We start from the raw sequence: 288,358 nt of genomic DNA, 5'->3' as shown, positions 1-288,358 counted from the left end.
TCCTGACAATTCCTCAATAAAAATCCTACTTTTTATCCTCTTTTTAGATGATGCAATTGTAGTCTCCCAGTTCCTGATCCCTTTGACATTGTTTCTCACTGCAGATATTCCCTGAAACTCTTCCTTTGCCATTTCATGGCTGAAGTAGGTGTTAATACCACTGAACTCAGCAGACCCAGTTCACTTTATCTACTTGTGCTTCTGGCTTCAAAATATCACAGAGCTGCATATATAAGAAAATTGTTACATGGCTATAAGTTGAACCCCTCAACTCCTTGTCTAACCAATATTCTTTTCCTAAGATGTAAGAAATCTTTGCTGAGCCTAAATATTTTTTTCCAAGCCTTATAATTTAAAGTGGCAATGAAAGCCAAATTTCAGTTTTCATCCCACATTGTTATCCCTAGCTGCCAAATATCAGTCTGCAGCTTTAAATTATATTAACTATTTAAATAACTTATTTCCTTATCATCTTCCACCCTCTCGCCTCTTTGATTTTCTATCATGAGTGAAACAACATATCTTTTGCCTCATTCTCAGAAATGACTGGGTTGTTTTGGCAAAAAAGGCATTCTAACACATATTTTAACAACCTCAGAGCAGACACTAAGGAGCATTTAAGCCCAAATGTCTATCAGTTGGCAAATTGAAAAGTACTAAAGTCAGCATTTTATAATGAAAATTGTCATAGCTACCAGCCTGTTTTTGGCCTTCACTGGTTTCTTCAACAACAGCTAAAAAGAATAAAGATCCTGGTAGAAGCTACCAGCTCAGAGGTTTAAACTCTCACAGGTGACATGCTGCTGGCTCAGCTGTGTTTTTTCCTGTGTTTTGTGACCTTATATGTGGGAATCCGGCAGAGGTTCATGCAGAATATTATCACTTCAAGCTGTTCTACCCTGGAGTAGCATCAAACCATGCTCAGCCAACAGGTCTACAACCAGAATCTTTCAAAAAGTGTTTGCTTACACCTTTTTTATTAGCCCTTTTATTTGGCCATAAAAAAGCAATTTTTTCTTAACTTAGGTGTGTACATAATATGACTCAGCAATTTATCCAGAGGTCCTCTTTGCACTTCAGTCTGTCTCTGCACAAAATTAACTTTGAAAGATGGGGAAAGGATTGGTTTGTCCTTAAGAAAATTTAATATATTACCACATTGGCACTAATTAATGAATTATGTGAAAACAATTTCATACCAGTTTTCTATGTTTAATAAAAAAAAGAAATAATCTTCTGAAAAATGTTTGGTAGATAACTTAGCAAGTTGGCTCCAACCCTAAGTGGTAGATATTTTCAACTGGACTGATCAAATAGGTGAACTGTGTGAAAAATTGCTGATAAGACTAGGACAACTGGAGTTGTAAAGCTAGGGAATCATACCACAAGAATAATTTAACAGCAGACTCATAAGCATAAGCATTTGCATCAGTAAGGGAATAGAAAAAAATGAACTAATCACAAATACATAGATACATTTATCCTCCCATCAGTAATGTAGAGTTTAAAATTTAATGTATAAAATTTTTTTGCCAAAGGGTTTAAAACTATGATTAGGGAGTACAAAGGAATTATTGTCCCTATAGTCTGTGGTTCCTAGAATACTTCTTATTGCAAATGGCACAGTATGAATACAGAAACCAGAGGAATTCTCCTATCTGGAAAAAAAACTAATTTCATGTAGTAAGCAATTAAATATCACATACTATACATAGACACATATATTATTTGCATTTTATCTGTTTGGAACATCTTCAATTTGATTTTTGGAGGATTACAACAAAAATAACAGCCCTCAAATACCTTTGAGGTGAGAATCTAGATGGAAAAAAGTATGAATACTTTATCCCACTATGTGACGTTTTATTTCACCCAAGTTATTACAGCCGAAAGAAGCAATGATAATGCGTTTTATACCTGGTTTTAGAACTGATATAATACATGCAGCTAAAACTTTACTAACCCCACATTTTATAAAAGTGATTAAGGGTTGATTAAAGCTGCATATTAGAGACTATAACTTTAAATTTGTATTCACATTGTGTAAAAAATGTATAATAAAAGGACTCATAAGAAATTATATTACCCACTGAATATTGCACTCATTTCACCTCACATTACAAAGTAATTGGAAGAGATATAGATGTGGTGTCCTTCCTTGCTGGGATGAATTGATGGTGGTCTGAGACGGGAAATGCAACTATGTCCAAACACTTCTTTCAGAGCCAGTGGATTCTTAACAATAGGGAGGAGGCTCAGAGTAAATATGGGAACTGTGACTCACTGACTGCTTTGCCTTGCAAGGAGCAACAAAAGCTTTCCCACACTCTTGTGTTTGCCCTAAGCAAGTAAATTCATGTCTTGACTTGCATCACTTGCTCGTGTGAAATTCCTATCAAAGTCAGTGGGAATTTTGAACATGCAGGGAATAGCTTACATCTTTAACTACATCAAGTTTTCTGATTAAATGTTTCAAATCTCCTCCCTTCCCGCTATTCCCAGATATGAACAACAAAATTTCTTTAGTTTTATTAACTTCCTTGTGATGAGGAATTTCTACCCTTTATATCTATCGCCCACACAGTCTGTGTTCCTTTTCCCTGATCCCATCTACCAGCAGTATGTTTAAACTAATGCAGAACAGACAGCATAGTTCAGGGCTGTCAGTTGTCAGGCTTTTCCTGTTGCAGTATGCCACTTTTACCATTTTATTTGGTTAACATAATGAACTTTTCATCTCTTCTCCCTTAAATGTCAAATATGTTCAAACAGACAGCATTTTCTTCCCTTCCTCACTTCAGCAGAAAAATAAAATTTCGTAAACGAACTATCCCTTCCTCATTTCCTGAAATAAATTACTGTTACTAGAAAGTGTTTCATGTTATCTTTTATCAGACCAGACTAGCATGAAAACACATTGTCTTTTCTTTCTTTAGGCAGTGAGCTTTCCAGAAAACTTTCAAAGAGCTTTCCAGAAAGTAGCAGTGGTGACAGTGGCGATAGCAACTGTGCTTAGCAGCAGCTCACAGGGAACCCTAGCTAATTTCTGAAAGAAAATTCTGAACTAAAATTTGGTCCCTTTGATTAAAAACAAGCACTAAGAAGTAAAACAACTGCTACATTATCCACATCTCTTTTGGCAATGGCAGTCATGGGACTCAGTACCCCTAAGGAAATACTTGGTCTGAAGGCTGAAGATGACTACTCTTTGTAGATTTTAAACATAGCTGGTTAAAATAATACATAAATAATTTTGGTGGACTGGAATTTAAAGGTATTCTGCTTACTATTTTATGGATTAACAATGAATCTGAACAAGTGGCAGACTAAAGCAGGTAGGCTAAATTTTCAGAAGCACTTCCTCTACCTACACTACATCCCTTCATGCCTTTGAATGCCTCTTGCAACACTGCATCCCTCCTATCTCCACTTAGAAAAAAGTCTTTCTGCATAAAGGATCCTTGTTCCCTAGCAGAAGAGCCTCTGTTACCCTTGCTGTGTAGCAGCAAGGGGCAGGGTACTTCTGCCAGATGTTATCTCAAATACCTACCTTGCTGTGTGGCAATTGTTCTGTTCACCCTTGGCAAAACTTTCCTCCCAGTGGGTGGAAGGACAAGATTTTGTAAAGGGAAGTAAAGAGAGTAAAGAGGGAGCTTCTTCTTGGCTGACCAAGATGTGCATTCTATTACAAATAAATGGAATCATTTTATGTGTAGTGGGGTTGCGCGATTTTGGATGGATAGTTCACAGATCCTTTAGCTATTCTTGCAAATCTGTGAATTTATGGTTCAGAAGAGTTGAAAATGAAATGAACTGCTAGTTTTGGCACAATGGTAGAATATATGTATAAGCAGAGCAATCTTATAATCAACTCCTTAAAAATAACTTTCTATTATGATATTGAAGAACCTTATACAGCCTTTTTCATGTGTTTTTAAACTGGGATGTAAAACAAAGATATCATACTTTCTTTTTCATTCAAGACACATTTTGTATTTGACCCATTCTAAAAAAATGTGATAAGTGGGACATTAATGGCAAGTAGCCCATGAAGACCAGTTTTACAGCCTGGGGAACTTTACCCTGAGTGTACATAGGACAAACAAAAAAATTACATGGAAACAGTTTAAAGATGTTTTACACTGAGAAGATTTGCTTATATCTTTCACTCTCTTATATTGGTTGTACTGCAAATGTATATGCAAGATTGAACTCAAACATTATGCAGCCTTAGCTGTTATTTCAATATTTTGAGTGAATTCTGCTGGTAGACTGTTCAGGCTCATCTGCATTACATCTATTTGATTTGTTCTACATACCAGCATGTTTTGAACTAGTTTATAAATGTTTCTAACTAAGTATTTGTAGTTATAAATCCATGGTAAGTGGATCTTCCTTCCCTTAGTACATCCTTGTTTTTTTCTGCTCTCTGAGAAGATGGTTGATTAGATCCCATGGGTAAATGCTTTTGGAGACTGGTTAGTTGCAAATCCATTTGGTTTCAGATACTGAAAATAATTGGAAGCTTTACTTATTAATAGTGTACTTATTAAAAAAAAAACAAACAACAACAACAAAAAAAAACAAAACTCAAAGAGTTTCAGAAGGCTGAACATGAATCTCCTATCTATGTGTTCCATTCCACTTTTTTCCAGTCTCTTTATAAGTATGTCCAACATTACCTATTGGTCTGTTGAAGTGGATAGTCTTAATTTCCAGATTAGCCAGTCTCAGTGTTTTACTGTCTCTGGCATTGCATTGTAGAAGGCTGAAGCGTGAAAGATCTTTTAACCTTATCAAACCATCTGCAGGTGTGCAGGAAAAAAATATTCTTCCTGGAGTTCTACTCTATGGCTGGAGATGCACTGCCATGATAAGAGCTGAGTGTGGGTAAGGAGGACCCTTGCTGCTGTATAACAGAGATAGAAATGCTCCACACAAGACAAAAATCAGGCAGGAGCTCATGTGAAAAAAAGATCCAAAGTTAAGACCCAAAACACTCACATTAGTTCTCAACCAGAGTCAGTCAAAATTATTACTTGTTTCCTTTTTAATAGTTTGTTTCAACTATAAGTCAGTGTTTGCATTTTGAATAGATAGTTTTGGTGACTGTACAACCAGATACAAGAAACAAAACAAAATCTAGATGCGTAAATCTCTAAGCACATCACAAAGCTTGAAGTCATGCAGAATACCATGAGAATAACTGGTAATATTTCAATTTTTAGTTTGTCAGCTTGTTTTAGGCTAGGAGAAGGTGGATTGTATTAAAAGACCAACAATTACTTAAAATCTGGAGGCAAGAATAAATGTCATTTAGAACATTAATAAAGTTTAGGGGGAATGTGACAAAAAAGGATTTAAAAAGTCATGTTTAATTAATTGTTCATTTGTTATGCATGAAGTGTACTCAGTGACTAATGAAATTTTTACTATCTCAGATGGACAGCACTAGCAGAAGAATTAATGAAATTACACACAGCTTTCGCAAAGTGCTAATAGTTATAGCTTGAAATTTACTTGTCCAGAGACCTAAATGATTTTAAAAATAAGAAATAGGAAAACGAGCCCTGTATTACATGTTATGCTCTAGTGAAATGTGTACATAAAGTATTACCTTAGCTGCCTGGTATGTGCAGTTCAGCCAAATTCTTCATTAATTACCCTTGTAGTGAACAGGAAACCAACATCATTATTGTAACAACAAGAGAGATTGTAGGATTTTTTCCACTAGCTCTTACGGCAATGAATACTGTCTGCAGTGTCAGACTAACTTCATGATTCCAATGCAAGAATAGTACACTAAACAGTTAAAAATGCAATAATTTCAAAAGTATATTGCCAAATTGTCATGTATGTGTGTTAAAGACTATATATAAGCACTTTTATAATCACTATCACAATATTTTTAAATTTTGGCATAATGCTGAATGAGGTTTAAGAGAACTTCTTAGAAGCTTCTCTTAGATATACATATATTGAAGGAAAAGGTCAGTTTACTAGAGTAAATGAATTAGCATTCTGAAATAAAGATCCATAAAGTGAGTTTACCACAGAGACTGTAATAATCTCTCTTATCAAGGTTGTGCAAAACTTAATAATGAAATCAAAATCCGATTATGTTTGCTGGGGCTTGTGATCCTTTAGACTTTGCCAGCCTTTCCTTCAGCATGACCAAGGATAAAAATTATATGAGCCTTTTAACATTACTCCTTCTTTTTGCTTTCCTCCAAAGCCCTTTCTCTGTCACCCAACCCCTTTATCACAAAAAGAAGGAAAAAGTTTGCAGATCAGTCCAATGTTTTTAGCTGTTTTCGCATGGGAGGTTTGAAGAGGCCTTTAAGACCATTCCAATGGGCACTTTTTAGCTCTCATTAAGAACATTCCTTCCATGCCCTGCAGGGCTCAAGCTGTGCTTAGGATGAAACAAGTCTCAGCCTTGCCCTCAGCATTTGAGTAGCAGTCCAATCCAGCTCACAGATATCTACATTCTGCCCTCAGATTCCATCATTTCGATTGTTGGGCAGGTTTTAATCTGAACTATTCACTCACTATTCACAAAATAAGCATCTATTAGGTGAATTCAAGCCCAGGAAAGATAGACACGCGAGCCAGAAAAAGCCCAGTTGTTTTACTGTAAGTTGTGTTTGGCCACAGTAATTATGTGACCATAACTTAACCTTCTAATTTATTTTTTTATACTTCTGAATTCAGAAAAGTGAATTATTTTTAAAGTTCTCCTTCAGTGCAATGCATAACACTGTAACAACTTGTAGAAACAGTTAAATCCATATTTAAGTGATTTATTGGCTTTAAAAATGGATGACAGATGTGGAAATGAGTGGTATGTTTATCATGATGAATTCCTGTGTTGGAACCAAGTTAGCTTTCATCAGCTACTTTATACCATTTTATTACACCATTGATCTGAAATCTGATTTTTGTACCTTGACATAAAATGAGGTACAAAATATGTTTTCAATATTACCTATCTATAAATTCCAATCACATTGGCTTTATTTTGGTTGTGGTAAGACTATCTTGGAGTTGCAATTAAATAAAATCATGCTGTTCTCTCATTTTATTTCTATTTCCTCTAGCAATCTAGAGCAATGATAGATGGTCACTTCAGGATGTTTAGTGTTCTATACTGTAAGCAATGTTTTCCAATGACTGAGACTGAAGTTTGCTTACAGTATTTCATTTGAAGCACTATATTCTCTTTTTACTACTTCTTTTTTTTTTCTCTGAAAATAGCTAAACCAACAAAGAGTTTGGCCTGTTCCATGTTCTTATTGAATAGGCTAAATCATCCATTAAGTTCAAGACCATGTACCTTATTTTTATGGTGATATAAGACAAAAGAGAGATTAGTTTCCATAACGCATAACATTTGTATTCAGAATATTTGAAAAAACATATTAGGCAAATGAGGAAATCCATGAGAGTTTACCTAAAGAATTTCAGAGAAACTTAGCTGAATAAGGCTGACACTAGCTGGCTTTCAGACTGTCAGCTCCTATTCACTCTGTCTTGGCTCAGCTACTTGAACACAATTGTGTGCAGACATCTTGCTTGCCAACTAGTCCAGTGTTTTGAATTTACAACTCTGAACTTGATAGAACATTTCATGTAGACAAATTGATAGACATGAATCCTCTGGCTGTGATTCAGGTTTTGTGTCTCAGTTACCTCTGACATAATATGGGGATGATGTCTGTTTATAAAGCCTAGGTAGGTGTATTAAGAAGAGGTTGTATATTCACTACCCTTAGTGGTATCAGAGCAATGAACAATAGAAACAATAATAGAATACTAGGATCTCATTGCACTCAGCATTCCTTTGGTTTATTTTATTGAGGTGCAAATAGTCTTTTATTCAGAAGCAGCTGACACATTTAAAATAAAGATTTATGGTCTGATCCACTACCAGTAAGGTCTAATACCACTGGATACAAAATCAGCTTTGCTGGGCAGAGATATGACATCTCACATCCTTACAGCTCACTTTCACAAACACCACCTTGGTAAGCTCAACTTCTCTGATATTACCAAAGAAAAGGGCCCATCTTTCCTGTCTACTGAATTCCAGTTTCACTCATGGGACACCCCTACTCATGTTGAGCTAACAGTGACCATTTTGCTGCCAAATGCAGTGTGTCATTTGGTACTTTCTAACTACAGTGGGCCCCAAGCTTGTCCCCAGTAACCAAATTTGAATTCCATTATCTCCAAAGTCGAGAAAAAAATATGTGTCCATGGATTTTCAAGAATTAATTTTATAAAAGTAAGTGATCTGATGGAGATGGAGAATTGAGCTAAAATGGAAGAGTGCCTCTAGGTGGACTCAGAAAAGTCGGATAGTTTGGACATTGGGAAAACTCAGTGAGACCTTGAAGCTTGATGAAGGGGAAGAGAAATACCAGGGTTTGAAAACTGAGAGAGAGACAGTGGGAGACCTGTATTTGGAGGGAATGAGCACCTTACATCCCCACTGCTAAACTGGTCAGATCTCCAGGTACAGGCTCCCTTTCATGAAGGCCTCCCTAGCACTGTGCAGCTGGATATCATGTGGGGAATCAGACTCTTGGGAAGGATGAGAGGAATAGCAGTAATTTCTACTGAAATAAAAAAAAAAAAAACAAAACCAAAAAAAAAAAACAAAACAAAAAACAAGGACCTAAAGAAACCTTTAGGCCACACATCCTTTCTACCTCCTCACTACCTACCCATTGCACTCCCTGCTATATGTTTTCAAATTATCTAGTCCATAAATCTTCTTGCATCAAAAAAATGAGGGAGTGAGAGTACAGGACAGCTCCCCCACGGGATGTTGTTCTAAGTAAACACCTGTTTTTGCTAAGTCTAAGGGCAGCACCACTGCCAGGTGCTGAAGCTGCAGCCCTGTTCATGGCTATTTAGAACCACTAAAAAGCTTGCACAAGAAATTACAAATCCAGTCAAGGGCTCAAGCAATTACACTCTTCAAAGTGTTTCTCCTAGCTCAGTGAACAAGCTGAGGTTTTTAAAGGAAAGGTCAGTCTGGTGGCTCCCTGCTTTCATAATTTAAATCAGTTGGTTTTCTCTGAGTGATTCAAAACAAAGTCTAAGGACTGCAGGAAATAAATCTTAGGAGAAACAGAAAAAATCATAGAAAGCTTTTTTTTTTTTTTAAATATCGTTTAAATGGACCCTAATTCCTTCTAATGGTACAAAAATGTAGATAAAAATAGTTCTTTTAAAATTGTAATGCTGCACAAATACCCTTATCTTCAATTTTGACCTTTCACACCTCAGGTGTGCCCTACTTTCAATAATTCAAAACTGGTTCCAGGAAAATTAAAATTAGAGAAATAACTTTGGATCAGTCTCATTTCCTAGAATTTGATTAAAGTCACAGAAGGACTTGCAAATCATGTTTGATTCATGTCAGTAATTTCCACCAGGCTTAGTTCCTCTGTTGTTGGTGTTTGGTTTCTTAGTTGTCACTCTTAAATTGACAACTAATTTTTTTTTTTTCTTTTGTGACTTATGTGCTCAAGTGAGTTTTTTCTCAGTAACAGAGCAGGTAAATATTCTCCGGACCAGTATGATGCTCCCTTGCTCTTTGGGATTCTACTTTTAGTTTGCATAGGAAACCATGTTTGAGTGGAACTGTTGCCCCACTGTATGTAGTTGGTAAGAGGAAATCACAGTAAAAAACTTCTGGGTAAAACCAGGAATTTCCCCCCCCGCCTTATTGTAGAAAGATAATATTCCATCTTACACAAACATTGTAATACCCAGAAAATAGTTGTGGGTTTTTTTTTTTTTTTTTCCTTTAATGAGCAGGTAGGTCTGTCTCACCACTGGAAATACTGTAGTACATTTTCCCCCAGAACTTTATTCCTACGAGTGGATAATTAATTTCCCTGACGGTTTAATAGCTAGTTCATCTTTAAAGTAAATAGTGAATAGCTGGGGATTTTTGTGTTTCTGGAAAGAACAACAACAGCATACAAATTTTTTTCCTTGCTATTCTTCATTGTTTTCATAGCAGGTACTTCCCCAGGTGGACAACCATGTTTTGTAATTCAAGGTCTCCAGAAAGCAACAAGGGAATTATTCATGGAGGAAAGGCTTCACTGAATTTGAACACATCTTATGAGTTCATAAAAGATGTCCTAAAATCTGTGACATTTGGAAAACAGTGAACATTAAAGAGCTTTGGTTTCCAGAACTTTTTGAAACTTTTATGCTTAGCTGACATCCTCCTTCTGCAACTGTTAAAAAGAAGACCTGAATTTTAATTATTTAAACCAAGTAGACTATGAAAATAACAATGCCTGGCATAAAAATCCCCATGTGAATATCTGTTGATACAGTCTCAAGAATTCCAGTCTATGATTTTCCTTAAGGTTAGCTGTTGATTTGTAATTCAAATTCTTAAAATGTATACACCTGTAACTAAAATACAAATCTACTCCATACTCTACTTCACTAAGCATTTTTTATTTTGAGGAGGCTTGGGTTTTACTTTTAGCCTTGGGATGGTTTAAGCTGCTCTCAATCCCACACAGTGCTATCTTATTTTAACAGCAGCCTTATGAAATGTATGATTGATTTGCAAATGTAGGCTAAAGGTGTATATATAGGACTGTAAATCTCTCTTTTTCTTCCTTCCTTTCAGAACTGTAGAATCAGATGGTTAGTAGCATCAATCCTGTATTGACAGCTGGAAGAAAAAGTCAGGCTGATACAAATTTCTGAATCTGTCTTGTCATTTATGATGGCTGATGAGCCATAGCTGCTACCCATTGCCCTCAGATGATATTTTCTGATTATTTTCCTCATTCAAAGAGGCTTGCACACTATTTTCTCATCGAGAACAAGATGTGGGCAAATCCACAGGAGATTTCCATTATATGCATGCCAGTTTCTTAATGAAAGGGAACAAGTTGCTCTGTCCCTTAAGTATTCATATTTTCTCTTCTTTATCAAAGTTGTTTTGTGCCTTAGGGTAAAAGTCACAGCTTCTGTAGCATAAAATCAAACTGTGTTCTTTAGAGAGAGAACATGTTGGAGAGAAGTTGAGTTTTGCCCTGAAACAATTTTCTTGTGATAGGGAAACAAAAGTTTTGAAGCAAAAGTTGTGTTCTCATGGTTCTCTCTGCTGGCTGCTTGTGTAGTTAATCTGGGTGTTTTCCTGACAATATTTACTATGAAAAAATATATGTTCCAGGTAACATACCTACACTCATGCTTTCTTTAGATTTCTCAGAGCACTCATTGAAGGCCATAAATCTGTTTTCTGTAGAAAAACAATCTAGTCAGTAAAATTCCTTCTTCTTGCTTAGGGACAGTAGAGATTGACAGAAGGTTAGTGATTTTATAACAGTGTATAAGGAGCATAATATTCTAACTCAGCTTTGAAACACTAATACATTTTAGCTTATTTTATAAGGACATTTTTAGACATGAGAGTAGTAAGTGTGGAAAGAATGTGATGGAAGTGAGAAAAATGAGACTGTTTTTTTTTTTACCTATAAACTCTTCTGGGTTTTACTCTGCTGTTTATGTCAAAAGATACTGATCAGTCTTTACACATCTCAAAATCTAGTCTGAAATCACCTGATTTTAGTAAAAAAAATTTCAAAGAACTAATTTAATTAAACTTAATTATTTTTCCTCAAATAAATTATTTAAATCTAGAAAAAAAAATATTTAAAATGCCACTAGTCCCTGTCCTTACCTATCTGTATAAAGCTCTTTGGTAAAAATATAGGTACTTTTTACAATTTTACTGGTATTAAGATGAGCAGAGTTCTCATATCTACTAAATCTATGTGTAGTGAATATGTTTTATGGAGAAAGTATTTGCAGAGAAAAATATGTTTCCTTATAAGATTGTAAAAGATTATTAGAAATTGTGTAAAAACTATTTCACAGCTATAAAAATCAAACTGACAGTGCCTTTAATAGTGACTAGCCATTTTAAAAGAGTATTTTCAAGTGCAATGGTGATAGATGTTTTGTAAGTGCTAATGGTGGCAAAAAGATAAATAAATTCCTTGCTACATACATGTACACTCAGTGTAAGTCAGACTCTGATTCCTTGATTTAATTGCACAAAGTGTTGTTTTGGATAAGGGGGAAAATGATGCCATTGTGTTAAAAAAACAGTTTTAAAATCTGAATGAAAATAAAGCTTTAATAGCTGCAGCTGCTGATCCATGGCTGAAATAGCATACAACCTGCATGTGGGAAAAATTCAGATACATGAAATATTAATAATGATTCTAAGATGACTGTACCTTTTCAAACAATGCCTAATTTGTGGTTGCACTGTCAAAACCTTTCTATTTCCCACATAATTGTCTGCTTCTGAATTAAAATAAATATGCTCTATTTAAAATGCATGAAACCTGAGGATAATGGTCTACAAATTTACTCCAGATGCATACTAACTGCTAGAATAAACATTTCAGAATATGGTTTTACATAATACTCTTATCTGTTTCATTTGGCTGTCCTCATAAACTCTCTGCTCTCCAAGCACAAACAGGTTGTTAAGTACATTTAAGGATTTTAGAATGAACACCAGAGCTGTCGTTATCATTAAAATGAAGTGCTGATATTGGAGTCAGGCCACACGGAAGTGTTTACCCAGCACTAAACAAGAATTTCAATTTTTTCCTTCTCTTAGATGTTGTAGCATGTATGGTTCTGATGCATCAGCTTGAAACTCACAATTTGAAGATTGACTACCAGATGCATACAAAGCAACCTAAACTTGCAGCAATCCATTTCTATATAACAAGGCATTGCAAAGTTGAACTGGTTAGTATGAAATCTCTGGGTCCAGGGTTTATTTTGCTTCTAGCAGGAAGCTGAATGCTAGCTCTAGTGCAGGGTAACATGGATACAATACTTACTGTCTTGTCAATAATATTCTGTTTACTGCATGCAAAAACACTGCATGCATTTTCTTTGAATGTATCAGATCACAAGACTGAGATAACCTCTGAACCTTTTGATGGCACAAAGGAGTGATGAAGCAGTGCAGAGAACAAGGAATAGGAAATAGTGAGTTGATTGGTAGTGTTGATCATATTTTTCTTTCAAATAGGAAGCTTCTGCTTCATTTCACAAGTAGTATCCAAAGCTGTCATGTCAGCTCTTGAATATTCTACCTAATGAAGCTTAGTCAAATATTTCCTACAAATGATAAGTTTGAGTGAAGAAACACAGAAAAGCATGACATAATGTATGGTTTAAAGATCATTTACTTGTCTGAAAATATCACACATTTACACATATATATCTGGATCTATAATTGATGGTACCTCATCCCTTCTATTCCACTTTCTAAAAAGTTCTTTGTAAACCAGATATTTTTCAGGTCAGATGATTAATATTTTTAAGGACCCTATTAGTGTAAATACTATATAATTATACATATAACATAATAGCAAATAAAATACGATATGCAAAAAATAAAAAACTGCTGATCATCAAGAAAGTAAAAAACACATCAGTAACACCAACTGTGTAGTGAGTTGTGTTTGTTGTCTTGAGGGTCAGAACTCACTTACATAATATTCTTCAGGGTAAGAAATCTGCCCTGGCTGTTTTTCAGTATTTCATCATTATATCTTTTATTTCTTACTGCTACTGGGCTAGGTCCTCTAGAGTTATTCTTTGATGGATGTTTTCCATTTTTCTACTTCTTCAAGGGTCAAATTCCTTTTTTTTTAACAAGAGACCATAACATGATGAACATGGCAGTAGTGCAGATATGAAACTGCAGCTTTTCTAAAGGAAAAAAAAAAAGGAGGAAAAAAATGAGAGGAAAAAAAAGAAGGAAAGAAAAGCAAACAAATCTAAACAAAGAAATCCCACAAAGAATTAATGTAACTCAAAGATTCAGCAGAAGTTGGCAAGGGTGATAATCTTAGGAGAGAGTTTCAGGGTAGAGGGAGATGTTCTCCAATGCCAATTTATGGTGTAATGTGGAGCTGAATGTGTCAACAGTAGGGAAGAAGAAGGGAAAATGGAAAGCCAGAATGGAAGAGAGAAGGAAGGATGGAAAATCCCAAAATGGGTCACAAATTGGAAGGGATCACTGGAGGCCATCTAGTTCCACCTCACTGCTCAAGAAGACTCCCCTCAGTACGTTACTCAAGATTGTGTCCTGGCAGCTTTTGAATATCTCTGGAGAAGGAGACTCCACAACCTCTCCAGGCAATCTGTTTCCATGCTCAATCATCCTCTCAGTAAAGAGGTCCTCCCTCATGTTCAGGTGATCCAGTTTATGTCTTTTGCCTCTTATCCTATTGTTTGTTACCACCACAAACAATTCTGTCTCCATCCTCTTGGCAACCTTCATTTAAATACTTAGAGGAATTGATAAGATCCTCCACAACATTCTCGAGGCTAAACAAACCTAGCTCCCTGACACTTTCCTCATAAGAGAGATGTCCCAGCTCCTTAATCATCTTCATAGTTCTCCTCTAGACCCTTTCCTCGTCTGTCTTGTCCTGAGGAGCTCAGAACTGGACACAGCACTCCTGGTGTGCCCCACCAGGGCTGAGCAGAGGGGCAGGATCACCTCCCTCAGCCTGCTGGCAATTCTTTTCCTTAATACACCCCAGGATCCCGTTGGTGTTCTTGGCCACCAGGACACACTTCTGGCTCATGGACAGTTTGTTGTCCACCAGGACCTCGAGGTCCTTCTCTGAAGAGCTGCCTTCCAGCAGGTCAGTCCCCAGCCTGTGCTGGTGCAGGGGGTTACTCCTCCCCAGGTGCAGGACCCTGCACGTGCCTTCACTGAATTTCAGATTTCTCTTCTCTGCCCATGTCTCCAGCTTTTGAAGGGCTGCACAGCACTCTGGGGCATCAGCCACTCCTCACTGCTTTGTGGCATCAGTGAGTGTGCTGAGGGGGCATCTGCCCCTTTAGACAAGCCATTGGTGAGTAAGAGAAACAGTGCTGCACCCAGTATCAACCAAAAAAGTGGAAAAAGGAAAAATAAAATGGAAAAAGGAGAAAAAGGGGGGGTTGTAGATTAAAAACAAGACTTTATTTTTGATTCTGGAGTGACATGTAACCTGCACTAGCTACCCACCTGTATCACTTTAATAGACCTCAGGATTATGTATGATTCAAATATCAGTGTTGTTTTAGCAAACTGTGAAAGCTATACAACATAAGATATACAAGCTATCTTATGTTATAGAAATGTGATATATTTTATCAGTGTCTGTGAATCTGTTAGATTTGGGACATGATATTTTTATAAAAAGTATTGTCTTTATAGGTATAATTGATAGTTTATGTTTGTGATGGTGTTTTCCCCAGGAAAAATTTTTTTATATAAAATCCTTCCCTCTGGAGACAAATTAGGCATATTTCATATAGCATAGTTCAAGGCTTGGTATTTTTTGCTGACATTATGAACTTTTGCATTGCAACACGTCCTAATAAAATGTATACAAATATAAATGTTAAAATAAGAAATTTGATTTAATTTAATTTAATCAATTTATTAATTTTTTTTGTAGCTGCTAGTACTAGTTTTGGCTTCCTGACCTTCAAGCATTTTTCATCTACTATGAACTACATCTCTCACAGAGAATCTAAACAAATATGTAACAGACAACACATAAGAAAATTGCATTTATTTTCCTGCTTTCTTTGACACACCAGATGTGACAGCAAAGCATGATAGAACTGCAATTTAAAGGTTAATTTCATTAAGAGGGCCTCCGTACATCCAGATATCTATTTCAATTACTGAAAAAAATAGTCTTTACAATGGATGAATGCACACAGTATATTTTTGTTAAAATATGAGTGAAAAAATTCTTTCTATTATCCTTTTAATGAAAGTACTCTCTTTACTGGCTGACTAAATGATTCCTGTTTGTATGCTACAGACTTGTTACACACAAAAAAGTTCTGAGTAAATAAAGAAACTTGCCTGGGTCTATGGCAGAGAATTAGAATAACTTCCTTGAAAATCTTAACTGAGCTATAAATCTTACAATGTGATTAGTTTTGACATTTTAAGAGAGCAACCAACAAAGGAAAGAGAGCACTAGGAAGGGGAGAAGAGGCAGAAGTACTGGCACTAATATAGAAAAAGCTATGCAATATTTGCACATCTTGCATATTTGGAAAGTTTCTGAAAATAATTTTTAAAATGTTATGATTGTATTGGTCATCCTTAATCTAATCAAATGAAGGTCAGATTTCTGTAGAATCAAGGGATAGTTCTACTGCTTCTTGGTAAAAGTTAGTATGAAAATACTTCCCTTTTTATTGAAATCCATTGAAAAGCTAGAGTCAGGGAACTTTTCAGAATGTTGCATCCTTATTTGAAGTAAATGGTGTAAATAATTTTAATGGCTGGTAAACTGTAAATGATGGAAAATATTTTCACTACCATGGTGTAAATCTTTTTACACGAATTGAACTTTAGATTGTAGAAATTCTGGATAATGGCCACCTGTATCTTTGTGTCTTGTTTGAGACTACAAAGAAAATCAGAGAGAAAAAGACATAGTTTCACAGTCTTCTATAATTCTTGCATCCTTATTAAATACAAGATGGTTACTGGCTCTTTTTAAGATAATTTGCTAAGAGCAGAAAAGGATGTCTAAGTAATATCAATAATGTTCAGAAATTGCTAATAACATCCTAGTGAAATGGATGTACAAATTCCTTTTGGACAAATATACAACATTCTGTGACCTTTTTGTTGTTTAGTAATAGCACCAGTGACAATGTAAAGTTCTCTCAATATCAGATGCTATATTTTTTTCTGGGATGTGGACAGCAGTCACAAGGAGCTCAGCCGAGACTAAGAACTTCTTTAGCATAGGTCACTGAACAATTGTGAAATACTCCAAAGTTCCAGTAACTATTGACAGTAGAAAATTCAGAGCAGTGAGTTAGAGGTGAGAGACTTCATAAACCATTTCCGTTCTACTAAGCTATCCAGTCTCATCCTCTGCTCTTTTTCATTATATTTGACATTTTTTAGATTTGATCTTGGTTCCAGACTAGTAGCTTGTAGCTGTGGGTTGAGCAGATGAGACTTTTCTCAGCTGCAGAACATATTGAAAGGGGAAAATATGAAAGGTATGTGGAAAATGCAGGCCATGCAGAGTTTAATAGAGTTAGTTGCTAAGCACAGGCATTTTCAGGAAAGAGTTCAGTTTCTAATGTTACTCCCAATAGCCAAACCAGTTTAGTGACAGGGAACTGCTGCTTCAGTAACTGTGATTCCTCTGTGGAAAAGTGTATGACCTTGGCGCCACGAATTGTCACTGAGTTGTAGTCAAAATCTCTGAATTTGCTCCTGTGTGGGGAAGGAGTGATTGTAGTTCACATTACATCCAGAATGAGCCTTATTTCTTCAGGTGAACTCGTTCTCCTGGGAGTTCTTAAAGTTTGGAAATTTTCAACTCTAAACTCAAGTGGAAGGATAGAAAGGTAAGTATAAACAAATGCCAGGATATGTCTTCAAGACGCATAATATTAGTAAACAAAGAAAAACATGCAACTTTTCTTTTTATTTCATATTTTAAAACAATATGTATGCACTTGTATATATAGTTTTTTAGATGTGAGCCTTGCCTACAGAAAAAATTGACATTTAAGACATTCAGAATGATCTAAGTGATAAGCTAAGACTATATTTATTTACACTTAAATGTAAAGCCTAGATGGTAATCCCAGCTTGTCAGTTCTAGAGAAATGCAAATGAGGCAGTCTAAATTGCTTAGGAAATTCCATTAGACACTTTTCTTACAATTACAAAAATCTTCTTACTGTTAGACAATATTTATGTGCATGTGATTTTACAGACTGATAACATCTTTCTGAATGTGTATATATGCTCATTAATATATATATATATATACACAAAATAAAAATATGGATTAGATAAATATATATATAGGTAGGTAATATTTTGTTTTTGTGTGTGTATTTATTGCCAGTGTACCTGTAATTAGATGTAATTCACACTCTAAAGCTGTGCATTTATATACTTTTTACAGGAAAGCATCAGCAAATAAAGGAGTCATAGGTATGTGTGTGCGTATTTAACTTTTAGAAAGACTTCAAGAACACAAATATTGCAATATGATTTTACACTACTTGAGTTTTCTTGAATAATTAAAATTAGCCCATAATGCAAAACAGGCTTTAAAATACAACTATTCAAGTATTGTTATTTAGATACTGAATATTAGGTAACTGCATTGAATTCATCTGGGTTAAATGAAAAACACATTTGATCTATTATAGTGTTCCTGTAATGGAAACAGAATGGATTTGAAATGCACATACTGTATTGCAATATGAACTTTCTTTCTGTCTTAAGAAATAAGAACCTAGCAAAAAACAACAGTTAATATTGCACTCAGCCTTGTCTGATGTCTACATAATGGTTAAAGGTGTTACGCAGACAAAAAATTTCTACATTTGTACAGAGGCTGATAGATGTTTGAACGTTTATAGTTTTCTGCAGTGCTGAATCTTGCAGGTCTTATGTAGAGAGGAGAACAAAATTTTAAAAACCTTTCTTCATTGAAGTTTTTACTTAGTGACATCAGTATTGTATTTCTATGTCATAGGATAGGAATACAGCCATATAGGCAAGGGCAGTCCATAACATAAGCTCTGCTTTATTTATTTATTTATTTATTTTCACAGAGACATCCTTAACCAAAAGCACAATACTTTTCTCTCTTTGATCTGCCTTGCTACAGGCCCAATGTCTCATGATTGTAAGTGGCAAGATATCCCAATCTTTTGCTCTCTTTTGGGAGTGGGACAAAGGGTCAAAAAGCACCTGACGTGGGCCTGGAGTCTCTGTGCTCATGCCCTTGAACTGGCAGAGGGGAGTACAGGCAATGGAGCTGCCACTGCTTGGTACCAATTTAGACCTAGCCCTTTAGTGGCAAATGGCTCACTTAAATCTCTACTTTGGAGAAAATGCTGGAAGCAATAAAAATTGAAGTGTCTGGTATTTGTTTTTAAGATGTGGTATTATTGCAAAGTTTTCTCCAGCTGACATTTCACTGCAGCTCTGATGGAGAATGTGAATGTTAAACTATGTATATTTTCCATGGATCACCAGGCTGATTCAAAAAACAAAGTCAATAAACTTGCCTGCAACAGAACTATTTCTTGGTTGTTGTTTTTTTTTTGTATTTTTTTTTGGTTTTTTTTTCTTTTATTACTCTTGCACTGCTTTGAAAGGCAGAATATGCATCCAGTATTGTGACCTAGCACACAACCAATGCAATCTCAGGTTTCCTCTAGGACAAAATCTATCAAAATGTGACTTTATATTTAAAGACCGTTTCCTCAGCATGAGCATGATATTATAGAAGAAAATATTTTAAATTTATTTCTAATCTGCAACTGAAATGTCTGTGGATTATATTTCTAAACGCTTCCAAGGTTCACTTCTCCTACTTGTTTCACCTAAATTTTATTTTTGGACCCAGAAGGAAAATATCACAGCAGAAAAAATAGAAATTAATGCTATCCAAAGGAAGAAAAATTTTCACTTGGAAAGAAAGAGTTAGAATGTCCCAATAATTCATCAAATAGCCCCTGCCTAAGTTGCATAATAAATTATCTGCCACACCAGTTTATAAACTGAGAAAGTTGCTGAACTATTCCAGCATTTGCAGCTCATGTTTTCTATTTCAAATCAATCCAAAATTAATTGACATCTAATGTATTCCAGGATGATCAAAATAACACTGTGAGAAATTCACAGTATTTTTTTTACTTAGATTATAAAATTCCATTTGAGATCCATCTAATCTCTAACCTTTGAACTTGACTGGTTATTTTTCAGTCATGTGTATGTGAAGACAAACCAAGAGAATGATTTATCAGCTATGGTTAATAATATAATAACAATATAATATTTTATGATAGTGTTTGAACAGGTTATCTGTCATGTAACGCTTTTCTCACAGAAATCTAAAGTTCAATGGGTTGTCAGGTGTACCTCCCATATTGATGGATGAACAAGCCTTGTCTTTTGACAAGGAGAAAAGGCAATAAAACACTTTAGTGTTTAAACTGATAATACATGCATTTTAAAATGTATCTCATATGACAATCATCTTCATTTCACAAATGAATACATTTTTCCTCCAAAATGTGCCTTCTTCTGAGGTTTGGAGTGATTTAGGTTGACTTCAAAATTATTTAAGAATAAATCTTTTTTTTCTTCTCTGCTTGCACCACGCTGTGGACTCACTGCCCCTTCTGACAGTACGATGCACATGTCCATGCTGAACCTTTTCTTGCCAAAGAATCAAAGCTGAGTTTGCCTCCATAGAGCTGGGCTAGCTCATGATCCACTTGGTCCAAAAGTCCACAGGTTCGGTTTGTTCCTTTCTGAGCGACTAAACAGCTCACCAGTAACAGAGCAAATGTTTCTATAAAGGTAATTGATATGACAAGAAAAATTCATCCCCTTTGACACCACTCCCACTGACATCAACATAGCAAAAGTTCAGCAAATTTTACTGAATTAGGGTACAGCAGTAGGAAGTAGAAGTGTTTTATGCTTTCCTCTGGATATTTAATGGGTTGTAAACTTTACTAGTTGTACAATTCCCATTAGTGTCAATAAGAGAAATGTAGCTAAAATTGAGTCAGTTCTTTCCGAGAATGTTAAGTGACAGTGGACTTAAATTTATATGCAGCAAAAAAAGTTTTATTTCAATGAAAAGCATGCCTGTACTACTTTGTTCCCCCAAGGCCTAACCTAAAATTTAGATGAAAGTTTACTGGTTACCTTGGGAAAATGTATTTTGTGAAAATGGATTTTGTCACACGAGGGCCAATTTTACTAGAAAGCAGCACTTAGCATCACTGGTCATAAATAACTCAAAGTCTAATTGTGCAAAAAATCAGACAAAAAATATTTAATACTAGAGCTTTCTGAAAGGAATTATAAATGCATAGTCTTTGTGGACAGAAGTGTATAAACTGAGTGAAAAATTAGAATATTAGAAAGAATACTTCAGAAATGAAATGTCTGAAGTAAAATTCATCTTTAGCAGAAGCTAGAAATTGAGAGTAGAAAACCAGCTGTCTTCTAAGCAACATCATAAAGTGTTCTCATAGCAAGACAAATAAATTATTTACTTGAAAATTTTAGTCCAAAATTGATTTCTGGATAAAAACCATGAAAAATAAGGGCATTAAAGGGAATAAAATATATGTGTACTAGTTTGTCAGTTTGTAATAGTTGATGGCTGCCACAATGTTGCTGAGAAAGGATCAGTTATTCACTGTGAATTTTGTTTTTCTACAGGTGTTTTTTAATTTATAATTGTGTGAGCCATCAGATGAATGAATTCATCAGATGAATCCTGAGGCAAGTGACAAAAATATAATCCATATACATATAGTTATACTGACCACAGAATCTGTTCAGTTTTCTATGAATATCTTACTTTTTAACAGCCTTATTCATGGGAACCTATACAAATAGTTTATAACTGGCAGTCTTAACCAAAGGCTCACCTTTAACCCATTAATCTCAGTGGTATCTCAGCTTAACATCCCAAAGAAAAAATTTCAGTATCGAAACTGATTATTAAAATTCAGAGTATTTTAACAGGTAGCATGAGGGGGAGTACAAAAAGAGAGACAAGCTGGAAGTGAAAGTAGCAGCAGTAGAATCATGCAGATTGCAGACTATATAAATAATTGTGAGAGGAAAAATAATTGCAATAAGCCTATTCTGGTTTGGCAGAGGCATGTAGATTTAAGAATAAGAAAACAGTGATTTTAATTTACCATAAGATCAATAAATTATTCCCCTTAAAAAAAAAAGTTTAATTTTGTAAGCATGCTTATGATGTAAACTTTAGAAGCCTGGGAAATGTCCATTATACATTCACTTTTCATTCAAAGATCAGCAGAAGCTCCATTGTTAGATGTCACTGGCACAATGAAATATCCTGCCTGGAGTTAAGTAGGTGCAACGTGTTAGTTTGAAAGGAAAGAATGGTGTACTTATGTGAAAATGCAGGAAGCTTCAGAGTAGCAAGAGTTTCTGGTTTTTTGTTTTTGTTGGGGTTTTTTTGTTTGTTTGTTTTTGTTTTGTTTTGTTTTTTTTTTTGTTTCAGGGGTTTTTTTTCCATTGCCACCAACTGGCTGCATACACATTTTAAAGAAGTCATTGAGATTAATTAAATTCAATGTACAATTATAAACTCCACATATTCATTTAGGGCTCAAAGGAAAGAGAATCTGACAATGGCAAGCACATGTACCATGTTGGTTCCTGCAGGTATGTTTTTCTATTTGAGCTCCATTTGTTCCTTCTTTTATGTTTTAAATAAAACTCCACCTTGGAATTGAAGCATAATGTCCAACTGAAATAGTAACATTAAATAACAGTGGAGGAGAAATAATTTTGGAGAAGCTGAAAGAAGAGGTTTCGGGGTGGAGGAGCAGTCAGGGAGCTGTAGACTGGTTTGCATTTAGACTTTTTCTTGCAGTGACATCACTGCCATGAATTATTGAAGTCCTGACTGATAAGCACTTGTGTAGGCACATAAGTTCTTGTGTGCTTTCTGTCAGTTTTTCTTGTTTGGTTGATTTTTGTCTTCAGGAGCTCTAGTCAGTCTGAGTAATCATGGGTTGAAGCTCTTACGGTGAATCTTTGAGGCTCCTAAATACATTACCTGTGAAACTTCACAGGAAGGTTTCCTATTCATACGTGTGCCATATCCAAAAATGGGTGACCTTCATGCATATTGCAACCTCCTGTTCCAAGGGAGGGGCAAAAATCTTCACAGGCAGAACTGATCCTCGTGAATTTGCAAAAGCCAAGCTGCTGCCTAGTAAGTCCCTTAAGCTACAGAAGGCTTGGGGAAAGGGTTTTTCTTCACTCCAGAGTCATGCTCTAGTCTCTCTGACTATTCTCAGTCATTTATTTTTAAAAAGGTCTTTCAACAGCCCTAAAGCACCTGTGGACAGTAACCAGGGACAGGCAGAACCTGTAGGCACTATTCTTCATAAAGTTTAAAGAACAGGCCTAGGACAGTTTAAAGACCCCTCTCTTCTACTCTCAGTTTTTTGAAGTGAACACTAAGCAGATACTCAGAGAATAAGCTCATGTCTTCTACCAAGTCATATCCTTCAGATAGTGTCCAATGCTGACTTCAAAACCAGTCAAAGTGTAGGTGGGTAGCTGCAGTGACTGCAAATTACCACTGAAGCAATACTGCAAAGAAAATTTTATACAAATCTAACTCCTCTTCTATATATACATCAATTTACTCGTCAAATAACCATATCACTTTCTCATTATGACACACTTGGAATTTGAATTATAACTTGCAGTTTCAAGACCTAATTCACAGGGTTTTTTTCTTTTGTTCAACATATTGCACAGAGTAATAAAAAATTATCATTATTTATTAATGGATCACACCACCATTTCATATCCACTATATAAGTTTTTTATGTTATGTGGCCAATTCACTAGTTTTTCCATCTCCTGGAAGGTAACAGTGACATCCCTAGTATATGTCAGGCTATTTTCTATCTAAAGACACATGGTAAACGACAAGAAATTTTTAAGATGGCTTTCCAAAAGGAGTCAAAATTACTCTAGGAACTCTCTAGACTTTTTGTCAAAACTGTACAAAGGAGATATGTAGGTAATTATATAAAGTTACAAGACCTTGGAAAGCAGGATAGATTTCATTATTCCATTAGATTTATACAAAATATGTATGACAAAAGCAAAATTCAGCCTCATTTACACATTTAACCTAGTTGCTTAGAACTGTAAATTTAGAGGAACTTTCTTCTTCAGTTTTACTTAACAACAGGAGATTCTGTCTTCCCTTGAATTGCAGGAGCAGTTAATTGCTTGTATCTTCTCTCTTGCCTCAAGGCAGCTAAAGTGATTTTGCAGCAGGACTTGAGTGGTAAGACAGACAAATTACATTTGTTCCGATTTCTTATTTCCACTTTGATAATTCAATCCATTTCCTACTCAAGGCCAGAATGGTGAAAAAAAAATAATTCTTCTTTTTTCTTATTTAAGAATATTCTTTAACCCTCTGATTAACAGTTTGAAAGAAACCTGGACACTCAATATTTATTTTGATCCTTTCCTCAATATGTACAGTCAGGTGACAGATAACACTGAGAAATATTTTTTTCCTGCAGAAGCTAGATAAAATCTTGCTGGCTTGTATTGCATTACAAAATAATTAAATAATAAATGCATTAACCAAAAGCTATTTAAAGGAAAATTATTATAGAATTATTTGCATAACCCTTTAATATCTTAATCAGAAAAAATCATATATATCCTATATAATTATATTTTTTTTAATTGAAATGAGTAATTTCAAAGTTGCCACAGTCTGATTTGTTAAGATGTAAACATGCAAATCAAAATATTTTTTTCTGGCACTTCAGTTTTAAAAATCTTCATAATTTTAAAATTGATACAGAGCAGCTATAACCTATCAGTCTTAGTGATAGATGGAAAGTTAATTTTAAATAACTTCCTTGATGTGTATGAAGACTATTTTTACAGTTATTTCTACTGTGGGTTCTGTTTTGAAGATAGAACTGGAACATATTAATGTATAAGAGTGTTCTTGGACTGCATGAACTGGATTATTTTTTTTTATTAGTGTAGTCTAGAACATGTGTTTGTATTGTCAAACTGATGCACTGTACTTGAAAATGGAGTTCATGGATCTCAGCTAGGTTTCATCTACAGTGGAGGGTGAAAAAAAGAAGGATGATATGATGAAATGGGTACTCCGAGTCTTTGAGTCAGAACCTCACCATGAACTGAACAGTTCACTAAAGCAGATGTAGACAAATATCCCAGAAACACAGGCTTTTTTGGTTTTTTTTTTCCTTTTTTGTTATGGTCAAGTAGCAGCTAAATTATTCCTACTGTCAGTCACTTCATGTGAGAGTCTGAGACCCTACTGTTAAAGTGGCATAATGACATTCATAAGTCACAAGCTAAATTGAATATTCAGCCTTGAACAGAGTATCTCTATTTCTCCATTGGGAGTAGAGCGTCATAAGAAGTTACCATGGAACTATTTGATGAAGTTTTTTAATGGATGAAACAAACTAGTGACTAAGTTTTTCATATGCACTGTGGTTTTCCACTGAATTAAGGCACAGGAAAAGTGCTACATTTTACAGAAATTTCAGTTCAATTAATGAGTTGGACAAGATTCAACCTACTTCTATTACTGTTATTATTTTCCAGTTTTAGACTTAGCTACTTTGGAAATAAGTCTAAAGAAAAATATAATGAGATAGTTAAGTTTTGGTATTCATCCTTGAGGTCAGAGAAGACACTATTTTAAGAAGGGTCTGCTACTAAATACTTTGACAAGGCACAAAATTTCCTTTTGAAGCAATTCTAACATTCTGCTCATTACATAAATAATCAGATTTTTTACAATTTTTAATATGTATGTTTCAGAACACCATCTACATATACTCAAATATTGAAACAGTAACAGAAAATGCTATTAATTCTGTTTTTCTGCTTGAAAATGATATCTGGTACTTCATACATAGATACAGAGATTTTGTTATGATTAGCTATAAAAAAGGTACCTAAAAGACAAGGTTCTTTAAAGTCACAGATTACCCCCATAGGCTAAGCTCTTAGAATGTTTCAAAACTTATAATGAACATATATTAAAGCACTGAATTTTTCCTTTGTTTTGGTTTCTCTTACATCTGCTTTTCATTTGGTGATGTCCATCGACTACTTTTTCACAATTCAAGTTCTGGATTACAATTTCAACTGTACCCTTCAAAAGCATTTTCTTTTCAGTAACACTTTCTGTTCTTGTTACAAACATTATCATGAGGACTAAATAATTTTCTGTAATTCTCTGTCCTTATTACTAATTCTTGAACTGTGAATAAGACTAAACTTTTCATGTACAATATATTATTCACTTGATGTACTGTGTCAACCTTTCAGATCTTCTGTATTTTAGTAGGCTGGGAATTTTACCTCTTTTAAAATTTTATCAGGGTGGTGGAAGCAAAAGGTTGCAGAGAAAAGCAGTCAAAATTTCAGAAAACTGACAAGGTCAAAACTCTTCTACACTGTACAATGTAGGAAAATGTAAGCCTAAACTTCAATAAAAACATTGTCAGGAGGACAGAAATATTGTGATGTTAGAGTAAAATAGATTGAAACAAATTTTTTTTCCATTCCTGCTTAGAAGGATAATTTAGCATCATGGTGGTGGTTTCCTAGACTTAACTGCTTTCTTCAGTTTGTATTAGTGGCAAAAAAAAATCTTTCTTTTTATCATTTTATGTTTTGTATAAGCCCTTTACTTAGTGCTATTATTTGTGAAAAATATTTGGCAAAAGTAGTGAAATGAATGTTTTTATATTGCCCTTCTAAGTGGCATGAAATTAATTGTGATCACTTGTGGGACTTTGAATGACAAGTTTAACTTGCTCTTGATCCGCAAAAAAATCATAAAAATAGTTAACTTTGTGCCCAAAGGAATGTAGCTAATTTAAAACTATAGTCCAGTTAAGCTCTCATTTCCAGGAGCACAACTCTCAGTGATGCCAGGAAAGGCTGACCTGGAACAGAGATCAGACAGAGCTGAAGAAATAAAATAGGTGTTTATTAAAAGGGCACACCTTGGGCAGTGCAAGAGCCTGGCCAGGGCTACACCCAAACCAAACCCAAGATGGATCCTGGTCACGAATCTTTACACTTTTACAAGTTCTGGTTCATCTACATATTAGGGTCAGTTGTCCAACCACAGCCCCAGGTTATGAAGTCTCACTCGCCTGGCTTGCCCCCTTTCCCTCACTGTATTTTTGCTTTTTGGGTACCAGGTGTTCTTGATTCTCTAGCTGGGAAGGGATTGTTTTGTCTAACCACCCTGTGGAGAGAACTTACTAACACCTAATATGACATTTCAGAGCTACACACCAAGCAGCAGAAAATCTGAAAAACATAAAAGCTAAAACCCAAGGCACCATCAAGAAAACTTTGTTGAAACTCCACAAAATAGCATGAACCTGAAAAAAATGTTGAATACAAGGCCTTATGTGCCTTGACCATCACTTAAATATGTAAAAGGGTGTTTTTGTAGTTCTATCTCCCACTAAAAATTTGTAAATAGTATTAATTTTGTTCCTTCCTTGCATCCTGACATCAGGCTTGAATAGGAGATAAACACTTTGCAGGAACATTTGCAAGGACTTATAACATATGATTTAAAAATATTTCAGTCTCTTATTGGCCCTAGATATGTTAGTTCAGAGTATATCAGAGTATATTTTATTGCTGGAAAATATAATACTAGCTAATCCTTTGAATGTAAACAAGTCTGGAAAAAAAACCCATGATAAAGCAAGTTCACTAGAAATCAAACTTACTTTTAATATATTATATAAGAGAGAACAAAAGAACAAAATATTTAAAAGAGCTCCCATGCTCTGTTATTTGAATATTTTCCATTTTTAAAACTAAGGTCATAATATAAACCAGGAAAAGTAGCTATTATATTGTAATAGATTGTCTTAAATTATATTAATATTTTAATTTAGGAAAATTAATTATTAATTTTAATTGTTAATAAAATTATGTTTCAAAAACATAACAACATTATTCTAATATTTCCCTCATATTTACTCAAATTAATTAAATCCATATACCAGATTCAGTTACAAAGTCACTAGAAATATTTGTTTATTTTTCCAAGATAGACTCATAACTTGATTAATGATAAGGGAAAGCAGAATGGATGAACTAACTGCCAAATATGGCTGTCATGGCTTCCAAACTATGTTGTCTAGGTGAGATATTTATATTTTTGTAATATCATTGAGATCATGCAGTCTGGTTGCTGCTTAAAAGAAAAGTTGCTTTACAAATGTCTTCTTGAACTATGTGTGCATCTATAATGCATTAATATTCTGTCCATTTTCAGTCACTTCAGATCTTTTAGTATCACATTTTAATTATTCTATACATCAGTGCCTTTCATAAGATGTTTGATGAAGGGTGAAAGTATCCTGGAGCAAGGGAACAAATTACATTAAAAACAAGCAAAAAAAATAAAACAGGCTTTATTTTTATAGTGTACCTAATCAGAAAGTATGCAGTTGTGGGGGGGTTTTATTAATGTTTAGGAATCCCAATATATAATGGTAATGTAATATCCAACACCATTCTTAAAAGTCTTTCAAGAAAACCCTATCCATTTCACTCTAAGGGGTTTGGGGTTTTATAAAGGATATCATAAATCACCAGACTATCTATTGAAACTCCCTGTCTTATGGACTATAAGGAAAAACACAAGAAACTGTACAAACTATACTGTGAACTGGAGAAAGCTACAGAAGGCTATTTAACAACAACAGAATGAGCCCTCTGCTCAAAGAGAACACAACAATTCTAGTTTTCTATGGGTAGTGTATCTAAGGCAAGTCACCTGGTGTCCCTCCTGTGCAGCTTTATTGCAGAATTTGACATGTTATCAAGATGTTCATCCTAGCATAATACATTTTAAAAAACCCTATTCCTTGAGATCACTGAATAATGGTACTATTTTAGTTAAGTTTCTAGCTATAAAAATTAGGTTGGGGAAAAATCCTGTTGCCTCCATGTCTGACTGATCCTGGCAATGTGATTTCCTATATTTCTTTCTGTTAGTGGGAACTGTGTCACTTATTTTACATTTTTGGCTTTCACAATTATAGTCCAATTTTACAAGGGAAAATTAGCTTCCCTAAGGTATGTATTCTCCTGTTACACAAGAGGTGAGATCCAGACACTGTGAATTCCTGGCAGAGTCCTGTACTTTCCTGTGTTTTCTTAATTTGGTGAAAGCTGATTGAATACTATTTTATACTTTGGACCAGATATTACATAAAATGTTTTAGAAGAGGAAATGTATTTCCTTCCAATCAGAACTGTATTGTTCCATTAAACCTAAGATCCAGCCACATAGTTATACTCACCCAGAGTTTTATAATACAGTTTATAAATGTTTCAAGGGTAATTTGAAACTAACTATAATTTTGAAAGAATCTTGTGTCTTAAAATGAATAAAGTTAGCGTAATTTCTCTTTTCTCTAGACTTAAACGTTGATTAACAACTCCAGCCTTTAACTTTTCTGTAAATTACTCAAGAATACTGTATTTACTTTCTGTTTATTAAGCATGTAAAGAGTGTATATTCATTTTGAAACAATTCTGCCAATTCAGATTTAAAAGTTATTTCAATGCACAGTCTTTCTTATACATATAAAGACAGAAGTAGTATTCTATATAGAGAGTGTGATTTTATCTTGAATTACTTAAGTGATGCACATCTGAATTCTGTATTGGTTTAAAATGGGATTATATGGATTAAGTTTAGCAAAATCACAGATACAATGCATATGCACATAACTAATGGATACACTTCAGTCTCAAAGGATCTCTGTTAGGCAATAACAGTTGATTTCGTCATCCTTTTTTTACCTTTATATAAAGCTAAAAGTCCTATTCTCATTTTTCCATATCCTTATTCTACCTTTTTTCTTTAATTCTTTTTTTCTGTATTTATTTATTTTTTGCTATATTTTCTCACTTCCTGTGTCTTTCTTTTCTACTTAAAATATTTTGTACCTTGTCTCTTTCCAAGCTTTGCTCATACTTATTCACCCATATCTACTCTAGTGTAACCTTTTCCTTTCTGTTTTTCATTTACTTCTATCTATATTTCTGCCTTCAGCGCCTTGATTCCTTCACCTCTACTCCCTAGTTTTTTTTGAGCTAGCTGGCCATCATTCAAACTTCATGGAACACCTGTTCAGATGGTACATGGGGCAGAAAGAGCACTCTTTGAAAAGCGACCTGGCCCAAAACACCGCAGGGTAGAGTCTATAGGTCAATCAGTTCTCTTTGGATATCATCTCAGGTTTGGAAAATGCCAGCTTGGATTCTAAATGATAGTGAGGATCAGTAAAAGCAGACCATAAACCTTCTATCATCCCCATTGTATTGCTTTAGATTTTTATCAATCAGCTGTATATGCTACCTGTAGGTTATAAAGCAATGCTGCTTTAAATCCAGAAGTGGAAATACAAGGGCTTTAATGGAGAGCAAGACTTTTGAAGCTAGAAATCTTTAGAGTAAGTATCATACTAAGTCAAAGGGAGTTCATTCTGCCATGCTAATGTAACTTAACAAAGCATCCTAAAGCTTAATAAAAATAAGCATGTGAAGCTATTTTTAAAATTCCAGAATCTCTTGTTTTCAATGTGAGTGAGGATTTGCGTAAGAAAAATTATGGTTTTGCACATAGACAAAATATCCTTGAATAATTTGAATAAGACTAAGGATCCGAAGAATGAAGCTTAGAAAAACATATTTGGATTAATATTGTTAGTTATCTATAGATCTGTTTAGACTTTTCTGGAGCATGAACATAGAAAAAGCTAGACTTAGGTCTGGAATTTTGGGCAGTAAACAGCGTCTCTGATACTACCTGTTGCTTAAAGTTTTCTAACATATTTTCTTAATTCTCACATACATCTAGGACAAAAAGGAAAACGTCAGTGGCAAGCCTAATTAAAGACAAATTTTAAAAAAGCAATTTAATCTTTTAAACTGTATTTTCTGCTTTGCTAATGAAATATAACATATGTGAACTTTTACATTAATTGAACTGTTAATGCAACAATTTGTCTTCCTTTACAAGACTTTTCATTAAGCCTCAGTTCCCTTTCTTGTGTCTTTTGTCTTCACAGCAGATTGTAGTTTTCTTTCTCCCACCAGCTGTACTAATGAAGAAAGTCCAATTACCAAATCAGAACAACTATGTGCTTACTTTGATATGACAATGGAAGAAGCACTAACAAAAAGGACAACCTTATGTTAATATCAGAATATATATTTGTTAACATTTGTGACCTTATATTTGCTTTTCTTTTTGTGCTTATTTTATCTTTATTCCTACAGCCATCTGTGGTCTTTACATAGAATATATACCATATAGAGTGTTTGTGCAGTAAAGAACACAATAAGGACACTAAAAATACATCAGCCATTAGACACTACTTCAGTTCAAACAATAGCAATATGAGTAAATTATGTTTATATGGGACTTTGGATGCTTTACAGTTTTTACTGCAAAGTAGACTTTACTGTGTTACCCCAATCTGTGTTGAACCCAGCAGCCAAAAAGACATAAGAGAAAATAAAATAACAAAATTATTCATTACTTCACGTTAAGATCCACTAATTCTATCAAATTGCTCTATTCTGGTAAAGCTAAAGAAGTTTCTCTATTTCAGAAAGTCTTTGGCAAATAAAAGTTGCATAACTGCAACGAGTATTTGAAACAAATGAACTCAGCCATTGTCCAAATCCTTCACTTCGCTCCTATTTCATCTTTCCCTTCTCCCTTCCATCTTCCCTTCTCATTTGATGTATTTTCACACAATTGTCGTAAGAAAAGATGAAGCAGTATAGATCATATATTTACATCTTAAAGGAGGCAGGAGCTTCTGTAATCATGGCAAGATAAATATACCTAATTCAGTCTGTATCCTAAAAGCAAATGCTGCATCTCCTCTTTGAACTGCTTCCCCTTCAACACCTGTAGTGTACAAAAGAAAGACTATTATTAGCAGAAAGGGGAATTCTTACTCCAGAAGCAAAAGTAATCAGCATTTAAGAGTTGTGAAGGCTCACTGAAGAAACATTTCTTTCTTCTCCAGGATTGGGAAAGCTGCCCAATATAACGAGCATTTATATTGCCTGGAAATTACATTAGAACATTTGGGAGAAGTTTCCTTGAAATATGGATAGTTTCAGGGCCAGATATTTGGAACTACATATGCATGGTATATTTGAATATTGTGCAAATATTTACCCATGAGTAATATATCAGCAATTTTTGTCAGTTATGCTGAAGTGTTTGCTGTATAGACATTTTGTTGCTCCAGAAATCTGGCACTCAAGCAGGGATAAACTAGTTTTGCAAACCAGAATAGAGCACTTTGACTCAACTTTCAGTTCCAGAGAGAGCAATATTCAAAGTAAAGGCCATGTGATGCAGATGGACAAATTTATCTCCATGATACTTTGCCTTTTCAAGAATGAGAACATAGGGATGTGCGCTGGTGCAAAGGGGTTCTTTTGAGGCCTTTGGCTGAAGCACCACACTCACTTTTTCCTAGACATCTGAAGGAAGATTAAAGTGGGGTCACGATTACATTGCTTTGCTTGGACATAAGTCCAGCATTGTGGATGGGCAGGCTGAGCTCCTCTTCATGCTCCTTGCCAAGACAGCCAAGGTACCACAGCAATTTTAAGAAAAGCAATATGAAATTATCAATTTGTAGTCCTCAGAGATTAAACATTTTCAAGTGTTCAAAATGTCAAAATTTTCTGTTATAATAATAATAATAAAATTTATTATGCTATGAAATGGTGTGTCTGTTTTTCCTAGAGCATAGAGTGCTCCTTTTCCGAAAGGCAGATGAGCCATCAGATGCAGTGATTCAAAAAGGTTGCAAAATGTTTCCTGATTCAGTGCAGAAAATACTCTCTTTAGCAATAATTTCACCTTTTGTGTCTAAATTTGTTCATTATTTATTCCTGGCTTCGTATTTTCAAAAATTGCATCTTAATTTCAGCACTTTGACCAGTAGCAAACTGCTTCTATGGGCCTTGGATAGAGATGTTGCATTATAAAGCAGACTGATATAAAGGTCTGGGAAAAGGGAAATCAAAAAAGATGTGATGGGAATGTACACAGTTTGCTTTGTGACTGCTGCTTTATTTCCCTGTAGATTATTTTTTACATTGACCAGATAGAAACCTGGACAATTTCACTTCTGCATTAATTCAATGGCAAAGGAGATCTCATCCTCTGTTTCACAAAGGTTTATTTATTTTTACCACCATTTTTATGCTGACACTAGCATGTGCACAGCTGTGTCAGGAATTGTGACTTTAGCAGCCCTTGCCAAAAGAAATATGCAGTTCATGGGTTTGTGTGAATCACAAGAATCCATGTAAATAAGAAGTCTTCCAAATCTACTCTAATTGTCCTTCATATACTACATGAAGTTCAGCAATTTGTCACCAGCAAACATAGTTTAACAGAGACCAGATTCTCTAAGAGTTAGTGCCACTTTACGCAGTTAAAAATGAGGTTTCCAATAATGTTTGATTTTCCCTAAATATATTAGAGAGAGAGAGAGGAGTTTATTTTCAAAATGCTTCTTCCTATATCATGAGTCAAAAGCATTGACAGTGCCAAATCATGTCATTTCAGTGAAATATACTGCTAAAAGGAACAATCTAATGTCAAAAGCAGCCTTTGTTTTCAGGGAAAAAAATTCCCTTTGGCTATATTTATAGAATCAACATGGTAACTATAGAACTCAAGTTTTACCTACTTGAAACAAAAACTATATCTTATAATGTGAATGGCAAATGGTTTAGAGTGAACGAATGAACTTACTCAGCCATAACTTCATAAACACCATGATTTGATGAAAAAGTAGTAGCTAATTTCAAATTTCCACACAATTTTCAGTCTATTTTAAAAGTGATTTTTTTTTTTAATAAGTGAAGGTTTTTGTCCTCAAAAATTGTTACTCAAAGAATGAAAGCCTAACTGCCATGTAGAATGCCCCCTATATGTGCAATAAAATAAATGTCTTTTTCTGAGACATCTTCCCCAGCTTTATGCTCTTCAACCTGATGTGGAAGAGAGAAAATGCTTTACAGGCAGGGCAAGCTCCCACTTCTTTCAGGGCGCACTTTACTGCGCATTGATGGCATCAAATAATGAGACTCTCTATGAATTAGGAAGAGAGCTTAATGTTACCTAGAAACCATTCATTAAAATAAAAATATAGCCAGATGATTTGCTATTATTTTGTGCTACCAGTTTTAAAGAGAGACATCCCAGCTGGTCAGTACCTGATGCAGGGCAGCTTTTGCAGTGATGAGCTTTCCTGATTATGTTTTTTTGCCTGCCACCAGCGCTGTAAGGGCACAAGTCACTGGCATACGTTCTAGCATGACTGAATCCTCTGATCATCCAAGATATCTTCTTGTAAAATAATACTCAAGTAACCGAGTGAAATAGACCTCCTCATTATCCCAAGAGGGTCTGAAAACACTGTGCTAAGTGAGGTGCAGAGTACTGGGGAACTCTGGCACTGGGGTCAACACCCCCCGTGTGCTGGCTGTGAAGTGTTAAACATCTGCCTGACATTTTGGTAAGGAGGCTCTTGTGGTTGAGATTTGGTGATGTTTACTGTTCAAATAAAATAAATGTGCCAGTAGAAAACTGAAGGAATCCTGACATCTGAGCAATTGAATAATGCTATGCAAGAGAGGTGCAGCAGGAAAACAATCATCAAGTACTAGCCTTTTTGAAGACTACAATGAATTTTTACATGCTGTCTAACACCTATGAAGTATTACAGATACACAATATAGAATATTTTATGTATTTAAATCCAGAAAAAAACAGAGAGATCTGAAATTATATAAAATATTTCAAAAGTGGAACTATGTACTTTATTCATATGGAATGACATTATCTTAGCAGATTAGGTACAATTCTTGCTAAAAATGGGATATATTTAAATATTTATATAACCCATTAATCAGAGAGGAAAAGGACTTCTCCCCTAGCAATGAAGATTGGTGAATGGCTAATTACCAGAACACATTAACTTTTAACAGATTAGTTTTTTACTATACATATCTGATATTTGGCATTCATCCTTGCATCCATGGAAATATCTGGGTGCCCACAATATTTAGAAAGGGCATTAATCACAGCAGTTGTTCATTTTCAAAATAGCAATTTACAGGAAAGATTTATATCCACCTTGCAGTTCTGACAAAGAATGTAAGCACAAAGACTTCTGATTTTTCCCTGTTTACTGAACAACTTTGAATTCATCATATCCATAGTCCATGAAAAGAACTTTGCCTTGCAAACTACTTGATTTTGAAAGATGGGTTATCTATTATTGCTTTTCTTGGAAAAGGGTTTAAGCTTGATCTCAGCACAGATTTTTGAGGTGTGAAAGAGTTTTCTGTTGCAAATGTTTCAGAAATTAAGTCTTGACTTTTCTAGGATACATTTCTTACATAAATACAAATACATTTAAAAGTAATTTTTGCATAGCTTTATACAACAGATTCATTCAGTGAGCACGGTGGTATTTTCTGATTCTGCAACCTATTAACCGAAACTGTTGAAAAGTTACTTCTCTCAAATTTAATTTTTGCTTCCTAGGAGACCCTATTCAGAATGTCTGCATTTTACAGCCAAACTGACATTATGGAAAGGATTTAAGTAGCTTTCGGTGGCCTTGCCTGTAACACTGGTGATGTCTGTTTTTCTGACCTTTGTTCTAAGCAATTGCAATATGGCTCTTTGCAATTCCATGCTTCCAGCCTTCTGGACCTCTCCACTTCATGGAAATCCTCACAGAGGGACATGTAAGGGCGGGGAGGGATGCTAAATGGGAAAGAGGCATACTTTACTGTTCTCAAGCAAACCATGATAATTCAAGTGGACATGATACAGTATTAAATCCAGAAGCTCATTTTTTTTAAAGTCTGTTCCCTTCAGTGCCTAATGTGTCTCCACACAGTTTGCACACACACAAAGAGTGTTGGATGAGAGGATCCAAGGAGTCTTTCAGCTCTGCTGGAGAGGTTATTGACTACCTGCTTTAGATGTTTTAAAAGGAAAATATTTTTAAATACTTGAACTTATGTATCCTCATCCTGCTGCTAAACTACCTCATACAGTCTTATGTCTTTATTCCCAATGCAAGAACTCAGTTTTATTTAAAGGTAGTCCTGTCTGCCTATGCTTTGATACCAAGATCAGATGGCAGAAGTTATGAGAGAGAGGTGGAAAATGGCTCTTTGAAGGAGTTATTTCAATCACTTCTTTAAGATACTCTGATTCGGAGATCACTAGGAGGCAGGGGACAGACCAAGACATACTCAACATTCATTGTGAACTGTTAAGACTCATAAAGCCACTGGAATTCACATCCTGCATGTGGTGATTTGGTCCATTATAAGACTTCATTGGTTTTGTGTTCTAATATTCTGTTACAAAGTTGGTTTAGTTTTTGGGGTTTTTTTTAAATTTTAAGAACTAGGTAGTGCTTGTCATAATGGATGTTATGCTATTGCATGAACATATTTTTCATATAAATCAAATACATTTACCTGGGTACTCAAATTATGTTACTTGCGTAAGTCTAGATTATTCCTGCAGAAAAATATTTTTGTATCCTGCAAAAGGCCCAGTTAGCTGTAAGGTGCCTCTCAGAATTTCAAATACTGGAAGTTAGAAGGAATATAGTATGCTTGTAAGTATTACTAAACAGCAAAATTTTGTGAGATATGGGGTGGTTAAAAATTCAGTTTTAGGAAGAAAATTGGAGAACCGGTGCCTTAATAATTCTTAAAAATAAATTTCACACGTTCACAAATATGTGCGATTTAGACAATAGAGAAGTGAGTGAACATAGAAAAAAGGTAAAATAAATTCACTATCAATATAATTTTTAAAAGGAAGCACTCTGTTTTTCACTGTACAAGCTGTAAAGATCAGAAAGAAGCAAGCACCATGTAAAATAAAGATTTATTTCTGCCTTAGTAGTAAAATTTAATAAGAAAGGTACTGATAACAAATCCACACGTATTTTATGCATATAAATGTGATTATGAAAAAAAAAACAACCCAAAAGCAACTAACCTACCCTATTTTTTAAGTTGCTGTTTAGCAGATGAATTTACCAACAAAGTACCACAAGATGGGAAAATCTGTGTCTTGTGGTTATTTTTGTATGTAAAGGAATCGCTAAACTGTTCAAAGCTCTTTTGATTGCACTCTTACTATTAATTCTCAAAAGTCTTCTTGGGACATTTTTGAGTTTTATACCAATTAAAGCACATTACTGAGGGGAAAATACTGCAAAATTGCAAGACTTGAAATGAGTTTTTGTAATTGAATGTATTTTTTCCAAGTTCAGTCCTAAGGGATATTTTAAGTTATTTTCCCACTTTACAGCAAGCCTCCAACGGTTTGGGCTTTACTAGAAACTGTAAATAATCACACAGATGTGCTTAAGTATAGCCACATCAAAACTAAATAAGGGTGGAAGCCCCAGCTTAACTGTCGAAAATACAGTGGTCTAAACAAACAAACAAAAAACCCCAAACCAATGAACCAACCAAAAATTCAAAACCAGCAGCCTCCAATCCCTCCCCACCCCCCCAGTTAAAATTAATTCTACTTAAAGAAAATGAAAAAAGTCTGCCATAATCAAAAGCACTTTTATGACATAATATATGTCTTTGCTTAAATATTCTGAAATCTCAGCCACTTTCTTAGGTAGAATTTGTCTTTAACTTCTGTACTGGTGTGGGCCAGAGTTGGTCTGGGCCATTGCATTAAAACCATTGTTTGAAAGACTTCAAGGAAGTCTTGAGGAAAAGTGCAAAGCAGGTTCACCTGCAGATGAAACTGCAAGTAACACAGACTTTATTGAAAACTTCTTAGAGTGGAAAAAAGAATAAAGAGATACTTCCCCAGATTCAGAGATATTACAGATTTGGAGGTAACCACTACTTAGGTGGCCTTGCAATGCCTATGCTTATTGTTTTATCCATATTTTCATTTCCCCACTCCAGATGGCTGCAATCTCTCATGTCACCCATCAAACTACCTTTGTTTCTCAGTTCCACAAAATTCTCATCTACTCAAAGTACTTTATTCTGAAAAATTCTGAATAATTTCAGCTTTGCTGTGTAAAATACTCCTACTATCACAATGGAATCCACCTTTTTCTGATGCCATATTAATAAGGTGGCAAGCACTTCAGAAGTTTTTCCACACAATATAAGGCTGGCATTATTCAACCAGTGCTTTGTAGAGCATGGGGGGTTTTTTTACATGCCATGGCCCTTTTGCATTCAGACTCCATGTTAATTTTTTTACTAATTCATTCCAGCCCATCTGGAGGAACCCCTGTCCATCTCTCACATTTTTTCCAGAACTGGAGGCCTCGGAGTTGATACAACACTGCTTCACATAGTCTGCATTCCTTTCCCAAAATAATAATCTTTTCAATAGCTTGAAAACTTGCACCCTTGTCACCCAACAGTGACAGGCTCCCTCAGCCTTCACACTGTCTGCTCTGCTACATTACAAATAAGGTCATTGTTAGTGTAAATTTAGCAGTTATTTGGCACTGATCTGCAGATTAATGGAATTCATACAAAAATAGGAAAGCATGCAAACTTTCTAGCCAGATATGTGACACTGTTGGACCAGACTTGTACCATTTTTCTTTTTCCACAAAAATTAAGGGAAAACACTGTGACTGTTGAATGTCATAAGACGTGAACAGTACACATACACATACATATGAAAGACCAGCTTTGCCTTGCAAAGTGATCAGTCTCTTGCAGGATAAAGCTTGCTTTCAAAATTCCAGCCAGGGAGTTAAGGAAACTCGGTGTAAATGTAAAACCCTACCAGCTATTTTTGGATATATACACATAGCACATTTATATCTGCTAGTTTGAATTATGGTAAGCAATGGGCCAAAGGTTTTTGGGTTTTTGTTTATTTTTTTTTTTTAATTCAAGACACTGGTCAGGGAAAGAAAATTGGTTACAGATGCCAAGAGCAAAGTTATAAGCATCTGGGCATTTATGCTGAATTTACCTGTAAATGCAACAGGACTAGGGAAACTCATAGGAGTGAGCATACTTCCATTCTTGCTTACCGAGCTCCAGCTCCAAACAGCACATTACCCTTACCTACTGTAGGAGTAGTCAAAACACTTGTTTGTGGCATGAGCATAACATTTGTGACTTGCTGCAGACAGCTATTTAGGGGCATGGTTAATATGCTGACTGCTGTTCAGTAGCTTTCAACTTGCAAACTCATGGTGAGTTTTGTGTGCTTCATGAATGAAAAGGCAAAGTGATTTTCTGATCATTCCCAGTTAAAGCATTAGAATTTGTCTTCTAACAACACAGCATTTTCCCCTCATGCTTCAGTGTAGTCCTCAATCTAAACATTAGAAGATAGCTAGTAACCATGCTGCTAGCAGTCTGCTATGTACATATTAGATTCTTTTATTCTCCGTATTAAAACTGATATTGGCATGGGAAAATAGCTAAATCTAAACAAAACATGTCTTTACTTGAAAATTACCACTATGAATATTTGTAAACAATCCAGTTTTTAACAGTAAAAGTTCTCTAACACATAGGTGTAGAACTGTACTCAGTGAAAGTATCTAAAAGTTTGATTTATCCTTATTGTTATCTATACTTAACATTTTCTCACCATCGAAATGGAAAAATATATTAAGGTGTCAAGTTTATCTGACTGAGCATCATAGCTAACATCCATAACACCCTCCTCTAAATATCCGCTTAGTTTGTCCCACTGATAAAGGCTAATCTTTCTCCAGCATGATATTAATTGCTTTATTTACCTGATGTCTTTAATCCCTCTGCTGTCTTAGCACCAAAATTAAAAAAGGAAGGCAGATCATACTTGACATAATAGAAAACTACTCCAGTTTCTGTAGGATCACTTTGTGATGACCAAGTTCTTGATTCTGATCTCATCATTATTATCAATAGTTTGTCTTTGCTATCTTGTTTTGACCTGTGAGTAAAAAATTTTTCATTAATATCTAATACAAACCTACTCTCTTTCAGTCTGAAGGCATTCCCCTTTGTCCTGTCACTACATGCTTTTGTAAACAGTCTCTCTCCACAGTTGATTGTGAACCAATTCAATATAGCAATGTATTTCCTACTCAGTAACTGTCTTGAGCAGAAATTTTTCCTCATTCACCTTTGCACCTGTATATGTTATGCAGCATTTTACAGTTAATGGCACAACAATTAAAATAATGGTGGTGCAGATGTACTACTTTAATTGCATCTTACCTTGCTGTTACTGCACAATTTAAAATAATGCTTCCCAAATCTGGCAGTGGCAGGATTATAAGTGATGTAACAGGTCTAAGCAAGTCATCTGCTTTGTTTTATCCAACCATTTTTTGGCTCAGATTTATGTAATGTGTCAACTAATGTACACCACATCCATGCTATGGCTTAGTTTACCAGACCACAGAGGTATGAGGGATCCACTGTTTTCTGCACGGTACCTGTGGCTTACAAAATACAGCAAGGCACTCTTAAAGCTGAGGCTTTATGCAGAATTAAAGATGGGATAAGGAACTGGAGGGTAGAAGACCTAGATTTGAGGGAAATGTAATAGCTTCAAACTTAGCGAATTCACATTTAAAATAGCTGAATAAATACAGAATTATTTAATTAAATCATAAAAAAACCAAACCAAAGCAAACCAAACAAAAAAAAAAAAGAATGCAACCAAACAACCCTCCCCCAAAAAAAGCTAAGAAAAAACCTACAAAAAATCCCCCCAAAAACTTACAAAAAACCCAAAAACAAATAAACAAACAAATAACCTCCCCCCCACCAAAAAAAAACCCCAAAAAACCCAAAAAGAAACAAAAAACCACCAACCAAACAAAAAAAACACATTGAATTTTAACCTCAACAACTGAGGTGAAATCATCCTAGGAGCTCATCACTCAACTTGTAGAGCAGTTTCAGGATTGGCTAGCTTAACATCAAAGGAATAATTCTGATTTTCCAACACATCATGCTTCCTACCTCTTACATCCTTATCCTGACACTAAATGGCCTTGCCCCACAGCTCCAAAGCTGCACAGCAGCAACACTTAGTCAATATATTGAAAATGGATCTGCAATCCTTTCAGAGCAACGCCAAACCTTTTTTGGCCTTTATATATATATATATATATATATATATATATATATATATATATATATACACACATATGTATATATATGAATATATGTATATGTATATGTATATGTATATGTATATGTATATGTATATGTATATATATGTATATCTGTATATATGTATATATGTCTATATGTACATATGTGTATATATATATGTATATATGTATATATGTATATATGTATATATGTATATACATATGTATTTCAATCTCTCTCTCATGTGTCATCCTAAGAAACAACCTGCAACTTTATTGGACATTATTGATAGTTTTATTACTGTGCTTATTCTCTTATTTTCTCAAAATGTCTTTTGTCATCTTAGAAATATGATAGTGTGTTTTGGTGGGTAGAGGAGGACTAGTATTTTTAACTGTTACATGTACTGCTTTGAGACCAAGAGAATCACAGAAAGTTTAGCAATTTAAACTGGATTATTCATTTAAACTGGAAAAGAAAAATTGCAAATAGATGGTATACTACAGTATTAGTGGACACTTGATGGGATGGTAGAAAAGGTACACTGTTTGGAGAGATTATTCTGACCTGTCTAGTATATAGATATTTTGAAAATCGTTAGTTATTAGCAAATTATTCCTGTTTAAAAAAAAATTAAATGTTCAATTGTTAAAGCTGATTGTTTTTTTTTACTGCTAGCCTTTAAAGGAAAGTAACTTCTGGAGATTACTGTTAGACAGGACACCCTTTAATTTATACTTGCTATTCCTTAAAATTATATTAATTTGTAAAGGTGATAAGAAAACTTGAAATATATCTTAAAAATAACCTAATTGTAAATGTGAGCGTCTATATTGAAGACCAGATTTATGGTAATGTTTTGCAGGTTTCTATTTTTTTCTCCATTTTGAACCATATTTTCAAAAGAGCCATTCTTTTCTTATTCATAATTTGTATAAGAAAAACCATCTTTTTATTATAATGAGCATTAAAGAAAATTAACACCTACAGTTGAACTGCACAGAAAAATCACAATAAACAATGAGGTTAAGACAGCAATCAGGAAATTAGAAAGAAAAGGAATATTATTTGAGTCCCTGGAAATGTTTTGTAACCTGAAAATGGGAATATAAATTTCTCAACAAATTATTGTTGCTATTTTCTTGATGACATCTAAAAATGGCAGCAAGCCATCACCACTATTTAAATTAGTCTTTAAACAGTAATAATGGGACACAGGCTACCTACTGGTCTTTAAAGACTGCTTATTGGATTAAGAGAGATTCTGATCCAGTTAACAAATTATAGAGTTCTGCAGCTCTTAAATATAAAATATCTACTGTTTGATTTAGAATCAGGGTACTTTCTGTAGAAGCTGGTCTGTGTAGAAAACAAATTCAAGTAGAAGTTTGGGAGAAGCTGAAATGAAATGCAAGCCTTTAAAGAGAGTTTGGGGAAGATTTACGAGTGCTGCACTTAAACTGAGCAGCACGGCCCTTGATAAGCTATTCTTTGTGACTTTAATTTTATGCTTTAATGAACATATAAAGTAATAACTTTTTAAAAGCTGTCTATGGTCTACTATTGCCTATTTCCCATGGATCAAAATTAAACTCTATTTTACAGGAGATAAATAAATAAATAAATAAATAAATGTATAGCGGATATTTATTCCTTTGGGTAAAAAAAAAGTAAAGCTCAAACTTCTCTCAACCCCTACATCTAAACATTCACATTGTGTTTTCCACAGGTTTTGGATACATAATTAGGGTAAATTTTACTCCATAGCATAATTCATACTAAAACTTTCATCAGGACTGCTACATATTGCAGTGTACTATTTAACTGCCAAATCTTCATCCTGCATATTAAACTGCATCTTGAGAAAAGAGCCATTTAACTGTCATTAAAAATATAATACATTGGAATAAGCAGCCAAAGTTGAGCAGATAAAACTGAAATTAGCTGAAATATGCTGTCAGACGAGCAATAGATGGAGGAATTACAGGCAGACAAGTAAGCAAATCACTGGCTTCAACTGCAGAAGTAGCAAATGCTAATTACACCAACCTCATACTTTTTCTAGATGTGGAATTACACATATATATGTACATATACAGTCAAACATCAATGTTTCATTAATAATGATATGCATTTTCATAAATTATATACTACTATAAAGTAAAAATAGTGTGGTTAGATTACATTTTAAATAACAATATATTTCCAGTATTTAGTTTATTAAACTGCGCACAGGTCTTAGAGCAAATTCTTGTACCCTAGCATATCATACTTTGTCTTTAATTTCTGGATGATGAAGCTGTCATTTTAAGTTTTATAATGTCATCAGTGGGACCTCACACTAATAGACCACAAACAAGAAGCTGATATTAATCTGGATGAAGAATATGTGGTTGGTTCTGATTTTCAACATCAAGGTTTGTAGACTTTGTGTAGAAGTAACTCCACAAATATTCCTGGGAAATATGCTTTCACAAAAGCCTTAAAATATCTTATCGCCCTTTTTCCCTCTTGAGGCACAGAGATTCATACATCACATACTTTATGTTTCTTGATGAAATTATTTGAGGATATAGATGGATAGCCTTCTGGAGCTAACATTTTGACTGAATATTTCACAAGTGACTCTTATATGCATTGAGTATCACCATAGTAATCAGGAAACACTTCATGCATCTAAACTTGTCTTCTTTTATAGAGATGCAGTATACTAAGGGTCCAATTACTCTATGATAACAAAAAACATTAAGGTGGGTTGAAAATCATTGTGAATGAGAATAAGTAAGAAAAGAGTTCTCTTCCAGATTTATGCCTTTATTTCATTCTTAGTAGGTAATTTTTAGGATATAAGCGTCAGTTTTGAAAAAAACCCAAAAAAAACAAACAAAAAAAAACCCTCATACTTTTTAAAATAAAAGTCCTAGTAAGTACCCCAAACTACTAATGAGATTGGAAAAAAAAGTAAAAACCCAAACCAACCCAAAAGGCCAACAAAAAGAACCACTGTCACTACCACCAGCAAAAAATCCCAGCAGACTTTGCTACCATTTAGGCTGCTCTTCCATCCTGTGAAGGAAGGCAGCTGTATTTTGTAGCTGCCATTCTCTGTGGGACAATCCCCTTGCAGTGGACAGTCAGTTGTTCCCTCCACAGCAGCACCCAGCACACCCCCTGTGTGTGCTCCATCCAGCCTGGACGTGCTCCCTGGTCCCTGCAGGGCACTGTGCTCTTCTCCCTGCCATGCTGCTGCCCCTCCCTGTTGGCAGCTGACATTGGCACAAACTGCTGTCTCCTCACAGTGGTTCAGCAGGCACCAACGCATCCTCAAGTGCCTTTCATTCACCATCTCAGTAAATTTCAGTAAACGCATCAGAGATGTGTTTGTCCATATGTCCATAGCCCTTGTCCATACTTTTTGTCCATATGTCCATAGTCCTTGAACACTATAGCTTGAGGCCCAAGCAGAGGACTGGTGAGAGACTGAAAGAAAAATGTAATCATTAATTAAAGCAAAGTATTTTCCTACTATGCAGGTAGAAGTAATAGGATTACAAATAATAAACAACTATTAAGACTGATCAGGCTATTGACTGTGAAATTAGGAAGTTGAATACAGTTTTACTGAGGGAATAAACCCAACTTCTTATGGTTTGCCTGTGCTAGTTTCATTTAGAACCCACACTAGCAAATTGAAATATTTTCTCTATAAAATTATTTCCTAACTTTCACATGCAATCTACTTCTTAAAGTATGAAATTTGATTATTTCTGCTTTTTGTTTAGATTTGCATGTGTCTAGATAGCATGACAGAAATAGTCCTTCACAGTATTTAACTCAGCATGTGACCTTCCGAATGAACTGTGCACAGATGTTCTGTCTAATGGGTAGGAGAATCCCATACTTTTGCTTAAAATTTGCTACTTAATTTTAGCATGCTCCTATTTTTATAAGAAAATGTTATGTGGTTATTTGTGGGAACAGCAAAAGAAAAGAAAATAAAAGGCTGATTAATAATCACTAAATATCAACCTAGAAGAAATACTTAATGTTTGAGAAAGAAGTTGTTCAATGAGGTGATTTTGTAGCTGGTTTGTTTGGGTTGTTTTTTTTTTTTCAGATGGTGTGCATTAAAAGAGGCAGTAGGTTCCAGGGAAGCAAAAGAAACAAGATTTACTGCCACTGTGAAACAGATGAGAAAGTATATGTTGGAAACAGGAATGGAACCAAATCTCCAACTCTGGATTGAGATTGAGACACAAATTATCTCATGGTTTGATTTTCAGGGATCCAAAATATAAATTGATGGCTGTGTCTGAAGGTATTTTTATTAATACCTTGCTCAGACTGGGAGATTGCACTCTTTTATTCCTGAGCTAACACTGTTGCATCTGTAGAAAACACAGATTTTCTGAGCAGCTCGGATGGTTTGAAAGCCTGCTTTCTCCAGCAAGTTTTCAAAGAATGCATGAATTCTGTGAATCAAACAAAAAGAGAAAGGATGTTATGATATTAACGTAGAAAAGCAGACAAGCAGACAACAAGGCTGGTTTCCGTAGGGAAATCTGATGCAGATTACTATTATTTGCTGTTTTGACTTTTTTCCAAAGAAATAAGAAAATATATTATTTTTACTGTTTTAAAGGACACTATTTAACATTATATCTTATCCCTAACACACCAAGGAGCACCTTATTTTGTGTGATCCCTGAATTGTCATGAGATACAAGGAAACTAGGAAGTGTGACTTCAGGAATACACCACCATGGACCTCAGTGGGGATGCTGTGAGGTATCTACTCCTCTTCTATACCATTATAGTAAAGCCATAGATTGTGATTTCACTGATACCATCAGGCTCAACCATTTATTTTAGCATTATCCATCCCTTTAATATTTCTATACATATTGACATTCCCTTCCCTGCTCTCTACCAAAAATTTGTGCCTTATGGCAAGTTGTGGGTTTGGGGGTTTTTTTGCCCTGAAAATCTGTGTGCTTTCTCAATCAGTGGTTTCTCTCTCTGGACTTGTAGAGATAATAACTTGTGATTGCAACATGAAGACATCCGCTATGAAAATGCCACTCAGCAAAACTTACAGGTACAAAATGGAATTTAATTAGTCCACATTTTATATACAGATTTTGTTATTCCACAAGCCAAAAGGCATCCGTTATGGACAATTATTTTAATGTAGTAACAAAGGATTCATACAGGGGGTATTGAGGAAACCGTATTGGAGAAATGTCAGATATTATGAAGTGAACAAAAATATTACAGTCACTCTGAGCTGCTGTTCACCAGCTAAAGTTATTATATTTGTCAACATTTATAATGCTACATTAGTGCTACACTAACTCTGTCTTGCCCAGTGGAATGATATCTGTACAGCACATTGAGTTAATCAAGGCAGGCTGCAGCCCTCCTTATTCACAGTATAACTCATTGAAATGAACAGGCATTTTACAGTCAGCTTGAATATGGCAACAAGTTTATGAGATGTCTTTTTCAAGGTCACCCAAGAAATGCATCTTTGTGCTAAAAACAGAATCCAGATGTCTGCTGAATATAATCAGCAGAAATATTTCTGTAGACAATGCTCCTATCAGCATAGCACTAGTAGGGGTTTAGTATCCCTCACTCACGTTTTCAGTCCAATCTTTCCCTTCCCCTCCATGACCCCATGACTTCATTACAGCACCAGCCAAGAGATTTGCACTTCCAAAACCTATCCCTTGCGTGTCATCACATACAGGAGGAACTGAGCAGCACCACGCATGTCTCAACTTGGCCAGCTCTGGGAGCAGGGCTGGCATTCACCACAGAGCTCTCATGAAACAGAGCATGTTCTCTGTTTGCAAAGTGTGTTCACTGTCTCTATATCACTGTCAGACCCCAAACCACACTAATCTGAAAATAAACAGAGTGAATGGATATTAAACATGAGTAGCAGTCATGGGAAATCACTAAAGGGTATTTGTAACAAAATGCAAGGGATTTACCATTCCCATTAGAGTTAATATCAGTTCTGTGGCTAAAAATCCAGGCACTAATGCTCCTAAAAACTAAACTGCTCTCTAATTTTAGTACCATTCTAATAAAATCAAAATGAAGGGATTTAAATGGAAGCCATCCACAGTGTCAGTGACATGCTGCTGTTGGATGTGCAGTATCAATGACTGGGCAGCAGTGCTGAGTGCATGGATAAAATCCAAACCCTTTTTTTTTCAGTGCTTAACCACAGTTGAATTTCAGCCTTCTCCCTTGTACAACACATGGCTGGTTATGTGGAAGTCCTGTGCTACCAGAAGTTAAAAACACTCAACCATTCGTATTAGGTCTTATAGGCCCCAGGGCATTTTATATGCAAATACACTTGGGTTTACATGTGTTTTAAGACAAATCAGTGAATTCATCATCCAGAATGAGCTGGAATGATGGAAAATTCCCTTTATTTTGACAAGGACTTGCAATTTAGCACTTCCTAAGAAAGCTAACTGAAATGCATTTATGCTACTGAAAAGCAGTGATAAATCTATGAAATGTACACAGTTACTTTTAGCTGTCAAAATAATTAAAGTAATAAGCTGTAGATAGATAATCAACCAGCTAGTATGATTGAAGACACATGATTTATTTTAACAGGTGGGTCCAGAGGAATGACTACTTAAAATACAAAAACAGATGAGGCTGCAGAAATAAAGATGTAAGAGTTAAAATTTACCTTTGAGCAAAGTCTGAAAACATATACCTAATTCCAACTATACAACTATCCTTGCAACTTCATCATATTACTAACATAAGCAAAAGTTTTTACCAAGATCTTTAGGAATGTTTACCAAGATTTCACAAGGTGCTGGATAAAACTCACGAATGGTTTAGCAAAGTTTTGGTCAAAGCTTTGTGAATTTGCTATTTTAATGAATATATTGTAATGCAAGTGAGAAGAGAAAAAGAAATGCGGGAGAAGCAAAGAAAAGCTCAATATGCATTGAATTTCCTCCCTGATATAAAATCCATATAAAATCATAGAGGATAGTCCAAAATAGAATAGTCATAACAGAAAGTGCCATTTTTTCTTACAAAATATATTTACTTCTACTTCTGAGATACTTTATAACAGCAAATTGTTATGATCAAAGGAAGTGTACTGAAGTGTGGCAAGTAATTTCAGTTGCCTAGATTAGCAAAAACTCACCAGTGTTATACAATGAAGTCATACCTGTTATATACCTAAGTTGCATAACTGAAAAAAACATAAAAAGGTTTTAATAGTACTTTGGTCATATCTCTGTACAAAGGGAAAGGACAAAGAGGAAAACAGAATTCACTTCATTGTACCACTTGCTGTATTTCTTTACTGTGTGACAACAGAAAACGAAATGGGAAAATAGTATGTTTTAAGGTTTTCCACTGAAATGTCTAATGTGAGAGGAAATATCAAAGAAATATTTGAAGCAGAGAGAAGGAAGGTTTGGGGGAGCTTTGGAAAAGCTTGAAGCAACTATTTGAAAGTGTTTATAAAATCTGGTGGAGACATTACTTCCTCGCTCTAGATATAATTGGCATACAATGTGCACAAATTTACTACAGCCTATGTAAATCAAAGAAAGCAGTGTTGTGAATTCTAATATTTCTGTGTTTCTTTTTCACTCTGTATTATTTGAAATTCATGCCCATATAAAGTGTATTTGGCTGGCTTTTTTACTGAGTGGCATGAAGTCACTTCAGACAACCTTCATGATCAAGACTGTTATATATTCACTCAATGCCAAATACAAAGGTCAGTGTCTGAGAACAGAACCTGATGAGATGGAAGTCAGAGTTTTTTGATTATTTGTTTCACATTTGTTTTGTGGAAGTGTATGAGTCTACTGATCTGAAAAATTCTAAGGACAGGGTTTCAGAAATCTTTTCAGCAGAGATGACTGATTATAAAGAATGTATAAAAAGAGAAAGGAAAAAATATTAGGAGCTGATAAGAGGGGGGGAAATCCACTACTTTTTATTCAGAATTGTTTTCCATACTAACAGCAGCAGTTACTCTCTAAATTTAGAAGACTACTCATTCCCTATTGCCCTTCTTAGTAATTCAGTTTTTGGTGTATTAACATGAGCACTTTTCTACTCTTCAGGGTTAGTACTATTTGCTTCAGATCTTATCATATAGAGAATGTTTTATTTCTGTCTCTTGGTAAGAAAATTTGTCCCAAGCTACAGTGGAGATAGACTGTCATTTAATTTTTCCTGAGTATCATTTGACATGTAAATTTTCAACATATTCAGGAGCATGTTTCTTACTGTTGTATCTTTAATTTCAGAGATATTCACTACTAAGCTTATTATAAACATGGCACTGAAGTCCAGAAGTACCTAGAACATAGCTTAGCACGGCTAAAATTCTTGCAATTCTTAATATTTACTTATTTGTCCATGCATTCAAAATGCCAGAGTCTCCACGTGACTTATTTTGTAATTCAACATGATGAAGTGCATGAGGATAAAGATTACTCAAGGACAGCAGCAGGGACACTGTTACCATTCTTTATTTACACATTTCCTCCAAACAAGTGAAGAGTCAAGAGAAGAAAGATGAAGAGAACATTAACGTCTGCTTTTCCTTCAATTTACTGAAAACAATCAGCATGTTTGAAGTGATGGATATTCCTTTCAAGACCTCCAGGCCTTCTTTGCTGTCCAGTGATTATATGAAAGAAAATGCCTTCCTATATCAAATCCAGCTTCCAATTTCTGTTGATGGACAATTCTAAGTCTTAGGAACATTAAGGGAAACCTGTAAATCCAAGTATTGAAAATACAAGTGAAAGATCATATTCTTTGTGTTTGATTTTGTTTAGTCTATTTAACTGTATTGACATCAATGTAATTATCTCCAAAATTAACAGTAAAATTTCTTAGAAAGCAATGAGTTTATTAATATCACTACACTGACTTGTTGCCATCCAAAAAAAGACTAACTTGCTAAAAAGGGAAGTGTCTAAAATTTTTGAAGTTTAAATGTTTAGCCTATTGGGTACATTTTATTATGCATTGTCCGGTAGAATAATCTGCAGAATACAATCAGTGTTTCTCTTTCAGAATTTAAAAATACTCAAAATATTCAGCAAATCATAATAACTATTAATCAAAAATTACTGAAGTTGTGCACAAGGACATATATCTGGAGCATGTACCAGATGTTGGAGCAGTGATTCAGAAAGAGTTAGGAGGTCATCCCGAACAATGACCTTTGTATGCAGTGTTCCAGTAAAAAGTCCTGCTTGATGAATTTCTTGGCAAAATAAAATGGGGAATGTCCATTTGAAATAGGAAAGGTATCCTGCCTCTACTGGTAGTGTTGTGAGCACGGTTTGCTAAAAAAATACTCCAGGTTTGAAGATTGCATTTCAGAAAAGGTATCTGTACACTGGAAAGACAAAGTAATTAAAGGAAATATGCTGTTTCCCAGATTCATGCAAAAAGATGACCAATATTACTCTTATTACTGAATGGGATAGAATCATATGTTCTGTAAATTCTAGGTCCCATCCACAATTTTATTTTGGATGGACAGGTAAAGGGGAGAATTTCTTACATTGCTCTCAGTATGGAGAACGTACTACCCTGGCTTCTCTTGAATGTAGTGTGTTTGGACAGTATCTTTCTTAAAGTCTTCAAGAATATTTTCTCGTTTTTACCTGTGAAACAAAAGTGGTTGAATCTTTCTTATTTTCTATTCTCCCCCCTTTCATCTTTTTTTTTTCATATAGAAAGGTAATACTGTATTGAGAAGAACAAGTTTTGATAAAAAATATAAAACCACTTAAATCTTTCTTAAAATGCTTTTCTTTTAGCAATATAAACATATTTCATTAAATGTTCAGAAGATATTTTCCTTCCTTCCATATTAAGGAGTCTATGCAATTTTTTTTTTTTTCACTTCGGAGCTTATGATGAGGCTTGACAAAATAAGATCACTTGAGTTGGTTTCAGAAATTAATTTCCTAAGACTCCTACGAGCTACGACTACTGGCAGGAGTTAGATTTTGTTATTTTCCTTCTGTAGCCACGGAGTTTAACATCCTGAAGATTGAGATGGCTTTGTCTTCCTACAGCTTTAAGGAGGACTTAATGCATTCTGATTTCACAGTTAAGAAGACTGGAAAAACTGAACTCCTTTGGCCTTAAATGCTTGAAAATTAATCACAGTTTCTCCTTTATATATGTAAACTTTAATGGGCAAGATTCAAAGGAGCAAAACCATGTCAAGTCCCACCGTGTGCTTCTTAAGAGGTCACTGAATTTCAGACTCTAACCATCAATTTAAATATGCACAGTATTCCCTAGAAGATAGGAATGCAGTGGCCATGTGCTCTTTAACCACATTTCCCCTTTTCCTTTGTTTTTTCTTGATGTGTTGCTATGCCAGGAAAGAGGGGTAGAGGCTCAAGTAAGGTGGCATACTTATTCCTGCAGATTTCTTCTAATTAATTAAATTAACCTTTGGAAATTGAAATTTGCTGAAAGCTTTGCCTTTTGACATCTAAAGAACGCAAGGAAATTCAAAAGTCTAGTTCTCATTGCTCACAAATATACAGTACTCTGATTATTTCTCGTCGTGAAACAACCCGGGTGCTTATGGAAAGACTTGGAATGAATTTTCCATTTTTAAATTTCCAGTTCATTAATTCATTTGAGTTGTACAATACTTAATGCTTATTGTACCAGAAATTACTTAGGCAATTAATCTGTAATTTTATACCACATGTAAATAATCCCAAAGTAGATTTAAAATTTCTGCCTATTTCTGAGTTAAAGAAATTAGATCAGATCTTTTCAGTCAGACACAAGTCTGAACTGTTCGGATCCCACTAATTATCTTACAATTAAGATGAAATTTTAAATTTTCTATCTGGCATTCAGTTGCAAAGATATAAATTATATTTTTAATATGTAAATATAATGACATGTTTGCTTTTTTTTAACATGGCATTTTAGTTAACTTCCTTCTAGTTTCAGCAAACAATAACTTTAGCATTTGCAAAGACAAATTTTAGAGCCTTGCCTGTATCCTTTCTTATACATGTACAAACATATACATCCATATAAATAGGCATAAATATATTTGAACATTAAAGAAATATTTTAAGAACTATATTAATATATTTTTAATAATTTTAGCTAAAAAAAAAAAAAAAACAAATTCCTCTGTCTTCCTGGCAACTCCAAAAAAGGATCTTGAAGTTACCCAAGATGTTTCAGACTTCATTATTAGGAACTCAGTTGTTAGGGATTTTTGAAGATGTTTTTCTTTTTATGGACCATTTTCCATTTAACAATTTATCAGAGATAAATCAGATTTTGGGTTCTATTTTTAAGCTAGTTAATTATTAATATTGACAGAAGGAATATTAACTATTTCTTACAGTCATTTAAGTAGAAATGATTTACAAGTTTAATTCATTTCATCACTTAAAGGTTGAACCTGATAAGCTAAAATACATTTTTTTGCAAGCTGCCATGTCATTATAGGTGGAAAATTGAGACCTTTATTTAACCGCATAATGCATATCTGTCCAATCATTTATTATTGTCTGTTAAGACAACAATGATTGTAGTATCAAGCCTTATAGTTCTTTACTTGAAGCACAATTGCTTTTAGTAAAAAGCATCTGCCCTCTTCCCTGTTGATTCTCTCATACATTCAAAAAAGGCAAGCGCTAAAAGCTGAGAGCCCCTCTACTTCCAGCAGGTGCTGGGGGAGCCATCCTCACCAGCGAAAGAACTCTACCAATGGGACATTTATTTTTGTGTAGGGATGCTCTTCCACTTTGTTCCATTTATCAACACTTCAAAAAATTTCCAGGAATCTGATGTTAACGCTGCTTTGTTTGCATATTAAGTTATCCAAAGATTACTTATCTTTACTGAAAATAGGATTTTAGAGGATGACCATTGCACTGTAGCACAAAGTGAAGTTGAAACTAATCACAAGTCAGAGGCTGGTCACCTGTACATTAGATGACTTATGCTGGTTTGCTAGCACAAACTTGTGCCAAACAGTGCCAACATCATACGTACCTGGGCTAGTGCATATGCTTGGAAAAAAGAGCTTTTGTTCTGAAAGCCATTTTTTGGTTGCCCTACATTCATTTAAGCATTAAAACTCATAATGGATGAAAGGTGCTATTGCTTGGAATAGGATTTTTGCTCACGTTCACAGGAGCAATCACTGGCCATCAGATAAACTACATCAGTAAACTGTTCAGGGGAATCAATAAGATCAACGCAGAGGTGGCAATCAGTTCTGTAGAGCTGAACTCACAAACCAAAGATTCTTTACTGTGGGACAAATCAGCAAATGCCTTGGAGATTAAAATATCCACCCTCAGGGTATAGCCACTAGATTCATCACTATAATGTGAGAGGTATCACCAGGAACAACATGACTCCCTCTCTGCAAGGAATCAATGTCATCGCTGAGGCAGCAATGGCACCAGAACTAAATTTAGAAACTGCATCACTGATAATGAACCTTCAGCGCATATCTCTTGTTTCAAACATCAAGTTCAAGTTTCTCTAAGTATTTGTTAGATAGGAAGAGATTATTACAAGACCCAAAGAAGAGATTTCACAAAACAATATTAAAAGGATCACAGACTTGTGACTTAAGTTGGGTGACACTGATCATTGCGATCACTTGTGTTTTATACTGTGCAAGCAAGTTTTTTCTTAACTTTTTTTGCTTTAGACAGCAAAAGCGTTCAGTCAGTAAATCTGTATGTTACAGGGTTTTCTACATTTTTTTTAATGTAGTGAAATAGGTGAAAATCCAGGGTGTATGTTTTATTTAGGACTAGGTAGATGGCATATTTCATCATCTATGATTGAATAGAATAACACTTCATAAAAGAGAAGGGGTTTTTTTGTAATAATTATTTTCTGTTTCCAGCACTATTTTTCAAGTCTCCAGTAGTGAATAACTAAATAAAAAAACATACTTGTAGTTATTAGGTGATCTACTTTCTTGGTTTTTAATTCTAAAATAAAGCAGAAAAATTAACTTACTTACAGATAAAGAGACTCACAGAATGTACCTGCACTGGGATTTTACTTTTGATAAGGAGTCTGTTTTCTCATTTACCACAAGGTATTTGCCTTGTGGAACTCTCTCATGGCCCAGGTTTCTATCAGTGCAAGAAACAAGAAGGTTTGCTTCATATTTTCTGGTTAATACTCTCCAACTTCCAATAGGTTATTTTTTAATGGGATCAGCTGTTACTGGGACAAGATAAACCCTTCAGAATATCAATTGGCTGGATTTGGGGCACCTGGCACAAGCAGTTCTGCATGGCAGACTTGCTCTTCCTGTGCCTAGGCAGTGGCTATTGAGAGCCAAGGATGAGGCATTAATGAAACTGCATGTGAGAGAACTTAGTGGCTAGATAATGTTTTCAATGACCCAGTAACCTCCTGGCCAGAGCTTGGAAATTAATTTTTGCTTTTTTTTTTAATACAAGATTTTTATTCTTCAGTCCCACTAGGGGTCTGTTCTTGCAAGTCTATCCTCCCATGTATACAGAGATTAATATTATCAGAACTGAGAAATCTCACTTCTCTTATATTATGAAAAACTGTAATAATATCATCTTTTAAAAAGACAAAAAACAAAACTAAACAGGTACGGAACTAAAGGTATTACAATCCCACTGAGGTTTTCTCTAAATTGATGGATCAAATTCTGATATGTTGCTCTTTATGACTGAATTGTTGCCACTTCGGCTGAAACAAAAGATTTCTTAGGGGAGACCTGACATTCAAAAAGAGAAAACCCTGCTGTTTAACAGCCCTAGTCTCTACCCAGAACCACCAGCTTCCCTCTTCTTTTTGTAATGGTCCTCATGGTAAAAGCCCTTATTTCATCCTATTGTCTTTCACGCGCTGAAGTCAGTACAAAGCTTCCTCATTCCATGGGAATCATTGTAATATTTGTTTACAGAAGTGTTTTGGACACTTTTTATTACAGGTGGGTTATATCATGGAAAGAAAGGTTAAGAAAGGAGATTGAATATCATTGGCTGCATTTCCAGAGCATTGAAAGTGGAATAATATTTAAAATTATAATTTAAAATGCATAAAATTGGGTAGAATACTGAAGAAGCAAAAGAATGAATATGGAAGAAAACATTCCCTAAAACAAAATACCAGATACTCTGGAAATAAGAAGCATCCAGTGAACCAATATAAGTATTGTTTACCATTTTCCATGCAAAAAGCAAATACCACTTGAACTGAAAACTTGTGATATGGACATCCACATGCATGACTGTGCTCAAAGCTAACTTTGACAGTAGGAGCATGCATTTCATTCTGAAGGAAACTGCATGCCTTTGAAGATCTGTACAAACTCCGGCCTGTGTAAAGACTGGAACATTGCTTATCCTCTCCAAGGGGGAATTACATAAAATTGAAGTGGTAGCTAGCGGTTCTGAGTACATGCGGAAAAGGATATCTGAAGTCCCTTTTAGAAGTAATATAAAAGTAAATAGAAATCTTTATTTGTGTCCGGAATGATTATCTGATACCTTTAATGAATGTGATGAAGTCCAAGGATGGAAAGTTCAAAATAAAATTTCTCACCTATCCCATTTGAACAGTACTGTACATTATCCAGCATTCCATCTCAGCTCGGGCTCTTTCAGCATTTTGAGCTCAAAAAAATTAGATAACACACCTATTCATTTACTACCTGTTATGAAAGATGTGAAATACAGCTGATTGCATTTCATTTGACCTTTATGCTGAGTCTGAGTATAAAATACTAATGCAATCATAAAGGCACTGCAACTATGGCCATTTGTTGGTTAGTGATATTGGAAGGACAGTAATAGCAGGATTTTCTAAACCCTGTTCATTCCTATTTTTCTCTCACTGTACTTTTGTGCCTAACAATTATAGCTCTGACTTAAAATTTTACTGAATCCAAAAATCATACACTTTCATTTTATATTTCATTGAGCTAAAGTAAAAAAAAAAAATGAGTTGCAATTTAAGTAACAAATTGCCAAAATAATATGCAATTGACATCATCATTTTCATCCTGTGAATAAGATTTCCTAGTCATGCAACTCTCTTTTCTTTTACCCCATAAGGTATAACAAATACATATTTTTGTACCATGTCTTTCCAAAAAAATTGAAAACAATTCTGTCTTCCCAAAAGGCCTACTGAGAATATCTCTGAAAATAACTCCTGTTTTAGTCAAAAGTCAAAATCTTTTTTGGTTTTCCAGTTATGAAAAAAGTGCATGCTAAACACATGTCTAGGATAGCCAGGAAAGGAACAAAAAAATCAGTAATATAAGTAAATCAGTCTTCAGTTTTCTAGTGTCTGCTTAAATAGTCCAGTTTGTAGCTTTGGTAGCTTGGTTTGTAGCTTGGTCTTAAAGACATTTTCCATTGAAAAATTGTAGGCTTTGTTGTATGGTTGTGAGATACATAATCCTAAATTTTAAAATATTTTGTTTATCATTTTTTCACTTTGATAAAAAGAAAGAAAGAGACTACTCATAAGTATAACAAAATTTTAAAAGTCTTAATTCTTTTATAGAGAATAATTTGGACTGCTGTCACAGATGAACTGTTGATGTTGATTACCAGATATTTTATAAATATATTGTAAACTTTAACCAATAGCACGTTTTAAGCCTGGTTCCAGTGAAAAATTGTAAACATATCTTCTGATTCCAACAGGGGAAGAATTCCATTCCAGGAGGTTTCTGAGCAGTTTCAGCCAGGAGAGCCTTTCCTCTTTGTCCCATCAGTGGTGCATCAATGTAAGGCTAGAATGCTCATCAGACCTGAGCAAGGTGAATGAAAGCATACAAGGAGGTGACTGGTATTTTTCTACACTGTTAGACTACCTTTTCCCAATCCTTATATTCAGTAAAGTTTTATATTAAAAAAAATAGTGATAGCATATGTTCAAACAGAATTGGGTTTTTCTGACCTATATGCATGCCTTTCCTAGAATAGGGTTCCTTTATTTCAAATCTGCTTATTGTAGCACTGGTTATAGTCCTGTATCAAAATTTATGAAATAGGTTTATGATCCTCTATAATCCATGTGGTTTGACTTTACATTTTGGGGGAGGAAGCTGAGGAAATCAAAACAAAAGCAATGACCTTTCTGCTTTCCATATTTCAGTATGATGAATATTTTGAAGCATGTCTTATGGAACAGATATAAAAAAGTAGCTTAAATAAATTGTGTTGGCATTGGTGTAGTATAATCATCTGAAACTGTCACATTAATGGTTCCAGCTTATCCTGCAGAAGCAAAATGCGATAAAAATAACCAGCCACAAGCAAATACTTAGTGGAACAGTAATTCAGTGGAATGGATATGATTGTTTGAATACTTCACTTACACAGCATATCAGTCAGTATTGGCACTAAAAAAGATAGTAAAACACTAAAGCTTGACTAAGAGTTTCATAATTCATAATTCCTTCAAAATAATGTCTGTTCCTCAGAGGAGACAATCTTCCCTATAATCAGTACTAGCACAGACTGACTGGTAGAACCAATTAACCACCAAAATCCCCAAACCTCCCCAAGTTTTTATATAAATATGCTTATCACGAAATGCTTATAGAAATGAATACAGTTACAATTTATTGCTGCCAGAGTCTCCTATTTTATTTCTGAAGAATCTTCTTCATCTATGCATTGTTCAACTTGGATTATATTGTGTGAATTAAAGAAAATTCAGCTTTTTTAAAAATAAATTTAATTTTAAGTGGATCAACACTGCAACCAGAAGATATAATGAATTTTTTATCTATATTTCTTCCGTGCCTCAAGAATTATGAATCATGTCTAGATTCTAAATAGATTGCAGAACATTTTAAAGATAATTTACTATTCATCATGACAAGAAATGAAAAGAAAAATTTACTACTCCTTACACAATTTCAATTGTAGAAAATTAAAATGAGGGTGAAAAGATCTTATTGGCTATGTTACCAATTATTTATGTCTCATTAAAAGCTCAACATTTTACTCACTGCAACTATATTATTCACTACCTCTATCTTCAAATACCACCTACTGCTTTGTGTTTCCTTAATTGTAGAGGCTCTAAAAGATGATTTTGAAAAAATATTTGGATGCATACATATTTATATTTCAATTAATTAAAAAATAAATCCATTCATACCTGCAGTGAATATAATTATCATCATAAATCCAGCATATTTCTACTTCTTTTCTTCTTCCTAATTCTACAGAAAATGCATGGGGTAAGGTTCCTCACCCTTTTCTCCACAGCTGGCTAACAGGTGTGAGTTTTCAGAAGGAAAAACAATAACTGAACTCCTCATTTTTATCTTAATTTTGGTATTTTTAATTTATACAGGAAAATATATTCTTATCTATACAAAATGCAGCTAAACTAAAGAAAAATACAAATATTAAGAATGACAGTAGGATGATATGTGTCATGCCATTATCTCGTCTAAAGCTTAAATATACAATGAACGAACAAAAAAAATCAGAAAATTACACCTTTTTTCACAAGGTATGTCATGGAATAGGACTTCATAAATCCACATTCAGCTGATGTGCTATAGCAAATTCAAATACGAATAGTTGCAAATGCTGCATTATCACATTACGCACTTCTACCTGTTTAAACATTTTGAGGTAAAAGTAATACTTGCTACTATTTACAAAGCAGCAAATGAAAGGGCAAAATGTTCCCATTTCTTGTGGAGCTGACTGACCCTTGTTCTCCAAGAGAGCAGTTTGCTGCTAATAGAAAAATAAACAACAGATGGCCTGAAGGGAACTTTTTTTCCTTTTAATGGGTTTTTACTTAAGAGAAATCCGTAGCTTAAACTAGGTCATTGTTGGCTGGGAATAGAGAACTACAATAGGCTTTAGCAACTTAGATTAAGTGGCAAGAAAGGCCACCAATATGCCAGGATTGCTCGTGTATCTGGGGAAAAGTTAATTTTTAAGTAAAATATTAGAATAGAAATTCTTTGTTTTAGGAAAAATTTCACCTCTTCTATTCTGCATATTTTGGTGACTGATAAATAGAACATTGTTTTGTTGTTTTTTTTGTTGAGTTTTTTAGTTTGCGGGGAGGGGTTCTGACCTCTAGGGCAGAAATATAGCAATCATCTAGTACCAAAAGTCAGATAATGAGTGCCACCTACCATCATAAGTTTATCATCCTTTGTCTGGATACCTCAATATGTTGCTTAGGGCTTCTATTCTTCTATTCTTCTAGGGCTTCATCTTAGGGCTTCAATTTTATAAAGATAATGGATTTTTTTTTTTTTGAGGTAAAACCAAGATTTGGGGCAGGCTGGGGGACATGAACAGGGAACTGGAGTGAAATATTGTAAATATAACTTGCATAGCACAGGACCGCATTCAAGATAGCTTCAAATCCTTTTCTCACTGTGGATGGACCAGGAACAAACAAAAACCTTCAAAATATTTTCCAGCACATAATTTCATAATTCAAACTAAATACAGGAGGTTTCTGATGCAGAGAAAATATAGGAAGACTTACATCAAAACTCAGGACACACTGGCAGTAGGTAGAGACTGCTATGAATTGAGGTGGTTTACATTTGATGATAACTACAATTCATCAAAGAAGAGGTAATAGCAACCTTACTTGCTGAAGGAATCTTTTTTCTGTTTCTAGTTTCTCTTATCTCTTCAAAGTTTCATTGGCAGAAAACGATAATAATGTAGTCATTGGGAAAGTAAAGAAAAAGAAAGGTGGAAAAATCAGAACAAGTGAATAAGAACAGATCAAGTAAATTCAAAACATTCATGCATTTTTTAAGCAATAACCTTCTAGGCCAATATGCCCTGGGATTGTTCACACTAATGAAGTACACCTCAGTAGTATTTAACATAATTGTGTACGTACAACAAAGAGAAAATAAAGGGACATTTTTGCTGTATTGATTTTATTGAAGAAGAGATAATTCCATTTAAGAAAATAATAAATAACCACTATAATTTACAGTATTTTCCTAGTTTTAGAAGCAAGCATGAGAAAAGCATAATTTAAAATTTGTGAAGATTTGTTCTCCTACAAAGAGATATAACAAAAATTTATCACTATAATAAATAAAGCTTTTTGACCAATGCCATACAATGAACTTAGCATAAAACTAAGCTGAAACATTCACAGTGAGATAAAAGGAAGAGTTTAGATGAGAAAAGAAATATATGATTCACAGGTTTGTGGGCTCTGCATAAGTCTTAATTATCTATCAATTTATGAAGTCTGTGCCTTGAAAGAATGAAATATTTTTTATTTTATTAACATATAGTGGTTAGAGGGAAGCAAGAACAGATATTATTTTACTTTCCCACCATAATTCAAAACAAGATTAAAAGTTTAAAATTAAGTTCAATGCAAAAAAGAACAGTGACTATACCCATTTAGTACAAACACAAAATTTTCTGCTGCTAATCGATGACATGAAGAAATGCTACGAAGCCATGCAAGCAAACCAAAATGGAATGATACACTCTATTTGGTCATCTATGATCTGAATGATTGGAAACCAAAGACATCTGGAGAGTTCTGCGAATGGAAAGACAGTGATGGTAAAGTCTTTATCAGTTGATTTCATATATCAAAAGCATTTTTGATTACACAATTTGTGGTTGAATTACTTCAAATCCTAATTTCTACTAGAATGTGTTGAGTGACACTCCCGTTAATGTGCTTAAAATAAATTTCAAAGTAAATTTCTCTATCATGTATATATGAATGTATGAACACTTACAGAGGTGAGCTAGGAGTGTTTTCAAAATAACACCCAACAACACCAATTCCATTGAAATGAGAACTTGACATATAATGAGTGATATAGTGCCCTCACAATAGGGCATAAAGTGGGGGAACCAGATAGTAAATATTTAACAGCAATAAAAAAGACATGAAACTTGTATGACAAGAGTTACCTAGTCATTGAGACTTCAGAGCTGTTTAATAAACACAATTTTGGCTCTGGAGAATTTGAGCTAAGTTCCTGCTTAACTTCCTTCGTAGGCCAAAAACATGCTGGGAGAGCTATTTAACTCCATTGAGATCATTAATAGTAACAATTCAGTAGAAGTTTTGAACTTTAAAAAATTGTGGTTTGTTTTTGTTGCCACTTATATAAAAATTTTCCCAAGTCCTGGCCACTGTAAGAAGCACATTGCCCTCAATAAAATTTCCAGTAGGAATATTTTTAATAGGAACCTTTATACAGGCTTCAGCTTAAAACTATTTTAAGAAATTTAATTGCATTCAGTTTTTCTCTAGTAAAATTCAATTAGATTGTTAACATTTATTGCTATTTTCCCCTCTTAATTAAAATGACCTAAAAAAGAACATATAAAACATTATATAGAGACCAGAGGCATTCTAACAAATTATCTTATTACCTGTTGCAATGTATTTCTTGTTAATGGCATGTTCTCTTACTGCCCAAATTAATGGTTTAGTCCAGAATTATACCCTCCCACCCACCTTGTCAATCTATCCTGAACTGCCTGCCAACCCTGCTTTGTGCCAGCTCCCTGCTTGGAATTCCCCTTTGGAAATCCCCTGAAACTCCACATCTCATTAGTCCATGTGACCCAGTTCTCCCCCTACCCTTTACCTCTCCTCAGAATTTCTCCAATTTTCTAATAAGTTCTACCTTCCCCTTAAACCTCCCCCATATTTAATTTGTTGCACCTTTGCAATTTTTTTCTTTTGACCTGCGAATTCTTCAAAGCAATAAATCCTTTTATCTTATGCAAAAGACCTCCCCCTCCTTTTTGCCTCCTTCAAATGCAATCTGTCAGCCAAAAAGGCCATGGAGCCATAGCTCGAGCCACATCTAAGGGCTCCTGTTCCTGGAGTGGAACTCACTCTAGGCACATGGGACCGTAGTGGTAAAGTGAGTGTAGCTCTGGCTGTTGCATCCGTTGGCATCCACCATCAGGCTCCAGTGAGTGGACACCGCAGATGAACTGTGGATTCTAATCCAATGAAAGTTCTGTCCATCAGCTGCCACTAAGTGCAATTGACGGGCTTTGCCCAGCAGCTCGTTCAGGAGAGGAAGTGATAACCTCTAGCACCTGAGGAACACTTCCCTGAAAGATTTTCACTGCAGCCCCTGTCCAGTAGACCAAAAGGAGGATGAGTATCCCCCAAGTTAGGCTGAGGGTGCTCCAGGTAGAGGGAAGGGTGCACTGGCCCCCAGGGGTGGAGAGGGGACCCAGGAACCTACAGGCTACAATAGTTAGCTGCAGAGACAGTTCCCTGTCCCTGAAACTAAAACTGGCCCTGTACTCTTATCCTTAGTTGTTGTTTCTTTTTGCTGCAGCGGAGAGTGGAATTTGTTGTGCCAACACAGCTTAAGATCAGGGAATATGGGCGCGAAACATTCAACACAGCAGAGTGGGATTTATTTCTTAATTGTGGGTATCTTGGAGGGAGGGAAGAGAAAGTTTTCAAAGCGATTGTTAAAGCAGTTTGTTCAATGGCTTTTCCTCTGCTTTCCAAGGGTATCCCCCGAAAAAATACCAACCATTCCTTTTTGGTATACAGTTGGAAGCAAGTTGACAGAATTAATAAATAAAGGGGATGCCTCGATTGCTAAATTCTTACCATTATTTGTGCTAATTTGGTTGATGTTAGTTGAGGAAAGGAGAGGTGGAGGAAAAGCTTGAACTAACCCCCCAGCTCCACTGTCCCCTGATCCAAAACTTTTGTCCCCTGCAACAGAAAGTCTGTGCCAGGCAAACTGCAATGCAGCACAGGAGAGCCACCGACTCCCTGGCCTCCCACAGACTTCTCAGTTACCCTTGCCTGGATAGTAATAACAACACTGTCAAGGACCTTCCCCTAAATCCCTCTTTCCCAGCTGTTAATCCTCCAGTTCAAGTTAAATACTCCCAAAGAAGATTCCCAAGTTTTCCCTAAGTCCTCCCTTGCCATTCAGAATGGTCCCAGAGAAACACAAGATGGTGGAAGCCAAGTGGCTCAGCCCCTCCTTAGTGTTTCTTCTTCCTAAAATCCCTTTCACCCTGTCCCTCTCAGCCTCTTCTTATTCCCTAATCTAACCCCTGCCCACACCCCTCCCCCTCCTCCCCATCCCCAAATTCCAGTCCCCCCTTTCAATTTATTGAAAGGGGGAGGAGAGGAGCTGAGATCTCTTAGGGTCCTAACCCAAGAGGCCAAGCTAGCTCTGGAGAAATCTCAAGAAGTAATGGAAACAAAACAAGTTCATCGCAGCCTGCTAAACTTGTCATTTAAGTTTATTGTTTTGGGAAAACTGCCACACCTCCTTGGCCTGATTTTCCAGTGGAACCAAGGTCAGAATGATCCACTCTTAATTATAGAGGAGGTATTCCTCAGTCACCAGTGGTCCAAAAGTATCACCAGGCCACAAGAGTTGATGGCTCAATTAATCTGGAAGGCCAGGGCAAGAATGCAAGAACTAGCGGAGTGTGACTTTTACATATCCATCTACCACTTACTCTAACTTTAGGTAAGCTAACAAAAGAAGTTTTAGAGCAGTTGCTTCAGGAAAATGAGACACTCCAATTTGCTCTAAATAGTTAGCCAGGACAAATTTCAACTCGTAATCCTGGATATAATTTATTTAATTATAAATCATTATAAATATGAATCATTCCTCAGCCAAGAAAAAGTGTGTGGGTCACCCTAGCCCAGGCCCTAAAGCAAGATCACACGTGCCTGTAAATGACAGCTGCTGACGACTCATTGTCAACCTCTCTGGTAGGAATTCCAGTTAAACCTAATGAATACCCAGAAAGTTTAAAAACCCTATGCACAGAAATCAACTCCCAAAACCCCCACCAAACTCCTGTTGAACTTTCTTGTTCTGATAGTAATATTTACTTCATAAAAATGCCTGTAACAAACCCTCTTATTTGATGGAGAAATTGGATTAAAAATTACCTGTAGCTAAGGAAGAACCCCCAAGAATTTGGAATTTTGGGATCCTCCTTTTCTGTTTATTGTGTTCAATTTGTGTATCAGCCACAACAGAAAAGAGAACAATTTGTTTCCGATATTCAGTATAAAAAAATAAATTGCTTCCAAGTGGTGCTGAGCAATCAACCATATAAAAATGGCTTCCACTGAAAATTACCATCCCCTAAAGCTAGACAAAGGCACCTTCTTAATTTGTGATAATCGGGCATGGGCGGTAATCCCCTCTTGCCTTCTCAGAGGTCCATGTACTTTGGGGCAGCTGTCGCTGTTTTCTTCCAACAAAACCCAAAGTATGAATTGGCAAAATAAAAAAATGTTTTGGTCATCCAAAAGCGAAGCATTAAGTATTTAGATGAAAATTGCAATTCTGAAATTTTTCATTGGTCACACCTCAAAAGATCTGCTGTCTCACTCTTTTTGCCTTGCGTAGCCTTAACAAAAGTTCTGGGTGAATTGAGCCACATAGAATGTTAGGTTGCAAAACAAGCAAATTTAACATCAACTGCCCTCAAGTAAACGACTAGATAACAAGGAAATAACCAGGAAAACAACCTTACAAAATTGTGCTGCCATTGACTTTTTGCTTCTATCACATGGCCATGGTTGTGAAAACTTTAAAGGACTCTTTTGCTTTAACTTAATATCCAAAAGCAAAAGCGTCCACGCTTCCATCAACAAAATGCAAAAACTCATGGGAGACATCAAACAAGAAACTAAAGACTAGCTCAGTTCCATCTTTGAAGGAGGGGGACTAACAGGATGACTAGTTTCTATTGTCAAATCTATTTTGTTAATTTTATTAGATCTATTCCTTATTCTAATTGCCTTTTCTAGTCTAAAAAAATACAATTTTTCCCACCAAAGAAGTCAATCATGTAGCAGTATCCACAAAGCAATCCTTGTAAAAAAACGTGTACCCCCAGTCAAAATCTATTCCTCAACACCACAACTCTCCTCCTTAAACGGAAAATGGGGAGAATTACCTGTAATTTTTTCAAAGTCTCCAAACTTTCTGGGTTAATGAGTTTTCTTTTATGTATTTTTGTGTATTTGTTTAGTCTGTGCATTACAAAACAACGAGATTCAACTTGATACAATCTATATAGGAAAGTCAAAGATCTCCCAGCTCTGTTTTGGCTAGGTGTAAATAAATAACTTTCTAAACTACCTGTGCTAAAGCATTCACAAATTTAGATCTGTGGCCAAAAGAAATCCTCTAGAATACCTGTGTTGCTACAAATTTTAAAGTGCTTAACAATTTCCAGGCATACTGCATATTAGATACCATGCAAATCATTGTGTGCAGCTGAACAAAGAGGGATAAATTCCCCTCTAATTGAAATCTATGGAAGGTTGCAATTAGCTTCACTGAAGCCACTATACCATTCTCAGCCTTGTTTCTTTTTTTTGTTTGTTTTTGTTTTTCTGTTTTGTTTTGTTTTGTTTTGTTCTGTTTTGTTTTGTTTTTACTATGGGGATGTAGGAAAACCTGTAGTATCTTCCATAAGTGTATGAACTTTGTTAATGACAGCCTTTGAAAACAGGCTGCATATTTGTTAGCTTTTGTTTCAGCTCTTAAAGCAAAGAAGGCAATGTAATAGTCACTGTGTGTGAAAAAGGGGATTTCCCAGGAAATAATGTGTAGAAAATAAAGTAAGCAGAAGAAGCAAAATCTGTTTTTAGTTTTGAAAACTAAATCTGCAAAAGCAATGGAGACCATCAGCTGTGAGACTTAAAGTCTTACTACACAGGGCAAAGAGAATGGCATGTCCTTGCTGCTACTTTGATCATCAGTCATCTAAACCCCATAGTTAATAGCAAAGAGAGAGCTGTAGCTTTATACCAAAACTACACAACACCAAATTAGTCAGCTCTGCAGAGATTAATAACACTATGCTCCAGAATGATGGGGCACCAGGATTCCCTTATATGATGAAAAGGTTTGCTATTGGCTTAGTACAATAGCTCTCTGAACAGCCAAGAACTAGAATGTAAGAAATGTGAAGAAAAGAAACTGAACACAAAGCAATATTCTCTGTAAATGGTGGGATTGTTTTTAATAATTCTAAATAAACTACAAACTTTTTGGCACGGGGCATTGTGAAGATGAAAATAGATGTATTTACAGTTAAGAATGAATTAATGGAGAAAAATCTACCCAATGAAATGGCAAATGAATATGATCTTTGCATATTTTCTTCATCTTCTGGTGCTCCATCTCCTCATTGATTGCCTGATGTAGCAGGCAAGGGCTTGATCATTCAAAATATTTCTATCTCTAATCTGTGTATCTCTTACTGAAAATTTTCAGAGAACATTTATTGCAGATGCCCAAAACATAGTTAAGTTTTATAAAAAAAAAAGGGAAAGGGAAAGGGAAAGGGAAAGGGAAAGGGAAAGGGAAAGGGAAAGGGAAAGGGAAAGGGAAGACAACAAAAACACAAAAAGGGGGAAGTACTGAAACATTTTTCAGTTATCTAATCTTTTTCTGTTATGGATGAACTTAAAATTTGCATCTCCCAAAGTTACTGCATGTCTGTATTAACTTTTAATATTTTTCATCCTGGATTTTTTCTTTAGTTTTATAAGTATTATTTACATTAATGTGAAGGATTCTTCCCCAAAGGCTTTCATTTTGAGCACCTTAAGTACTTAACAGAATAGTTTAACAGTTTTGACAAGAAAAGATTTTGTATTTGCAGGGCAGATTGCTTATGGTTTTTTTTTAATAAGAGCTATTCTCTAGAAATTGTTCTAGAAAGGGATCATCATCTACTGTGTCCTTATCAGAGATGATTGAAGTACTTTCAGAAAGCTGCTGTTTCTATCTTCCAGCATTTCTCAACAACTTTACCTAAGGGTAATCCAACATTTCTTTATGCTCTGTAAAGACACCAACAAATCAAGGTGCATTTTTGCTGTTTCTGTACCTCCGTGTCTGACATATCAAGGAACCTTCTGTGTACTCGTGGTGATTATAAACCTCCTCCCCATAAAAACTGATTTCTGTAAGCAATGTTCTTAATATGACAGTACATAAGAAACTTTATGTATTAGTGACTCAAATGAAAACCTTTAATAGAGCTAAAGAAAAAAATTGAAAAAATTAAGAAAAAGAAAAGTGAGAGCTATTTACAAAGTAAAATATACCATATTTATGTTGAGGTGGGCTGCTTGACTATTTAAAAGATCTTTGGATGATTTTTGAGCTGAAAAGCACCACTTTTGAACATGACATATCATAAATTTACACCTTTAATATATTTTGACATCATGTTGAAGGTACATATTCGTCCAGTCTCTCATTATACATATTCATTCTGCAGAAGATAGTTATTTTATGTTCATGATTGACAGTTACTGATCTACAGCTTCCGTATTTGAAAATTTTTCTCTAATCTCCAGCTCATGGCAATTGTCATTTAGCATTGTATTTCAGTTTTCCACATACTCCAGAGTAGGACAGAATTTAAAGTCCTGTGAAATGTGAGCAAAACATTTTCATGAAAGGTGGATTCTTTTTTCTATTTTGTTTTTCCTTTTTATTTTTATTTTTTCTTACTTTTTGGTTTTTTTTTTCCCTCCAGACTAGACTGAAGCAACACTTGACAGTTTAGCTCAAGACACATCCAGCCAAGGCTGATACATGATTCTTGGACTAAAAGTGTTTTCTCTTCAAGGCATTTCTGTTTTGCTGCTACACTGTAGAGAAGAATTGGAACTGTATCTGTTCTTGAATCATGGTTCCTATCTGATGTATTATCTTCTTAGCGGTGCAGTATGGATAATTCAAAATATTTCAGTCTCTTATCTAAGTATCTATTAGATTAGGTACTAATCCCTTCTCACTCTCCCACAGAGATATACAGTCAGCTTCACAGTAATTTAATGGCAAAACCAAACACTACTCTCTTCTTATCAAGTTTAAACAATTGTTTAATGGTTTAATGTTTAGAGGTTTAAGATTCAGTGGGGGAAGCACAGCAGTAAGCTCATGTTGCCAAGCTATTGCTGCTGTTCTATTGTGTGAGGACTGTATGCATCTACTTATTGTCTGGTTCATGCCAGTTCAATTACTGAAAGAAATAAAGTGAAGTTTGCAGTGTCTCTTTCATTCTATAGTCAGAACCCAAACTGTCCCAGGGGAAACTGTGGAAGACATATGCATTTACACCATCTTGTCTACTGCTTCTGGCCTTTGCATGAGCTGTTGGGATCTCAGGAGACAAGGAAATCGGAGAAGCAACACACTGTGAATCACAGCTATCTGAGCTTTACCTTATTATACTGAACTCCATTGCCAACAACATCCACAAAAACATACCTATTGCTCACTTGAGTCTTCAACATCACTGAATATCTGAGAGGAAAGGGGAGGGAGTACTGCCAACAGTAGCAAGCTGAAACAACATTTTTCAGGAAAAAATATGTTGAAAGGATAAGCAGAAACCCAGCCATCCTTACAGAATATGTTGTAAACAAAAAGAAATATTGCACTCCTGTAAAGTAGAAAGCTCTGCAGATTCGTTAGAAGATGTAATCTGACCTCTTCCTTTCTCCTCCTCCAGCCTGCATCTGTTAAGCATTACATTTTACAGACATGGAAAGAGAACCAAGACTTTTAACACTGTTTCCTCATTGAAATTTGTTTTTTTTAGGGAATATTGGAGATTCCCAATATCCTGTCCACTTGGAAGGTTAAAAAATGTGATAGCTGCCTAAAAATTATGCAGCCACTTCTTGACCCAGACTTGTCCCCACTTCCTTTTTGTTTCTTAGAGATTTCTACGGTGTTGCTCACAGACACAGAGCAATGTTGAGAGAGCAACCATCCCCAGGGATGCTGCTGTGCCACTCCTTCTCCACACAGATGACAGGGTACCTCCCCATATTTGCTGCCATATCACCAAAAGCTATCCTGATTAGATTCCAGAATGTTTTGTCTCTGTGCTTAAAAAAAATGGATTTTGTTTTGATCCTAGAAGGACAGCATACTCCTTCACTCAGGTGAATTAGGATTTTTCCTTTATTCCTTAAATCTCTTCCTACAATGAAAAAAATGAATGAGTAACTTCGTCTAAGGAGTACAGCACAGTGAACAGCTTATACATGACCTAATTGGTCCTCACTGTGTGTTAATGAGTTGTTTTTATGCATTGTCTGAAGAGCAATGACAGCAAATAGAATTCATGGAAATAATAATAATAGTTGTTATTATTATTATTATTATTAATAATATCCAATTACTTATGCTTCATATAGCATAGAGATCATTATTTCAGGGAATCATATACTGGATATCTTGCATTCTTTTAAATTCATAACAGAGTTCAGAAATTGGACTTTTCCTTTAAGAAAAAAATGTAAGAGTTATTTTACAATTCAGGAAAGCTATAAGGAAACAAAAACTTTAGGCAAAAAAGTATAACTCAGCAGACAATTTTCACATATTGTTTTTCTGTCTTTTTTTTCTTTATTCTGCAAAGTGTTTATAAATAGATCATAAAATTTTCCTTCAAAATTATATTATTTTCTAAGATATCTTCAAAATGTTTCCAGATATCAGAGTAATTTATAAAGAAGGTAGCGAAAAATGCACGTTTTTTTTTTTTTTTCCATAGGCTATGGAGCCAAACTAGAATAGAACAATCTGCAATATAGCCAATATTTTTTTCTATGTGCAAACTAATAAAAGGAGGTAACTGTAGAACAGTAGTTCATGATCAAGATTTCAAGTTGTAAAATCATTAGAGGTCTGGTACACTTACACTGTGACTCTGAAAAAGGCAAGTTACCTTTAGGTAAGTTTTTAGATGTTCTCAGCACTGGACTTATCTGATCTCTGAAAAGGTAAAAGATTATTAGTACCAGAGAGTCTATAATCTATTTTGAAGTACACATAGAAGAAGTGCTTGGGGTTTTTTCCAGCTAATGTAGCAGTATAAGAAAGGTCTTACTGCTACCTAAAATAAATAGCTCAAAATGAGGGTAATATTTTCACTTGGTAAATCATCTATTTATAACTAAATATATTAACTGATTCACATTTTGCCATATGGCGCTAAAAGCAGCTATAAAAATGTACATTAACAATTATTAATCCATATAAATTATGGATTAAATAATTTAAAGTTAAGTCCATTAACTTCGCTAAAGTTAACGAAAGTATAAGTGTTTATTACCTCAAAAATCCCAACAAAGCAAAAGCATAATGTGTACTGATGATGCCAGAATAACAATTCAGTAAAGTCTGTATCAGAATATTAAATGGAAGTCAGGAGTAAAACTTGACTGTCTTCAGTCCCTTTTTACATCTCCTAAAAGCTGTCCAAAAGCTGAAGTTGGTTTTTTTTTTTTCCTTTTTGCAAACTTTGACCTTTGTACAAAATTGTGTATTTCCTATGCTAAAACACATATCCAGTTTAATATGTATCTAAATAGAATCTAATCTTGTCTTGGGGTGCAAGGAACATAGAAAAAACTGAAAAATAATCAATGGCCAATCAAAAGAAATAAATTTTAAAGTTATTAAATAAGAAAAATGCAGTAAACCTTTTGTGGTAAAGTAGAATTGGATCTAGAATTCTAGAATCACTAGAATTCTGATAATTTAAATTCATGGGATCTGTTTTGTATCTCAGTGTGGGATGTTGAGTAATTCTTATCACTGAACACATCCTTTGATTTGCATTAAACTTTTAAATTATTTTCTTTGTCATGCTAACAAATGACATACAAGTTTTGGATCTAGCATGTTGGTCAGTTAGGTTAATTTTTCAGGACGTATAAACAGTATTCAGGATATGTCACATTACTCAGGAAAGTAATTTAAAATGTTTATGCTACTTTTAATGTATACATATACTGTCCAAAAAGAATGACCAGGAATATTTTGCCAGGTTTATCCAGAAGTAAATACCAGGTACTGAATGATTTTTTTTTTTTTTTTTTTTTTTACTGGGAACATAAGGTGTGCTATCAGTTTTGGTTTTTTTCCCAAAGGTCTAATTAGGATATTGAATCATGGTCTGTGAAGTAATACACAAATTATTGACTGCACCATTTTCCTTGCTTGTTTTGTAAATAAAAATATCTCTAGTGATAATACACAGAGCAAGGAGAAATTCTACTTGTGTCTAATGAGTCTAATTTATACTACATATAAATCTGTAGCATTTTCACTGACCTGCAGAAAACTACCCATAAATAAATATGAGCTACTTCTCTTACAAACATGTGAACAAATAGGCAAAAGACAGATAAATCAAGACAGTGTCAACATGAAAGAAAAAGGCCATACTAGAAGCAGTGACCATAGGTAATTACCTTTTTCCAGTCTTGTTTTTAAATGCTTTCAAAAGGCTTTTAATAAATTTTAAACACATTAATTGAATTATTGAAATACTTTGCTTGAGAGAAGCATTAACCCTACTAATGCAAGGCAAGTTGAAACAGATGATAGGAACATATTTGAATAAGTAAAGAGTTTTAAAAAGCAAAATTATTTTTTTTTATGTAGAGTCTCTTAATATACATAATTTCCTAGGTCTACCTACTGTCAGTTAGGTAATTTGTAAAACTGTATTTTCAGCCTTCAAATCCTTCCTTCATCTCCTTCATATCCCAAACTTTAAGAAACACTGTGACAAACGAAGTTGGTAGGAGAGCGTCAAGGGAATAAATTAATGATGAATAGGTCAATAAATTTTACTATGTATGATGCAAGTCTGGGCTGTCTATGACTTTCAGAATGTATTTGATATTCAATTACTAATTTTAAACACAACAGGCCGGTGTCTGTACATGTATATAAAAACGTACAAACATTGAACCAAACAAACTTTTAATAAGGCTTTAGCTGTGGAGTTCAAGATGTTCTAGTTGTGTGATGTACAGGAATCTGTCTGAGCCAATGACACTTAAAAGGGATTCTCTTTGCTTAGCAGTGTAGATCTAGCCCCTTCTTAATGAAATATATACTCCTTCAGTGTATGTAAATATCCGCTGGAATTTTTGCATTCAAGACATTATGTCATGTTGTGATACTGTTTCCAGATATCAATTTCCTTTTGCCAGATAAAACAAGGAGACTGAACTTCCCCAAAGAAAAAATGCCACCCACTCAATATACTTTTCAGCTCCAGAACTGTTTTTTAGCCAAAACCATTCTTTGTGCTGCAAAAATGGAGCTCTGTGAAGAACTGCATTGTGACCAGAGAGTGAGCTGAAGCATTGCTTGAAGCAAAAACCATGTATTCTTCAGAGTTAACTTCCAAACTCTGTTGTGTAAAAACAAACAAACAAAAAGGGTTTTTTAACTACTAAATTGGATTGGATTATTTTTTGCCTTTCCAGCAATCCCCTGATATGCTCAGGAGATGCTTAATATACTTATTTAGTTTGTGATACCTGGAATAAATACAGCTGCACCATTTTCATAAGTTTTCTGCATCAAATGAAAGCAACGGGATCTGCACAGGGAGTCATTGGTGTGCATCAAGTCAGTCTAAGGAAACTATGGCTCCATATACCTCTCAGCCATTGCTAGTAGTTTCTGCCTAATGTCATAAGTGGAAATGACTGAAAGGTAAAGACTTTTCTGTTACCTTATTCTGTCTTCATGTAATTATTCCTTTTCCTTGTACAAGCTGTAGGAGATTTCATTTGTTCTCACACAGAACAGTTGTACCTGTTTGTTATATAATTCCCCAAATTGCCAGCAATTTAATGTGGTATTTCTATATAGCTTGTTCAGCCCTAAAGTGCATATGTGTAAGATCATTTCCAAGCATATCGTCTTACTGGCTCTCACCTTGGGCTATGGACAGACTCAAAGGGCAGCTTTTAAAACCTGCAGATCCGAAGGCTCCAGGCTTTAGTCTACAAAGATATAGGAAAGTGATGGAGGTTAGATGGATTTTCGTTCTTATCTTGAAAAAAAAAAAAATCTGAACTGCACGGTTGACAGCTTTTGTGCAGTCATAGCAACAAATGGAAGTGTGCAATAGTGATGCCAAAGCAGGGCCTCATTGACCCAGGTTTAGCTCTGAGCAACAGCCCAGACAGAGCAGCAGAAAAATTACTTATCCTGCAAGTTACGTGTATGATTTCAGCACAGATAAATCCTTTCACTAAGCCTACTTTCAAAGCATGGCTTACTAATATCTTTGTTGTTCAGACAAGGATAACCTCAGGAATTTTATAATTCGTCTTAAGAAATGCTAATGACAAAAATAGCAACAGATCGCTCTACCTTTCTGTGAATTTTCTTAGTGCTGGCAATTTCTAGCCCTTTAAGTCTCACTAAGGGTCTCATTTATAGAAGCAAACTGGCAATGTAGAATATTTTAATAGTTTTTTACCTAATCCCTATTGGATCTTTTTCCTCCAATTCTAATTCTGCTAAAGAGTTGGAACTTTCTATTTTCCTTTCCATAATTACTTAGAAAAATATTCTGACAATGTGACTGTTATAGAAGTCTGACTGCAAGCATTGCAGGAGTGGTGAACAGATACTATTTTAGTTAATGCTTATATCTATGGGTCTTGAAGAAATGCACATTTGCAAAAACACATTCTGAAAGACATTTCCACACAGAATTAGCTGGATTACATATGTAAATGAGACGCTATAAATAATCAAACACAGCAAGTCTCTATTCAAAAGTTAGCCCACCAAAATTGTGCTGCATGAAGAAATATGCTTTGGCTTTTTACCAGGTTAATTTAAAATTTCCCTTCAAGACAGTTTGTGGCCAGTGTTAGAATTGTATTTAACATTAATTTTCTCGTTCATTTCTACATGAGACACCACAAGCTCCATGAAACTGCCAAATTTCATTAAGCTCTGGTTATCATCTATAGATTTTCCAAGGTTCACTCTGTACCAGCAATGGGCTGACTGGAAATTCTAATTCATAGGAGGAAGTTAGTTGAGTTATACTTTCTGCCAGTAAAACAGATTGAACAAAACAGTTACTGTGTCTTTGCATCATAATCTTTCAGTTAGGGAAATTTACTCAGAAAAATAATCATACTCTCTGGAATATAAGCAGAGCACTAATACCCTTTGATTCTATAGTCAAAGTACCAAACAAACATAAATTCTGTGTCTGCTTCTTGCCTGCTTAAACTATAATTTTCCTTCAAAGTCAATAATATAATAAAAAAAATATGAGACTGACACCTTCCCAACTTATCTTTAGATATATTCATTTTAATATCATATTTTTCAACTGAGTAACTAACCATCTGTGCATATATATTTCTCAGGAGGAAAGTCAATGACAAGTAAACGCAACCAAACATTCTCAAACTTGTGAGTAGGCACATAGTATTTTGGCTGGCATGTAATTTACTTTTCTGGTTTGAAAATTCTCTTAGTTTCATCTCTATATTCTGTTGTTCAGCACCACATGCTTCTCTTTCTCATTTACTCTTTCATCCATTTTTTAAGTTTAAATCTTGCCACAGATTATTCCAGCCTTATTGCATTGAGACATATTTAATGGGCAGGGCAAGATTTGGCCTATAATGTCAACTGGCATATAAAGCAAACTGGATGTCATTTGTAGGTTCATCTCAAAGATTTGTGGGAACATTTTCAAATTGCTACCGGCAGCAGCACAGCTTTCTTATTTCCCTTCTATTAAAGAACTCTCCTTACTTCTCGCCATTTCTAGAAAAATGGTTAAGACTTCCAGATTATCAAAATATTGGTGAATATAAAGCATTTTCCCTCTAAAATCATTATAATGAAAAGAGCAACAGGGAGTTACGATATGTCCATGTCTAAATAGCCTTAACAAGTTTCTTTTTTTCCACAACATTGCACAATATTTTTAGTATGGGTCTAAGCTTCATATTCCCTTTTAAATCAGTAAAATAAGTAGGAGGTATCTTACTAAATTTCCTTGATAATGTAGCTTTTTCTTCTGATATGTCTAAGTACTAATATTAGCAATATACATTTAACAAAAGACTTTCCAGAAGCCACAGTCACTAGTGAAGACATATACTCATAGGGATTATAAAAACACACATGATGATATGGCTCTCAAATCTTACAACCAGGCAATAAAAATTACAAAACAAAAACAAAACCAAAAAAGTTACAGTCCATTTCATTTTGTGCCACTTACTGCTGTCTGAAAAACCACTAAATCATTTTCATAATTTTCATTAAGTTACAGCTTTTCTAACCATAAAGTTAACAGTGACTGCACACCCTTTTTTTTATTGTAATCAAGATACTGACTTTCCCAGGACAGAATTTAGTTGTTCTGCCTGGTTTGTCCCAGTTTCCCAATAGACCTCTTTGTATGAGGAAGCTATTACTCTTCCTGGTCATTGTAAATGCACAGTATGTAAGAACCAAAAATTCTGAAAAAATTACAAATTCAGTTACACACTGATAATTTTTTTTTAATTGCTAGTGTTGGTATGTCATATGTTAAATGCAGTTTCCATCTTCCTTAAACATTTAATTTGACAAAGAGCCAAACACATATTTTGTTCAGTAAATTATATTTTCATTTCTATACCTTCATTTGTTAAGTAACTGATCTTATTTCACAAAAGCACTTAAAACATGTCCATGGAAATACAGACTTTTCCAGCAAATTCATTCATTCATTTCTTTTGTGTAGGGTTTATTATTTGTATGCAAACATTTGCTACTGGCAAAATCTCACCTAATAAATTCTTGGCTTCTCTGTAATTCTCTCTTTCAACTTTATCATAACAAACACACTTTTTTTGGAAGCTTCACTTTGAGATTTAAAGAAATGCAAGATTTCATTTTATTTTTGTAAATATACTGCTGGATAATTAGAACTATGTATGCATAAAATTACTGACATTTTCATATTCAGCAAAGAGGCCACAGCTTTATCATGAATTCTGGAGTAGGCTGAGATAACTGTTCTCCTCTTGACTTATGATAAAAGTCATAGCTCTGGAGTATTGTAAACATCAGAGTAATCAGTTCAGCTCCTGTGCCCCTGCACAGCAGATTGATGTGGGGTGAGTGGAAACAAAAGTTCTGTAAATTAGCATTGACTAGTGCTAAACCTACCACAATATTAGAGGGCTCTACAAAGAAGGTTTGACACAGAAAATGTGGTGCTTATGCTTTTGAGGAAAGGTTTCCTGCTCTTGCATGTAGAAAGATGTCATCAGTGAGTCCATCCACAAACAGCAGATGGTTTGAAGAGTGAGCAAACATGAAGATACCCCTGAAACTAAGAAGGAAGGTCAAGGACCTGAGTGAAGTAATGCAAAGGCTGATAAAGCTAAAAAAGAGCTAACCATCACTTCAGCTGGTGGAACCATCATTTCCTGATTTACATAATCTGGGGATCACCACCAACTGCTTCTTCCTGAGTGCCATCCTTGTCCATGTCCTTTTTTTTTTTTTTTTTTATTCTAAGTATCAGTTATGTTTTAGTAATTCAACAGCATAAGGTGTAGGTTGTGATCCACAGTGAAATACTCTGTGAAACGGAACTGGGCTGGTTGTGCAAGAGTAAAATGAATGATCTAAGGATGAAGAAAATGTCTGGCTCATAAAGGTCATCAGAAAATGAAAGGGACAGACAGGCCTTACAAGATTTGTTTTCCACTGAGAAAAATGGGGAGGTGAAAAAATCTGATGTGACTTCACAGTAACTTTAAGATACCTAATGCAGCTGTAAATTACTCTCACTTTGTACTGATTACAGTTTAGCCATAAAGTTCACTGCAAGTAAATTTACCTTCCAAAGATTTTCCTGTTGAGTTTCTGATGATTTTTTTGAGAAGTAGTAAGCTTTAAGCAGAAAGGCAGCAAATACATTGCTGACAGTCATTCTATACATGAGGATTATCATGGAGTTTGTTCATGAATTAAAATAAAAGAAAATAACAACAAAACACATGGAGAGCTGAGCAGGGAGCTGGAGTAATAATGAGATGCCACTGTCTGTTTAATCAATTTACATAATTCTTTACCTTCTTTTGTATTGAGCAATAACTTTTCCCTCTCTATTTGATCAACAATACTCATGTCTTTTATGTTAAAATCTTCTGAATAGTCAAATAAAATATTAGCAACTATGTCAAATCATCTCTATAGAACGAAGCAGAAGAAATTGAGAAGAGATTGAGAAAATATGCTTTTGAAGTTATACAGAGCATGAAGTTGTATTAAGCCATAGACAAGTCCCAGGAGCTTTATGGTATTGTGGAAATCTAGAGCCAGCCAGCAAAAATATTTGAACAGGGGGAAAAAGTGGTTAAATGGCAAGGAGAGGAAAACATTCAGGATTCAAGCATTAGATTATAGTAATGAGACCCATGTTTTACTGTAAAATGTGATCTCTACTTCTAATCTTATAACTTTTTACCACAAAAAATAACTTGCTTTGGTGGTGTCCCCGGTTGCCATTTCCTTTTGCTTCTTCCTCCCTATCAGCTTATGCCTCGTGAGCCAATGTCCCTCTCATGCTTTCTGTGGGATAATTTTCTTTGCAAGGTGGAACATGCTCTTCTGCTACTACTGCTCACTATCTAAGTTGAGCATACGATCTGGCAACACCAGTTTATAAAAGGGACAGAACCTGTTAGAGGTTAAAATACAGCCTCATCTCCAGTTTGAGGTTGAACTAAGGTCTTGAGAGTGTTTTGCTTTCATGGCTGGGTGGAATTCTGTTCTGCTGGAGAAAAATACAGCAGCAGTGGTCCAGGAATCTCCTTCCTCAGGACCCTTCTTACAGTTTAGGAATTAAAGAAATGGGACAGTGATGGGACTGTATGAGAGAATGCACCTTCATAGTTTCATAACTCTAAGTGAATACCACAACAGGGTAATCAACACTAAGATATTCTGTAGAAAGAAAAAAGAATGCACTGAAGTGAATTTTCAGTTATTTAGTGCAATTTAGCAAACTGCGGTTCACTAAATCTGGGCAGTGCTGTATCATAGGATGCATACAGAAAGGGTATTTGAAAGGCCAGTCTTCACTCTAGGTTGTGAAAATCAGAGAAAAAACAAAGGGTGCTTGAATTTAGAAGTCTCATTACACATTTGATTTGGCATTTTTAGTGTTTATTAAATGCCACTGGCTGAACTGTAATAAGTGCTGTGGGCTTTTTTTAAATGTCCAAAATTATGTAATGATATAACTTCCAAGAAAGACAATGACAGCTGAAAACAACCACTCTCCAGAAAATCCTGTTGTAAGTGCAGAGTAGGAAAGAAAGGGCATAATTATATTTCTGTGCTGAGATAGTGCATTCCTCTCACACAGAGAAGTACTTCCTCAGTTAATAAGGTATTTCTGTATAAGTACACGTTATTTTACAACATCACAACTGAATCATGTAGCAATATCACCTCTAGGACCTAAAAGCACATATTAGAAGCTTCCCAGTAGTATTTACAATCCCTGAATAGATGAGGACCTTGTGAGTGAAATGACACTTAAAAGGGATATAAAAGGGTTTTTTTCACAAGGACAGAATTGCCATAGGCTTGCTCTGGGTTAAGGACGTATTTAAATGCTAATCTGTATAGTATTGCCTGAATTATTTCTCCCTTTACAGTTATCTCAGTAGAGTTGCTTGATGTAAAGATTTACACATTTAAGAAGAAATAAGAGCTAAGTACCTTTAAGTAAAAGATTGTGAATTTAAATTTCCCTTTCAGTGTGGAGGACACGGCTCGTCTGTCTAAAGTTTTCTATTTATGCAGCTGTGTATTATTTAATTATAGATTTAGTCTTATCCTAAATAACTTGCATGAAAATCGTAACACAGTGATTTTCACACAGATATTCTCCTTATTTCTGTATAATCTTCAATGTATGGGTATTAACACAAACAGATTTTGGGACAGCTTTGCTTTTTTTCTCCTGCAGAGTGTGTGTATTCATGTGCCAAACAGACATGGAGAAGTAAATTCCTGCTGGAATTTCTCAAACACCACCTGGTCCCCTCATAACTCCAGTTCTAAGTAACTACAGTTTGTCAACAGAAATCAGATAAAAGAAAAAGGTAACATTTCAAGCTTGTCAATAAACCCCATTAATAGACCTCAGAATTTATCCCTAAGGCCTAAATGTGCAGACAGCTACATGGTACAGAGGAACTGAAAAGACTTGAAGTGCCCTAAATAAGTATATATTTATCCTCACTCGTGTTGCATAACTCTCTTTTAAGCATTCTACTTTATTCCCTGAAGGATTTAGCAATGTCTTTCCTTCACATGCAAATCCTCTTCATTGTAAAGATATGATGAATTGGTCAGGGAACAGAATGCTGCAAAGAGACAGGCAGCTGCTCATACAGTTTTGACTATGCAGTGGAAGTACACACTGTTAGTAAGCAGGATAAGAAATATGTAGATATTAAATCCTCTCCAGAACCCATTCCCCATATTAATTGGTTTGGCCAGTCCAAAAACTGGATAGAAGATGGCAACTAACAATGATTACTGGTGCTTAAATGCCGACAGAGCCCCACCAACTGCAATACCCAATATTGCAAACCTAACAGCCACTCTACAAGCACTTGCACACCCAGAGATGGCAGTGCTAGATGTAAAAGATATGCTCTTTATGGTCCTCCTACAAGAAAAATAAAAAGAAATGTGCTTTGCCATGTGAAGGTAGACAATATACAATTCCCAGACTCCCACAGGGGTGTAAACCTGTGACTGCTCATGCTGTGCTTGCTGAATTTTTACAGACAGTCTCACTTCTCAAGATGTGACATTTTATCAATATGATAAATATTGATTAATAGGTTAAATAATTCAAGGAAATTCCCCTGAAAAGGTAGGAGGAGCAGTGACAATAGTGTGGCAAGCACCCAGTAAAACAGAAGTTGAAATCCCACCTGAGAAACATCAATGATCAAGAAAAGACATAATTTTTTGGATACTTGGGGTATAGCAGACCATGTGGTGATTCCTCTAGATACCTCAAGAAAAATCAAACAGTTGCAGATGACCACATGCAGGAAAGAATTACAACAGTTAATGTGAACTTTAAGATACTGGAGAAAACTTGTGCCTCGTTATTCTATTATTGCTCACCTGCTGTACTCACTTTTATGAAATGGAAAACCATGGAAATGAAAAATGAAGTGGCAGTAAGAAACCTAACAGAGGAACTAGAAACATATCAGTCTTTGGACCAGTATATGCAATCCTAAACTTTAGCAGTATGGGGTTTTGCTGAAAATGCTACCGTGCTGTTGAACATAAATGCATATCTGGCTCTGATGGACCAAAGACATCTTTATAATTCATCAGAACTGCACTTAAAGAGACAGAACAGAAATATTTTGAGTGGAGAAAGGGACTTGTGTTTTTTGATTCATGCAGTTAAACAAACTGAGCCACTGAAGAGTAACCTGACCAGAAAACTCTGCCGAGACTTGAGCCGTTTTCCGTTTCCAGGAGCAATTCTGATACTGATACCAGCACACCTCCACTGGAGATCTCGTTATTTACTTCATAAGTAAACAAGTAATCAAAATGCCTTTTAAGCTTTTTGGCTCACAGAGATAGGAGGCGGATACTTTTTGAACTCCTGACTCATAAATTCTCTTGTACTACAGTCTTACATACCAAACATAACAAAATTTGTGATGTTAGCTCTACTAATTTACAGTGGTATCACCCCTAATAAAATTGAGAAATTTTCTAAAGCAAGCTTTCAGAAGTACTCAAGAAGTTTTTATCCTGTTACTGGAAACATTAAAAGATACAAAATCCAATAAGTTTGCACAACATTTTGTCTGTTGTGAGCTGGCCACTTCCAGTAATTTACTTCTATTTGCAGGACTTCCAGTAACCTTTCTAATGTGTGGTTAAAGAGGAGGTGGCATCTGCCTTTGCAGGCCTTAATCACAGATCAGAGAAGCCAAAGGTAGTTTGTAGGAACTTTTAAATTTATTAAAAAATTGCAAAAATATTTGAGGAGTTATTTTAATCTCATTATATGCACGGTATTTCACTGGGTATAAGTCACAAAATGCCATGTGTCCATGGGCAACTAGACATCTATTATTCTTCAGTGATTTACCTGCCATGAAAGAGATAAGTTCAGACAGAAAAGGTGAGAAGTAAAAGCTATAAAGTCCAAATGGAAACTTTGTGAGGCATAAAAAAGATCCTTTCTCAATCATTGAGCCTGACTCATGATAGCTGACTTTTATGTGATGGATGAATGTGGATCACTACCCTTTGTTTTAGTATACCCGTGTCAGACTACCTCATACAGAGTAGTTTTCTTGATTAGTCCATCTTACAGAGACAGATGTCTCCCCTTCTGGATCGAAGCCTATATTTTGATGCCAAACTGCAAATTCTAATCCCAGTATCTGAAGTAAGGGGTTGCCTGGTGACTGAAGTGTGAAATGAAGTGCCACAAACATCTAATATTAGTAAATATTTTTATTTTATTGATTTTTTTTATCCACTTGCTTATTTACTGAATTTGGAGTTGGATAAAAAAAATTAAGATCAATCATTTTGAGTACTGAAACTTTTCAGAAAAAAATCAATTAGCTGCAATCCAGTATCTATAAAAGAATATTTTCTGTTTTCATTATAGAAAACTGGAAATTGTGAATTTGGATAAGGATTAGGATCAGAAAAATTGACATGGTCCTGTTAAGCTCAGTGTATTGGGTCTAATCCATTGCCCAGTCTGTCATCATCATGTGGAATGAATGTGCCACATCCTCTTTACAGGGATTTTCCTCTGTGACTCTGAAACATGCTCAGTTTATAAAAATCACTTGGCAATTTTTAGCAGCTAAATTCTGACAAATTATAACAACTGCAAGGGAAAAAAGAGGTTATGAGGACAGAGCCAGATACTTTGCCAGACTCAAAGATGCTGAATATTTTACTGAAATTATTATACTGAATACTTTTCTTTTGTTAACATGTAGGGGCACGCTCCCTCCCAGATAGGTCTAGACTACAGAATCAGCATATGGCCAAAAGAAAGATTACCTTTAAGTCTGCCGATGCTTTGTATGGCCACAGACTTTACAGATGGTATACTTCAGCAAAAAAAACCCTCAAGCCTGTTGGCATGAAGCTGAGTTCTTATGGGTTTATCTCAACTGTATCACTAGATCAAAGCTTTACTTCCAAAAATATAGATGCAACAATTTTTTCCCCTCAAAAATTATCTTTCTGAATGTGTGCAGCATTTAAACAAATGATGAATGTATATACATTAAAAAGGGAAAAAAAAATCTTGTTTCTATTGATAACTTATTTTCTGCTCTAACCTCTCTAAGAGCACTGTTGGACTGTTGAAGTGGACTAGGTGACAACCTGGAAACTTCAGTTACAAAATGAGTCCAGCAGAAAACGTTTCTGAGCATCACCGGAAAAATATTTCTCATTTTTGGAACTGGTTGGTTTTATCTCAAATAGTCTTTAGGAGGAATCTGCTAGAAACATCACAGCTCAGTTCTCAGCTGTATTTCTATTTAATAACATTCCTGCAAAAGTGCAAAGAGAAGGTCAAATACACAGAAACTACAGGTCACTGCAATTTTTGTGAGATCAGCCCATGAAAGGTCCTACAATTAAGAAAAGAAAGGACAAAGAAGAAAATCTGGAGCTGAGACAGGAAATATCTCTTTCTATCACATAGGTATTTTTAAAATTTCAAATCTTGTGTCCTGTCATGGATTGAAGCACAAAGACAATAGCTCATTTTTCTCTGAATTCTAGAATCAGATAAATGGGTAAAGGCCACACACAATGTATATAGAATATTTGTGTATGAATGTGAATATACACATGCACTGCATTATTTTCTGCCAATTTCAACAGGACCATGTGACCTCTGCAACAAAGGCCATGCAGCCAACACAAGGAAGAGTAGGGCAATAGGAGGAGGCAATATGACACGTTATGGCCAGGTCTCAGATGCTGTCTATAGCCAGTGGAGATACGTGTCCTTGTGAGAGCTTCTTGGTGAAGGAACCTGACCAGATTTTCAGTACACCACTTTGAAAAGCACTCCTTCTGATCCACTCTTCTATTTCAGAAGGACATTTTTCTTTCAATACTATGTGAGGCAGGAATTATTTGGTGAGAGAAAATTTTGAATTCCTCATCCCTCTTAACACTATTGTAATACTAAAACATACCCTGGCAAAAGCCAAAAAAGTGTATATAACAGAATTGGTGAAAAGAGTTAGTCTGACATATAACAGAATTAAAACATTTCAAGATAAAACATGTGTTGTTTCATATGAGCTTGCTGTCACTAATTTATTTACCAAAAGTTATTAGAGGCGTTTTGATGATTATCAACTGAGGAAAAATGCCAAACAAGGTAAGCAAGTTCTATGCTCGAGACAAAAAAAGGGGTACTGTTAAGAAAGGTTGAGGCATGGAGTGAAATAGTAAAATAAAAACAATGTCATCCAAATAACAAAAAGAAGTCATCAAAATAACAACAAGTTATCACAAAAATGTGTAACACATGATATCAAAGATTTCCCAGAGATCCAGTCTTAAAGGAGTTCTGAAGATAAAGTATTGCATTTTTCACAATTATCCAGTGTGCAATGTTTATTGTTCTTGGAAGAATTAAGCAAAAAGGTCATTACTATGATACAAATAATGAACCAATAGAGGAAAATATATTCAAGGAGAAAGACTGCTTGATAAAAATCTAAATCTTTACTAAATAGAAAAGGAAACATCAACAACCACAGTGAAATTCCAAAAAGTTCACTGTGTCCTGTAAAACAAAATGTTCTTCCTTCAAGCCTAAGGGAAGAAAAAAAGATCGTCTTGATAACTATGCCCATGCCTTGTGGTATTTCCAGTAAGTGATACAGCTGGTAGAGAAGCTGGCTTAACACTTATCCACCATTTTCTTAAAGTACAAAATTCCCATATATTTTTGGTCATCTTTCCCCTTCCCATTTTTTTCCCTCTATGCTTACTCTTTATTTTGGTTCTTCACATTCAGTTATTTCTCATTGTGCCTCTTTTTCATTTTTGTTCTATTTGTTTCTCTTTAGAATATCTTGTACGAAGCACAGACATTGCCAGTTTCATAAACTACACACACACACACACACACACACTGAATTGTCTGATATGGGCTGAAATGAGAATAAGGCACAAATTCTATGAAGCTTTTTTATAAACTAGAAAAGTTCTGTAGAGTTTCGGTTTTGTTCCATTTTTTTAAGGAAGGGGGAATTCAACTAGGCATCATGTATGCATGTATGTTTGCACATGTTTATAAATTGCCATTTAAACCTAAAAAATATTTTATTGTATGGTTTGACAGGCTGCTGATTCCTCACATTTTGTGGCAAATCTCGCAGTCCATCAATTAGAAATAGAACAAGTCAAACTTAACATTATTAAAAAAAAAAACAACTAAACAACAAAATGGCAAATTCATTGTATTCTAAATTGAAGTTCAAGACATAAATTAATTTTGTGAGTGTTTAAATATATAATTTTTATACTATTCTGATCATGAGTATTTTTCTTTTGTTCTTCTTTGAAAAAGCCTTGCTCATCAACAAAATAAAACAAGCTAAATGCTGTTTCAAGTCCCAGGAGATGAGATTTTTTTCCAAGTCTCTTAATTACCCAGACATTCTTGCAGCCATGAATGTGTTTCTTAAGCCAAACAAAAGTCTAGAATCAAAATAGCATGAGAACTGTAGTGTCTCTCTAAGTATAGGTTGATGGTCTTTTCAAGCTGATACTTTATGAAGGTTAGGAGCATGCTGCCTGTCTTACAGGCCAATTTCAATGTCTTGTTTTGCAGGTAGCAAGAGCTGTCTAACTATTCAGTTTCTCACACCACTAAAGTAAACTAGGAACTTGTTTCACAAAAAACAAAAAAAATAAAATCTTTGCCAGTCTCTGCCTGTCTGGTTATGAAGTTGTTCAATATGTCTTAGCTGCCTTTTAGAAATAAAAGAGTAACTGAATCAAGAACAAGGTGGTGAGTTTCCTTTTTTTGCAGCAATTTTAGTATCTGATCAATAAAGGGCCTTAAATTTGTCTCCAGAAATATTTATTGATATTTTAATCAAACCACTAAAGCTTCAATGGTTACTTGAAATTTGTTTTGATGACCCTGTATATATGTGTTTGGATGTGGAAAAATAAAGGTATAGACAAAGGGAAGACATTTAAAAAATGTGATCTAAATATTATATGAATTGTTCTTTTTATATTCTAAAATATACATCTAAAATTTAAGAACAACAATATAAGGTGCATTTACATTAATAGATTCACTCCTTCATACTCTGTAGTTTAAGTTAGGGAGATTCTCCACAGGATTCTCTTTTTTGTAATATAGTAGGTACTGAACACAACTGGCTAATTTTAGGTCAATATGTTTAGTAACATCAAAGAGAAATTCCTCATGGAAATGAATAAGGATCTCTCAACATAACAAAATGTGGGTATATATATATATATATATATAAAATGATAAAAAGGAAAATTAAGTATTCTTCCTTCTTTAACACTGTCAAGAGACTAGGTGAGAAGATTTGTCCTCTGAGAATCTGCTTGAATCTGTAGGTGAACACACACTGTTATCTGTGTATCTCACCACTTTGTATAACATGACATGAGCTTCTCATGGCATAAAATGATAAAAAAACATCCCTCACCTTCCATGGAAAAACATAACACATTTAAAATAAATTAAATATGGGTTGAGCACTCTGTCAAGAGACAACATCCCTAATTGGCAGCTGCTGTTACAGTAGAGGTTGATTAGAGATGAGAGAGTAGTAATTCTCCACAGAAAGGAACTGTCTGATATTATTAAAAATTACCTGCTTGTCACATATGTTCACTCTGCTTATTTTTAGAATGAGTTTGAGTTTCAAATACTGGAATCAAAATTTATCATCACCCAACCCACAAAGAATGTTTTTGGCAGTCATTTATACACTATCAGCAAAAAATGAACTAAATTGCTTGACAATCTTTAAAAATTCAGAGTAATATAAAAAAAGAGCAGCGTTTCTCCCAGAATTTTCTAGTGGAGATGTCAAAACCCTGGAAAAACTGGGGAGAAATTCTGAGGCAAAAATAAGAAGAGACACTATAAAGATCAAAAGCAGAAAGAGATATAATGACAGGGAAAAAATACAGTGGGAAGAAGTTTGCAAAAAACATTTAGAACCAGATAAAAATACTCTTAAGTTGCGCTTCAGGTAAAGTCTATATTACTTTTTAAATAAGTTCATCACTACTCTGAGCAGTCTCTGTCTCTTCCTCCCATTCCCACATGTAGTTTACCCCCAGCTAGCAACTAAATACCATGCAGAAGGTCACTCATTGTCCCTCACTCCCTCTCACAGCAGCCTCGGGTGTCTCTCAGCCAACATTTCCCCAGTTTATATATTCAGCATGAGGTTCTACGCTGTGGAATATTTCCCTTTCAGTTCAGGCCAGCCCACCTGGCCAGGCTCCCTCACAGTTTCTTGTGCCCTGCCTCACTGGCAGAGCCTGGGAAACTGAAAAGTCCGTGACCTGGCATCAGCACTGTATAACAACAAGCAGACATCATATTCTCATACTGACTTCAAAACTGTAGCAGCTACTAAGAAGAAAAGAAACTCAGTCCCAGCCAAAATCAACATAGTGTTCACCCCTTATTCCACACCATTTGCAACATGCCAGATTCCATGCTTCCTAGTACCCCATGACCTTTTACAGAGTTGCAGAATCACAGAATGGGTAGAGTTAGAAGGGATTAGATTTGGTCATCAGGTCGTACCTCTGCTTAAGCAGGGTCATTCTAGAGCACATTGCTCAGGATTGCATCCAGATGGTTCTTGAATATCTCCAGTGAGGGAGATTCTACCACCTCTCTGGACAATCTGTTCCAGTGCTCAAGACACCTGCACGATAAAGAAGTTTCTCCTCATATTCAGGTAGAATCTTTTGTGCATAAATTTCTGTCTGCTGCATCTCATCCTATTGTTTGGTAACACTAAAAGCCTAGCTCCATTCTCTTGGCACCTTCCCTTCTGATACAGACATTGATGAGGTCCCCTCTCAGTCAAAGTCTTCACTTTGTTTCCATCACAGTTCATTCTCCACTGATGTGGCAATCAGTGGGCAGTCTGGTTCTGATCCTTGAATCCAGAGTGGCAAAGATAGACACTGTGAGTCACTCAGTGTGGTGTCAGGCCACAGAAGTGATATTACCCAGTGTTATATAGCAAGAAACATCATGTAATTTTAGTCATTGGCTATTATCACCAAAAATCAAATCCTCTTAACGCACGCACCAGCTTTCCCCATCCTTCATCATTATCTACCAAATGCTCCCATGTATTTGGGCAATTACAAGAAGCTAACTTTGTCCCAGATGAAACAGGATAGCATACTTATTCTTTTACAAGGTTTAACTTGATTTGGTAGGACAGACTTCAACAATGTCACTGTTTAAAAAAATTATGCAAAGAAACGTTTTTTAATGTCCTTTAACCATAATAATGAACTCTGTATGGCTTTGGGTACCTTTTACTTATCATGAAGGCAATGCATACTGTAAAAGGGTTGTCTTCCATTGAATAATATCAGAATCTATGAAGAAAAATAGTGGGATTTAGAAAGTTTAAGAATAAACAAAAGGCAACAAAATGAACACTAAAAGACAAAAAAATAATAACAAGGGTATTTTAAAGTCTGGGACATAACTTTGCAATATAAAAGGAGTAAAGAAAAAATACTCTGAGACATTCTTACGGAATTTACTTTGCATAGGAACATCAGCTTCTGATGAGCTGCCAAAGTTCTAGAATACAGACACTTTGTTCCTCTTGTTCTGCCTATTTTAAAAAAGGTTCAAACACTTTGAATAGAGGCCTCTTAAAACTTCAACCTCCTGACGCTGACGAGTGGTGAAGCGCCTTTTTCTTCTTTGTGTACTTACTGCATCTGCCAGGCCATCTGCACTATTCACAACTTGCAGAGAGGAGAAGGCTAGTGACAGTAAAGCCAGAGTTTCTTTAAGTGGCTTAGATTGTTCCACACCCCCTAAACCCCAGAAATGCCTGTAAGTGACAAGTTTCAGGCAAGTCTCTGGAAAGTTACTAAAACCCTCATAAAAACCAGAGGATGGTACTTAGCATTAGATTTATTTCTTATTTCTTCTGTTTAACCCCTTCTAAAAATATTTAGCTGTTTCAGAGTTATTTAATCATAGTAGGTATAAAACCAGCCAGAACCCCCACAGACAACAAAACCATAGCTCAGCAAGAGACCTGGAAGAGAGTCTTCAGCATCAAAGATGTTTAAGCACATAGTGCCATATGCATATTCTAATTACAGGAAATTTCCTTCAAGTTGCTTTTGATTTATGACAAGCCACTGAGAACAGAAACTGGATCATTGAAGCCATTATCTATATCCTTTTGAAGGTAATAGCTAAGCTTGTATTGATTTCTATAGACAGTTGTTTGGTTTTTTTTTTTAATGGCAAGTTATAAATACAAATTGTTGACATTAACCAACCAATTCTGAAATACACTTCTTCTATACAAAAAAAAAAAAAAAAATCCCCACCGATTATAGCTGTGGGGAACCCCTTAAGATGATTTTACTCAATTCAGTAGTTGCCAACAGTCTATTACAGTTAAGAATACAATTGCTTTTCACCTGTTAAGAAGTAGTTCTAGCAGATATAATATTTCACTCATAAAAACAATGTCTATTTGACATGGGTGAAAGAAAACATAAAATAAGATGAAAGCTTATGATTTAAGGTTTGGGTTTGAAAAGTGTTTTCAATATTATTTAGGTATTATTCACGCCAGTAAAAAAATTCACTGCTATAAAAGGAGAAATTATAAGGTAATTTTTTCCCTTTCAACAAACTTCATAACCAAGAATAAAGAATGCAATTAAAGCCCTCAAAGGCTTGCATAACAATATTTCATGAGGGACTTGTACAGTAAGAACACCAAGAACAAGAAACTTATGGGAATGAGTAAAGGATAAATCAGTATAACATTACTCTCTTGTTTGAATTCTCAGAGATTTCACTTGGATACACAAGTGAGAACTCATGAAAAACTGCATATTTAGAGACAGAGATTCTGTATATTCTTTTTTCACTTAGCTGAGCATTTAAAATATATGCACTTAGTTCTCCACTCAAAACCATGGATTTGAATCCCTACCATACTCACCATATGTAGTCTTCAGTAAAAGAACACATTCAGAAGTCTTTTTTATGAAATACTGTAGCGGTGAAAACATATGATGAAAAGAACATTAAAAAACAACCTGTCTATTTTGCTGAGATTTCAACTTTATTGGCAGTTCCATGTTCTGTTGTCAGCCAGGGAACAGCGACAGCACGTTACACAAATCTGAAAGTTAGTGCTATAACCTTCCTCGAGACAATTTCTTTTCCCTGAACTTGAGCTCAAGGCACAAAAAAGAGTAGTATAAAATCGATGTAATCAGGTCAATACTTTTCAATGAAAACCAGATTTTTCCTATTTTTTTTAGTTCCAACTCTGACATTCCAGGAGTTAAAATCAAACTAAAAAGTGATAAAATAGTTGCTAAAGACTCTATGGCAACTGAACTTTCTCCTCTAATTGATGTTTATTTGACTGGTATAATATCAGACTGTGTACTGTCTATATTTATTTGTGAGGCTGATGTAAAACTGACCTTAAATATGTTTTTAAGGGACTTTTGAAGTCTGAATGTTACATATTATATCACATATATTAAATGTAGCTATATAAATATATTAAAACATATTTCTTTTAAAATCCACATGAATGTTATAGACCATATAAATCCTAAACTCTCCATATTTTGTACTATATAGCCATACTGTACCCTATGCATTATAAACTATAATTATATACTACTTCATATGCTGTATTAATTATTTATGATTTATCCATTTTTATACATTATGTCATAAAGTACATCTGTGTAGTTTCCTGAGTTCATGTAGTAAAGCACAAGATTATTGAAAAACATAAACATTGGTATTATTCAGGACAGTATGAGAGGCAGAGCTGATTTACTGAAACATTAAATCTAAGATTTTAATTCTGCACTGTGTGCTTCCTTTGGAGACACGCCAATTTTCATCTATTTTTTCAGTACCTTAAGGACACTATGACAAAACAATCCTCAAACTATCATGAATGGTGAGAATTAATGGCATTTGCTTTCATATTTAAAGCAGTAATTTTTCAGAAAGCTGAAGACTTTAACCATTATTTTTATTTAAGTTTAAATGTTATTATAAAAATTAATGGAATTTTTTTAAATGTCTGAAAATATTTTAATCAGATTGCTAATTAATTCAAGACTGAATTATTTTGGTTCAAGTTGTTTAATATTGCAGAAGAAACAAGCAGTAAAATGCACAAAATATTTCCGGGACTTTGGAGTCTCAGTTCTCGTTTTAGAAATAATTTGAAAACTTACAAGTTTAAATCCTATTTAATTTTAAAAAATTAAGACTAACTTCATGATTAAAAATTTAAAAATTTTACAAAATTTCTCAGAACTGAATACAGAATTGCCACCAACAAAAAACCCCCTACCACGCCTGTCAAATTATACTTCTTGTTTCTGTTTTCCCACAATTCAAAATAGTTCCTAAATCACTGACTATGGAACCTAATACAATCTCATCAAAATTGTCTCATTAAATGAACAGAAAAGTCAGAGGAGAAAGCCAAGATAAAAAGCTACTATATAAAAAAGCAAGTTTTGCACGTTTTGCATCTATTTTCTTTTCCTTGTATTTCAGTCTTCTTTTTATAAAAAATGAATACTTTATATTGTTCTGTTTTAACCCTATCTGGCAACTAAACCCAAAGCAGCCCCTTGATAACGCCCCTTTCAATGGGATGGGGATTACAACTGGAAGAGTAAAAGCAAAAAAATCTCATGAGTTGAGAGAAAGACAGCTTAACCAGGAAAGCAAAAGCCACAGCAGCAAGCACAACAAAACATGGAATTCATTCACCACAACCCACGGGCAAGTTGGTTTTCAGCCATCTCTAGGCTGCATCACATAAAAAGGTGACCCGGGAAAACAAATGTCATTACCCAAAACATCCCCCCTCCTTCCTTCTTTCCCCCACTTTAAATATGCATGACTCCACAAGGCCTGGAATAGCTCCTGGATCAATGGGGGTCATCTGTCCCAGGTGTGTCCTCTCCTGGCCTCTTATGCATCCCAGCCTCTTGGCAAGAGAGGTGTAGTGAGGAGCAGAAATGTCCTTGACTCTGTGTAAGGGATGCTCAGCAATAACAGAAACATCCCTATGCTATCAACACTTGTTTCCAGAACAATTTCAAAAAACAGCCCCATACCAGCTACTGTGAAGATAATTAACTCTACCCCAGTCAAAGCCAGTACAAATATTTTCATGCAAATCATGTTGACACGATATCTTGTGATTTGAAAGCACATAGATAATTGCACCTTTTGCAGCTAGGTATTCGTATTAGAGTGCCAAAATTTATTGCTAGCAGAGTAAAAATGAGTGATCTGAAGATTGACCCCAAATACTGTTTCTGCATTTAATTATGCATGTCTTTCTATTGGGTTTGTGTGGCAAGGTTTTGGTAGTGGGTGAGCTACAGTGGAAGCCTCTCTGAGAAGCTGCCAGAAGCCTCCTTTATGGCCAAAGCCAGTTGGCTCCTCTTAAGACAGACCCATTGGTGGCCAAAGCCAACCCCTTCAGTGATGGTGGCAGCACCTTGGGGATAACAAATTTGAGGGGAAAAAAAAATAAAAAAGTTAAAAGAAGAATTGCTGCCTGTGGCTGCAGGCTCATGTTGAAGTTTGTGAAGGATTATATCCCATAGGAGGGACCCCATTCTGGAGCAGGGGGAAAGTATGAATCCTCTCTCTAAGGAGTAGCAGAGATATGTGATGAACAACCCCCATTTTGCATCAGAATGTGCTGCTGGGGACAGGGTGAAGTAGGTAGAGATTTGGGGATAAAGTTAAGCCTGGAAAGAGGGGAGACGTGGGAGGAAGGTGTATTTTAAGAGTTTATATTACTCATGATTCTTTTCTGATTTGATTTGCCATAAATTCAGTTGATTTCCTCAAGCTGAATCTGTTTTGCCTGTGATGATAACTGGTAAGTGGTCTCTTCCTGCCCTTGTCCCAACCCATGAACCTGTCCTATTTTCTCTTCCCAGGCAGAGTGGTAGACCATCTTTGGTGTAGATCTGGCATCTGCCCAGGTCAAATCACTACAATCTTACAGATAAAAAGTCTAAGATATTGACAAAAAGAAAAAGAAATGTCTTTCAAGTGGTTCACTGTTGTTATTCAAGCAAAGGAGCTATAGAATTTTTGCTGAAAATACAGTGTGTAGGAAACCTTGGCAAAGGAAATCTTTAAGGAGGGAATATTCAGTGTTGACTGTCACATTTGGCCTTTTCCAAAATTAGTGTATTTGTTCCTAAGAGGATTCCAAACCAGGAAAATTACAGATGGGGTAATCATGACTATAGAAAAGAGACAGTAATAAAGAAATCCCATATTAAGAATGCTGTTACTAGGCACTGTCAGGAAGAGTATTTTTTGTGCCATTTGTCATAAGCTCTCTATTTGTTGATGCTTAAAGAGGAACATTTATATATAGTTCTGAAAAATATGCTGCTTTTGTGAATTTTACAAGTCATCTTATACCAAAATTAATCTCCAAGAGTTGTATATTTCTTCTCATAAATCCAGAACCAGTCACAAGGTCTAAGTTTGTTCCTTCATTTGGCTAAAACAATGCTTCAGCAATTTCAAAGACTTCTGATTTAAACTTAGAGCATAGGAGGATAAAGAGGGCTTACAATACAAATATGTATATATAATGAGCATGTAGAGTAGGGAAAGGCATATTTTTGTAAGATAATTATACTTCCCAGGAGCAGGTCCCAGGGAATGACAAGAAAACTTTCATATAAAAAAAAAAAAAATCACAAAAGTAATGGTTATATTATAGACATTACTGGTTTTCTTTTCACTTGGCAAGAAGAGAATCATTGTCAAGAAAAGAAAAAACTAACTAGCCAGCCATATTTGACTGGAGGAGTTTGATGTTCTTACCCAGTTCTACTAGTTCCTGTTTTTCCAATTTGGAAAAGGGAACAAAAAAAAGTAATGCAGTGAAAAGCAGATGTTTGGCTCAGCTCCTCTGGTAAATCCATCTTCTATTGTACCAAAATTACATTTTCTTATTTAAAGCACAGATCTAAATAGTACCAAAGGGTTCATTTTCCCTTTTCCCTATTACAGTCTCATGTGCACATATCTTATAATTTCAGATTTTTACAAAATTAAATATATATATGTGAAGATTGTGTCACACTCCAGACATGTTAAAATAATCTAATACTTTAGTTAATTTGATTTGATCACTGTTTTATGTAGGCTACTGATTCAAAATTTGTCAGAGTACAGACTTTTTCATAGCTCTCATAAGTCTGGTGAGCTTGACTCCCTGATGGAAAAACTTCAGTGATTGGGTTTGAATTTGCAAGAAGGTTATTCCACATACTGCTTCTCTTCTGGACATATGGTCTTACACCACAGATGTGCAATTTTCATTAGCTTTAATAGAATTCATTTCTGCCAACCCAGAGAACAATTTTCTTCAATTTGTCAGTTAATTTTAGAGAGGATATTTTAGGCTACATGATGACATAGTTATATAGTACTAACATGAAAGTGGTTTTGAACATTTTCCTTTAAATATAACATTTTAATTTTACATTTGTACTACATAGATAAAGCCTAGAATGGGAAATTTCAGATAAGTAAGACAGCTAATGTAGAATACTGCAACATATGACTGAAATCCCCATTTTTATGAATCCCCAGTTTAAAACAGTAGTGAGAAAAATCATTAGGTTAATTGAGCTAGCACAGTGGTAAGCATTTATGTATGAATTAATTACATGACTCATCTATAGGAGTCCTATAATATTCAGTAGGTGTAATTTCACTAAAAAATGTTTGTATCTAACTCTGAAAACCCTGTTGCAGATTATTTCATCCATAAATCCACAAAGAGAAATCTGGCTACCTTAACAGGAATTCAGAGATGCAATTCAGTCAAAGCTGAAAAGAGTTTTTGTATTCCATCATGACTGTTTTCCAAAGCTGTGGTGAATTCTTTCTGTAACTGTAATACCCATTCTCTGAAGAAATCAGAAATCAAGGTCTAATCATTATTTTTGAAAGCAATACTAGGGTTATTCTGGCACTGTGCATCATTACACTGGCCATCCTTGTCTCCAGCAGGTAGAATGTCCAGATTGAAGTGATGTTACTGCAGAATGTGCTGTGGGTGCTGGTAATCAGAACAGGGAATTAGATTTGACTTTTTGTTTTTCAATCCCCTACTGTATTTCTATGATATTTTTGTCAAATTGTCATTGTACAAGCTGATGCTTCCTTTAAGTACCTAGTATCTAATGTACATAATGGTAAGAAATAAGGTAATTTAAATGCATTTAAAAGTGGATGCAGTGGTGAAAGAATTGAAAACTTGTTTTGGAAGACAAGTTCCCCTGTAATAATGATATATCATCTTTGGAATGCAGGGATTAATGACTGCTCTTCCAGAAGTCTATGGCTGCTGCAGTACTATTAGGCTCTATAGGATGGGGGAAGAACCAAGAGGAATTTTCTCAATATATTTTTTTTAAGAAATCACTCTCTTGTTTCAGTGAAACCTTCTATTTTGAGAGAGAAATATATTTTTATATAACACTTCAGAATTTTACCTCAGAGATCTTAGGAGAAGTTGCTATGTCTCTTTCCCAAAATAAAGGTGTCCTGGTTTACAATACAACATACATATTCTATTACCATCTGAGAAGGGTGATCATCCTTATCTCTGTGGGAAATGTCTTCTGTTAATGGGCCATTGAGTCCTACTGTATAACTGATAAGATTACATCATCCCACTGGGAGATGCTCCAGCCAGGAGGACGAGCCAAGCCTTTCCTACCTAGATAAAAACTGAGGTTTAGAACACCAAAGGCAGCCTTTTTCCACTGGATTCCAGAGGAAGAACCAGGCTTTTATCTACATCATCGCTGGACCCTTTGGAGGAAAACTGCACCAACACCCTGACTGACAGGGTATCAGGTTGTATTCTGACTCTGTCAGGGGTTTTATTTTTATTATTGCATGTATTTTGGTTTTTTTCTCTTTTTTTCCTCTTCCCTATTAAAAATTGTATTACTGACTTGAAGTCTCACTGGTTTTGCTGTTCAAACCAGTACAAAAGGTAATAAAATAGAGATAGCCCCTAAAACTACAGAAATCTATAATAGTCTTATATGAAATTCTATTTAGTCATTTAATGACATGATTATTAACAGGCTTCAACTTTACTGTCATGATTATTATCAGGCTTCAAGTAGGTGTTTTGAACTGAAATGAAAAATAAATATTAGAAGTGCTACAATATTAATACCTCTACTTTTAGACTACACTTAGGAAACAAGGCAGGAATATTTCTGTGGGTGAAACAACTTAAAACACTGCTCACATGCAATAGGAGCTCATAGAGTACAGCCTGCAGACTGAAAAACAGCAACTGTGCACAAAAATACCTTTTTGAAAACCAAATGGATTAGAATATCTTTGCCTCTAAAAGGCAACAGGAGCCATTCTCAATAATATTTTTTTCATACGTTTTAGTTAGAACAGCTAATGTGCTCAGTCTTTTTTGAACATATGGTGATACTTAAATATCTTTGCATAGAAATGTATTTGTTTCTTCAAAACGTTCAGGAACTAACAAGACCAAACATTTAAGAAAATACTGTCACTGTAAAATCCTAGAGTAGCTACTAAACCAGACTTATTTCATTTACACTTAGAGATGAAGTGAATCTACTGGGAAGACCTAAAAAAGCTCAACACTTGAAAAGGTTCAAAGCAGGATGAAACTCAGCCCCATATAAGATTCAGTTATTATTTTGACACTCTACAGAGAGAAAATCGAAACTTTTGTGACCTCATTAAAGTTTCAAACACCATAACTCAGATCTCACTGATTTCTATGAATGCAGCTGGCTAGGTGCAAAAACGAATCCCTACATTTATGTGTTTCTCCTGAAAGCTTTGAAACATCTACCTCCTTATTTGTATACCAGCATGGGGAAATTCCCTTCTGAGTCACACTTTTTCCCATTTGTGTACTGGCACGTTTAGTAATTCCTTGTGCCCTCTTTCCCTTTTTGCTTTATTTTTTTCTAATTCCTTGGAGACTAATGAAACTTACACCCTTGAGCACCTTTCTCTCTCTTAGTTCTGCACTCCAGTTTCAGTTTATTGCTTTCATCAAGGAAGAAAGGAAGTTTTCTAGCCATTTCCATTTAAATGCAAGAGTTAGTTTCATGCAGAACTTCTGCTCAGTCAGAGGAACTACAGATGCAGTGGCTCATAGCTGTCATTACTATGTCACAGATACATGTTTACATTGTGAGGCAAGTGTAGACTTCCCTAAATTACCTTTGTTTATTATGAAAATCATAAGGAAACCCTACTATTATATAAAATCATTTCAACAGAAGTTAATTTTCTTTTGTGTGTTTTAACCACTATAACATTATATTTACTTTTTCATGTTGCTGCTGTGAGACTCTTCCATAATTATTCACTTTAAAACTCTTCATTTATCTTTGGAATGCTATTCAGGGCCATGCTGGATTTGTAATACATCATTCTCCCAATATGTAGACTGCTAGTAGATATGTATATTTTTGACTTCTAGTCTTCTGTTTGTGACTCTTTTCCGGCCAAAATCACCAAAATATTTAGTCAAAACATGGGGCAGCACAAGAAGCATAAAATATGTTTACTTTTCATTTCCATGGCAATGTATTGCTGAGAAATGAAAGAAAATGTAAAAGATTTACAATCTTGTCTTTTTATTGCATGACAGTAGTCCTTGGGACAGATGAGAGACTGGAAAATACAGGCCTGTATTCTATATTTCTTGGAATTATATACAGTGATTTTGCTGGGCTGCCAAGGAAAAGATACGCAGTTAGAATGTGAACCACTCCACATTATACCAAAATAAACATAGCTTTTTACTAGTAAGTAGGATTCTACTCCATTTCAAGTGTTTATGATGTACTTCTTATTTATGAAGCGAGGGTATAGCAAAACCTCAATAAACCTTAACCTGCTTTACTGTAATAGATTTTGTAGATGTATTTAAAATTGCATGAAGTACCAATCAAACTTGAAACTACCTGAAGAAAGCTATTTTGTATGAAGTAGAAATAATGTGGGGCTAGGACAAAGTCAAAGAAATACTGCTTATAATAATAAATTATGGGGTGAGTAAGTATTCTTGGCTTTTGGGTTGACTTTTTTTCTTTCCTGTATGTGCAAAAATAGGTTACTTTTTCTACTCCAGCATATTTTCTGGACTTCCACAAGCAGAAAGAAAGCATTTCAAAAAATAAATTGTTATTCATACTTTTATCTCAAGCTGTTTCATTGTACTGTCTCAGTTTAAATTAGTTTCTTTCTAATATTTTCAAAGAACTTTAGTGAGAAAGTCTGCCCCCTGTGTCATAGAGAAAGCGCAGCTGGATCAACACAAGCAGTTAGAAAATATTAGACTCTAAGTGTTCCATCTTCTAGTCTTCAGTGTAACTGCAACTGATAGGACAACCCCGACAGAGTTCCTTCAATGACTTCAAATTCAAAAAAAGCTCTCAGAATTGTCATAGTTCTCAGTGCCATTGGCAAAAAAAAGTATAGCACAAACAACCTATTTTACTTGCTTAATATTTCATCAAGATTTAAAATTAAAAAATGTAGAAGGGCTATGGGCTAACACAGCCTGGCAATGACAGAACTTATTGTAATGTACAGCCATTCTCAAATCAAGCACCAGACAAAAAAATTTAGGATTGATACTGTTACCTCAATCTAATTTCTGAGCTTATCTTAATTAGGAACAAAATATCAGAATGAATAATTTGCATATTTGAGAGCCTATCCTAATACCTAAAAAAGCCATAGAAAAAATTACATGTTCTGAGAGCTAATGAACAATTCGCTGTTATTTAGATCCCAGGTGCTAATTAACTAATCAAAGGATTTCAAGCAGATCAAGCCAATCAGGGAAGGACCTCAGTAAGAACCTTCCAGAAATAGTTATAATGCCAGACGCAGAGTTAAGAGACCCTTTATCAAATAAGGAGGACTTAATGAAGTGAGCACATAGGCTGGTGAAGATCTCTTAGTGGTTGTGAGGGTTGACATAGGTTTACTTCTCTGCATACATTGGTAGCACTTATAAAAGAGCCTGACTTGAAACCAGCACCAGGGTTTCCTTTCCATATCAGAACAAAAATATACAATTTAACTATGACCTTCATAAATACTGAACTAACTTCTACAAATATATGACCAGAAATTTCTCAGAGGATCAGTGCATTGTTTTCAATTTACAGCAGTTATACTTAGCATCTCTATTTGTGAACTCCCAATAAGCAAGGTATTTGGGAAGATTATATTTTCAGTTTCATCCAGTGTTCCTTTCCTTTTCTAGAGCTCTGACGTTCAGACAAGTATCTGTGAAGCCAATTAAAACCCAGAGACCTTGAGGGAGCCCTGGACTTGCCCAAGGCTGTGGTCACTTAACCAGGAGAGGATGGTACTAGACTGTGTTCTGGTTGACCTAAAATTCTTAACAAATGGATATATTATATGATCATTCTTCAGGCTTTATAATTATTCTTGGTGATTAACTCCAAATCAAAAATCTATAACTTATTGATATGTTTCTGCTTCAGAAGAATTTTCTAGTAGGGCAGAGAAAAACTAACTGAAACTCAACAAAGCTGAAAGCCGGGTCCTGCACCTGGGAAGGAATAACCCCCTGCACTAGCACAGGGTGGAGGTCACCTGCTGGAAAGCAGCTGTACAGGGAAGGACCTCGGGTTCTGCTGGACAGCAAACTGTCCATGAGCCAGAAGTGCGTCCTGGTGGCCAAGAACACCAACGGGATCCTGTGGGGCTTCAGGAAGAACATTGCCAGCAGGCTGAGGGAGGTGATCCTGCCCCTCTGCTCAGCCCTGGTGGGGTCACATCTGGAGTGCTGTGTCCAGTTCTGGGCTCTTCAGGACAAGAGAGATGTGGAGCTCAAAAAATATGATTAGGGGACTGGGGTACCTCTCTTACAAAGACAGGCTGAGCGACCTGGGCCTGCTCAGTCTCAAGAAAGCAAAACTGAGAGGGGATCACATAAATGTCTATAGGTATTTGAAGGGAAGGTGTCAGAGGATGGATCCAGGCTCTTCTTAGTGGTGCTGAGCAATAGGACAAGAGGCAATGGGCAGAAACTGGTGCACAGGGGGTTCCACCTAAATATGAGGAAGTTCTTCAGTGTGTGGGTATCCAAGCACTGGAGCAGATTACCCAGAGAGGCTGAGGAATCTCTCTCACTGGAGATACTCCAAAATTGTCTGGACACAGTCCTGTGCCATGTGCTCTGGGATAATCTTGCTTGAGCAGGAAGGCTGGACCAGATAAGCCACTGAGATCCCTTCCAATATTACCCGTCCTTTAATTCTGCGATTCTTTTAGAGTTTGATCTTAGCTTCAGGAAGCATTGCATGCTTCCACAGTAGGGCCGCACTGCTCAGGAACATCCCTGAATTGCACTATTATGCTTCTGTAGATGTAAGTGGTAAAAGTCCAGTGTATTTTATATCAATAAATAAAAATTTTTAGATCCACCACAGCATGAATGGTTAGTGGTTACTGTGCGGACTGGAAGAGAAATAAACAAGTGTAAGAAATCTACAGGACCAGTTTACAAGGCACTTAGAAACATAATGAGTTTCAATTTGAACAGGACTCTACCTTGTTAGAACTTATAATTTGAGGATTTTCTAATATTCAAAATAAATTACAATATCTGCAGGCAATGTGCAAGACTGTTCAAGCTACTCAGTTGCAAAGCCAAGGGATTTGTTAATGTATACAGTTTTTCCCTTGAGGCCAAAAATATAATTATGAAAAAGTTCTGAACTGAAAAATAGTCTTATCATCTGTTTTTATGGGAGATAAAAGATCATTTTAAGGTGAAGAGGTTGCATATAAGAAAGAAAATTAAATTTAAAAAATCCAACATGACCAACACTACAGCTGCTGAAGAATAGTAAAAAGAAAATTAGGTATTATAATTAGAAGGGGAAATCATTCTACCTGTACTAGACATATGCTATTAAAATATTTAATTCATCTCCTGATTAATTCACTGGGCGATGTGAAGATTATTTCTGAGGTGATAAATCAGTAGATTAATATGTATTCAGTGGGGATATATGAGATAGGACTGAATTAAACTTCCTAGATCAATAGGAGATGAGTTAGACCCTTCTCACTATATTGGTCTAGAGCAGAGTATCTTCTTTTTTCATGTGGTTCTAAATTATCTTACTGTCTCAATAACTCCCCATCAAGTGAATATGATTGGGAACGGACTTCTGGTGCGAGCAATTTTAGTTGCTATTTTAATTTCTTTTTCCTGATGTTTCTGAAGAAATTCTCAGGTATACTTTGGTAAATGAATTATTCTTAATTTTCTTGTTAAAAGTGATGATGATATTGCCCCTAACCCTTCCTCAGTAGATTGCACTGTCTTACATTTGGAGAAAAATATATCCATCAGATTTGTCACATTTGTCTTATTCTTATCATCCCTTTCAGCTGTGTTAAATGGCTTCAAACTTCGAAGTTCTGGATTGCTACAAGGTTTTTTATGCCAAGTCTTTCGAATGGGAACCCGGGAAAACAATTTAGTATTCAATATGCACAAAAGATCTTTAAGATTCTTCATTATTTTTATAAGGAAGACTTTCAAACTGGAACATTTAATCTGAATAAGAGTATGAGATCATGCAGAAAAGCTGAGAGACAAAAATAAAAAGGGAGGAAGAAAATATATATTTTAGGGGTTTTTACTTTTTAAAGAAAAAGTTCCCCATAAATAGCAAATAACCAGGTAGCAAAAGAATAGAGACTGAAAAAGGATACTCAAATTGATGGTGAACAGAAACATATTTTCCCTATCTTCAGGAATTTTCAGGTACACTGATATGCTTTTTTGGAATATTATTTCAAGTCTGAAAAGACAAAATTTCATTTTTGCCTCTACTTGCACTTTTAAGAGTGCCATGATTCTTTTCCAGCCATCACATCAGAGTATTTGATACAGCAAGAGTAGAGTAAACAAAAAGTTTTAAAAAAAACATGCAGAAGGAAGAAAGTGCAGAAACAAATTTATTGAAAGGGAGATAAGAAGATATTGGGAGTCAATGTGCAGGAATAGATGAAAGGAAGACAGATAAAAAGTCAGATTAAAAGTCGTTATTACTTTCTAGCATGGCTGCATGAAAGTCAGCATGATAAATCCTTGTAAATGCTCTTTCAGAGTTTGTCAAGTAAATTCTCTTGGCTTAAGCTGGGAGAGGAGAAGGAATTGGCCTGATACTAATGCAAGAGGATATATAGCTGTTTTCTATGCCACACTACTTAATGAACTGACAATAAAGTCATGGTCTCAAGAGTGAATGTTTTAAATACTACTAGTCAAACGATAGTGGTATCCAGTAAAGGCTGATTTTATTTTGGAGATGCACAAGATAAAGAATGAAAATAAAAAGTATTCACCATGGATATTTCATAGTAGAACAGCATCCTGATAATTTCCTTTTCTGGAAAAAGCCAATTTGTTACATTTCATTTGTCTAAAACTCTATTTTATCTGAATCTCGACTGTACACTGGGAAGTTTGGAAATTAGATTGGAGATAAAGAGGTTCAGATGAGACTTTAAAAAGAGAAGACAAGTCAGCTGGTTGTATTGAAAGCTGATAATGTGTCAAGAGCAATTAACATACCATTTTCTTAATGATCTGGTGTAGGTTGATTGCTATTGAACAAATTCATTAGCAAAGTTGGTAAAAGCAGAAAAAATACATTAACTAATTTTACCATTGACATAAAGTTCAAAGATGTCATTAGTACTGAATAGTTAGACTAGGAAGATGCAGGTGACTAAGGAATGAGGGAATAGAAATAGGATTAAAATAATCATATCAAATTCATGGTCTGAGCTGACAGTAAGATATGAGCTAGTCTTTATTAGCACCTCCAGCCTAGTATTGACTTTGCATTCATGGACTAAGGCAGAAGGAGGAATTGTCTGTGTATTAACCAACAAGTGATTATGAGACAGTAGCAGAGCAAGACTCTGAAGACTATGGGTCCCTCTTGTAATGCTTCATGCAAGTTCTTCTCAGCTGAGATGGGGGAATATCAAAAGTCTTATAGATGGCTGCAGACTTTCTAGTATACTTAAGATGTTTTCTTAACTTCCCTTTAAAAAAGAGTGAAATATTTGCCTATAAAAAAAACCTGAAAGGAGAAAAAAAATAAGTCATGGACTGTAAATGAAAATCCTTCACTGAATATCAAAATATTACAATACTTCAGGCTGATGACATTGGCTTTAGTAAGACAATGGTATGGCATTATACTATGCATAATTCTCTATTTTAATTGTATGTGTACTACTTCCCTTTGCTTGAGCACCAGGGAGTCATTTAATTCATCCAGGGAAAAGACAAGTATGTAAGAACTACACATGATCTAAAATCTGTCAAAAAATCAAGTAGGTATAAGCTTACCATAAGTAGACTTTTGAAAAGTAAAATTGTTATCACCAAAGGGCTGAATATGTAACAGTGTTTAAAAAGTCAAAGCCTCAGAAAAGCAGAAAACCACTTTTACTGAAAAGTAGAACTTAAAATTGATAAACAATGTATTTTATTTTCATACGAGAGATTAAGCTTGACAAACTTCCTAATTTTGTATTGTAACAAATACATATATACAGCTGGAATTACTTCAACGATTTTCTGGTTTCATAAACAGACAGTGAACTGTGTTCTTCAGAATTTGGAGAATGTGTATAGTTCTGGTTCCTTGTGGAACAGGGTAGCACAAAAGCCAGGTCGTGCTGATAATTTACTGTTTCCAGTGGTGATTTGATGTGTTTCTCCTTTCTATCAAAATGGGGTGCTGGAGATGTAGGCACCTCCAGAATCAAGATCAAAATTCCAAATAGTAATGAGGTCAGAATTGTACATTGTTGTCTGCAATTTATCCAGTATCTGATACTCGGATGTGCTACTTTTTCATTTCTATAACATCTGTAACAGGAATAGAAAATTACACAAAGCTAAGCCATTGAAAGCGAGTCTTAATAAATATAGATGGTTTAATATCTGTGATTCTGTGATAGCTTATGACTAAAGAAATGCTAGAATTCAAAAGGGTTCATCAGTATTGCATTTGTCAGTTAGTTGAGTTACCATTGTATTAGCTGTATTCCTTTTGCCAATATCATTAAAACCAGTTCTGGAAATGGAAGGAGCTATATTTAAGACAAGGACTTTTCTGCTCATATCTTTTAGAATATAGTCATAATGACTTTAATACACTTGATGGACTATCCTTAACTATCCTGATATAAGTCTAGGATTATAAGTACCTGAGAAATAAAGAAAACAAAAAACCAAAAACCAACCAAACAAAAGCCACCAGCACCTTGTTTTCTTCTGTAATATTTGGATGCATTTTTAATAGGAAATTATTTTAGTGTTTTTTCTCTGTATGATGATAAAACTATACAAAGACTGAATCATGGCGTTGAAGCCTCTGGCCGATCCTAGCCTGGCTATTAGGGTTTGTGGCTTCACTGAACTCAGCAATTTTATGCAGAAAGCAAATCTGATCTGATTGTTCAGGAGCTAAAATGCTTTAATAATAGAAAACAACAAACAGCAAGCCAAACAATTTGTACTGAACGAACCAGGAAAGATGGTACAGGAAGGCTTGATCCATGCATGAGGGCAAAATGGCAAAAAGCAGGTGTTAGGGCATGGCAGAGGTATTTACAAACTTGGAGGAGGGGTGGAATTAGGGCAGAGTTTAGGGAGGGTATCCAGTAGGGAAGGGTAATTAGAAATATTAAAATTATTGCAGCAAAAAGAAACCAATGACAACAAGGGAAGCAGAGAACTTTCTGGCAATGATCAACATACTGAAACTGGAGGATTCTGGAGGTGATTTTTTTACACACCCCTATTGCAAAGGGTTTTCCCACAGCCTTAAGTCATGACCCTCTTCACTTTTATTGGCGCTAATCCCAACATGGATTTTATTAAAAATATTTGCAAAGCAGAAAGGGAAGAAAAATAGGGTTTAACAATGCAAAATTTTTGTTGCGTTCACCAAGATTTGTATTTTTTGTTCCATAGTGCCAGAAATGGTGCATACACTTATCCACACTTTGGAGAAATTCCAAAAACCAAGATAACTCGGTCAGAGATCTACTATAGCTAATACAGCTTTCCACAGTGCCCTTCTGTGTTCACCACCTCTCAGTTTTCCACCAGACCCAAGAATGAGGAGAGAGGAATCTCTAATTTGACAGCACAGAACATGAAACCACTATTTTAACCAATATTTGCATATATTTTTTATTTTATCTTACAAATCTTGCTTCGTTTTGTGGAAGGATAATTTAATTTCAGAGTTTCTTTTTCCTTCTAAGTTCTACTGTTAGTTTGATTCTTCTATTCAGAGGTTTTCTGAAGGTAAAATTTACCTTAGGAGTCTATGTTGCACAGAACTCTAATAATGGATTAGTACATTCTAAGCCAGGCTGCTTTCTCTGCAAATTGTGAAGATCAAAAATCACAAGGAAGATTGTGAAAACAAATCACAAGTGAGCAGATAAATGCAGGAGGAAGGTTTTTTCCCTTTTATGATTCTTAGACAAGTGAATATGTAATTTTCTTAATGAAGAATATATCCTATAGGAACATTTCATTTTATGACTCAGGAGAAGGTGTTTCCTACAAATTATTTCAGCTGCATGTACAGTTTTTTTTAGCAACAACAATGAATGCTAGTAGTTTTTGTAATTTAAAATAAGCCAGCTGGAGGAAACAGACAGAGTAACTTAACCCAATTACATATAAACACACAAATGCATGCAGTAGTATAGATTTTCAAATAACACTGAATACACAGTGATCATCTTCAAGAAAACAATCCTGTTTTAGGGGACAGAGCAGATGCCAGATTGAGTAGTGAAGCAAAAATGAAAAAAAAAAAAGCCATTGATTACTGCAACCGATCCTGACATTGTTTTATATACAGAGCTCTCCATAGCTTTGTAATAATTCTTATCCACGGTTTCTGCATTGCTAAACTTGGCGCTGAGCCCCATATCCACAAATCCCAGAACATTAAATATTTAGGTTAAAGTAAGTAAAGAAACGAAAAGCTAGTCAAACAAATCTTGCATTCACTTGTATGAATACGCTGACCATTTGTCAGTATACCACACATATTTTGTTCAGCAGCATCACAGAATTATAGTAGTGTTTTACTTTAACTGGTCTTTTCTCATTGAAAGACACCTGAACAAACAGTTTTGCCAGCTTTAGTATTACATGATAGATAAAACAAAGTAAGAAAGCTATTCACTTACAAATAAGGGATTTTTAAAACTAAGGCAAGATAATAGCTGCAGGTGGGATTTGGTAAGAAAAGGTTGTGCAACATTTTGTGTTTGGGGAAAAAATTGTAAAAGCACACAGGAAAACTGTACAACTAAGGGTGCAGGCTTCAGAAGAAAGCACACTTCAGAAGAGCACAGGGGCTGTGTGATATCTCCTAAACAATGCTTGTGATAGTCAGAGCCATAAAGGAGAACCCTTTTAATCCCATAAATGTCATATCCCAGAAGGATCCTGAAAAAAATAGAAGGCTGCCAAGCTGAACAGACAGAAGATATAACCATAAAACCTGTTAATAAGAAACTGGCAGTTTTTCAGCACTCTGCTAGGGTGCCAAGATCTCTAAGAGAAATTGTTATGGGATTAGAGACACAGAAGATTTGAGAGGGGACTTGAAAAATTTCTTATGGTGATTCCTTAAGAAAACTTGAGGCAGGTGATAAATTAAAATGTAAGTGGAAATAACACACGATGCCATCACACTGTACCAAGTTTTCTGCTTTATAGATATTGTGCAAATTTAATTCAGTTGTGCAAAGTATATTTTACTGAATTATTTGGAGACACAGTGCCCAAATTTTAGTGGTATCATGTTCTTAACATGAAAAGCCAAGAAAATGCACATATAAATTAAAATTTAATCCTGCACGATCACGATGTGGGATTACATAATCATTAATTAAAGTCTTAGTTCTCCATAAAATTAATGATTTTGAAGATTAATTTTCTTGCTAGCTAAGATTTCCCAAAACAAAATTCAGGTGATTATTAAGCTGGTTCTACTTTCTGATAGGTAAAATGTTTCTTGTCCTGCAGAAAGATTAGTGCATTTAAAAATTTATTTTTTGCCCACAAAATTCAGTCATGGGACTGATTACTTAAAAAACAAACAAACAAACAAACAAACCATGAGTGTACAGGGAAGTAGATGAAAAGTGTATGTGGGAAAGAAGTCTAATATATATGAAAGTGTAAAAAAAATTGATTCACTGTTTTGGGGTATCATGCCTGTAGAGAGTCCTTGCAATTAGCCTGGATCAGGCTGGCTGATGAGGGAAAGCAGTATATTTATACATGTCTGGTCCTGTGTCTAAGTCAATTAACCTCACTGAAAGCAAGTTCGTTAGTTCAGTTTTACAGAATCTTAACTCACTTGGCAACATAGTGTCCACAAATGAAACCAGTACCTCGGCACTGAAAAAAACTTGGGACGACAGCAGATCTGTGGATGGTGGGCTGAATGACTCTGTGCTATTTCTAGAGCACAAAGCACTTGCATAATCTGTGTAATTCTTTATGTTGGTGTCACTCCTTTTTGTTAAATGCAGACAAACAGCAGAGACGTAAGAGAAGGAATTCATAGATACCTAGAAGGAGATATATATATATTGAAAATAAATGATAGAATTGGGGGAAAGCCAATAAAGTGGTACTAAAAACTAGAGTATAATTTGAAAGAGATTTCAGTGGGAAAGAAAATGAAAGTTTCTTAACAAAAAAATGTTCGCAAACTAATTCTTATTACATTGAATTATTGTTTTTTTTTAAAGAAAAAAACTATCATGAAAAAGCAATTTCAAGTGAAATATTGCAGAAGTGTGTTTGAAATCACTTTTATGAAATTTCCCTTAATATAGGAAAGCTCATAATCAGCAATTCAAGAATTAGACTAATAGAAATGATAGTAAAACATCACTTTCAGTTCAATCTAACTATGGTTCCTGATAAACATCAGCAAACATACTGTTTATTTAGCCCTACTTAGGATTAGTTTCTTTGAGTTAAAATCATCTAATCTTTTTCATTTGCAACTGTGCGTTAAGAGTATTACTTCTGAATTCTGCAAAGTTGTTCAAAATGTGCACATCATTGAATGCTTGGCATGTTACAGTGTATGAAGAACTGTGAATCAGCTGGGAGTAAATCAATCTAAAAATGGCATTTTATGTGATAATGTAAAGAAGACAATTAAGTTTTCAGCATTCATAAATATAATCATACTTATTTTTTGTTCTGTTTAGATTGCCAAATATTTGAGATGTGTTTTCATTTCTCTAAATATTCCAAATCATGACAAAATGCCACTTATGGGAACCAAAGTAATCCTGTGAAAGAAAGTATTAGGCAGCCCAGCCAGCAAAATAATATGTAGCAAACTTCTAGTGGATTATACAGGGGCAACGATGCAAAACGCACTCATGGGATAAGACCTTGGGTAGACTTGTGAGAGCAGAGTGATTTAGCATTTGACAGACACACGCTGGGCTGTTTGCTGACTTTGGCAATGTTTTTACGTCATGTCATGCCAATAGACCTTCAATGCTAATGCCCTGTCTGAACATAAAAGCACATATCGCTTCATGCGCTATTATGCTAATTTATGAAGACCACTTTTTGGTTTCCCTTTCTATGGGGTGAAAAGAGGACACAAATTTCCGACGCTAGCCCTAGCTGACCAGGAAAATTCACGTGTTTACTGGACAAACCTATGACTGTCAGTCAGCTGGAGACCTATTGGCTGAGAGAGCACATTGGTTTTGTGTAAAACGCTCAACTTCTCTTTGCTATTTGTCTCTTCTTCTGTCCTCCTTCTTTTTACAGTTATTTTTAAGAGTGGATCATCACTCCAAACTATTACCCTGACCAATTTTTTTTCTAGGTAAGAAATCCAGATTTCATAGTCCCAATATGTTTTTATAAATCTAGAGATTGCCTTTTCAAACTCCATGAGTAGTAAGTCAATAAATAGATGAGATCAATAAATATACCCATGACCCTCATTGACACATTTTTGTTGCTTGCTAGAATTTGATACTAATACCTGAGATATTGTGCAGGCTAACAAAACACCTACTCACCTCTGAGTTTTCACTATATATTTGCTAAAAGTCTTCAACATTATTTTTTAGTCTTAATTAAATCCTGATGTTTTTACAGTTCCCAGTGGCACAATCTAACCTTTCTATTGCCTATTCTACTTAATTTAGGGATAGTTTCTGTTCTTAAATTGGCTTGGACTTGGGAAAAAAAACTTTTCCAATAAACTGAAGTTCTATACTCATTTATTCTAACAATAGATGTTCCCATTATGATAAAAATAACACAAGAGAAACAGGAATGTGTAAAAAATTTAATTACATCATGCAAGTCTCATTTTTATTTTAGTTTTTTAATAATGTATGAGAAAGCTCCATTTGTTAAACTTGAGCCTCTTCTCAGTGTATCTAATGTTAGTTTACTCTTTTTATGTTAATATATAGATAGTGCTTCCTGTGGAAAACTGAATGTGTAAGAAAGAATTGCAATACTTTAAAGTAAACCAAGAAAATTACTTTTGCCAAAGGGACTGTAGGTGTGAGTTACACAAGAAGCTCTAAATACCTGTTCCCTGCAAAGAAATCTCTGAGGTATCCTGATTGGAATGTGCTCCACAATGCATAGATTTGGTCTTGTAATAAGCAAGACTTACTGTGAGCAAAGTCACACCAATAATCATTAACAATACAATTGTGATTGTAGCTGGTGACATAACAGTAGCACCCACACATTCTGAAGGGTTTTAATCATTGTCCAAGCATCTGTTTCTTGAGTTGTACAATTAGCTGCAGTGGTCAGCTCATAGTAACATCAAGGAGCACTAAGGGAATCAAGTTCTTACAGTCACAGGGCATCATGAAGATAAGTTATTCCAGAAAGGTTTGCATATCTGTTTTATCCATCCCCAGAAAACAAAAGAACTGCAAACAAACAAGCAAAAAAAGCCACCCTGAAGTAATATTGCAAAAAAACCCTCACCCACAAAAAAAAAAAAAACCTGTCTCAGGAGCATGATATGGCTGAAATAAGAAACACAGAAGTAATAGGTCAAATGACAAATTGAGAATGCTACAGATTTGCAGGAGCATTTATTGGAGAATAATAATTGCAATTCCAAAAAGGGTTCCAAAGGACACAAACATGTACAGCTGTAACATTAAACCTGGTTATCTCTTTCACTGCTACTATACGCCACAGGTGTGGAATAGGCAAAATTATGTAGTGAGGGAGTGATGACAGGTCTGTATCCATACATCATTCCTATTGAATTGCATGTGCACCTTTTATTTATTTAGGTATTTTTGTTATTACTCTTGGACTTGTTTCAGCAAGTTTGAGTTTCTAATTGACTTAATGGAAACATTCTGAAAAAAATCTCTTCTGAGAACGTTTTGCTTGTGCATTTGACATTTGCCTGTTTTTCTTTTCATTAGGAGTATTTGCATGTAAAACATGGAACACTGAAGTTCATTTGGTTCCAAGATCTATTTCCCACCTGAAGTCAGAATCAATTCCATATTAGCTAATTGAACTTCAATGGATTTTAAGTAGATTTTATAATTATAGAAATACTCTGCTTGTTTCAGAAGAGAAGAAGGTGAAATTGGCCTAAAGCCAATTAAGCATTCTGCTGCTCATAGGTTAAATCCCAGTACAAGTTAAAATAGCCTCCGGCTTTCTGTAACTTGCACCAGATGGCAGAACCCCGTAGAGGCAATTACATTGGCAGGGATGACTGAAGCATGGTATGCTCCAAGTATAGTCCTTCCTGCCCCAGTACATTTCCAATAAGTATTTCCTTTGCCAAGATGCTGCAATGACAGCTTTACACTGCTCACAGATTTCTCCCATGTGGGATAAATCCCCAGTTAGTCAGAACAGGTTTAGTTCTGCTTAGAACTGCTAAAGCAATATACAGCCAACTTGGCTTAGACTAACAATTGGCCCCACATCCGCAGCTAATGAATAAGGAATAGTCCAGTTCTGTATGACATCAGTCTTCTGTGTGCATTGTTTTTTTGTTTTTTTATTGATTCTATTTTTTGTTCATCTTTGTAATAGTCCATACCTACAGGTTATCTGTATGGAAAAATGATTTCTGGGATCTACCCTAAATTGCTTTTCCTATAACAACTATTCACACCCACTTGTCCAATTAGCAGTTGTGCTAGGGAAAAAAAAAAAAAAAAAAAAAAAAAAAAAAAAAAAAAAAAAAAAAAAAAAAAAAAAACCAACAAAAAAACCAAAAAAAACCCAAAACCAAAAAACCTAGTTCCCTTTCCAAAGTTTCAGGTTAGTATTCAATACAGCATTTCAACAGCCTGCATTCTCAGACACTATGGATCTAAACTCTCAGCCTGCCCTCATAGCTCATAACCTTTAATCCTGACATCAATCTCAGTGCTCAGCGCAATTACTATAGTGTTGTGTTCTGAAAACTGGCAGAGACTCAAGAGAAGTTTGTGAAAACTTGCAAGTTTCTCATTCATTTTCATTAGAAAACTGGTGAGACACAAATCTCCTTCAGATGTTCTCAGAAATTCCTACTACTCATAAGTGAGGAATAGTATTTCTTGTCTGTGAGGTTGAAAAATCAGAGAAAACTGTTCTGTTTGTGTTGCTGATTTCTAGAGGTTGGCACAAGCCCTGCACAGATTTTCTAATTCCTTTTAGGAGAGCCTAATAATTTATTGTTTTACTTTAATCTAATTTCTGGTGTGAATTAACAACTTCAGCACTGAAAATGTTAAAAGGATGCTCACTAGACACTCCAGGTATATTGAAAGTTCCCAGTCTGTTTCTAGATCAGAAATTGTACTGCAATTATTGTTTCCACATAGTGGCCCTGTTCAGAAAACAAAAAGTGCAATAGGAGGAGCTTTTATGGTGTATAGATTGTGGCATTTGAGAACAATATGTATTTTTAAATGAGAATGGTATCTGAGATTTTAAAGATGAGGAAAGTTTTACAGTAGTAAAGGTCTCACATTCCCTGAAAATTATAGTCTTTAATAGAATATACCTTCTCCTTGGCATGCAAAAATTCTGTCCTGAGCTTTAAAGCTTTAAACAGCAAAACCTGAAGGGTGATTCAGGGAGAGAAAATCTCACCTGAACTGCATATGTATGGGGTTAAAACTGCATTTTTATTTTAGGAAATTGTCCCCCTGATGCCTTGGGTTTTAGCTTTTATAATTTTCAGGTTCCCTGCTGCTTAGTGCGTAAATCTGAAACTTCATATTAGGTGTTAGTAAGTTCTCTCCACAGGGTGGTTAGACAAAACAATCCCTTCCCAGCTAGAGAATCAAGGACACCTGGTACCCAAAAAGCAAAAAAACAGTGAGGGAAAGGGGGCAAGCCAGGCGAGTGAGACTTCATAACCTGGGGCTGTGGTTGGACAACTGACCCTAATATGTAGATGAACCAGAACTTGTAAAAGTGTAAAGATTCGTGACCAGGATCCATCTTGGGTTTGGTTTGGGTGTAGCCCTGGCCAGGCTCTTGCACTGCCCAAGGTGTGCCCTTTTAATAAACACCTATTTTATTTCTTCAGCTCTGTCTGATCTCTGTTCCAGGTCAGCCTTTCCTGGCATCACCCCTGCTACCTTTATCTTACCAGCAGCAGCAGCAAAGCCCAACGATGGGCTATCTACACAGTCTGAGCCCTGGAGAAAGCAAGGTGGCAAGTTTCTGGAACAGAGCCTATGCATCATCTTCGTAAATGTCTTCAGCAAAATGAATTACTTTTTCAGGCTGAAGGGATCAAATTATTTTTTGAAAATGAGGTCTCTTAAGATAACAGTGAAAACACATTTTCTGGAAACTTTTTTTTTTTTCTCTATCTGAGCTCAGCAAGGTAGCTAAGTTTGGTCTTTAAAAACATTTTTGCTTTGGTCCATTAAATGATACAGCTTAACATTGATCTGAGGCTTTATTTCCCTGTGCATTTTTATAGCCTTACAGTATAAACTTACAGTAATGCAAGAAATCACATCAGACCACCTGCTTGTATTCCATGCCTTCCTGGCCTCTCTGATACCTTCTTCCCAGTGAGGAATGACATAATCTTCACCCTCATTAACATCACAGGTCTCATGATGAAACACTGATTTCCTCAGTTCTTTATATTCACGATGTTATACCCACAGCAGTGAAACCAGTGTTGTCTCACAAAAGCTTCATTATGAGATACCATCGGTCAGATTTTCTGCCATTCATGGATCAAGGAAAGAAGACTGCAAATGTGCAATTTGCCAAATACACAAATTGAATATTTTGCTTCCGATAACATATACCAACAGTTATTGTAAACACGTACATCACTTATGGCTGTCTTTTATTTGGTTTCCTGACAAAATTCAAAAAAACACCTCAGCCCTGAAGACAAGTAAGCAGTTTCAACAAGGACTGTCTAACAGTAAAGATAAATTAAGCAAAAAATTAATATTGCTAGTGTAATATTCTCTGAGTGGTAACAAGTAGTTAAAGTAAGACAGTTTCTGGGAAAAAAAATTATAAAAAGAATATGCATACAACGGTTTTCCTGGTTTTTTTTTTATTCTTTCTTTTACAGTTAAGATCTATGGGATCTTATGTATCATCCTAAGTTTATTACGGTATAACTTTGTGATATTTTAGCAGCTGGGTAAACTGGAATTCAATAATGTTCTAAATTATATTGGTAGCCTTTTGATTCCTAAGCCACATTTTTATTGTACCTGTACCTTGTACAAATTGGCATATGAGATCCCATTATATTAGACAGCTAGATTGTTTGACATACAAGAAATATTTAATGTCACTCTGTTTCGATGGTCAATCAATACAGTTTTCTAAAAAATTTCTAGTCAGATTTCAGACCTCTGAGTCCTTTTTTTGAAGAAAAAAAATTGAAAAGTGGAAGACCAGATTTGAAAATAACCTGAAAGCAGGGTGTTTGTCACAATTCTGATACACATTAGAAGCCTGTAAAGTTATTAATTCATCCCATACCAAATTATGTAAACCTGTCAGTCAACTACCATAACATTTTGGGGGGACCAAATACATTCTTATTTTTGAACCTTTAAACCATAGTACTATATGGAGACATGGTTTTGTGACATAACTCTGTGTCACTGTTAGAGACCAAATGATCACCATTTGAGAACAACCATTCTACAACATATATAATTTTATTAATCACAAAAACTAACACATTTCATAGTTTGTGTTACTAAAATAAGCCTAAGCTCATTAAATATTTTGAATCAAAACATGGCCTTAAAAAGCCTAAATAAAAGACTTGTAGATTTTATTCATTACATTACCTTGATCCCTGTTTTCTATTATTGTGTTCATTCCCTGTTAAGGAAACATCCTTAAAAACAGTGAACAGCTGAATGTAGAGTGCTTTCTGTGCAAAGGTTGAGAAGATTTTATACTGAGGGGTAGCAGGAGTCTTGCAGTATTAATTTTTTTTTCTTCTGAAAGATAATCTTGTGTGATAGACGCATAAATGACAAGAGCATTTCCTAGCTGTGAATTTTAATTTCCAATTACAAAAACAGTGATATTTCAAAGTCATGGAGAAAAGATACAGTCTGTAACACAGGTAACCTGGATACAGGGCACACTGTCCATGTATATTTGCATGCTCCATATGTAAACAATAAGCATTTACAAGCTTAGTAACTTTTTTTTTGTAAATCTCCCCCTTACATTGCTTGTTCTGTATCCCAAAGAACCCATATTTAAGAACAGCGATTGAAAAATATACTCAGGTAATTTTTGCTAAAACTAGATGAACATTTTCACACCCTTACAAATGTGTTTGCACACTGGTTGTTTTTCCTCCTAAAGACCAGGTTTTACAAACACAGGCATCTGAATTGGCAGAGTATATTTATGTCATTACCTTGCTAACGATGCTGGGTAGCAGAGACACACAGGGACACAGGTTTCCTCAAGTTTAGCTCATCCTATCACTGTCAACCCAAGATATCAATTGCACGCTCAGTTTGTCACAAGGCTGGGCTTTTCTGATCGTTCTCTCTACCCCATGAGGAGGTTCAAGCATGTCCATGACAGTGTTATCTCTACACAGGAATTCTACTGCCCAAAACAGACAGAGGATGAACAACAGTAGGCATAGTAAATGGAGTTTTCCCAATATCCCTAGGATTCCCAGCTGCAAGGTCATTTTGAGCAAAACCATTTATTCCTCATCAAATCTTCCAGTTTGATCCCTTTCCTCTCAACTAAAGGCATTAAGATAAAATGAGCATGTATTGTACAAGTGAAAGGAATCTTAGTCTTGGATAATAATTTCAGTTTTCTGGAGGATTTTTTTTTTAATTTCACATTCAAGAAAAGTGAGTTACTTATAAAAAAAATTATTTAGGCAATGTGAACCTACATACTCTGACTGAAGCAGAGGAAACTTGATTTATCCTTTACTTCTTTAGATTTATTACGGGAAGGACACAGACACTTTTCTGGGATAACAAATTCTCTTTACATACATTCCCATTAATATATAATAAGGAAGGGAAACATTTCAGGGGTGAAGCCATCATAGTAGTCAGGCTTCCCTCCAGTTCTGAGAGAAAGCCAGAAGTTGGAGGCAATTAAATGAGTGTAGGAAACTGTTGCAAAACTGTCCTAGGACACAACATGTCAGGACACCAGATTTCTTGAATTTGTGGTTTTCTCTTTGTGAGCAGGCTTTTCTTTTTGGACTCCCTTTCTTACTCTCCTACCTAGTTTCTCCACAGTAAACACCCCCTTCTGCCTCCCTTTATTCCCAATATTGATCACTTTATTCTTTTGCCTTTCTCTTCATATCAGTACTATTGCTTTTTATCCTTCCTCATGGTGTTGGGTTTTTTTTGTTTTGTTTTGTTTTTCTTTTTATTTTCTTTTTTTGTTGTTGTTGTTGGGTTTTTTTTTGTTGTTGTTTTTTTTTGTGGTTGTTGTTTGGGTTTTTTTACTCAAATCCTTCACAGTTGTAAGATAAATCCCGAACACAAAATTTGTGCGACAGAAAGTATTACTCCTGGTTTAAATTTTGAATCAATCCTGACTTTCTGAGTTCCTTTAGTCCCTACTTTTCTCTTAGTGTACAGTTTCTACACTGCTTATTTCTGCATGAAATTCCCTAAACTATTTTTCCAATTCTCTTGTCCTGCTAAATGGGACACAGATGAAGTGGCTCAATGCTAAAGAGCTGTAATAGTATTTCAGTATCATTGGAGATTAATTTTCTTTCTCAGACATAAAGCAGAACTATAGAAACTTTTTTTTTTGCATAACCTGATTAAATATCGAGTTACAATGTAAGCCACACAGTGATTTTTACTAGGAGGCATTTACCACACAGGTGTTTAGAGATGAATACAGTCAGCCACAAACCAGGTTTCAAGTTTTAAATGGAACCTAGTTCCACCTAGAAGCGTATTTTTGCCTGTGGCTTTCAAAGAGAAAGCATATCAGGTACTTTCTATTCTGATTTCCAAGTGGTATGCAGCTTGGGATCTATCTTTGTCTCATTAGTGGCAAGTTTAGAAATGGTGAGAACTGGCCTTCCACAGATTCTTGCAGATCATCAAATGGCTTCAGAAAACATGCATATTCTCCCCCACTCCAAAGCCACATTTCAAAAGCAAAATGAGGTGCAAAATTAAGCAGATCAAGTGAGGAATCAAGCAGGACAAATGACTGGTGTGCAAAAGTACACATAAATGTTTACCTTTTTTTTTTTCTAACCAGAAAAAGTTAATATGTTTAGAGGGTTAGTTGCATTTACAAGTATTTCCTACAACATTACATGACTTTTTAGGCTGTCAAAAAACTCCAAAACATTCCTGGTCTGTAAAGCAGCCCATGGAGAAGAAAAAATAAAATGTTTACACCAACGTGTATTTCATGTGGTTAAGAATCAGCAGTTCCTGTTCATAACACTTTATAGAGGGTTGTAAAGCAGTTAGAAAATGCTGTGAATTAAGAAAGAATTTTTAGATTAGACCTTTCTACGACCCCTTGTCTTGCAAGCAGGAGAATGTTATCTAAAATTAAGAACTTAAAAAATTTAAATACTTAGTAATTAAGGTCCCACTTAATTTTTAAGAGTAAATTCTCACTCTCAGTATCCACAAACGTCTTCCATTTTGTTTCTATAAACAGTGTTTATCAAAAATCACCATTAATTATAAAAAATCTTGGGTTTAGAATGTGCATATTAGAGTTACCAACTAAATAACCAGTGACAAAAGTGACATTTTCTGCTTTGCTGTATTTCATGTTTTTACAATGTGTTCTTCAGACAATTTTTTTAATGTCTACATCCCATATATACTAAATAGTGCACACTAATTTTCCACAAGTTTTATTTCAACCTTTAGTCTTTAGTTTTGTCTTTGATAGTAGTACACCACATGAAAAATAAAAAAGCCAAACAGATTTTTCTCCCAGCCTGTGATGAAATACCAAAATAATGGAATGCAGTGGTGTAGTGTATCTATAGTATGCTACACATAATATAATTATAGTTTAGGGTTGCAACTAAAACTGTCTTTCCTCTAGGCTTATGATGGACTTATTAATATATTAGTATAGAGATTGTGCAGGTGTGAGGCTTAATTACAAAATATGTTGGTTCTGATTGAATAAATTGCATGACTAAATCCAACTTTGGATACAGAACAGTGCAAGTTATATTAAAAAGTCATTATATTTGGAAGTTGGAGCAAAAAATTGTAGCTAAAAGGCAATTGGATTAAATTAGCTTTGAGATTACAAGACTTTAAGTAGAATTTAGTACGTGAATATTGACATGTGCATTTTTAACCTTCTCCTCTTTTTTTTTCATTTTTAGTTACTTTTGATGTCAACGAAATAAGACACATAAAAGACTCCTACACCAATTTCCACCATTGCACTTTGGCTCTCCTCAAGCTCATAAAATTGTTCTCTGTGTCTCAAACACTGCTGAATCAAAGCTGAAGCCATCATGTGGGCTACAATAAACTCTTTGTTCTTCTAACTTGTTTTCATCAATGATATTTTGTTTCCTACAGCTGTGTGTCACAGAAAATATGCAGCTGTCTTGTACAGAGTTCCAAGTATTACTAATCTAAATGGTTAACATTGTCTTCAAGGCATCATAAGAACAATCAATGAAGCCCAGGGAGCTCTGTCTTTTATAAACAAGTGTTTAATGCTTCAAGACTACTGAATGAGGATGTGCAACTCGATGAATAATTGTACCTGGGGGCTTATGCAATTTTAAAGTCTGAGAAATGAGTATGCTATCACAAAATCTTCTATCTTCAGATACCTCTCAGCTATACTGCAAGCCTTTCATGAATATTCTACAGCGCACATCTTGTTTTCCATTGCTCTGTGTGAAATCTTTTGTTTTGATTCTCTGTGCTTCCTTTCGTGCTGATAAAGTGTAATGAGTGCATGAAATACTTCCCAAGTGACTTACACAATATGCCCAATGCCAGTGAAGCTCTGAGTGAGTGCATGCCTTCAGCTGAATGTGAAAAGGGAGATATCAGTAACAGCATTATAAACTACATGTTTTCAAAAAAATAATATAATAGCAATGCATCAGCCTAGCAGGAATTGCAAATAAATTATTGGACCTGGGAACTCACAGCCACGCACGGAACATTAAATTTATTCATACTGTTGGTTTTCTGTCTTTTTTATTCATTAGGTATCATCAAAATTATATGTAACATCTCAGTCATATTTCTGGGGTATGTCTGCCAAATCTTTTTTCAGTAAATTCTTAAGACTTCACCTAGATAAAAAAATTCAGTTGAAGGAAAAATTAGCATGTACCTGAGCAGAACCTTCTACAGTTGCTCTTAGACACATTGCAGAGTCCTCAGAGTCATAAGTCATTACCTGAGATCATTTGAGGTAATCCTAAAGATTTGTGAGCATACGTGGAACATCACCCAATATGCATACAAGCCCAATGTAGATACTGGTACCAACAGCCTCTAGGGAGCATTATGTCAGTACCTCACACAGTTTTTTTTATGATACCTTCCATTATCAATACTGGAACAGGTTTGGTCAAATAACTTCTAATGGGCATGCATGCAAGGGTTATGGGGGGACCTCTGTAAATGCATATGTTCTGGGTTCTTCTTGAAAATTTAGTTGATTCACTCCAGCCCTAAGACTATGAGATTTTTTGTACATGAATACATTATTTTTTTTGTGTCTACGGGTGAGCAGCCTAGGCAAATCTTTCCTATGGAATTAGGGAGAAATTGCATATTATAACATACCTTAGGCAATATTTAAGACCGAGGGCAACAGAGATAGTGAAAGGGCTAGAGAGCAGTTATTATGCGGAGTGGCTAAAGGATCTGGGGGTGTTTATCCTGAGGAAAAAGCGAGTCAGAGGGATCCTTATAATTTTCTACAACTGCCCATAAGGAGGCTGTAAAGAGCTGGGTGCCAGTCTCTTTTCCCATGTAACAAGTGATAAGACTTCAGCAAATGGCCTTCAGTTGTGACAAGGAAAGTTTACATTCAGTATTGGGGAAAATTTCTTCATTGAAAGGGTTAGGCACTGGGAAAAGATTCTAAGGGAAATGGTGAAATAACCATCCCTACAAGTATTCAAAAATTAGTAGAAATGGACTTGGGGATACAGTTTAGTGGTGAAGATGGTTGTGTTAAATTAATGGTTAGCTTCAATGAACTCAGAGGTCTTTTCCAACCTTAAAGACTCTGTGATTCTATGATTCTGTGCTGTTACTGCTGGGGACAGTCAGCTCTACTGTAATGACTAAAATGGAGCTACTCTGATTTACAAAAGATCCAGTTATTGTCAATTTGTTGCCTGTAGTCAAAATGTGGAAGTCCCTTTAAAACAATATTAACCTAAATAAGAATAGATATGTAGCCTAGATTACTCCTTATCTGCCAAATACTCAAGAAGAGGTAAGAAATTTGAAGCTGAAACTGCCATTATCTTCATAAAGAAAACTAAATCTGAAGGTTCTACATCTGTTTGGTTTTCTTGGACTTGTATTCTGCTGCCTATGCATTTAATCACAAGAGATCACAGTGTATTGTGAAGGTTCTTGTTGCATGAAATTAACTACAAAATTCATTAATTTATTTGTCTCATGATTAATCTATTATTGAATACTCTAGTATTTTCAACTAAATGTGGGGTTCAGATAATCTAAAAGTAATACCTTTTCTAAAAATGTTGTATTCAAAAAGGTAAGCAGTCTGAATTCTGAGGGATACATCAATGACTTGCTGATCTATTGCACAAAGTCTCTGCAAGCTCCTGGAAGGTTTAGACCTATGGGAGAAAAAGAGACCCATGATCCCTCAACCTGAAAAAGTCAGGTGTTAATGGGTAGAGAAGGTCATAATTATTGTGATCATTGGATGCCATTTTTAAACTCATATCATTGTTCATCTGAAAAAAAAGTCTCTGCAGTACTGTGGGGTTTTTTGGTTTGCTTTTGGTTATGGGTTTGTTATTTTTTTTCCTGTTAGATTACAGGGATTAAATGAAGCACCAAGCTGCAAAAATCTAAGTTCCTTCCTCATTTCATTCATGTTTCAGGCCTTGTATTTACATCCCTCTATACATTGAAGCAAAGAGGGAAAGTATCTGGCTCTAGGACAAGTTTCTTCTGCCACAGAACTTCTGAACATTCTCCTGAAAAGTTTCATTTTAAAGTGAGTGTGAAGAAGCTATGAGGAATCCCAGAAGAAAGACAGTGTATAGTAGTATCCTTCCATCTCAGTTGTATTATCAAGGTACACTTGGATGGCTATAGGGTGTAAATGCTCACTGACTCAGGTCTGTGTTATTTTGGTAGTATATGCAAACTTCAATCCCCAGCTAAGAATCAATCACACTCAGATGGATATTGAAAATCACAGCAGAACAACAAAAGAGTGGAGCAATGTTGATCTCAGCTATGTCATGGCATTTTACTGGTTTATTACTATTTACACTTTTCACTGCAGTTTTGATCAAAGGCTCCTTTTTAGTATCAAACCTTATTCTGTCTGAATCCGTAAGAAGAAGAAATATATATGAGTACACAAACACATACACACACACACACACACACATATATATATGTATATATACACTCTAAAAATCCCCACAGAACCATCAACCTGACAGCTATCACCTATTTTTCAGTCCCATACTACTTGGTTGTAAAATAGACTGTCCCCAGTTTCCTTTTTTCCTAATGATTTTTATCTCCTTCAGCACAATATCTCCCAAAGTATACTTAGCAATCTCTGTCTGCTCCCAGTTCACCTATTACTGCCAGCTTGAATGAACACATCACTATGTCCCTCTGGTTTTACTTGTTTGGAACTATAGATAGATATCTATCTCTGTGTACAGAGAGAGACACACATCTTAGATTTTTCTCTAGATCTGACGGTGCTTTTTTTTAGGTCAGTTAACAAAATTTAATAGCAAGATAGACTGCTCCATACTCTGAGTAGTAGGAGCCCATACTGGTAGAAAAGCAAAGTCAAAGCTCAGTATAGAAGATCTGCTAGGATAAATATTAAATTTTTGCCTGTTAATTCTGATGTTGTGGACTGCTAGAAAAGTGAAAATGAACCAAAACCAAAAGTCATGTGGCATAAAAATCTTGTAGCGGATGGCAGAAAAATCTTATTCAAAACAAGTCATTTTAGGGAATTTCCAAACAAGGGGAAGATCATGGTCTTAAATCTGTGATTAACAGAAATATATATATTTTTTCTTTAAACTAAAGGAACACAAGCTCCTGTGTTCCTTTGCATCCTGTAGGTATGCTAAGAACAGATCAGCTTCATATAGGCCATTTAAATTAGCTGATCTGTCACCTAATTGAACATTCTGAATAGGAGACAGAATCTGAGCAACATCTAAAGCATATCCATTAGTAAAATGTAAAACCTAACAGGCTGAAGACACATATAAGATATTGACAGAAACAGTTTGTCATTAAATTAGTTTTAAAAGAATTATTTTTGGTGTAAAAGAAGTGACCTTTTTCCCCATCTTTTAATTGTTTGATTGTGAAAATATCAGATAACCAAAGTCAAAAGACATAGAAATTAAAAAAAAAAAAATCACAGAAAGGTTAGAAATTTTCCCCAGAACTGCTAATCATATTTCTGGTGATTTGTTTGGCTATTACAGTATCTGATGTAATATACAATATCAAACACAAAATAATTATATGCAACAAATAGTTGAGCACTGTCACTAGGGTACAGGTATCTTGGTTTGACCATAGAAACTAGTAAGGGTAGTTCTGTGAAGGTATGTGTCACATGTGCTGCACTGAGGTTGCTCCATCTCTTCCTTGCTCTTTGCTCTAATGAGAAACTGCAAATGTTCTTTTCCATATTTTTTGAGATTATCTAAAAAAAAAAATAAATCCTCAGAGAAATCTCTATAATGACTACTTATTTCCCAAGCAATGGCCATTTACTAAATCCAGCTCCTCAATTTCAGAATCCATTTCTGTGCAATTTGAGAACCTCTTCCACCGCTATAAGTATCATCCATTGTTCATTTGACTGAATCTAATCTTGACTTTAAAACAAAGTAGAACTCCAGCTTATACTAACTCTAGGTATATGTGTTTGAAACCTGTTAGAGTAGAATCACAATAAAACAATAACAGCAAAAACTACAATAATAATAAAAATAAAACAAAAGGATCCTTTCATTATATATGACACTCTAAAAGCAATTTGCAAAAACCTGCTGAGTAAGTGCAGGGCATTAATTGGGACCAAGTTTCAGGATACTAAAACTCATCTCACTTTTCTCTTACCACGGGAGTAAAATATCCTGTTTATTTCAGTGACAACTCTCTATATTCAATTGTCTCTACATTTATTAATTTGCACGTGCATGCAGTTCATATTTTTCAGGATGTTTTGGAAAAAAAGAGCAGATATTATAGACAAATACATGCGACATGCAAATAGTTTCAATTTTCTTTTCAGCCCAAATCTGCCAGACAGATGGCCTTGGAAACAGTATTGTTGACTGAAAATCAGATATTCAAATTAACAGAAAAAGAGAAAACAAAAACAATTGTCAAAAAATGGATTAGAAAAATTTCATGCATCATTGACCACAATGTTAAGAATTAACCTACAAGTGCAGATAAGAAATACTGATGATTCCAGGTTTTTTGTGGTTTTCTCTGTTGCCAATGATTTCCAGCAAGAACAAGATTGAAAACTAGAAATATTTAGGTATTATTTTCTGAAATATTTAGAGGCTGCAGGCAGAGTCATACCACTGCCTTCTACAGCTAGGTATAACAAGTGCTGTAGCCTTTAGCACCTGTAGGGAGAAATAAAATCCCCAAGTAACCCCCAGAATACAACCTCAAAAAAAAAAAAACAAAACAAAAAACTAGTGATAGGAAGTCATAAAATTAAAGAAAGTGAATCCATGAGTATTGATGACACTAAAATCTAGTTTTTTAAAGCCACTTAAATTCTCATAGCATTACTTGAGGGGAGGGGTGCTCAGGTGCTCAGGGAATTATTCTGCTTTAGGGAGATGCTTCCCAGAGCTGTTGCAGGTATGTAACGAGAGGTTACACACTCTAAACTTGCTTTGTGATCCAATCCACAGAAGGAGGTGAAAGTAGGGGTACTGGATTTTTTAGGCAAGTTTGTTTGTTCTAACAGTGTATGAAGCCTTCTGGTTTACAACAAAACAGGAGGTGGTGTAAGCTATGCAGATGCCACTCACAACCTTCCTCTACCTTTGGAGCCAAGTCAGAAGCAGAAAGGCAAATAAAAAGAAAAGTCTGGATATAAGAAAGCATTAGTTCAGGAATTTTCAAGCAGAAAAAGAAACATTTGTCTTTGAGGGACTTGAGTATGAAATTCCCACGCCTCTATGCACATCATGTACTTCTGACTGAGAGAGCTGACAGCATGCACTCACACAGTTTCAGTATTTCCAAGCTACGCCAGGTCTTCTTCCTTGAATCTAAAAAGTTAACAGCAAGTTTAAGAGAAGTAAAGGAATATCAAAGCCATTACTAATCAAACAAGTCCTTCAAACCAATGCTATTCTTGACAGCTGCTAAATATTAAATGAGTCTAGGTACAGACGTGACAGAGAGCCTGAAGCCTTGCCCTTCTAAACAGTGCCTGGAGGAAGAGAACTGCTGGCCACTGAAGTAGTCAACCAGTACCTGACAAGCCATTCATTAAAACAGAACAGTTTATTAATGCCTCTCCTTGTTTCAAGGTTACCACATAAATCAAATTACAAAACCCAAGACCTTTAGAAAGATGAGTAGAGCAATTTGATCCAGAAAAATAGCAAGCTCTAAAAATGGTTTGAAAAGATAATATAAATAAACAAACCTTGAAATATAACAATAATCACCACATAACTGACAGAGACGAAGTACACAGGAGTTCAACAATGAAATTTTAATAAATTGTTATTAAATATGTCTAAAAACAAAGACTGTTCTCAGATAATACTGCACATTTCTTTTAGAGAAAAACTTTTCTTTAGAAAAATGTATCAGGAAAATACTAATAAGTGGCAAATATAAACCTACTGTGAACTTTAAAGAGTAACTGTTCCAGAGACCAAGATAGTGTTCACAGCTACTGCACAGAACTTTTATGTTCTTTTCTCAATAGCTGTGTTTGTTTTCTTTGGTGGGACATGGTAGATGAAGTGTGTTATAGTCCAGTAGCGCAAAAGTAAAAGATTTTTTAGGGCAACATTTGTGGCCAAAAGCTACACTAAATATGGTCAATTGCTTTCATTTAGGGGGAAAAGAAGGATAATATGGCAAGCAAATTTTCCATAGAACTATGAAGTTCTTGTGCCTGCGGGCTACAGAATATAAATCACAATGGAGTGAGAAAAATGGGCTTTAAAAGTACATTTATTTTCTCAAAACACCTGACAGTTACTTATAATCCACCTACTTTCCTAAAAGTCCTGTTGGTGACAGCCTTAAAATGGTTAGTATTTTCAATGTCATAGATATACCTGGATAAAACTATTATTAACACCCACTAACATGTTTATAAATTAAATAACATTATTTGTTCCTGGAATAGTATTTTACACAGCTGGATAAAATCTTGTAACAAACCTCAAGGACTTCAGATTGTACAAATAATATTCAGTACAAAATTCAGGTCTGTGAGCTGCATTTTTTTATTTTTTTTTTAGTTGGTTTTCTCTGACTTTGTGAAACATGCCTTCTGGGCAGCTGCCTTATCTTTGTGCTTCTACACAGATAGTAAACTTCTGTTCTCCTAACTAGGGCTACATGATCTTGCCCGAGGTTTTGTTACCATCTTCTTTCATTGCAGATCCAAGGTGGGGCAATATATGTTCTGTTTCAACCCTGAAACAATGAGTGTTGGCTGAGTATCAAATCAATCACTGCCTCGAGCTAGTTTGTTTGAACATCATCACTAGTGGGTGATTTATTTCAAAGTTTTCTTGGTTTCTGCATGTCTTTTGGATGTGAAATATTTTTCTGGAAATCAGGCAACAATCATTAATGAGAATGCAACTCCTTTTTTTTTTTTTCTGGTAGACCACTTCTAACCCAAATATTCTGAAATGCACTTAAAGTAACAAGGACAAAATTTAACGAGACTTGAAGCTTTAACACTATGGATTAAGTGTAGGTAAAGGTGTAGAGGGTTGCTTGTAGATTGTTCAAGACAGCATGTCAGGAGTAGGGAGTGAAAGAAAATCTGTACAGCACTGAGAGGAAAGAAGGCAGTTCTGTATCTTTGGGACTACTGAGGGCTATATATCATCAATGTCTACAGTGAACAAAAATAGACAGAGTAGCAGCCTGTCAGAAAAATGCATGCAATAAATGATACTATGAGGTCAATAAAGAATTTTCAGGGTCTAGCATCTACTACTGATACAGCAAAGAAGCTCTATAAAGATCAAGCCAAAACACATTAACTCTTTCCTAGGGAACAAGCAAAATTATTCTCCTACAATCTTTCTTCTAAACATGTTTAATGTTGATGCAAACAAGGCTGTAAGCTAAATATTTGGTTTTTTCTGAAGGGTTAGCATATGATCCAATATTTATCCAAAATACACACATGAAAGTGTACTACATTTTTCCAAGTATATATAATATATATATATATTTTGAAGATGAGCTAAAAATATTGTTTTTTCTTAAAACCACAGAACACATAAAGTTAGCTGGTTTAGACTTGTATGAGAAAACTATTTACTCTAGAGCTTAAGCAAGGTAGCCAAGCCAAAAATCTGAATCCAATATAAAAAGCAAATCACAGACCAAATATTTCATTAACTGAAGAAGCATTCTATCTGTTCAACCAAGTCAAAAAATAACCTCTTAAAATTTGAAGCAAAAACATATTAATATATACGTGTAATACAGAAAACAACCATTACATGGATCACACTAGACAAACAATTACACAGCCCTCAGAAGTCCCACTCTGCAAAGCTAAATTAAAGCAGGCATTTAAAAATTCTGAAAACCTGTTCCATTTAGTCTGATTTGGACAGACTAATTCAGATATAAACAGATTTTCATATAACTTGCAGGGAAGACTTTTCTTAGACAATTATACTTCAAAGTTCTATAAAATACATATGGTGAGACATTTCCAGACCATTCCCTTACTGCTCTTGCAAATGCTTTAGAAGCCTTCTCAGAAAAAAAGACAGGACATCAAAAGGACAGAGTATGCATTTTAACTGAAAATAAATAAAAATCTTCCTTTCAACCTGTAAACATAAAACTTCTTCATTTTATCCTCATATCTGTTAAAAGTCTGGTCTTTTCAATTCAAGTGATTTTTTTTCTCTTATAATTTTTCAGAGTAACTGTGTTGTCCTTCTTGTAGACTCAATGCTACAGCTATAAGGCTGTGGTTTGAACTGTATTAATGTAGTAAAATAAGACATTATCTCAACTGGGTAATAATGGGCTCAGAGCTAATAATGCCCAGATTGTGAGTTTGATCCCTGTACAGGCCATTCTCTTGGGAGACCAGCTTGATGATCCTTGTGGGTCCCTTTCAACTCAGAATATTCTGTGTGGAATATGACAATGCTTCAAGCAGCTAATATATATTTATAGTAAATCAAAATTTCATCTTGATTTGTGTTGCTTTCTCCACAAATTATACCCTCCAAATCCAGTGCTTCTTAGCACAAATGAATAAAAACTACAATTTCAATTTAATTGCTGTAGAAGAGAACCAAATCTTTCTTCTAAACCCAGAAGAAATTAAATGCAGAGAAGAGAAATCATCCTTTGGGATAGAAATAGGACAGCTTGTAAAAGCTGAATGAATTTGTAAAACCTCTTAATTTCAATAAACTGTCATATATCAGTTTTGTCATTTCTATTTGGTAATAAAATACTATAACATTCCCACAGTGGTAGGGAAAATAAATATACTTGAAATAGATAACAGTTTCAAAACTGAAAACTTGCAAAACAAATGCTGAAAAACTTCTACACTAGATATTTAAACATTTTTATAACTTTGGCAAGGAAGAGCTTTTTAGGTTGTTTTTAATTTCTGGTCTTAGTTTGAACAAAGCTGACATTAGTTTTAAACCCATTTCAATCCCAGTTAAGCAATAAATCCCAAGAGAAAGGGATTTTCAAAAATGTACTTTCAGTGATGTAGGACAGCTACTCTTCTTCTGCATTCCTTGAAGTGATTTCCATGAAGCACACCTTAAAATGTACAGGATTTCCAAGTTCTTATCACACACAGACTGTAAGGTGAAAGGCTTTTTGTGAGTCCATGAGTGTTAATCACAGAAGGGTTTCTGGCATGGTCTTTTCACCACTTTGTTCTGGCAAGCAAATCATGCAGATCACTCCTGCTTTAGAAATGTTGCCTTCCTACAGACTACAGCCATTCAGAACTGGTAACAGAATGCCAGTTTTGTCATAAAGATGCTCAGTCTGCATTTATACTGGAATCTCTTGAGCAGTGTGTTGCTATTTCTATTTAAGTAGGAGTAAATAATGAGCTAGGTAATGAAGTTCCTGGAAAGGCAAAATTGCAGCTAGGCCCAATGGGTGTCACACAACAGTTCTTCAACCACACACCCACATGGGTCTGGGTTTTGGAGAAAGAGATCTTAACCACCAGCACATAATGTCTCCTTTTTAATACACCTTGCAGCATGACAGCTGTGATGCTTGAATACTGAGAATGAAAAAGGCCATGCAGGCACAATGAGGTTCATCCTTTTCTTGTATATTATTTTCCCAAGATATATACAATCATTATTTGAATGACCCTAGTGTTTTCTGAGTTCACAACTTTGCCCTGTGGGAATTTCTTACATTCATAATTCAGCAACTGAATGTTTCTCATCTCCTTGCCTGAATTTATTATCGTTTCACTTCTTATTACACTAGCGACTTACCCATCTGGAGTAACAGGAACACAGTAACCTCAGGTACAGTTTTTAAAGAGGCATTGCATTTTCATTCTTTAGGTTTAGATAATGGTCTATTTTGGTGCTTTAATGTGTTCTTGAAGTAGCTGTCAATCACCAAATTTACCTTTGTATTGTCTGGGTCCAGCTAGAAGATGCAGATAATAAACAAAGAAGAAAGAAAAGAAAACCCCTTCCAGTAAAACTGGAACTTTAAAACACTGAATCATCCTCTCAAATTTTAAAGTAAAGATGCACTGGGCTGTAGTGTACTCCATCACTAGTTGCATGCAGAGGGACAAATTTGTCCTTACATTTCTGAACAGCTCCAAAGTATTCTCATATATATGTCATTCACACATATGCTCAACAAAGGGTCCTAATTGGTTAATATTGGTTCAGTATTTTTGTTTGTGAAAAAGATGTCCTGATAAAATTGTCAAGAGACAAGAATGAGAGTCCTAAGAAAAAATTGTCCTTATACCATCCAGCAAAGACTTCCTATTTATTAATCATGACATAAAATTTTTGTATTCATAGTCAAATCATCACCTTGTTTGATGAATTTGATTCTACAAATGTTATTAACTAAGATGCTTTCTGCCTTGAGGCTTGATGGTATTTTCAATTTTAAAGTTTCAGAAGATTTCAGAGACAGTGGAAATACTATGAGTAATCTTCAACACTTCTTTTACCTCTTAAATTTATAGCAATGCTGACTTGTTTTTGTTTTAATGTAAGAAACAGAAAATGTATTTTCCTTAGGAATTGTAATGCACTGGAAAAAAATATTAGCTATATCTACTAAGACTCAAAGTGTTCTCTTTGTCATACTAGGTTTCTTAGTCAAATATGACTATTTCAGAAGACTTCATAACTTTATTATTTTTACACCTCTTTAGCATTTTAAATTGTGTCAGCATTTCTGTTCTACATTCAAAGGCTTAAAATTTAAAAATGTCTTTTTAAAATCCATAATTTTTAATAAAAATTAGTGGAAAAAAATCCCTAAAAACCTAGGTAATAGATTGATGGAGATATTTGTGCAATAGACTTTTTTCCTTTTCTTTACCAGTATTCAGTAGTATGATTTTACTAAAGAAAACTGTATTCTTAGAGATCTTATTAACTAAAAAACACCAAAAACAAACAAACAGAAAAAACCCAATAACAAAGAAAAATACTACATTAAATTGTAGTAAGTTTTAGGAGTGTCATATTAACCTATCATACTAGGATAAAATATTCCAACATTAGAATATATACTATTATAATTTTTGTATAAGTTATGTTTGTCTCCAGTTCCACTCTTTTACTTCAATCAGCATGAAATGGGAGCAGTTCTCTCATTTGTTTGTTCTAATTAAAAAAAAAGTAACCCCAAAGCAAACAAACAAAAGCCAAACAAAAACCCAAACAAACAAAAAATTGATCTTTGCAGGTTTAAAATATTTGTAACATAGATCATAACCAGAATTATATTTTGTCCCCTTTTTATTAAAGATTACAAACATTAGTCCACTCTAGAGAACCAATAAGGTACAACATAAAATAAATAAATCCTAGTTATATTTCCAAGTCTAAATTTAATGGAATCCATATTGAGTACTGGTTTAAAATCTGAAGAAAAAAATATACACCACCCTGCCATAATTAGGACCTAATTATGGCTGTTACTATATGCTGTCTTCCCCCATTGATTTAGTGCTTTCACAGATCAAAATTTCTGTGGCCTTTGTGTTTGCGCATTTTGTCCTGGAGAATTATAGAAATATATAAAATAGTATGTGATTTTCATAAACCTGGAAATAGCTGTACTGCTGCCACACCAATGGCATAGTGTGTTACTTCCTGAAAGCACAGGATTTCCTGGCATTTTTTCTACAGGTGTTTAGTACAGCTGCAAGGAAAAATCAAAATGACTGCACAAACTAACAAAAATCTGTGCTGCTCATAAGCAGTAGATTTCAGGCTTCTTGTCAAAGACTTCTCTGTAAAAGAAATCATGAAGAAAAGTAGAGATTTGTTTCATTATCTGCTGTAAGTTAGTCAGTCAGTCCTTGCATCTGCATCTGACATGGCAAATATGGCACTTCAGACTGATTTTGGAAAATATATCCTCAAAACATCTCCAGGAGACTAGGATACCAAGATCTCCAACCTATTAAGCCAATCATGATGTTTGATAAAGAAGTAATATCTTCTCAATAGTTTGATGGTAGGAGAAAAAATATTCTCAAATGTCCAAAACTAGTTAATGCCGAAAGTTTCTGCCTTCATAATCTTTGTCATGTGTTATAATTGCAATTCGTACGTACACAGATCTTAATCTTTATCAGTGAGGTTTCCATACTTTTGCCCTTGCCATCTGTAGAATCAGGGACAAAGAAATATTTGTTGGGTTTTTTTTGGTTTTTTTTGGGGGGGGTTTTTTTTGTTTGTTTTGTTTAGTTTTGTTCTGTTTTGTTTTGTTTTTTTTTTTATCCTGGGCTTATTAACATACATAGGAAGAAACTTAAGTATATTTTGTTCTTGCTACTGCTCTATGGACAAAGATGAATGCATTTTTCACTAGCTTTTCTGCTGTTGCCAAGCAGAAATGAATATTATCTTATCTTTCTTGTTTTGCTTAACACAATTCTGCCCGAAGATGAAGCCAAGGCCAAGGGCAGACAAACATTTCATACAGAAAAGATAAGTAAATATTCAGCATAGGTGTATTTGTTCCTGCATGGAGAAGCTAGTAAGAATCATGTGAAGAAAGCAAGTGTGTATACATTTTTTAATTCTCTCTTTAAATTAGCATTCTTATTAGGCGCACCGGAACCATTTTCCACTATCTGGAAAAATCCTGCAAAGCATTCCTTCTCTGTACTGAGTTAGTGCCACTGCCCTTTACTCAAAAGAGTACTTAAAAGACTGGGTACATTATGACAGTCACAAGAACTTCATTATATTGTTAAGAATAAAAAAGGAAAACAGTTAACATTTTGTTCAAAGGAATATTATATCTTTCTCAATGAGCTTAGTAATGAAAAAGCTCACATTTTTGGGGTCTGATGCTGCAGTGTTTATTCATCCCAAGTACTTAAATGAAAGTATTTTTGTAAGAAAAATTACATTCAAGTGGACTTGAAGATAAAATTCTTAACTCCTTGATATGAATTGATATTCATTACATGGACGGAAAAGTTCAAGTACAGAACTACCTCTGAATATTCTGTTTTCCCAGTATTTTGATGTAAGTTTTTGTTCTAGTTTGTGAGTGAAAAGAATATTTGCAAGGACTTAAAATGTAGCCAGATTTTATTTCAGGATTTGATTGTATCACAGTTAATCCAATTCTGCCATTATCTCCGGGCAGATTCCAGGGAAAATCAGACTATGTTTATGTTTGTGTGCACATGCATGTGTACAGTTCTTCATTTGCTCTCTTGTATTATGTTCCCCTGCCACTGGGCCCTGTGGTGTTTAACAGACCAGATTCCAGAGCCCCCTGAGAAAGCGATCACAGCAGAAACCTGCCAGAGATTAAAGACGTTTTGGACTGGTCCCAGGCTCATGGTGTGACTCCTGAGAGGGTGTCCTGAACATCAATAATCCTTGTGAGTCCCAGCCCCTTCTGGATATTCTATCACTTGAATTCTCTATGTAATGACTTCACTCTGAGGTGTGGGGCAGCCCTTATCTGACCATGATTTCTGTGTAAACCACCACCTTCACTAGACCATCACTGCTCTGGTTTACTTTGCTTTCTTTTTCTCTTTTGTACTGAGGGTTTGTTGCTGCAGTTTTGAGTCACAGTTTATAAACTGGGTGAAAACCAGAAAGTGTGCTAAGACTCAGAATTCCTGCTTAATAATTTCATAAAGAATATGTCTTGAAAATGCAGCTTATTTGAAATTATATTCATTGTGACTGCAATACTAGCCAATTGAAAATATTTTATAGAACTTCAATAAGAGTAGGGTTAAAACAACTCCTAGATAATAAGGAAAGTCTATAATTTCCTGAATAACATGTAATTACGAAGTGAGGAAAACCAAGCCATTATAAGCCTTTATTGTCTGACATATTTTCAAAATATGCTTTGCTCACCCAGTTATTTGAATTCTTGAATTCTTGACACCTTAATGCTAACGGCTTTGCTTTGTAAAGGGTATGTTTCTTATTTAAAAATTAAATAGCTAAATAAACAAGAAATGCATCTGATGGTATTTACAGCTGCATGATGACAATCAGCTTAACTTTCATCTATGCAAAGTTTATGCACATAAGACTTTAATAGTTCTAGAAGAAAGAACCTAAGAATAAATGGAATTTCAGCAGCAATCAAACCATTACCATATAATGGTGGCACCATTTCAACTGTTATTAATGCTACATTTCCAAAGGGTCATAAAATAAATGTAACTATATTCAAGAAAGAAAACACAATTAAAATGATGAATGTCAAAGGAATTAACTAACAATGGTAGACAAATCCTCAGCACATTATCCAGATAGCCTAGTGGCACTCTGAGCTGTTTTACTGCTCCAAATGATTACATCTCCTGTGATTGAGCTCTACTGAGTCTCACAAGATCTCAGGAAATCTTGAGCTAAAACCTGTTCATATGTTACTGAAAGATGGGTGAATACCGTGCAAACCTCCAGCAGGTGGAAACGGACATCCTAACAGTGTCATCAGATGTAAGAAAATTTACACCAACAGGAACCAATGAACAACATACTCTTCAGTATTTGTGTGTGAAGCACATATAACCGTGGCTGGCAAACTAGTATATAAAAATACTTTGACTTATCTTACATAGTTTTCATCAGGCAAATCATATCTCTGTAAAAAATAACAATATGAGCATTTCTAAATAAAGAGCACAAAATGACATTTTGTTGGCCAGAAAAAGAAATAAAAGCAAATATGTATTTTATCAATATTTTTCCCTAGGAGACTTTGTCTTATGGGAAAAATATTTTAATTTCTTTTTTTATATCTTCTGAAAATGCTGTTAGGAGCAGAGAAATTGATTAGAGCAGTTTTCAAAAGCCAACTTATAAAAAAATATTCCAAAAGTTTTGAAACTCTTTCTTTCCTTTCTTGGAGAAGTTTATATTATTTTTGCTGTTAATTTGATTTTAACATAGAAATTTAATTATGATATTCATTCCTTGTTTGTTACATTCCACAGAAGCAACAACAAAAAATCTGTAAATTTTTCCTAAAAACTGAAGAACTTGAGTTTATCAAGCAGAGGAAAAAGATTCCTTAGTTACTATTAATTTTTAGTGGAATTATATATATCTATCTATCTTATTCCTTCTACAGTTGTTTATCACTTATCAAATTAAACTAACATGGCTATTAGTTTCCCTTTGCAAACATCAAACTATTCTGAAAAAGTAACAGGCATTCTGTTTCCTTAATATTACACCAAATGTTTGAGATATATGCTTTAAAAATTTCCATAGGCAATGCTCTACGTGGCAACTGAAAGCAATAAATTACATAATAGAGCCCAAGGCAGGGTTCTACTGCTCAGTGGAGAGTTCCAAACTTTCCTTCTGTGAATAGAGGCATAACCTCAAAATATATCCACTGGTGTAATAGAATTGCAGAATTATAGAAGCAACCTTAAAGATCATCTAGTTCTCACTGCCCTGCCCCATGGGCAAAGGACACCTTTTACTCAAATGCATTCCAACCTGCCCTTAAATGTGTTGAGAAATACAACATCCACAACTTCTCTGGGCAACCTCTTTCAGTGCCTCACCATCCTCACAGTAAAGAATTTATTCTTATTTAATCTAAATCTCTCCTTTTTAGTTCAAAAGAATTCCTCCTTGTCCTATTGCTAATTGCCTGTGCAAAAGGTTGCTTTTATAAGCCCTTTTAAAGTACTGCAAGGCCACAATGAGGTCTCCCTGGAGCCTTCTCTTTTCCATGCCAAAGAATCCCAGAGCTCTCAGCCTGTGCTCATGAGAGAGGTGTCCCAGTCCTCTGAGCATCTCCATGGCTCTCCTCTGGACCCACTCCAATAGACCCACATCTTTCTTGTGCTGGGAACCCCCAGAGCCAGACACAGCACTGCAGATGGAGTCTTATGAGTGCAGCACAGAGCATCAGATCCACCTCCTTCAACCTGCTGGTCACACTCTGTCCCTGCAATCCAGGGTGTGGTTGTCTTTCTGGGCTGCAAATGCACATTTCTGGTTCATCCTCTCATCCCCAAATCCTTCACTGCAGGGCTGCTCACAATGAGTTCTACCAGTCTGTATTCATGGGATTGCTCTGGACCATGTCAATAAAATGGGGTAAAGAACACAAAGAAAAAATATTTATATTCATATTTGATGAAGATTTTACTCAGATAAAGGCTATAGATTCAAAATCCAAACATATACAGGACATTTTTTTCTATGTCATCTGGTAGATTACAAAAAAAAATATACTTGTACCTGTATAGGACTCAACTTTCCTGGCCACCATATCTGCATTGACCACTAAAGATTTTATTCAGCTGCTGTCCACTAGCATCCAATAGTATCTAAGATGCCTTAGAATATCAGGCTGAGGACTGATTAAGGGACTAGAATGTATAAAGTGGAGAATTCAGATGTTTGAATTAGACACTTTGTAGTGTGTGGGATGTTTTGTGTCATTGTAAAAGGCAAGAGCTCCCTGTAGGTGGCTATCCAAACTGAGGACAAAAGTATGAGAAACATTTAAGATAAATACTGAAAATCTAAGTTATTTTTATTTTTATGGCATTGTAAATAACAGGAATGCACACAATATTTCCTAATATTAATTTTCCCATAATGGGAGTAGGGAGGAAGAAAGGTGATGTTGATAATTGTTCTATAAGAGTTGCAAAAGCAATATAGTGAGGACTACTAATGAACTGTAGATCTTCCAGTATACTTTTGACTCTTAAGCAAACTTTATTTCCAGTAAAATCACATTTTTCTTCTATTTATGAATAATAGCTAGTCAAAATCAAATGAAAACTCTTTCCAAATGGATAAAACCCAAGAAGGATTTCAAATTTATTACTCAGAGATAATCAGATTTGATCTCTAATCTGGGATACTGCCTATTTGCTGCAGATCTTTTCCTCTCACAGGACTACCTACAGCCCATTGAAAAAAAAATAATCACGATTAACCTTTAGATGGAATGTGTTTCACCTCTGAAAAGTAGCTAAACTTTTCTGGTACATATTTCTTTTAGTCATATACCATTTTGGATACTATCAAAAAAACAGTTATTCAAGGAAAGTTTGTACCTTTTAACTACAACTCAAAGAAAACTTTTCACACTGCCTAAAATAAAGGTAAAAAAAAATGTTGTTTCTAGTAGAGAGGCTATTCTGTCACTGACACAAAGCTTTCCAATTATTTTAGGACTTAACCTTAAGCACTAGACACCTCATTTCCAGTTGCATATATATAATTAACTTTAGTACCACAGCGTACTGGGTTTGCATGGCCAAGCTTTATTAAACAGAGGGGCTACAGGGGTGGCATCTGTGAGAAGGTGCCAGGAGCTTCCTCTACATCCAGCAGAGCCAACCCTGGCAACTCCAAAGACAGATGCACCACTCAAGGCTGGGCCAATTAGAAACAGTGGTAATGCCTCTGTGATAATTTATTTAAGAAGAAGAAAAATCCTGTTATTGCACAGATATAATTGTGGCTAGAGAGAAGTGGGGTGAGAATAAGTGAGAGGAACAGCTCTGCAGACACCAAGTCAGTGGAGAAGGAGGGGCAGGAGGGGCTCCTGGTGCCAGAGCTGAGATCCCCCTGCAGCCCCTGGTGCAGACCATGGTGAATCAAACTGTGAACCTGCAGCCCATGGGTGTCCAGGGGATGCAGAGACCCACACCAGAGCAGGGGAATGCCTGAGAGGAGGCTGTGACCCCGTGGGAGACCTGTGGAGAGAGGGAACCCCACACTGGAACAGCCTTTCTGGGGAGGACTGCACTCCATGGAAAAGTGACCCACGCTGCAGCAGTTTTTGGAGGACTGTTGCCCATGGGATAGACCCATGTTGGAGAAGCTCATGGAGAGCTATCTCCCGTGGAAGAGGACCCCATGATGAAGAACAGGAACAACTCATCTCCCTGAACAGCTGGAGAAACAATGTGTGATAAGCAGATCATAACCCCATTCCCTGTCTCCCTATGCCACTGGGGAAGGAGGTAGAGCTGGGAAGGAGGAATGGGTTAGAGGAAGCTGTTTTGAAGGTTTTATCATACTTCTCATTATCCTGCTTTGATATTCTGCTTTGATAAATTCAGTTAATATCTCTGATTAGAGCCTGTTTTGCCTGTGATGGTAACTGGTGAGTGATCTCTCCTGTTCCATATCTCAGCTCATGAAGCCTTTGTTATATTTTCTCTTTACTGTCCAGCTGAAGGAGGGGAATGAGAGCAGCTTTGGCACCCAGGCAGGGTCAGCCCACTATGCACATGTAACAGCACAGAGAAGAGCATTTATAGAAATATGGATAACTCAGAAACCACAGACCATTTCTGCAAAACTCAAAAGTTTCTTATCCTAGAAGAAAGTCCTCCTACATGAATGTATAAATGAGACTAACAAAATATACATGACAGATTAAAATTAATATGTATTTACTCTGCAAAGGGGAAGGACTGTCTGAAAAACACACTGCATTCTGTGTTTCTTAGCAGTCTTAGAGACAGAAGTTTCAATGCAGTTTAAGCAAGTTTTCTATTTGCTGCAGAGTGAAGCTTTCTGAAAAACTAGAAACTGAATTTTACAACGTTTTTTTAAATGTAGAAGATGGACTCCAGGAATCACATAATGTACTCCAGCTGCAAGGAGACATTCATTCTTTGGAACCAGGCTACAAGAGGTCTGAAAACAGTAAAATAAAATTAAATGTCTTTCACACAGACACCACCATCGTGTAAGCATGAATTTTAGGAACTGCTCAAGGAGCTCTGAGAGTTTTATACGGTGATATTAAGTACTGACACTTGATTAATCCTAAAGGCAAGAGGAACTACTGCATACCCAATGTCATCAAACCATTTTTTAACATTGAGAGTTGACAAAATATCAGTTCTTGAGCTTTCTGTTATTATTAACCTGTGACTGAGAAATCTCCCTTGTATCCCAAGTTCAGATAAGTGAGATCACGGGATTCCAGCTGGTGAAGTAACACTTTGAGGTGGCAGATTAAATAAACTATAATGATTTAAAAGTTGCTCAGAAGCTTAGCATTGTAGAAGCATTTCTATTTTATTAGTCAACAGAGTTCCTATACATCTATTATGCATGATAAATACTTCTCAATTAACTACAAGGACAAGTCCATCTCTTCTGTTTAACAAATATTTTATATAATCTAAGTGTCTTTACATTTGAAGATAAAATGACTACATTTAAAATTTGAAAATAATTTAATATGCCTCACTTATTACCAATGTATTTTTTTTCCTTAGTGCCTGAAAGAAAATAGTGGAGTTAACTTCAGATATGGTAAATGAGATTCTAAATAAATAAAAGCTGGGATTAAAATTCTATCTGATTTTCTGAATTCTTGAGGAACACAAAACATTAATTTTACATTATTGATTCAAGGAAGAAGTGCAATCATTCAAAATCTGTAGACATGCATGCATTCAGCTGTGTTTCTGGCTCACTCTCTTCAAAGCAGTCTGGAGAGAAGTTTCTAACTCTTGGACTAATACTATGAACAGATTTCTAGAAATTGGGCCAGTATTTACTGGGGAGCTTAAATACCTTCCTGCAAACCTGCAGGAATTACCAGTTGTATGCATGTGCATGGAGTAAGCACAAAGAAGACTTATTTACAGTGCTAGGGATTCTTCTGAGATTCATACATTCACTGTCAAATCTCCTCGTCTTTTCTCTGGAAGCCTCTGTTTCGTGGAAGTTGTGCATGATAGCCAACTGAAGATCTTGCAAACATGCCTTTTGAGTATGGCAATGAAATAAGTAAAGAGTCTGGAAAATATGTAATATTTCCAGATGTTGCAAAAGCACGAGAAAAAGAAGTCTGTTTTCAAGAACCTTGGTACAAGGTCACTTACAAATATTAATGTGTACAAGGTAGCTCACAAAAATCTGGTAATTGGAAAGTAACTTCCCCTTTCATTATTATCAGTGTACTTTTCAACTGGAAATAACCAGGATGAGATGCTGACTCCAGTCATATTGCTTTAGCATTCTTTTTGCACTGATGTAGTGTCACTTTTGAAATTATGCCAGTCTAAAATAAGCCCCACTTTTCTGGCCTGGAAAATCTGTCTCCCCCATCTTCATCACCTACCTGAGCTGGGATTGGTGTAGCTTTTGGCAAGCAAAAATGACACTTTTCACCCAAATACCTGAATATATATTTAAGCCAATCACATGCACACATACATATATTTGCCAAATGCCATTGATTTTACTGGTGTATTATATAAAACTATATTTTAAATTCAGCTTAATATCCTTTTCCTTATTTTCATTCTGCCTGTAAAAACTCCGCTGTTTAAAAATATTTCTCCCTGCAGGGTAAATTATACGTGACCTTTTTTCTGGACCATCTCCCTTGAGATACAATAAAGACATGATAAAGATACCATATTCATTATTTTCAAATCTGTAGAAATAGTACAAATTTTATACACTTAGTTTAAAAAATGCTGGTTTAAGATGTTGGAGGGAGTTTTGTTGTTTTTTTCTTTTTAGCTGTTAGAGTATTGCCTAGTGAGAACATATGTAAGAGCGTACAAGATTGGGCTTCCCTTCTTTGTTCATACTGATTCATACTGAGTTTCAGCTGCAACATCTAATGTATACACTTCATAATGTCAGTATTAGTAATTTCTACACAACAATTACCTTCATTTTTACATCAGTATTTTCTAATTATTTCTATTAAAACTTTATTTTATAGTTGCTGGGAGATTCTGGGAAGTATTGATCAAAAAAGGACTGTATGAATCAATTAAAAAGGTTCATTTGTAGCAGAAATCATTCCAAATAGTATCTGTTCTAGACCCACATGGTACCTGCCACAGGTGCTGTACTTTGAAAACAGTGGAAAAATAGATAAAACTCAGTATAAAATTAATCACACTTAAAAATATTATTAAAGCTTAGAGCACTTTGAGATTTGAACATATCTGATGTCTGTAATACATTATATACATTTCTCAGTTCTAAATTACACATTAAAGAACTTGAAATGCAGAACATGCACAGGCATATGTTGGTGTAAAATGTTCTGACAAGCAAAGAGATTAGTGTTATTGAAGAAAGAACTGATCAATTCAGAGCGAAAATTGTGATTCTGATGAGTTGGAAAAAGAGAAGGTTGATTATAGAAGTGTAATATTTTTACATCACAGACTCTAGCAGCATGGAAAATTAAGTTTATCAGCGACTTGTTCAGTTAATACTGGTGTCCCCATTGGATGACCATGTGCAGAGAACCCCAAACTTAGTGGTACAGAGTTAATTTTTTGTATGAAGTACCTCCAACCTTGACAGAGTCTTTGCTGCTGCTAGCCCTACTGATAACTGCTGAATTTTTTGCTCCAGCTGCCTTCTAATAATTTAGTCACTATTTAAAAGTAAAATTTAGAGGGGAAAAAAAAACTTGTCAACACACTTTTATTTTACAAAGATAACAACAATGTTGAGTAATGACAGCTTGTTCTCCTTCAAGAATGCTTTGGGATTTGTATTTTTATATAATTTCAGAAAATTTAATAGAACTTTTAAATGTATTCTCTAATTAAGAATTAGGAGAAGACAATTTTGCAAGTGCTGATAGAAAGAAATTCAGATTAGATTGAAACTGATGAAAATGATTCATGGAATCATAGATACATCGATCATAGAACCATAGAACAGTTTGGGGTAGAAGGGACCTCCAAAGATCCTCTAGTCCAAACCCCCTGTAATGAGCAGGGATATCTGCAAGTCACCCAGGTTTCTCAGATTCATGTCCAATTGCTCAGTGGTGATTTCCCCCCCCCCCCCCCCCCCCCAAAAAAAAGGGTAGTAGAGTGAAATAGAGGCGATTCAAACTGTTAGGCCAAAACTTCTGAATGCTTCACATCATGAGTTCATTCAGAATGGGTTTGTTTTTATATTTTTTTCTGAAGAAAGACTTTCTATTTAATTGGAACCCATCAAAGGAAAAGGACAATGTTGTCTTTCTTTCCTTTATCTTAATCCATTTAGGGTTCTGTGCACATGGTCATCCAATGGGAACATCAGTATTAATCGAACAAGTGGTTGACAACCTTCATTTTCTATGCTGTTAGAATCTGTGATACAACAATGTGTGATACAAAAATATTTCTAAATCTTCTTCTTTAACAGTCCAAAGAGTTTTACTTTTCAAAATAATAAAATACTATATTTCAAATATTAAAATTTCAAAAAGCTTCAGTTTACTTTAGAGGCTCCTAGAAGACATCTGTCCGTTTTGAAAATCTGGATCTCACAAGTGGTATGTATGTTAATGATACTACTCTTGATTTTAACAACGACCACATCATCATATTTACTTTTTAGAGAGTATTGAAAAAAACACTTTTTAGGAAGACTTGTAGTAGAATACAGAAAATCATCAGCACCATATAGAGAACTTTTAAATCCTTTTGATATACTGGATAACTCCCTTTTCTCCATTCCTAATTAAGGACTGTGGTTATATTCTTAGCAAGAAATCAGGGAAAATCCTGAATGCCACTACTTTTCAAATTTATTTTGTTCATGAAATGTGATCTTGCAGTTTACACAGCCAAGAAAAAAAGGAAAGAACAAACAGAAAAATAATAGAATAAATGAAATTACAAAGGGAGGAATAAAAGACATCATTAGAAGAATCCAAAGGACCTTAATTTCCCTACATGGAAAATCATAAACATCTTGAGAACAGGATGAAACTTGGGTAGAATAAGGATAGAGATAAATGAATGAAGTGGGTGGGTGACCGGTTCCTCAGACTGAACACGTCTCTTAGCACGCAGGAAAGCATTCCACAAAAATTGTTCTGTATTTCTTTTCATATTTTTATAATACCAATGTATGAATTTGGAAGAAGACACTCCATGGTTCTGTGCAATTATAAGTTGCAATAAATATTGTCAGAATAACAAGAAAATGTGTCTCTCTATCAGTAACAGCTGTGGGAGAGATCAAGGATTATCCTCCTAAATTGAGTCCACATCCACACTGCACTAGTGTTTTTCACAGCCCCAGCTAGGCAAGCACTTATGTGCCTGGAGATGGCAGGTTAATGCTCAGCTTAGAGTGTGAATTTATCCTTCTGAAGTGACTGGGAGCGTGAGGTGCATTGAATAGCTGTATTGAGCTTAAAAGCATAGGAGAAGGTGAAAGAAAAATAGGAAGGTAAGGAATAAATTGAGACATAAGAAAGGCTAGAAAATGAAAGGACAGTATTCATGTGTACTAAACATGTGCCAATTCACTTGCCATTAAGCACAGTAAAAATTAGGAAGGATGTCATTGTCCATCTGACTCCATTTATCTGACAATCAACACTTTTTGTACTCATAATCCTGAACTCCCATTTTAAATCCACATTAGTGAGATGATCAGGCTGTTTTACTCTTGCCTTATGGACCTTGCCAGGAGAACTCATTTCCTCACATCATTTGCTGCAGTATCAGTCTGTTGTTTCATACTGCTCAGTCTGGTATTGCACAGCCTGTGTCTCACCTGTTACTTTAAAATTACACAGATGAGTAAATTAGAGCGATTTGACATTCCAGTATTCACTTTTTTGGCTGAGGAATATACTTCTGATTGCCAGTAACCAAAACAAAACATTTACATGGTTTCAAAATAATAATTAATTCATTTTAATGCAACCATTTTACTTTTTACTGATCTCTTATTTTCATACATATCAGACTTTTGTTATGCTCTTCTCGATCTTTTATTGATCCAGGTATTTCAGCCTGTGTGTGCAAAGTACATTGTTATCATCTTCTTTTTAAACAAACATGATGAAGTCCATTTTGACCTTTAAATCAATGAGAGTTATGCCAGAAGCAGCAGTCTTGTGTGACACTTTTTTGGGGAGGGTTGTGTTTCATACATATGGGGTTTGCTACTGTTGAGCCTCAGACTTCTGGTCTCCATCTCAAGTTTTAAAGCACATTACGGTATGCTGCATGTGCCGACCCCAGCTAAAACTCTGCCAGCATTTCCATAATAAAAGCTCTCATTTCCAGAAGTTCCAACTGTACAGTCAGCTGTAAAAATGTGCAGTAGGCTAAAATTGGATATATGGGATTTCAATCTGGAATTAATGCAAATTAAAAAAAAAAATCCACTTTATCCCTAAAGTTCTTTTAAAAGTAGCAGTTTGTGAGATCACTTATTGCCCTCTCACCTTGTAAATAAGAAAGCAATTTAGCTTTTAAAAAATAATTATATAACCTTGATGAGCCTGCTTCTGCTTCCACAGAAGTCTTGCTTTATATTTTAAACCAGGATATATTTTTTCACATATACAACACAGGTGACCACATGTGGTTGTTTACTGAGAAGAATTTAAAAATAACACACTGTCATCCTACTTGCACAGGTCACTGCTACTGATGCTTTTGTCTCATCAGGATCCTACTTCTGCAAAACTGGGGATATCTACCTAAATATATAATTTTGGTTTCGTGGCAGGGGGCAGATTCACAATGCACTCTCCCTTGAAGTAGTTGCAAAAACCTTGTTTTTGCATTGCTTACTGTCCAGTTCTTTTACATTAGTTAGAACAAAGTTAGAAATAAGGCTAAATAATAAATTTAGTTGTGGTGTGTCTTCCTGTTTTGCTGTATAATTCCATGAGGCATGCCTAGGCACATTCTCAGGGCTCCCATGTCATGCATCTTGCCTGCCTAAATGCCGATTTTTGACTAAGGCTATATACTTTCTGTACAAGGATATAATTTTATCTCTGGCAAGGTTATCTGCAATTTATCCATCCAAGAACATAACGTATATAAGTTTCAGAGAATAAATTGCATTCATTCTGCTAGTGGACAGATGAGAATGGGCAAGGCAGTCCTTCCATAGACTTCACCACAGCCTGCGACTCTTTTGCAGTTGTGGGGCAGATTTGGAAACAAGGCTCCAGAGGTGCCTGGACCTGGCAGTCTGTGAAAAGAAAGCAGAGAGAAGCTGTCTGCTTATTCAACAACACCAAATCTCTATCCACACCCCTGTGAAATGAGAAGCAAATGATGAAATTTTTTAATCTTCGTTATGAACAAGAAAATATCTAGATTAAAAGAATATATGAGACAGTGATTGTCCTGGTGCTAATTGTGCTATAATTGTGTGCTGAGTCTGTTACAGAGATTTGGAAACAGATCATTCTTTCAGCATCAATTGTCATTACATCTGAATACATGTTCCATAACTCTGTCTTGTTGGGAGAAGAAGCACAATTATCTGCAGGAAAAATCAAGGTTAAAACAATCTAGGGCAGCATAATAAAACTTAAAACTTCTCTATTGTTGATAAGGCAAATGAGCTGCAAGCAAATAATTTTTATCTACCAAATAACTTCTTTTACTAATGTCTGTGAAAGTGTGCAGATGTACTTCAGAAAATTTAGGGATGTCCCGTTTCTTTAAAGTGAAACAAAATAAAAAAGTCTGGGCAAGACCTTTCATACACATAACCTTAGCTTATATCTATTCAGGAGTTTTCAGATAAAGTAGCCAACTACATAAAACAAAAAAGATCAGAAAATTGCATTGCCAAATCAAACTAGCCCAGTTACTTACTTTGTGTAAAATACAAAATTGAATGTGGCTGTTACTATAAAAAGAAACCAGTTTAAATTCTGAATATTTATTATGGCCTCTGATTTCATCTTCCACATGCTGAAATCTATAAAGTATTTTGCTTCATAGCACTCAAAATAGTGAGTTATACTACACAGCCTAAAATATAAAATGCATAAAGAGAAAAACCTAAGGATTCCACACTGGTGAGAGAAAATGTGTTTCATAGCTAAAGTGAAAACTATTTATTGGTTGTTTAATATCAATAGAACACAGAAGTACTTTTGAAGTACGAAAACTGTTCCTGGTTTTCAAGCTCAATCCAAACACAATGACCACTATGATCTCATTATATTCCACTTTTTCAGGACTGAATGAAAGCCCAGGATCTTTAGAGTTATGTGTCTTATTTCATATTCTTGGATGTGCAATCTGTAAGCTAGGCTTTGCTTTGCTTTTCTTTTAAGAACAACTGGGAAAAAGGAAAGAAAGAAAAAACAAGAAAAACAAACCAAGCCTCATTCAGGAGTTTAAATATATGGCTGCTAGCCATCTGCTGTTAGTACAGGGCCAGAGAATGACTGTCCATAAAAACCATCCCCCCTTCCTTGTTCTTTTGTAAAAGAGAAAATTCTGGGGCAATGGACAACAAGATGTAGAAAAACATGCATTATGAAGTAGGACCACCAGAAGACACACTGCTGCTCCCCATGGATAAAGTACATGTGAGCATCCCACTTCTTGATATTTTAATGAAGCAAGAAAGAATTTCATAGGAGAGCAAAAATGGACTAAAACCACATTTTAGCATTCTTGGGGGAAGGTCCCAGACAGAGAGAAGGTGTACATATTTTAAATGATATAAAATGCAACAGCATCTTGTGTATCTATTGCTGTGTGATAGTTAAACTCCAGGTTTCAGGAAAGAATCATATGGAAATAGTTTTGCAGGCCACTGATACATCAGTAAAAACTATATGGGCATCCATGAGCATTTTCAGGAATGTTGGTGAGGTAGGCGCTGACATTGCAGAATCAGTATCTCCAACTGCCCTACAGATATGCTGGAATTATATGTTGTCACTGGACACTGGCACACTGCTAATTCTGCATAAAATACAATCATGTTAATACAATTTCTGCTTGCCATTTGAATCCCTTAGCTGGCATCTGCAACATCCTTTATTGTTAGCTAAAGGCAAGCAACCATCTCCTAGCAAGTCTACAGAAAGAATATTTTCTCTTCTATCCTTTTAGTCTGTACAGAAATACATAAAATATCTTATAAAGCATCAATATTACATGATTATGTGGGCTGGGCAGGAGATTAGGGAGCAACACTTTTTAAAGAAAACACTGATCCTATTACAGTTAATTGAGGTCAAACTCATCCATTTTAAAGGATTCAAGACTTCCCTTGAATTCCCTTACTCTTGATAGTCAAGTAATTTACTTTTGCAGCCTTTAAAGGACATTGTTATTGTAATATACATTTTTATATAAATATCCTCCCCAAATATTAAAAGTGTAGTACTCATTTATGTTGCTACAGATAACGCTTTTTTTTATTGTGCAACTCTGACATCTACATTGATTCCTTTTTTTGTGCTGTTAGTGCAAGTATAGGGTAGGGCTCTTTCAGAAATGCTGGAAATAACAAGAAGCAATCACTAAGACTCCAGCTTTTCAAAGATCACCAACGAGCAATGGAGACATCACTATCAGCGAAAGATGGACAATATCTTTGTTATTAAACTGAATGTCAGACTTTGCATAGATTTAGAACATGCTGGTTTATTCAATAAAAGTGGTATTGTGTTCAGAAAGATGAAATTCTAACCAAACAATCTTGGGAAAAGCAGAAGGCTCTTTAACATCTGAACAAGCAACATATATTTATTTCATGCATAAGGAATCTACAAGTAACTAGAATGTGCTAATTATTTTCAGTTGAAGTTATGGACTTTAAAATAATTTCTTTACATTATTTTGTGGTTTCATTTATATGTGCATGCAGGAAAATCCAATGACTCCTTTTCACTTTTCATCTTCCACTGCCTGTTCTTTCTGTTTGACCGAACAGAAAAAAACATGAGAGTAACAAATCAGAAGAAAGAAGGAAGGCTTCTTTGAAAGTCTTTAAGCACAAGTTTTGCATAATGTGGTATTTTTAATCTCTAAACTCAAAAGAATTCCCTGTAAGTATGTAAAAGAAATAAGTATTGAAGAAACTGTTAAATGTTTTGAACAGTTACTGTACTTAACAAATGATATTTGCTGGTAATAAGTCAAAGATCTAGTATGTCTGCAGTTTTCTCTCATTTTCTTCACTTCAGTTAAGTTCTGTCCACCTCTCACTGATTAGGCAGATTTGTTCTCAGGAGTAAAACTAACAGATATAAACATGAAAGCATGGGAGAGGAAAACCTTTTATTTTCTTTTGGAGCTGAGGGCCACTGAAAAGGACTATATTATAACCCTCAAAAGGGAAAGAAACAGAACAGTGCAAATCTCTGCATGGCAAATGGCTTTGAATTAAACCCCCATTCCTCTGGAACTGGAAATGTAAGTTTCCTGGAACCAGACTGACCAGCTGAGTTCCAGTTCAGCAGTGTGTTTTTGTGGTGCTGTTACTCCAGTGTAAGCAAAAAATAACTGCAGACAGTCAGGCTTGTTTTGTGTACTTTATTCTGGTTTGTTGCCACTCCTACCTGTACGCTCTGTTTACAGTGCCTGACTTTTTCTCCTTCTCAGTGAACATATCCTGAGCTGGCAGCTATTTTTCCTTTCTCCCTCTTTCCCTATGGTCTGCATTTGAAGACCCTTTGATGTCTGTGTGCAAAAGATAAATGTTGATCTCGTGCAACCTAGGAGTAGCAGGCTTCAGTAAGAGACACCTGAGGTAGTCTCAGCTGGGAGAGGTTGCTTTCTTCATAATAAAACAAGATTTACTTTAAAAGAGAAAAACAGTTATTGAAATACTTTCCCCTCTAGCCCCTCCCTTTTAAGTGTACAAGGGTATTTGGCATTTTCTTGTTCTCTAGTTCTGTGTCTTAAAAGAGAAACATTTTTGCTTTCTACTATGTGCAGCATCAAACATAATACCAACATTGAGAATATTTATTATCACTATTGTGATTCCTCTCAGTATGTATACATTAAATAGCTTATGTTGTATATTAATGGATATGAAAGAATTAAATTTCATTGTGGATTAAATTCCTGAGAAAGGATTCTAAAATATTTCAGTGTAAAGAAGAAATTCTGGTGAAAGAATAGGTATTACTTAAAGGTTTACATTTTCATTAGCTGTTGGACAAGTTACCACAACAGTGAATCCTACTCACACTCCCTACCTGTAAGTTATTTTAGAATTTCTGCAATAACAGGTAAAGGGAAATTTTCCTTACTCCTCTGACAAATATGTGTGCTACACAAACAAAAAAAAAAAACAAAAAAAAAACCAAACAAAAAAAAGCGTGTTTAACTCTTAAGTCCACCACTCATCATCATACTGCTTATTTCAGCTTTTTACTGAATAAATTTATGCAGCACAAAACTTTTCCAATGCCAGAGGGAAAATCTGCAAAAACAAACCGTAGTGTGAATCATCCCAATCAATCAGAAAAAACCCAACTATCTTTTCTTTCTATCTGCCAATAAAATATTAATTATACAAATACTCTGTAGGTACAGGTTAAAAGAAATACATTTTGCAAATCTTTCAGTGTAGTTGCATATGTTAGAGCAACTTGTAAAATACTTTTACATATTAGTGCACATACCCATGCACACTCAATACTTTAATGGATATTGAGTCACAAAAAAAAAGAAAACCAGAAAGTCTGGTTTCAGAAGGTAATTTTTAAATTCTGAAAGTAAACATACCAATAGTAAAAAATAATGCATTTAATTATTATATAGAAATATTTGTAGTATGCTAAACCTATGTCCATGCTCTGGTTGCATTACATACTGTGCATATGCACATGCACACATGCAAACTTATGTACATGCACTAGGAGTGCATGCCTTATATTTAGAATACTGACAATAATTGGTCAAATCCATTATCATCCCAAAGTGATTAATGTGAGATTTTAATAGTGAGCTGTGTTTATTTTCTCATCCTATTTAACAGTGTATATAAAATAAGTATATTAGTGTTCACACTGCTGTAAAATACTGGATTCAGTAGAAAAAAGATTGTGTAACTGGACTATGAATGACAGGGCTATCCTAACTGTGCTGACCTAATACCTGTCTGCTGGCTGGTCCTACATTCCTTTTCCCTTGCTTGCTTTCACAGATGACTTCCAGCACTTCTCCTGTATTCATCTACCAGTATGAATCTACCTTTCTGGTTAGCTGACCACAGTTAATAGGATAAAACTACTTCTTTGACAAGAAGAAAATAAGTTGCAGAAAGAAGGATTAAATGCCAGGACAACGGGGAAGATTTCAGAGGACATGTAGCTTATTAAAGATGACACAAATGTTCATGAAGTGGTTCTTTCTAATGAAAAAAGCTTGAGCTGTAAGTTATGGGAAAAGGCAGTCCCTGGCAGACAACTCCCAAAATCCCAGCAAGTGGTGTGGGAAGGGAAGACAAAGACCTCTCTAGTTTGATTTTAAGGGAAATATACAAAATGCAGTTAATACAGTTTTGAAATTTTTTTCTCTTTTTTTTTTTTCAGCATCTGAGGGAGTTTGTCATGGTGACTAAATCCAGTGATTTCTAACATTTGAGGTAAAGTAAATAAGTAAATTGTAATCCTAATGCTTCTAAGTGTTTTGATTCAGGTCCAAGCAGAATCTGAATATCCACCTATATGATCTGTGAATCAATGTTTTGGCACAATAATCAAATTAATTATCTTTTGAACTCTGCTTGGCCCATATGTGACCTATATATTATATATGTATATATAAATGTCTAGATATATAAACGATGTAATATAAATCCATACAAACACATAAACATATAAATATATTTTAATTTTAAAAGCTCGCACACTTATGCTCATCCTAATCAGATGAGGACATGTCTGTGATATATCCATAGGTCCTTCATTAAATGGGTCAAGTGGAACCTTTCTCATCCTGCCATCCACAGCTGCCTCAGGTGTGTCTGAGCTGTCTCAGGTGTGTGAACAGAAAGTTCATGTTTAAGTACTTACAGAGGAAAGGCTGAGAACATTCACCTAGTGTAAGACAACACTGATAATTTTCTCATTTCAGTCATAGCTGTAAAAAGATCTGGGAAACATTTCACTGTAATTGCCTAACTGTGGCTGTTTGGTAACATCAAAAATTAAGCAGTTTTGCAAAATGCCTGAAAACTTTAACCATTTAACCACTGAGGAGATTTTTGAACATAATTAAAAAGGGACTGAAGTACCAATTGGAGCAGATTTGACCATGATCTATATATTTGAAATATTTCCATTTCTCAGATACTGAAGATTCACCAAAATGCTAATCATGAAAACGCTATCTTATCCAAGTTAACAGCATTTTTAAATCACATTTTTGATAAGAACTACCAAATGGCTTGCCTAACATAGAAAGACTTGTGCTATATGTTTGGTCTCAATTCTACCTTAACTTCAGTTTCAAGACAACCTTTTATAATTTCCTTAATTCAAAATCATGAGGATATCTGGGGCCAAATACAATCTTTAGGGTCATATAGTTTTATCTTCTGTACTTCTCTAGCTACAGGATATTTTTTCCTCTTGTGCAGAGCCCACTAATTGCATTATCTCTTCCATGAGTGGCTTTTTGTCTTGATGTGAGAATGTTACACAATAGATAATGCAATACATCCCTTGAAATTCCAACTTCACATTGCTTATGAAGTTCCTTTGATTTTTAAAATGACACACACTACCATGAAAATTAGGCAGTAAAACTAATTCCAGTTGGTTTGTATATGAAGTGTCACTAAAGCAAATTAAAAGACCAATAACTTTTGGATTATCTATGTAAAGAAAGGTGTATAAATGAAAATTGTAGGCTTGGGTTTATATAATGAAGAGTCTACTTTTAGTTATAATCCAGTTAAATCAAAGGAATCATAAATTGTTTTTTTTCCAGATTTCTATGAAACCGAAAAAAAAATGCACAAAGTTATAAACAAATGGATTAGTGAAAGGCTTAAGAAGTACTATATGTTGAAAAAGCTGCAGATATCAGAGGAACATCAACAAAGCACCATAGGAAAGGAAGGAAACAAATAAATCCATCCTAAAAATCTAATATATTTATGAATTTTAAATGTTTTCTTATACTTAATAGAAGGGAATACTTAGAAAGAGGTGTTTTTGTAGAAAACATGCACAATTTTGGCAAGAGAAAGAAATATGATCATGAAAGCTTATACAGCACAAACAAAACCAGCATATTTTGACCTGCCATATAAAAATACTGATAGTGAAACACATAATTGCTTTACATCATTGAAAAAGAGATAAAGATGCTTTTCTATATAGCACTAATTCAACATATTTGCAATATGTTGCACACTTTGGGGCATCTCAACAGAACTAGCTTGTCAAGAAATTGGAGGAAATGGTTAAATGACTAGAAGTGTTTATTTATGAGTTATTGTGCATTTGAGCCGATACACAGTAAAGATAGGGGCATGGATATCTTATCAATACTACAGAACATTCATACGTCATACTAGACTGCTACAGAAGAATAAAGATTTATAAATTGAAAGAGTGAACTGTTGCTCAAACCAATGTCATTCTCAGAGTAAGACACTTCACCGGAAGCAGCAGAGGTAGCATTGATCTTAACATATATTAAAAAAATGTTATTTTATACATCACAGGGGAAAAAAAAAAGAAAAAATTAGTCATCAGAACAGAAAAAAAAATATTTTGATGATCCAAGTTAACTTGGAAAAAAACAAAGCAACCCAAAGCAAAATATCACAACTTGAAAAAGACCTCTAAAATTGACCAAAGGTAGCCTACCTGTAATGAAGAGTTGTGTGCTTCACAGATCTAGTTCTGTAGTTTGTACTATATCCTGCTCTCAACTCCTCCCTTACCCGGTTTTCAGTTTTTATATTCATTCTTAGTTTCTTTGCAAATATCGTGAACCCTGCTCATTACTCTGAATCATCCCTTTCTATACACACAGCCTACAGGTTTACTGCTTTTTGAAAATATGTAGGATACTATTTTGTTTTCTTTTTGTAGCCAACCCAACCTGCCACAGTCACAGCTCTATTTCATTTACAGACAGATAATGCATGGAGTCAAATTTTCTTTTTTTTGTTGTCAGACTAGTTCATGTGTTTCATTTGAAATATTAGGTGGAAACAAAAAATGTGCATAAAATATTAATAATCTTACTGTTGTGCATTCATTATTTCAATAAGTAAAAAATGAGGCATAAAAATCAAATATAATGAGACCATTACAGAAGAAGAAACAAGGTAATCAATTTCTAATATATAACACCACTACAATGACATTAGCTGTAATTTAAACAAAGTAATCTGCTTTTGTTTGATATGCAAAATGCAAATGAGACATTTTAATAATGTTCCCCTCTCACATCAGTGATGCTAATGAGGAGATGATAAGGTTAATAAATATTTTCTTTTATTATAGTGGGGGTTTTTAACACTGTACTTTGGATTGACAAATTCCTTTGCAAGCTTGACAACGCCACTTCAGATAAAACGAAGCATTCCCTTTCACAGACACAAACTGAAAATTATGTGACACTTGCATTTTTCCTGAAGCAGCCATGCAATATCAGAACCGAATTTTAGCCCTGAATATATGATAAATCATATAACTGGAACTTGCCAATACACTTACCCAGTGAGAGGTAAATCTTTTATTGAGAGGTAAATCACTGTAAAAATGAATGGTCAAATGTAAATTCCCATGCTACTAGTAATTTATCATCTGTTTGGGTTGCATTTGAGGTCATATTTTACCCTCTGAGAAAAAAGAATACAGTATGTTAATATCTATATTTAGGCTTGAATTTGCAGAATCAAAGTTTCAGGAAAAATTAATGAATAGAGCAATACATAAAATACACTGAAATTAAAGCAAGAAGGGAAACTCAGGTAAGGAAGTCTTTGCATTCAATTTTTTAATTGTCTTCTAAGACAACCAAATTTTCATTCCTAGCATGAACTAAAATTAAAATAAAATAAATGAAATAACATAAAATACACCATCTCAACAAATTTTAATGACAAATCTTGGGGATTCTTAAAACTTTGGGTAGATTTATAAAAGAGTTGCACAGGCGAAAATGGGTAACAATAATAGAAGGGTCATTATGCCCCTGAACACTTGTCAGTGAGAAAAGAAAGAAATGACGCCCTAAAGATCTGACAGAACGCATCAAATCTAAAAGGGGCTGCAGTTGGACCTTTTCCCAAAAATAAGCTGTAAAAGAAATTCTAGAGCAAAGTTTAATGTTTCCATTCTATTTTTAAACAAAAGATATTTCAAAGGTTTTAATACACTTGGAATGCGTATTCAAGCACATGAATTGACATCTGAACCAAAAATCTGAGGCAAAATTTGTTTCAGCAAGAGTTCCATTACCAGCTTCAGCAGAGGTAAACAGGAATAGTTTCAAAGCTTTAGTTCTAAACTTCTGAGGTTCATCTAAACTTCTGAGACTTCATTTATCAGACTACTTCATCCAGTTTCAAATCTTCCCATTTTCCATGACAAATTAAATAATATATACAGGTCTAAAACTTAGAGAACAGTGACATCTACTATTTTCTCCAAATCAAGCTTCCTGAAGATAAACTGAAAGCTTACAAAGTTATATCAGCTACATCAGCTCAAAACCTCTTAAAATGAGACATACACTACACAATATTAAGGTCACAGGTGGTATAAAATATATCTGAAGCACAATCCTAACTGCAAATAAGCTTTTTCCCATTCATGGCTGGCAATAACCATCTGGAAGGGCATCATCTGTGATTCTATCTAGTTTTAACACAAACTCTGCTTCAATTTGGGATTGGTAATCAGAGGAGCAATTAAATGTTTAATGTTTGTCTGTTGGTATTACAGCTTTCTTCTTGAATCTTAAGAAATATTTAAGGTGTGTTTCAAACAACCTCTTCAGTAGTTCAGATAGAAACATATAGAGAAATAGAAATAGAGATAGATAGATAGATAGATAGATAGATAGATAGATAGATAGATAGATTAGACAGACAGACAGACAGACAGATAGATAGATAGATAGATAGATAGATAGATAGATAGATAGATTAGACAGACAGACAGACAGATAGATAGATAGACAGATTAGATAGACAGACAGACAGACAGACAGATAGATAGATAGATAGATAGATAGATATAGACCTTAATGAATTTCAGAATGATTTTATAGCTATTTCTAGAAGCTTGCTGTTCTGGAAATTTAAGTCTAGCTTCTGGGCTAAAAAAACCCCAACAAAAAAAAAACAAAAAACAAACAAACAAAAAAAAAAAAAAAAGCAAAACAAAACAAAACCAAAAACACAAAAAACCTCGAACAAACAAACAAATCAAAACAAAAAAAAAAACAGGAAGAACTTATGTTTAAATTTAATTTTGGAGTTCTTTCTACCTTTTTTCAAGGCCACCTAATATACTGCTTTATGTCCACTGCTGGAACTTCATATGTAAAGTCACCAAGCACAATTCAGTCATGGCTTCTGTAGGCTGATGCTGATAACTTCATTCTACACTTTTTTGACCTCTGGGTTAGACTACCAAAAAAGCTTTATTTTATTATGCTGTCTGTATTCCTACTAACACAAAAAGATGTTGAAAAGAATTTTAAGCCATACTAAGCAGCCTCAGTTTAATCTGATAGTCTTTGGGGAGTTAGTTCAATACCTATTGTCAAACATTTATTATATTTTATAATTGCGATAGCTTCCGGCATACTCTGAAACATATTTATATGACTCACTGACCCCAGATTTTCCTATTCACAGGCAAAGAGTTTTATGCTCTATGCTACAAAGCAGTATTGCACAGGTAGTTTAATTTGTCTCACTTCCATATTAGTTGGAAATTCATTCAGAGACAGCATTCATTGCTGGTTCAATAAAATTGGAAATTAGGAAAACAAACATCTGAACTCCATTTTCTTTCATTCCTTTTTTCCTTTTCTTTTTTTTTTTAACTCTAATTAACCCTAGCTCAAACTGGCAGAGTGACTTTGTCCATGGCATTTCTTCACAAGTTTGAGGGAGCATAAGTTTGCATGAAAGGTGTTACAGAAGCTTGGTTAACATTTTGCTGTCACAAGAGCACATTGGCTCTGTACTGCCAGTGCAATCAGTCAGATGAAAGAGTTTCTTGAACTCAGTTTAACAAAGTGTCCGTAATAGCCCCATTACTAAAGCATCACAAAACACAGCACCCATTCTTTGGGGTGGTTGAAGAAATAAATAAGCACAATGCAAATGAATAGTGCTGGTCTAGGCACTACATTTGAGACATAGGTCTCAGATAGTAGAAATTGAGGGAAATCCTAACTAAGCACTTGTATTTTCTTTTACTCTTTCACACACACTCTCTCTCTCTTTTAGCAAAAAGCATTAAAGCATCTGAAAGAACACTGCTTGACAAGAAAAGACTGAACAGCTAGATACTTGAACTTCTATTTACCATTAAACGACCTCAGGGGAAAAGAAATAATAAAAAAGAGAAAAGACCCTTATGTCTCTTTAAAAAGATCTGTCTCTTAAAACAGACTGTGAGGTCACTAGTAAGGCAACATGAAAACTGCCACAGACATGCAGCAAAAACTCCAATGTAAAGACATTTATTGATATAACCTACTGACATTTATCTTCTTGAATTGGAAAAATATAAAATTATACATGTCAAACATTTAACATTTCTCACTCTGGGCCCGATTAAAAGGAAGTAATGTCTGTAGAGAAATATAACAGTCCCCTGCTTTATTAAAACCAAACACTTCAGCATATGTAGTCTATGTATTAGATGGACATCTATAAAATATCAGTAGTATGTGATTTATGTGACTAATCCAATAATGAGACTGACTGGTCAAAGAAGACTTTGAAAATATTCAAAAGAGAGAAAATATGTTCAAGGACAGCAGATCTATATTTTTAAAATGACAGCTACAAAGCTGGACACATTAAAGCAAATAGGAATTTATCATAATAAAACACATAAAGATATTTAGAAGTTTGATCTCAATTTAGGAGCAGTTCACACAGTTCACAGAATAAAAACAGAACACAGTTCAATAATAAAAAATATTTTCTTCTCCAAATAAAAATCACCAGAGATTAAGATATCTGATTTAAGGAATAAATTAGAAAAAAAATGAATGAACAGTGAAGAAAACACCTCAATTATTTGAAGTAAAAAGGTCTGCTTCATAATTTTAAAAGAGATATGTTGGTGTACAGCTTGATTTAAAAATTCTTTTGGAAAAACATGTCATTAGTTTGATTAAATTAGCCCAAACACCTGTATATTTTATGCACCTTAAGTATTTTTGATACCCTATTGCTGATAGTGCTACTTCTCTCTGAGACACTAAAAAAATATCATTGTCTATGTGGGTGAGTCATCAACCTGCTCAACTTCATCTGGTGGGCATCTAGGATAAAAGTACTCCAAATTCCACCGTTTCCATTTTATTGGAAGTGCCAGTTGCTGTCTCCATTATAGTTCTAAGCCAGTCGACCACAGAAAACTCAGAAACTGGCAGCTGAGTCATGCATATCATGAAGCTCCTGTAGTTTCTCTGGGAGACCCATAATGTACAATCTATGTATTGAAAGGAAAACTAAAGTGTTATGAAACTAAATGATTAATTTGAGCTAGTTGCTTTCTTTAGTCTTATTCTTTCAGAGGTTTCCGATGGAAGAACATTTTGCTCTCTGCATCTGTCTAGCCTTGCTTCTCCCCTTTGTAAATGAGCACACACATGTAGAGAAATACTCATTACAGTAAAAACACTGAAAGCTTTGCTATACCCTGGGTGTAGCTATGTCGTCCAGTACACCATATCTTAAGTTACACTGTATGCTGACACCTCTATTTCTCTGATTAATTTTCTTTGACACTCTAGGCAAAAACCTTTCACTGTATTGTAACCATTTTTTTTCTTCCTATTACAGAAAAGCGTTTGCTGTTTTCTGCTACATTTTTCTAGGTCTGTAGTTAAACTCTTAAAGAGGAGCATCTTGGAGGATTCTTTTCCCCTGCATAAATCAAGTTTTCCATGTCTCATATCACCTATCATTTCTGCTCATATTTTGTCCTAAATGTCTCTTCAGAGTACAAGGTGAATGAACAATTTCATTTGAGCTATGATATTTTTTCCAATTAATTCTAATGACCTAACCTAAACGAAAAATAGTATTTTTGTGCAAAAAGAAAGCTCTGGGGCTAAACATCTGGTTGAGAAATTTTAACTGTACATGTAATCAAAAGTTTCATAAATCTCTGCACTTCTTATGGCTACTTAATCTCAAAAAATATATACAGTTAAATGTCCAACAAGAAATAGTCTTCTATTATATTTACTCCCTGTATATTTACAGAAACTACTCTTACTTAAAGTCTTGAGAGCTCAAGTTCTTCAAGTTTGCAAAGCGAGAAGAGGATGTAGAAAAGAAAGAAAGAGTCACTTAAACAACCTTGTGTTTAGCAGAAGGTATCCTCTGCCAAACTAGATGTCCATACGTCTGTGTAAATTATAACTCCATTTTTGCAGAGCTTTCTCATATTGCTTTTATTTATTTAAAGCTCTACAGACTTGTATGATAAGTGTCCATGAAATAATAAATACCAACATGTCAGAATTTGCAGTCTAAAATACATATAAAGAAAGCAAGGCATTTGGAGAAACTATAAAGAAGAAAATCAGTAGTACCTCATAATTTGAGTTGCTGTTTCACATTGTCATGGGATTGCTAGAATTAATGACAACAGAGATGAAGCACAACATTAAAGAACTGATGGTTCAATCCACAACCCAATAAAAATGCAAATTAATAGAAATTAGTATATAAAATATTTTTTTTAAAAATATGAAAATATATTTATACACAGGAAAAAAAAAAGTACTAATTGTTCCTGTATTTTCTTTCTGGTTTGAGCTGTTGAAGTTTTGCTTTTTTTTAAAAGAAATTTACATATATTTTACATATATTAAAGAGAAGACTTCTGGCAAAGACTGAGATGTTAAACATAGAGTTCTAATGTCTTCTAAGAACACAAAACCCCAAAATCTTGCAAAGCAATATGGAAGAACCACACAGAGTATTTCCAAGAATTTGAACAGCTAACAGAATATTTCATAAAGAGGATGTTTTCTAATGAAAAATGGGTTTAGTAAATGCCATTCATTCTGTATAATCTACTCCATATTTTTGATCTACCTTTATTCTTGCCATGGTCCTTTAGCAGTTTAAGGGACTATAATTAAAAGTTTTTTGTGGTATTGTGGAGTTCCCCCCGAGTCATTACTAAACTTTAAGATTTAATTGAATTGTTCTGCTAAAAAGCTGGAACACTATCATTAATAGTGTATCTACTTGGAAATCTCAAAGTATATTTTTTACTGAATGAAATTTCCTGAAATAATTTTTTCCTGACTATATTCAAGTGGTCTTGTAAGGATGTAGACTATACAGTTCTTTAATACATGAGCTATAAATAAATAAATTAATCCCAGTTTAGATGTTTTGTTGAAAATACTTCACATATATAGTATAATAACCTATTCTTTTATTTCTCAAGCTTTCCACTTTCCACAATTAAAGGTAAATTTTCTCATTTCCTTTTTCTTTCCATCTTCTCTATTATTCCAGATTAATCCAGTGTCTTGTTAGTTTATTTCATCTATTATGTTGTGTCTTAGAAATAAATTGTATATTTTATATTTATTTCAATATTTTAATTTTTTCCATCACTTTATTAAGGTTTTTTTTTCACTCCAAGCTGGTACAATATACTAAACAGCATCTCTCCATCTGTACATGGTAAACCATAGTTAAAGCATATGCTGTTAATGTGAATTGATAGAAGGTGCCATGTTTTTAAGCATACCACACACATTCCCTTAAGCAAAGACTCCATGAGAATAAGACAATAAGTTATATTTACAAAAAACTTTTATCCAGCTACTCAGTGAGTAGTGTACAACATGTACACCTCACATAAAGAAGTACTTTCCTGACTTATAATACTGTAAACCATAAGTCCTATTTTCTAGAATGACACATTTGTATTCCATAAACTATTTGAAGTAAATGAAGTCATCAGATTAAAATAAAGCCTAACAACAAATAAAGAATAATAAGGGAGATAAATTGTTACTTGATTTTAGAGGAGCTAATAGATTAAACACATTCACAGGATCCACTGGACCAGAGCTTGTTGTTCTCAGCACTAAAGAAAATAATTTGTCATGCAAGCTGCTTTGTGCTCACACACATTCCCATCACAGCTGAACTACATCACAGCTTCAAGCAGTGCCACTGAAAGTTCAGACGGGTCCTATTTTAAATTCCATCTCGTCTTATTTAAGCATCTGTTTGCTTCCATACTCTCTGTGTGCTTCCCAGTTGCAGCAGCTGTTTGCTCTCTCAGCTCTGTAGTATCTGCTGCCTAACTTATATTAATCTAAATGAATAAAGGTTTGTTATCTCCACTTCTTTAAAAAAAAATAATAATAATAAAAAAAAACCCTCTTTGTCTTTCTCCAGAGGAAGAAAATTAATGAATATTCCAGAAAAAAAAAATTGGTCTAAAGTAATTTATTCTGAAATATCAAATTTCAGGAAATGAATGATTAAAAATATCTTATAATGAATTTGCAGAAAAAAATAGAAAAAATAATAACTATATACATTAATGCACAAATATGTATTAATTATATATAGCTGAAATCTGTATTAATTATAAATAGCAGAAACACACATTTGTTCATAAATGCATAAAAGGATAAAATTCTTTCCTCTCATGTTTTATATGAGAAATATGCTTTCATTTGATTCTTTTGTATGAATCTTTACTTCTTATTGTACAAATCTTTACTTCTGTCCTAGAGGCATAATCTCATATTTGCAACGCTGGATTTTGTACTATGAAAGTGTTAAAGGCATGAAGTGAGAAGGAAGATTTCTTCAGGTGGCGAAATACAAAAAGATAAAAGGAGATCTTGGAGCAATAAAGGTAATAGTCTCAGAGAATAAATTGAGTGCTTGAGAATTAGAAACAACAGTAATACAGATATATTTCTAATTAGAAAGCAGCTTTGTTATTATTTAAAAGATATTTTGATGTATACTGTGCTTCTATTTGGGAATGCAGATTAGCACTAAGAGTCTGTGTAAACCTTGTTATGTATAAGTCTGCCCGGATATTTCACCACATAAGAGAAATTACTAGCAAATGGTTTCTCTCCTTATTGTGCCACCTGACTGCCCAAGTGGGTGGGCAGAGCAGCCAGAGGAGCAGACCCAGCCCAGAGCCAATGTCCTGCCTCAGGACAGTGACCAGCTGTGTTTGCTCAGGGAGGAAAGCCATTGCAGCAGAAAAGTCTTCCCTCCTTGGAAGATAAAAGGCACAAGTGGAAGATTGTTTGGGAGAAATAGCTTCTTGAGCCAAAACATATGCACACTGCACATGGGTAAATTTAAATCTATCTCAAAAAACTGTGTATATTCTATAGATATATTTGTGGAAGGAGATAAGAGTAAATTTTAACCATTGAAGTCCTCTAAGAAGGCAGTTCTGGTATGAAGAGGTCTAAATGTAGGGTGAAGTACTCACACTGACTGCCTTAGAAGCTTCTGCTTGCACTACAGTAAATGCAATGAGGTAAAGATTGAATTAGAGTACATCCTACTCTCTGCATGATATAATTTCAAAGCTTCAGGTGCATCTTATGCAGAATGAAACCTCTGGTCCTTGTGCTCTGGATGAAGACATCAGCTACAGGTAGGATTGCCTCGTTCTGGCTTAAAACTAAAGCCCTGTCATTTCTTTTGAGATCAGCACAGGTATCATCAGAAAGAAAAGCTTAAAACAAAATAAAGTTTTGTCATCAGGTTCAAATTATATCTTAAGGATACAAAGAAACCAATTTTGATTATGAATCTGGCCAATTACTTTTTTAAAAGAGCATTTTTAATCCTATTTAACTAGATTAATAATCTGATACTAATCTTAAAGAATCGATTTTTTTTAATTTTGAGCATAATTTTTTAAATTGCCATTAAAACCTATATGATTACAAGTAATGTATTATTCCTAGGTTTACTATTGTTTTCCCCTAATATTTATCTGGTTGGTTTAATTCAGCTGAACTTTAGAACCTTTACATTTTCATCTAGGGCGTAATAAAGGCTATGGTCTAGTCCAGGAGCCATCTTTTTAAACAAAAAAGAATTTGGAGCAATACCAAAACCAAAAATGTGGAAAAATTGAAGGGAATACACAACGTTGTGTTTACGCTTGGTAGACAACTTCAGAATTAGAAAAATCTGTCATATGAGGGAGAAACCCCCAGCTTCTTCTGTCTGTGATTGATGTTTACAGAGTCATAAAACATTTTACTGCAAACCATGTGCCTAGGGAAATTTCAGCAATTTGCCAATTTTCTATGCCCTATCAGCCTCTATTAAGGAACAACATGATTCTTCAGGCTCTTTTGTATAGTGCAATGCACAAACTTATCTCAAAGCACTTCACAGTTTAGTCCAACAAATAAGTAGATACAAAACAAAAGCATGACAGTGAATAGATATTTAAGAAGATTAAAGGGATTATTTTTCAAAGGAACTCTAAAGCTAGTGATAGCCCTCAGTCTCATGAGTTTCTCTTTGATTTTACAGAAAACTGTGTTTTTATTAATAAATTATATTTCATTTAAAGAAGAGTGTACAAACATTTATGTACTGATTCTATCTGAAAGTATGGCTAAAGGTGATTTTATTTAATGTGTTTGTAGCTCATGCATAGGTATGTAGTACTCACAAATAATGCAATTACTAACAGGACAGGGCAGTAGCAATCAGGCTCGCAGAGGTTTTTGGTTTTGTATGCAGCTTTTTTAGTTAATGAAATATCAGGAAACAAAATATCAGCTTTGTGGATTCGCTGTTTATCTTTTTTGTGCACTGAAGTGGAAACTGCAAGTCAAATGGATTGATATAATGTCTATAAGTCTCAGGATAACTCTATAGCATTTACTAAATGCTAAATTATAGATCTCCTCACTTCTAATCCTCCAAAAAAGTGTTGCTCAAAGTAAAAAAACAATTTAAAGTAAATAAATTAGTAGCTTTCAAGGTATCATACTGGGTCAACTATTTTTGTTTGATTTCTTCTTCTCCTATTAGCCTGCAATTCCTTTAGCATATGGTCCAGTAATTCTATTAGACTTCATATTTTCTATTACCCTAAAAACTGACTGATTTTCTTCCTATTTCTTTGACCCTGCAGTGCAAAACTGCCACCAGTTTTATAGAAAATATCCTCAGCAGAGCACTAAATATACGTATGTAAAAGTCTTTGAGTTTACTATCTTGTTTACTTCTAATAAGCTACAAAACAGCAAAAGGACATATCCCTGAAACAGAAGGATACCTACCATAGATATCTACCATATTTCACCTCCCTTGCCCGGCTGGCCATGCTGTGCCTGATGACCCCCAGGACACACCTGGCCCTCCTGGCTGCCCCCCTGGGGCACTGCTGACTCCTGTGCAATTGGCCATCGACCAGGACCCCCAGGGACCTCTCCACAGTGCTGCGGAATTTTAACATTCCTTTGAGTCCTGTGTCCAAGGTGTTAATGAAGATGCTGAAGAGAACTGGGCCTAAGAGGGATCCCTGCAGAACCCCCCTAGTGACAGCTGCCAGACTGGAGTGCCCCCATTCACTGTGACCTTTGTGCCTGACCTGGGAGCCTGTGGTTCACCCACCGCGTAACACGGGCATCCGGTTGTGTGCTGGGTGTTTTGTCCAGAAGGACACTGTGTGAGACCATATAAAAATCTTTGCACAAATCCAAAAAGATTACATCCACTGGCTTCCCTATCTCAGTTACTCTATTACTGAAGGAAATAAGGCTTGACAAACAGGACCTTCCTATCATGAAGCCGTGTTGACTGTAACCAATGACTGTGTTGTCCTCCAGGTGTTTTTCAGTACCTCCCAGAATAATCCTTTCCATGATTTTTTAAATTTAACATGCTCAAAACAAATGTATTTTTTATGAACGCAAAGTCTACTCTAGTTTGACAGTGAAGGCCTTCTTCATGACAAATTCACCCTTTATAGTGTAATTTTTCCTTATCCATTTGATGATTTTTGCAGTAGAAATAGAAGACTATTGTCCTTTGTGTGTACGTAGTGGCACATCATTATACCTTTCTTCAGGACCTTTTGTATGAACAATTACCTCTTTGAGCTGAATATACAACATAATGCTTTCTAAAACTCTTAGCTTTCTGGTTTGTTCTGTTCTGGATCCCTGCCACCGTTTGTTTGTTTGTTTGTTTGCTTGTTTGCTTGCTTGTTTGCTTGTTTGTTTTACTGTCTTCCAAAGAAAACTGAACACAGTAGTCCAGGCCAAAGTCTCACCAGTACCAAGTAAAATGCAACATTTGACAGTGACAAAGTAGTGATACAGGGATGAGAGGAGATGGCATAAAACCCGGAGATTGATTAGAAAATGAGACTTAAAGAAAGAGTTTTATTTCCATAGCAGTAGACTGTGTTTCCTCTTTTTAAAAGGAAGTGTTATAAGACTTAGTCAGCAAAAACTAGAGTAGAAATTTAGAATTTCATTTAAAGAATTAGCTACGGAATACTCATAATATATCTAGGACAATATAGACATAGTTTCCCTACCTAAAATTGGAAATAGTGAAAAAAGATTTCAGGGAAAACCACAAGAAACTGATTGCAGCATAGCCCCCGCATTGCTAGTCAAACAGAAGGCTAAACAATGAAATATTTTTTCAGAATGAGAAGCCTGCATATAAATGTAAGGAAGAAAAACCCAAGTTAATCTAAAATGCTCATTGACATTATGCAAATTGAATATTTGTGTAGATAAAGCCTTCATTTGGATAGGCTCAGATTTTTCTCAATGCATCAAAGACATTGAAAATAAAGAGATAAGCTATTATTCCATGTATTTGAAGCACTTTTGATATCTTTAAAAGCAACTACAAAAATTAATATATCTAATTTGCTCATGCACAGAAAGGAAGAGTTGGTAGTTTTTCCATGCTACAGTACTCCTTCAGTCCCCTTAAAAATTGGCCACTGTTCCCTCAGGAAGGGTCACTTCATGCGTAAGTCAGTGTGCATGCATTTTGGAAAGGAAACAATGAAAGGAAAAAAAATAACAGCAGCAACAAAATATGGGTATATTGATAGATATGCATGATTTTTTTTATAGCATATTCTGAATACATCATCTAATTTTTGAGAAGGTACAAACTGTTAACAGCCTCAGTGAAGAAAATGGACAATGGTTTATAAAGCAAATACCCTGTCAAATTATTCTATTTCTGTACAGAGTAGAAGAGATAACTACACCATCATATGAGATATTTTTAACCAGACAAAATATTAGAGACTGGTCTAGAAAACTTATCTTGGCTGAAGATCACAGACTAAAATACTTCATGTATTTTTTCTTGTATCTAGAACCTAAGATTCAATGACAGCAGTACAGTTTTAAAGGCCAAAGCATTCATGTTCTGTGGCACATACAGAGAAAGGTTTTTCATCCAGGTAAGGATATTTCAAACATATAGAACTTGCTAAAACTTATTAACTTGTTTTATTGCAAATTACATGGGCTTTATGTTGAAATCCATTGTATAGTTGAAATTAGTTTTCAGATATAAATATGCAGGGTAACGTTAAATATTGGCAACCACATTTAATATTAGTCCATAAACTGTATGATTTATATAACCATAAGTTATTTACAGTATATGTTACCTGTGCCTTCATATATGTCACGGACTTTGTAATTTGCTACAGAGAGTGTCTGAAAACAAATATGAAACAAAACCCCACAAAAATCTATGTAAAGAACAGATTCTGTCTAAATAAGACTTAATAAAGGAGTGCACATCAAAAAATATCTACCACGAATATTATTAATAAACAACATGTACACTGTGACAAAATATCACATACCAAGGAATGCAAAACTGGTCTCAGTACTCTGGATATGAATGAAGTAACTGTTTGCAACAGCCTATTAGCCACACTTTTTATAATTATGCCTAGAAAGCACGTGACTTTATTATCCAAAATTTATTTATTTATTTATTTATTCAAAACACTTTTTTCTTTAGAAGACTGTTATATTGAAACTAAAAGTATAATAATTTTGAAGGTTTTTTTTTTTTTCCCAGGAAGTTGGAAGTTTGTACTGACTTCTATCTTTCTGCATAAAGTCGTGCAAAAATGGTGGAAAATTTCTTTGAGATGAAAAAAACCCAAATAGTAATTATATTTCCCACTGAGTACCATTGTGTAATTCCTCATGTAAGTGCAAATGTCTGCTGCAGTAATCTTTCTGTGCTATAAGGTTAGCCACTCTTAATTCCTATGGCAATCTAGCAAAATAACTAAACTCATACAACTGGCACAAAACCTCTTTTTGGAATGTCCTTGGTAACTTCTATGCCCTAATTTGACATAAAACAGAATTATGGCTTAATAGAGGATTACACGTTAGGCAGCTTATTAAGGCTTTCACTAGTGCAATGGGTTTTCAAAAAGTTTGAGGGGTAGCTGTAATTTGGTTTGTGTTGAACTTGAGCAGCACATTATACCAGCATGGCTCTACTCTTCAAACACTGGGAAATAGGTTCATTACCTGACTTTATTTACAAACAAAAGCAACAAACAGCAAGAACAAAGAAGTCTTCCCCCATTGTTTGTTAAATATGATTAAAAGCATATTTGGTGCTGTTGTACTGGTTTCAATAGTCTCAGTAGTGACAAATTTGAAAATGTACCTCTGCGTCCAAGGAAAAATTCCTGAATGTTGTATTTTGTACATATCGTGTTTCTAACATACACTGGTTATGTGGAACCTCAAGAGCCAAAAAAAAAAAAAATAACCAAACAAAAAGAGGAAGATCTAACAAAGTTAGGTGAGATACAGATCAGGAGATGTAGAAAAAGGAAAAAAATATTTTCTCAAAGCAGTCCCACTTCTTTCACAAGTGACCTTTTATTTTCTATCTGCATAATAAAATTCTTGGGCAAACATTTGCTCACAGTCAACACATTTAAAAATTTAAAAATTTAAAGCAATATAAAGTCTGTTACATACACCAACCAAATCCCATACCAGCATGATAGTCATCAAACACAGTAATGTCACACTTTGTTTGAGGTAGAAGCTGACATTGGGTGAGTAAATGACATTCTCCACATACCCAGGACAAATACTGTAGAATAGTAATCAAATAGAAAGACACTGTTTGATTTCTTTGGGGGACAAATCCTTGCAAAGAGGATTTGGTCATTGAGTAAGAATTTACCTTCTAGTTCTTACTTTTCATCAAGATGAATGAGGTGTAATAATATATGGATTTATTGACTCTAAGGACTGGAAATAGTAAAATTTGTTCTTTTTTCAGTAAATTAAACAAAAATTACTCAGAAGATAGATTATGTGTGGAGTCCATTTCTTTGGTAAATTTTCAAACCGTAAAGGACTGCTTTAGGATTAAATACTTCTGATTAGCTAGGAGAAAAAGTAATTTAAATAAAAAATGTAATATTGTTTTTCATTTAACACTTTCCTGAGTCACACTCTTGCAGTTATAACAGTATAAACTAAACCAAGTAGATGGGTTTCAGAGAGAAAGTGCCTCAAAGCATAAGGCCTTTGAGCAACCAGTAATAATGAGTGAATTAACAACACTAAGGGAAGAACTTGGGCACAAAAGATCACAGGAAGAGGTTGTTAATAGTTTTCACGAAGTTTTTTGTTGTTTTAGTGTTTGTTTTCCATTGGGGGGTTTCTGATTTTTTTTTTTCCTTCTAACAGCTCTATTTCCTGATCTTTCTAGAAATGTTAATGTAAATGGAGAGATATCAGAAAAAGGAACGCTTCTGAAGAGCAGGATTTTGTACTGGCTACCAAGGAAAATGCTGCAACTCAGCACAATGTGTCAATGCAAGAGAGGAGATGATGGGAAATGATGAATGGAAGAAAAAAACCAACTCCTTAGGTGGCCCTTTGCCACTTATTGGCTCAATGCCTCTTTTACTGATGCATTTCAAGAAAATTGCTATATGGCAGATCTTACAGTTCCAGCACAGATATTTTCATGTTTAGCAACGTATGTGTCCAGAATACATTCAGACAGGAATGGTCTTTCTTCTCTCTTTCCCCTCTTGCTTTTCTTCTGCACACATATGTAAACTCAAAACAAAGCAAAAAAACTTCAGAAACATGTACATATTCTAAATAATTATCAAATTCTAAATAATATCATTTATTATGCACTTGTTTATTTTTAGAAACTGTGCTTGCCAGGGCATTTAGTGATAAGTATGTGAACACATATCCTAAGACCACACAAACTTCTGAAATTCTCCCAGGTTAGTTGTGTGAAGAAGATGAGGGTACACACGACCAGGTTTATTTTTAGATTATTACTATTATTATTATTATTATTCCTGTAATCAAACAAATAAATGATTGTTGAAGAGAAAGAAAACAAAAAAAAGAACAGATTGTTATTTAGTACATAGTCTGCTGATGTGCTTCAGGTTGGGGTATTTTTATGCTAACACAATAGCCTATGGTGCTTAGTATCTTACCTAAAAGAAATTTCAAACAGAAGAAATGAAAAGAAAGCAGCAAGTGAGGACCTGGTGGCACAGAGATGTGGGTATTTTGTTACTTCATAGGTGTGGGTGTTTCATGTGTATGTTTTAGTTGAGCATAATCCGTCTCCAAGGGGCCACTGAGACCCTGCTGTATCTAGTGATCAAAAAGGCATGTGTGATCTCTTAACAATTTGATGTTTGTATGACATTTAAGTCCAATTTATTTCATTTGTTTTTTCATGATGGAGGAAACACTGAGGAACCACAGTAACTTTAAAGTAATTTAGATCCCTTAGAAGAGTCTGTTTTAGCTACGGCTCATTAAATTACAAAGGACTTAAGTAAAGTGGAGATGTTATCTAGAGCTTCATATTTGCCTTTGCAATAAATTTTATAGTAAAGCAAAAACTATAGAAGGGCACTCTGTTGTCATTTTGTTCTGCAACAGTAAACATAAATGTTGACACAGGTTGTATACACAGGATATATTCAAGTGGGCAATCATTAATATATTGATTAATGAATAATAAGTCTTTTAAATTGTCTTGCCTTCAATGGTTAGATACAAATAGATGCAAATAGAGATCATCAGTGATAGATCAGAAGTGGTCTGTGTGCAACTATGAATGGCTTTGTATACTTTAATGCAGTCTTCTGCAATTCCTTCAATTCACTCTTTAGGGTAGGCAAACAGATTTAGCTGTCAGAATATAACGTGACTGAAACCAGCATACTCATATCTTTATAGGTCAATTTTTTTAATGTGAGAATCACCAAATGACTTTGTTACTAAGCTTCTTAATATTCCATTGACTTTATCACACTGAAGACTGACAGACAAAATTAATTTTCTTCAACAATTTTGTCCCTGGTGCTTCCTTCCGTTCAAGTGCTTGGGGCTTGCTCCTTCACTACAGAAAAATTACATTGGAATAAACTGCTGTCATGGGCAAGTACCCTCATCTAGCTCACTTCCAGAGGCTGTCAATGTCAAGGTGCCACTCAAAGTGATGAGCTTAATGAGCTCATACCAGTCATGGTATTAGCTCTAAGACTGCCAATGAATACAGGCTGTTATGAAAGTTTTTGTGGGCTTGCATTCCTTGGCCAAACAAAAAGGCTCTCACTATAATCTATGAACCAGTGTAAATAACAGCCATTGGCCCTCAGAGATGTCTGTATATTAACCTCATTAAGCAGTTGTACCTTTTATAACTGCATGATGAAATGGAGCTGACAGATTTGCTTATATTATGTGCAGAGATTAAAGCGTTTTTTTCAGTCTTTCTAATTTTATATATCTACAAAAAACATCATGTAAGCAATACATTAGTAAAAGAAAATTTTTCAAAACATTTAAATTATACTTGCATTTCAATTAAACAAACTCATAATACCTTAGCAAACCAATGAGATACAATTCAAAACAAAGTATGAAATGTATTTTTACTTTTAGTCCTTAGATGAATCATGGGGTTTGCTCTCTGAAAAAGAAGTAATTCATATAGATTTTCAGGTACACATTTTGCACTGTGTAATACTTGCAAAACTGATTATTTTATTGAATTAACTTGTGCCATCTGGGACATTACTGCATCTCAAACTTTTTGATGGGTAGGCTAGATTATATATTTCTTTAAAAGTAACTTTTATGCTGAATATGAAGTTTAGTAAACAATGAATGCATTTATGTTTATGTATGTGTCTAAAATATATTGTAGTTTATAAAAATAAAAAAATAAAAATATAGTTTATATTATTTATACCAAAAATGTCATACTTATTCTTTTTAAACCTTTCAGAAACATTAATTATCTATGTGCAGTTTCCTTTATCTGTCAATATTCTAGTATAATAGATGATGTAACAGTTATTAAAGCTAACAACATTTCTGTTTATAAAAATTATAGTTGGCACTGATTAGAGACACAACTACTCCCTGGGGGAATCATATTTTGTTGGAAAACATAATTGGATGTTCTTTATATCATGCACAGTCAAAGGGAGAACTAGAACTTTTTTTAATGAAAACTCAACATTGTTTCACATGCAGAGGGCTATAATCTGCTGTGAGAATTTACATGGAATTGCATGCCATTCCTTTCAAAGTAATAGTATTTTAAACCTGATCTTTCTCATAATTATAATTGCATTTAAATATTATACTAGCTTGTAAATAGATCTGGTAACCTGCATCTCTTGCATAATTTTTTTGCCTTTCCCTTGTATTTGATTCTAGCATCCTTTTGAATGCAGTGCCATATTCTGCATAGCAGACGCCCAAATTTCATCAGGGCAGAAACCAGAGAGTCCAGTTGCGTGCGTGGGGCACTGTAACCCCTTGGTGATTTTACACCCATCAGGCTGGTTCAACCCAGTTCAGCAGCTGGTGGCTGAGAATCCATTTGCAAATGCACATCCAGGCCTCCTGTGCTGCAGGCTGCTCAGAGGATATCTAGGTGAGTAATACCGAGGAGCAACGTGGAACACATGGTTGTTTTTATATTCTGAATAAAAATATCATCACTGCAGCTTGACAGTTATCATGTCAAACAAAACTATGTGCTCTTTCACTGTCTTTGCTAGTAGCTTATCACTGCCACTATGCTTTTGAAAAGGTCTGCCCACATCTTTCTTTTTTTTCTGTTCCTGAATAAACAAATTCCTGATAGTGAAAGGATGGGAAAAGATAGAGAGTTGAATGAGAAATTACTGAATCATGTCATCCCAAAGCAATTTTTTAGGGGAATTACATTGTGTGATTTCTAAATATGTATTTTGAGTATAGTTAGCAACTGTCCTATTTCCCCATAGTAGAAAATCTCTCAAAAAATTAATGTGTTTAATTATGCACCAAGACTTTTGAGTCTGTATTTTTTAAAATTATATTTCTGCTTTGGGTTTCATGTGCAAATCTATGCAAAAGAAGAGTAGACATTAGACAAATTTGTTATAGTAACTGAGAACCAAGAGACCTATCTGATTGATACACACTGCATCAAAAGGAAAAAAATATTCAGTAGAGGATAAGCCAAGGAAACAATTAACAATGCATTGATTTGAGAATATATTAAATTATATAAGCACTTATAAGTTTTTTCTTACCAGAACATATACTGAATTTTTTTACATGAATGGACATGAGAGAGACTCTGTCGTATCCTATGCCATGACAGTTCGAACTACTTGGATTACATCTGATTAACAATGTGAGAATAAGAAATGGGAAACAATGTCCCTAGAAGAGTTTTCACTTTATGTACTCTTCAGACAATAGCTCTCAAGATATATAATCTACAATAGCCCAGAAGACAATTAACTACTATTTCAGGAAGCTGTATTGGTTTGATAATTGATTTTATTGATGATGAAGATGCAGAACTTACTTCTTGATGTTCCAGTATGGACATAATTATCCTTGTTCATACAACTTAGTCTTTTATAATGTTAAAGATCGTTAGTCATTTCATATTCCAGAGCTCTAACCATTTCCCAATAAAACCCTGAGAGTTTACCTTGCAGGCAAAGTACTTCCCATCTTAGATTAGGAAAGTGCAAGTTTATAGGTTGCTCATTTGAGAGTACCAATACATTTAACCTATCATTAATATTGTAGTGGAAGATTCATAAAAAAATTAATGTGCATTTTCTATAATGCAACAAATATGAAGGGTGCAATTTGTCTTATTGTAGTTGATTTATTACTATGCAGTAAGAAGTAATTAGATGCAAGGTAAGATATATTTTTATTTTATTTGTTTTAGAGTGTATGATAACATGCTTACAACAGAAAAGGTACAGTTTCACAATTGAGAAAGCACACCAGTTAAATGCATTGCAGTTGATATAATTTTGTGGCATGCACTGAAATGATTAGAGACACTGGACCTATCAAATGAAACTCTGCTTGGGATATGGCTAAGGAAAAGAAGTACTCTTTATATGTCAATTAGAAGTAGAAGATTTTTAGCAGTAACTATTGTCCTAGGAAGGAAAGAACTGCTAAAATTGATGAGTGATGCAAACAGAAGTCTTCAATAAATATTCTGTACTGTATTTGCAAAGTGGAATCACAAGATTAACTCTTTGGGGCATGCACTTGAAAAAGATAGAAAAGAATGAGAATATTGCTAAGCAATTTTTTTAAAATCCTTTAATCTGTAGAGGTCTAATGAATATTTATATTTTAGAAGAGATTACTCCAGATTTTTGTGGTCTAGAGTTTATTTTAAATAAATCCTGGAAAATTCAGAATTAAGCTATTAGTTTGTCTAATTAAATAAATGCAGAGGTATTTCTCTAGAACATATTTTGACTGATATGAGGAGGGTTTATTACCATTGAATTAAAGTATCCCAGTTTACTATCATAATCCCAGTTGTGGAATGGGTAAGGTTGGAAGGGACTTCTGGAGGTCATCATATCTTGCTCGAGTAAGGCTACCTAGAGGCAGTTGCCCCTGACTATGGCCCCTGTTTTTCAAGAGTATCTGTCTGACTAAAAAAACATAATAGGAAGCAGGTTTCACAATGAATATTTCCAAAATAAACTGATTTGCTTTCCAGTCAAGCCTAGACTGAACAATCATTTTTAATTGGAATTATTTCTCCTCTCTATCTAAATTGTGAGTTGTTATTTTGACATGCCTTATTTTTGTTGAAATCTGAGACAAGCGACATTCCTTGGTGGTCAGTATTGAGACTGCCATTGTTTAATGTTTTTGACATGGACTGTGGGATTGAATTCACTCAAGCCATCAGGTGAGCTGACACCGAGGTGTGTTGTCCAGTTGACACAGCGGAGGGAAGGGATGCCAGCCTTGATAGACTTGAGAGGTGCACCTGTGCCAGCATCATGAAGTTCAGTAAGGCCACATACATGGTGCTGCACCTGGGTCAGGAAAATCCCTAGCACAAGTATAGGCAGAAAAAGGATTGAGAACAGCCCTGAGGAGAAAGACTGTGGGGTATCGGTGGATGAGAACCTTGACGTGATATGGCAGTCATAGCCTGGGCTGCAGGAAAACCATGACCAGTGGGAGAAGGGAGGTGGTTCTCCTCCTCTGGCCTCATGAGACCCCACTTGGAGCATTACGTCAAGCTCTGTCGGAATTAGGTGATCTTTAAGGTGCCTTCTAACCCAAGCTATTCTATGATTCCATGGTTTCAGTTCCTACTTTATTTCATGTCAACAAAAGAGAAAATACTTTCTTCTTTTTCATTTTGAAAATGCAAATGACATTTTTTTCTGAAAAGAAAGTACAGTTGAAATAAACCCTTTAGCTCAAATACCATAATGTCATCAGAACTGGCATTTCCTGAGAAAGAAAAGCTACACCTACCTCCACTGTTTAGTTGAAGATAAACACAATTAACATAAAATTCAGCACATCCAGATCTTGCAATCTTATTCTTTTTGGAAGACTGTTTGACAGAAGTTATCAGATGTAGAATGTAAAAGCAACTTGGTGAAATGTAATGACATAGATATATGAGATATACAGACAGTCCAGCTCTATGACCTAATGGTCTCTTCTGGCTGCAAATTCCCTGAAAGTCTATTAATCTTTTATACCCAGGGCTAGTGCAAATGCAGCCATTAGACCAAGATTTATTTGCAACAGACCATCACAAGTAAAATAGAATTTTTTTAAAATGATCTTTCAATTCTGAAGTTCAATTTGTCCGCTGTCACATGTTTTTTAACCTCTAGACATGTCTTTCTCAGCCCAAAAGAGGGATCTCAGAAGACAAAGGCAAACCAGCAAACACTAACTTTTATACTGACAAATGCATTCTGTTCTCTTTGGGCCAGCAATAAAACAGGCAACCAGGATCAGTTTAGAGTCCACCTCTTAATAACATGCAAGACAATCCTTTTAACACTTCAGAGATTATCAGGCAGAAGGAGATCAAGACAAGCTTGATGCAAGCAGTGTGCTGCTGCCCATGCAGGTAAACTCTGTTCAAATACACTTTTTTTCATGTGCCTTGAAATGTGAAAAAAAAATCAGCATCTTTTTTGGCTTAAATGAGCTTGAACTACTTTATTAAAAGGTTTTGCCAGCCAAGTGAATTTATGCCAGTAATCAGATTCAAATTAGCTGGGCACACTGCCAACACCTTACATACACTGAAGAAAGACCACAGCAAATCTATAAGTCTCTTGCATTGTGTTGATGAGGCATACTAAGTCTCAGCACATTATTTCTAAAGCTCTCTTTTGAAAAGAGGTTCTGTATCAAATGTTGCATTGTGAGCAGAGCTAACAAACTAAAGTTAGTAAGGATAGGTAAATGAGGGTTTGGGATTTTATTTTTCTTTACTCTTCCCTTATGGCTATTTTACAAGTAATTTTGAGAAACATGATCACAGTCAGTAATTCAGTAACCATAGAAGTATAATATTTCTAAATGCAAATAGCACATATTACATTACATGATATTCATGCTATTGAATATCTATTTTAGAGTGGATCTGAATTCACAAAGCAAGAAAGTAAAGCTTTCCCTTTGGAGAGAACTTACATTACAAATTATATCATTCTTTCTGTAAGGTCAAAGAGCAAGACAGCACTGCTACTGTGCATACTGGAGCATCAAGAAGCTCGCAGAAGAACCCGGGAAGGTGCCCAAAATAAACTGGTACATCAGGCCAACTGAAGCAGCTGTTTAACAATAAAGTGTTGCTACCCCACAGCTTTCTGTCTTAATGGAAAAGAAAGTGGGAGGAGGCACTTACTCCAAGGTTTCTTGGATTTATGTATACAACTTTCAGTACTCAGTCTGAAAAAGCTAGCCTGTAAAAGTCAGTGCTAGGGAAAGGATTAGTTTTTTCTTTACTTCTCTAAATCACAGCCTCACACTATCAAGTTGCTATTGCTTCCAGCCAGGCACCACTCCATCTATTCAACAGCTGAGGTGATTCAGCTTCAGATTGTTATCTGTTTGGGTAGCTTTAGGGGAAAAATCAGCAATAAACTCTCAGTCCTGGTGATGAGTTTGCTTCGCTTAACATTCCCAAAGACAACTTTCCAGTGGAAGCTGTGAACTTTGTGAAGTTTTAAGGTAAAGCTATGCAGCTACTTTCCAATCTTTCATGTTCTTAGTGAGGACCTTAATTCTGGATGTTTTGATGACATGGAAGGAGAACTAGTTTTGCTGTCATCCAGGTGAGAAGGGTCATCAAGCAAGTAACTTTTGGTAAGAGGCATATTGTCTTTTTTCTTTTTCTTTTCATCTATCAGTGAAGTGAAATACATGTGATGATAAGATCAAGCTAACACATCTTAACTGTATTAAATAATGTTTTATTTATATGCATGTCATTTATATAATTTCTGATACTTTGTGTAATACTGTATGAAACATAGTGGAAAACATATTTATCTAAAAAGAACATGGCCCAGATAAAATGTTTCACAGACTTCGTATTCTGGGGACAAAGCACATGCTATTGCAGGCATGAGGCAGTAAAGACTTTTTGATTTTCAAATCCCTTTGTTCAAGAGATAAACATTGATAAATAGCATAGCTGGGTTAGGTTTGTGTTAACAGATTTAACAAATAAGGAGAAAAGAATCAACAGCTAAAAAATAGTCCTAAATCATGCTTGTCAGAAGAATACGACTTTGTTTTCTTATTACTTATCTGTGAAGGTCTTCTTTACCTTGCCAATCATCTGTAGAAGCTCTGATCTTTCTTCTGTGTGCTACTTGTATTTTTATTTTTTTTCTGTAAGAAGTTCAGAGATCTTCTTCACTCTTTTCCATACTTTAGACATTATTTCTGCCTATATCTCTCTTTTTATCTCTTCCTACTCCTCAGAATTTTTCTGATTTTTGTTCATCTCTTTCCATTCTGAGGAAAGACTTGTTTTAAAAAATTCTGTTCAAATGAACTCTTGCAAGAGTTTAAGAAACCATGTTTCTTAACACATATACTGGACTGACTGTGAAATTGTTTTCAGAAAATGAATTTATTTCCATTTGTCACAGATAAGACATATATAGCTCTATGCCATGAACATAAAAGGATAAGTTGACTCATGTCATGGACTGTGAAATAGGTCGTGTCATGTCTTGAAGCTGTGTTTTTGAAAACAGTGCCACCAATGGTGGTACCCTGCTGATTTGCCTTTGAGGATGGACATCTGTGCAGATACACTGATCATTCATGCCTGAATGCTACCTGTATATCTTCAAATGCATTTTGTTGCACGGTGTTTTATTTGCTAGCTTACTTCATTTTGTATTCCCTGATGGAAAGTCCCTGGAGTCTTTGTTTATAAACAAACTATCCAATACAGAGCATTGTATTCCTTATCTACCTAAAGGATCTGAATTAATAAAAGTTTACAGAGAAATCAAAGTGACAAGTCAGTGGTTTCATCTGTGATGAATATAAGAGGTCTAAACCCATACACTTTAAGTGTCTACACGTATACATAAGTATATTTGTATGCACACACATACATTTACTTTCAAAAAATTTGAATATCACTCTGACCCCAAAGTCTGACCTCATATACATGCCCTTACCTGAAGAATCAGGATATATACATCTTTAGGAATAATTTTTCCTATCAAGTATTTCCTATATATTTTCCATAAAAAAAGACTTAGTTAAATCAAGAATCTATCACGATTTCTTTTAAATTAATGTATCCTTAAGACAAAGCATACAGCATATATAAGATATATCATATTGATATTTTCCATAGAAGATATAAGCTCTATCTTACATATATGGGGGTATAAAACCAGCCCTTCAGCACCTGGTGGGAAGCTACTGGGAAGACCAAATCAGATTCTATGCCCTGGTGCATAGTGACAGGACTACCGTGCATTTTTCATTTCACCAAAGCTAGTTTTCCCCTCTTTTAGCATATTAATGAAGTGACAGAGAAAGCTGAAAAATATTTATTCAGAACAAGCGTAAAAATAGAAAATCATAGCAAAGAGATCTCTGTGTAGACAAAAAAGTGGTGGATATAGAAAGGAAGAAGGGATGGATATAAACAGAAAGAGCAGGGATGGCTTCTTGGACAGGGGAAAATATGAAACATCTACATTACTGTGAGGTTTCCCCTCAAAGTTGAAACTCCAGATATTCCTAAGGCTTGCCCATGTCAAACTCTGTATTTTATCATTAACTGTCAGCATAAGAACAATAGTTGCTACTTTTCTTTCCACATGCCAATTTGTGACTGAATCCTCCATAAAATTGTTTTCTCAATATGCTATCTAAATCATATTAAATCTTACTACCTTGTTTGTGGCAATCAACATGTGCTGAAAATTTACTTTATCCAGTGCACCTGGATTTCTGGAGATATATTTCCTTGAAGGATTTATTTTTGTTTGGTTTTGTTTTGATGGGATTTTTTTCTTTAATTCACTAAAGTAAATGATGAGTCATGCTAGGAAAAAAACAAAAAAACAAACAAAAAAACAAAAACAAAACAAAACAAAAAAGTCCCCACCCAAACAAACAAAAACCACAAAACAAACAAAGACACCCACAGAATGTTATAAAATGTTATGCTATATATAGGAGTACTAATCGTGGTATTGATGACCGCTCTTGTTTACTCCTTAATTTCCAGCACTCAGCTAAAACCAAAATAGATAACGAAAAATAAAGTTAGCTTTCTATACAGCTATAAGCCTTCGTGGGTTTAGAAATCCTTCAGAACATATGAAAATAAAGAAATGTCAAAGCTAGTAGCAGCATGATAATTTACACTGTTGGGACACAGTGTTTGATTTCAGGAGAGATGTGGAGGAATGTTGCTGGCAACTCTATTCTTCTCATTAATCTTTGTTTTTATCCTTTTTCTTGCCTCTGCATAAACCAAAAGTAGTCTGTTGTAGCACTGGATAGTTTTTCTCTCTTTCAGTCCATCTGGACTATTTTCAGGATAGATTTACCCCTTGTACTTTACCAGGCTGTTCTTGATCTAGTCTGTAATAACCTTTTCTAGCCCAAAACTCAGCACTGTACTTCTCACTAAGTCAGCTGCCTTTGTCAATGGTTTTCTTCCTGAAATCTCACTATCCACTCACTGAAGTTGATAGGTCTTAATTCCTTTTGAACTCCCCTTCTCATTTCTGGGGGTTATCTTCTGAGCTGTATTGTTATTCATAATTCAAAACTTTTAAGCAGTTGCATAGGTGTCTCACTGGTTTTTCTTCTTTTTACATAAATATTTTGTCTCATGCTACCTTTCTGCAGAGGACAAAATAATAGATGTACTCTTAATTGATGGACATTTTCTCATGTGTTACTTTTACAGATAATATCTTCCATCTATACCTGCAACCCAAATTATATCCAAAGTGTAGTCTGAAATTCAAAATTCTCTCTGACTTATCATATCCAATAAGTTTCCAAAACTGTGATGTTTGCCTTATTGACATCCAGGTGATGCAATCTCTCACCTAAGTATTTATCACCCCAAATCTCCATTTGTGTCAGTTGTTCTACAAAACACAGCTCTCTTCCACTCACGCATATTGCAAGCACTCAGAGAACTTGTCTGTGTGGTCCTTTGTAGACTGACATGACTGAGATGTGCCAAATATGAGCTGATCAAAAATGGATGTGTAACAGCAGCCCAGCCAGTCTTGCAAGCTTAATGTCTTGTGGCTGATTCAGAGCATTGCTCACCCCTGTCTACCAAATACCACATTGTCATAACCAGACGTGTGGTGATGGTACACTAGACACAACACTTCAAGGAGAAAAGAGTTGGGAAGATTTTCAACAATAGCACAAGATGAAAGCAACCTACTCTGTAAGTATTAATAAGATTATAGCCTAGGTTGGAAAGGACCTTAAAAGATCATCTGGCCCAACCTTTTATGGGAAAGGCAGCCCAGAGGAGACTATCTACCTGTGATTGTGTCCAATCACATCTTTGAAACCTCCAGTGATGGGGATTCTGCCTTGCCTATGGGAAGGTTGTTCAAATAAATGGCTGCTTTCTCTGTAAAAAATTCCTTTCTCATGATAACTTTTAAAACCTCTTATGCTGTAACTTGTGCCTCTTGACTCTTGCTTCTCCATATGGCGTCTTGTGAAGACAGAATTTCCATCCTCTCTTTAGTTCCATTTTAAGTGCTTTCCTGAAAAGGAAAGTTCAGTCAACTTAAAATAAGGTATCCAAACTGTGAAATAGTGCAGAAATTACAGAATGTGACCTTAAATTTGACCCATAGATGAGTAATTTTGATAAAGGCTTTCATGTGAAGATTCACAGATTATGAAGAGTCAGAAGTCTTAAAAGCTTCTCTATGTGAAGATGAACATCTTCAGTACGAAAAAAAAATTCAAGGTTTTGTAAATATATTAATCCTCTTGCATAAGATCTGAACTAGTGTGATTGTAGAAAGACTCTGATGTGTTGCTTCTGAAAATTCACTAAGGGAAGGAAATGCTGACGCTGACATTAAAAAAATTACCTTTTAGAATAGTGCTATTCATAAGGAGTAGTCATGTTCTTATGTGCACTTATAGCACACTTTGCAATGCCAAAAAAAGAATTAATCGTTGTATAGTACTGAATTCATCTCTAATTGGCATTAATTAGGAATATGAATCATGTGTGTAAGAAAGGAAGACATAGTTAAATTAGAATTATGTCTTAATTCTTTCCTGTTATGCTCTCCTTCTATTTTAAATGATAGTCCTCCATCACAGTGGCAGTTAGCAAATGACAACCAGTCTTGCTCTGCATCCTTGGAGAAGGCTATGAAGACATCAGTCCTTTGAATCTGTCAACACTTGTGGCTCCTTGTGCTGTCTAGTGTGTTGTTCATCTTCACAATTATCTTTCATTCCCTTAAATTAGACTTTTCCATATGATGTTTTCTTTAAATATGAACTATAATCATTGTCTGAAAATTATGCTCTTAGGAGATTTATTTTTCTCCAACTGGTTTCTTTCTGTGTTTTGTAACATCATGACAATATGCTTTTGCTTCTCTGTGGAAAAGATATATATGCCCTCAGGAGAGATTAAACCTACAACAATTGAACTGCTGTAAAATTACATGGAGTTACCATATTTAGGTAGAGGGCATTTATTCCTAAAAATCAAATGCATGCAATACTGTAGGCAGGCAAAGACCTGGGACAATTTATCTAAGTCTTCATTATTTTATAATTTAAGTTCACATCTATATGTAATTCTAGTTTCAATTCAACTGAGTTTTAATATAGAATCTTAACACATAGAAATTTTGTGATGCTAATTATATATGTGTATCTCTACTTCTGACAATTGAATGAGTTTTTTTATTAGGTAACATTAATGAAGTGGCACTTATTCAATTTCATGACATTACAGAATAAACAAAAAAGTTTATTTCTAGTATCCCAATTTTAATGTTATATATTCCATGAGTTCTATTATTTATATTTTGAGTTTCATTATATTGTTTTTGTTTACAAACCTATTTATCATATTAATATAATTTAACATATTCTAAGTTGTTTGTAGAAAAATTATGTCAGTAAGGCCAAAGAAGGTGAAGCATGTGTACTTAGGATTTAAAATGGTGAGAAATTTATTGTGGGTAGATGAACATGTATATAAGAGGTAACTGAATTTTAGTTTCTATCTGTAGGCTAAGAGGATACATATCCATCACATAAAGAATGTGCATGAGCTGGCAGTGCCATCCTGTTTGCCTTGGCTAGAGAGCTTCTCATTTCAATGCATGGTACTGAAGTCAGCCAACTGACTGGTATTTCCCTTTCCACATTTAGTTCTCACATTTGCATCAGCACCAGTGCTTGTATAGAAAGTTTTCTTAACAGTTCAGACAAATCTATACCCACAGACAGCCTTCTTTTTCCCTAGAATAACATAGTCCCATGATCCTCATCAGATTTAAAATGTTCAAGGCCTCTACAATGTCCAGCAAAGGAAAAGTAAAGTCAAAGTAGGTTTCAAGGTGTGCTGTAAAACTGTGTTGTGCTAGACTAGATAAGGGCCCAATTTGGCCTCTACTGCTGTGAAGAGATGAGAAAAAACTGTGCTTCATTTGCTGCTATTTCAAGTGTCAGAGAGAGCAGACTGACAGTTTTATAAATTGCTTCATATAGGGTCATTTTTCTTGTTTTTTTTTCTTTTTTGTTCTTCTTGTTGTTTTTAATTCTTTGTATAATTCAAATGTTGAGGCTTTTTCAAGTACAAGCTCCCTCCCTTACATTCTAGTCATTCCTTCCCCACCACAGTCAGCTTTTTGTAGAGGCATCTTGAGTTTTATACTCATGCTTTGACCAGATAGCAAATGATGATTCCCATGGTGGCTTAGGGATTCAGGATGAGGATCATTTTTTGAACAACATCTGTATGACTGGCAGGTAAAATCACTTGCCCAAAAGGAAACCTGTCTTCCCCAGAGGGTGGATCAAAACTTGCATTAGAAATTATTGGCCATTTCATTCTACTTAAATAATCTCTCCCTCGCATACTCTGAAAAATAATTTCCAGAGGTCTAGTTATTTAAAAGCTGTTTAAAAAGCAAAAGCTGCCATATTTAGTGTAATTACACAACCTAAAAAGCCACTGTAAGTTCAAGATTTGTGTAGTTTCCTCTTCAGAAATATGTTTATAAATATACATACATGTGTGTGTGTGTATATATATATATATGTAAATTAGCATATATTTTATTGGATCTTTTATTGGAAAGGATGAAGAAATTTTACAAGTGCAGGCAACTATCTTTATTACACTTTCAACAAGTACTAACCTCACTTTCCAGCTAACGAAAGGGAATAGTTTCCCAAATCTAGGAAGTTCATATATGAGATGGGAATGAAATTGTGCAGTTTTAGTTCCTGTTTCTAACAAAAACACAGTGTCACAGTGTTTCCAGCAACCCCAGCAATTTGTAGGTCTGTGTCACAGGCCAGATATGTTGGGATTCATTCTGATCTTTCTGATTGTGAAAGCCGTGGCAAAAGTGCAGAGATGTGCCAGCCACTTCATTCTCCAGACACATCAGACAATAGATACCTGGAGCTGGGGGAAGATTGACTTGGGCTAGGAATAGCAGCTTTTGTTACAGCTGTAGTAATTCCCCCCCCCCTTTCATAGAAAGAGCATGTACAGGGACCTGTGAGTACACTGCTTCCACAAGCACCCTTGTGCTGTGACATTTCTCTGGAAGCTGTTGCAGGGAGTACATAGCAGCTTTTACCTCACTCAGAATGACTTCAGCCTGACAATTAAAATATAGGAATGAAGGTTTCAAGAGCAATATGAAAGTTTCATACTTCATTTCCAACATTGATCAAGTATTACTTCAACATTTATGAAATATAATATTATTAAAAACTTTTAAAACCCCATCACATTCATGTCAACATCTTCAAACTACTAAGACTAGTGAGATAAGCAAGTTTATGCCTCTTTAGGCACAAAATTCTGTTTCAAAGCTGGACTAAAAGCTTTATTCCTTCCAGGTCTTAGTCTTTGGTTTTACATGGGATTTTACAGCAACAAAAAGAAATAAGAAGAAAATTGCTTTCCATTTTTTTCTCCTATGTAAGCAGATTTTGCAAGCAATTTAGAGAAATGTTATTAACAAGAGAACAGGGGATCTCTGAGAGAGTAGTTTTTAGTAAATTGCAGTCCATGTGGAAAAAAATAAATGAGAACCATTCTGCTAAGCTCTTTTATTAGTAAAGGGCTAGTAGTTCTGATAGCAACATACAGAACAATTTTAGCAACTTAGTGCTGCAAATTTCTTTAAAGCAGTCGATCAATTAACAAGAAGAGTGCATCTGTCATCACATAACTTCATTTACTTAACCTTTTTGCATTAGGGTTATCTAAGAGTACATACAGGTCATAAATGCTGTAACTATCTCAATCCAAGATAACCAGTCATTTCAGAAATGATACATCCATTTCATAGGACAGGAGGGTCAGCAAAAGCATGAACGCCTTATATTCATATGTCATTACTGTCTTGGATGGTGGATTTCCAACCTTACAGAGGCAAAAATACTGTTTTTATCTTGTCTGAAAGTATAAATCAAGCTGTTCCTCAGAAGATATACACAGAAAACTGCACAAGCACTGAAGAGCTTGTGTCAGATGTCAGAGCCAGCTAGCACTTACTCCACAGCCAGGAGACAGCAAGCTAAAGCTGTCAGCAACTTTGTTTTTCTGATCCTCAGAAGAGTTGTTTCAGAATCATGCAACATGTAAAGTTTTAGTAACCGCTTTGAAAATTATGAACTATGTAGTACAAAAATGCATGTGTAACCAAAGTTTCTCTGATTTTATTACCTTCCTGAGAATGAACATAAAAATCAATTTTTAATGATATTATGACTACAGCTATAAAACAACCTGTGTAAACTCAAAGACTGATAAACCTGAAAGCTTCAAAGACATGGTGCTGGCATGAAGACTGGAGACATTCCATATTTAAAATATTTAATATCTGTGTCTATGGTTTAGGCTTTTGGTGTGATCACCAAAATCTGTCAAAATCAAAGTTTGATTAAAAACTGAAGCAGGGTGGGAGCTAATAAAAGGAAAAGAGAGAAGGATTTCCTGGATGCTTGTCAGATATTATTATTTCTTTATCTTTAAGACAATTTTTGCAAAGCATTTCAAACAACGAAATCAATATTCACATTCACCGAAATAGCTAACTAGTAAGAGATATGCATTGTTTGTGTAAATTTTTTTGTGTGGATCAATAGGTTAATTATACAAATGAAAACTCTAAATTGTCTAGAGACTACTATACTGTATAAGTAAACAAAGTGTTCTGCAAAGTGTATTTAACATCTATGCCATTTATTCTTTTTTATTCAGTGGCATTGCTGAAAGAGCAAAAGGGGGTTTTGTAGCAATTTTCTGTGCTTTCTGCTTGAGAAAGTCTGCAGCCTGAGTCATTTATATTTGAAGTTGATAAGGATGAAGTCAGAGTACTCACATTTTTTTAACAGCTTCTGAGAGTCTTTAGCTGAGGGGCAGGAAGAAGAAAAACAAATATTCCTTACAAATATTTTGTCTTGAAAGCATTTACCTAAAAGTACAGCTATGTGTGTGGCCAGATGGAAAAGGCCTACTCAAGTCTATTGACAGCCACCTTTTCAGACACCTGGTAGTTAATGAGTGCAGTCCTTGACAGAAGAAAATGTGTCTACCTGAGAATTTAAACTTTTGCAGCAACTTATAACTTGTTTCACAGACGTTAGAAATTTTCTAAGTAATACAGACATTAGCTGTGTGATGAGAAACTTAAGCTCCAATTTCCAAGGGTTTAGTCAATTTAAACAAAATGTATTCTCAAATCTCAGTATATTATAGGCTGTGTTTTGCTGCTGCTAGAAACAGGGTTGCTTAAAGTGTGCTATCACTGACAGTAATTGTAGTTTCAGTTTGCCCTGGGAATTACCTAAACCAAACTCATTGTCTATGTCCAGGAATGTGATTTAAAGTAAAACCTGAAGATAGATTAATTTGTTGTACATGATGCCCATTGATAAACTCATCCAGCAGATGCCTGGCTGGTTGTGTTCTTCAAAAACATCTGCATGGAAACACCTTCAGACAAAGTAACAGAAATCCATGACCAGCTCATGAGAGGAACATATGGACTTCTTCATTAGCAGACTCTAAAATGAAAATATCCAGCTCACGTTGCAAGTATTCTTTGCACAGAGAAACTCAAGGAAGTCTTTACATTTAGCTTCTCTTCAGTTAATTCCTTTAACACTAAGTATATTCAGAATAGCTCAGCTAGGAAAGAGATATTCAGCACTAACAAATGTATAGAAATATTTTTATAGGAAATTAGATTTGTTAAGTGCTTTATTTCTGGAAATTCCGCCCTCACCTTTTTTTGTCTTCTGGGATGATACTGAAAATTGCAGTTTTGACTTTATTTCCACCTTTTTTTGACTTCTGTGTCACAAAGGTGAATTTACAGTAATTTGGAATTTTTAATATGTATGATTACTATTATTTTAGAATCTAAGTTTTGATAAGACTGATTTCCATTTGAATTACTTCACATTGTCACTTCATCAGAAAAACAAATTCAATTTCATTCAAAAAAAGCCTGAGAAATGTGGTGTCCTTCATGTACATTTTCATTCTTGTTTTATGCATCAAAGATAGAACAAGAATATGTCACAAATAAATTATATTCTGGCAAATCCTGGGATAAATCCTGGCATATAACAGCACAACTCACCATTAGAAAATAATTCCCCCTTTATAAATTAACTTTACCGATTCAATAGTAGTTCATTATCTGCCTTTGATATATTTTCAGCAATCTGAGACATGCCATGATTAATACATAGTTTTGAAGATTTCATATTTATCAAGGTAAAAATTTGGTAGTCTATTGGCCTGTTTTTTGGCAGTACTAGGCAGTAGAGAAAGCAACCTCAGATTCTCCTGACAATGTGGGCACAATGAGATTATAATGCCATAATTTTATGTATGCACTACAAACTTAACTGTAGTAGAATAAGGATTATAAATTTGACTACACACAGCTGATGTATTGAAAGCGGTTATTTTCAAAACAAAGAAACTCACAAATTTCTAAATTTTCACTTTATTACTGAAGCATTTATTACTAAAACAAGGGACTAGTGTTAACTACTCTGATATATGTAGGCTGGTACCAGCAGCATTTGCATGTTCCCCAGCTTCTCATAGACATTTATTGTTACATGGCTACTAATTGCACAGCTGTCACTGACTTTTATGGTCTGAGCCATATTGTTTGTGTTATTTATATCAAGTAAGCATTTTGTCTTTTTCAAAGGGGAAGAAAGAAATCTTTTGTACTAAGATACCACATCTTCAAAGCTCTCTACTTGCATATGGAAATTGTCCAGAATAGGACTATGGTGATTACAGCCAATTCCAGCAGCATGCTTAGGTACCTAACCAAATCTTAACTAAAACTGAAGCACATCAGTCTAAATTTGTGACCTTACCAAACACTATGTCACAAAAGCACATCTCTTCCCCTTTAGTTCCCAACACAGCCTTCTCTCACAAAGCATCTCTCTTTTACACAGTGCTGTGAAAACTCAGAGTCCTGAATATTTACAGGTGTAAAACTTACCCACCCTGAGTAAACCCACACATTTCTTGTACAAAAGGCTTATGTGGATTGCAGAAGAAGCCATAATGTTGCTGATGTTCTCATGTGTGTTTAACAAGTGTTTTCCAAAACACTTCACAGCTGTAAAATTGGCTTGACTGTAATCACAGCAGTAGCTTTGATTGTAGATTAAGATTGAAACCAGGAAGATTGTGTGTACCCTTTAATCACTTAGGAGTGGAAGTCTTTTCCGTGACAAACCTGAGTTCAGTGTCTCCTTTGGCCTGAATGTCTCCTGGAAAATTGTTCTGATTAGCACGGCAGGAATATTTCAGTTCAGTTCTTCACTTAAGTCTCAGGAAATAAACATTATTATGTGAATAAAGTTACTTAAATCTGTTTTAAAACTATAAAAAACCCACAAAATAAGAATTTGATTTGAAAATTTGAAGTCAGCAACAAAAAAACTTAAAAATATAAGTTATATACTGCAGTTGACAATTTAGTTTGCATAGGATTTTTTCCTTCTAAGTTCTTTGCAGGAGGTACTTAAAGATGAGATTGAGTTGTTGCATTTTTTTTAGCTCTGGTATCAAACTGAATTTCTCAAAAATACTACTAGATAAGTAACAATAGTATAATCTGAGTATATAAATTGACACTTAATATCTTGTGTTGTCGTCATTGTAGTGTAATTGAACCTATACAAAACATTGAAACATATGATTATTTCTATTTCTATAAAATAACAGTGAATCATTAATTTGATCAGAATTCTGTTTCCTTTATCGTAGTGGGGTTTGTGTGTGTATGTGTTGTAAGAAAAATTTTTTGAATCTACAATTGCTATAAAAGCTTCTAATAATATGGTGACAGAGAGGCCTTAGACTGCCTATGTGGAACTAGTCAAATTTTGCCTAGTATCATCACTAGTCCTTTGATCAAGAGTCTTATGTTTTTTAAATAGACCTGACTTAACACCTTGATTCTACTGACAAGAAAGCCCAGTCTATAGTTTTTGCTTTTCCTGAAAATATTGTGTTGAGGGTTGGTTCTTTCCCTTTTCCCTCTGTGGAATTTTCCTCATTGTCATGCTAAGATACCTGTTGATTAGGCACTGTTGGCAGGGGGGAGGGGACGGAAGAGGGAAACCCCTTGATATCCAAACATCCAGAAGAACAGAGGGAAGGGTGCCGTATGGAGCCCCACGCGACAGGTTGCACAAGCTACTGAAGGAGAAGGTGGATCAAGTCAACTTGCTGAACTCAAAGCCGTTCAGCTGGCCCGGGACATTGCTGAAAGAGAGAAGTGGCCAAAGCTCTACCTTTACACAGATTCATGGATGGTAGCCAATGCTCTGTGGGATTGGCTGGAAAAAATGGAAAAAGGCTAACTGGCAACGTAGGGGAAAACCAATCTGGGCTGCTGATGAGTGGAAAGACATTGTCAGTCGGGTAGAGAAGCTACCCGTAAAGGTCCGTCATGTAGATGCCCATGTCCCCAAGAGTTGGGCTAATGAGGAGCACCAACACAATGAGCAAGTAGATCAGGCTGCAAGGATAGAGGTGTCACAGATAGACTTAGACTGGCAACACAAGGGAGAGTTGTTCCTGGCTCGATGGGCCCACGATGCCTCAGGTCACCAAGGCAGAGATGCTACCTATAAGTGGGCACGAGACCGAGGGGTGGATCTCACCATGGACAGTATTTCCCAGGTTATCCATGACTGTGAGACGTGTGCTGCCATCAAGCAAGCCAAGCGAGTGAAGCCCCTCTGGTATGGGGGGCGGTGATCCAAATATACGTATGGGGAGGCCTGGCAGATTGACTACATCACACTGCCTCAGACACGCCAAGGTAAGCGCTACGTGCTGACCATGGTGGAAGCCACCACTGGATGGTTGGAGACCTACCCTGTGCCTCACGCCACTGCCCGCAACACCATCCTGGGCCTGGAAAAACAAGTCCTTTGGAGACATGGTACCCCTGAGAGAATTGAGTCAGACAATGGGACTCATTTCAAGAACAGCCTCATAAGCACCTGGGCCAGAGAACACGGCATCGAGTGGGTGTACCACATTCCTTATCACGCACCAGCGGCTGGGAAAGTGGAACGGTGCAATGGGCTGCTTAAAACCACCTTGAAGGCTCTGGGTGGGGGGACTTTCAAAAACTGGGAGATTAATCTACCAAAGGTCACATGGTTAGTGAACACCCGAGGTTCCACTAATCGAGCAGGCCCTGCCCAGTCTGAGCCCTTGAGAACACCAGATGGGGACAAGGTTCCAGTGGTGCATATGAGAGGTATGCTAGGAAAAACTGTTTGGGTGAACCCTGCCTCCAGCAAAGACAATCCAATTCGTGGGGTGGTTTTTGCTCAAGGGCCGGGTTGTACCTGGTGGGTGATGCAAAGGGATGGAAAGACCCGATGCATACCCCAAGGAGACCTTGTTTTAGGGTGAACTACCTACAATACTGTGCCCGTATCTGTAACTGTATGGATGTCTATAATTTGAAGATTTTAATTTGATTTGGCATGATGGTATGGGAAAATTCGGGGCGGATAATGTTGGGGGTTGGCTCTTTCCCTTTTCCCTCTGTGGAATTTTCCCCATTGTCATGCTAAGATACCTGTTGACTGGGCCCTGGTGACAAGGGGGAGGAGAGAGAAGAGGGAAACCCCTCGATATCCAAACATCCAGAAGAGCAGACAGAAGGCTCTGGCTCGCCCCATTTCCCCCTGCAGAGTTCAGACGAGAAGGACGATCGCCGCCTCTGACCCATCCCTGCCATCCCAGCTCCAGGAGCCATCCTCATTGCTGTCAGACCCTGCCCTGCTGCCTTCTCGCTGTAACCTGCCACCATCCAGCACTCTGCTGAGCACTGGGACCCACACCGTGAGCGGAGAGCTCTCTCTCCATCTCTCTCTCCCCCTGGGACAGCTCTGCCATCACCCCCAGCCCTCCTGCAGCTCTGCGGGACCTGCCCGTCCCCAGCACCGGGAACTGCAGCTCAGGGAAAAGGTGCCTGCAGCCAAAAAACACTGGGACTGAGTTACTGTTCTGTTTGTGGGTAATTTCATAGCTGTTGTTGTTCTTGTTTGTCTTGTTAGATATACTAGTAAAGAACTGTTATTCCTATCCCCACATCTTTGCCTGAGAGCTCCCTTAATTCCAAAATAATAATAATTTGTAGGGAGGAGGGATCACATTTTTTGGTTCAAAGGGAGGCTTCTGCCTTTCTTAGCAAACACCTGTCTTTCAAACTAGGACATCTTGTGATTTTAATGTTCAGAATCTATTTATTTTTTTGGTTGCCCAAAATATTCAAAATATGTTTTCATTAATAGCACTGTAATTTCATGCAAATGACAAAAAATACGGTACTCAAAATATGGTACTTAAAAAAAAAAAAAAAAACCAAAACCCAAACAAACAAACAAACAAAAAAAAAACCCACCCAAAAAAAAAAAAAAAAGCAAGGTGGGTACACTGTGTTTTCTTTAGTATAGTGGTTTGGAGTTTTTGCTTTTCCCTTACTCAGCCTAAAAAAAAAATGTCCATTTACTTTCTTCTTCCTAAAGCAAAATAAATGATGTGGCATACAGCAAGTTGCCCCGTCATAGCCATCACCTGCTGATAGCCATTCTTACCTAATACTGACTTTGGTCTTCTCTCACTTATCCATTGGTTCCATATAAATGGTACCTGGAAAACCTCACTGTAGCAGCATCTTCTCTGATTTGTTTCAGTCCATATTCTACCTTGGCCACAAGTATTTCACACACCTTTTGCAACACAAGTATAACTTCTGTGTCTTCCCCTACCTCCCTGTTTGCTTATTTATCAGCAGACTTTCTGATTCGCCAGCTGAAACATTCATCAAGTCTTTTCCACATAGGACATCAACAGCAATTTTGCCATTTTCTTTTGAGATTCCATACGGATTTAGAGGATATATAGGTCCCTTCACAATTTTTATGTCAATTTTTATGTGGTCCCATTTGACACCAGCAGACACTTTTATTTCACTGAAATCTTCCATCACATGCTTCTAAAATCTAACCTCATACATATATATATATATATATATGTGTGTGTATATATATATATATATATATATCTTTGTATTGAAAAACTTTTTTTTTCTTGGAAAATTTTCTTGAAATTAAAACTAAATAAGTAAAAGCATTTAATGAGCTAGTTTTAAATTTTCACTTATTCTTTTTCCTAATAACTGGCCATCTAAAGCACCTGACAATTTCTCTTCAAATGAATCACACAATACTAACAGTTGATACAACTAAATGCAGAAACAAAGTGAATGTCTTTTCATGGTAGAAGATTATTGTCATTATGCTTTATTTTTTTCATAGTATTTATTCGTGCATGAAGACATTGAAAGAGAAATGATCCAGGTGGATCCTTTGAAATCATACATCATACTGAAACAAATATTTAATCTGTAATGGTCTTGAATTTTATACTTTCAACAGTTTTCCTTCCCAAAGGATACTGTGCTGACTGAAGTTAAAAGCTAGCATAATTCAGTTCTATCCAGCTCCTACTGCAGCATATAGATGTAAATCATGGCTTATTTTGACTGTTCCTTGTTTTGACAGTAGAAGAAACAAAACCAGTGTGGGACTCTAGTGGTTCACTCAGAATAAGTGAATTTCTTAGTCAGGAAAAATATATGAAACAACAGGTTTCTGAATCTGAATACTGGTAATGTTCAGACTAATTAGTGTATTTCTGCTATATCTACATATGAAATAAGCTAGAATATTAATTGTCTCTGGCTGTATTTAAAATAAAAGGCTATAAAGTTAATGTAATTTGGAAAATTAAATATAATTCAAAGGGCCATTTCAAAAAGGATGTGATATGAGTAAAGAAATTCACTGACTTTTTCATACGTATTTTGCTGCACTGGAACAAATAATTTCCATTCCTGTTACTTTAAGGGGCCATTCAAATATTATAATGATGAGACTAACTAAATACCCTGAAGTTGTAAATCACCTGAAAATTTCTGATTCAGCTGAATTATACAATAAACTGTTACATTTCCTATTTAAATTCCCAGCTACATTTTATGAACATTTGGATAAATGTCTTCAGTGGCAATGAATTACAGTATTCCTATCTTTGTAATTGTTGAGGACTAATATGAATTAGGTAGCGCTGAAAAATCAGATACAAAGAATTAAGCACTTTTATGCTTAGAAATGTCTTTACCAGGAGTTAGAGCTAGTCTAGAACAGCTAAAAATAGTCAGATACAACAACAGAATGCAGGCCACACAAGGAACATCTTGACAATGTAAATCAGCATCAGAATATTCTCATATTTTCATTATTTTTTCAAGTCTGAATGACAAGGTTAGTATGGCAAAATTAATTCTTTATATCAATTCTGACAGAGTTATCAGAAAAACTGCTTCAAATTACCTCAGCAACCCAAATCTCTAACTTGAAAATCATTAAAACAAATTTCCCAACTGCACACACAAAAAGCTATATGAGTACTCAAAAGGTATTCACATTAAATGAGTGAAGAACATTTCAACAGCCTCAGTAGCTGCGTCCACTGCAGACTAGAAAGCACCTCTGAGAGCCTACTGAATTCTCCATAAATATCCCAGTAGGAGCTCTGCTAACTTTAAAATTTGAAACTTATCTCTAAAGTGCTTTTCCCAGATTTTACAGGTATTTTCCTGTTCCTGTGTCTTCTGGTCAGGAAGTTTTAAGTTTTCACAGTCTCCATAGAGTTGACAGGCTGCCCAAAGAAGTAACGGGTTTTTCCTTCTCTGGAAGTATTTAAAACTCAGTGGTATGTGACTTGGTGCAACCTCCTTTTGGTGAATCTGTATTAACAGGGGGGTTGGACTACATGATTTCCAGAAGTCCCTCCCAACCCCAGACATTCTTTTATTCTGGGGTCGACACAGGACTGACTGAAGTTAAACTTGGATAGCCCAGTGAAATATTTTTGATGTACAAACCCCACACTGAATAAGCACCTATACTGATGTTCTGTATCATACTTCCAGACACAACACACACTCCTTTCCTGGACGTTGTTGCTAATGTGCTGACTCAAGCCAAAATATTATAGTAGAGTCTTTGTGCATGCAAAGAAATTTGTCATTTAGCATATTTAAATCACACATTGTTTAAAGTCAGATTCTGCTCTGGATCTCATTGCCCAACTGCCTTAAAGGAATGCTGAACCCTTATACCAGTGGAGGCTGCAACCAGAAGTATAAGCTTGTACTGCAAAAAATACCAGCCAAAAAAACACCTGCAAAAAAAATCTTCATTGGTATGTCTCACTGAGGGGAAAAGATTTGCTGAGAGTGACTGATCATCTCTACTACCTTGTTGGTCTTCTTTTAACTGGAAAGAAGTGTTTCTCCCTACTTCTAAATACTTAGCATAAAACCTAATACTAAGCTGATAGAATTTGTATCTTTTACCTCACCATCACCAACAGAACAAGAAGAAAATAATAAGGAATCTATCCCAGTAGACATAGGTGTATACATAGAGGGCTTCAGCTAGTTTCAGATGAAATGCTTAATATTTCTGACTTTCATTCTTCTTGCACTTCTGTTGCCTCATACTCTTCATACGAGATTTATCCATTAAAAACATTCATAAGTCACCAAGAAGCACCTGTTGAAACATTCTCTGGGATTAAACTCCCTCCCAGCTACACATACAAAACATTGATGAAAGATTCTGTCTGTGCCAGGGTGCCACTTCATTAAAATGTTAATGTCCATTTTTTAATGAGAGGGTGTGAAAAAGAAAATATCTGCTACTGTGGTGGTGGGTAGGCAGTGGCAGATTTCCCAAGATATTTAATAATATCCAAATGAAATCTAGGAAAAGAATGCAGACAGAGAACTTTGATTTAAACATTTATAATCTTGCAAGAATATTAGAGATATTAATTATATTTATGGCCTAAAATATGAATTTTCTCTATTTAAATTTATAAGAAAAGTTAACCTCTGAGGATATAATATTTCACAGTTCAAGTACCAAGTTAGCTCTTCTCTTCAAGAGAATCTGGTCCTTTTTTCCTGAAAAGATGAAAATGCACACCACTAGAGCATCACTAGTTTCACTCAAACTTTGCTCAGATACAGTTAATTAAAAACCTAGCAGAGCATGGGAATTTTCAAAGCAATTCCCTTCTACAGTCTTCTGTCTATTACACAGTAAGTTGCCTCCATCTAGGTCATTCTTCTTCAATGAGACCAACGTGAAAAGACACACAAATGAAATTCTGGAGAAAATGGAAGCAATTCAGCTCTACTACCTGTCGTGTCGGAAAACTGCCATTGTTACTTTCATACATTATTGTCAGTGTGCTGTTGTTCTTTTTCTTGCTACTGTCCAGTTTAATTTCAGAGATGTATCTTGAAAAAAAACCCACATTTTCCAAATCCAAACCTTAAATTAACATATGGAATTTAACTTTTAACAAAGCTTTGGAAAAGAATATCCTGATCAAGAGCTAAGCAAAAGTGCTAATAGGTTTGACTTTTTTTTCCCCACCAATTTTTGCCAATTAGTCAGGCAACATCAAGTCTTGCAATAGAAATCAGAAGCTAGATTATTCCTGATACAAACAAAAGCAAAGAGTTCAAAAATCACTGTTGGGATTAGAACTCCACCATGCATGAAATTGGTTTTCCAGACAACTCATAACCTAGGATAGTTGCATATCAACTTCTTTGCCTCAATGGCACGTTACTGAAGGGTTGATTTTGCAATATCCACAATAAGAGCAGAATGTTCATGCCTACATTGGCAAAAGAACACTGAAGGTGCAAGAGTAACACTTGAACACAACTTAAATATTAGTACAGATTTAGTAAACTAAACTATGATCATAACATGCAATTTCCATTCTAGCTTCAACTTCAGTGGAACAGGCCAGTAAATTCAGGTGCACATGAAAGGCTTATTTGGACCCTCTTCCTTCTGCTATGTGTTTATAGTCTGGCTTTTCAGGGTTTTGATATGCTTATAAAGTAAAAAGTTTTCTGTTCTTACAGGAGCCCAAATACAGATAAGAAACAAGCATTATTTAAACTGAAAAATCCTTGTTTATGAACACAATCCAGATAAATTATGCAACCAGCAACAAGAATAATTTTTTAAGACATTTTCTAAACAAGCCTCATTTCTGAAAAATCTTCAAGCCACTTTCTTAAATTAAATGCTATTGATCAGTGGCATTCTAATGCATAAAAGTTTAAAAAGCAAGCATTTTCAAGATAACTTTACAATGACTAAAGTAAGGGAGAGTTCTACAAACATAAGCATAAATAAGAGAAGCATATGAAAAGAAATAACAATTCTGCATTTTTACAGTAAAGTAAGATAAGTCTTTTAATTGTGCAAACATTCAAAAGAAATTAAGCAGTCTTGTTTGGTCTTCCAAAAGAAGAGTGTTATTATCCCAGTAAAATATGTGAACTGAAAGATATGAAAACAGAACGCTGATAAGCAACTTAACCTTGGCCAGAAGCGGAGAAGCAGGGGCACAAATTAGTTGTTGTATCCCACATCCCAGCTGAATTATTAGAATAGTTAAGAATTTCAAAAGCTAAGATGTTTGCACTGTGTTCATGAGCCCATAGAAATGTAACATTTTTATAAATATAATATTAGAAACTGTAGAACATACCAGATTTGCAACCTGCATGATAAAGGCTTGTTAGCAATATGTATCCAGCCTGTGAGTAGAGACTGGTGCTAGAATCGTGGTGCTGGTAAGCTTTGCACTAGACATGGCTCAACTGGAAGCAGATACTACAGTTTTATAACAGCAGCACTGCATGGGTACCCTGTTTACAAAGCAAGATAGACCAAAAGCATCTTCTGCAAATTTCACAGCACACTGGCAGATTTGAAATAAAGAAACCAAAATGCACCTCACTAGATTGACATGTTTAGATTTTTATTTTTTTTGTTAGCAACTGAATTAGACAGAGCAGATTTTTTTTTTTAAGTCAGTGTTAAGAGAGTGGGAGAATGTGGAATCATGACAGAAACTTTAGGGATTTTCACCAACTATAAATTTAATTTCCTGATTTTTAAAACTGAAAGTATGTCCTCAGTAAAGAATTCTGAGAGCATACACACTACCCTCAAATCAAGTGGGTGTAAAAATCTACAGAATTGATTAATTTAACCTTAGACACTTTATTGGTGATGCAGAGGAATGGATTTTAATACCTGCAAAATCCTCTCAAAATCGACATAACAGTTTTTCTATCAAAGACATGAATGTCAGACTGACATAGCATTTAAGGGATCCACAGATGTGTAGTTCAGAATATTTAACTGGAAATTAACAGAAGTGAGGGCAATACATTTTTTTTTAAATAATAAGTTTTGTTTGTATATGATATTATAAATCAGTGAGGTTTCTCTGGCAAAGTGGATTTCAATTCCTCTGGACTAAATGGGTAAATGTCATAGTTGAAGTCAATGCCAGTTCAAGTCATAGGATCAGAAGGAACAACGGGTCTGTAAATAATATCAGATTACATTAAGGACAATGATCCTGTCAAACACCATACTTAGTTTCCTGGTGTATTAGAATTGATTATATTCTCTGAACTCTTGGAGAGGTGACTTCCTCCATATTCAAGAGTTCTAATGTGTTCTTTAATACAAAACCATGCTCTGCTTACATACAAATGGTGTACTAATGTCCAGTTTCGGACTGCTGATATAAACAGTTCTAGTGGAAGGAAAGCACAAGAAAATCATAGCTTTCATTGGATGAATAATTTTTAATAGGAAATGGGGTAATAAAACTAAAATGTTACCTGGATGACTGAATGAAATTGCCTAATATTCTGGGTAAATATTCATTAAATAAGTGTACCCAACACTGTGTAGAGACACCAACAGCATATTCACTCAAAAAATATCTGAACTTTGTATTGGTATCCTTATTTTTTATGGCCATCTATACTCATTAGTTATCATGCCAGCAACATTCTTTTCGTTCCTCCCTAGCGCTTCCCTTATCATTGAGTTTACTGACAGCAATTACTTTAGTTGTCACGTCAGTTTTAATAATGCTAAGATAAATGCTAGAATTTTCTTCAACCCATTCTCTTCCTTCAGTCAATCATTTTGTACATATGATTCTGACTGTATTAATTTTTGCTGAGTGTAGGGAACAAGTTATATGCATGTAGGGAGCAACAGCTACACACATATTTAAATCATGACCTTAAAACTCCCTTTCTGTGAGTAGTAGTATAGAAATTAAACTGTCACTATATTTTTTAATTCCTTTTTTAATATGCAAGACAGTGCAGAGCTTCAGAAAATCCCATCTACACTTCAGTGGGATTGAATACCATTCCCTATATTCCATACCCAAATCATCACATGCTCATTGATGAGGATGAATGATGAAGGAAAAAAATACACTACAATTCTTAAGAGTGAATTGACACTGGATAAGTGATATTGTAGAAATTTGTAGAAGTGATATTGTAGATGAACAATGACTGGACAAAATTCTTCATTTCCAATTTTACTCTAAAGTACACTTCAAAAGAACAGTTTATTTAATTCATGAATTATTACCATATAGGTTTGATGGAGTTCCTAATTCTCATTAAGAATCCAGTTCTCTGAGTCTGGACTTGGTAGATGGTTTTACCACAGAATGTGGGTGCAGGTGAAGGGAATAAAAATGGTACTAACTGGGAGTGTTTTGCATCAGGGTACACTCTTGGCATTGAGTCATAGCCAGAAAGTTAATTTCGTTGCAACTTCACATAGCTCTTATGTTGTTCCAACATCTGGGACTGATGTGACCTCAAACACATTCCCTTCAAGTAAAATAATTTTCATCTGTAAACCGCTTTCTATATTACTCTAGGAAAATTATATTAAACTAATTTTAAGAGTTCACTTTTCCACTAAGAAACATATGGATGGATAATATCTGCATGAATTAGATACAAATGGCATTCAGAACCCAACTATATTTTAGACTGATCTGAGTACACACAGCTCTACAGAAGGTAAATTAAATTTTTGTTCAAATACTTCAGCAAATTATGCGGGATCAAATATTTTATAACATAGCAAGCGTTGTAGGGACAATGAAGAAAAAGAAATATGTATTTCCACAGCAGGGAAATATTTTTTTTCAAGCAGAAGTGCATTTACCCAATCATCAGAAAATTTATCATAATTCTGCTTTTCTGAAAGAGTAATTTTTAAAATACACAATTAATGGGGATTAGCTGCATCACATTAAAATATTATGTCCAAAAATTAGTTAATATTCTTTAGGGAATATTCAGCACAGAGAAGGTATTGTTGAATAATTACTTCAATACAGATCAAGAAAATTAAACTACAGTATAAAATTTTATATCAAGTGTGGAAGATTTATGGTTAAATTTCAGTAGTTGGAACGCTTAAGAACAGTGCTTTCAGATATTCTCTTTAAGATAATTTTATAGTTGGTATATTCTTACAAAATCCAAACAAATAGTAGTCTCTTCCCTTAAAACTTAGCTTTATCACATTTTTTAGGCACTTGGAAAAAAACAGTAGAGAATAATTTCATACCTCATTTGCCCAAATTAGCTATTGATGATTCCAACTAAAAATCTGACAAGTGTATGAATTCAGTTTTAAAAAGTTTCTTTTCATACTGTGAACCCTGTCCTTTTAACAAGAATTACTGATATGTAGATTCCTCCATATTCTCTTACTGTAAAAATAATCTTTGCCATTATATATTTTTTTTAAATTTCATGGTCAAACAGAAGAGCAAAGGTGGCACTCTTTTAAACACTCAGAAATAATCCATCAAAGAATAATGCACTTTGATAAAATTTACACTTAATATAATTTTTCAGATTCAGTAGCCAAATTTCCTCCTTCCCTAACCTGATAAGATCTTTAGTTAACTTTTGCTTCTGTAAAGTCAAAGGAGAACACACAAAGTTGATTCTGAGGTAAAAAATCTGTTTTTTTCACCAACATTGTCAAAGTAAGTTAATCATAAATTGCAATACTGTATGTATTCTTCCATATTTTTGTTAGGGTTCTTTAGTTAAAAGTATTCTTCTCTGAATATTTACCAGATTAGAAATTCTGGTATTACTTAATTTTTCTTTCTGGAAAATAAGAGGTGAGCAATTTTTTTCCTTAAAAGTCACAATAATAATAATTAAAAACAAAACAAAACAAACAAACAGATGTAAAGAAACACAAGAAAATAAAAATGCAAGATAGTATTCTGAGATGTGGCTTAACTTTTAGTTGAATTAATTACCTGTTATTTCAGGCAGTATCTCTATTTACTGCTTAAAGATTTATGTAACATTAATTTCAGGGTTATCTAAGGATAGCAAAACCATCTTCACTTTTTAGTTATCTTTTTTTTCTTTTGTTGGAAATACTATCATTTATAAATGGTGAACAGAATAGAACTGCTGAATGAATACTTGAGGAAGAGAAGTCATTCAGCAGATAATCATTAATGCTATTCCCACAGAGACACACATTCATCAGAAGAACCAGGAAAAGCAAGGAATAGAATTAACTGCAGCCTAAGTGCAGTAGGACTTGGATTGCAAGAAAGAAAAGGGGTTGAAAAGTTTTGCTGATGATTAAAATAGTATTCATTTTATTCTGTTGTCCTCTTCGTTTAGTGTTTGATGGAGCATTTTGTGGGCTAATAGGTAACATCAATAATGCATGCTGGTCCTTGAACTCTCATATTTTAAAAATAGCAGAAAGCATGTACTTTGCTATAGACAATATTCAGAATAAGCTTAACAACTTTTTGGGTACTCACCGGAAGAAGCCTTCTTTTTCATTCACGTGACTTGTAGCCAGGGTCTACTGGAACTACAAAAACTATATTTTTATAGACATAATCCTCTTTACAGTGCCATTCATAGGAGAATATGGTCTACTATAAGATCTACACTCTTAGGGTATTTAGTGTTTGTATTTATATATGAACTTTATATTTATACACTCTTTTAATTTTTGCATTGATATATACATGATCCATGCTTTAATTCTGAACCATTCTTGACTATAATTCTGTTTTTCTCCTTGAACTGTTCTGTTCAAGGTTAAAAAAAAAGAAAGCAGGAGACGTGTGAATAAAAGGCATAAAAAGGCAAATATTTCTTTTCATATTAGTGTCTTGTCTACAGTGTAAAATCCTTTCATGATTAAATATCTAGGGAGCTTTATCTCGAAAATGCACAGGAAGCACATTTGTGTGTAGTTTTGTATGTCTACTATGTTTAGTTGTCACTGAGAATCTGCGTATTGATCTTCTGCTGCATTGGCAAGCTAAAAACCAACATTTTACAAACATTAAGTGTCTGGGCATGTCTTCAGGTAACTAATTCAGTCACAGTAAATTTTTCAAAATAGACAATGGGAATTAGGAACTTGTTTTCAAAGTGCTGACAAGAGTGTTATTTCCCCTTGATGCTTTAAAAACATTAGTCTAAGTACTTCCTTAATTTATTTATGGTGTCTGAGGCTCAGTTGTAAGATTTGGGGCATCGGTATTTTTCTATCTGCTGATACAGATAGCAAAGTTTCACCTTACAACTGTTTTGCTACTTCAGCAGCTGTGAGAGACCTGTGGTCAGCTGCAGGGCATTCTCATACCATAGCAGCACTGATTAGATTTCAAGAAAAAAAGAAAAAACTTTCCTGTCTTAAGGCAGGACAGTATGACTACATCTCAGTTACAATGACTGAGTTTTGGTGTGCAGGCTGAAAAAAGTGAGTATTTCCCACAAATAAGCTTTAAGGAGTTTCATAAATTATCTATAAAATAGTCAAATATGTTGTTCCATTAGCTAAGACTATCTCCTGACAGGGAAGCAAGGGCTCTTTCTTCATACCATTTCCTTGCAGCAGAAGATTAACACTTAGTATAAATCAATAAAATGAGGATATAATGGTACTCCAACTGTAAACATTTCTAGGACTGACACAATGCTTGTATCCTGCTCTTTGATGCAGGAAGGTTTCCATCAGATACTGAGACTCAGACATGCACAAAGCAGCAGTTTATGGAACTGAAGGATGGATGCTGAAGTACAGGTGTAATGAAGCGGGTCTGCAGGTGCTTTCAGTTCCAATCCTGGCACTATTCATTTTCAGTCTACTGCACTGTGGAAGGCTATCCTGCCTCTAAAATCTGTGCTAACTTCAAGTATCCCACGTAAGACCCTATGCAGTTTGAATCTGTATAAGAAAAGCTGTATTACTCAGGTTATCAACTGATGCATTAACAGAGCAAACTTGAAACAAAATAGAAGCTTTTACACAAAAATCACATGAAAGGATAAGAAAATAAAAGAGATTCTTTCTGCATATAACAAACTCAAAATTGTACTTCATAGGAAAACAGCTTTTTTTTATTTGACAATAGCTGATAGTTATTTTTCAGTCATTTTTCAGTGGAATTCTCCCAGTTCACTTCCAGAACCATAAGAAAACCTTGATCCAATAGAAATAAGCGGATAACATCTAATCCTTTACTGTAGGATTTTTGGTAATATGGGGAACATTTGATTGTATTGCATACAGAACTCTTACTTGGCTAACATACCAAACATCATGCAGATAAAATTCAACAGCCAGCATGTTTCCTGGGAATTAATTTATCAGGGTCTTTACTTCAACCAAGCAGGGGCTGAAGGGTGAGAACGCACTCCTACTAAAGTGCAAATGACACAAGTGGAAGGTGCATGATGTAGTGAAATATGATGATTTTGAAAGTCTATTGGTGTAGAAAAAAATCCACTGTGTAATAATGTAAAGTCCTCTACTTCTCCATGTCATATTTCAAACATTATCATGATTTGAGTAAAATAGAAAAAAAATAATTGGAGAATGTTTTTTAAATGCAGCAATTATTTTGCAAAACAAAACCTGGCTGTTATCAGAATTGATTTAAACAGTTTGATTCCCTCAGTGATAGTATATTTTCTTTAGAGAAGATAATGCTGTGAGCTCTCAGAAAAATGAATAAATTAGTAGTCCAACAGGTCCTACAGCCAAGATATTTAGTGTTCCAACTCTAGATTTGACTTCAGCTCACCCTGTGAATTTCCAGAATTGACTTATAGAAAGAATTTCATAGTACTGGAGGGAATAATTCCTGCTTGAAGTCAAAGGAGTTTGCATTGGCTACTGGTTTAGGCCTTATGTTGGGTTTAGCCTTTTTCTTTTTTTTTTTAATAAAGTTCTCTTACACATGTGACAGATCAATTAAATTTCTAATAAAATGTTGAATATCAACACTAATATTTACAAATGTGTAACATCATTTTCTGTTGTTTCCTCAGACTATTTGCATTACCTACTCTGCAAAGATATTCTGATTATTAAGAATTATAATCTAAGTATTGACACATAGTTTTCCTCATTCACTGTGTTTTCTTAAAGCTTCATGCTGTAGGTCTGCCAGTGTTTCCTCTCAATTTTATCAGTCTTAGATAAGACGTCCCTGGCTTTAAGGTTTATTGAGTTTGTAACAAACTTGGCTCTAAATTACCTTAGATCATTAATCACTAACTTCCTGCTGTGATCCTATCTGGGACTGTGGACCTCCCTGGTATGTGGTCAGAGTTTATCTACTGCATGTACCAATTCCAGGTACGTTACTTAAATGCAAATCATTTTTGTGTGACATAGTTCTTTGTTGTTCCCTTATGAAAATCAGTTGAAGGTTTAATACTGAGAATGGCTATCTCAGCAATTCAGATTAGGAAAACAGGAATTACACAAAATGTTGATTATAAATCTCAGTTTTATAGGTCTTAAACTGTAGAGTTCACATACTTTATTGACAGTGTTAAAATTAAATAAAAATTTAAGAAGTTACTCTTTCAAATTGACTTGAAATTCAAGTCTTAACAAATAATCAGATGCACAAATTCCAGTCATCATCTGAACTTCATCATTGTACTTTCCCAATTTTGTTTCTGTTCCCATGCAATGGCATCTGAATAAGACTGCTCAGCGTGATGGTCCCAAATTTAACAGTTTGCCAGAGAATACACTTGCACATTATTATACATCTTCCAGTATTCTGGTTCACTGAGGTAAAATATCTCTTGCAAAAATGTTATCAGATTCATAATCCACTACTGCTCTGTGGTGTCTTTTCTAGAAATAGGAAAAGGATATTTCACTACATACACACTCTTATGCACGAAAAAGGCAGCAGATATTGTCTAGTATGTTTGACACTCCCGAATAAAAGAGAGCACAAAGCAGATTAATTTTACCCACTTCTACTATTTGTTTCAGGAAGAAATGAAGATATTTTATAACAGCAATACTCATGCAGGAAAACATGAGAAATTCCTTACTGCAGCACCAGACAAAGTGATACAAATTTTAGCAAAAGAGTGAACCTATGACTATTGTCTTTCCTACAAAGTATGCTGACATGCACATACTTCAAGCTCTTCCTGACACCATGGAAGCTCAGCACACCTCAGAGGAACTCCAGTTGTGATGTATGAAAGACAAGAAGAGAGTCATGCATGGAGGAGAAAGTTGGGGGGTATCTGGAGGTTGTTGTTTGGTAAAACAAAAGATTAATTCCATGAAAAACTAATCCCATAGATGTAAAAAGTGTTAGAATATTGGAAAAGTCTCTAGGATCATTGGTTCAAAAAATTCTTTTATACTTTGCCTAGACAAATCTCTCTTTACAATATTCTCAGCATAATTTTTCTACAAGATTTTTCCATACGCTACAGATATAATCAGATTCACATGTTGTAATAGCATAAACAGATTATAAACTTGAACCAAGACATTCCTGTGAATCAGTTTCTGGATATTCTTTACAAAAACATTTTAAAATATCCCTAATGGTCCACTGTCAGATTTGTAGACTAGGTTGCTGTAACAGACCTTGACTTTTCTACCTTTTTTCCTGAGCCACCCCTTGTGGTACCTTCCAGCATGATTTTTGTGCTATTTAATTAAAAAAAAAAAAAAAAAAAAAAAAAAAAAAAAAAAAAATTAGAAAAATGAGGATGTTTTAAGGTAGCTAGATAGAGTAACATGTTTGCTCAAAGGACAGTCCTTTAATTTTTATTCCTCACATAAATAATTGATAGCTTGACAGTAGCTCACATTGCCTCCTAAAAAGAGTAAATATTAAATACTGCAGTATCTGTGCAAAAGAAGACACTGCTGAACATAAATCATCTGTTCTACCCTAGCAAGATATTCAGCACTTGGCTCTTTAGTTCCTGCTCTGTGGCAAGACCATTAATACGGTGCAATTATATAATATAAAACCAGTATTACAAAGATTCAAGTTTATAATGTATATAAACATGCTATACATTTATAGTACTGCAATTCATATTCTGCATAGGGAAAAGATAAGGAGCAAATATTCCTTCTGAATATTTCTGTATCTAAATTTTGTATCTATTACATACTCATTTCCCACTGGTGCAAATTAAAAGTCTCAGTGAGAAGAGGGTGAAGACTCCCTTAGAGAAGATCACGTGCTGAAGCATTGCAGCACCTCATGTCCTGTCTCCCAGCAGACATTTTGTCCCTCAGGCCCATTCACCCACATCTCTTCATCTCCCTGGCACTTTGGGAAACCAAAGCATCCCACTGTATTGTAGCAAGGAACAGGTTAACAGGTTATCTGCAGGATAAAAGGGGCTCTGCAATATTCCTTGTAGTCAAAGTACTGAGAGAAGGTAACTACCTCATTTGTGTACGCTTAGGTTGTATCAAGGTTTCAAGTATAAATCCAAGGTTTTTTAACTATTGGAAGAAATCTAGAGGAATTTAGATCTCTGATGAAAGCAAAATACTGGTTACTTGAATAATTAACATAAACTTGGTGGGGTTTTTTTTCCTGTTGAAAGATAGAATATAACCAGTTTTCTTAAATGAAGCTCACTTTAAAAAAAAATAAAATCATGTTTATATATTGAAAAGAGAGGACATGTCTGACTGTCAATTAGCAATATTGTTACAGTGTGAAGTTAAAGTCCATTTTTTTTAATTTTTTTTTTTTTTAAATGCCTGTTGTGGAAAAAGAATGTGTCAGGTTCCTAGCTGGACTATGAAACATAACAGAAACCAGGTTTTGTTTGAGGTTTTAACAGTTTTTTTCCGATTTTTTTCCTTGCTTCTTTTTTTCACATATGGATTCTAAAAGCACAAACAGATGTTTTTGGCAAATTACTGTGTCCACTGAATTTGTTAAAACTTTCCAAATCATCTCTCAGCTTTTTTCCCATCTTCTTGCAATGTGTCAAATCTGTATGTAGGCTAAGAATCCTAAGTCATTTAGAAAATCAGGCAAGATATATATAATGTTTAATAGCTATTATTTAAAGATATAAATCATTAAGAAAACCAGATTCTCCTCGTCCTGAAATTTGGAATAAAATGCGATCACTTTTTTTAGCTCAATAATTTATTTCTCTGTCTTTTGGAAATACTGTAATATATGATGGCATTATTTTCTGAATTTTAAAAATTGAGTACTTAAGAAATGTTGGTTATATGTATCTCAGAACTGATTTTCTATACCTTTAAACAGAATAACTTATTATTATATAGCAGTTTCAAAATAGAGTATAAATGGAGTTAAAGTAATTTCCCATCATGGTAGTTAAAAATAAAAAAATATTATAATATGGAATCCCAGAAAATCCCATTGCAGAAGCTCAAATGATGTTTAGGACTTTCTGGGTATTGCTTGATTTTGAAAAATAAAATAAAATAAAATAAAATATCAAATGAGATAGAAGGTTGCCTGGAAAACACAGATTCTGTGAACATAATCTTATTTATAATCAGACTAGAAGTAGACTAGACTTGGCATTCTGGTCAAAACTAAAAATTAATTTATCAGAACGTGCCATTCTCTTTCAGGGTTCCTTTTTTTTGCTTGATGTGTATTATTTCCTTTGCTTTTGCTCATAAATGCTAATGACATATACATGCAATAACAAACTGCAATTACAGAAATTTATTAAATTCCTACAATTATGGGTCTGCACATTTCTCAAATAAATGGTTAAATACTGGCTTTACTGACAGAGTATTTTTTCACTAGTTTGGTGTAGAAAACCAGCAGTTAGATTTGATTACACAGAATAATTATATGACATGAGCTTTGAAATTAGAAATTCATAATATAAAACGTAAGGAATATTTCTACCATGGGACTAAATTGAATAAAAAAGGCTTTACTGATCTGGAACAGATCTTAGTATTGTATGACCTGGGTTGGCCTGATCTTTTTTCCATCTAGTAAAGCTTGAAAAAAATAAGAGTCTGCTCACTTCTTTGCTAAAAATAAGGCAGCAAGCTACTTTTTACATACCAGACATTGATACTTACTTTTTTCAATACATAGCTATACAAAGCAGAGACAGCTGCCAGCACAGCAGAGAGCTGAATTATCGAAATATTTTACTGCTACAAAATAGTAATATTGCTACTTGCTGTAAGTATGTATCCAATACAACATTTGATAAAGTTATTCCTGTACCTTTTTTGCATTAGATTAGTAATAGTTTAGATGAAAAACCAAGCCAAACACACAATAGGATTAAGATTCTGGAACAGAGGAGCTAAATGCATCTATTTTAACTTTGCATTTTCATCACTTTTTGTCACATTTTCATTCTGTAATTATTATATATATATTAAAAAACCCACTTGAATATAAGACCATTAACTATTACAATTTTTAGATTTTTTTTATGCCTGAAATTGATGATTTAAACTGAGAGGGAAAGATCAAATTTTTTAGGAAATAAATGTATGAAGGGTTCATCTAATTCTGATCAGGTGCTTCATTCTAACTCATTTTGTATAGATATGAATGCACATTATTTTTTATATATTTTATTTTCCCAGTGATAACAAGGTAATTCAGTTCCTTTTGCAAGTATGGGATGTAGAATTAAAGCACACACTTTAAAAACATTATGGCTCTATTTCCTTACTCTTGAGGATGCTCTATAGAATTTGAACTGTACATGCCAGGTTTGTAGGATGAGGCACTTTGGAAGCTTTTCCATACCTTTTTTTTTTTTTTTTTAATAGACACAGCCAGTAGTGCCACCTACAGTTAAGGTTGCTTGAGATATTCTATTGCAAGACCATTTTGTATAACTATAATTTTGTAAATCTGATAGTTTTAGTAGAAGCTCCCTCTTAGAATACTTGTCAGTACTTTTTGTTTCACCAAAAAAGTTTCAAGAGTTCTGATGGTATGACAGGTGACGTATTCACTTCCTTGCCATTGAAAAGAGGAAAGAAATGAGAGCACCAAAAACCACGTAAAACAATCTTGAAAACCTCCACCCCTCCCCTGTTTCACATCATGAAGAGCCTGGGTTCAGTGAAGCACCTTAAGAGGGACAGAAGTCAATGGTAATGTGAGAATGATGGAAGGGAAGGGAAGGGAAGGGAAGGGGAAGGGGAAGGGGAAGGGGAAGGGGAAGGGGAAGGGGAAGGGGAAGGGGAAGGGGAAGGGGAAGGGGAAGGGGAAGGGGAAGGGGAAGGGGAAGGGAAGGGAAAAATCAGAAGGCAGCTCTGGATGGAGATTAAGCAGAGGACTGAAGCAGAGAAGGACTAGTAGAGGACTAAAGACAAAAGGGTGAGTCACAGAGAAATTTTTTGGTAGAGACTCATTTCCCTGAAACCTGTAATGAAGACTACACTTGCCACATTTTTATAAAGACTTTCATTATTTTCTTTCAGATTTAAAAGATCACATTGTTTAAATGACAGTGCAAGGCTCCTAGGCTCAAGTAATCCTAGATTCAAGTAATCACTGAAAAGAGTTATATTTAATTCTTTATCAGTGGTTTAGCATTGACTTCTTCTGAGTTTATATATTTACAGTTATTTGCTGTACAATTCAAGTGCTGAGTTGAAAAATTTCTTAATCTTTTATGCTGTAATGTGCCTGTTTTCTTTACTGTTTTTGGTACAGAGAGGAATTTGAGTAACTGTGATATTTGGTATATGAAGGAAGAGCTGAAAGAAAACATTGTTTATACAGGTATTTACAGTTCCTTTCTATTAACAGGAAAAACAAGATTTTTTTCCTTTATTTTCCTAGTACCTTTTATAAATTGGTTTAATAACATCTTCAGCTCATTTCACCTTATTTAATGCATCGCATCATACCTCTGATTGCTTTAACTATTTTAACTGGAATTTCTCAGAGCATCTTTAAATTGACTGCTGCAGAATTTTTTTAAATTCCTTTTTTGTTTGGTCTTGTTTCTTAAGGCAACAGTTCTGATTTATGGGTTTTAAATAGGTGTAATTTAAAGCCACCCCACAATACTTCAAAATGTGACCAATTCTTTAACAATATTATTCAAACTTCAGAATTTATTGAAAATACCACTGACCTTTTGTCCTCTGATTGTCACTTATCTTGCTGAAATTACCAGACTGTGTTAATTCAGCAATTAATATCAATCCTATGCTCGCATTTTTTTTTCCTCAATATTTTTTTACCACCTGTAGCATCGGATGACTTCTCTGTATTGAATATAAACAACTTGAGGGTTTTTTGTGTTTAATCACAGGCAAGTGGGAAGATGACACCAATGAAAGGAAATATGAAGTAGATATAATTTAAAGTATTCTGAAGTATATTTGAACCAGTATTTATTAAACCTATAAGACCTTATTTGGCTTACAAGTACAATGCTTTGAATTGCAAAGTAACTTATGACTAGACTATCATATGCTATGTAACATATACTTCTTGCAACTCCAAATATGTCCCTTTTAATTAGGTTTTTTTCCTCAATAGGAATCTTCTGATTAGTTTCTATTACTGATTGTTCTATTACTATGCATTCGTGTGTGAGGGAATTGATGATCATCTTTTTTTCTGAAGAGGTGTCTTGGATAAAAGATCTTTAGACTCTTTTAAAAAAAGATTATTCTGAAGGAACTCGAGGCATATTTCACAATATATTTTTACCTTGCAGTTTTAGACCTCTCACTTATTTTATGTAGTGTGATATCATCTCAGTTCACAGTCATTTATTATTATATAATTTTTTAGGGTATAGCATAAGAGGAAAAGAGTAGAGGAAGAACAAAATTCTGCCTTCCAGAACTTCTATTTTATAGAAAAGTGAATCCCAGCTTTGCCTCTCATAGTATAACTATTACTCCTAAAATTCCTTCAAATTGTCTAAACATCTTTCTTTTTAATACTAAATATAATTTATAATAAATTAATCAGTGTAGAAGGCTACATTCTTCACAACTATATTATATACAGCTATACTTCACAGCTTTGTTAATATTTGTGTACAATTTTCAAATTTTATGTTTATTGGTAACAACTTTCAACATCTATAATTACTGAGATCTAGTAATAGATAGTAAGAACCATGACTGTGATCTTACTGTTTTCTTTGCACTTAAGGCTGTCCTGATAACTGAAGGATTATGAGTTTTTTCCCCCTTAGGGTAACTTTATTCTCATCTTTCCTTACAACTACTTTGCAACAGATAGGCAATCAATGACAGCCAGCCACAAATGTGACTTCAAGGAAACAAAGCATTCATACTTCACTGTATCTTCCAATAACACCTTGAGGAGAACTTCCAGTAAATCCATCTCATTTTTTTCATTTGTCTGTGCAGAAAATAGTCCCTTGGCTGATTTGTTCAGAATTCCAAGGGATCCCAAACAAACAACCACTTCACTTGTTCATTCATGACCCATCTTGACTAAAAGAGCATATGTTGCACACAGATGCATGCACAGTAAATCTGATGTGTCTAAAATATGTCTAAGCCTCAGCACTTTTGGACCCATGTTTTTTGCTGAGCTCAAAACCAAAACAAATTTTCAGACACATATTTTGACACGTATTGCTGAAGCAAAAATGTTTAAGAAAAAAAGCCACTGTTACGTATAGACATAAGTACAGACACCATGTACATCTCAAAAAAATACTGAAAATATTTTATTTTCTAAATGTTATTATGGTACATGTTGAGATGTGGTGTGATTAATGTCTAAGTGTTCAGAACATACACATACTCATAGGAAACTAAACATAGTGTGAAAGGGGAAGACAGATGGCCTGTAAACTCTTTTCAAGCAACCTTTTCTCAGTCCTTTAAGTCACTGTTTCTATGAAAGACTAATGACCATCTGAGACGCTTCCATAAAAAAAAAAACAAAAAAACCAACCAAACAAAAACAGAACAAACAAACAAAAAAACCAAAAAAACCCAAAAACCACACTTAAAATAACAAAAGGCACTGGAATAGACAAATAAGTAAATAAAAGCTTATTTTTCTGAGGTTAGTTAAAAAAGACAAATTTGGATAGGAGAACATATTCTTGCCTTAACATAAGGGAACATTTTCCAAGCCTTCTAGCAGTAACACTCTGGAAACTCAATTATTAATAAATGGTAAATCCTATGTGCCTGAAACCTCTCCATATATAATTTACTGGTACTTCCTAATCCATCTTGCTGCACTAGCAAGGGAATTAATGCAATGACCTTAATGGCCTTTCTTTTCCACCTCTGATTTCTGTGAATCTATGTTCTTCATGTGATGATCATTAAAGAGATTATCCCTGAATCAGGATCATGCAAATATGTAGAGACAAAAAGATCCATAAATGGTAAACTTAATTTTTTCAAGTTATAAAGTATTTAATTCCTAATCATTTAGTAAATAAGAAAGTTCAGTAGTTCGATAGAAATAAAATCATCATAGTTTTTTTTTTCACCTTATTTTTTGGTTTATTTTCACTAGTCACTCTAAAATCAATTCATAAGTTGACCATATTTCTTCATTGAAGAAAAGCAACAATTACTGAAGCTTTGCAGTGCTATGAGTTTGCATATACTTTCTAAATATTTCAACTTGTATTGAATAAAACTGCAAAAATGGTAATAGGCCATATCTAAAGAACATGAGATTTTTAATCATATGTGATTCATGTTTTTCATGTATGTATCTTATTAACTTTAAGGCTGTTCAATGCATTCTTCTATATCATCATTGATTGTAATCTCTCACTTATAAATAAGATTTGAGTTTCAAAGGACCTTTTTCAGTCATAGATGAATCACACTGTGATCCCTATCACTCTAGTCTTCCCTTTGAAACCCTGTCAAAGTTTGTTACTTCATCTGGAGTCATTCTTCTGTTGTACCTATATCATGGTCACCTTGGGAAAGACTAAAGTGTAATAATTCACATTGAGAAGCACTGCTTGTGACACACTTATAAACACATGGTTTTCCAAAAGTGTTCTGGGTAATTATGGTGGCCTTGGTAGAACTGATGGTTTCTTTGGTTCTGGAAACTGATGGTTTCTTTGGTCCATCAGTAGAGCTGATCGTTCTACTTTGGTTTTCTGATGTATGCACCAAAACCCAAGTGGTGTGAGATCAGACAGTACACACAGTTTTTCCAGCATCTATTGCCAGACTTGGGACACTTATGTCCAAATAAATAAGAGTGGTGCATTAACAGAACTGCAGGTTCAGTATTTTCAGACATGGTTCATATTGGTTCGTGGTTCTTTATATAGATTGTTTCATTCACTTTTAAACATTAGAAACGCCTTCATCAAAACTTTCTGCTTCATGAAGCTATTTGAAAAAAAAGGATGCATAAATACTGGTACAAATAAAATAGCCTCAGATATTAGTTTTACTCTTTTTTTGATGCCAAAAGAATTAATTCATCCTGGGGAAAAAAATTAAGTGCCTGGATTTTTTATATATTTCAAGTCTGACATACAAAATATCATTCTTAGTAAAGTGGTCCTTTAAATACTGGAAAATGTTTTTAAAGTGTTGTGATTTTTTTTTTCTGAGTCTTCCACACCAGATAAAGTAGATGGTTCTCTGTAATGTAAGAAAAGATTTTTCATACTCATTTATCTGTAGCCATTCCATGCCAACAATGTTGATTAAAAAGAGGTCACTTACAGGAAAGAAATGAGACATGGCAAATTGCTTGTAAGAGCACAACACTATCATAAGAAATAAAATAAAACTAAGGAACAAAGTGAAATATTTAATAGAGGTTCCACTGCTATGCAGCTAAAGCCATTGCAGTAAAAGTAATTTAAAATTGTATTCTGAGAGCTAGCTTTCCATTCTTAAGCAACAGAATCCAATTTTGACAAACTCAGAAGTGAAATAATATTATTACAATGGAATATTTTTTTCCATAACCTATATGGGACATGGAATCTATGAAATCTTATCAAAGCTATTTTTAGGCTCAGAAGTTAGATAATTAGATATTTATCTAATACTTACTGTTCCTTATGGGTAAGTACCTAACTGAACAACTGGAAAAAGACAACTTTACTTTTAACTCAGGTCTACAAGAAGAGTGTGTTACATTTTATTTTATGTAATAATTCCAGGAACCAAACTCCAGGTCCTCCAGTATTTTTGGTGAAGGAGAAGGAACACAAAAATAGAGACCAGAGATTTAGTGCAATGATTGAAAAAGCCTGAAAAATATTATCAGATACATACTATGCTACACTTAATGTATATCTTTCCCTTTAGACACCTCCAGGTAATCATATGCGGTTGACAACACCTTCACTTAAACTTTCAAAACCATGTAAAAAGACAAGATCTGCAGTATCAAGCTAAAAGCTAATGAGAAGAAAACAAAAAAACAAAACAAAAAAAAAGTTTTAGTTCTTCCTAAGGAAAACAAAGAACACTCAATTGTTTTAGGTGACCAAAAGGAGCCTAAGGGGAATTAATAATCTAAAATTGATTTATACTAAACCCTAAAGAAGATCCGGTCACTGTTCTAGAATTGTCAGGGACAGATTAAAATAAGAAGAATATGTGTGGAGTTTCTTATGTGTCATCAGCTGGAGAATAAATATTTTATTACAGTGCCAACTCAAATTTCAGGTCTATAAATTATTTTCCCACAGATTGCTACACATAAGGGAGCCTTTGCAAAAGTGATCCCCCATTTGACATAATACCATTTTACTAAACCAGATGGTAGGTAAAAACTATAATATTGAAGTTTTAAAGGGTTTGTAGATCGTTATCTGGTTTAAAATGCACATATTTTATAGTTACTATTAGATATCACATGAAATGCTATGCTATTGAATGAAACAATATTGCTTCTTAATAATGAGTATATAATATTTAATGGTACTTTTAGTTTTTACATGAGGCTGTGAGTTCAACGTGGCATCTTAGTGACATTAGAGGTTGCCAATATACAGGCACCTCAACAGGGTTATTTTGTGGTTCTATGCCTGGATTGTCTGAAAATTCTAGCAAAATATCATGGAACACTGCTTATGCAAAGATTACTAAATCCTTACCTTGGTGGTATGCTTGGGTTAGTACATAATGTTCCTGCATCTGTTGCAGAATTTAGGGTGTAATGCAACATTGAGCATAAGCATGGAAGTACCTGATCGAGCATTGTACAAGTAGAACCACTGAAACATTTATATAAATTGAAGTTCTGTTTCTAATGCATAATGAGCTGCCCCTCACACAACTGGAAATTGAAAAGTCATTGTTCTTTTCAAGTGCTCTGCAGATTTTTAAGTGCATTTTAAATTAAACACCATATTTTTCACACGAACTAGACTAAATCCTTTCCTCCTAGTCAGTCTGTCTTTTTCCTCACAAATAACTTAAAGAATAGAAAGTACTTTGCACGTGCTGTTAGGTAGAGTGTGTCTTGCAAATAAAATCTTCTAAAACTATATTGCTGTAGTCAGCTTCTGTAAATTAAGGTAGGTCTGTTGGACTTAGTGAAGTGTTACTGATTTACAGCTGCTAGGGTTCTGGCCCTATGGTTTCTCCAATAATTACTGATGTTCAGTCTGCAGAGGCAAAGATCACATTCTGCTTTTCAAGAGTTTATTTGAATCTCTTATCTTATTGTCATTTCAGAATGTTCTTTATATATGATCCACAGACAAATACTTCAACTCAAAATTCAGAAAAAATTGTGACTGTCTCCTATTTCACAACAATAATACCAAGAAATAAACTAGTACAAATTCACTAACAAATGTCTCTGTTCTTCACGGGAAGAAATAGCAGAAAAGAATAAATCTTCCAAGGAAATATTGTTAGAAAACAGATACCATTGGTAAAACAGACATAGAAGCTTTTGTGAAGTAAAAGGTATGTTTAGGAAATTAAACATGGGATATTTAATTGACTGGAATATTCTGGTTTTTTCCTGTCCGTATTCTCATTCTTCATTTTTCTTCTATATCTTCTTTGATGATAAATCCAAACAAAAAGAAGCCTTCTAGTTCTACCAGTTTTCAGTCTTCAATGACTTGTAATGGTCATTGTCTAGTTAGTCTTTTAGCTAAATAGTAAAGAAAATTTTCTGCTATTTAAAAATATCAAATATTGTCTCATTCTTTAGCTCTCTGGGAAAGAGATAACCAAGAAAAGATACAGGGGGAAAATCCACAAAAAACCCTCCAATTTAAAAAAGCAACCCAAAAAACATGGAAGAACCAGTCCAGGATTCTATATGACTGAACTGGGGCGGCTGAGCTCTCTGTAGCCTGTACACAAAGAGACCAATGAATTTATTCAGTTTTTGTTATGAGGTGGTTGTTACCTTGTCTTGCAGGACATTTTCCCAAGAACTGAGCCTAATCCGATGGGTACAGATAAAAATGAAAATGTGAATTAAATTAAATATTATATGGTAAAACAATATTTTTATTGATATGATAAAATTACATTTCTTCTCATTAAAAAAATAGATTTTTTACTCTGTTTATAATTTAATTTACTCTTCCATTTGGATTACAACTATTTCATTAATATACATGGAATTAGTAACCGCTATGAAAAGAAATTCTATGTAGAAACATATTAATATATAAACACCATGAATAATTAGTACATTATGCTATTGCCCTTTTATTTTGAGGATAGGAAAACTTTATGCTTAAGAAGACACAAACTGCTCTAATCTCAAAAGGCTAATAAATCATTGTTTAAAGTACACTGAGAACTCTCAATCTGGCATCTGAAAAGAAGAAAAATTGCTTTGATTTTTTTTATCCCTTTTGATCTTTTATTTCTGCTAGTATTTTTCATATGCATTAAACAAACTCCTATTTCTCAGTGAAATGACAGTAAAGAAATGTCCAGCTATTTTTCAAAAGTAACACAGTTTCTATTACACCTATCATTGATAATAAGTGTATTGAGAATAGCAGGCAGGCAAAGCATTAAACTAGCTTAAAGATATATTAAGGAGATGTCAGAATACAGGGCAGATAAGCCTTCTGAAGCTATACACTAATAAACCCATGAAAAGAAATGAAAGTAGGGAAACAAAAAATCATTATTACAAAATTAGTTCTAACAGAGGAGGAAATAAAGAGATTGAAATTTAGTAAGTACTAATAAATTGCTATGTGTGTAATTCGTCCATCAGAATATGAGCTGTGAAAGCTTTGCCAGTTCCCTGACACAGACATCTGGGTAAGAAATAAGTAATGTAGTTCTTTAAACCTGAAATGCTTTTGAACTGAGATCTTCACAGCACATTTTTGGAAGAGGGCAGTTCAAAGACAGCATTAATGTTGGCATACAAAAAAATTGTGAAGTATCTCATGTTTCCTTTTTGCCCAAGAGGAATTGAAGTCCTGAAGCACGATACCTAAAATCTGGTTCCTCTTGGTATTTATCTTCATGGTAGTGTTTAGGTTCAGGCTTTGCATTTGTTTTTTGAGAGAATGTAGCTGACATCAGGTTAAAAATGCAAGTCTGAGAAATGGAGATTTAGAGCTTTCAAGAATAGAATATAGGGTTTACGATGGATCTGAGAGATGCCAGGATGCTCTACTGTAGATAAATTACTGAAACAACCACCCCAAATCAAATATCCATGAGCAAGTGCAGAAACTGCTGCAGGATTCCTGAAACAAAAAATCTTTACTGGATCTGGAAGCAGTATGGCAAATAATCAGACTCCTTTGATTTCCAGTTCCCTTTAATAAGACTGGACTTTGGAGTCATATCCAGAAGGACAAGAACCCACTCTTTCAGACTAATGAAGAACTAAATTACAATTTACTTCCTTTTTTATTTGAGAATCAAATGGCATTAATTTTTTTGTCTGTCCTCCATTTCCAAAGAAATTTCTGTTGCTTCTTCCAAAGTATCAGTTTTAGAGTGATATTTTTAAAATAAATTCTGTAAAAATCTCCTTTTATTTTGTTCATCTTCATTGATTTACATCCTGAAAAGCCAACTGAAGTGACAATGTGAAGTTCACTGGCTTTGAGGTAGGCCTTGACAGAATATCTATACTGCCCATATCTGAGCTATATAGAACATTTGTCTTTCTATGGACCTAGGAGTACTTGAGCATTAACCCTTCCTGTCATATATAATCACTACCTTTAAAGATCCCCAAACTCTTATGATGTAGACAAGAAACATATTCTGAAAAAGTATTTTATAAGTACTTATTTTAAACCTCAGCTCACAGAATGGGGAAAAAGAATATTTTATTTCAACCTTTCACAGAGACAATTTAATAGCTATTCTGCCACTATCTTTGTAAAAGCACCCTGCTATGGAGATACAGGTACATTGGTATACTACTCATACAATAAAATAATTATTCATGTGTATTTAAGTGTTCCCCACTATATAATTATTTTTATTAGTGTAATGTTAAGGTCTTCATATTAAAGTGAAAAACAATGGTTCCTAAAAAGAAACTCATTCTTCAGTGTCATCCTTATTATGTTATCTGAATGGAGCCAAAATGTGTGGGATATTACAAACAATAAAACCTCTTATTTTTAGTCTGGAATGACACACTTTGGTGGTTTCACTTGGCTCACCACCATAGACTAAGAGGATGTAAAAGTCATTATAATTTTAGTGGAACTGTGGTCTCAATTTATTCATTAATCTTACTATTTTTACTCCAGATTGTCTTTGGCATCGCATTTTTCTGAAACACTATTCAGGATTTTTTTAAAAAAAGAAAAAAAAAAAAAGAAGAAGAAAGGCAATTGTAAAGAGGTTTTAAAAGACGGGTCATTTATCCATTCTTTTAGATTTACAAATCCTATTAGGTGGTGTAATGAAACATATTTGGACACTCTAGTTCAGTTTGGTGTAACTGAGGCAGATGAAGCCTTTTATAAAATACATAGTTTTAGATTCCGAGGTTGGGAGTTCCCAGTCAGAAATTGTTTGGGCTTATTGTCAGCCATTTCCCTATTTCAGCAAAGTCAAAATATTTGTCAGAAAAGCAAACATAAAATGTAAAATTGTAAAGGGAAAGTTTGTGAATTCACAAGGATGTCTCCAAGTCAGAAAGAAAAAAGAATGAAGGAAGGAAAAGAAACCAACAAGCCAAATAAAATTTTAAACCTGAAAGCTATCATGAAAACTAAAAATAATTTTTAAACCCTTTCTACCCATCAACAAAAATCCAGCTAAGTATGTTTTTGGTTTTGGTTTTGGTTTTGTTTTAATATATGGATTTATAATGTAGAGAGTGAACATATAGAATCACATAGAATACCAACATCCAAATGTAGTCAAGGACAGCTTAAATCTACATCAAAACTATTTCTGATGGTGATTTACATGTCAGGGAGGTAAGAAAAGTTCACACAATTAAATTTATTAAATCCCAATAAATTTAATTACTTATAGTTCAACTCTTTTAATATTTTCTGTCAGTTTTATTGACTCTTAATCAAATAATTCAAAATATCTTGCATTCAATGAAATTTGTTTAGAATTACATCAATTTACTTGCATTCACGCCCTAAATTTTATTTTGGTGGAATATTGAGATCCTAAAACTTTAGAGCCAAAGCAAGGAGAAGTTAAAGGTGAGATTCTCCAGAGCTTCAAATCAGAAAGAGCAAACTTCAGAGTTTGTGACCTGAGTGACAAGAACATGTCTTCTTATTAGTGGCAATGAATCTTTTTGCAGATGATTAATTTCTGATCTGCAATTTTATTGTACTTGACACACCTAACTCATTCACTATCTACTGAATTATCTCTGCCATACTATTTTGAGAGCAAAAAAGAAAATTATTTTAATTTCAAATATCTCATTGGAGAAAAAATATGTTGCTTGCAAATTCACACTAAGTTTTGGCAGGAATTTTGTACGATTATATGGCAAGAAGAAAAAATTACCTAGTGTTTCCTTGAAAATATTTCGTTTACATGATTATAAACCCAACTAGCTTATCTTTTGCATGGTAGCTGCTACTTTCCACATGACAAATTCCAGAAAAAAGAGCACAGAGTTATTAGTTCTTTGAAGAAAGATTTATTGAAAATATAGTAAGAGGCAGAAAAAAAGGGTGTTCAGCACAACTGAGAGGTTTTCCACAGTCATGGTATTGGAAGGTCATTCAGACCCCTAAGGTAAAAATCTTCTCTCCATGCCTCAGTGTTAGATGTGATATGATGTTAGTGTTAGGTGATTTATTCCATGTGAATAAGCTCTAACAGCTTAATGAAATAATTTATCTCCTTTCATTACACTTTTACTTGTATGGTACTTTCTACTCCTTTTTAATAACAGACATATTTTCATCTCACCAGCTCATAGACTCTGGTTTAGAGAAAGTTATAACCAGCTACAAAGGATATGGTTGGGTTTTTTTTTCTTTTTTTAATCTTTTAGAAACTTGTGAATGTTACAGTAATTCAGTTATTTTATCATAAACACATAATGATGATTTGTTTATCTACTAGAGGTTTCTACACAGAAAGTAACACACAGGAAAGCAAAACACCCTGACTTGGATACTGTTTGCCACTAAGGTTAAATCACCCAGGAAAAAAAGCATTTATTGGAAGCCTCAGAGCTAGAGCATGAACCTGGGATGTTTTTAGATTCCTGTCTTGCTAAACATCTGGAGCCTAAGATTAACCTAAGATTGTGGATGTTCAGATATTCAGTAATTTTGTGGTATCAATTCAATTGACTCCACTGAGTTATACTGGATACGGTATTGCAGCTGACAATGTCCAATTCCTTCTTTCTCTTTCTGTATCAATAGCACATTAGTAAAATATATGTATTGCAGAAGAATGTAATTATAGGTTTCCTAATATAACTGAAGTTCCCTGTTAATAAAATGTGAAATATACAAATACTATCTAGAGAATATATTTTTGTCAATAATAATTTGTAATAATATTATAGTGTAATTGACTTTTACTCCATTTTAAATAATTTATTTTTTTTGCCCTATTTTTAAGAAAAAAAAATAATTGTCTTCAAAATTCTTTAAAAGCTGAATTTTTTTCTTTTTCTTAGCAAGATAATCAGTGTATATTGCTTTCATTAGCATGATCAAAGCCATTAAATTTGCTTCCTTTATTATATATTTCATATAAGAAAAGGCTGTCCACTGACATTCAAAACCTATTATATAGTGCAAGTGCCTGAGCATGTAAATTTCCAAGACTAGCTACCATCACAAGTCTGTCAAAATTGTGGTATGGGCTTGGCACTCCAAGGGAGAGAACAGAAATGTTAGCTGGAGTTCAGTGAGAAAAGAGGTGGCTTCACAAATCTTTTTCAAATTTAAGCTTCCATTAAGTAGTGATTATTTCTCCAGATCAGTTCAACTGTCCATAGTGGTTTCTAAGTGGTTAATATATATTCAAGAAAAAATCTCCTGAAATTTAATAAAGCCATCCTAATTTTAGATTCAGACACTGAAAAATGCTTATTTCTTCTTTGTTTCCTATTCCCATCACTGAAAAAATTATCTTGTTAGATTAATTTCTGTCTCCTTGACCTTCTTTTAATTAGTAGAGTAGAATATTCCTAGAATATTCCCTTTCTTTCTGACCTACCCCTAACTTTCTTTATAACTCCTCCATATTAGCCATTCTCAATCTTATGTCATTATTAGTATAATTTCATTTATTAAAATCTATCATATCTTTACAAGACTGTCCATTGACTGGAAGTGGCATAAAAAATTGGTACATCAAAGCAGCTGAGGCAAATAAAGTGATTTGTTGCATACATCAAAAGAGAAAATTAAGAGGATCTAAAAAGCCTTTCTTAATATACTGGGTGGATTAAAATTGTTCTTGATATGTGAACAGCCTCTCTTGTTCCAGTATAACAGCATACCTACCTTGTCAGGAGGAAATTCCTGAACATGATTTCAAAGTGCAAAGGGAGCTAAATGTATTTCTGAACAGTTTACAAAACAAAATTCTGTCAGAGTGAGGTATAGCTCTGGAGTTCATGCTAAAAAAATGCCATAGCATGTGACACTGGTGAAGCAAGAGAAGCCAGTAGTTCCATTTTCTGTGAGATCTTATATGATTCAATATTTGCAGCACAGTTCAGCTGCAGAGCTGAAGTAAGGCTCATTTCCCACATTCACCTAAGAGGTGGTTTTATAGCCTTTAACATAGTACTGCTACATAATTTTCAAACTGATTTCTGAACCTGACAAGTTAATGACATTTCACATGGCTTTTTGGTGACAAAAATACCTTTTTCTTACTCTGGAAGCACCAACTGTGCTTTTTTATTGTTCTTGTTGGGAGTTTTTTTGAAAGCACTCTCCAAGCATCCTCCTCAAAAATCAGTTTCCATGAAAGTATCTATTAAATATTGAAACAGAAGTTTCTGGCATCATCCATTTTCTCTTTTATTACCAGACCACATACTCTGGAGTAAACTATAAGGTACAGCCTGAAAGTAAATAAAACTAAGTATCTTTCTAGCCCACTCAGATGCTACTGCTTTGTAAAGTCGTATTAAAATGCACAGCCCAAAGGCAACTTTGCAAAACAGTGCTGGTTTATCAAGACTTTCATTGTGCAGTTTGTAGATCATCCACATGTGAGCAAGTGAAGCTTTTTTTATATCAACTAGCCCTTTTGTTTTCTACCCTATAGATTTTTATTTTTTTTAGAGCATCAGTTATTTATCTCAAACAGCAGTTTTAATAAATGAATGAAACTCTGTGCTTTATAGTTGAAGTCACTGATAAGCTAAAACTGACAGCTCTCTTTCTAATATCAGTTTTGTATTAAAACCAGCCGAACAATTAAATGCATAATTAATATGTTAATTTTTTAAATAGAGCCCAAGATTTGAATCTCTTTGTCTTTTAAATTGTGTTTGCCCTTTTCTCTTTTCCTAGTTTGTGTTAAGAAACAGAATTATATCTGGACCTAAATTCTACTACCCAGCATTTTCAGAGAAAGTGTGATATGAAACCCATGAAATTTAATCCCGTGTACAAAGCATCAGGCAGCGATCTTTTACTGCAGGTGACACTAATTAAATGGAGGATGCCTACAGGTACTGCCCAAAGGAGATGCCAACACAAATGGCTGTGGATCTCTGGGAAACATGAGACACTGGGTTATACCTGATGGCTCACGAAAACTTTAATCTGGGGAATTTGGGACCATGTGCAAGGTAAGAGGGCTCTGCAATCTGCCAATGGGGGAACCTAATAAGAAATGGCCCAATCCTGCTGCTTCAGCAAAGGAAATTATATCCTTGTGGACCCAGAAATTTTTGACTTTTGGATAAATACTAAAACTGCTGTAATGTTTTGGGCTGTGAGTTGGATTGTAAAATGTCTGAGATTTTTAATATGATGTCCAATAATCATGTGGTTAAACCAAATAATTTAGCCAGTAGAAACTTTTTTTTTTCCTTTCTTCCATGTCTCAGCTTCACTTGTCCATCAAAAGTTAGTCTTCATCCCTCCCAATTCTCTTGGTGAGGTGGTGGGCAGTGTAGGAGTTTGGGATTATTACATAATGATTTTTTTCCTTACTTGTTTCTTATTCATTTTCTTCCATTGATCCTTGCTTCTTACTGCTCCCCTGCATAGGACATTGGACCTTCAGGAGATGCAGTCTCCCAGAAGAATGCAATTTTTTTCCTATTATTGAGTCTCCATCTGTTTTCCCACCACAACCCATCCACGTGTGTCCTTTGTGCCTCCCCATGTGTGTCTACTGCCCTGTCTAAAAACTGTGTGAGCAGAGATATTTGTGCTTCCCTAGACAACAGTAGTTTTGGAATGCAAAGGGTCACTCCATCCATGCCAGAGATGGCTGATTGTAGCACAGAGGAGGAAACAGCCTCCTACACAGGGCACCTGGCAGCTCACTGCTGGCCAGACCCTGCTAGTTATGCCTTATAAATTTAACACCTTGCTTCTGCAAACACTCTCTGAATGTTTATCCATTACAAAGCTCTGAACATCAGCACAGATTTAGCATGCAAACATTAAAAGCTTTGCCTTTTCGTCTGGACTATAGGACTGACGTTGTAGGACCATGGGCAAATGAATCCTTCATTCCTTTTCCAGCAAAGGTTAATCTTTTACAGACTTCACCCCTTGCCACTGTAAGCCTTAAAAGGGAAAATGTTACAAAGCTCTGAACATCTACGCATTAAAATCTCCACTACTTGGTGTTTCCTTCAATGCTTTTTTTGTAATTGCTTGCCTTCTCTATTTTTTCCCAATATGTGAATCAGTAATTAAAATATATGTTAATTGAAAATAACTTAAATTCTAACATGAGTTGAGGCTTAACAATCAACAAACATTATAAATACAAACTAGAAATTAGTACGGCTACAAAAACAATTAGTACAACATCTATATGTGGTAAGTTTCTATGAGCTTTTCATTTTATATTTTCTATCTCATCTTCATTTAGACTTTTCAGAAGTTACCAAATATTCTCACTTATTCCCTCCTTTATTTCAAATACATATTGCTTTAAAACAACCATATATTATATGAGAATTCAAAACTCTTTCAATCAATAACTTATGGAAGTGTTGCTTTGAAATCCTTCACTCCTTTGTCACAGAGACATTAATGTTTCTAAGTTAGCATAAGGGAGGAAAAATAAAATGAAAGGGAAAAGATAGTAAAACATGAGCTAACTTTATAGTGACTGCCCTGAAAAGTTCATTTTTTAAGCCAATTTAAGGTTGCAAGTAAATATTTCTTTTTTTCACACAAAAATGTTCTTTTTGAAGTGCACTTAAACAACCTTTAAGAATTAATAAAATTCCTTTAATTGTTTGACTGTTACACCTTTAAGGAATGCAAAGTCTGCCTCTAAAACAGTATAATCCAGTCTAAAAGTGGAAAAATGTAGACCGAACTTTGTGCATAGAGAAGTGGCCTACATGAAACCTCCATTCCAACTGGCCTAATTTTTTGGCTGAAAAAGTTGCATTAATGAAATGTATTTCCCTAATGCTCTGGGTAATTCAAATCAAAGGATTAAAATTTACCATATGAAGTAGCACATTTAGGTAATTGGAGTCAGTGCTCACTGTTCAAAAGTAACTATCTTCAAAGATACATTATAAAAATTAATAGACGATTTTTATACAGTGTTTATTAAAGTGCTAGTGTCAAAAAATATTAGTTAGTTTTATCTTCCATAAGGAAATGGCTAAATTAAACAGATGTAGTTTCAGAGTCTTTACAGACCTATGCACATTTGCATGAGATGACGTGAGATTTTGCTCCTCAGAATTACACTCCTTGAAGAACATTTACTGATTCTTTGTAAAAAGACATAGCTTTCCTTCTGGCTCTGATTCCAAGCTGCTATAAAAGAGCCAGGATATCAGAAAAGGAAAAGTTGGTGCCACAAATCTCAGGCCACTTACTTGATACAATTCTGGGCAGCCAAACTGGACCTTAAGCCAAGAGCTAATAAAAACAACACAACTTGCCTCCGGAATTTTTAGACACTAAGAGCCAGAAGACCTAAACATGTACATTCAACATTCATCTTTAAGACATCAGGGTTAGAATGCTACACTCTTTCACTGGCAGATTACCACTGAAATTATGGATTTTAATAACAGTTACCTTTTGTTTTTCTGTCTGATTCTTAACGCTCAATAGTTGCCATTAAAAATATTGCAGGAAAAGCCTAAAACAATTTTTGCTAATTTTTAATTATTTTCTTTACCAGTATGTTAATGAGCAGGTTGTCAACAAAATTAGTTCAGCTTTCTTCCAGTTAAATAAACAAAGAAATCAAATAGCATGACAAGTGTTCTTTACCATTTCATTTTCATTAAATATTTAAAAGGAAGAAAAATTCATACGATGCTTCATCTTTGCTGAAAACCTATCTGTAAACAAGACATATCTTGGTGTTATAACTTGGGTTATATTTCTAAATCAACCCTGTTTCCCCTGTGAATCACCAATATTATGATTTTGTGCCTCACCTCAAGGAATTTTCTGAAAACCCACTCAGCTGCCCAAGTGCATAAATATTCTGCAGGGCTATTAAAACATCCAAAAATAAAATTAAAAAATGATATTATTAAAATGTTATAATGAAATCTCAGGGGCTTTTTCTAGGATATGTGACCACTTCCTGTCATACATTTTAATGGGATAGTAATCTCAATCCTTTGCTTAGAATCCAAGCACAGGTATTGTACCTTCAATTAAGAAGTCAAAGATTTTAACAGATGAGAGGAATATATTTTCAATCACAAACTGAGTATTAAATGCCATCATGAATATCTAAATTGGCTAGACTAAATTAATCTGATGGAATCTAATTTTATTCAAAGCACTTGCTAATTATTTTAAAACCTACTGTTTCTGTGCTTGAGAAATATATTTCATCATTGTTTGAGGAATCACATCTTTGGCCATAAAAACCGCATTTTAGGATATCAAGGGGGTTTTTTGGGTTGTTTTGTTTGCTTGAGATTTTTAGAGCAAAACAGAGAAAATGCAGTTTCATACAGGTTTAGTTATTAAAATAGAATCTTAATAGCTGGAAGATCCAAACATGAAACTCTTTCCATGGCAATTTCACTGCTAAAATAGCTACTTTTCCATACTGATCTCTCCCTGGAAAAAGCTCAAATGTGCACAATTTTGTTTTAAGTGCACTTCACAGGCTATCTGGGGTATAGGTTTGTGACTCCCATGAATTCCAGTTGTCCTTGTGGTGACAGCCCCCAGCAGACAGCAAAAGTCATTTGTAAGGCGGGGCTCTGCGTGGTTTCCAATTTGCCCCACAGAAAGACAGACAGTGTTTGTAGGAATTAATTTGCAGAAAGCAAATAAACGTTTTTCATTTTGCAGTGGCAATGGATGGCAATGATAGCAATGTGTGATTTGGAGATCTAGCAAGCAAAACCTAAAAATATTTAAAAGTGACTATTTCATTACTGAACCACTCTGCAAGGTATGAGTGACATTCCTCAGTGCCAGAGTACTGTAGTCTAAATAAGTAAAACCTTCAAAGGGTGCAAGAAAAGGCATTCTATAGTTCTCGCTTTAGATACTAAGAGTTAAAGTTCACAAGGATCAAGTAATCTGTCCAAGTTCAAATAAAAACAGTCTACCAAAGACAGAGACTGGAAATAGTTTTCATATTCCGATTTAATCCTTAAAAAATATAAAGTCATCATAACTTCAAAAATGCAAGCCCATTGCAATTGGGTTTTTTTGCTTTGGTTTTTTCAGGTAAAAGATCTCAACAATTTCTTGACTTGTGTGTCATGTGAAATAATTTACTGTTTATTATCATAATCAAAAACTGAAATTTATGAGAAACAAATTAAATCGTGGGTCTCCAGGTCTGCCTACAATTTAGGCTGCTATAAAATAACTTAAGAAATCTGTGTGAGCTTTACTCTGGAGGTTAAACTGAAACAGGTTAACATTCCGAGCTGGTGCCTCTGAGGAAGGATCTCCAACAAAGGAACCACCGGGCTTTTATCCTCTCACAGTCCAAACCTCATGCAAGTCTTGGTCTGCCTCCTAATGCTCTGCTCTTACATTTCTCCCATTGTCCATTGACCTGGCTGATGCCAGCAGTTTTTGTCCCCTTTATTATCCTCAAGGCTGTCAGTTCACAGCTCCTGCTGTATCTCCCTGCATCCATCCACCCGGCTGGCACCACCCATCTTCTTGCCTTTTGTTAACCCAAGGTTGGCAGCTCATGGCCTCTTGTCCTGAGCTCCCACCCAGAGCTCAAAGTGCAGCTTGCCTGCACCAGATGTACTCCTCAGCACAGGTTCATGAGCTGAGGCAAGGGCAGAGAGACATTACTTACCAATAATTGTCAGGGGCCAAACAGACTCAGCTTAGGGAAATTAGTTGAATTATTAGCAATCAAAGTCAGAACAGAATGAGAAGAAAAACAAATCCCAGAAGACATCTTCCTCCACCCCTCTCTCCTTCCCTGGGTTAATTTTATTCCTGATTCTTTATCTCCTCCCCTCACAGCAGCACATGGAGATAGGGAATGGAGGCTATACTTAGTTCTTCACATATTTTTTCTACTACTTCCACCTCAGGGATAAGAGCTCCCCCCCTGCTCCAGGATATGGTCAGTCCTATGCAAACTTTTTCAGTGTGACTCCCTCCCATGGGCTGTGGTTTTTCACAAATAGATCCAGCATGGGAACCTCCCATTAAATGCAGTCCTTCAAGAAAATGCTCCAGAATAGTTTCCCTATGGAATCACAAGTCCTGTCAACAAACCAGCTTTAGCATGGACTCGTCTTTTCACAGGTCCACAGGATCCTGCTCCTGCTCCATGGTGGGTTTCAAGGGGTCACAACCTCCCTCTGGGCATTCACCTCCTCCTCCATGGGCTGCAGGTGGATATTTTGTCCTCTGTGGGCTTCTGTGAGCTGCAGGGTCACAGCTGCTTCACCATGGTGTCAACCACAGGCTGCAGAGGGATCTCTGCTTCTTGGAGCACCTTGTCACTCTCCTTCTGCACTGACCTTGATGTCTGAGCTGTTTCACTCACCTGTTCTCACTCCTCTCCTTGGCCACAGTTACATCGGTACAATAACTTTTTTTTCTTCTTCTTAGATATGTTATCACAGAGGCATTGCTACCATAACTGATTGACTTGGCCTTGGCCAGCAGTGGATTTGTCTTGGAGCTGTCTGACATTGGCTCCTTCAGACATGGGGGAAGCTTCTAGCAGCTTCTCAGAGAACTCGCTCCTGTTGGCCCCTCAAATACAACAGTGAATAAACTTTTGCATTTCAGGGTACAAAAAAAAAATCTCACAAAACTAAAAAATAATAATAAATTATTTTGTAAATACAATTTTGCCCTTTTTCACCAAGACACTTTTCATTTCTCATAACAGACTCTAGGAGGATCATAATTGCATTGGCTGAATTAATAATTGCCTGAGATGAGAGCAGCACAGGCTGCCTTCTCCATTCCTTCAGGCTATGGCACATCACACCTTGTGGGTTGTTAGTACCTCACAGATTCAGTCTGTTGCAGAGGTTAGCAAGACCCCTTCAAACTACTTCATGTTTTCTTTTGTCCACCTTTTATTCACTGAATGATGGACAGTGAATAACTAAGGCTTCTAGTGAAATGGAAAAAGACACAGAAATTCTCTGTTTAAGTCTATTCACCAGTAGAGTGTATTTTACTCTGAACTAATTTGAATAAAATAAATTGAAAAGCAGAGATACTCAGGTACTACTCACAAAATCATACTACTCAAAATGATCATATTTATTTATATATTGTGAGTCTAGACTTACCCTAAGAAGCTTTTCTAGGTTCATTAAAGTATTTTGGAAGCAACATGTCAAAGTTGCAATGTTGGGTGGCATTGCAGAGTTTACGGCCTTGTAATAGGAATCTTGCTCTGATTTCTTCACCAGAGTCTGCCTTGATGCCTTCAGTGATTTGTCATAACACTGATCTTATTTTGTGGCTTCCTTGTTTCTGCCACCCTGTCCACATAAACACAGAATGAGATATTTAGATTGATATTAATAATGAAGCAGCAGAATACTGGGGGAAAGGAGTATTCTCTAGACACAGTGTCCCTTACCAATACTAGGTAGGATGAAATATGATCAAAGGGTAAATATGGAAGAGAACAGTAATCACGTAGTGAACATTGTTTCCCACTAATTACAAGCATAACAATCTGTGATGTACTCGGGCAGGAAAATGTCTTCTATGGGAAGTGTACACTAGTTAGCAGGCCAGCTTTAACCCAGCATAATGAGTCTTGCTCAAAGCTGTTCCTGGAAGCCCCATGCTGTTCACCATATGCTGGATGCCTCCTATAAAAATGTTGACTGTGAGCTTACTGTTCCAGAAACCTTTGGATTTTCTAGTTTTCTTAGTTATAAGCCACCATTTAGCCTCACTACAGAGTTTTCTGAAGCAGACACAAGAGAACAAGAAACTAAGTGTTAAGTCTTAGTGTAATTTTCATGAACATACATTCAGAATCTTTTCATTCACTTCATTAGGCTTCTTTTGGATAAACCCAAAAGCTTTTTGGCTAAAATTCTATTATCATCTTTACAGAGAGCAATTACTAGTATCTGCAGCACAGAAAAAGGCATCTAGTATCTTGGGCACAGAAAGTAGGATCTACCTCTAGAACACCCTGCTGTCAGGAGAGCTTTTAGGTAAATGATACACATCGAGTCAGTGGGCTCTATGCCAGTGGTTTAGGGGAGCAAGGTTTTTACCTCTGGACTGCAATAATTACTAATATAATTTTAGTTTGAAAATGAGTATAATCTCATTTAAGTATTATTTTGAAATGGGATTCTTAACTGTCAGGTCACATTTTATTATTTCTCTCTATTTTACTGAACATTATTCCTATGTCATAATGTAAATAAGACTTTACTCTTTTGCTCTTTATACCTTTCAGGTGCTATTTTTCTTTTACCTTCTCTAATCATCATCTGCCACAAGTGCAAATATTTACTTATGTAATGTTTCCCTGTTAGTCAACACCTCTTTCCCTCACACATACCATTAATTTTATTCTGAACTTCCTGCAGAGTTAATGTGCATCATAATAGGACAGCAAAATTCAATTGTAATGTAATATTTTTCTTGAAATTAAACACATTGTCACCCTGTTCTCTGTTCCACAGTCGTAGGATACACTGTGTTAATCTTCATTTATTTTTTTTCTCTTATCTCTTGATGGTGATTTTTTTTTCCCAGAATCATGAGTTTACAGGTTGCCTTACTTTTGCCCTCATTCATTTGCTTTGCTTTTTCTGCCCCAAACTTCTTCCAGCATTATTGATGAATTTGCTGCACACATCAGCATTAAAAGAGTTAGATATTTGAGACCAAAAAAAAATTTTATTTCCATGCACCACTTTTTTCTACTTTTATTTATTTTCACTCAGATGCCTTTTTACATGCTTGGCAAAACTGATACACAGGAAAAAATTTATACCAAAGCTGCCTGAGAGGCACAGAAGTAATTAATCTGCTGTAAAATATTCTCATTTTCTGGATTTAATCTCAACATAATAATAGCATCCATAGCTATGCAGCAAGTACACTAAAAGAGAGGTTGTGATATTTAACAGGTTGCATTATCCATAAAAGTTTGGTGTCTTTGTCATATTAATCAAGGGTGTTTAACTAATCACGTGAGCATATTTGTTGAGAATAGCTTCTCTTTTCCTACACAAGTACATGCACAATTATTCTCAACTGTAAAACATTTACTAATTTGTGAAAAAGAGTTCATAGTTTTAACAGGCTATGGACTCTTTGTGGTACATGTTTTAGTTGGCCAGTTTTCTTTGAGATATTTTAAATCAGAGAATAGAAGCTAGTTCCAAATAAATTTGGAACTACAATAAGGATAAAAACATGTATTAAAAAATGCTGGTGATGTTGAAATGCTGATCATTAATGTTCATTTTCAGAAACCATATGACTCCTCTTTAATTATCTAGAAAAAATTAGCCAGAAAAACATGTAAAGTAAGAACACAAATTCAGCATTGTGTTTTCTGCTAGAGTAGGAATTTCTGTACTTATGAACTAGGTTCAGTTACTCATTGCTCTTCTGAAAATATTCTTTAGTGGGGAGCTGAAGTCTACAGTCAGCATGAAAAAAAATGTTATTTGTAGAGAAATATTCCTGCAATTTTTATCTTTATTTTTTTTCTGAGGAAGCCATGCAGTTTTGTGCTGATTTCTTCATACAGAAACAATAATATTGCCAGGCTGGACACAACACTGATTTCTATGATTCAACACAATCTGTGAGAGTAACTGATTTTGCATCAAGTATAAATTAAGACAGTGCAGTGAGCAATTAAATAACTTTTCAAGACTGGCTGCTAACTTTGATACATAAAAGTTGTTCTTTAGTTTTTAACAAGTATCTCCTGTTTCATGTGTTATTTAAAGCTAGAGGGATTTTTAAATCTATTGTTTCACAAAGGTTGTTTTGGGGAGCAGTTGGTTTTACCATGGTACAGTACAAAGTGTAACAACCTTTCTGGTTGAACAGGGAGTTCCATTCTGTCTAGCTCAGTTACCCAGAGACAGATGTCTTGTCTCTATTTCCCTTGGCTTCTCACGCCAAGCATGCTGCTAAAACAGAATGCTTGTTTGCCTGGCATGCCCCTGAAAGTTGTTGCTCTAGATTCACATGTCTGCAGGAATGGGTTGGCCATCAGCTTTCTGATGATGCAGATAAGTGAAGATTTTTTTTTCCACTTTGCAGCTAACTCCTCCTTGAAACCTGAACTGTGTGGTTTCCATCTCAGATCAGCTAATAATCTCCAAAATATTAGTTATTTTTTCTAGGTAATACCACCTAAATCAGATTACATAGACAAAAAAAATAATGTCTGACGAAATGTTAGTCTTTCAAGTCTTCTTTAGGACACAGGTGACCCTCAAATTTAAAACTATTTCACTGCTGATATTGCATAGCAGAAAAATACATCACTTGTCTTACAGGAAGCAATGAAGAAATATGCCTCTGCTGACTGTCCTGACCACAAGATCCATCTAAGATTCAGGTTTGTAAGATTTCCTAAGGTTGGAAAAATCATTCCTGCTGTTTCATGAAAACAATACAACAGAAATTTTAAATATAATCCATTAAGAAAGTCTGAGTTGGAGTAGAAATACATAATCCAACAGGGAAGGTATAAACCTCCCACCCCCTTTGTTTTGGACACTCATTTATTGAATTTATGTAGCTGCTTATAGGAACATGGACCAAATTCTAGAACTCTTTCCTTCTCAGAAGTTTGCTCAAAAGAGAGTAACAAATATTTTCTGATTTATTTTTTCTATGCTTCAAAGTTGCATAGAAAATGAAGCAGCAGGAATTGCTTTTGTCTTTTTATAGTTTGGGAAGCCAGAGAAATAGGCTTAATTATCTTGCTGAGGAAACTGCTTGAGTCAGCAACTCAGCTTTTTGGATCTCAACATCAAATGTTTGCCTTTTACAGACGATAAAGCCCTCCCTCTCCGATTATGTTTTAACATAATAAAATAAAGCAAATGCCAGGGTACTGTTGCAAGAAATTCAGAATATCATGTAGATCTTCTATCTCCAGTCTTACCGAAGCACTATACCACTCTTTATAGAGGAGCACTGTGACACATCAACATATTTAAATACTGAAGAGCACTAAATCAGCACATTCTAATGGGAAAACATAGTATCCTCAATTCAAAAAGGATTCCTAAAAGGCAGGTTTTGCCTCTGAAGAAACAAGATGTTCATGTTGGGATAAGCCACTATGCAACAATTCTACAGAGAAGAGGCAAAGTCCAGTTGGAAATGGGTTACAGGCATGCCTTCTTTCAGGCATCCTCTGTGCACTACTCTTTGGTGTCATGAAAATGCTGCCTTGTCTTTAGGGAATCCATTCCTAAGTATCAACTTCCTCTCCTTTGTATCAAAGGAAGGAACTGAGCTAGCCAGTTCTGGTCAGTGTACACACTAGAATCACCCTACATTATCTCCTTTGTGCATGAGAACTTTAGGTAGCTAAAAAAAGCCATCAACGTACAATATAGAAATACAACCTTAGTTGGGGGGGGGGGGGGTTGTGGAGTTTTTTAGTATTAAAGTTTTTATTTCATGTCTTTTTATGTCACAAACATAGCTTGATAATTAAAGGAATAAACCAGTTTCTTCCATGTTATCTACATATTTATGGCATATTCTGATTACTATATTGATGCATGAAAGGAGAGGACAAAAAAATATAGAAAATGTAAAAATTTAAATTCTTTCTCAATAAGATTTTTTACAACCAGATTGTTCTTATTCAGTGCTATAGCTAGTTATAAAATCCTCACGACTGGGACATAAATATATATGTTTATATATCTGTATAATGCCTAGAACTAAGATTTTCCAGTGTTTGATTGCATTTTGTGTGTTTTCTGCCACAACTACATGTTACTAACTCCTCTTTACCTTCAGCAAGATTGAGATTGAAAACAAAGAGATTTTCCCTCAGAATAGGATAAGAACACAAGCCTTGTGAGGAATGGCTGAGGGGGCTGGGGTTGTTTAGCCTGGAGAAAAGGAGACTCAGGAGTGACCTTGTCACTCTTTACAATTTCCTGAAAGGTGGCTGTAGTCAGATGAGGGTTGGTCTCTTCCTCCAGGCAGCAGCTGACAGAACCAGAGGACACAGTCTTAAGCTGTGCCAAGGGAATCTAAGCTATCTGTGAATTGGATATTAGGAAAAGGTTTTTTACTGAAAGAATGATAAAGTACTGGAATGGTCTGCTGGGGAAGTGGTGAAGTCACCATCCCTGGATGTGTTTAAGAAAAGACTGGATGTGGCACTCGTGCCATGGTTTAGTTGAGGTGTTAGGGCATGGGTTGAGCTCAATGATCTTGAAGGTCTCCTCCAACCTTGTGATTCTGTGATTTTGTGAGGTAAATAACATTCTCTAAGTGATAGGTTTTTGGACTCTGACTATCATACTTCTGTCAAGCATTGAAACTCTAAGAAAGATGTTCATCAATACTGATGTAAATTGCATCAAAAGCACACTGAACATGAATTTGCATAGCAAATGTAAGCTAAGCAGATGAATGCAGTGGTGGATAATGCAAGGAAACAGTAAGTCACAGTTAGTTAGCAGCATAGGCAATAGCTTCTGCCACTGAATCTCAACACTGTCAAGCTCATGTTTAATCATAATGGCTCAAAAGATGTCAATATAAGCAGGTACAAAGCTAGAAAAATGGATCCATTCTATTATGCGAGAAAAAGCCACATGCGTTTATCAAATGTGTTTTAATATTTCCTTTTTCTGTTAAAAAGAATAATTAGATACACCTTACACTGAAAGTTCTGTGGACTTTATGTTGATATATTTAGATTATGTATTTATACACAATTGCTGACATATTAATATAAATAACAATATAAGTTTTACATAAGTACTATTAGAATTATTCTGACCTGATCCAGAAAGAAAAATTCATCGTCTACTGTTATCACTGAATCTTTTCAGTCTTATGAAATACTGCTCAATGGTGAGTCTAAAAACAACAAGTTCTATTTAGCAACATCTTTGCAAGTAATTTTACTCAATTGGAGACATCATGTTAAACTGCTGCGAAGCAGTTGGATCTTTGCTCAGGGCATGACAGATGTTGCATTTTCATAAAGAAATTGAGTTTATTTCTATTCTGCCCTCATTTAAAAAAGACATTTATTGTCATAACCTTCAAAATGTAGCATTAAGAAAATTATACACATTGAAGCCTAATGCATCTACACTTCAAAATACTGGTGATTTGCATAGTATGAGAGCCAAGACCAGGATGTATGAATTTGTATTTGTCAAATCGTATTACTTTGGTTTATACCTAAGATGGGCTTATGCTGCACGAAGCAAATGAAGAGAGCTGAGCTTTTGCAGATAGACACTTTTTACCCATGGAAGGGGCACTGCAAATAAGGTGGAACTTTAAAAAATGCCCCTACTACAATCATACTTGGGAAGGTTATGTCTTATACACCAATACACCAATACATCTGGCACAACACAGATACCAGCTCCCTTCAAATACATTCTGATTATACAACACTTGTTTTCAGAACTGCAGGCTGTGACAGAACAAGTGCTTCTGTACACAAGCCACAGAGAATAGGCTAGTTGAAGCATTGACTTTATAGATAGGTTTTCCAAATTGCTAAATAATCTGATACTAAATGCAAAGACAAATTCCTTTTGTATAAAATAAATGCTGTAAAAGTCATCTATTAATAATTCAGTTTTGAAATTGATTTTTGGAGGTTTTGTTAGGTGTATTTCTGCCTAAAAGTCCTTTTAAAATCCCATTTTTTTCTACAAGAGATGTGTCTCACCCAGACACATGTGGTTAATGATCATATATGCAACCCTTTCAAGTGCCATATGACATATCAAGTTGAGCTGATTTTTTTTTGCATCATTACACTTTTCTTTTTAAAATAATCTTTAAAGTGGAATAGACACATTGCAATAATTGAAAATGAGAAAACACCACTCTAGTAAAATTAAAGCACATACATACGATCACCAGTTATTCAGTAGAAATTGTAGAGCCTATTTGGCATTTTACTTCAAGACTAGATTTTCAATAACTTAGAATAGAGGCAAAAGGAAATTTCCCCCAGCTTTATATGCTGAGCATGGCCATATGGTATGGAATGCGCCTATGGTCAGTTGGGGTCAGCTGTCCCAGCTGTGTCCCATTCCATCTTCTTGTGAATCCCCAGCCTCTTCGCTGACAGGTGGTGAGAGAAGCAGAAAAGTCCTTGACTGTGTAAGCACTATTTAGCAATAATGAAAACATTCTGGCATTCTTAACACAGTTTTTAGCAGAAAAATAAAACACAGCTCCATATCAGCTAATTTTCAGTAAAGAAAATTAACTCTACAACAGCCAAAACCAGCATGCAGACACATAATTAAATGTGTATTTTTCCCAGCATTCCTATAGTGGAAAGCTGATAAAATAATCACTAAAGGGAATCACAAGAGAGATCTGGGACTAAAGACTAACTTACGTGGGAGATTATTTTTCTCCTATATCTGGCATACCTTATCTTTGTGTGTCAACACACTGTACATTTCCACCTATCTACACTTGTGCCTTCATACCAAAATACCCTAGGTCTAAGCCATCTAGATGTAGTGTGTTTTTCACCTCCTTCCACCTGGCCTGATGAGCCACCATCATCCTCACCTTCATGTCACTCTGGCTCTAAAAAGGACCCTCAAGGAAGTTGCAGAATGGTCTGGGTGGGTCAGGACAATCAGGACCACACGAACCAGGCATGCCATCCTGGTCAGCTGCTTAACAGTGGCAACATAAGTTTTACCAGACAGACACTGAAATGTACACTATCTGTCAGGTTCTTTGTCTTCCTTTTCTGGTCTTCCTGTATTTTTCAGAGGTAGCCAGAAAATCAAGATAAACCATTCACACACATTCATATTTCCTGAGGATTATTCACATTTACAGCAGATTACTGAAGATGAATGAAATTTTCTAGTTTGTTACTATTGTGGTTTTCTTTGTGACACCAGTATGTCTTTTGCCTTACTTCACCATCACCTTCTGTGTGGTGGATGCTATACCATCATAAAATTTGATTGACTCAGTTAATCTGCAAAAGCAGATTAGTCTACCTTTACAGTAACTCAGCTAATAATGCTTAGCTGTATTTTTTTCTAAATAATTCAAGTAGCCAAAATTCATTTTGTGAAATGGACCAATCTCCATAGAATTCAAAGTATGGGAAAGTTATTAGTGAGTGCTCTCCAGATGATACACCTATAGCCGTCAACTTCTCTATATGCTGACATCTTACAAAGTTGAGGCAGAATATATTCAAACATATTTAATTTGAAACTTCCTTAGTAGAACAAATGACTGGAGCTCTGGGATGTTTTCTACAGCAAGACACTGTGTTTGGCCACTTGATTTCAAATGCTGCACAACTCAAACCTCTGTGGAATAGACGGAAAATGTGATGTTACTCTTGAATGTTTAGTACTGCAGGAAAGAACATGGTGACAAGCAGTAGCCTGATCTGAAACTAGATGTTAAGCACTGAAAATTCTAATTCTCCACTTTGCATTCTTTCATCTGGTCTTCCTTTTTTTATTTTTTTTTTTTTTATGCTTTCCTCTTTTTAACTCCCTTGTCAAGTTTATGGAATCTCCAAAGCACATCTGCTTTCTTTCCCATCAAAGAGAAAAAAAGTGAAACACAGTCATAAAGGGAAAGGATAATAACTACATTCATTATTATCAAAGTAGTGGGACTGTTTTCAGAGCTGTGTTGCTGCACAAGACACAGAGGGGATGCCTGGATCAGCCGGCAGAGCACAGCACAAAGGTTCTGGGCAGGGCCCTGCCAGCCCAGGACAACAAGCCCACACTGCTCAGCACAGGTCTTTTCTGAGTAACTGCGCTTGGCTCTGCAGCCACGTCAGGCAACGTGCTGACAAGTCCCTCGCTGCCATCACTCAGCTGGTCCTTGCAGAACTGAGCTCAAACTCCCGCAGATTCTTAAGCAGTCAGCCTGCATTACTCCATTTTGCAGCATCATTACATCTATCATGCCTGCCCAAGACAGTAAAAATTTAAGTGAACAAAAGTGAACCAGTAAGGGGAAGCAGGTTAAAAAAAAAAAAAAATCATTTACTGCTACCCAGGTCTATGAAAGGAAACCAGATAGAATGTCATTCAGACACTTAGTCGCTGCAAGTCTTCCTACTTCCAGGTTGTAGTACGTTCAAGAGCTATGTCTGCATGACCCAGTGCAGTGATGTACAAGCTACCTGCATCACCAAAAAATATTACGGTCATGGATAGAGCAGGTGGGTAACCCTCATTAGCCTTGCTGAGTTGCAATTCCTCTTAGCTTCTGCAAACACAGCTGTCACACCACAGATGTATGGGTTAACATAGCTGGAGCTGGATCATGTACTTCTAGCCAGCACTATATCACCCTGTGTAGTTAGAGGTGCAATTACTAGCAAAATTCCTCATGTATCTGAGAAGGAATAAGATTACACATTCATATACTAGCATAGATTTTCTGTAATTTTAATTCAATTTTTAGAGTCAGCAAAATCTGTTAATCAATGAAAACAAAAATAATTCTCCAAACTCAGACAATATATGTTTTGATTTGTGAAAATCTCCATACTTTTCCATATCTTCAAATTTTTGCCTCATTAGAATAATGTCAATTTGAAGTTTCCTTTAATAAAGTCCCTGATGGGAACACAGGAGTGTCAAAACTGGCCTTACTTTTTGAAGTGCCATGTTTTCAGGAAGAAAACATTTCAAATCTGATTTTATTAACGGGAGTAAATTTATAAACCAATAACAAAATACTTTGATTTGGACTGTTTCTTTAAGATGCAATATGCCCCTCTTACACTGTGACTAAGATGTTACTCTTCACACAAATGTGCTTAAAGTACTCTAAGAATTTTAGCTGTAATAACCATGGATTTCTATGCATATACTTCACCCACATGCAATTTTTCTAAAGCCCAGGTTTACAACAGAATCTTTAAATCATTATGTTTGCTCACCTTTCTTCAAATCTGTCTTTAAGAACTACTTCTGCTATGAATCCCATAAACCTCTGCATTTGTTAAGCATCCATTCTGGAATTACATTATATTATGTTAAAGTGCTCCCTTGTTATCATTTTCAAAACCTCCCATCCCCTTTTTCTCCTTAATTTCCCTATGTGCAACCCTTCATACCTTTTGTGAGTGCTAAGAAGAAAAAAAATTCAATAATTATTCATGTATCACTGTAATCTAGACTTAAAATACTTAAAATACTTGCCGGCTACTACTAGTAAGTGATTTTTATCTTGTAAATCCATTGTATAAAGAGACAACTTCACAGGCCATTGAATAGACTTGGTGTTGGTTCTTTCCCTTTTCCCTCTGTGGAATTTTCCCCATTGTCATGCTAAGATACCTGTTGACTGGGCCCTGGTGGCAAGGGGGAGGGGAGAGAAGAGGGAAACCCCTCCATATCCAAACATCCAGAAGAGCAGACAGAAGGCTCTGGCTCGCCCCATTTCCCTCACAGAGTTCAGACGAGAAGGACGATCGCCGCCTGTGTCCCATTCCTGCCATCCCAGCACCAGGAGCCATCCTCACTGCTGTCAGACCCTGCCCTGCTCCCTTCTCGCTGTAACCTGCCACCATCCAGCACTCTGCTGAGCACTGGGACCCACACCGTGAGCGGAGGGCTCTCTCTCCATCTCTCTCTCCCCCTGGGACAGCTCTGCCATCACCCCCAGCCCTCCTGCAGCTCTGCGGGACCCACCCGCCCCCAGCACCGGGAACTGCAGCTCAGGGAAAAGGTGCCTGCAGCCAAAAAACACTGGGACTGAGTTACTGTTCTGTTTGTGGGTAATTTCATAGCTGTTGTTGTTCTTGTTTGTCTTGTTAGATATACTAGTAAAGAACTGTTATTCCTATCCCCACATCTTTGATTGAGAGCTCCCTTAATTCCAAAATTATTATAATTTGTAGGGAGGAGGGATCACATTTTTTAGTTCAAAGGAAGGCTTCTGCCTTTCTTAGCAAATACCTGTCTTTCAAACCAGGACACTTGGGAAAGCCAGTAGCTTGCATTGCTATTAGTTAGGGACTCTTATCTTGCATGGATAAGCTCGAAACTTGGCAGCCATTCTAGAACTTGGAATTGCAATATAAATCCCACAAGTCACCACAGTATGTCAGCAGAAGGTTGGAACTGTCATTGCACAGGTAGAGCTCATGCACTTCCCCTATGTGCGATGGCCAACAAGTGCACGAACAGTCTGTAAATGTAACAGGGATGGAGCACCTTCAGAGTCTGTGCACTTTCTCCACATAGCTTTCAGGAAGAAATCTGCTGCCCTCCTTTCCCTTCTCTTTCCTTGCCACCACTTGAGCACTCACAGTTTGAAATGTTCCAAGGAAAGGAAGAGCTGCAAATCTACCAGACTTTCGGTGGGAAAGGATATAGGGAGCCACTCCCATTTCAGCAAAACTACAAAAAATTTAGAAATACATTTTTATACATAAAATTACAAATTCATATGTAATTTACGTCTGTATTTACTGTCAAATTCTTAGCATTGAAATAAAGAGAGGAAACCATGGGCACGCGCTTTGACAAACACTCAGCCGTGAGCAGTACTCCACTGTGATGTGGAGTCACTATGCTGCTATGTAGACCAGCAGAGTGCCTGTGATGTTGTTTTGTGAGCACAGTAACTCTTCAGGCATCTGTAAAAGCCACTGCAAAAATTAGAGTGGAATGTAGAATTTGGGTGTGGAATTGATCCTATAAAATCAAACACCGTGTATCATATCTGCATGGTGCGCTGCCAAGGAGCCACAGGAAGAAGACCATATGTTCACTGCTCAGGGAAGGAAACACAGGGGAAGGACACAGTAAGGAAAACAGGACAAAAAAGCATTTAACAGTAGGCTTTACCAGAGTTCTATCTGAGCAGAGAAAATCAGAATAGTCAAAGGGCTTATAGAAAAAATCTGAACTCTAATTTTTCTCTTTCACACTGTTAAATCTTTGCATTCTCCCCCACACCAGTTTTGTATCCCAAAGTAGAGAAAGTCAATATCGTACTATCCATCATTCTGAATGTCACTACTTTATAAAAAATAATGATAAATTTCTGTTTCGCATACATCAAAACTAAAACTCCTTTTTTTATTAAAAAAAAGGATAGGAAAAAATGTGAAAGCATGGAAGTCCACAGGCACAGTAGCTGGAGTTATGCACTTGTTTACAAGAAAAAACAGATGACCAGTGCCCTTACAACAAACATAATCAGCAGTTTCAACAGAACTCGTTTGTTAAACTGATTCATAGCATTGCATGGCATAATGATTTTATTGCCATTTATTACAGAGTGGCATGAGATAACAAGAGATGTTTTATCTTTTCTTTATTTTTTTAGACAATGGCATCATTTGTTAACTGGGTTTGATGACAGAAACAGCAAAGTCAGCTACAGCATGGATTAACATGAACAATAAACACTTCCTGAATGTTTTATTCAAAGCCAAAAGATAACAATCATGGTTTTTAACTGAGGGATGGAAGTTTACCATCAGTTGCAGGGCAAATTTCCAGAGTGCTTAGAAAATGTTGTTCATGATGTCTTAAATTAATTATAAATTACAAATAATAGGCTGTTTGTTTGTTTTCAAGAAAATAAAGAAGTACTTTGTATGTGATTGGTAAGTTTAGCTTTACCTGAAATTAGGAAACATCAATGCTTAATAAAGTCTAGGTAATTATTGAATTTTACCAGAAAGAATTCAGATATGTGTTGTTTTTGTACATGGGTAGAAAAAAATGTTTAAAATCAATATAAAAGAAATTGATGTAAGCTAAACAACTTATGAAAATAATTGCATTCAGTAAGTCTCATATAAACTTCTTCAAATAAAACTGGTGTACAAACAAGTCGGGAGAAAGTGTTACAAATACTATAGAATTTTCTCATATGTTTTTTCCCACTAAACAAGACATGTTTCCAGTTAAACCTCATCCCATTATGATCATGGACACAGCAGTCACAACATTACTTCCAGTGCCTTGGGTCCAGACTGTACAAAGCGAAACATGACTGTAATTGTTTACATAATTAGTTTCTGGTCACGGTTACACATCATCTCTTAAAATTTCAGAAAGAGTGCTTGTGGTATGTGCTGCTCCAGTGTTAGATCAGCAGTGCAGCCAGTACCAGTGGAGGAAGGGGAACTTATGGAAGGGGAAGGTGCTTTTATCTGTAGCGAAACTTAAATTAAATAGACTTTGCTCCTTGCTCTCTCACACTCTCACTGTCACAAGCACCAGAAAAGTGGGGTGTTCACCAGGGCAGGGTTGGGTGTTCAGGTGTCCAGCCTGCCATTGGGTTCTGCAATGCTTGTGTCCTGCTGTTAGGTCCTTTGCAGTGCCCTGGAGAATGAGAGTAACTAGTGACAAGTCCTTCTCACCCTGTCATGCTATTCTTAGGCTGGCAACCTTATGCAGGTTTTAGGTATGCCTTGTTTGAATACTCTTGTTTGACTTGTGTCTCCACTGTGTCCCAGCCCTGAATCATCAGGGCTCTTTCATTGTCCTTTGTCTCCAGTGTCATCTGTCCTGTGAAACTGCAGGTAGATGGGGTAGGATCTGGATGTTAATGTGGTTGCCAGCAACGCAGGCAGTGATGACACTGTTGTCCCTGCTGTGCCCTTCTGTTGCTTCCCACACTCAAACCTTCTTCTTTCTCCAGTCACACTATCTTAGTCTTTCTATTATAATTTGCCACGTGAAGTGTCTACATCATGCAAACCAAATAGTGTTTGCAGGCATTGCAAATGACATCATTATCAAGTGGTGCTGTAAATTTTGCCATTTTTCTGAAGTATCTTGTTAAGTGCACTGGAACAACTACTATGAGGCAGATTCTCCCACATACTGTGGTCCTTTTGCACCTACTTTGAAAGAAATCTGATTAGTAACATGTTAAGAAACACATTTAAAAATAAACAAACTTTTGGGGAGAAGTTCTGCGTGATGATCTTTTTGTCCCATTCTCTCCTGTTTCTGGACATGGGACAAACCAGCACAGCTTAGACTTCTCTGTTTCTAGGCCTTTTAGGATAACTGAAATCAAGTAAAAAAAAAAAAAAAGAAAAATCGGGGCTGCTCTAGTAGTAGCCCTAAAATTGGCAACATGAGAAGAATAACATTTTTGCAACCTTATGAAGCCCTTCTGTCTCCTCCCAGTTACCCTGCTGGGCAATATCGTTTTCTTCTGATGAACTCACCCAGGGAATTTATTTAAGAAGAGCTGTAAAGACCCATATACACTGCAGAGTGAAATTTCATTCAATTACTGTTAGAAACATTTTACATCTACCGCTTTTTACAGCAAGTAACAGTAGTACTTTATGTCGTAGGGACTCAGGAATTGTCCTTTATCACTTTTTAAGTGCAATTCTGTAGACACCAAATCTATAGAAAAACTATTTCTTACCTATTGATGTGTCTTGCAAAAGATAAGTGCAAAGTCAGTAGCAGACATAATTTGCTTGCACAGAAATGTTACAACAAGAAATTCTTCAATCTCTTGTGACCACAAAAACATAAATGAACAGCAAAATGTCTTCATTGCTTTTATTTCCAGAAGTCGGTTTGCCCATTTCATCTGTGCAAAGCCATGTACCAATACGTCTGACTGAAATAAAGATGCTCTCAAAGATTATCTGTGTATAGCAAAATCTGAGACTCCCTTGATGAAATGAGGCCGCAAGTATGGCAAAAAATATCATGGTTAAATATACAATATTAAAGAAATAATTGTGGTTCAAAACCAGAAATATTTCTCTAATATCAGCTTGCCTCACATTTAAAATAGCTCACTATATAGGCAAACTTTGGTAGCTGTAACTGTAACAGGTTTGATTTCTGCTTTCTCTTCATTTAGTTTTCCTATTCCCATCTGGTTGTATACAGTAAGCATATCAAAAAAAGCTTATAATTTTTACTGTCATTTCTAATGGTTTGTAAAAAGATATATTTGTTACAAGCTCTATGGAAATGAGATTAATGAAATCTTTCTCACAGCTTTGGAGCCCACTGGCATACATGAGCCAAACCCTACACAGAAATAGAGATCAGGAGTTATGTTCCTGAAGCGAAAAAACAGAAGTGGCAGGATGTTTCAGAGAAAGGTTTTGAGTTGCTTTTCCAGGTGCATTCCAAGTTCTGAAAGAAACAGCATGGACTTTGGTGTTATTAGAGACCAGAGAGTGTACAAAGAGAAAACTGCAACAAAATCAGTCCGAGATTTCAATCAATCTTCTCATAAAACTGGACAGGGATAGCAGACTTCATTAATTCCATGCCTGCATGATACTTATGTTGAGGAAATTGTTTCTAGTGCCATGTTATACCTCTGTTTATTTTTAAGGCCAAAATCGGTAAAAGAGATTTCTCCTGGTAGTACTACAGTAAATGGTCCAATGCAACACGAATGCAAGATACTCTCTGTATTTTCCTTGATGGCTTGTGAGCTGTAAATACTCCAAGCAAGGCTTTTTTTGGAGACTGCTATGCAGCCTAATGCAACTCAGTTTTGAGAGAAAGCTGTCTCTTCTTGTTTTCTTATAATATATCATTACTCCTGCTCAGTAAGTAAATGAAAACCTTCAAGAAGTGTCTAAAGGCACAGCAAAAGCTAACTTAATATTTTTTAAGGTTTTGTTATATAAAAGAAAATAAAGAAAATAAAGTTCACAGAAATTAATGACAGGTTATGCAGGCTATTAACTAGCTTGTCGGAGACCATTTTAAATTTTTTAAAAATATAGAAAACTTGAGAGCCATCAGGTTCATTTATTTTAATTGCATAGTCTGTTTAGGCAGTCTTACTGAGAATCAGTTATATCAGTAATGCAACTGGGACTCAGAAGTTAATTTCAATTTGAGGTGCTTTCTTGCCAAAACAATCATAATGGTATTTATTTCAGCTTCTTTACAATTTTATGACATGTAAGGCTACAATTTTTACCATTTTTTTGTTGTGATACATACTACGAGATAAGAAACAGCAGACTGCAGAATTTAGTCACATCACATGTAAACTAAAGCTTTGCTGTTGAAAAAGAAGTTAATATTTGCCCTATAATTACAGATTGAAAATATTTTTAATAACATATTTAAATACAGATTTTTTTCCTTATTTTTTTCGTTTTTTCTTTTTGTAAATTTATTTTTAAACTGATGACATGCTTTCACACCACTTAAAAATATCTGGAAATATTACTAATAAAATATATATAATATATAAAACGTATCTAGAAATATATAAAAGAGGTAGGAATGAGGAAGTGACATTTGTATTTTCCTACCAGATGAAAATATTTGCCCCAAAATTGCACAAGAAATCAGTATGAGATTAGGAAGCACAGCTTCCTTTGGAGGGGTCCTCTTAGCAGACAAAGCAGTATCAGGTCTTTCCCAGCTACCTAAATAACAATGTCAACTCTTTTGGTGTCTTATATTAGAAAGCTCTTCTGTAAGATTTCTTATCTTTTGGAGTGCTTTGCTGTGTTTGATCACAAGAAGATAGTTCTGATAAAGCTTTAAAAAGTGAAGTAGTAAGTATAAAGACATGGAAGTATAATTCAAGCTGTATACAGCAGGAAAATGTATTTGCTCCAGGAACGTTGAATATGGCGTTCCACTGTTTTATGGCCCTTCCTTAACTTGCTTATTATTTTTCTAATAGCTTCAGGCCAAGAAGATTTCCTTTTAAAAAATGAACTACCATGACAGTAGCATTGTAACTCATATGGTGAAAAGACACACTGAGTGCATTTAAAACTAATTGAAGGTATTTTTAAATCTCATCATGAACCTCAAACTGTTTAACAGGAAACCCTTAATTGTACTACTTCTGAAAAAACTGCTGATTATACTGCTCTTAGTGTTTCAGCCATAGATTTATTACCACAAACTGGTGTCCTCCTCCAGCAGACAGATTGAATGGGATGACACATACTCTCTGAATCATACAATTTTTTGATTTTAAAAAACCCAAAAATCTAATAATTCTTTCTTTTTAGTCACTATGTTGCTCAGGTGCGCTGCTACACTTAAACTAGGGTTACCTCAAAAGGAATTAAACGAGATCATCTCCTCTGGCTTTATTGAAATGCATAGCACATGTCTCATGACTAGTGGGAATATGAGTTTGGAAGTTAAGGGAGAGTTTTCAGTAGCCTTGAAATACATTATTAGAGGAGATGCTCAGTCCAGGAAATGGGATAAAGCTGAAAGTAAAAATGCCAGGGCAGTAAATTGCAAGTGTGCAAGCCACAGACAGAACTGCTTCTTCCTGCACAGCTGCAGTGTTTGAGCCAAGGTGCTGCTTAATACTTGACACAGATGTATGGGACAATAATGTAGGGCAGCAGTAAAAATTCTGAGTGTGGTCCAGCCTTGTAAGTAATAATGACATCTACCTTTATTATAGTTCTTTTCAATGATTTCCTGCACCTGCTTCATGGAGGATGGCAGCACTGCACTCTGTACTCGTGACCCTGCAAAAAACAAGACACATGAAGGAGGAGAGAGCAGTCCAGGGGAGAAGTGGCAGAACTGAAATTTGAAGTCCACAACTAATTCTGAATTTTTCTACTAATTCTGAATATTTACTACCAGTAGTAGTAAAATGAATTTCAGGGACAAGAGAGTGACACCTTTTTTCTTGAAATTATAGTGGGTTTTAGACTGAATATTCATTAAAATAGTATATAACATAAGGAGAAAACCTATGGGTCTTCCAAACCAGTTCACCAAAAAAAGCCAAAAAAAGTATAGACTGTCAGAATAATCACAATTTGACTTAAAACTTCAAAGGTTTCCTTTTAATCTTACAGGGAAATTTTCATGTGAAATTACTTCATTTTATTTTCATGTAAAATCACCAAAAATTATACTGTACTAAGAAAATATACTTAATTTTGTAAATTCTTTTGGAACTACATTATACATAGTGAGTGTATTTTTTTTTTTTTTCATTTCTAGTACTCTCCATTGTTTAATCCAATATTCTCTATCTGTGAAACATGGTGTACAGCTATCTCCAGGACTACCAAACTACTAGGACTATAGGACTACCAAAGAAATTCATCCAATTAGCATTCCAACCAAAAGGTTTATGAATGATCAGTAATCATACCCTTTCCAACATGGATTCTCTGAAACTGACAAGCCATTTAATTTGTCAGCATACCATGTCATACTTCATAGCTTTCTACATCTGTAGTTGCTGGGGTATATAATATCCCATAATACATAAATCTATTTTGTGTATTTTCCTCAATATGATTTTACAAGATGGCTGTGTAATTAGAATTCCTTTCTTCATTAATTATAATAATTATATAATAGGTTTTTTTTCTTTGTAAGTTACACACATTTCATTGTCAGCTTTCCAAAGATATTGCATTTAAAACTGGCATAATTCTCTAAGATATTACATTCTTGAAAGAATTTTGATTTCCATATTTCTGTTATACCTATTAGCAAAAGAGACATTCAAAATGTGAGATATTTGGCAGTCTTATATGTCTACAGTGGAGAGTTTGTTTCTGAAAAAAGACCCTGTAAGACATAAAGGAACTGATCTTAATGGTAGCAAATCATGATATTTGTTTTTTCAGGATTTCTTTAATGTCCACGTTGCTTTCTAAGTAAGTTGCTTTAGAATACATATTATTCTGAATAATGAAAATGTTCATATTAACATAAACTGAATAAATAGTGCAATAGGCAGCAGCAAATTGCTGTTTGAAAAACAAGCCTAGAAGTATGAAAGGCTGATGAATTGTTTAAATCTGTTAAAATTAAGGAAGATATGCAAGCGGAACAGTCCGGAAATAACAATATTTGTTACCACTCTTAATTTATTTTGTATACTTTTATCTATTCTTCTCAGCAAGAGTGACCATTCATATAAAACATTCCTCTGAATACTAGGAAAAATACTAGTGGGAGAAAAGGAATCACACATATCTAAGACTTGAGGTGGGATGGGCCTCTGGAAATTGCCCAGACCAAACCCCCCTACACATATATATGCATGTACAGGTACACACATCCATGCTCAGAGGTAAATTAACTTGATTATCTGGGGGGTTTATTTTATGTTTGCAGGCCTCTGCTTATGCCTCTATCTAAAGAAAACTTTTTAAACAACTTCCATGCTTTTCGTACAAATGTTGTCAAAGCACCTAAATATCTGCATAATTTGGGATTCTTTTCTTGAATGAAAAATAAAATAAAAGTACTCACTGTCCTCTGATAGAATCCATTTTGGAATTGCAATTCTGTCTATGATACCTGATGTCTACTAATTCAGTCTACAGTGGAATTGTGTTCCCTTGACAATTGTTTTGAGTCCAGGGAGCTTCTGTAATTGCAGGCATTCAGACTAAAACCTGTATTCAAGCCACAATAATGCTCATGCCAATCTGTTTTCCAGCTCCAGTGCAGTGTTGAAACCACACTGAAACTGAAACCACTCTAAACAATGCATTCTCTGTAAACAGTGGAGTGCAGTGGTGACGGGATGGCTGTATCAAACCACTCCATTCATTGCAAGAACTTTAAATTAAAATACCCCAACATCAGTGTTTGCTTGTTTTATGAAATAAGAACAGGGAGAAGGGTGATTTTTATGTTTTTTAAAATAAAACATACGAGCAATTTATTTTCTGATACAAACTGACGTTTCACAGAAAAGATCTCCAGAATCAGATTTATACCTATGACAAGGACAGATATATCACAACACAAAAGTGTTTATATGTAACCTAAACTTCTAATCCTCCTTCATTTGTAGTGCTTTTAATATTGAAAACAGAGGAAGGAGAAAATAATCAGATGCATAATTTAATAGTCTTCTTTGAGTGACTGTTAAACTGGTATTTAAAATTTTACATACTCCATACCTGATATTTGTCATCAGCTGTGTCTTGAAAAATATAGAAACCAAAAGAATAGGTACAAAGAGAACATGAAAGAAGACAAGAAATGTGAATATAGAAAACAAACACAGAGTTTTATTTTTGAATGTCTTTGCAGCAGAAATCAACATATAAAAATTAAATTTAACTAACACAAATGTAGCAAAAAAATAGCAGGCTGAGGAACAGAGCAGAAAATAATCAAGTTATATGATTAAATAAATAAAACATTTTTATAACTTGTTTTCTATTGAAAAATCTTGTCAGAAGCCAAGTTTCATTCCATATAGCAGTACAGTAGATCTGGTCAAAGGCCTATTGATTTCAATGTAAGTCTTGCTATGCACTTGAATGAGTCACTCTTTAACCTCTAAGTAATTCAAATATACCTAAAGTTTAAAAAAAAATAATGAAGGCTTAACGGAAGACAACTAAGAAATACAATATGACTTTTTTAGATATCTAAGGAAAATCTAGCCCTGATTTAAAGAAGGGAGAGAATGTCTCTTTGTAATTATGTGAAAACCTGACTATTCAGTTAAATAATAGATTCTTCGCATTTTAAACCAATTTAACCTCATTATTCCAGTTGCTTTCTATCCCATTAAAATTATAAAATCAGAGTGAAAATAAACACAGATACATTTTGCCATGTTATACTTTCAACTGTGGTACTGTATATACTCAGAAACTACACCATTACAATGCCATATAAACATTTACTAGATAATCTTATTACGTTAAAGGTTATTACCTTAATTATTGAAAATCAATGCAATAATTTTAAAACATTAGAAACCATACATAATTTAATGAGTCAGAGTCAGATATAATTCTTTGCAAAGAACAAATGACCTCTACTGTCAGGTACAATTTTTCCACAGAGGACTGACATTTCAAGACTTGCAGTAGATTTATCTTGTCAGAAGAGAATACAGTACATATGCAGAATGAGAAACAATCTACAAAAGTACTATTTAAACTAGGAAAATGTCACAAATTACAATTTTTTCCAAGATTTTTCTGAAAATAATACAATATACAAAAATTCAAATTTTAGGAAAGAATTCTCATAGTGCTTACAGAAGATATAGATGTTGTTCTGACTCAAGAAAACATTTGCAAATGCGTTCAAGTCTCTCACTGCTCAGAAAGCTACCATATGAAACAAATGTGTTAGCTAAATATTGCTTTGAAAGCAATTTGTTAGCAGGAAAGTATTGAAAAAAAAATTGAAATTTCTTTTAGCATGGTTCCCATTAGCTGCATCTGCAAGAGCTTCTGTGCTGCATGCCAGTTCTTCTAGTGAGGTGACAGGACTATGAGGATGAGGAAACCAGGATGGCAGAGAGGCACGGCAGCATTTTGGCAGAGAACAGCTAGTCTCAAATCAATTCCTAAGTGACACCAACGTGATTATTTACAGTATTCAGAAATTCTCAAACTTCCCCCAAGCCAAAGTATTTGCTTGCCCTGAAGGTTATTTCTGTAGAGAGTGGGAGAGAGGAAAAAGAAAACTTCAGTCTTAGATTAAAACAATCTGAGGTTCGTTCCCACCTAATACCACTTTACCAGTTAAAATCAGCTCATTTGTAAATGAGTTTTATCTTTCTAATCTCCTTGGAATCTGCTATTATTACCACTATCTTGTCTTAATGGTTTCATTTCTGGGAGATTACTTTTGTTCTCAGCTTCATTTCCTCTGAAAATCATTACTGGTCTGTGTGGGGACAGGTAATGAGGAGCCCCTGATGTGGTAGCAGATGCTCCCACCAGCAAGTCAGCAGAGGTCATCAGTCTTGTCGTACATTGCAGGAAGATGTGTCCTTCTAGGGACTTCTGCTACAGCCCTCTGTATCATGCCAGTTCCAGGAACAAAACAGTGATTTATTTCCAACAAGTCATGAAAAGCTTTTTGCAGAAGTCTGTTTATCGCAAAGGCATATCATGTCAGAGAAGCATTTCCCAACAAAAGAAACTTCACCACAGATACCCATCATCTTTTTCAAGTTTATATTCAGGAAGTTAGAAAAAGAAATATTGTTCTATCCGTGGATTATGTTCAGACCTTTACAGCCTGTCTAGTCTTATTTCAACTGGGAAAGCTTCACAAAGTTTTCTTTATCAAGCGGCACTTAAGTCTAACCTGCTCAGATAAAATAGAACTTTGGTAGATTCTCTGCAGACAGGAATAATATATTCTTATTTTATGTGTAAGAAAAGTTTGTACAATGAGGGTAGATTGAACAAAGAAACTCTGGATTTCCCCCCTATTATATAACAGCTTATAGAAGTGGTTAAAATGATATAGTTTTTTCCTATATGTTCTATTGTAATTATGTAGTTTCTAATATCATTAATAAAAATAATGTCAGAAACTTGATTTCTTCTTTAACCAATAATCCAGCATGTCAACTACTCAGCAAACAAGCTCCAGGGTCTGAATTTTCACTATGTTCTGCACTGCCAGTTTCCTGCCGAAACTCTGACCCTCCCCTCTCTGAATGAACATAAACTCATTCTACATGACTGCATTTCTTGCAATCTAATTTCCTCAGTAAACCAAAATTAAAGGTCTCTCTAGCATCATCCTTTTTCATCATCCTGTCATTTTCCTCTAAATCCTTTCTGTATTTCTTCTTTCATACACTAGAAGAGAATAGTATATTACAACTCGGACACATTTGTAATTTTAACCCAGTCGTTATGCCCTGTGCATGAATCCATCCATCTGCAAACTCAGAACATAAAAAAAAGTAAAGCACTTATAAAATTTCCTGTTCAGATGCACTGACATACCCACACTATATGTTGTCAGAATAGGATTCATCCATACAATGGTCAAATTTTATATGAAGTTCAATATAAGTTTCTCAAGAAGAACAATTATTTGGCCTCAAATTATATCATTGCAAGCAGCATAAGTTTAACGGGTTTTCACAAGTGTAAACAGGACAGACATCTGGGCCAAATCCAGCTCTGGAATAATAGTTCCATTGCCTTTAGTACTGGCTTTCATCCAATATGAATAAATGGGGGCCTGATGGAGATTTTTCCTAGTATTTTAAGATTTTATATCAGCTATATTCCAGCAGGATTCCTGAGAGAGCAAGTTGGATAGACTGTTTTTAAGGCAAGTCCTGCTTTTCAAACAATCATATTAATGTTATTTCTCTATGAATATTATAATTGCATATCCTTATGCTAATTCCTGTGTTCAGGAAAAAAAAATGGAAAGGCACTTTTCTACAATGAATAGAGTTATAGTTTCCTAAGTTTTCAATTTTCACAAGTCATTAGTGACCTGGAAAGCTACAACCAACATGTCTTTTCCATTATTTTTTTCATAGGTTAGCTTTTTTTTTTTTAATAGGTGTATGAGGTTTTAGTAACTTCTAGTAAATATTACTTAAGGCAGAGAGTGTTTCTTCTAATCCAAACCAATGTATTATATAAAGGTTAGAGAATAAGATGTCAGAAAATTCTTCACTCCTAGGGTTCTTTTTAGAGGAAAATAGCTGTTCTCTGTATTGTGATAGTGTCATATACTACTCTGAGGATCACAGTAAACAATATAAAGCATTCCCATTTCTTTATGTTACAAGAATATAAAATCCAACAAAACATATACCACCTGCAGTTTTTATTTAGAAAATCTCTTCTTGCTTGTATAAAATATCCAAGCTCTCTTGATCTCCAAACAGCAGTTTTCAAAGAAAATCCCCAGAACGAAGGCAGTTATATGTACAATCAATGCAGATAATCAGTAGAACTCCAGAAGTTCATTATTTGAACAGTCTTGCACATATGCAATAACCATGTATCAGAGAATTTTCACAACTCTGAGAAAAACCTATAAGCTTTAAAGGAACACGAACTAAATAACTGGAAAGACATGATGAATGTACTTAAAAATTAGGACTGCTCTGAATGAAATGTGAACTGCAAAGGTACTGATCTGATGTAATTACCTTCTTCCTAAGCATGGACGGGAGTACTCTTTAATAGAACAAACTTGAGCTCGGAACTTTATCAGAAGGTTCTTCAGAAAGGTTTTTCAGAAAAATGCAAAGGGAAATGAGAAAAACCCTAATTTGTCTGCTAAAGAGACTATTTAAGCCAAGTTACTTAGTACAATAAAGCACCCCTTTATACTCTTTCAACAGAAAAGAGGAAATCAAATAGGTCATTACTAAGACAGGCAACTTGTTTTACACAACGTTCTTTATAATTTTTCTTCCAGGAACAAAAATCCAGTGAGTCACTCACAGGCTGGAACATGTAGAAACCTGAAAAGGAAGACAACAAAGGTGGTACCAGAGAAGAACAAAAACCAATGGCAGAGACTGAGAATGAAAGCAAGAACAGGAGCAAGCGGTTTTAAAGTATTAGAGAAATAATTGGAAAAGAAAATTGTCATTTTGGCAGAATGATTAAGATAAGGAAAAAGTGGCTAGGAGCTCTCGTTTTATTGATTTTATTATTGTATATATCCAGTTTAAACCATTGCAACTTAAAAAAATATTGATTCAATATGTTGTAGATAGCATACAAATGGAGATAAAGGAAGTCTAAACTGAAAGACAAAGATGAGACAAACCCTAAAGTGCTTCTTCACTAAAAGAATATTTAAAAATGCCAAATATACAGGTTAGATTTGCATACAGTTCAAAATGTTTTTTATATAGGAAAAAAAGGGAAAATATAAATTCAAAAATTTTCTAACTTGTTATGAACTAAAATGAATTGGAGAGCTAACATATGAACTAGCATAAAACCCACTATGACCACGTTAATTTTAATAAAATTACCTCTGCAAAATACTTAATCAACTCTTCTGATTTGCTGCAAACAGAATTGGAAGAAAAATGCAATATTTTTCAGCAGTTTCAGGAAACCAGAACTATTTGTGAAAAATGGGATAAATAGTTTGCAATCAAAAACAAAGTTATTTTTTGACTGTTACTGAATGTAAGAAAGAAATGCTGCAATTTTGAACATAATGTACGCAAAAAGAGCCAGCAGAAGCAAAACCTTAAAGTCTTTCAATCTTACAATTAAGTATTGTTCTATGATACATGAATAAAATTCTCTAACATTCAGAATTGAGGGTTGAGTTAATGTGGAAGCGGTTAAAAAAAGAGCCAATAGGTTACACTGGAACATGGAACAACTTTTGAAAGTCATTAACGTATGTTATCTCTTTGTACATACCATGTATTTTTCCCCATTGTCATTTTCAGTGAAATCCCCATTGAGATGGTTGCAATTTAATTCACTGTGTGAGCTGTTCTGCCAGTTGTATAATGTTATAAAGGAGTTTATTTAAATGTTTCATTCACTTGTCTTTATTTTACAGTATTATTTCACATTATTATTTTATATTATTTTATACTGCCCTTTCAACAATTCAGTGCAATGTACCTTTTTCATTTTCCTCTCATACCTACTTTCCTTCTTTTAACATTTTCTAAAAAGAGGTTGGCATTTTAAGGAGCCTTTTCAATCAAGTGCTTCATGACTTCACCCTTTTGGTTACTCAACTAAAATGACTTTTGTCCAAGCGTTCCATTGAATTTACCACAAAAGCAGAACTTCAGAACAAGATATTTTATGCGGAAGACAAGAAAAAAATAAACAAGCCTTTCTGTGTTTGACTTGTACATGTATTATCCCTAAGTACTTGGATTTGAGTTTGTTTTCTGTGAGAAGAGTCACTGAGGGTGAGCAGAAGGACAGCCTGGCTCATTAGGGCTCATACAGAAGTTAGAGTTCCACAAAGGATTTCTCTCTGCCTGTTCCACCCCTGCTCTGCATCAGTTCCAACGTACAGCTCACCCTCTCTAGAGCTGTCTTGCTTAATAGCAGTGCACAGTAGCAGAGAGCAAAGCTGCAGGAGCTCTGTCAATAGCAATTCTCCCTTCTAAAGGAGGGCAGCTGCAGACACTGTTGAGAGAGTTTCTCATGCACAACGCTAGTCAGGATGTGGTCGTTGTCATGCTTCATAGCAGAAAAATGGTGTTTAAGAGGATTTGTTGTCTCCTCCTCATCCTTAATCAAAACAATAGATCAATATGGATGCCTTCACTGTGAAAGAAGCATGAGCTTTGTCACAGCCATCTACAGGTAAGAATCATTTCCCAGGAAAGTCCATGAAAAGGCATCATTCTAGGAAAGGGAACAAGGAACATGGATGCCAAAATAGGTCAATTTTTGATAAATTAAACAATATTAGATGATAGCCACCTTCATCTGCAGGAGGTCCAGACACCTTATAAGCACAAGATACACTAAAGTTAGGAAGATAGCAAGGCCAAATGGAGTTTGAAACAAATTTTTGATGCTGTACAATGTAATGGTCCATAGTTTTCTTGTGTAAGAGTGAAAATATGGCAAGTCTTGGGAAGGGCATAACTCTTGGGCTTCTGAATAGGTCTAGAATTCTCAAATGGTTTTAGACATTTCAGAAATCCTTAATTTTCAGGACATATGAAGAAATGTCAACTTGCTGAGTTATGATGTCTGGACCACTGTCTGGAATACACATGTAATCCACAAAACTGTGGCCCAGATGATCAAATGGCAGATGTTAGTTTGTACTCTGTTCAGTTGTTCAAGGGAGGGGGAAAAGAGGAAAAATAAATAGTAATTGAAATCTTGTGGTTTTTTTAAAATTAAGTTTTAAGATGTCACCTTAGTATAATGATTTTATTTAAAGAGAATGAAAATTAATTACCACATAATGGAAAAAAGACATACATAAACACTCAGAAAACATTTTCTTATTCACTAAACTCTGTATTTTATTTCTGGAAGATTTTCTCAGAAACATTAATTTAAAAAAATAATTAGTTGCTTCCATTGTGATTTCAGTCTTTTAGTAGTTCTGACACCAAATGCCCTTGTTTAATGGCACAATAGGTATATTTTGTTTAACTTCTATTGTTGCAAAAACCCTTCTGTTCTGTTCCCTGTATTCTATTATAAAGGCATCCACTACTATGAAAGAAATTATTTAACTCTACTTAGCCCAAAAGGAACTTCTACCCATTCATGAGGTGTTTTCACAAAATGTTTGATTAAAAAGTGTAAATGCTACCACGTTTTATAAGTGGGAATGTAATACTTTGTAAAAGGCTGTTGTTGTGCAAAAAGTCTGCTCACTTGAGAATGTGTCTTCATTTCCCATAGAACTGGATTGTAAAATCTCACAGGAGAATGCACTTCTTTTATGATATAAGAAAAACAGTCATTTTAAGCCCCAGATAAGCCACGTTTCTCTGTCATAACACAAACAAGACATAAATAAAAATCATGTCCTATATGTGATTAACAATTATACATGTCTTGCAGACACAGCTAATTGCCCACACAGATTTTTATGGATACAAACAAGAAATTGCAATTTGTTTCTTTCCTTTATATATATTATATGCCATTTTTATTCAATTAAAAGAGAACTGAAGTTCTCTTTCTGTAGTTGAAAATCTGGTTTGTAAGAAAGCAGAGGCTATAGGGTTAAATATTGCTCTTTTTATCTCTAGTTCAGTAAAAGGATTTATGTAAGGGAACAAGGAAAATTTCTGTCCAAAGCTTTAAAGCAAGGCTGATCTTTAAAAGAGAAAACCAATTGAAAGCCCCATGTGCAGTATTTGTCATGTTCAATGAAATCCAAATATCTACTGGCAAATCTATTCTTTCTCATCTTTATACATATAACCTTGATGCCACAGCTGTACATTGCCAAGCAGTGATTATTTCACCCTCTTCAATTAATGTGAGAGGCAAGGTCCTCCCAAAATAGTCATTATTCAATTCTTAGTTTATCTAAAAGTGGTGTAAAACACCCTCCCATGTGCCATGGTAAAATGGGAGGGTACCTTTAGAAGATTTGCTCACTGTAAGGTAGAGTCCATTCTGATTTTCTTGCTGCTTTTCTTCAGTGCTGGAGAGCATGCAGGTTGGACTATTGTTACTATTCAATAGTTAAGTAGTCCTTTCTGAGAGTTAAATCCATCAAGATTCCTCAGGATGTGCATCCATAACATAAAAAAATGCTGAGTCTCATTTTAAAGCAGCTGATTTTTTTTTAAGCATCATTTGTAATATGATTTTTTTAATATTCAACTAGTTAAACATCTCCAATTTGAAGACAGGCCACAGGCTGATTTTTTCATTCTTTGAGGAGGTTAAAATGAAGAGAGTCTGAAATCCAAGGCATGAACATACAGAACCACAGAATAGGATTATAAAGTCATTTACATTGAAATGACCCTTATGAACAATGGGTCTAACTGTATATGAAGTAATAAATGCATGTTCTCCATCAAACTATTCCTTTCTATGAAACTTCTTCCATAGAAAAGAACATAAAAATATTCACTATCAAAGTATTTAAAATAATATTAGTTATTTCCAGCGTGCCTTTTATCTTCAACCCTAAGTACCAAATAATCTATTTCAAAACATATTTTAATTGTCATTATGTTGTAATCTTCAATGACTAAACCTGCTCTGAATACAAGAGAATATGCACATATGGTTTCCCTGGAAAAGAGCATTCACTCTGAGAAAATATTGGTATAAATATTAATATATATAAATAAATAATTTTCGTTATCAGTCTAACTGATAATTTATTACTACTTTGCCCGAACTCTTCTCTTGTTTGCATCAGACATATGTTTGAGTGCTTTTGTACACAGCAAGAAAAGGAATACATTTCAGATTATTCTCTCATCACATTCCATAAAGCATTATAAATATGCAAAGCATAGGGAAACATCAATATATTGACAAAAGGAAGGCAATACTATTAGACATTTTTTTTAAATATCATCAATGCTTTCTTGCATTTTGAAAACACAGGCCTGGAACAGAAAAGCAAAAATCTTGAAAACTCAGTCAAAACCTCTTTTTCTGGATGAAGAAGAAAGGCAGACTATTTTAATAAGCTTCATAGATGGAAGCTTTGGATTTATTTTCTCTGGAAACTGAATTTCTAAATACACTTCTACAAAAGCTAATCTGCAAGAGCATTGTACCAAATATGTTCAGGAAACAAAGGGGATCTTCTATCAAAAAAAATCATCAGAAGACAAGTGAACACAGGCCAAAAAAAAAAACCCCAAAACCTTCAGACATGAAGAAGCTTATTGCAATGAAAAGAATGATTTGAAGTTATCAGCCACAGAAAATTCAACAGAGATTTCTGGCCAGCTCAGGAAATGAAATTTCCTATCAATGATAATAAAGGCATATGAAGGTTTTCTTCTGAGAAGGAAAAGAACTGTTTAAAGATTCCGGTTTTATTAATATAGATTAGGCTATAAATTAAGTTACTATTTTGAATGTTAGAAAGTATGAATAATAAATACTGTAGTGAATTAAGGAAACAGTTTCAAATGGCATCTTCCACTTAAATTTGCACATTTTTGTCAATCATTTCTTACTTGGGGTCAAATTCTGCCTAATCTTTCTTCATAGACAGTTCTCTCTGTTCACCCCAATTTACTCTCAGGTGCATCATTCAGCTTGCCACCCTCTATTAAAAACCTGATACCTGCTGCTTGCACAGAGTGACTGATAGCAGCAGCCATGCTCTGAAGGCAGCTTCTGTGTCTGATCCATATTTGTCACTCAGTTCAGGACCTACGAAAATCCTGCAGAAGGAAAGAAGGAAACACAAAGGAAACTCTGATGTGCTCAGCATGTTCTCTTTAGTCCTGGTCCTGAGGACACCAGCACTCTGTTTACCTTTTTGGGCACAAGTACAGCAGTAGTTTTATGTGTTCAGCGCAATCATGGAAACATTAAGGTTGTAGGAGGTCTTTGGTCCTTCTAATTTTCTCTCTGCTCAAGCTTGTGACATCCTTAAGGTTCTTCTGGGTTACCTGGCCCTTTTTTCAAGGATGATGAACTCTCATCATTTGTCCTAAGCTCCAGCTAAAGTTCTCTCTTCATCCAGGCTGGTTTCTTCCCCATTAACTCACCTGTTGGTACATAGGGACAGACTGGCTTTGTGCCTTTCAAAGGAATTCTTGAGGAATGCCTTCTGGAAATCATGCACCAGAATGAAATAATATCTGAGTGCACCACCCAGGCACATACAAATCAGGAAGGAATGTTTCTGTGATGGCTGCAGAAGGAAATACCTAAGAAGTAGCATGCTTTGGAGAGGTATCCTGGCAACTGTTGAGCAGTTCAAACCACATCTCCTCTATGAATGACTAGGAAACATGCTTTGCTAGCACCTCTCAATCTTGCATTATTATTAGATATTTAAAATATTCAGTTAGCATTAATCAAAGGTCTGATTTTAGTTAAGACCAAGAGATGACCAAAGCCTTGCATAAAATTAATCCTATAACAAACATTTTGGGGTTTGTCCCGAAACTTTTTTTTTCCCAGCAATGTGCCCTTGAGAAAAAAAAGTTTCCAATGGCATTTTCAAATTCCAGTGAACATAGAAAGAAAAATCTCAGATGTCTAGATCTGCCCATAGCCTCACATTTAAGGGCATTGGTCAGAATAGGGATTTCCAGACTGTCCTTAATCCCCGATCTAATGGGGAAAGGAGGTTAATAATCAGCATGTATGTCTCTTGCATATCAGCAACTTCTGTAGCATTTTCTTGCCATAATCTTAAAATGCTAAATTAGGCATTTCAAATTAAACTTATATAGTCTTATATACTCTCTGAATGAAATTTCAGTGCCATATGCAGATGCATTTTTAAATGTCTCAACTGGAAAACAGTGAGCCTATTTTGCCTATCTGTTTTCTGGAGCTTAAAGGAGATATGTATCAAAACAAGAAAATGAAAGCAAAGGCTGGGTTTTCTTTCTTTCCTAACAATCCTTGACTGCTAGACTCCTGCACAGTAAATATATTGGTTTAACTCCACCACAGAGCCTCATGTCGCCAACCGATCTTTCTGAGACTTGTCTGTGAAGAGAGGATGCTAGGTGAGATTTGGGCATGGAGATCTCCTCTTGCATTTTATTTTTCAAGTCTGGGATTTAACTTGCTCTTTAGAGCAATAAGGACCTTGCTCTTTACATCATATGAGGGTTACTTTGAGAATTCATTGGGTGTCTTTCCTGATACCAGCAGATTTTTGCCTGTAGGCAAATAATTGAACAAAAGTAATAACCGCAGAGGAATACTTTGTGTTAGGATAATGCCACAATACAGAACATACAAAAGTAACTAAATAATGTGATTCAGAAAGGATTTGTTTTGTAGACAGCTGAGCTTGTATCAAGATTTAAAGTGTATTATTTTGTTTCCACTTCTTTACATTATTGTCTGTTCACCTCATTGAAAGATCCTTAGAGACCAGATAAGTCTGAGATTTTCATGGTGTCAGAACCCTGTAAATCAAGAAATTTAACTTTAAATCTGGATATATTACTTGCTGAGTGGAACTGAGTACCAGTGTTACAACAACGGTTAGTCACTTTTAATGAGAAGATCTAGCACTTGGGATGTAGTGGCTGGTGAGCCCAAGGAGTGGTGAGTAGTCACGGATTGCTAAGCAAAGATTAGTTGATTAAAAACATAATTTAGCACACAAAGGATTTAGATTCTTGCAGTGGATAACCTGTCACCCTAAGGACCCTTCAGCTCTGTGTGGGATGGAAAATGCTGCACCTACAGTCTGTAGAAGAAAATACACCACTGGTTTACATTACTGTACAGGGAAGCCTACAAGTCTAACTTGAGTTAGACAGGTCTAACAGCTTTGAAGGTGGGGCAAGAGGTAATATGATATTTGAACCTTACTGGGCACTGGCAACCATATGAAAACTTCATTATTTGTATTAATCTGAAAAGGTTGTTCGGGATTTTTATTTTTGTTTTTTTTCATACATAATACTTTTAGAGATTTACAGTGCTATAAAAAGACATGGAGGACATAGGGCATGGTTACTTCCATCATAGTTTTTTCCAGCAGGTATTAAGAGCAAAGTAGTCATTACTTATCACAGGCTGAGGGTTTTCTGGATGTAAATACTGGACTGGAGTGACAGTTTATATGCTAATGCAAAATATATTTGGACTCCACCAGTATTTAGCAAGATAAACTCTGCCTCATTAGCATTATATATGTGATGCCCTGACAATTCACTTATACTTTACTAATATATTACCACTGTTAAACTGCATTTTTCTCTTCTCTAGTTTTTTTTCTAGATATAAATGTTAGCTATTTAAATTGATATTTGTTACTTTCAAAGGTATATAAGCTGCTGAAGAAGTGCTTATTCAACTGTGGAGGAAATATATTAGTATATTCTGCATTATGCCAGGTAAGTTTATATGTAAAGTAATATCAATTACCAAGTCAGTAAGGAGTTTTTTGGTATCTCCTTTAGTGCCACCTTCTATTGCACATCACCTTTTCTTATTTTTCTAGTCTTCTGACATCCTAGATAAAAATAACCTTGAAATGGGTCATACTCCAAAGACTTTCATTCCTGGTTTTGATGTCAATGGGATTTGGTAGAAAAATCACCAAGAAAGAGAAGATTGTGAACAATGCTTTAAAGTCATATCCAGTCCTTGTTCACTCCTTATCCTTTGTGCTTTAAAGGTGTATTTTTTTTAATCTCAGCATCTATCATACCTGCCAAACTGGAGTTTATTGCATGCATTGATTATCACTGCCACACCGAATTTAGCCAAGGATAATCTTAAGTACCAAAAGTGTTAAAAGCAACACTAGACTTGCACTGCCTGATCTAAAAAGATGAGACAGCAGACCTCCAGGGAATATACAGACAAGTAAGAAAAGTGTGTGGTATTATGAAAGGAAAAGTCAAATAATGAATTAATCCTTGGATTTCTTTTACAGAAGTTACTGGTTACATATCCAAAATAGTCAAACAGCCTTTTCATTCATCCTGTTTTCAAGACATGGATGTTAGTTTATCCTGTCTGTACTTTAGGATGTGAGAATCTCCTTAAAACAAAGGGTCTAAATCAAGCTACTTCAATGCTGTGTGCTGTGACACAACGTTTTTACTAAAGCTGGCTGTGACAAATGGTGAGGCTCTGAACTTTAAAGGACGATGGACAGGTTTAAATTATTGTGATTTACCCATCTGAAAATAAGGAGAATAGCCATTCTCATCCATAAGAATTGGCCACTTAGTATAATTAAATTCTGGCAGACTACATACAGCAGGTGTATTTTAATTAAATTTCTCCTTTATTACATCAGAAGCTGTATGCAGTCCCTGTGGCTCTTCTCCATCTTGTTCCCCATGCTTTCCCCAACCAAACACCCCCTGCCACAGTTTCACCAAGTAGCTGAGACACTCTCCAGGGAAAGGTTGGACAATACTTATAAGTAGGGATTTACTAGAATAAATAAAATTAAACAAAACTCAGCCATGGGAAAATACACATTTTGAGGAATGAAAAATGTAATTAAACAGGTAGTTCATGGAATAGAAAGAAGATGGCTCTTAGTCCTGATCCATAGATTTTATTTTGGCATCACTTTCTGGAATTTCAATATGAAAAAGATATTTTAAAACTAGTAGGGAATTACTGTTTTGAAATAATTTTAATATATTATTTTACCTTTTTTGCAGATAGTTGAAACACTTGCAAAATATATTTTTACTAGCTTATCTTTTAATTGACATTTAGTAGTGCTTTCAAATTTAATTTTACTCCAAAAAGTAAGTTTATATAAGTTTTCCTTTGTTGGTTGCTAGACATCCATACAGAAAATACGTCTAATATGTTCTAGTATGTTGAAAACACAAGACAAAAAACTTCACAGGATATTAATTCATTAGTTCAATGAAAACCTAGAAGTTATGTTTTAAAATGTAGGCCAGGACTGAAAATAAGTTTAAAATTGAATGTATCTAGTGTGCATGGAAAAGGAAGTAATAACATTATAAAAGAAAGGAACACAGAGATATAAACATATTTTTTGCCATATTCCCTAAATGAATTGTTACACTATTAATTTTTACTCATTATGGCAACATTGTTTTTCCTGTATTCAAATTTCATTTCCTTTCACTTCTTCACTAATCCTTTCTAATTTCTCTAAATGTCCCTACCTCTTAAGGTAAAACAAAACCAAAAACCAAATATCATAAAAGCCACCAAATGAATTAACTAGGAACAAGCAAGCTGGCATTTCACGGAGAATCTATATTTGCTCATTACCCATATTTTTATAGCATTTGCAATGCAGAATCAGGATGTCTGTTTAAAATCTCCTTTCTCTCTAAACCACTACCTAATATGTAATCCAGTTTTCCTTGGTTTATTGGTTTATGTGGGACTAAAAGAAGCACAGGAAGAGATGTTGAAAAAAAAGTGTCCTATTACCAGAATAATTTCACATATATTTTAAAGTTTATTTTCATTTCCATCACATGAATGTTCAGATTATTCATACAAATGTTTAACAGTATAACCCAATCCTGAAATTAAATATTTTGTAAGGGAATAATAATAAATGACCAGAAATAATTTTTTTAAAAAGTAAGAAAATAGATTTTTAGCCCAAAGCAAATTTCAGTAAGAACATTTCACTTATGTTTTGCATTAGTGCAAATTTATTTTGAACGGTCAATAGAGAAAAAATAGTACTTTAATAGTATTATAGTGTTCCATAGGATCCAGACCGTTCACTGCATTTTTGAATATGAGTATTTTGGCATTAATAGACTGAAAGGTTTCATTCTGATTTGTTGAAATGGCCTGAAGCACAGTGATGTGAATCACTTAAGAAATGAAACTTCATTTTCCTATGGCGTACTTCATGTGCAATATGATTTGTAGTGCCAGACTGCTCACAAACCTCCTTTCCCTGTGCGATAATATTCACATCAAACTTTGCACTGTAAGGGACATTGCAGGAGACACAGCACTGCAGGGATGCTGCTCCATATGAAGGAATGAGTCTAGAGGGATTTCTTGCTTTGTAAGGTAATCCATGGGCTGTAAGGATGCATGGGCTCTTCTTTGAAGTCCTTGTTCTAAATGAAAATTCTCTGCTTTGGCTCAAATAAAAGTTAAATTAGGCATTTGTTAATTTTGGAAAAGTAAATAAATCTTTTGGCTTTATAAAAGGCTTCTCACAGAAATCAGTTTTCCAGAAGCTACATTTCCTCCTGTGAAATTCCAATGAAAAAACACAAATCCAGATCTTGTTAGAAATAAATTTCTTAAAAGCATTCAGAATGTGTTTTGATTGATGCTACACATGGCTAAAAGAAATGTATTGGATCGTGTATTTTAATGCATTCTATTCCCTGAAGACAAGCAGAACAGAAAAATGCCCTGAGATGTCCTGAACAGGCTGCACAGTGCCTGGAGATCCTGGGGTCAGCTTGTTCTGCCTGGGACAGTGTGGCAGTGCAGCTCTCGGCATCCTCTCACACTCACAAGCTCTATTGCCCCCTGCAACCCTGTTGATATGTGTTAGAGGCAGCAGGGCTGCTCGAGCCATTAGCCCTGAAAGCTGGGGCACCAGCCTTTGCATTGGGAAATCAGCTGTTTTTCCAGAAAGCAAAACTGAAAACAACACCTATCAGCGATGGAGAAAGGGGGACATCCGAGTTTGGATCAGAAACCAATTTTATTGAGTATGCAAGACATTTATATATAGGGTTTTATTTGTATGGCACTTCTATAGGGTTCTATTTTTGGTAACTATTTCCCATCGGTTACACATTCTTCATGTCATCATGTCACCCGGTAACATTATCTTATCACAAAGTTTCAGAAGGTGTTTCTTGGTCACTTCTTGCCCAGGGAGCATTTATCTGTGTCTGTCTCTTCCACAGTTTTTGCTCGATTAGGCATAAGATACCAGGCCCCTTTATTAGTTCCATTGTACTCTTCATTTAATTCCCTATGCATCCATACCAGCCCCCTACAGCAAACCCCCCCCCCCCCTCCCCCAAAATAAAAAGCTTCTGGTTTGCTTGGTTTGTTGAACTCTATTTGAGACCAAATGCATCTGTGCTTCTGACAAATTGGCACTTCTACCAAGATCTTGCTTCTTCATCAAAAGGAAGTTTGAAACCATGGAATTGACAAAATTGAGCAGCTGGGGTAAGTTTCTGTCTGTATTTCTGCACTTACAGAGATAAAACAGGAAATGCCCATTTCCCAAGCCCACAAAGACACAGTCAGTTAAAGAAGGGAGAGAATGACAGGTGGAACAAAGAAAAGTTGAGAAAAATGCTGAAGGTTCAGCTTTCTTCATCAGAGCCTGGCGATGCAGCAGATTTTTCTGTCACAGTATGCATATTCCTATTGTTAAGGTCTACAGGACAAAATATAGCAAAAAAAAAAACCAAAAAAAAAACCCTGTCTTCCTTCACACATTGGGTAAATGCAAGACTTCATATGGATATCCTCCTGTGCAATAAGCACACTGTTTTTCTTCCAATTTTGAGGACAGAGAAGGAAGACGCACTCCCTAGAGAACCTCAGAAGAAATCTGCTGGGAGTACTCATGCTGCAGGGACTGCCATTGGGACTTCAATTCAGGCATAGCACCTCACACTCCTGACCTGCTGCATTCCCTAAGGTGTCAGGGACGCCAAACTGGAAGAAGGAAAAACATAGAAAAACCTGCAATATAGACCGTTGTAACTTTTCATTGCCCATACACAATCTCATATATTCCAGGTTCTCATACTTTTTTGGGAAGGAAGTATCTTGCACAGCACAGATGACACATGAGACACATTCTTCACTTCTTCATCACCCAGCCCAGGTTTTTTTATGTTTTCTTCCCTGCTTTCTATATCATATGGATTTACAGCCTAATTCCACTTCCCTCGCATCATTGCCACTGTTGCATTTTGACTTCTGTATATCCTATCTGCTTTAAGAAGATACTTAACATTGTGTATTTACTTCAGGATAATTGATTTGCTAAATGCTAAAATGATTGCATTTCTATCAATCAGTTTCCATATCTGCAACAACTTGATTCACCCTGTAGTCAAATGCCATTTCAATATTTCAATAAAATTTACTGTGTGAGACAATGTTTTTTAAACTCACTTTTATGTCTCTTTCTCATTCCACTATAAACTGTTTGGTTGCCACATGTTGGAGGAATCTAATTTAGATTTTATACTCACTTGTATGATGGTATAACAGCGCTGGTGAGGGAATGGAGTAGTTACAGTAAAACATCTTTATGCTAATTGCTCAGTACTAATGTGTAATAAAAATATTTGTACAGCAGCTAGTCGACGACTTTGTATTGTCATAAGTATTTGCTGGTTTTATATTAATAGATTAATCTTTAATAGACTTCTGGTTGATCTGAGTAAAAAAAAAACACATTTACCTTGTTCTTTTATACTCCTCTATCAGTCTGTTTAAATATTTGCATTGCTGCATCACTGTGTACCTAAATGATCATCTGGTGTTTACCTTCCACACATGTGAAAGCACTGCACCAAGACAGAATAGTAATTCTTAAGCCTCATTTGAGAACAGTTGAGGTAATGATACTGATACACACCACTAAAATATTCATACTATGCTGTAGCATAGTCTTAACGTTCAGCACAATCATAGAACTTTCATTACCCTATGATTAAACTGATGATTCTCCTCTTTAGATATATATCATATCTTGTCAGTATTGATTTCCATAATACAAAAATAAATCCAGGAGTAGTTACACTATCCACCTTATAATATATAAAGTTATATTTAAGTATATGGGATATAGTTCATTGTTCTTTATTCCTGGCCTCTGGACTCCCCTACTTTATCCTTCTCCTTCATTCCACTTTCTGTGTTCTATTCTGCTGACAGAACTTATTATACAATTTATTAAATAAACTTAGGGAGAAATCATTTTTTTGTGGTGATAAAACATACTTGATTTGAGAGTATATTTTAAAATTCAAACCTGAAACCTCTTCCAAAAACATGCTGCTTTTCTTTGTTTCCTCAAGACATTGGCGAGCTTTGAATCGTTAATACTCTGAATACATAAACAGCCTCTTAAGGATATGGATCATCCTAAAAAGCATAAAAAGAAAGGTCAAAAATAATTAGAATAGTTTAAAATGAACAATGGATCTTGTTCTCCATCACAATAGTTGTGAGAGGTGTTCATTCTTTCAAGAAAACTCCTACAGCTTTCGTGAATTATGTTCCCTAGAATCTCAGAAGGAAGACTCATTGCAAAACTTAGAGTGCTTCCAGACGTTTCTGACAGTCATAGGAATCTCTTGCCCGATTCAGAACACTGAGTGCGCCACATATTTCCAGAGGGATCTATGTCCTTAAATTTACTTTTCAACCTAAGCATGTCCCTTAGATTGAAATTTCACTGTTAGATTGTATCACCATCTACCATGTTGAACAGTTCCTTATTTTGAGATTAGTATGATTAATTGAATTTATTCTGAATCAGAGTAAAGCTATTCAATCCGGCCTTAGATTGTGGTGGTATCTCTGTCAACTGGAGCAGCATTACAACATGGCGAAGCGGAGTGCATTAACATTTACAGAACTCATATATAAAACAACTTCCCTTTCCCATGCTCAGTGAGGACTGTATTTTGAGGAACTATCTAGATAAAGTGGCAGAGATAGCTCTGCTCACAAGTTTTTTGGTCTTCTCTAGAAATGCTTACAGACATTCAGTAGTGCATACTACTCTTCAGAGACAGAAGGAATCAGGGAGTCAGAAATTTCACTGTAGTTTAAAAAAGATGCATAGGAGGAGTATGTTTTTGATCTAATAAGACTGTTTTAACAGTTTCTCAGTACTGTTAAACCTTTCCTCCCCTCCCCAAAAAAAACCCCAGAAATATTTTAGTGAAAAGCAGTATATGGCCAAATGTCTCACTCTTAGCAAGGTTATTGATTCACATAAAACCTGTCATTTCTTCAGTTATTATGTATGCATAAATAATCCTCTAAATATATTGCAACTGAGCTGATGAAGTTTGGGTTTGTGGAGACTTGGAATTTCCCACTTTTTAATAAGGATGGCATCACACATTGTCTTCCCCTTTTTTCCCTTCTCTCACAAAACTGGAAGAAACTACACAACTCTGTGTCTTTTAAACTTTTGTCCTATTTGACTGGAATGTATCAACACATACAGAAGATATGAGGACAGGACAGCAAAGCTACACCATGCAAATTTGCTGCTTAGGAACTAAGATGCTACCTGAGAGGGACAGAAACTCCTGAGGAGACATTTTCAAATACAGAGCAACTTTGCTGCATTTTAAGTCAGACCTCTTTAAAACATTTTTCATTGACACCTATGTTTACAAAAAAGAAATAGCACAATAATAAAAAAATGCAGGCCACTTGTGAGAAGAGAGAACAATTCTGAATACACTGGAAATACTCCATTACATATGACTGTCAAGTCCTCAATAGCAGTTACATATTCAAATGTATTCCCTTTCTTTTCCATCTTCATCTTCTGAGTTTCTTTGAAGGGTTTGTCACACAATAATGTAACAGTTCATTGTGTTGAGAGTACAAAGTGCAAAAAGGAAGTTAGCATTCTAATTCAACTTTTTTTCCAGTACACAATGATCCGATTTTATCACTTTTGATTTTTATTTCCATTTAAAACCATACTTCCTTGTAATTTTTTTTTTTCTTCCACCCTCTTGATTTTGTAAATAAAGGTGACAAACTCACCCTAAAATAAGTGTTTATAAAACATTCTCTCTGATTCTGCACCCTGCCAGCACTACTACCCTTACTCAAGCCATCTCTGAAAGCGGTTCTTGAAAAAGGCAGCCTAACTCCTGTCTCAACCAGGAAATAATTTTAGAGGAATTCATAGTGTATTTCAGTAAGAGTTCCCCATGACAATGATTAGAGAAAGGGGCTTGAGTTTGTCTGTGGCTTCCCTGTAAAAAATAACAATCTTGAATTTCTCCTATTTCTGTGAAAAATTCTTCTCTGCACATCTATTCTATCCCCATCAACCCTTTTTAGTGCTACTCTTTCCTAGAAAATGAATGTGTTTTATTTGTGGACATCATAGGCACAGCAGTTGTGGTACACTCTTGAATTAGAGAAAAAATAAACTCTCCAACAAAATGTCTTCTTTTGTCCTAGCTCCCTATTTAAAGCACTGTTAAGGGCACTGTGATTTATATTTCTTCCCCCCGGATTAAATGAAACCAAAATACATCACTTTTAAGTTTCTCTCAGAAATAATGGCTAACTCAGAATTGAAATGGTGATGATCAGAGACTAGAGTGTGTTTTTAATGTAAATTTGGTATATTCATTAGTGATGAGGATTTTTTGATTGCAGAATAAGTAAATATGAGAATCTGTGTAGAGAAGTTCTCACTTGTCTACACACATAATATATGTTGGGAAGTTGCAAATAGATATTCCTAGCCCTGTGTCATTAGAGGCTAAATGTAATCCCATGCTCAAAGTTCAATACAAATATATTTTGATTCTTAGCACCACTTGAAAGCCTCACTGACTGATTTAGCTCTAATGCCAAAGAAAACTGCATCATGTCTTAGAACCTGCAGTAGCCACATAGTTCCGCTGAGAATGTTTTAGAAAAGTCTGTGGTGACAGGCTTATGATCCAGAGCATTCTGATAATTTTATGTAAAATGAGAATGTAGGTCAGATGTAACATTAACATGAAAATCACTATCTCATATGTCTAATATTCATAGCATCTAGACTGGTCTCTCACTTCATCCATGCTAAATAACCTTTCGTCCATGAATGGATAAATTCACCTTCAGACAGAAGCCAACCATAAAAGAAGTCTAAACCTAAAGGTTGGAGAAAGTTATGAGCTTATTCAGTAAGAGCTGATAATTGAGAAAATCTAGAGACTCAGTAGTCTCAAAGTTATGTCAACTTTTAATTTCTAACTGATTAACCCATTTAAGAGATCTCCTGTAGTAATGCAAAAAAAATTCTTTAGATTCTCTATTTTTGGTCTATTGCACTGTCCTTGTTTACATAGCTTCAGGTTAACTCTGAGCTTCAGCACTGATTGAAGCACATATGCCTCCTGTTAGGCTCCCCGTGTCTTTTTATTCCCCTGCATAATTCCCTCTCATTTCTATTTCCCTTCTCTGTTTTTTGTTTAACCAGTCTGACATGACATTATCACAGCCTTATGTCAGCTTTAGCTGAAAAACAACTTCTACAATGCTGTGGTGAGTCTGTGGCAGAGAGACAAGTGAACTGTCCAGTTTCTGTCATATGTCATTTTGTCATCAAAAAACAGGCTCAGATTCGAAAAACACAAACCTCAAACCCTATATTTCTACAAAAAATATTTGAATTTTTAAATTTTTATTCATAAACAATGACTTTTATAATCTTTAATATAACTAAATTACTGTCAAGCTTAACCTTTTCCTCTTAAAATTTTTCTGCGGCCTATAGTAAAGGGAGTGAGTCATACTGCTAAAATAGAGATTAATGAGTATATTCCAAATATTTAATTATTTTATCCTCCTTGTGAGTACTATTTTAAAACTACAAAAGCATACCTAAAAATTATCATTTAAAAACTGTAGAGGCAAAATCTAAAATATCTGATGTGACAGAGAACATCTACCTATCTGCTTGTGTTATTTCAATCGATAGTAATAACTAATTATTTCCAGTGCTTTGAAGAAAAGGGTTCAAATTACAAGTATAAAATGAAACAGAGCTCTTCAAAACATGGACATTTGGCTTTTTATGGGGTTTTTCTCTCTAAGGTATAAAATTATAATATTATTTTCATTTTTTTCTTTAGCATATTTTAAGCAAAATGCTCAATTTCACAGTAGTTGTGAATGAATATGCATAATTACAGCTGTATCAAATCTTCCTTTCATTTGGAAAATATGCAGTGAAGATGGGTAAAAATGAAACAGTTCCTCTTATGAACTTTGCATACAGGACAGGCAATTAAGTGAAGCCTAACATCTTCTGTCAGGAAAATATGTATATCTGACTTGTTAGGCTGTTATGCGAAACCCTTCAAGCCACCTTTGTGCTTAACATTCTCTAACATTGTGTCAAAATTTTAACATGTATTTCCTATTATATAAATGCAGTATTCTTCTATTTTGCCCTTTTTGTGGGATGTATACTTTTATCTAGAATATATGTGGTTAAGAAACAGCAGCTTTAAAACTTTGAACAGTTTTGTGGAAGTATTCTAATCATGCTTATTCTGTTCCTGATATAATATGTGCAGATATACCTGATCATGAGTTTTTAACTTTTTTTGTAACATTAGAGAAATTAAATTTTAATAAAACAATGTATTTAGCTCTTCAAGGCAAAAAACTAACACCATACATTTGAGTATATTCAAAATGGAAAAACAATTCTTTAATTTAATTTGTTCGATGTGCTATTTATGTTACCAGGAGGTGTGCTATTTATTCCACTTGTCCCCACACTAAATTTGAAGTCATTTGCAGTTCTGAGAATTTCTTAAACGCCTCTTGCTTAAAATTGCCACACACTTCCTTAGATGGATTTGTCTATGGGGGTTCAGAGAAATGAGTTTCTCAGAGAGACTAACTTCTATGCTGCAGGAGAGCTTAAAACAGGACCCTTATCTGAGGCAACTTCAGCTCTCACTGTTGCTCAGTTCTACCATTTACTGCGCTCTTTAGAGGTTCATTAGGTACCAAGGACTCCAGGGATTTCATTATAAAATACACTACAGGGAACACTGCTTTGAAAGAAATTCCCATCAAGCTGTCATCATCTGGCAATTATATCAATGTTTCAATTCCTTGTTATGTGGTACTTTCTCTCAGTGAAATTCTAATGAGTCAAACCAGAACACGGGCCAGACATTCTTGATCCAGGTGAGCAGCGCTGTGCAGGCTGCCTTGTCCAAACCATTCAGATTCGCTAATTCAGCACTGATTCCAGATGAACTTTGATTTGAGACCACACTGTGAAATTGTTGTTGAACTATCTAACATGTCTGGGGAGTATTTGTGCTCTAGGAAGGTTAACTTTGCCTCTCTGACAATTTAGCTTAGTATTCCATTGAACATCCATTGATGACAGCCCAAAGATTTCTTTTGACTTCCACAGTCTTTGGATGATGTTCTAGAGCTCTAACTGACCATCTGTGTGCATATTTGCTATGGCTGTCCAACATACTGGCTCTGGCCACTGCCCATGCAGTTTCCAGAAACCATTTCTTGTAACTCACCTTAAAAAGCTATATTTAATAACTGTTTTAGAGTAATCTACTAAAAATATGACAAAAAATTCAGTGAACACTATTCCTCAACTATGAATGCATGTCAATATCTGCATTTAAGTGTACAGATAGCACTAGATTAATGAATTTCTTTTAGAGACTTTTCAAGTCTGGATATAAAGGGGATCTTAAAATTGTTATGCTTAATTTTTTTCTTTCAGTGAAAGATTATATATTTCCAAAACTATTGAAAAGTTTTAAAAAAAGTGCTCTCTTTGCCACTTGAAATGATAGTTTGCTATTCTTTAGTTTCTACAAAAGTTATTAAAAATCCCTTGAAAATACATGCACAATCTTAATTTGAAAAGATGCTTAAATTAATAAAAAATTAAATTAATTCTTAGTTATAAAAACATAAATATAAATTCTACAGATCTACTATTGTTAGGCATTTAGCAATGTTATTGTTCAACCCCAGGTTTCAATAACACCACACGGCTGCTCACCCACTCCCTCTCCAGCAGGACCAGGGAATGAAAACTGAAAGGGTAAATGTAAGAAAATTCATGGGTTGAGATAAGATCAATTTAATCATAGAAATTACATAATAATAACAACATTAATTGCAATAATTAGATCAATTAATTATATATTATAAATATTATTATCAATAATAATAATAATAATAATTTGCCATGAAAAAGAAAATAAGAGAGAGAAATAAGAAACAAAACACAAGAAAGGCAAGTGATGCAAGTGAAAGCAGCTAAAAGACTTATGCCCAGCCAGTCCCCGAGCAGGAGCCTCCACATCAACTATTGCCCTGGTTTATGGACCACCACTCTAAAATGCCTGTCCACAAATATCCACAAGATATCCACTAAATTCATTTGGTCCATGACTTGGGGTTCCATCTGTTCTGGTGGTCACTTGGGACAGGAGACAGGAGGTGCTGTGTGGCATTCCTGGGCAATAGAGGCAGCTCAAGTCCAGTCACTGCTGCACTTGCACTGCTTCTTGCAAGGTTTCTCCTCCACCAATTTGGGTGTTTTCTGCTATAGTAATACCTGCAACACGCAACTCACATAATGGATTACAGCAATTGAAAGGTATTTCCATTACTATCTCCACACTGGTCACTTTGGACCAGCTTATAAAGTTAACATTGCATAAACTCCTCCACTGGTTCTTAAACTGGCTAGCAACAAAGGACTTCTGTTGCAGTAATTTCCACAACATGCAACTTAGGTCCTGGGTTCCAGCAATTTAAAGGCTTTTCTATTGCAGTCCCAACTCCTGATTCCTTTGAACCAGACCACAGGGCTTGACATTGCAGTGAACTTCTCCCTCTGCCCCTGCTCCATGGACTTGGGTTTATCCACAGACTGTAGTCCCTTAGGGTTGTTCCAGCTCCAAGTGGAGCCTTATCTATGAGCCACAGTCTCTCCAGAGATATACCTACTGCAGGCATGGATTACTCACAGCCACAGTCACTCTGGGGTGCAGCTGTTCCACCGTGCTTCTCCACACCCCACGATACCTTCAGAGATAATCCTGCTCAACGTGGCTTTACCCACAGCCACAGTCCCTTGAGAAGTAAACCTGCTCCAACATTGCCCCACCCAGGGTTGCCTTCCCTCCAGGGGAGTCCCTGTTCTCTTATGGGCTTATCCATGGTAATGTGTTTTAAGGTGTTCCAGCATGACCTCATATACAGTTACTCATGCTTCAAGGTGTACCCGCTGCAGCATGGACTTGTCCTTGAGCCACAATCCCTTCAGAGGTACACCTAGCCGAGGCCAGAGATGCTTGGATGTGTACCTGCCGTGACTTGGACTCCTCCAAGGCCACAGTTGCTACATGGACTCATCCATGAGTCCCAGACTCTTTGATTCAAGTTCACAAAGGAGTCCCAGCCTGTCCAGTGGAGCAGCAGAGAAACAGCAGCGATGCTCTGCCCATCTGCCAGACCAGCCACATTGTCTCTGCTGTGATCAGAATGTTCCCAGCAAAACACAGTAAGGCTACCAGCAGTACAGCAGTACAGGAAGCAGCAAAGCCAAAAGCAGCAACTAATGAGCACTACATTCTAATATGCAGTGAGGTAAGCAAACCCCATGGCAAGCACAGAAGTCTGCTGATTTGTAGCAAAACAGCAGTAACAGCTATAAATTCAATACGGCACATTCCAGTATTATCTGTCATTATTTTGAAACCTTTGAGCCCCACATTGGGTGCAGTCCTAGTTCTATTCCATACAAAAACTAAACACAATGCAGCTGCGTTCACTCACCCCAGAGGGATGGGGGAGTGAATCAGAAGAGTAAAAGTGAGAAAATTCATGTGTTGGGATATAAGCAAAAAAAAAAAGCTTCATACACAAGCAAAGTAAAACAAGGAATTCATCCACCACATCATATGGGCAGGCAGGTACTCGGTCACCTGCAGAGGGGCAAGGCTGCATCATGCATAGCAGTGACTTGGGAAGACAAACACCATCTCTCTCAGTATCCCCCCTTCTCCTTCCTCCCCCAGCTTTGATTGCTGGGCATGATGCCATACGGTATGGAATATCCCTTTGGTCAGCTGGGGTCACCTGTCTCAGCTGCATTCCTTCCCAATCTTTTATGCACCCACAACCTTGTCACTGGTATGATCAGGTGAGGAGCAGGAGAGTCCTTGACTCAGTGAAATCCTTTTCAGCAGTAACAAAAACATTTCTGTGCTAACAAGACTGCTTTCAGCACAAAAGTAAAACACAACCCCATACCAGTTACTGTGAAGAAAATTAACTCTATCCCAGCCCAAGCCAGCAGAAGTAAGAAAATTCCTGTAGCTAAGGATAGCAATTTTTCCAAACTATAGCCATCAGTGCTTCTCCCTAGAAAAAAATATCTTATTAAACTTAATTTTTTTTCATAGTGATTGGCCATATTCATGGAACATGTTTGCAAAACAAACTTTTATATATATATATTATATATTATATATGCGTATGTGTATTACATATAACAATATGTCTTTTCTCGTTCTCTTTTACATACCGTGTTCAAAATGAACAATCATTTAAAAAAATATTGCAAGAAAAAATGCATTTTCATTCTTCTTTTACTATCACTTTATTCTCAAAAACTCTGTTAATCCACCTACTTTATGAAGAGCAGAATAAAAATGGTAATAGAGTTGAATCTGAGAGACATACACAGTTTTTCCGCAGAATCTAGCTTCCACATCTAACAAATTGCAAATCACAGAAGAAACCTCAATTTTTACTAGCCTGCATTTTATATAATAATCCAGACATGGGCCAAATATCTGCCAAGTATGTTATCCCAGCTGGCAACATATTTCATTTTCTTGCAAAGGTACATGGCAATAGCAAGCCATTCAGTAAGCTTTCATATCAACATTACCTTTTAAAGGTATTAATATAAGCTATCTCTAACCTATTCAGTGGAATTTGGTTAGTGTAAGCCAGGATTATATTCTTATTTTCTCTGATCTGTGAGATACATGGAATTTTTCACAAAGAAAAGCAAATATATATAAAATTAGAACCCAAAACAGAATTACAATCCTACTTTAAAACTCCATTTTCATTTTGCATCTCTTTTAGTGGCAGCAGTGATGGTTAAATTTTATTGCAGGAAAAAAATGGCAAATGGGCAATTTTCTAAAGAAGAAAACCTAAGACAAGTTACAATACTGCTTGGAAATTCAGATACACTTCTAGAACAGCAAATTCTTATTGTCCTCTAAAGAGAATAAAAACAAAGCAACCCATTGAACACTTTTCAAAGCATATGACAGAAAATAATAAATCTGAACAAGTAGAGATAAGAAACAAAATTGATGTGTGCATGCTTTTTTCCAAAATCTTCACAAGGGAAAAAAAAAAAAAAAAAAAAAAAAAAAAAAAAAAAAAAAAAAAAGTGGCCAGAAGAAAAACTGTCCCATGATGAGCTCAGACCACAGCAAGGTCACATCTGAGGCGACAAAACTCAAATAACAAAATGGTTTTGAATAGGTCAGTGTAGCAGAAAGAACATTATATCTCAGATGAACTGCAACAAATGGGACAGATCCCAGATCTGACTGGGGTCATGTTTCTAAATGTAACCAGATAATGTACCAAGCCGTGTTAATGGAAAGGTATGGCTCTCTTTGCCCTGTGGGTTAACTACAATAACTTTTGCCACTTAGATCAGTGAAACCTTGATGCTGTAATTACTCACTGCAGGTGTCGGTCGATATTTGCAATGTGCTTATTTACTGCCCACTTTCTGGCTGGAAAGCTGCTGTGGAAATTGCAGATGGCATGTCGTGTTGGAAATAAGTCCATGTAATTTTTTTCTTTTTGCTATTTTAGAGGAGCAAGCAATTTTTCAGCTTTGTAGAGCTGTATCTCTACGGCTGTCTGAGCCTGCAGAATCATGAACATAGAGACGCTATATATGAATTTTGCTGAAACTTAATAATTACTCTGCTGTTAAATATGCAACATGTACAGATTCAGAGGTGAATCAAGGGGGTTGGGGAAAGGAGTAGGGGCATGAACTCTAAGTTTTCTTTACTTCAGAGTACAGAACTCTTCATTACATGGATTGAAGTTTTCTAGAAAAAGAAATTCTGGTCATTTGAATAAAACTAAAGATCAGAAGCTCACTCTTTAAACTTCAATTCAATACTATGTGACCCCTGCCCCGTGCGCCCCCCCCCCCCCCCCCCAAAAGCAAAGCAAACAAGTAAAATTATATGCAGCTATCAATGCGCCTTCTCATTTTTGGAGGTTCAGAGGACACAGAAGAGTTTATAGTACCGAATAATAATGCTGTTTATGCTTCCTTCATTCCAGAGGAACACTGTGTGCATGTAAATGTTTTTCTCTTGCAGTCTATTGAGAGTTTGGGTGTAGATTTCTGCACCATATTTTCACAGGAACTCTTTTAGAGAAGTTATAGAAGCTTCTGTCTCAGTTTCTCAGTTCCTTAAATACTACAAAGAAAAAATTGCCAACTCATCACTTCAATAGATTTTAGATTACTAAGAAGGGATGTACCAGAAGGTGAAGCATTTTGGTCTCTGCAACTGCTTTAATTTATGTTAGTCAATGTGTAAGAGCTAACTAAAATTTCTACTGCTTTACTTCACTATCATAGTATTTCTGAACTCAGATTTCAGGACTTGGCATCCAGAAATATTTCTCATTTTCTGTTATGGATTGACAAATAAGAATAAAATGGAAAAATGGAAATAGATGCCATTCTTGCAAGGACATCATTTCTCTTGATATTAAATCCTTTTTTTGTCTGTTCAGTCTTAATTTTTAACATGCATGTAAAGCAATTATTGCTACACCTAAATGTATGATTTGATACGAAATTATAAGAGGAAGTGACAAAGATTTTTTTTAAGTTATAAAATACCTACATCATGAATTTGAAATAGCCAGCAATCCTTCTTACTCTTAAAAGTATTAATAGTTTTCTGTTGCATTAAAATTTTTCAAAGCTTACATCTAGCACATTATGTCATGCTCTGAGAACAAAAGATTTATAAAGCACTAATGAATAGTTTATTAAGGAATAATATTTGTGGACAGCATAAATGATCTTGCAGGTATTACAGAAAACACTTCCAATAAAATGCTGTCAACTCTTCACTATAGTGAGTTTAAAAAACCTGACATTGTAATATGACCTGCCATAATAGGTCTATTTCAAACGAATGGCTAAAATAAGAGAGATTGAAAATGGAGTAGTTGCCCAATCTCTCCAAGTATTTTTTTTTTTTTTTTTGGCATTGGATGACATTTTGAAAAATGTTTGCATTTTGGAACTAAAATGACTTTTGTTGCCTGCAGCCAGGTGAGTTGGCCCAGAGCTGATGGGCAAAAGGGGCACTCAGGAAGTAATATCATGGCAATCTTACTGCAACATTGATGCAGAGGGAACTTGCAGTCCAATGAAAACAAATAATACATTACTTTTATGCATATTTGAACTGCGTGCAAATATGCTGTTTTAAAGAGAGACTTGGCAGATTCTCGTAAACAAAACAGAGACCAGTAACAACACGTTGCCTATGTGTCTCTTTTAGCTGAATTTAGTGTATGACTGAGGTGCAAATCTCACTGTTCTTCACAAGCAAGAAGCTGGGAGAAGGACACTTTAAAAGGACAACTAAACTGAAGAGACACAAGGAACTGTTACAACCACAAGCTATCTGAATCATGAACAAAATTACAATTAGCTCTTGGGAAAATTGTTGAAAAACCTGTGCATCAGACATGCTAACTCATTAAAATCAGAACTATTTGTCTTAACAAGCTTTTTTGGCAAAATTGCTTAGATCCAGGACGGATTCCCTCACTAAAACAAAAGAAATAAGTTAGAAAAACCCATAACCCAATGGTTAGTAAGACAGCTCAGAGACCAGATGAACTAAAATTTCAGTAGTGGGGCCATCACGTGGAAATGGCATTAAAGTCTAAAGCTTTGAATCAACTTTGATCAACTTTTATCTCTTTTTCCAAAATATTGAAACAAAATATTTTCACAACATTAAGGTATCACTCATTCTAATCAAAGAAAAAGAAATTTTATTTTTGGAATGAAAAAGACATTTTCTTTTGGAAAAGTAGAAATGTAATTATATTACAGTTAGCCATAAGGAATATGTGGGTTATTAATGTATTAATGAAATAAGTGGAAGGTATAATCAAATGTGATTGTCTTAGGATTTTTTCAATGTGTTAAGTGGAAGAACATTGTGTCTTTGTGTCCATGCCTAGTATGAACATATATGATGGCACAGTTCAGACTCCTAAAGTTCTAGAAATACCAAGGAATCATATGTCTGTATGATTTCTTTATATATTTTCTGCAAGTTTTGATATATTTTGTTGAACAGAGCTGCTGAGAGGATGAGTGGAAAGATTACCTCTCTTCTCATTCTGAAAACTTCTTTTGGATAAAAAGGCCTCTCAAAGCAGGGGGAAGTGTTCCTGCTAGGAATAACTGGAAAAGCCCAAAGTAATGCAAATTCCCACTGCAAAACACAGTTGGTTCTTCCTGAACAAAACCTGGAAACTTGTGAGGAGTAGGGGTCTGTCTTCCAGTGGATGGATTTTATAGCTCCACAGATGGCCATAAGAATATTTGCCATGGTGCTCAGGAGACTAAGCAGAGTTTTTCACACCCACAGGTGCATTGCATGGCAAGCAAGCTTGGGAAAAAGTTCTAATGATGCAAAGGGAAGGGTAAGCTTAAGGAATAGAAAGTCTTTAGTGGGTTTTTAAAGAAAAAGTGGTCAGATCAACAAATCAGTTTTGAATAATAATTTTTAATTCTATGATTAACTAATACACTTAAGGAAATCCCTATCCCCTTTAGAAGTGCTGATCATCCTAGCCTCATATTTGACCAACTGATAAACTCTTTTGATTGAGAGCAATTAAATTTGTGTTGCCCTAGATATTGATAGAGACCTAGATAGTAAGATTGTTCAACCTCTGAGTTACTTTAATGAAAGACTACATTTACCCTTGCACATCTTAGTCCTCTCTCATTAATAGTTGTTTTGACTTCTTGGTGAAGATTTCCATTTTCATTGTGCTCCTCCAGGCATCACTGTGACTCCCATCTACGTCATATTCCTGTGACTCCTGCAACCCACACAGCAAATATTGCAGGGTGTTTCCACCCCAGGATGTTCTTGTCCTGATAAGCAATCCAGGTGTTAAGGAGATATGCTTCATATTCCTCTTATCATGTATTTTTATATCATCCAGGCAATCAGCTACCATTGAACTAACTCAGCTACCATTGAATTAACTCTGAATTTATCTGTTTATACATAACACAAACCTTCCAAAATTAGGGTGTAGCTCTAAGAGAACTTCTTTCAATGAAGCTGAAGAATTATGTGGCTCATTTTGGCAGACTTCACCCCCAAACTGACAGTAGTACCTCCTGGTAGATAATGTGGATTGCAAACAAGTGTGAAACAAGTGATATAACAAGTCTTCAGCATTTTTCAGGGCTTACTCAAAAGCACCTTTACTGTTTCAACATTTTCACATTCAAAAGAAGCAGAGTTTTAACATGTCTGAGCAGCCACAAATCCTTCTCTGAATATGGTAGATAATTTTTATGTGTAACAATATTAAATCTTCCTTATCTTTAAATAGTGTACACTGTATAGCATTCAATTTTCAGTATCTGTCTTTAGAAAAAATGCTGATATGAAATTGTTCCATATTGAAAATCTGTTTGCCCTGATGGTATCAATGCATTGTATAACCTTGAAAATACCTCCCATCAGTGCCATAGTATAGTGTTTATTTGCACATTAAAAATCTGTTTTACATTTTTATCCTATGTACATGCCGCACATAAATAGAATATTCATTTAAATGTCACCAGACATATGTCTAAGACAACAAACATTCCAAAAGAGATAGTGAAAATTACATTCTGGTTACTTTAAAAGAGCATCATAAACTGACATTACTGTGCCTAGAAATGAATCATATAAGAAAATAAAGTTATAGTAAAATTTACAATCATTATAAATCAAATTATATTGTCTTCTGTGGAAGTCGCTCTATTATATGCTGTGCTCAATGAAGAAACTTAGTAAATAATTTGAAATATAGAAGTAAATAAGCAGTTTATTCTACATTCCATGATTAGAATAGATGAAAGCTTAGAAATTGCTATATCCACCAGTTCTCTGTTACCTGTGCTTTCCTGCACCTCAAGATGAATTATTTCTCACCGAAATATATTGTAATATTTTCCATTTTCCTATCCCATGCAAAATGCTCCCATGTCTTCTTATCAGGCTGGAATACTGCCCCAAGGCACATTTTTCCCATCTGGTGCTGCTTGAGTCATTGCATTACACTGTGCTCCTCAAAGTGAGTCAGAAATACCTCTTCTGTCTCTTTTTGTGAACCAGCAGCAAATCTCATCCACCTGGAGTTACCCTGCAGACTGCAACTGTTCCCAACTTGTTCTGTCTTGCTGCCCATTGCCTGCCCTGGACAGCCAGGTCACCCTGTGCCCCTCAGCACAGACGTTCTCTCCAGGCAGGACTGCTGTATTGTCACTTTGGGAGCAGACTGAGCAGGGTCACTGCATGTCAGTCACAACTCCAGTACCTCCTGGCAAAGGGGTTTGAAGAAGGAGTAAAAAGGAAAACCAGGCAGCTCCTCCAATGAGGATGTCTGGTGAATGGGAAAGGAGTAATAACAAGGCAAGGGGGCTGCAAGATGCAGTGTTGCAAAGAAAAGGTCTGGGGAAAAAAATAACCTAACAAAAAAAAAAAAAAGGGAAGTAATATCAGGGAGATTAGAAGGACAAGGAAAACAAAAGCACAAGAATGAATACTAAGACCAAAAAATGCAGAAGAAACCATTCCCTGATGAGAAAATACTTTTATTTCATGTCGCATCAAATGTAGATATCATTCCAGTATGCAGGAACCAATGACAAAATTTATTCTATAGTATGTCACCTCTTTTTGTTTCTGTCATTTAAAAGAACTAGCCTTCAGCAATAGATACCTGCACATCTTTCCTTCTCTGCCTGACAACATATCCTTAAGAAAAGGAATGGTCCTTTCCAGTTCCTCAAGATGGAAATTTTCATCTCCCTTTACAGAAGAGTGCAGTAGCCATAAGCAGCAACTGTGTTTCTCCTGTTCTCCCCATTTGACTTTCTGGCTTATCCAGAGTGTCTGGTAGGGCACCAGAATATCTCAGATCCTGTGTACAGGTCTGGTCTCCCGGAGGGGAACCTGTATCCTTCTCCTGTCCACCCTGTCAGACACTCACTATAGCAGACCTTTCAAGGTACATTGTATCTATTGCACTGGTATAGGATATCCAGACAGCACTAATTCCCAGAATTTTCAGTGTCTGTGTTTATTCCTTGTGTTTTAATACTGTGTAAATCAAACTGAATTCTAGATTATTAAGGACACAGAGATGCAATATCCCTTTCCAGTACAGAAGTTAGTCAGGCTAAGAGACAACCTTATGCATAATTTCTGTATTACTGATAAAATATTGACAAAAGTGGATGGCATTACAAAATGGTCTAATCCTTTAACAGGCTGCCCTGGGAGATGCACAGCAGACTCCACTCCAAATGAAATGAGTGAGCCTCTAAGACCCAGCACTTCACAGGACCAAATCCTTTAACTTTGTTAAAAATTCTTTCTATAAAAATAGTAACAAAAAACTATCAACCAACCCTTCTCATTGTGCCAATGCAAATGAGTAGCAGACTGGCAGCAGCACACACATAGAAGTCCGTGAGGCAACACAGGATAAGGGGTGTAATTAAGGATAAATTGCTACAGAGAAACCAAGGGCTACACTGTAAATTACTTACTCTGTGGCCAGTCTTCTGAAATTAGCAGTACTGCCCATGAGAATCAATATTGACTAGCTATCTGAAGCTGAGGATATGAGATGTAGGAGATAATCTTTTCTAGGAGACCATATTCTTGCTTTTTCCTGGATAATTTCCAGTGTCAAGCTTCTCTCGATATTGTGCCAGTATATATATTTGTGTGGCTCCATAGTCTCTTGTATAAACAAATCCATCTTTTTAGGGTGAACAGAGAATCAGACATTTTATTTAGCGATAAACCAGGGCCCTGGAACACCTCCTGCCTTGGTTCACTGTGTGAACAGCTGTTTTTGCTGGGAGAGGATGAGAAGGACTGAAGTAGTAGATTCTTCAATTTTAAAGTCAGCTTCAGATAAGACTCCAGACAAATGCCAGAAATTCAGTTCTATTGTCCACTTTTCGTCTTCTCACACTGCCAAGCATACATCCCACCTCCACCTTTGTGAGAATAGCTCCTTCTAGGGGTATGGTTAGATGTAATAAAGGGACAGGATCCTAGCCAGGACCAGTGCTTTGGCAGGAATCTGAAAACACCTGGGAAAATGAAGAAAGGAGTGGAAGTTGAGACATGCCCAAGTTTGCCATAGCAGTATGGATGCTCAATGTAAAACTGCAGATCCTGTATGGATTTATAGCTTGACTCTAAATTATTCCTATTCATCTTTAGCACAAAAATTGTTTCAATAGATTTCTGTCAGGGAACTTCTCTTTCAGGAAATTAAAGGGAAATTTTATTCTTCTACTTCAATTTCTCCTAAGGGGTTGCTGTAAAAAATTCAAATTGTAATTAACAAAACATCAGGAAACACATCTCCAGGTTTCAGCAATATGTGTTCCACAGCTGTGGGATAATAAATTGTTCACACTACTAACTGCAATATTATATCCTTAAAATGGTGTTTATTACCAGGAGTTAATGTGCACAAAGTACTGTCTCTGTCGCACAACACAGGTGTGAAACACACAGTCCCAGGGCAATAGATAGCTAAGAAGTTTAGGAAAAGAAACTCAGAAACTAATGAGGCATTTCTCACAGAACATTATCAGTACCTTGCAATTGCTAAGAGGAAAAAGACCTTTCTAGAGAAAAATTAAGTCTGTAAACCAAAACTAACAGTAGTACATCTGTCAGCAATGACTGGTGCAACAAGAAAAAAAAAATTAAGCTTTCTAACTTTGAAGTTCTTTCTCACGCAGCTCAATATTAGAACTCTCTTGGATTAAGAAATACACCTCCTGGCACATCCTTAGGTCATTACATGCAGCATACTTTAGATGACAACGATTAGTGAACTCCAGATTCTAAAAATTCTTCAAGTCAAACACACTGTCTTTTGATAATTCTTTATCTTACAAAGACAGCTCAAGGCTCAGTGCTTCCATTGGATAAAAATGTAACCCTTTGGCTTGAAAAATCCAGCTGTTGCTAAGATAAGAACGTCTGGTATACAAGGATAATCTTTTGTTGTTACTGCTGATAAGGAGACAGTGGCCTAGAGGATAGGCAAAACATTGGAGAGTGAATTTCTGTTAAGGAAAAAAAACCCCAACACATAAAAACCCAAAAACTTTTTTCTTTTGAGTACTTTATTCTGCAGTTGTTCAAATCAGACACTCTTGCATCTTACCCTGAAGCATCTGGAGCTGGCTACTGTCAGGGATTGGACACTGACTTACAGCAATTCTTAAAGGACTAATGGAATATCAAAAATTAGTGTTTCATGTATGATATAACCTTAGGGACTATTTTAAACAGTCAAGCATATCTGTAGTTTCTACACCATCTGTTATATAAAAAAGGACAAACTTGAGAGAGACTTCTGCCTTTTTACAGAAGCAAAAAGATATGTCTGAAGGTCGTATTACCCTTAATGACTTCTCAGAGTTTCTCATGGCTTTGGTGGGATGACCTAAACTTTAAGGGCAAACTCAATGTCCTAAATTGTCCTGTAAGTCTCCTATTATTGCCACAAAAACAGACCCCAGTTTAATTATTTCAATATTACATGATAATTCTCTTGGAAGACTGCATTAAAAAAAAAGTAAGGAAACAGCAGAAGAAAAATCAAAACCATTTTTCTCTGTACTACCAGTTATGAGTATGTCTCCAAATGAAGACCTTTACTTTCTGCAGGCAGTTATTTATGCTGGCTTTGGAATTAGTGGGCTGCACTTGTGGTCTCAGGATGCTCATATCTTCTGTAAAGGTGATGACCACCTGCTATTACAGACTACAGTACTAATCCTTCAGCAACTCTACATCTTTATTAAGCTATTTCAAGCACATCTCTGATGTGTGCTTGAGTGCACTCTGCTGTATGACTTGGTCCATCTGCCCTCTGTAGACCTTGAATAGCCTCACTAGGATTGAAGCACACCTGGACTGAACTGGGCCTTACCCTTCACCATTCTCAGCCATTTCCTCTGCCACGCAATCCTTTTATATCTCTTTTATACACAACTAAGAGCCAAGGCAACTCTCACATCTTTGAACTGGAGCTACAATCTGCCAATAAATTGAGGGGAAGGGAGAGGAAGGCCTTTTCTCTGATTGGATTTATATTGCTCTCCTGAAAACCAAATGAATGTCATTCTGATTTATTTTCAGTTCTGTGTGTCAGCACCCAGTATACCATTTACTTGGATGGTTTACAGACTGCGGCTCCCAAGACCTTCTAGAGAATTAATATTTTTTTATTAAACACAAGAGATGACTGAATTGGCAAACTGTCTAACAACTGGCTGCCTACTTGTAAAGCCAGCAGTTTAAATTATTTGAAAGGCTACTTACTAATTCTCCTTATGTTAGAGCAGAGAATTATCCTGAATACTTGTGTGGACAGACACTTACACAGTCAATATCCACTCCTTTAAATCCCAAGATAATAGAATGAAGGTAGCATTTCCATAAAATAATATTTTTGCTGAGATAATTAGATCCCATTTTTTCTTTACTGTTCTCCCTCAGACATGAATTTTCCTGTTCAATAACTGAAAATAATGCCACTTATTTCAGAGATAGCTATATACTCATCATACCACAATTCAGTTTTAATAGAAAATGACATATATTTTTGGGATTTCAAATAATAATGACTAATTTTTCCAACTAATTAGAGTGCAAGTGTACTTGCTGGATGCAAAAGATTCCATTTCTTGAGGAGACCAGGAAACAGTCTTCAAAGATGACCAAATGCAGTAAATCTACCCTTTGTGTTTTCAGCCTAAGTGCATGTGGACTACTCAACCCAATTGATTATTACAACAGAAAGAAATGAAGTTGTTTCTGAGAAAGAAATGAAGTTGTTTTGAACCAAATTTAAGAGGTGAATTCATCTTCAGTAACTCTTTATTGTTTCTCTGAGGAAAGCTACCTTTTGGGGATTTTATTTTCTTTTAAAGATAAAAGGTAAAGAATAAGGAATTGCACTTGATGTGATTCTGTTGGGGAAAAATCATGGAATCAGAGAATCATAGAATGGCCTGGGCTGGAAGAGGCATTAAAGAGCATCCAGTTCCAGCCCTACTTGTTGTGGACAGGGACACTTTCACTAGACCAGGCTGCTCAGAGCTCTGACCAACATGGCCTGGAACACTTCCCGGGATACAACATTCACAGCTTAAATGGGAAAATACAATTTATCTAAAAACCAACAGTAACACACTGTGGCCATATCAAATTCATCTGCTTATGAACAGGATATAAGAAAGAAAATTATAAATATGTAGGGAGATATAATCATCCCTGATTTTGAAAAATATAGGTATACATACATGTATTGTGAAAACTGTGGAACAAAATTATAGGGTATTTAAATCACCTCTATAATCCTAGAATCCAGCCCTGGGATGAAAAAAATCTCACTTCAAACAGTCTTTCCAGGTTTCTCAATATCACAGTTCCATTGCTGTATTACAGCACCTTTGCCAGACTCCTGCTGCATGACACTGGTATTTATGTTTTGTAGCTTGTAGGGATGCGTGACTCATGGCAAAGATGGAGCATCTCTTGCCTCTCCCAACAATTTCCTCCCTTCCCTTTCCACCTATCCCCACTCCAGTGATACAATTTGTTTGCTAACAATATCAGCTTAAAAATACTCAGGAAGATAAAGTCTTGCTCCTGGCTCTTGTACTCCAGCTCCAGACCTGGCAGAGTCTCTGCTTCAGCTCTGCTGCCTTAGCTCTCAGTGCAGGGAATTGATGGATGAGATGAGGGAGCTAGCCCAGATTATTTTTGTTTCATTCATTGGTTTTAGGCTTGATTTGCACCTGTTCCCCATTTAGCTCATGCAACTGCCAAAACTTTGATCTGTCAGCCTATCCAGTTTCCAGCACATGGTAGAACAGAGACAATGCTAAGTGGGAAAGAATGAAATAGAGAAATACTTTCAAACAGTATTTCTGGAGAGAATAAAGTGTTGTGGGAATAGACCAAAGAGGTAACTTTGTGTTGCCTTCTAGAACTGCAATTGACTCCTTAGGATGGCAGAGTAGAGTGGATATAAGAATTATTAGAAAACAGGTATTTTCTTTATGGCCTTGGAAAAATAATCAGGCAATCTCATTAAAATAAATCCCCGCTCTTCCTCTTCCTTTCCCTTCCCCTCAGAACACATTCTCAGAAGTCTTCCAGTTGCAAACAAGCCTTTCAGGGTAATTTCCTTCCACTTCATCCCTTTTTGCTTGGAGTTAAGGCAAGAAATGAGAATGAGCCTTTCACACCTAAAATGTCACCTCAGTAACTGCTGCTATCACCAAAACAAATCAATCTGATATATTTCATATTTTTCTTTTTAGAAAATAATTTCAGATGAAAACATTATTCATACTACTTAAAAAGAGAATATGGTTTTGAAGAAAGAGCTTTTTCAGTTTTATTGAAGTCAAAAGGAGTCATGTACCATTGATTTTCTTGACAGCAAGCAGCAATGAAATTATATTCATAGCTTATGTTTTATTTTTGACATAAGAGAAGAAATACTGGTGCTGCAAATAGCTCTGAAAACACATGAGATGTGAATATATGCAATTAAATCTCTTTGAAGTGTCTGGTAATGACAATGAAACAACTTCTGCAGTAATATAAAATCTACCATAGGTCCTCCTGTGTTCTAAGACCCCTTGAAAAGCATATATCTATGTGAGTTGGTGAATCACATCCTTACTGAATGTTTCATATAACCAGAATGGGCCTAGATTGTTTCAATGGACTTCAGAGTAAAGTGATTAATAAATTTAATATGTATAATTTTGCATTCAGAAAAATAGTCTGAATTATAAAGAGAAATTACGATAATGATTAATTTGAAGTCATCGACTATACATACTGATTATTATGGCTTTTGGCAAGCCTGGCCATCAAAAACCAGTGCTCTTGAATGTGAGAGAGATAACAGGAAAGAAAAAATGGAAACCTAATACATAAAATATGAAGACACTTCTGAGTGAATAGATTAAGAATTTATTTTTGAAATACATTAGAAAAACATCAAAAATCAGACTCATAGAAAAGCATAAATACAGTTGTAATTTTTCTAGTGAATATCACTTTATGTTTTAGGTTATTCATTTTGTGTTTCCTCTTCAAAATACACACTAATTTATTTTGTTCTAATTCTAAAACATCAATGCCAGGATAAATCTATTGATTAGATTTTCTTTTAGGCAAGTATAGGTCAGTTATATTACTTTTGTATTTCCATCAAAATAATACAATACCTGAAAAACATAATGTCAAAATATATTTGTAAAATGAAAATTAAAGCAAATTTCTGATGGGAATCATATTTGTAGATAAGAAAAACATAGATTCTTTAATATTATTTATGAAGTATACTACTATTTTGTATTTCCCTTAGATGCAGTTGAACAGGAAAATATAAATTTAAAAATTTTTTGATTCTTGCAGCAATGTACAGAGACAAAAGACTACATGGAAAGTTCTGAGTGTATATAAATCTAAAAGGTAATTCTTTTTTTTCCTTTTAATCCAAATCATCACAATGTACATAACTAATATTTTAAGTTCTCTGTGGCCTTAAAATATTATACTCACTGCTTTCTGCTATCATCAGTTTTTCTTATAACAATAGATTCCTGACAGAAAAAAAAAAAGGGAATGTGAAATTTGTACTTGCTGCAGTCATTATCATTAAATATTCAAAAGTGTTAGCAAATTCTTCACAGTTCCCTATTGTTTTGTATTCAGAATTCATGGAGAAAGATCAGCTCAGGTGACATTTACTGGATTTCTCGTTAAATTAGGCTTTCTGATCTATGACTACCAGACTTAAAATGCTACAGCTTTCCATGAAGTCTATGTTGAAACTGCAATGAAATGGTGTTACTATTATGGCAACAGCATGAAAAATCCTCTAGGTCAGATGTAGAGGATCAGCTTTGATATGTGAAATGAAATTAGAACAAACAAATGCATTTTTCTATGCATAATTATCAATTTCATTTTGATATCTACTTTTGCACTCCCCAGACAAGTAAATTTGTATGGTCATGCACAGTGCACAGTTCCAGGAGCTAGACCTTAAACCCTTTTACCCTGTTGAACTTCTGCTGTGATGTTGCCCTGAGTCAGGGAGATATCAGATGATCCCAAGCTGCCACTGCTGTTGAGAACACGCAACAATCCCTGCACATGCGTTAACAACATTGCATCCAGGACCAGCTAGGCAGACTAGAAGTGGCAGGAAGATCTGCCTGCTGTTCACATCATAGTTTTATGACTATATGATTCCACTTCCCCTCCACTTGCCCCAGGGTAGGAGAAACTGTTTTTACTCTCTGTTCATGCTGTTCAGACCTACTACTTCAGCTCCTGGTGAGAGCAGTCTGAGAAGGACATAGTGACAATAAAGTAGAAGCCTTTCCACTTCTTTGGGAAGCTGTCTTATGCCATCAAAACCAGATTTATGGGGAAGTAGTAAAAGGCAGAGGACTTACCATTCTGTGTTGTGGAATTTAGGGGCACTGATCTAGGGGAAAGTAACCCTGGTTTTTGGTTTCTGAATTCAAGAACATGTCTGCTTTTATCTTGAGATCAATATAATTGCATTAAATATTCTGAGAATACAGTTTTTGCTCAGTTTGAGAACTCTGATTGAAAGAAAAGCCTAGGCACTGATTTTTTAGAAACCCTTATTTAAAAAACCCATCAGCTCTTACCCTTAGTACATGACTACAGTAGAGAACTGCCCAAATGGCCTGTCACATGAACTAGCATTTAGAGGCAACATAATTTCTGTAGAAATTATGCCAAGAAACTTAAGTTTTGTTCCTTCAGAAAGAGATAAGATCAAACTGAGTTTTAGATACTGCAATGCCATTGTTGTAAGGGTTTATGTAAATTCTTAGGATTACAAATCTGCAGGTTCAGGCTCAAGATACAGTGTCTGAATTGTAGGTGCTCAACTGGAACAGCATCATGCAGATCCATAAGGGAAAGCAAAATTAGTGAATAATGCCCTTTAACTTTACATGCATGTAAATAAATTACTATGTGAGTATAACCACAACATGCTTCAGAACATAAAAATTAGCTATAATATTGAGAAGAACTTCAGTTAAGGGCTCCTGTCCTCCCACCTCCTGTCTGGGCTCTGGGCACACACCCAGCCAAATTATGGTTGCCTCCTGTGTAGGTGACTCCATTTATCCCATTTGTTCAAAGATAAGAAAATTTAGCTGAGTGCTCTTAGCTGTAACCTTAAAAGAACAAAAGAAGCTGCATGTAACAGGTACTGTCCCATACTAATTTCAGTACATGGTAATATAGACAAGGTTTGGAAAAGATAATAGGAAGTGGCTTAAACTGAAATCTCTAGAGACTATTTTAGTGCCAGTAAGAAGACTAATAATAAATCCGCAGTCTCCTTGGTTTCTTTTTTGGGTTAGCTCTTTGTGTTTTGTTTTAAAAAGACCAGAGTAAAGCAATTAATAATCTTGTCAGAAAACATCACAGATCAATAATAGTTCATAACAAAACCAACATAAGTTTTTAATTTCAAAGTCATAGTAACATTGGAATATCAGTAGGGCTCTATAGAATATAAATTTGCATTCAAATACCTTATTATTCCTAATGTATATCTTTATGGTTTTTTATAGAGTTGATATAAGCTTTTCATGATTACAGTAGAAAAGTGGAGAAGAGATGTAGCATAGATGACATGGGCAAGTATAATCTTTTTATTATGCTTTATTAATGTGACAGGAGCAAGGAGATGTACAGTACTATCACTGCTGAGTACCACCTTAAGTTTACCAAAATGCTGTATTTTATAGTGTCAGCATTTCATTTTATGATTTTAGCTTTAGATGTCCAATGCTTTTAATCATAATTCATCTCATTCAGTATAATTATTGACAATCTTATAATTACTGACAGTATTTTATGATAAACCATTTATTGCACTGAAAGACAGAAACAAATACATTGTAAGATATTGCTTATTGAATTCTAAGTGATAGACTTGAAGGCACCAAAGATTGTTTGATCCCATTAATTTTTTAAAAATATCTTCAATTTTCTCTAGAGAATGGAGGACTTGTCTTTACCAACAGTAAGGAGGGAAGAAAATGTGTATAAAACACTGGTCTACTGAACATTTTATCTATTTAATTGTTTGGAAGTCTGCATCCCACACTCATTTTGATGCTCTACGGTTTTTTTCAAATATTTGTATTCTTTTCCCGCCTCCATTCTTGAAGAGTGAAGAAGATTCACTGAAACAGATGAATTTTCATAGCTTTTCTGATGCCATCATATAAACCTTCTACATCACTCTAATGTTTCAAAATAATTACTGGGTATCACAGACAAAAATAAAACAGGCTGGTCATACTGGCTAAAAGCTTTAGGAATTCCCTATGAATTCAATTTCAGTGTGTTGGAACTCTATTTAGGGTAACTGAACCATGGTTAGTAAACAAGACATGATACAACTACATATATAAGCTATTAAACAGATAAAGTACTTAAGTATTTATTTTCTTAAATTCAGATAATCTCCTTAATGTGTGTAAAAATCTGAATGGTTAGGAAAATAAGAATTTCTTCTCCTTGTTCTACCAGAACATTAGCTATGTGCTTCATGTGTGTATCCTCAAGTGATTCAAGTCAGTCAGCATGTAGCTTTCCTTAAAATGGAATAAGACATGAAAAACTACCAACAAGTTCATGAAAGAAGATATGTGAAAATATGCAAGAAGTATGTCACAGTGCAAGTCTTGCTAAACTGCAGGTATGTTTGAACGTAAATTTTTTATTCAAGAAAATATTCGCAGGTTTGACTTTCTGCCAAGACTTCTTGTTTTAGACTTTGGAAAAAACAGAAATAAGGACACTGTTTTCAATAAACTTCATTAAACTCATAACCTTGCAAATGCGGAATGAACCTCTGAAATTTTTTGGAAAGTTCTGGGACTGAAAGAAGAACTCTGTGAATACATGTGGAATTGTT

Source organism: Cinclus cinclus, chromosome 5, assembly GCF_963662255.1.
Source record: "Cinclus cinclus chromosome 5, bCinCin1.1, whole genome shotgun sequence".
NCBI lineage: Eukaryota > Metazoa > Chordata > Aves > Passeriformes > Cinclidae > Cinclus > Cinclus cinclus.
The sequence above is the reverse complement of the archived record's forward strand: the minus strand, read 5'-3'. Positions refer to the sequence as shown.